Source organism: Podarcis raffonei, chromosome 10 (assembly GCF_027172205.1).
Source record: "Podarcis raffonei isolate rPodRaf1 chromosome 10, rPodRaf1.pri, whole genome shotgun sequence".
In the NCBI taxonomy this organism is placed as follows: Eukaryota; Metazoa; Chordata; class Lepidosauria; order Squamata; family Lacertidae; genus Podarcis; species Podarcis raffonei.
The window spans coordinates 3,575,554-3,829,609 of NC_070611.1; the positions used below are offsets into that span (position 1 = coordinate 3,575,554).

At 42.2% G+C, this 254,056-nt stretch overlaps 7 protein-coding genes, 1 long non-coding RNA gene and 1 pseudogene across 16 annotated transcripts; 5 read left to right on the forward strand and 4 right to left on the reverse strand.

The window, feature by feature from the left end:
• Positions 1-41,813: 41,813 nt before the first annotated feature.
• Positions 41,814-54,951, forward strand: LOC128421590 (dystroglycan 1-like). 2 transcript variants are annotated; one of them, XM_053404522.1, is made up of 5 exons: positions 41,814-42,224; positions 42,387-42,616; positions 43,737-43,972; positions 45,159-47,254; positions 50,629-54,951. In XM_053404522.1, exons 2-5 carry the CDS (start codon positions 42,419-42,421, stop codon positions 51,786-51,788), a joined length of 3,690 nt encoding a protein of 1,229 aa, XP_053260497.1. In that variant the 5' UTR covers positions 41,814-42,224; positions 42,387-42,418; the 3' UTR covers positions 51,789-54,951. The 2 variants fall into 2 exon arrangements, with proteins under 2 accessions (XP_053260497.1, XP_053260496.1); XM_053404521.1 differs by having other exon boundaries at positions 41,814-42,616.
• INTS13 (integrator complex subunit 13) lies at positions 53,715-80,613 on the reverse strand. 4 transcript variants are annotated; one of them, XM_053404523.1, is made up of 18 exons: positions 80,456-80,608; positions 76,076-76,307; positions 73,654-73,728; positions 70,384-70,586; positions 69,600-69,680; positions 68,451-68,541; positions 67,559-67,687; positions 67,395-67,418; positions 65,549-65,633; positions 64,600-64,689; positions 63,885-63,974; positions 61,894-62,072; positions 60,674-60,848; positions 59,739-59,889; positions 59,232-59,462; positions 58,425-58,564; positions 55,855-55,990; positions 53,715-54,890 (listed from the first exon to the last, which is right to left on the reverse strand). In XM_053404523.1, the coding sequence occupies exons 1-18, from the start codon at positions 80,587-80,589 to the stop codon at positions 54,851-54,853; spliced, it is 2,286 nt and encodes a 761-aa protein (XP_053260498.1). In that variant the 5' UTR covers positions 80,590-80,608; the 3' UTR covers positions 53,715-54,850. The 4 variants fall into 4 exon arrangements, with proteins under 4 accessions (XP_053260498.1, XP_053260500.1, XP_053260499.1 ...); XM_053404525.1 differs by lacking the exon at positions 80,456-80,608 and adding an exon at positions 79,473-79,503; XM_053404524.1 differs by lacking the exon at positions 67,395-67,418 and having other exon boundaries at positions 80,456-80,606.
• FGFR1OP2 (FGFR1 oncogene partner 2) lies at positions 80,538-94,739 on the forward strand. 3 transcript variants are annotated; one of them, XM_053404527.1, is made up of 6 exons: positions 80,538-80,640; positions 82,992-83,128; positions 87,826-87,943; positions 89,714-89,856; positions 91,250-91,363; positions 91,922-94,739. In XM_053404527.1, the coding sequence occupies exons 2-6, from the start codon at positions 82,994-82,996 to the stop codon at positions 92,054-92,056; spliced, it is 645 nt and encodes a 214-aa protein (XP_053260502.1). In that variant the 5' UTR covers positions 80,538-80,640; positions 82,992-82,993; the 3' UTR covers positions 92,057-94,739. The 3 variants fall into 3 exon arrangements, with proteins under 3 accessions (XP_053260502.1, XP_053260504.1, XP_053260503.1); XM_053404529.1 differs by having other exon boundaries at positions 91,925-94,739; XM_053404528.1 differs by lacking the exon at positions 80,538-80,640 and adding an exon at positions 81,690-81,712.
• Positions 94,740-98,622: 3,883 nt separating this feature from the next.
• On the reverse strand, positions 98,623-122,796 carry TM7SF3 (transmembrane 7 superfamily member 3). The gene is made up of 12 exons (XM_053405241.1): positions 122,702-122,796; positions 112,292-112,449; positions 110,895-111,045; positions 110,101-110,221; positions 108,806-108,971; positions 108,247-108,424; positions 108,022-108,108; positions 106,872-106,952; positions 103,251-103,403; positions 102,300-102,397; positions 100,801-100,963; positions 98,623-99,467 (listed from the first exon to the last, which is right to left on the reverse strand). The coding sequence occupies exons 1-12, from the start codon at positions 122,772-122,774 to the stop codon at positions 99,205-99,207; spliced, it is 1,692 nt and encodes a 563-aa protein (XP_053261216.1). The 5' UTR covers positions 122,775-122,796; the 3' UTR covers positions 98,623-99,204.
• Positions 122,797-125,509: 2,713 nt separating this feature from the next.
• Positions 125,510-131,204, forward strand: MED21 (mediator complex subunit 21). The gene is made up of 4 exons (XM_053405659.1): positions 125,510-125,635; positions 126,004-126,118; positions 128,365-128,465; positions 129,761-131,204. Exons 1-4 carry the CDS (start codon positions 125,594-125,596, stop codon positions 129,932-129,934), a joined length of 432 nt encoding a protein of 143 aa, XP_053261634.1. The 5' UTR covers positions 125,510-125,593; the 3' UTR covers positions 129,935-131,204.
• A 1,499-nt stretch (positions 131,205-132,703) lies between these two features.
• On the reverse strand, positions 132,704-136,294 carry LOC128422086 (uncharacterized). 2 transcript variants are annotated; one of them, XR_008332424.1, is made up of 3 exons: positions 135,403-136,294; positions 134,306-134,423; positions 132,704-133,161 (listed from the first exon to the last, which is right to left on the reverse strand). It is a non-coding gene; the product is annotated as an uncharacterized LOC128422086 (long non-coding RNA). The 2 variants fall into 2 exon arrangements; XR_008332425.1 differs by lacking the exon at positions 132,704-133,161 and having other exon boundaries at positions 134,337-134,423; positions 135,403-135,479; positions 135,993-136,294.
• A 5,498-nt stretch (positions 136,295-141,792) lies between these two features.
• Positions 141,793-186,245, forward strand: STK38L (serine/threonine kinase 38 like). 2 transcript variants are annotated; one of them, XM_053407063.1, is made up of 14 exons: positions 141,793-141,850; positions 164,122-164,266; positions 165,323-165,374; positions 168,133-168,255; positions 169,113-169,196; positions 172,700-172,823; positions 173,589-173,743; positions 174,574-174,676; positions 176,496-176,557; positions 176,790-176,907; positions 177,107-177,230; positions 183,031-183,126; positions 183,639-183,730; positions 185,848-186,245. In XM_053407063.1, the coding sequence occupies exons 2-14, from the start codon at positions 164,133-164,135 to the stop codon at positions 185,973-185,975; spliced, it is 1,395 nt and encodes a 464-aa protein (XP_053263038.1). In that variant the 5' UTR covers positions 141,793-141,850; positions 164,122-164,132; the 3' UTR covers positions 185,976-186,245. The 2 variants fall into 2 exon arrangements, with proteins under 2 accessions (XP_053263038.1, XP_053263037.1); XM_053407062.1 differs by lacking the exon at positions 141,793-141,850 and adding an exon at positions 161,360-161,452.
• Positions 186,246-198,629: 12,384 nt separating this feature from the next.
• Positions 198,630-231,413, forward strand: BMAL2 (basic helix-loop-helix ARNT like 2). Its single transcript, XM_053407064.1, has 16 exons — positions 198,630-198,735; positions 200,381-200,528; positions 203,289-203,321; positions 204,106-204,263; positions 205,370-205,449; positions 214,111-214,203; positions 215,082-215,199; positions 215,928-216,074; positions 219,031-219,271; positions 219,787-219,893; positions 221,975-222,125; positions 223,119-223,177; positions 225,553-225,661; positions 226,973-227,054; positions 229,839-229,947; positions 230,990-231,413. Exons 2-16 carry the CDS (start codon positions 200,392-200,394, stop codon positions 231,121-231,123), a joined length of 1,758 nt encoding a protein of 585 aa, XP_053263039.1. The 5' UTR covers positions 198,630-198,735; positions 200,381-200,391; the 3' UTR covers positions 231,124-231,413.
• Positions 231,414-250,237: 18,824 nt separating this feature from the next.
• Positions 250,238-250,610, reverse strand: LOC128421885 (translocon-associated protein subunit delta-like; annotated as a pseudogene).
• Positions 250,611-254,056: the final 3,446 nt, after the last annotated feature.

Genomic DNA, 254,056 nt, shown 5'->3' on the forward strand with positions numbered 1-254,056 from the left:
CCTACCCTCCAGGGCAGGAGTTTAATTATATATTGCACTTATTTAATTATTATATTGTTATAACCTGCCCTGGGACCGTTTGGGGATAAGCTATAAGTATAAGTAGTAATAAAAAACAACAGACAAGCTTGGCAAAGTAAGGAAAGAGTAGCTGTGCCTGTACAGTTTACACAGAGGTCTGCACATTTCCATTGGCCTCACTGATTAATTAGGGACCTATTTTAATGTGCAATTACAGCACTAGCTCATTAACTTTCCACTTCAGGTGATTGAAATTGGACTTATATCTGCAGGTGGATGGGGCTATGAAGTACATTGTAATGCCCAATCTTCAGTTAGGGAGTTAACATCTGACACAAATAATAATTTCTGGCGCATGATGTGCATTGGCTGTGAGCAGGCATTATATCTCAGGGGCCCTCTTGGACTTAGCTTTGGCACTCTTCAGAGTGGGACACACACTTTAGATGGCACACACAGAAGGATGAGGGACAGTGCTTTGTGTGCCCTATGTAGCTCCTATATTAGCCCTCTGTCCTTGGGTGAACTACTTTTGTCCTATTGCTGGTGCTCCTGCCAGCCTGCTTGACTTGCCTACATGGAATAGGAGGAGGTGCCATCATCTCCTCTGCCTAAGGTAGCCAAATAATTTCGGCAGGGCTGAATAAAAAAAAAAAAAAAAAGACTTCCGGGTTGGCGCCATCGTCTAATGGCGGATTCCCTCCGAGCTCCGGAGGGAATCTGCTCAACAGGGGTCGGGTTCTGCCGCGGCGGCGACGCGGGGACCCTTAGAAACCACAGGCGCTGAAGCTGGTGGACCTGTGGACCTGGTGACTCGGTGGGCACCATTTGCGCGCCCCCCCGACCCACAAAGAAGCCTTTTTAAAGGCTTCGGAACGGGGGACGGAGGGAGGTGTGGTGCTGAGAGTTCGACTGCTTCCCCTGCTGAGTGAAGCCGTATGCCATGGACGGAGAGCGTTAACTTCTTCTTTTGAACTTTTGGATCAAAAGTAACGACCCGTGAGTAACACGGTAATTGGACTTAAAAGGGAAAATTACTTCTGGGAATTTGGCAAGATCGGGTAAGGTGCTAAAAAGGAAGTCAACCTGCCCGCCTTGTAAACATCGTAAAGCAAGGATTTTATTACTAAGGTTGTGTGAATGTCTTTTTTTTTTTGTGGAAAAGTGCAATTAACTTTATATTGGGCCAATTTAAGTGACTGTGCTGGAGGATAAGAGAACGGAATTCACCCCTCCCCCAAAACCCGGGAGCGATCGGGGAGAGAGCCTGTGGAAGAGGTTTATAGATTTTGACAGCTGTCAAATTAGCTGTCAAAGCTGGGGGGAAAAAAGGAGAACTGTGTCTTTGCTGTCTTTGCTGTCTTTGCTGGTTACATTTGATACAATTTGGTAACAAATTGTTAAAAACAAAGAAGAAAAGGTTAATTTGTCATTAAGTAACTAGAATCCCTCTAGAGGGGGTTCAGGACATTACAAAAATGGCTGTAAGTGGAAAAATACTGGCTGAACTGGAAAAGACCTTCCGTCTTTTGGGAAATCTACAGAAGCAGACAGATGTTTTGACTATGAGTGTAATAACAATGAAGGGAACAGTAAACAAAATTGCTGAACCTGGAAAGGATATGATTCAAGCTCCTGCAGATGAACAGGGAAGTGTTGTTGCTGATACAAAAATCCTTATAGCCAAACAGGAGAAAGAGTCTGAGTCATTTGAGATGCCATTTAAAGAATATGAGAAAGAAGGAGGCGCTGGGATGTTGCAGATGGCTAAAGAGAGCCAGAGGCCTGTTAAGTTGGAAACAATTGAAAATAAGAACATGACAATGAAAGTTTGGCTGGAAGTGAAGAATGGAATCTGGAGAGATCTCCTCTTATGGGGATCTGAAGACATATGGAATATAAATATGGACAGTACAGAGTTTGGAGCCTTTGGGACATTTGAACTTATGAGAAGCAAGAAACAAGATTTTGGCTCCATTGTTAAATATGGAGGTCTGGCTGGAAGAAATATGGATTTTACTGGAACAGAGCCTCTTCGAGATTCGGAATTTAAAATAAAGGACTATCAAGAAAACCGGCAGAGAGAAATTGAGAGAGGGTTAAGTGCCTCGGATGTGAGATCGCCAGGCTGACTTTGGATGGACTGATGGACTTTGGTTGGGGATCGAAACCGGGAAAGGGGGTGGGAGGGCTTCGGAAATTTAAAGGGTGTAAAAATATGATTCTGTTTTAATTAAGTTGGCTTTTGCCACTAACATAAAAATGGGGAATTTGGGGAGAGATTTGGGGCCGCCCTTAGCAAAAGATTATCAAAAATAAATGTTTCGTGTATAAAGATTGGGATTTTTAAGTTTAAATAGGTTAATTAAATTGATGGAGGAATTTAGGGAAAGTATGTTAAGAATAAGTTTTGAAATATAAAGATAGAGGTTTAGAAGTTAATAAGGTAAAGTGGGGGGGATAAAAATTGCTGAGCTAAAAATTGGAATTGGAATACAAGAAGGGCAGGTGTGGGGAAGTCAAGGAAATTGGGTATGGAATGTAATTATGGTAAACTTTTTAAACTGCTGTTTTTCTTTTTCTCTTCTTTTTTCTTTTTTTCTTTTTCTCTTTTCTGTTTTCCTTTGTATTCTTTTTTGAAAATTTTAATAAACATAATTAAAAAAATAATAATAATAATTTGGACTGGACCTGTTCCAGGTTGTAACACATCAGATTGCAAGTGGGGGCTCAGTGGACCAAATACTCCTCCAAATAACAGTAATTCCCTGCACATAGAAAGGCAGGTGCCAGGGAGAAGGCAAGACTAGAACTTATAATTCCTTTTCCCTATAACACTGGATTTTCTTCATGCTTGGATCTCCCTGTCCCTCCCTCCATCATTCAGTTATGTAAATCCTACCTGCATTCTCTGTATTACAAATATGTTTCCGAATGTGACATGAAGGCTGGCAATATTAACCTTGCCATATGGGAATCCCTTGCAGATGATCACAGCACCTAGAGAGAAAGTCAGTTTGTATATCCACAGCAGTGACCAGAGAAGGAATGACCCTTGGGAGGAGCACAGAGAGAAGAAATGCCATGGTGCACCAGTAGCAGCAAAACCAGACGCCTCTATCTGCCCCACCTGCAATAAAACGTGTCTCTCCCCTATCAGTCTCTACAGCCACAACAGGCACTCTAACTCTCCAATGGTGTGACTTTACCCCCGAAACAGACAGATGCCAATACACCTGCAGTCTTCTCTTAATTGAGACAATCAAAATATATGTTTACTACATCTATAAAAACAATACTGTAATTTTCTGAAGCTGTACAAACTATAGCAAATACCACTCCATGTTGTTATAAAGCAAGCACTTATTGCTCTATTGTCCAGGGCTTTATATTGACTTTGCAAGTAGCTAAGCATTCTCTCTCCAACACAAAAGTAAAGATTAGGGATTGAGTTTTTAAAAACACACACACACACACACACACACACACACACTGCAAATGTGGTGTATGAACATGGCATAGATAATTTCATGGGCAACTATATTATAGAGGCAGTAATATATGAGAAAGGGAATCTCTGGATGATTTCCTGTGACAATGGTAGCAGCAGGAGGATTATTACTGATAAGAATAGAAGAGGATTAGATGGAATTCTCCAGTTTACAATAAACATGTTTTTCCACAAAACAAATGGCTGCCTTCAATAATACGTATATAGCCTGGCTTGCCTGAAGTGTTCAGTACAAAATGCTAAGCATCAGTTGAGTTTTTAATAAATACATATAAAAACGCTGAAATTCATGCTTTGCTATTTTGAGACATAAAATTAGATTGGTATTTGCTTGATACCTTGCCAGTAAAATAAGTTTGGAGATGACTGCATTGTAAAAAGAAGAAAAGAGGGGAAACAGTCATTGCATTTCAGCCTTGTTCAACTTAGAAATTTCAATAGTGAAGGACAATGGTGGAGGCAGGAGCTTCACTCCTTAGAGCAGAGTGAGCAGTGAGTGGCCCTCTGGATATTGCTGGACTGCAACTCCCATTATGCCAAGCTGGCAGGGGTGAATGGGAGTTGGAGTACAACAATAGGGGTTCCCCATCCCTGCTGTAAGCCCCACAGAATTCTACAATGGGCATTTTCCCTCATTTCAGCAGCAGGAGTCACCTAGCTTGAAAGGATGGGCAGCATGGCTCTCCAAGGTGAAAGCAAGAAAGCAAGCTACAGAACTGTAATATTGGAGGAATTTTTAAGGGGGTGCACTGTTCTGTATAAGAAGCTAGTGCACAGTCATGACATGAACCCCATAAACCTTAATGGCATTAGACACTCCTCCCACATTTATCATTTTATTAGAAACAGTTAGTCATGAGGATTGTGCTCCAGAAATAGTTAGCAGAACCAGATTTTCTGTCTGGATTTCTGACAGGTTTCCAGGACTGTCTCTGGAATTGGCTTCGACATTTTAAAAGTGGCAGTTTTTAAATTCTAAGATGCACATGTGCAGAAGCTTCCAATGGCTTGTCCAGGGACTTCTAGGGGGGCAACGAACCTCGTCAGCTGCAGTTGTCAAAAGCTCCAACAGATATAATTAAGTGGTAGATTTATGATAGAGATTTTCTATTATTTTTATCTCTGATGACAGAGATAATGCTGAGATGAACTTCTAAAGCTCTAAAAAGGATCATTATCCGCCATGAGATCCAGAAGACTTCAAGGACGAGTGAAACCAGAGTGGAACAAAATACAAGCTTCCCAATCACCACTTACCGTACTTTCTAGGGCAAAAACCAGTAAAAACATCCTTTCTGCAATTAATTTTGAAATCTTTCCAAAGTATTACACAGACGTTATCTAATTGTTGGTTTTAATAATCTTTGATTTAATAATAAATCAAAGAAAGTTACTCGCTGCTGAGAGATCCTTCACTTTGGAGAGGTATTTTTGTTATATTTTATGGCTTTCCTCTCAGTCCAATATGGCGACTGAGGTTAGAGTGGAATGCTGAGAATCCATTTTCTAGCTGTGTAGTAAGAATTGTGAGAGGCAAGGACCGTGAATCTGTAAGATGCAACCCAAAGATGAAGAACTCTAACTGTATTCCATTAACCATTGCTCTGGCACAACAACTCTTTGATGAGAAAAGACAAGCAATTAAAACGGAAATCCATGACAGAAACATCAATCTATCATCAACTGGTTTTGATTTAAACAGTGGTGCCATCTATATTTGCCCAACAGGTAGAAGAACTATCTAGTGAATGATCCTTGTTCAGAGTGACATCCTTGGTTAGTAGTTTTTGGCATCTCTAACATTTGGAGTGTGACGTTCCCAAAGTTGTAGCCTTCTGGCGGTTCTGTCACTGCGAGAAATTACGTTACAGGGAACCAGGCAGAGGGCCTTCTCGGTGGTGGCACCCACCCTGTGGAATGCCCTCCCGTCAGATGTCAAGGAGATGAGTAACTATATAACTCTTAGAAGACATCAGAAGGCAGTCCTGTATGGGGAAGCTTTTTAATGTGTAATGTTTTATTATGTTTTTATATATATTGGAAGCTGCCGAGAGTGGCTGGGGCAACCCAGTCAGATGGGCGGGGTAAAAATAATAAAGTTGTTGTTGTTAAATTCTGCACCAGTTACGAAGAAGAAATGTTGATTTTTGTTTTAAGATTATATATATATTTTAGTACATATTAGGAAAAATCTGCTGCACTGGAGAATAATTATGTTAATTTAATTTAGGCAAAAATTAAGGTAATTGGGAACATCTCCTGTGGCAGGCATTTCTATGACTGCAACGTTCCAGTTTCGCTGAACTTGCTGTGTTTGGTAATTAGGGTGGCTTTCCAAAACATTTGAAATTTTATGCAAATGTAATGGCAGTTGTTTTCTAAAAAGCCAGCTAGGTGTAACTCCATATAATTTATTTTATAGCATGCAATCTTAGAGGACTAAAACAGAGCAGGCGCATTGTGAGTTGTGAAGTGCAAGATTTTACTCAGATATTTCTGTCAAAGAGTTTCTCCGCTTTGGGAAAACACTTCTTGAAACATGAGGACTAATGACTTCCCTTACCCAATTAAGAGTTTGCTGCTTTTTGCATGAACCAATTTCCATAGGTGCTGCTGATTTGCAGCCACAGCAATCCTAGATTTTGTGTTATGTTCTGAGTATATTTATATATGAGGCAAAAATTAGATCTGTGCTTGTGTGTGTGTGTGTGTGTGTGTGTCTTTCCCATATTATGCTCTGAAGTATTCTGGAATTTCTCAGAAAGCCTATCTGTGATTCTTTGAAGAGGAGATTGGTAAAGGTAGACAGGGTACCCTAAAGGCAGCTTACCTGGAACTACTGTTCAACCCCTGCAATATGCAGGTGATGGGAGCGCTCTCATTTCTTTCTTTTTTTAAATATTTTTTATTAAACAGTTTTTATAACCACACAGACATAACATAAATACAACAAATACATAAACAAACAAAAACAAAAACAACACAAAAAACAAGTACCATTTCATATCTTAATTTCTTATACCTTTCTTCCCCGACTTCCTCATGCCTCCCTTTTCTGTATTCCAGATTCTAATCAATTACTCAGCAAATCTTGCCTTATTTTACTTTAAATTTAAGCTAATCTTCCTTATTCTCCTTGTCTTAACCATTGCTGATAGTAACCATTTACTTTCCAGTCCAACATCATTCTAACTTTCATTCATTTTGTAATATTTCTTTAGATAGTCCTTGAACTTTTTCCATTCTTCTTCCGCTGCTTCTCTTCCCTGGTTTCGGATTCTGCTCGTCATTTCTGCCAAGCCCATGTAGTCAATCACCTTCATCTGCCATTCTTCCAGTGTGGGTAGATCTTGTGTCTTCCAGTACTTTGCAATGAGTATTCTAGCTGCTGTTGTAGCATACATAAAGAAAGTTAAATCCGTCTTTAACACCCCTTGGCCGACAATACCCAAGAGAAAGCGCTCTCATTTCAGCCAGGCAACAGTGAAACCCAGCTGTTTGGCCCACTTAAAGTGCACTTCATACAACTATGGTAAGGTTACCAGATGTCCCCGTTTCCCGGGGACAGTTCCCGGATTTACAAATCAGTCCCCATGCAAAATCCTATTGTTCCTATTGAAGTTGAAAAGTGTCCCTGGATTCATTGGAAAAAATCTGGTAACCTTAAACTAGGGTTTCCTTATTACCTGTTTGACTGGGTTTCACGTGGATTCCAGCTATACCACCAGGGTTCATTATCACCATTAGAGGGCCCAGATTCCCAGACCATGTTCAGGTACTATTCTGCTCAGTCATTTTGTGAGCAATGGGCCTGCCACTACCCTTCGGTGCTTTTAGCCAATGAACAAAGTCACAGCTATGATTAACATTTAAGCAGTAGTGGGTGGCGGGGTGGAGGAGCAGCACTCCCGATCTCCCAACAGTTGAGTTACAGTTGCTTACTGGGAAGCAGAAGGGGGAATGGTGGTGGGAAGCAAGGTGCATTGCAGAGGCACAGGAAAAGATGCCAGGTTGGCTCTGCCAACATGTTTACACCATGTCACCCTCTCTGCCAACTCATCCCTCCCTCCCTCTCTCCTTCCTAGTAAGCAGCAGCGACTAGGCTGCCAGGAGGTCAGATGAACACGGCCACCTTGTCCCACCATTCACTGCTGCACTTAGGTGAATAGTGCTAGGCATAGATATTTTTAAATATATATATATAGAAGTGATATATCCATGGCCTGGAGAAGGAACCTCCTGGTTCATCTTGAATCCATTTTGTGCGTATGTCTTCCAGCTGATGAAGTTATTACTGCCCACAGCCCATAGCTGTCAACTTACAGATTTGAAAATAAGGGACCAGCAGCCAAAATAAGGGACCTGCAGCCTCACCTGTTCCAGGCACTCCAGTCTTCCTGTCCTCCTGCAGTCTGGTCAAACTCATGCTGGGTAGCTTCGAGAACACTGTCCAACCAACTTTGTAACCAGAGGTTCAACTGAATAGAATCTGAATCACATGCACTACAAGGCCTATGCAGCCTCAACTTAAGATGGCTCCCCAGCCTGGCTTTGCACTGCAAAGTTTGCAGCAGCACGTGCAACAAAATGGCGTCCAGCATTCAAAAACCCCCTCAGCTTGCATTAACTAGCCACACAAAAGGCATGCAACCTCCACCCCCCAGTCATTCTTAGACTTCTTATTGGGTGAGCAACACAGCCAAGCAACACAGTTGGAGCCTCCCTCCTCCCTGGCCGGCAGGGAGGGAGGGAGAGGAGCTGCTTCCTTTGAAATTTAAGGGACATCATTTAAGGGACATTTAAGGGACATCCATCAATAAGGGACAGCAGCGGGACATGGCGCTGGAATAAGGGACTGTCCCTTCAAATAAGGGACACTTGACAGCTATGCCGCAGCCTGTGGCATGAAATTTAGCCTTCCCCAACCATAGCGCTACAGGTCTGGCTCTTGTAGCTTGTCGCCTGAGGACCAGCTTCAAACTGCTGAGAGGATGGAAGGAGTTCCTCAGCACAACTGCAACAGGCAGCTCCGGAGACAGACCAGGGACTTCCCAACCAGGCAGGACTTCCCAGGGAAGGAAGGAAGCATCAAGCAGCAGCAGCAACCGGGAGCAGTGTGGGTTAGAAGAGAGATGGGGGGGGTGTTTGTGCCTTGGTTGTCCCATATAGGGTGGTGGAGAATGGAATGAAGCAAAGATCAGCCTCTCCCGCCCCCCCCCCTTAGTCCATTTGACCTCTGGAAGACGATAATTACCATAGTCATCCGAACAACATGACCAGTCCAACAAAGATGATGTGGAAGAATTGTTGCTTTGACACTGGTGATCTTTGCTTCTTCCAGTACACTGACATTAGTTCGCCTGTCTTCCCAAGTGATTTGTATATTTTCTCGGAGACACCGTTGATGGAATCTTTCAAAGAGTTGGAGATGGCGTTTATAAGTGGTCCATGTTTCACAAGCATACAGTAAGGTTGGTAGTACAATAGCTTTGTAAAAAAGCATTTGGGTTTCCCTGTGAAAGTCCCGGTCCTCAAACACTCTGCCCTTTAATCAGGAGAAAGCTGTACTCACCGAGCCCAGGCAATGCTGGGTTTTGGTATCAATTCCCTTGTGGAAAGATAACTATCCAGGTAGGAAAAGTGATCAACATTTTCCAACATTACACCATTGAGTTGGATTTGTGGCGCTGCAGAGGGATTGTTTTGTGCTTGTTGGTGCAGCACTTTGGTTTTTGGGATGTTGAGCATAGGCCAAGCTTTCCGTAGGCTTCTGCAAAGATATTTAGGATGGTTTGGAGGTCAACCTCTGAGTGTGCACACACTACGCTGTCATCAGCATATTGAAGTTCTATGATGGAAGTTATGGTAACCTTACTCTTTGCTTTCAGCCTGCTCAAGGTAAAGAGCTTTCCACCTGTTTTATATATGATTTCTACCCCGGTGGATAGTTTCCTTTTGGCAATGTGTAGCTTCATGGCAATAAAAATAATCAATAGAGTTGGGGCGATTACACATCCCTGTTTAACACCTGATCCCACTGTGAACATATATGTAACAAAGAGGGTAAATAACAATTGGGTTTAATTTGGAAATGCAGAAAAACAACATAAAAATAAGGAACTGAAGAAAGAGGGGGAAGGGAGTTGAAATAAGAGAAATGAAAGATTGTTTGTGTTTCAAATTTTTGATTTTGTGTATATTGTAAAAGCTTATAAATAAAATTAGTTTAAAAAATATTATGAGTTATACTGAAGTCATTCTGTTTTAAGGTTTTATGTTGTATGCTGTTTAGTATGTTGTAAACTGGAGACAAAGTGCTAATACAAATCCAGGTCACATCTCTGTTCCCTAATTGTGAAACTCTGTACATATTTACAAGGATAGGAAATTCAGGTGCTGCACAGCATACTCAGTACTGCCAACCAGAAAGCTCTTCCTTGCCTGGGTCTAAAGCTCCTCCTCATTATTTCATATTCCTTAGAGTAAGTAGGCCCAAACCCACTTCCTAATTGTAGGGATTGTACAAATCTGTCAATTTCAGTTTCTCATTTTTCCTATCTTTGAGCTCTGTTTTGCACATTTCTGTATCCATTTGCGAATTTCTCTAATATAAACACAGAGAGAGAGAGAGAAATCTGCATGCCCTTTTGTGTGGATTTCTGCATTGTTGTACACAACTTGGTCTAATAGATACATTTCCACAAGCAACGGTCCCTCATATGCTGTTTTGAACATTATTTTAACTAACATACACATTTTTCAGTGCACACTTTCTGGTTGGCGAACTGCATCACAAAATTCGGAGAAGTGCAAAGGATAGCTGTGTTTTGGTTCACTTCTTAGTTCAGGAAGTGTGAATTAGGTATGCTCACATGAAAATGTGAATTTCTTCCCCATTCCTGCTAAATTGCATATAATAGTAGCTGGGTGGCCAGCTCATTTCATTCCCTAAGAAACTCTTTTCCCAGGTGGGTACAGATCTTCCTCGCTATGACACACTTGGGAAGGTGTGCTTTTCAAGGCTAATCTGACAGATGCTTCTTGGCTACCTTGAAATGCTCCACTGCTCTCTGGAGCACCTGTTTCTGCTGGGAGCGATGTCAGAAATGGTAGGATATGGGTGACAGCTGTTTCTGAGACATGTCATGGCTGTTGTTCCCAACTGCATTGGCAGCATCTGTTTGCCAAACAACAACACAGCTCGGGTCAAAGTGTTTGCCTCTGCTTGACAAATCTGAAAGAGAACAGAATCGTTCTCCTTGATCGCAACAGTTCGTGTTGCTGAACAAGGTGCCTTATCCTTTACTCCATTCTCCATGCCCCCGTAACCCCAAAAAGGAAGTGCAGCTTTTGAAAGATAGCTGTGTTTCAGTCTGCATAGTGGTTTCAGAGGTGCAAATTCAGTAGATTCTCATTAAAATGCAAATGAAATCAAATTCCCTCTACTCCCTGCCCCATAGCTTTTGTTGCCTGAGGCAGGTGCCTGTCCTGAGCACGCCTAGCCTGAGGAAGGCAAACAGCCACTAGTTTAATTCTTTCTTGACAAAGCGCATGCTTAATGGTAGCTCCCAAAGTGCACAGAACACACTTCTGGTGACTGAGCAGCTGGCATCCCCTCCCCCAGCTTGTGCTCTGAGCTGGACTGCTGAAGCAACAGCATGGCCATGCCTCTACCCAAACTTAAGTACCTCATCTGATGGGGTCCAGGCAAGCAACCTGTGACCTCTCCAACATGGAAGTTGTTGCTGTGCCTGGTGTCAGCAGCCAGAGTCAGGGGCAGGTAAGCAATAAAACACAGAGTGTCAGTTAACTAAAACAGTGCAGGCCTAGTGATCACAGCAACTCTTCCCAGTAGGTCTGGCCCCAATGAGGCAGTTGCAAGGACTGAAGGTCCTTCCCAGCTCTCTCTAAGGCTCCTCCCCAGCAGTCCAAGGTTGCTTTGTCATGTCTCTTTGCTCCACCGTCTTCATTTCTCTGCACGTTCTGGGAGACCAGGAGGGAGGGGAGCTGGTCACATCGGGAGGGTTAGATTTTTTGGCTTCTTCAGCAGCCTGCCTCCATTCTGCCTCTTGACCCACTTCTGATTCTGATTCTGGACTGCTCTCTGCCACAGCCTCTTCCTGCTCACAAAGTCCTGTTACTTCTTCAGCTTCTGATGTCTCCTCCCATTCTAGTCCTCTTCTCCCTCTGACCACTCATCACCAATCCCCTGGCTCTGAGCTTTCTTTCCCTGGGGGCTCCCTTGGGGGCTCCCAAGCTGCTACCTCCCACAGCTCCCTTGCATCCTGCCTCACAGGAGCCACTAAACCACAAAAATTGCTACCCCGTCTCCCCTGGATCAACTTCTCTGACACTGCCTCTGTCTGCCTCATGGTAGGGCTGGCCTTTGCTCCTGGTGTTCCTTTTCTTTCTTCTTTAGAGGACTGTGTCCTTCTGGACCTTTCTGAATATCGACAAAGGCATGCTGCACAGCAACGAGAAAGTAATGTGATTGTCCTTTGTGTGGTTTCGACAGGACTAACAGCTAGGACAAAAGTGCAGTAGTGCAAGTTTCAAACGGAAAGGAGATTTCTTCCTTAAATAATTGGCCTGCTTTAAAGAGCACAAGCATCCAAGCACTAATTAATTTTTTCAAACGAAAATGGATATGAGGAGGTAAAGAGGGAAACAAACTGTCAGAGCTGAAGTGGTGGTAGAATGGGCTCCTTCACTGCCCAGGATTCTCTTCAATCCCTAGAAGGGCCTCACTCTTGAATAATCACAAAATCCCACCCCACTCTGGCAATCAGTCTTTAGAAATTGTACAACTGGACTATTGAATGAGCTGCCAGTGGTGACTGAAGCACTACATTGGCAAGGCAGGGTGGAAAAACTGCAACTGCTCTCAAGAGGCATGTTACTGTGACTACATAACTTTATTTTTGGTTGGTGACTGATTTTTCCATGGTAACCTGCACACCACTGATATGATAGAATTCTGTTTCGGGATGAGGGAGAAATCAGATTCAGTTTGCATTTAAAGGCAAACCTACCTACTTTGCAATTTCTGAAAATAACCCAGAACGGAAATGTAGCTAATCCATTTGAATCTTCTCTGAATTTGCACTTCTCTGAATTTTGCAGTGCACTTCTTCAGCTATGTAATGTGTACGTAAATACATATATAGGAGCAAAATGTGCATAAAAAGCCATACATTACAGAATAAAACATAAATAAATTATTATATTAGGAGAAATGTGGAGATGCGAAGATCTGAATTTAAGAATGGAACAATGAGATACTCAAATTGACTGCTTTGCCCATCTCAACTACTGTTCCTACTCAGACCGTCTGAAAAGGCTGACTAAAATCTCAGCTCTAAGAAATTTTCAGCTTCATTTCCCCAAATATACAGAAATGAGTTGAGTAGCGTGATATATACGCTACTTTTTTTAGTAAAAACAAAAGTATGATTGAAAAGTGACACAGTGGAGGGGGGCAGAAAGCAGATCAGGATCTCCTCATAGCACTGTAGCATTAGAAGCGACCATGAGAGTCGTCTCGTTCAACCCTCTGCAATGCACAACGTGGGGCTCAAACCAACAACCCTCGTGCTTTGCCGCAGAGCTCTCCAAACTCTGTGTTGACTGCAGTGTGTAGGTGTGTCATGCAGACACTACCCACGCTCCTCCCAGGGCTGGAAAGGGGTTAGTTTAACTTCCGGTTTGCTAGTAAAACTGAATTACTGTGTTGCAAAATGATGCATGTCTAAAAAGTGTGTCACCAACATGAAAAGTTTGGAAAGCTCTGCTCTAACTGAGCTAACCCAGGTTGCTGGATTATTTGATCAGCAAAATTTCTGACTCCCAATAGCAACCCCTTGCATTAGGCTGGAAGAATGCTTTATCTGTAGTAACTCTAGGGTTGCCATGCATCCGGAATATTCCAGACATTGCCAGGATTCGGCCATTGGAAACTGTGTCTGGGCAAAAATTGCTTTAACACCCAGAAAATCCAGACGTACGGCAACCCATGTCAAAATTTTAACCCATGTTAAAAATAGCCAAAAAATCTCAACAACTTTTGTGTCTAGATTTTCACTTTTTGAACTATAGCAACCCTAGGTAACTCAGATGTACATTTGCATCTGTATATGCAGCTCCTCCCAGAGTATGGCGCTTGGAATGCAGGGTAATTGACCCTCCTCCTGTGCCACTTACTTTACCCTCAAAATCATCATGAAGCCTAAATTCTTCCCATGCCTGTCTTGGGAAAAGATGCCCAAAGAAGACCATTCCAATATTGCCTTGCACAGGATTTCCATGCAAGTTCTGAACTCAGCCATGATATTTTTCAGGTTAAACCTACTCTAATGCAATCCTACGCATGGTTACTCAGAAGTGAGTCCAACTGAACTTAGTGAGCCTTCCTCTTGGATAAGTAGAGTCAGGATGGCAGCTTAAGTGCCTAACCAGTTCAGCAGCAGTAGAACTGGCCTTCCTTTACCTCTGTTTATTCCTCTCCATGTAAGCTATAAAACTGCCGATGTTGCACTGTGTTTCATTCATCTTAGTGCACGGCATCAGGCAGCCCCTGCAAGGGTGACAAACCTGCTTTATGCAGAGTCAGCTGATGAGATAACAAGATCCTTTATGTATTTAAAACTGGGAAAGAAATGGGTCATGTTGCCGACATTAGCATAATTCTCACCAGAGGCTCTGGGAGAAGGTAGGTCACATCACATCGTTTCTACAGAAATGTGCGATGTCAGGAAGGTTAGCAGACAGCAGCCCTTATGGCAGATCTGTTTGCTGGTGTGCACGCTATAGAATCAGTGAATCAGACAGAATGAATCAGCGAGGGCAATAGTGGATCAAGGGTGCAAAGTATTTCCCTCTACAGAGGATCACATCTAGGATCAATGGAGGAAAATCAAAGGAGATATAGCCCAAGGGGAAGCCGGCTTGTCAGTGCACATGACCCTTGATAGATGGGAGCATCTGCATCTCCTGCTCAAAATGTCTTCCTCCTCGGGATTGGGGCCATTGTTCTCCCCTACCCCCACCCCCACCCATGGCACACTGACCAGCCGCCGTTGTTGCAAATGGTTTTTGCCATTTTATTAATGGTGATAGTGCAGGTGCTCCCAGCATCTGTGGATACATTTCACCCCACAATCCTTCACTTTGAATGTTAAAGGGGTTCTTCCTCATTGTGGTCAGGGTGAGCCAAACAGAGCCTGTGCTGTCACTGTTTTACTGTGGTAGGAAATGTTGTTGGTGTTGTTTAAAATAACATGGTGTGCTACCATTATTTTTTAAATACTCTTGTCTACTGCCACAAACAATGCCAAATAGCCATAGAAGACGAGGAATTGTATGCAGGTGAGTGAGTAAATTGGTGTAAGGATGGAGAGCTCTGTCAGCCCTCAGCACCCAGCAGAGAAAGCAAGCAAGGTGTCAGAAGATGGAAGTTCCCTCCTCCACAACCACAACCAGCATTCAAAGATAGTGGGAGAAGCAAAGCCCTTCATTCTTCCCCAGGGGGCTAGTAAGGACTTTTCTTGCTTGCTTGCTTGCTTGCTTGCTTGCTTGCTTGGCATGCTAGTAACTCTTGTGGACTTACTTACAAGGCTGATGTAAGCCATTTTAACATCATTTTAAACAGTTTAAAATCAGTGCCTGGAAAAGCAGGATTCCACAACAAGTTGTGCAAATTTCCCTAGGTTTTATGCATGTGTGCCTGCAAATTACTCTGCATTTTTTCTGGGTTTTGTGTTTTTTTAAAAAAAATAATCCATAACTCATTATGGGTTTGCTAGTCATGGGAAAGGCATTGAAACTCTACCCCAGCTCTGTAGGTTTTGGACTTTCATAGACAGATCTTTTGCAGGGACACGGAGCAATGGATCCAAACTACAAGAAAGAAGATTCCACCTAAACATTAGGAAGAACTTCCTGACAGTAAGAGCTGTTCGACAGTGGAATTTGCTGCCAAGGAGTGTGGTGGAGTCTCCTTCTTTGGAGGTCTTTAAGCAGAGGCTTGACAACCATATGTCAGGAGTGCTCTGATGGTGTTTCCTGCTTGGCAGGGGGTTGGACTCGATGGCCCTTGTGGTCTCTTCCAACTCTATGATTCTATGATTCTATGACTAGAAGCCTGCTTTTTTTGAAAAAGAGCAAAGAAGGATTTCAAGATCCTGAGAAAGTTGGATTCTGAGCTCTGGGCTCCTGTTGAAACACACAGAGCCCTAGCCATGCCAAAAGTAAAGGGAAGCTATGACTAGTGGGACAGAATAGCTAATTTCAGAGTATATTTTTAAAATGTTACACATGCAAGTACACACACCCTCTCTCAGACAACTCAATACTAAGCAGATGTAGTTCAGTGGATATTATTACGTCTTAGTAATAAACAAGTTTAAATATAAAGTTAATCTGCCTTCCTGAAAGCTTAAGGCACTGCAGATGAAGTTGAGGCTGAGAAGGCGGAGAGAAGCCTCATTGAAATACATTGGCATAATTTGTTTTCCTGGCAGCTGGGTAAAAATAGGATAGGATATGCGCCGTTTATATTAGGGAGATATGTTCCTATCTAACCCAGACATATTTCATCAGTTTTCCTTTCTGATAATCGGATTGCCGTTTTTATAGTCCATAAAATCATGGGCCGACGTGATAGGAAATGACTTTCAAATATCTTCTTGCTGCCGCTGCTCTATTTTTCTACATTTGCTTCACGACTGACTGACAGCTCAGTAATCAACTGCAGATCAGATTTAGGGAACCCACAATCTACTCTTGTTAATTAATAAGGGCATGTATTCCCCCTCCCCCGGTGCCAAGAGGCTGTGACAATAGGGCCAACATCCTTTGGCATGGTTCTAAAGAACTTTCAACATATATGTTTCAGTAAAGTTATAATGCACAAAGCAGATTTGTATATTTCAAACCCAGGTGTTTGGATTCCATCACATTCCAATGGACCCAAGGAATGTCAAGACGCAGCAGCAGCAAGTTTTGGAATATGGGGATCAGGGGTTGCTCAGGTGTTTGTGGGTTTCATTGAGCTCATTGGGACTGGTTCATCTATGCCTGTGCTTATCACATGAACAATAGTGTTTGAACAAGCATACTAGGACTCAATTTCTTGACTTTAAGAAAGCCGACTTCATAAAACTTAGGGAAGTGCTGGGTGAGATCCCATGGAGAGTAATACTAAAAGGAAAGGGAGTTCACGATGGCTGGGAGTTTGTTAAGAGGGAGATAGTAAAAGCACAACTTCAGGCAATACCAATGAGACGGAAACATGGAAGGTGCCTAAAGAAGCCAGGGTGGTTATCTAAAGAACTTTTAACTGAGTTAAGATTAAAAAAGGATGTGTACAAAAAATGGAAAAGGGGGGAAACCACCAAAGAGGAATTCAAACAAATAGCCAGCACGTGTAGACACAAAGCCAGAAAAGCTAAAGCACAGAATGAACTCAGGCTTGCTAGAGAGGTTAAAAGCAACAAAAAAGGCTTTTATGGGTATGTTCGTGGCAAAAGGAAGAACAAAGAAACAGTGGGGTCACTCAGAGGAGAAGATGGTGAAATGCAAACAGGGGACACAGAAAGGGCTGAACTCCTCAATGCCTTCTTTGCCTCAGTCTTCTCCGATAAAGAAAACAATGCCCGACCTGAAGAATTTGGAGCAAATGATTCAGCAGAGGAAACACAGCCCAGAATACCTAAGGAGATAGTACAAGAATACTCGGCTAGTTTAGATGTATTCAAGTCTCCAGGGCCAGATGAAATGCATCCAAGAGTATTAAAAGAACTGGCAGATGTGATCTCAGAACCACTGGCAGTCATCTTTGAGAATTCCTGGAGAACAGGAGAAGTCCCGGCAGACTGGAGGAGGGCAAATGTTGTCCCTATTTTCAAAAAGGGGAAAAGAGAGGACCCAAATAATTACCGCCCAGTCAGTCTGACATCAATACCAGGGAAGATTATGGAGCAGATCATTAAGCAAACAGTCTGTGAGCACCTAGAAAGGAATGCTGTGATCACCAATAGTCAGCATGGATTTCTGAAAAATAAGTCATGTCAGACTAACCTGAACTCGTTTTTTGACAGAATTACAAGCCTGGTAGATGAAGGGAATGCAGTGGATGTAGCCTACCTTGATTTCAGCAAGGCATTTGACACGGTGCCCCATGATATTCTTGTAAAGAAGCTGGTAAAATGCGGTCTTGACTGGCTGACTGACCGAACCCAAGGGTGCTCATCAATGGTTCCTCTTCATCCTGGAGAAGAGTGACTAGTGGGGTGCCACAGGGTTCTGTCTTGGGCCCGGTCTTATTCAACATCTTTATCAACGACTTGGATGATGGACTCAAGGGCATCCTGATCAAATTTGCAGATGACACCAGTGGCGTAGCGTGGGGGGTGCCAGGGGTGCCGGCCGCACCGGGCGCAACATCTGGGGGGGCGCGAGTCCAGAGGGCCCAGCCGCGTCGTGCCCTCGGCCCGCCCCTATTGTCAGAGCGGCCGGCCAGCCTCCGCCTGCTCCTACCTTGCCCACCCGAGGACCGCGGCAGCGCCTGCCCCCGTGGCCACCTACCCCGCCCCGCCTCGCCCATTGGCTCGCCTCCCTCGGCCCCGCCTCTCTCCGATGGCCGCGGGGGATGTCCTGCTCAGCGCCGGCACCTTTTTTCAGGAGATAGGGAGGCTGGATGGGGAGGTGGGGTCGGAAGCGGGCAGAGAAGGAGGGGAGCTCGTAGCCAAAAGGGCTGCGCCAGCCGGCAAAGAGCCGGGGAAAGTTTGGAGAGGAGAAACGCACCGTCATGATTTCCCGGTGGAAGCGGCAGGATTAGGGATGGCGAAGCGTAATTACGCACAAATTTCGCTGGGTGAGAGCTTCGGGGATCGATCGGCGGAAATGGGAATCAATTGGAATATGAGAAAGAGAGAGAGAGATGGACCATCATTCATAGGCATAGATTTGTAGGGTTAGGGGGCGCAAATCCACGGGTTAGGGGGCGCAAATTACTTGCCTTGCCCCGGGTGCTGACAACCCACGCTACGCCACTGGATGACACCAAACTGGGAGGGGTGGCTAACACCCCAGAGGACAGGATCACACTTCAAAACGACCTTGACAGATTGGAGAACTGGGCCAAAACAAACAAGATGAATTTTAACAGGGAAAAATGTAAAGTATTGCACTTGGGCAAAAAAAATGAGAGGCACAAATACAAGATGGGTGACACCTGGCTTGAGAGCAGTATATGTGAAAAGGATCTAGGAGTCTTGGTTGACCACAAACTTGACATGAGCCAACAGTGTGACGCGGCAGCTAAAAAAGCCAATGCAATTCTGGGCTGCATCAATAGGAGCATAGCATCTAGATCAAGGGAAGTAATAGTGCCACTGTATTCTGCTCTGGTCAGACCTCACCTGGAGTACTGTGTCCAGTTCTGGGCACCACAGTTCAAGAAGGACACTGACAAACTGGAACGTAGAATCATAGAATCATAGAATCATAGAATCATAGAATCATAGAGTTGGAAGAGACCACAAGGGCCATCGAGTCCAACCCCCTGCCAAGCAGGAAACACCATCAGAGCACTCCTGACATATGGTTGTCAAGCCTCTGCTTAAAGACGTGTCCAGAGGAGGGCAACCAAAATGGTCAAAGGCCTGGAAATGATGCCTTATGAGGAACGGCTAAGGGAGCTGGGCATGTTTAGCCTGGAGAAGAGGAGGTTGAGGGGTGATATGATAGCCATGTTCAAATATATAAAAGGATGTCACATAGAGGAGGGAGAAAGGTTGTTTTCTGCTGCTCCAGAGAAGCGGACACGGAGCAATGGATCCAAACTACAAGAAAGAAGATTCCACCTAAACATTAGGAAGAACTTCCTGACAGTAAGAGCTGTTGGACAGTGGAATTTGCTGCCAAGGAGTGTGGTGGAGTCTCCTTCTTTGGAGGTCTTTAAGCAGAGGCTTGACAACCGTATGTCAGGAGTGCTCTGATGGTGTTTCCTGCTTGGCAGGGGGTTGGACTCGATGGCCCTTATGGTCTCTTCCAACTCTATGATTCTATGATTCTATGATAACTGAATGTGTAAACTGACTGACTCATTTTGTTGTTGTTGTTTTATTACCCACCCTTCGTGCTAATGTCCCAGGGTGGGTTCCACAATCTAAAATGCAATATTAAAAGCAATTTTAAATTGTCAAAGAATACAATCACAATAAATAAGAAGAGTCCTACAAATAAACATCTCAGGTGTCAAAGGCCAGGATGAAGAGAGATGCATTATGTAAGAGGTACTACGAAAGTTCTGTCTCTCATGTTAAATCAATAGCCCATCCATACATGGAAGTTATCCACTGATGTCATCAAGTGATAAGTGCATGAAAAAGTTATCAAGCATTCAAGGGCAAGCACTATTCTTTTAAATGCAGTTGAGAATCCAATTCACCTTTCTCTCTTGCTGCCAACTTGTTAAATGAATATAAATCAGAATGGCTGTATCAGTTATTGGTGATTGCCCTTCTGCAAATTAACACAAATGACGTCTTTGTGCTCCAACCATTATGGGCTATTTGAAAATCCTTACTAATTTTTTACTCCATTGATCTTACATACAACGACGAATTCTGTCTAGGTCTACGTATTGTTTTAGCTAGCAATGACTAAGCTATGAAGATTTGTCAATCTTGTTTAGCCCAATTTCATGGAGGTCCTTCTTCCCTGGAGATCTTGCAATAGAAGTGCTGCACACCGTGATACCTCCATTCTTCCCCCTACAAAAGCATTTACCATAATCCCACAGATGATCCATCTGCATGTCCAGATCCACAGGCTGTTCTGCAGCTAACCTGTGTGGTTATTTCTTTCTCTCAATAACCTGAAGATTTAAAGGAAACATGGGCAATTATGCTTAATCACATAAAATGTCACATGAGGATTAATATGTGGTTTTTATTGTTATTATTAATAATAATTTATTTCATTTATTAATTGCTTCCAATTAGGCATCTCAAAGTGATTTACAATGCAATAAAACCATGTATAAAACACAATTTTAAAATAAAAAGTTAACATTTAACAGTTAAAACAACAACAATTAAATATATAAAATCTTTTCAAATTTAGTACAGATACCGACTGGGTTAACAATCTTCAATTGCAAGTCTCATTGAAAGAAGAAGCTTTTAATTTCACACTAAAAAGACAGTAGAGCTGATGCTTAGAATCACAGAATTGTAGGGTTGCAAGGGACCATAAGGGTCATCTAGTCCAATCATCTGCCATGAAGGAAGCTTTTTGCCCAATGTGGGGCTTGAGCCCATAACTCTGAGATTAAGAGTCTCATGCTCTAGCAACTGAGCTATCAACTGATATTGTCTGATATATGGGAGGCAGGTGCCACCACACAAAAGGCACTATTCTGATTTCTTGTGAATTGCATGGTATCTGCAGAAGGCCTTCTCTTGCAACACAGTGATCAACTGAGTATACAAAGGATAAAATGATCTTTTAGTTATCCAGTTCTCAAGGTTTGCATACCAGTAGTGGCTCCTTGAATTAGGTAGCTAATTGGCAGCCAGTGCACTTTTATTAGCATATTATATGTATGTCAGGGACCTGCTGGACAATGAGGAGCGGTGGGAGGCTGGGGCCAGAGGACCCCTAGGGAAGCCTTAGAGGAGGAAGAATCAAAACCAGGGGAGAGGTGGTGGTACAGGTCAGAGAATTAAGGGGGGTAGAACGGTTGGATGTTGAACAAGCAACAAGCTTGAGTGAGAGAGAGGAGACAGAGGCAGAAAGCACTGCAGATGCAGGACAGGCAGCTGATGAGGAGGAGACAGAGACTGCTGCAACTTCACAGGAGCCTGCTGGCCCTACTGTATTAAGCTCCCTCCCTTGTCTCCAAGGGCATGAAGAACCCTGCATGTAGCAAAACAAAGAACAGAGAGAGCACAGAGGAGCACTCCCCAATGGAGTTTAAGTCTGCTTGGAAAACATCCGGCTTAGGAGAAAGTGGGAGGCACAGGTTGTCATTTCTGGCAGCTGTTTTACTGGAGGCCAATGTTGCCCATAGGTTTCTCTGTATTCTGTTTCCTTGAATAAAGAATAAACTTTACTGCTTGTCTCTGAGTCTCTGTGCTGACCTGCAGCTGAACCAGCCCTGACAATGTATCATCTAAGGCAGGCATCAGCCCTCCAGATGTTTTGGTACTACAACTCCCATCATCCCTAGCTAACAGGACCAGTGGTCAGGGGTGATGGGAGTTGTAGTCCCAAAACACCTGGAGGGCTGAGTTTGGGGATGCCTGATTCAAGGTGTACATACTAGGGATTTGCACCAGTTGCAAAGTTCACATTTTATCTGTATATTTAACATTAGGATCTGTATTTCTAGTTTGACTTGCTATTCAGATCTGTATCAGATACATTAATGCTGAAGCTCTGTTTTCCCCATTACCTGTAATGCTGAACCTAAACACAGTTTATAGCTCTCCCCCTTTTCACAAAAGTGGATGAAATTTGCAGGTGAAGAACTCCTTGCTGAATGGATAATGCATGCCTAATCACAGACTGGACCACTTCCTCCCTTCTGTTCAGATATCAGCTTAAAGCAGGTGTAGGAAACCTGAATGCGGTTCTCTGGGCCTCTCCATCTGGCCCTTGGGGCTTTCCTCAGCTCACAGCCCTCACTTGGCTTGCTTCACACTCTCCTTGAATGCTTTTGCCTAACTTGAAGGCATCCTTGCACTCTAATAATAGCCTGGATGGAAGATAGTGGGTGGTGTGTCAAAGCTAGGCTACTGTGCAATGCTCACATTTATAGTCATGGCTCTGTCCACTTTTTCTTCTGCCTTTGCCCACGCCTGGAAGGTTTCTCAAAAGAGAATGTGGCCCTTAGGCTGAAAACAGTTCCCCACTGCCTTAGAGCTTTCCAGTGCAATTAGATGCACAACTATGGTCATGGTTGCAACTGTGCTTTTAAGAGTGCATAGATTTACAGTTTTCAAATGTTAAATGCATGTCTGGGGGATATTACTTGGCATTCAAGAAGGCTACCTCTGGGTGTTGAAAAAACATCTGCCCTCATTAAAATCATTTAAAGGAAGCATCGTAGCAGCATTCTGGATAGCTTTAATTGAAACTAGTTGAAATGGCATATGTTTTGACTGCAAAAGAAAAGATTGTTTTGATCCCTGCTGTCTGGAAAATGACCACAATTACACTATCTGGTGCCTAATGCACACGTTTCTTTCATCAGATACAAAAAAATAAAAGGTACTGTGGTGCAAAAATAAATTTATTCATTACAGTGCACCAGTGCTTGTTAAAACTGAAATAATAATAAAAATGTATGCTGTTAGGAAACAGGTTTCATAAATATCGTGCATCAGTGATAAGCTGTTATACTGGGACAAGGAGATCTTAAAGACTGAAGTAATCTGCACTAAATATCATATTGGTCGTCTAAATGGGAAAAGCTAGTTAACTCCATTATCTCAAGGAAATGGATCTATCAAAGCTGGCAAAACCCAAAGAACAATCTTTTTCTTCCGTGGCTGTCCCACTCAGGTTTCCTTTTGCTGTGTCCACAAAGATGTATTAAGGAATGCACTTAATGGGTTTATCCTCCATGAGTCAGCAGAGATGACTCATTCCCCACAATGCACCTGCAGACATCTTGTGACTCTCTTGTCTCTATTACTGGGCAGATTTGGCAAGTAATTTGTGTATAGAAGGACTCAGGTTACAGTGTACTGTGTGGGTCATAGCAGGAGAGTTCACAAATTTTTGAAGGCTATCTGTTGGAACTGTGGATTCGAGTGAAGACTTTTTGAAGAGAGAGTCTGAGGAAGAAGCTGGGAAACTGCCAGACTGCAAAAGTCAAAGAACTCTATCAGTTACAGCAGCGGCACAGCATGGAGGGTACCAGAGGCGCCGTTGCCCTGGGTGCACAGTCTGGGGGGTATAAACCACCCCCACCACCCCTGCAGAGATCCTTGTTGTGCGCCCTCCGCGCTCTGCCCAGCGTCCGGTGGCAGTGCAGAGTGGGGAGGGCAGAGGGTGCTCTTCACTCTCCGCACCCTTCCCCTGCCTGACGCACGAGCACCTGACCAGTGACGGGGGCTGGGTGCGTGTGTACTCGCCCCAGGCAGGAACAAACAGCGCAATGCCCCTGGGTTACAGGACTTTGCAAGCAACTGAACTTAGGCTTGGCTGTGGACTTTAACACAGCAAGGACTTTGAAGCAAATAATCCTTTGTGTATATAGTATGTAAATATAGAGCGTGCTTTGAGTGTGCCAAGTAAAATAACATTGCTAAAAACAACTTTTTCAAGCTGGGGAGCTTAACTGCTTGACTGAAGTTTCCATGGTGCATACAAAGAGAAGACCCTAAAAATTTTTGCTTTTGTGTTGTAGTTGGGAAATTTGGGGTTCATCACACTGCCAGTTTCCTCCACTTGGTTGGTACACACTCTAGGGACTGTGCCCCTTCTCACTTCGCTTGCCAGAGGCATACTCCCCTCGGTAAACTTGCATACGCACCTTGCCAAACCTCCCACACACCCTCACCAACTCCGCTCCCATTCACACCCAATAACCCCGTTGCCAAATAGTAAGGTATGGGCTAGCGTGAACCAGACACTAGACACAGGAAGCCAGAATTTGTCCCCCAAAGCACGACCAATGCAAAAAGCCTACCAGAAATAGTGCTGGCTATGCAAACAGGGGTGAAACTAGGCTTTGCTTCACCCAGGTCAAAGACTCAGTTCGGCAAATCCACCCACACCCATGCATGTTAGCATACACATGCGCACGCACGCGCATACATACACCCCTCAACACATTTGTTCTTAAAGGGCATAAAAATAGGCAATGTACTATCTGAATATTTTGAATAAAATATTTTTATGTAATATTTTTATTGACTTCAAACATAATTTTCACAACAAAATATCCACCATAACTTATAACAAGTAAAAAAAAGTATGCATTTTATAGCATTGGGAGATATAATGTATATCAACTTATAGCATCATAATTTTAAAGCTAGTATCACTGGATCAAGTTACTCCATTTTGTTGAATTAATTAAATAGCTTTGATTGGATTTTGAATAAATGTGAAATTAATTGTTACTGTTCTGAATCATGCTTTTATAAGGTATGGGGTACTGGGGATGAGTTTATGGACTCAAGGGACGGTGGCCTGAAAAAAGGGGGTGCAGAGAAGTTTAGCATCTCTTGGCCCTCAAGGGACAAACAGTTGTGGGGGGAGGAAGCTTCAGGGGAGATTGTGCAATGGAGACCATGCAGCTGTTGCGTCTCCAATTTGCAGCTGGATTGCATGGCTTCAGGCCCCTGCCAATGGGTCCCAGGAAAGGAGCTTTTGTGGGGTGGGGTCTCTTTGCCCGTTGTTCTTCTCTCTCCCCTCTCTCATCACCATACTGCATCTTTACCTCATTGTCCTCTCTGGACATCCACCTCCCCTTGCCTGCTATACCAATTTCATTTTCTTCAATATAAAGGGGGGCATTTTCCACTGTCACCCCTCCTCCCCTTTCTAAAACCTCCCATTTCTTGAGATGCTCGTTTAGTCTGCTTGGAAACTTCTGGTCCATAAAGCAGGTTGCAGAGCGACCCCTGCCTTTGTTGGGATGAGAACAGGACGTGTTGGCTCTGCCTTTTACCTCCTGCTCTCTGGGCTCTGCTGGGAAATTGCCCCCTCCCCATTTACTGGGAAAGTTGCTGAAGGAGGATCAGGATTAAAAGTTGGGGGTGAGTGGGGAGACAGTATTCCCCTCCCCACTACCCCATAAAGGCTCCCCCCCTTCACCTGCCATGAAGATTTGCATTGCAGGATCCTGTTGCGAATCAGCTGGGAGTCTCCTTCCCACAGCGGAGAGTCTGAATGGTGGTGGGAGGAGGGGTGGCTTTGAGTGCAAACATAAAGATGGCAAGCTAGGAACCTTAACAGTGCCCTCTGGAGGCTTAACTCACAGCAAAGGTCCTGGGTACCCCCCCCAAAAAAAAGTTTCACCCCTGTGCACACTCTTACATTAGCCCATCTCCACCTGGTCCTGCATCTGGGTATGCAATCCCATGCATGGATTTAGCAGTGTGGCCCCTGCCTTGCTGCTCCCATTATGGGCCTTTTCTTAAGCAAATTTGAGACACGCTCATGCTTTGTGTGTCGAACTTCAGTACACTGAATGAGGTAGAATGATGCGTCAATTACTCAAATATAGGTGGTAATTGTGTTTTGCTGAATTTTAAACATCTCTGAATTTAAGCAGTGGGTTTCTGCAGCTGCACTTATTCCTCACATATTTGGGGAGATTACTGGAGCATGCATAAGGCCAAATGGACCCAGAAAGGCTGTAGGGCCTGACAACTCTGTGCTCATTCTCTTATCTAGATGACATACAGGAATCCTGTGGCTCTCCCGGAGTTGCTGGACTCTGGACTCCCATCAGGCCCAGTCAGCATGGCCAATGGTCAGGGATGGTGGGAGTTGTAGTCCTTCTACATGCTGAGGGACACAGATTAGACACCCTGATCTAGACAATTAATTTGGGTTGCCAAATTATGCAGACTAAATTGGCTCACAGTCTTCCTCAGATGTTCAGTATAAGACCAATGAAATTGGAAACATGTATTTTGAGTACTGAGACCAGTTTTAATGTTTTTTTAAAAGGATAACTCATTCCTAAAATTCACGATTTCCACCAACATCTCCCTCTTTGTTTTTCTTCACCTTTACATAGTAAAATGTTTTTTACTTTTCATTTAAACATTCAGAAGACAGCTGAGGAGGGAAAAACAACTGCCAAATTTTTTGAGGAAGAAATGGAATCCTTTTAAAATATAATTTTATAATGTTATATATTATGTGAACTTTGTAAGGAAATGGGTTTTGTGAAGCACTGTCCAAAATGAAAAGCAGTTGTCTGAAAATGCAGTCATTATATTCAGGATGGATTCTTCTAGCCTCAATTTAGAAAAATGTGACTGGCTTACTGTGTGCATAAATTTGCCTTGATTGAAAAACCACTTTTTTTGTAGAGAGCTACATACTTCAGTCTTTTGAAAGTGCATTTCCTTTACCCAATTCCCTTTTCTATAATAAACCAGGGAAACTATCTTGTTGAACCAAAGGTGAAATGTTCTGGAAGGTCTGCAAATGCCATCTTGGTAGTCAAGATAACCCCAAAACTAATTGGTAGTTGTTGTAAGAATGAGTTCATATATGTTTAAATTCACTTGCTTTGATACATGCTAATTGTCTTGCTTTGATGTTGTGCTTATCTGTGGCCCCTCGAATGCTGGGCTCTTGGGCCAGTTATCTGTAATAATAATAATAATAATTTATTATTTATACCCCGCCCATCTGGTTGGGTTTCCGCAGCTACTCTGGGTGGCTCTCAACAAAATAATAATAAAGCAATGTCTTCTTAAAGTCAGAGAGTTGTTTCTTTCCTTGACATCTGATGGTAGGGCATTCCACAGGGCGGGTGCCACTACCGAGAAGGCCCTCTGCCTGGATCCCTGTAACTTTGCTTCTCAGTGTCCGGGCAGAACAATGGGAGTGGAGCTGCTCCTTCAGGTATACTGGACCAAGGCCATTTAGGGCTTTAAAGGTCAGCACCAGCACTTTGAATTGTGCTCGGAAACGTGCTGGGAGCCAATGTAGGTCTTTCAGGACTGGTGTTATATGGTCTCAGCGGCTACTCCCAGTCACCAGTCTAGCTGCTGCACTCTGGATTAGTTGTAGTTTCCAGGTCACCTTCAAAGGTGGCCCCACGCAGATCGCATTGCAGTAGTCCAAGCGGGAGATAACTAAGGCATGCACCACTCTGGCAAGACAGTCTGCAGGCAGATAGGGTCTCAGCCTGCGTACCAGGTGGAGCTGGTAAACAGCTGCCCTGGGGGGGAAATTGACCTGCTCCTCCATGGACAGCTGTGAGTCCAAAATGACTCCCAGGCTGCGCACCTAGTCCTTCAGGGCACAGTTACCCAATTCAGGACCAAGGAGTCCCCCACACCTGCCTGCCCCCTGTCCCCCCAAAATAGTACTTCTGTCTTGTCAGGATTCACCCTCAAGCTGTTAGCCACCATCCATCCTCCAACCGCCTCCACACACTCACACAGGACATTCACCACCTTCACTGGTTCCAATTTAAAAGAGAGATAGAGCTGGGTCTCATCCGCATACTGATGAACACTCAGCCCAAACCCCCTGATGATCTCTCCCAGCAGCTTCATATAGATGTTAAAAAGCATGGGAGAGAGGATGGAGCCCTGAGGCACCCACAAGTGAGAGCCCAGGAGTCTGAACACTCATCCCCCACCACCACTTTCTGAACACGGCCCAGGAGGAAGTTTCAGGACCAACATATAACAGTGCCCCCAGCTCCCAACTCCTCTAGATGATCCTGAAGGATGTAATGGTCAATGGTATCAAAGGCCTCTGAGAGATCCAGCAGAACTAGGAAACAGCTTTCACCTTTGTCCCTAACCCACTGGAGATCATCGACTAGCACAACCAAGGCAGTTTCAGTCCCATGATGAGGCTTGAATCCCAACTGGAAGGGATCCAAATGGTCCGCATCCCCCAGGTGTGCCTGGAGTTGTTCAGCAACCACACACTCAATCACCTTGCCCAAGAATGGAAGATTTGAGACAGAGTGATAGTTGACCATATTGGCTGGGTCCAAAGATTTTTTTTTTAAGAAGCGGTTTAATAACCGCCTCTTTCAGCGGGTCTGGGAAGGTTCCCTCACAGAGGGAAGCATTCACCACCCTGCAGAGCCCAGCCCTTCCCTGCTTGCTTTTATGAGCCAGGATGGGCAAGGATCAAGGAGACAGGTGGCCTGTCCACATCCTCGGAGGTAACAGATTGGAATTGATCCCTTCCAACTGTAAGCTTTGGATAGTTGCTACGTATGGACTCAATGGTCAGGGGTATTGATGGGGGGGACTGGCATGCTGATTTGTATATAAAGAATGTATAAATGTTTGCTTGGGTGTGGACAAGTCATAATGACCTCCCACTGTGGTGGTGTTTGTGGTGTTTTTGAACATTTTGGAAGTTGAACGGAATTCCGGAACATATTCCATTTGACTTCCAAGGTACGACTGCAAGTCCTTTTTTCTTTAATTCCATCCCACCAATCCTCACAGGTTAAGAACGCCTCTTCTCACCCCAATTCTAAACATAGTAGCTACATAGCTCATTTGGCTTCTTCTCATTCATAGGAATGTATGCATGTAGGAAGCTGAATTTGTGCTGCTCTGCTGTGAGGCTGGATGCAGAGCTGACACCTCTTTTTTCCTATGGATTGTTCAAGGTTGTTGAAACCAAAAGAGATCATAAAGGTAAAGGTAAAGGTACCCCTGCCCGTACGGGCCAGTCGTGTCCGACTCTAGGGTTGTGCGCCCATCTCGCTTAAGAGGCCGGGGGCCAGCGCTGTCCGGAGACACTTCCGGGTCACGTGGCCAGCGTGACGAAGCCGCTCTGGCGAGCCAGCACCAGCGCAGCACACAAAAACGCCATTTACCTTCCTGCTAGAAAGTGGTACCTATTTATCTACTTGCACTTAGGGGTGCTTTCGAACTGCTAGGTGGGCAGGAGCTGGAACCAAACGACGGGAGCTCACCCCGCCGCGGGGATTCGAACCGCCAACCATACGATCGGCAAGTCCTAGGCGCTGAGGTTTTACCTCCCAAAAAGTGCATGAGTGGTAGCATGGCCAATGAGTTTCCTCCCAGGTCAGGAAGTTAAGTTTAATCTGCCCCGTAAAGCTTCCTCATCCACAGTTCCATCCAAACTGAGAACTACCCTTCTCACGGTAATTGGACTCAAACCATTCCATTGCTTGTAGGTTTGTACTCTGAGTAGCTGGAATGGTCAATGCCATCACACCAAGTCAGCCAGTTAAGGAAACTGCAAGCAATGAAACAATCTAACTTAGCATGGTCTATGCCCAGTATGAGGAGATGTTTCTGCAGTGCTCCTATTATTGCAGCTAATTGTTTGTAAATAATTGATTTAGGTTACATTAATTGTTTTGCATCTGTTAGGCTTAGATATAAAAATGCAATCTTAAATGTTTATTAGCTTACCCACTCTCTTTTCAAGTCTCAGCTGAACAAAAAGATAATTAGTCCTAGAAACAATTTCTGAAGGACTCCATTTAAGTAATTATTTTGTTGTGTCCTGGAATACGTTTTGTTTAACAAATGCTGTCCCCTAGAGTTTGCAATTCAATGGTATGCTTTGGGTAGGGAGAGGGGGAACTGTGTCCAAAGAGAGTAGAGGTTTCATTTTTTAAATACGAATTTATTTTCAACAAAATTATTCTTTTGCAGTCTAAAGACTCCCCCCCCCCCTTGTGTTTATATCACTTTAAAAATGTCTTGCCTATAAATAACTATAAAGGAACTGAGCTTCTTGATGGCTATGAGCACTGATCTTTACTTCACGATTCAATAAATGGAATGGATTTTGCTGGGTAAGCTCACTGTTAAATCTCATTTTAGAGTGAACCACCTACACATTTCATGTTGCAAGACCTTGAAACACAAACTCAGGATGATGTCCACATTTTTGAGAGGTGAAACATTAAAGCAGTTTGGAAGTAAGTGTTATAGAAAAACTCCAGTGCTGCGATTCTGCTATTTTGCTTCCTCTCATGTAAAATACATGATAAGTGAACAAATGTTTGTTTGCTGCTTATATTTGCCAGCTGCAAGCCCTTTTTGAGCCCTTTTTGAGATGTGCAAAGACCTCTAGAGGAATTTTTGCTAGTGTTTTTGAAAATCATTTGGTTTTCCTTAGGCTAGGATGTACTTCACATTTTGCCTTGTATAAATTCACATTGTGCAATGTTCCACTGCTTATAATAAAGGTTTCAGGGAAAACACTTGCATCCACAACAAGGATCTTTGTTGAACTGAAACTTAGATAAGTGGCTTGTTGATCAAGTTAATGGTAATTGCTATAGACTTGGTGCCCATATTCATGCCTTCATGAACTTGAAGACTCATGTCTAGCAGGGCCAAGCCACCCATGAGGCAAGGTGAGGTGACAGCCTTGGATGGCAGAATCCACAGGGGCAGCAGATCCAGCATCCAAGGAATGTATCATCTTCTGCTGCAGTGACAGCAATGTGCGCTCCCTGGAGGCAGCTCCCCATTGCAACCTTTACAGCAGCCTTTCTGCAAATAGGTGGTGCTATTGCTCTCTTCCCACTCTTAAGGAGGAAACAGTGGGGTTGCCCTCAGGGTTTTCTGAGCTCTGCACCCACCCAACATGAACCAGAGTGGGCCCCTTTGCTAAGCATAGTGATTTAATTCACTGAAATTGGGAATGCTTAAACGCATTACTGTGTGTTTCATTCTGGAATGTTCCTCAGTACCTCTCATCTGTTTGGTTAACTCTTGTCACATGGGAGGTATCTTAATATATTCTCCATTTTGTTTTGTGTGTGAGTGACTTGACTGTAATGTCTGCATCTCCATGAACACTGAAGAAGAGACCGTGCTAGATAATTCTCTCTCTAAACACAGTAGAGGAGTGCTCATGCTTTTGTGTGAATGTATGTGACAGAAAGAAGTAGAAAAGTGGATGTTTTCGCAAGCAGTAAGGAGAGGTCTGCTGGAAGGAGAACATGGAAACCTCTCTGAAGGAATTGCATGGCTGGGCTGGGTCATGTGCAGAAGGCTGAGTGCAAGTACTGAAAGAGAGAAAGACACAGTTTGTTTGAGTGTTTAAGGAAGAAACTGTAATCTTCAGCTAAGAAAAAATAAGTCCATGCTGGGATAAGCATGTGAATGTAAATACTCTGCATAGATTCTACTTTAGCTATAAGTTCTTCAAGTAAAAGCTTTTTGAATATTTTAACAAGTGTTTGGACATTGTTTTAATTTCAATAAAAGTGCCAGTATTGCACATGATTTGACTTCCTAGCTGCGGTTTAGGTATTCTGCCAAATCCTTTCTGTTAAGTTGTGGGCAAACATAGCAGATGACACAGCGATTCTTCCAAAGCAGCTCTTTATTTGTAAGCTGGAACAGAACTAACTGAGGAGCTCAGTCAGCCTGCTTATATAGAGCTCCAGAACAATGTAACTGTTGCCATTTTCTAAAACTATCCAATCACTGAACGTCACTTTCGAACCTTCATTTGCATACAAACTATCCAATCACTGAACGTCACTTTCAATCCTTCATTTGCATAACTATCTACAGTATCCCCCTGCTGGCCCAGGGTGAGAACTTCAGTACATAACACCCCTCCCCACCGAGATAAGGCGTTAGTTACAATCATAATGGTTTCCTTATATACAGCACTACACGTAATGGTTCTATTAGGCACAAAAGCATATCAGTTACATTTCACATACTTAGACCAACAGTGATACATGTCCAACAACATAGTCCTTTAAATAAGTTGGGCACTTGGAAACTCTGCCAGACCGCCGGGGACTGGTAGCCAAGTCCGGGGGGGCCACACAATTCTTGCTGAGGCTGTGGTGCGACCCTAGGTGGCGTTGAAACCAAGTCCCCTGGATCCGCTGCTGTGGGTGGAGCCTCCGCAAGTGGAGTGGTCTGAGCCTGTGGTAAGTCCGGCAGACCCTCTGAAGTGGCTTGGTTCGGCTCCACGCTGGCAGTTTGCGAGAGAGGTGGAGCCTTACCATCTGTGTCTCTTCTGGAGCCACAAGCGCAGTTGGGGGCACCACAGTAGTGTCCAAGTCCCCAACCCTGTGCCTAAGCTGGTCTATGTGCCGGTGCCACAAGCCTGGGGGTTCAGCCATGGCAAAGTCCGGGTGCAGCCGGTCGAGCGGGGACCTGAGGCGGCGGCCCATAAGCAGTTCAGCAGGACTCCACCCTGTGGCCGCATGAGGGGTGATGTGTTGCACGAACAAGTATTCGGCGACCCGCTCGTGCCAATCTCCCCGGTCCAGGCGTGCCAGTGCCTCTTTTGCCGAGCGCACCATCCTCTCCGCTTGCCCGTTGCTGGATGGATGAAAGGGTGCCGCTAGGGCATGGCGGATGCCCAGTCCCAAAAGATACCGCTCAAAAGTGCCTGACGTGAACTGCGGTCTGTTGTCGGAGACAAGGACATCAGGACACCCATGCGTCGCAAACAGGCCTCGCAGCACCCGGATGACGTCTCAAACACCTCAGGCCCACAGAGGCTGAGGAAGAGGCTTTGCTTCCGTTCCTTTGATACTGCTGTCAGCTCGTTGGCTTGGAGGTAGCAGTCGAACCGAGCGAGGTAGGAGTCCCATGATTCAGAGGCTGGCGCAAACGCGGTAGAGGCACAAGTGAAGCCATGATTCCGATGCCGGCGTGAAGGGCGATGGATGGAACACAGTGCTCTAGCCAGAACAGTCAGCTCTGAATTGGTTCTGTTCAGTGATTTCACTCAGTGATTCAGCTCAGTTCAGAGGATGGCCGTATCTGACTGTGCTCTGATGTCCATCAATCCCACCTTCGTCGCCAGGGTTAAGTTGTGGGCGAATATATCAGACAACACAGCGATTCTTCCAAAGCAGCTCTTTATTTACAAATAAAGGAACAGAACTAACTGAGGAGCTCAGTCAGCCTGCTTATATAGAGCTCCAGAACAATGTAACTGTTGCCATTTTCTAAAACTATCCAATCACTGAACGTCACTTTCGATCCTTCATTTGCATAACTATCTACAGTATCCCCCTGCTGGCCCAGGGTGAGAACTTCAGTACATAACACTTTCTCCCCATGATGGCCCACTTCAACCATCAAGCAAGGTTTTGATTTGATTTTCCCCTTGTTCCCAATATAAATCTTCACTCCCTTCTCCCCTGGTGGGTGGGTTGCCATTTTGTGGGTCTCCTCAGGCGCCAAAATATTTTGGGTTGGCCCTGATGTCTAGACTACTGTTATCTGAACTAAATGGGGAACACCCTAGAAGGTTGCCTGCTGCAGAAAGTGATGGAGGTAGTTTCCTCAATATTCATGCATTCTTGTGAAGATGGTTTGGCTGGAGAACATTTTTGCAAAATTAAGGTTAGTGCAAATTTTGAAGGACAGCTTCATATTATTTCTGAAAGTGCAAATCTCATTGATTCAGTTTTAAATGTGACCTGAATCACATCTCTCCCCTATCCCTAGTCTAGAATTGTTCTATATTGGTATGTATCTAAGGAAAATCTTCTGTAATGGATTATGCAATCGGAAAAGTAGCACTTTTAAAACACAATGCAGCTAGGATAACATAGGATGATAAGAACCCTTCTGGAAGAGGGGCATGAATGTGTTGCGATGAAATGATATCTCAGGGAATTCTTCTGAAATACTTTGCTTGGTTTCTAAGTGGCATCTTTAAAGGTTGCAGGCGGAGCTGGTGCTTGTTTTATAAAACAGAATATTCAGTGACATATAGAAAATCAGGCAATTAAGTGACTGATAAGGCTTGCAGCTTCCTGCCCTCTTTCCCCCTTTTCATTTGCTACACTGAATATGCTTTTCTGTGTTCTGTGAACCATTTATTTCTTCTGCCTAGATAACTGCTGTCTTGTAGATCACAATACATTTCAAACATTTCCCCCCATGTACACTTTGAGGTTTCTGCCAGCGTTTTGCTTTCCAATTGTTTTATTATCATCATCAAAGATTGTTGAAATATTTGCTGTAAAACATTCTTTGGTTTCTTCAGTTTACAAGCAAGTTCAATTGCCTGGCCATTTTATGGATTTATTTATTTATTAGGCAGAAAGGAGTTTGCTTGGCATGAAATGATCTATGCTCAGGTCATTAAGCAGAAGAGAATGCTAAGCAAAGACCATCCAAAATTAGCCATTGGGCAGGTGGCTAACTCAGCTCTGGCTAAGTTGTCACTAATGAAAGTTGCCACTGGTGTCTGTCTCTTTTGTGTGTGTGTGATGAAGCCGCCATTTCCTTCTCCCCACAGTTATCCAGTACAATGTTGCATCTGAAGATTGTAATGGTGGCTGATCTATCAAGTGGGAAGTTCTGCTTGCTGACACCTCACTTGTAGCAGCAGCCACTGCCAGCTAACAAAAATGTTCGGGGAAATTTAATGGAGCTTATTTCCAGGTAAGTGAGTATAGGCCTGCAGCCTGAAAGTCGCTTAAAAACACTAACACCCATAGCCCTGGTCCTTCCAAGGAGTGTGTGGCTCTGTAATGTGGTGATGTGAATTCTCTGGCCTTCCAGAAGCTGCTGGACTTTAAATCATGGGCAGCCAATATGGCAACCTCGGCATTCTTTCTGTATTACATTCATCATCCCCAGCCATTATGGCCAATGTTCAGTGATAATGGGAGTTCAGGAACATCCCTGGCACAACATATTCCAAATTCTCCAAATGAGAAATGCTCGACGAACCAACCTGTGTTATTATCATTTCCATTTCACTTCATATCAAGCAAGCCTTTTCAGCATATATAAGCAACATTTGTGTCCGAGTCATCTCCTGCTGTGGCTTTTGATTAAATAAAATAATGTACATGTACAGATCAATATTGGGGTGTCACTGGAGAAGATATTATCACAGCAGCATTACTACAAACACTGGAAATTTTTTCTGGCTCCTAAAACTCTTGTCCCAGCATTCTGTGTGATGTAGTTCACAAGTGCACACTCACAAAATAATTCACATGTCCTCACTGAGGTGTCTGTGTCAAGGACATAGGTTTGCTTCCATTTATACTATATAGTTTTCCCCTTCTCGGTGAGGATGTAATCAACTCTAGAGAACAGAAAGATGCAGCAGCACCACCTGCTGACAAATGAATACACAGAGCTTGAAGCAGTTTACAATAAAGACAAATCTTTATTATTATTATTATTATTATTATTATTATTATTTGCGATTTATATACTACCCTTTATCAAAAGATCCCAGGGTGGTGTGCAACATTAAAAACACATTATAGAACATCAGTGATAAAAATGATAAACTCAAATGAGTTACTTTAAACCCAAGTACATGATATCTAGGGACGCGGGTGGTGCTGTGGTCTAAACCACTGAGCCTTGGGCTTGCCAATCGGAAGGTTCGTGGTTCGAATCCCCGCAACGGGGTGAGCTCCCATTGCTCGGTCCCTGCTCCTGCCAACCTAGCAGTTCAAAAGCATGTCAAAGTGCATGTAGATAAATAGGTACCGCTCCAGCGGGAAGGTAAACGGCGTTTCCGTGCGCTGCTCTGGTTTGCCAGAAGCGGCTTAGTCCTGCTGGCCACATGACCCGGAAGCTGTACGTCGGCTCCCTCGGCCAATAAAACGAGATGAGCGCCGCAACCCCAGAGTCTGCCATGACTGGACCTAATGGTCAGGGCTCCCTTTACCCTTTACTTTTACATGATATCTATATCTAGACAACTAAGATTTAAGTTGTTTAGATCTTTAACTCCCAACCAATATAAAAAGCATGCTGTTCACACAACCACTGACACAATCTCGCTCTCACACAGCCACTGCAACCAATGGCTTTAAAAGAGAAGTAGCCTTATCCTTCATGAATTTATCAATCAATGGCTACTGGCCACAATGGATATATTTTACCTCCACTGTTGGAGACCTTATGCCTCTGAATACCAGTTGTTGCAGCTGGTGAGAGGGTTGTTGTGCTCAGGTTCTGCCTGTGGCCACTATGAGAACAGGACGCTGGATTAAATGGGAGTCTGGCCTAATCCAGCAGGGTTCATTCCCCACCTCATACAATATCTCCACCAATCAACCACTCGTACCCAAACCACTCACACTCAGCTACACTACGACCTACAAAGACTCACTCTGCACTCATATCCTTCCAAATGCTCTTGTCGGTAGTTGCTGGCTACCCAGTGTGGGTTACAGGGTTGTTTGTTCTCCTGGCTTCCCAAAACTGCGCTGCCACTTACTGAATCAGGAAGGCAGCAGCATGCTCACAGCAACTGCAGTGAACCCCAAAATGGCACCCACTGAGGGAAGAAAGGGTGTGTGAAGAGCTACGTCACAAACAAGGGGGGGGGGAATAAAGATCTACATTGGGAATAAGGGTGGGAGGAGACCAGCAGCAACACCTATTTGCCAGAAGGTCACTGTAGAGGTGGTATTTTAGGGGGGAGGGGGGCCAAGGAGAAGGTACTTCTGGCCTCCAATGAGTTGCTGCCACTGCAGCAGTGGCAGTGGCAATGGCAGTAGCAGGTGATGCATTCCTGCATCAGCTGCCCCTGTGGAATCTGCTGCCTGAGGTGGGTCAACCCTGGCTGCTCAGCATAGTGGTGGCGCAGTGGTGGAGCCAATCCAATGCACTGCGCCAACATAGTGCTGAGCTCCCTGCTGCCTTGCCCCTTCACCTCTTGTGATGCAGCAGTGACGCTGAGAGAGCAACACAGCCTCACAAAGACCGCACTGTCATCGACTACTGGTCCCTGTGATTGAGAGGAGGTTGAAACTATTGGGTATATCTTACTATTTTGTAACCTTTATCAAGATCTCCGGAAAGAGGACATTAATCTCTGGCAACAGTACATTAAGTCTTATAATAAATAAAAACGAGTAGCCTCGATGTGACTTGCATTATTTACGCAGCTTGGTTACTTGGGAGCAGAGGGTAAGATGTCCTGTGTTGAGAGTGTTAAGACTAGGATATGGTGGGCTGAGGTTCAAATCCCCACTACAAAGCTCACTGAATAACCTTGAAAAAGTCACTGTCTCTCAGTCTAACCTACCTCACAGGGTTATGAAACTTGCTTGGTGGTGGAGGAGGAACTATGTATGTTTCCTGAACTCTTTGAAGTCACTGAGGGGAACTGTAAGCAATAGGAATGAGTGGATTTCCCTCATTCTGTGGGTTCATCCAGCTGTTCTGACTTGAAAAGTTTCAAATTTTGGAGCTGGTGTTTGCATAGCTTGCCACAGCTTCCATCTGACTCTTTTCTCAGGCTATTGACATGCGTCAACAGTCCACAACTGAATACAAAATGCAATTACATGATAGATATTTTTGCACTTTGATTTAATCACTGTGAGTGTGAATTGACAATCCAAATTTTCAGGTGGCATGCAGTGACCAGGCAGTAGCCTGAACAAGGAAGGCCTGGGAATAGGACTTAAAAATGGGGAAATGGGGGGGTTATTAATATGCTGATGCTGCTACATAAATAAGAATAAGGGGTAGTTTAGAACTCCAAAGTTTGGGATGCCCACATAAGCCTATAAGCCAGGGAGGTCCAACTTTTCATACCAAGTGGCCCACAAGAGTACAGGCCACACACTGTGTTGTCGCACATGAAGGGAGAGTGAGGCAGGATCCTACAGCGCTCCTTCTCATAGCTGGGGAAGCATGAGCCAGGCTTGGAGGAGGAGGAGGCAGGAGGAGTCATTGTGGCGGCAGCTTCCCCAAGCCAGGCGTCTCACTTACCTGACTTTGGGAAGGCAACGCAAGGGCTTCGGGGGGGGGGGTCAAATTTTGCCCTCGCATGACCCTCCCATGTGACAAGGCAGTACGTGGGCCGTGGGAAGGCAGTGTGAGGGCTGCGCACCAGGGGGGCATCAGATGTTGCCAAGGGCTGCCAAAAAAGGCCTCAAGGGCTTCATGCAACCCTCGGAACATGAGTTGGCTCACCCTCCTATAGGCAGTCCCAAGAGCAACAGCACTCTTCCCTCTTGCAGTTTCCAGCACCTGTGGTTCAGAAACATGCTACTGTGGTTTGCTATTTGCAGAATTCAAAGCTAATTTAATGAGCTCCTTTCATGGGGGGGGGGAGACTCTTGCATTCTGGATATGCTAATAACATACCCTCCAAATGTCCCAATTTTCCAGGGATGGTCCTGGTATTAATAAAATAAAATAAAATAAAAATTAAGAGGTTTTCTCAGGACAGTGGAGGGCATGTGTTGGCGGAACCTGCCCTTCTTCTGATAGGAAATGATGTGAAGGGGGGTAGGGGACAGAAAATGGGGGGTCAAGGAGGGTCAGTTGGGAAGGAATGAGAAATGTCCCTATTTTCTTCTGAGGGATGTTGGAGGGTATGTAATAAGACCTGGCAGAATGCAAACTGTGTGGGTGCTGCCTATTTTAGAATAAAGCTGTGGGGCGGGGAGAAGAGAATGCATCTTGAAGGATGTCAAAAGATAAATTCTTGTCTTTTCTCCGGAAAGTGTTGTGGGGAGAGTTGCAACATTGTTCTCATTATCTCAGAGGAAGAAGGGTAGCATTTGAAAGTCAAATAAATTGTATGGAGACAGATTCATTTAATTTTTTTTAAGGACCCATATTGCAGCTTAAGGCATTGACTCTTCTGTCAAATGCACAATAGCAAGGGATGGGGAAAGTTTAAATTATGAACACTTGATTGAGACTAGATTGTCAGCAACAGAAAGGCTGCAGCCTCGGGGGCTCTTTAATTTTTTTCAGGAGAGAAGAGGAGAGCTGCTGGATGCTCCTGCTTGCCTTTCAGAGTTGTGGGGGCAGGGCCAGGAGGCCAGGGGAGGTGACTGCCTCAGGTGGCAGGGTCCGCAGGGACAGCAAATTCCAGTGCAGACCTTTCTTCCTCCTTGTTCCTGAGGTAGATCTTCCCTCAGCCATTTTTCTTTGTAAGGAGGAGCTCTGCTGGGTGGTTTGCTTCAGGTGCCAAAATGTACTGGGCCAGTCCTGGGCTGTGGGGAGAGAGGGACTGAGTCTGAAATAATGACAATTACAGAATGAATAAAAATATTGAAGCACTGTGTCTCAGGCTGTGTACATACCACACCTTTCATGTGGGTGGAACATGGGTGGCGCTGTGGTCTAGATCAATGAGTCTCTTGATAAATTAGGTACCTTTGCAGCAGGAAGGTAAACAGAGTTCTCATTATCATTTTAAATGCAAATGAGGCATGCTTACTATTAGCTGCCTCTCCTAAGACAATTTGAAGGGGAAGTGGAATGAAAGGAAGAAGGAGTCTTGGTGCAAAAGTCCTTTTTCTGCCCATAGGGGCCAACTTCTGGGGACCAAGGGGTCTCTGCCCCCTAAAATATTTGAGGGGACCGCCCCCAAAAAAGTTAAGCCATTCAAATAGTGTGTGCACACTGGATCATGTGATTGATTATGCGGGGTGGGGCTTGCCTTATAGTATCATTTATGAAGAAGTGCCCTTTCCCACAGCTAGTCAACCATTCTTTTTGACTGCTGGATCATGAGGTGAAGGAGAGGAAATTAGGAGCAGCTTTTGGGAGGGTGGAAAGAAAACCTTTGCTAAGTTTTACAGACATACATCATTTGTAGTTGATATGCTGCATGTACATCTGTTCCTGTCTTGGGTCAGGCTGTGCTGCTTCTCCTGATCTGCCACCTTCTGTGTCCAGTGAGGTCACACAGCCCTGCCACTGCAGAAACATTGGGAGAAAACCTTCCACTAACCATTCTGCATTCATAAAAAGCTCAATTCATCTGTGTCTGGCTGGGGGGATTTTATTACTGGCATTATCATCTACTCTTTGCTCTCAGCTGACGAATGCATGTTGCAATGGTGTGCCCATAAAAATACTCAGGTAGATGGATTCTCCTGCTCCTCTGTAGCCTGCCAAAAGCGTATGACACTTCTCAGGCATCACACCTCCTGTCAGATAATTGCATCTCACTCTGAAGGAAGCCCAATCAAAATCGCCTTAGCCTTAATCGGTTTTATTGATCATTAAACCCCAGAGTCACCAGGTCTGTTGGATTTTAACAAGCGCCTCACAAGAGAGCACTTTCAATCAAAGCTAAATGACGACTTTCGGAAGAGGTTCAAAAGATTCTTGTTTTCTAGCTTTTGCTTCATTAAGCCTGTCAGCCTTCCGTATAGATGAGTTTTGTCAAGATATTAGAGTCCCACAGGGGCTCCAGTACAGCATTTGTCAGGCACTTGGTGCAGATTGTTGTAAAAATGTGGCTTTCTGTGTGGCTTAGGCCTAGAGCTGGACTGGAGTAGATTTTCATGGCACTTTGGCTCCTGCAACAAAATATGTGCTTTCTACAGTATATTTATCAGATCAGTAGGCAACACTAACCCTAACCTAATCCTAACCGTAACCCTTACCCTAACCCTAATTTAACATTAAGCCAGACCTTAACCCTAGACCTAACACTAACTGTAACCCTCACCTGAACCATAACTCTAACGCTAAACCTAACCCTAACTCAAACCCAACCATAATCCTCCTTTTTTTTTTACAACACTTTGCCCCTTTTTGTGGGTTTTTTTTTTGTTATTGCTTCATTTTGTAGGTTTGGATGCTTTCTTTGTTTCTTGCTATTTTGCTTCATTTCACAGGTTTTTAATGGGCTTTTGTCTTTCTTTTGGTGTTGCATCATCTTTATTAGTTTTTTTGCTTTCTAATGAATAGCTTTTTTTGTCAGTTCATTATAATTTGCCTTTCCTTCAGTTTGTATTTGTTTGGTTTCTGGTAGTTCTGCTTCTCTGCGATTCATTTTTGCATTTCTGGTGTTTTGGCTTGGTTTAGGGGGATTATCAAATCTCATAAAATTTAAGAAATACCACGAGAAACACAAAAACCAATAAATATTCCCAAAATGTAGCAGTACCAGAAGAAACATGAAAAACAAGCCAGATCAAGGGAAAAGAAACAATTCACCAAAAACTACAAAACCAATCAAAGTAAAAGAAGCAAAACAACAAAATGCAAGAAACAAGCAAAACCACCCTAAATTAAGCAAATCAGCAGAAACCAAAAGAAGCAGCAAAGCCACAAGAAACTGGAAACAAATATAAAAGACAATCAGAAACCCAACAAGCAGGCAACTTATGGGAGTCCAAAATCACTACAAACCCCGAAATTAACCAACGCTTAGCATATTCGTTTTCACTGGTTCATGGGTTTCTGGTGAATGTGCCTCATTTGGGGTTCGTCTTCTGCTGGTTTCATTTCTTTTCCATTGGTTTGCCTTGTTTTTTGCACCTTTGCTTTATTGCTTCTTTTGAGAAGTTTTATTGTTTCTGCATTCTGGTGGTAATACTCATTAGACATTTATGGTAATTTTGTTTCATTTTGGGTGGTTTCCCTTTTTTCTTGGGATTATCAAATCTCGTAAAAATGAATCATGCTGGTATGCTTTAGAACTGCTAGGCTGGCAGGAGCTGGGACAAAGCAACGGGAGCCCAAGAGGCTTAGTGGTTTAAACCAGAGTGCCACCCACATCCCAAGATAAAGAGGTACTGCGGCGGCGGGAAGGTAAATGGCATTTCCGTTCGCTCTGGCACTCATCACATGTGCCAGAAGTAGTTTACTCATGCTGGTCACATGACCCGGAAAAGCTGTCTGCAGACAAAGACCGGCGCTCTCGGCCTGAAAGTGGAGATGAGTGCCGCACTCCATAGTCAAATTTGACTGGACTTAACCATCCAGGGGTCCTTTACCTTTACTTAACATAAAGGGCTGATTTATTTTACTTGCTCAGGCTGAGTTTATGTCTTTAGTCTGAATCACATACAAAAAATCATTGACAGTGAACAGCTAAACTAAACTGACTTGAGGATTTTTGTTTGTTCGTTTTGTTTTTAAGCTGCTAGTTGAAGACCCCCCTCAGGGAGCCCTAGTATAGCATTTCATCTCCTAGATACCAAACTGGCCTTCTTCGTCATTACGAGAGATGAACTGGGGAAACACCATCATAATCTCTTAAGGATGATTCTCAAGTAAAGAAACCTTATGTAAGTCTTGTATGGGTTTCAAATGTTCCTGCCTTGTTAACTTTAACAATGCTTTGTTCTTCTACAGTTCTGACCTTTGTGGTGAGACAACCACATCCACCTTCCTTGATTATTACACAGCCTATCTAAGAATGGCTGCTTCAGACATTTGTCTTTCCTCAGGTGCCACTTGGCTGCTGCAGAGGCAAATTCCGATGGCTCTCTCCTTGCTCCTCACCCTCGTCTACCTCACCGCCATCAGGCCGGCTGCTGTTGCCAAGGAACTGCTGCACAGGACATGTGGAGAAATACAGGCCTTGCAAGGAGTTCAAGATGCAAGAGCAGTTGCGGGGAGAGTTTTTTCTTATCCCATATCACCATTTGCTTTCCAAGGGAAAATAACTCACTACAAGGTAATGTAGCATTGCTGGCAATAATTCTGTCTGGTACCAGTCACACTATTTAAATGGTTTTGTTCAGTTGTAAAATATGCTGCAGGAAAACAGCAGGGCATGGATGCCCTTTAAAGAGGGAAACGGGGGTTATTTCTCCCTGTATGTGTATACCACAGGAACACCTATATTTTTGGCCAACCTGTTGGTTATGCACAGTGAATTAGTATTGTTCTAATTAATTCAATGGTTGTTTTGTGTCAATAACACCAATGTAGTTTTTATGAGGTATAAATACAAAATTATAACTGCTTCTAAAATATGCAGCTTTTTAGCAATTATCAGCATGATTATTATCTCACGAATGCATACTTGGAAATAAAGCCCACAGTGTTCCCTGAGGCTCGCTTCCTTATAAGTATCTTAATTATATCTAAGAGTGTTCCTTTACATCTTGCTGAGAAACTTCCACTCCCGTGTGTAAAATCTGAAATGGCAGCCCTGCAACACAGGTTGCTTCAGGTGAGTTGTCTAAACAACCACACTTTAAGGTGGAACTAGATGTGGTAACTCTGACTTCTGATGAGGAAGCACCTGACTTCCGCTGGTGCGCTTTTTAAACAAAACTGGTAGAGTTTGAAAGCTGTAAAATGGTGGGGGAAGCATTTGAAATCAACTCATATTCTTCCCTTTATGACTATTTGATGGTCTGCTCACAATACATCTAGTTTGGCCGTGAACAACTCTAGTTCTTCAGAGTATTATGGGGACTGGGCAATCTTCCTTCGTTCTAGAAATTGCTTGTTATTGACCAGAATGACTGGTAGGTGTTTCCTGAATGGGAGCTAATGAGTAGGAAATAGCTGGCTGTGAAAGACCAGTATTAGTTGTTCTGCTGTAGTGTGAAAATCAGGATTCGCCCATCACCATCCACTTGTTCAGACAGTCATCTGCAGGTCCATACACCAGGAAAATTAAGAGAGTACCCAATATATATTTTTTACATCTTACGAATCTGAAACAAACAGCCCTGTTGCATCTAATATGATGATTGTGGAAACAATATATATATATTTTATTCATTATTTTGATTATACTACATTCCATCTCCTGTGCCCACATCTTTTTAATAATTAAACAGGTTACTCTGGCTAGTGGTTCAGCTTTACCAATGTGGTTGGAATATAACCCTAACACAAATACTCTTCAAGGACTGCCAATGGTAGAGGAGAGTGGAGAATACCATCTAACTATAGTTGCATATGGAGAGTCTTGTGGCTGGAAAACACCAACAGCTGGTGCAAACTTTGCAATTCATGTTCACAACGATGCTCTTGTCCGTGAAAAGGAAGTGGTCACAGACCAACAGCATAACAGGTAAGTTGCAGTGATTTCCAAAAAGGAATGTATTTGATTAAATTGATCATTATTTCATTTATTCTGAACTATGTGCAAATATGTGTGTGTGTGTGTGTGTGTGTGTGTGTGTAACATATTCAGAACAAAGTTGGAAAAAGACACAGGTTGGATTCAAGGTTCCATCAGCAAAACAAGGCCCTCTTAGGTCTCAGCTCCTCCTTCTCCCTGCAGCCCCCTATACCTGCCATCTGCTCTGGAGGCTTGGGAGACCCTCTGAAAGAGTGAGAAGCAGCACAGATGACTGCAGAAAACCAGGGGGGAAATAAATCCCCTCCCTTCACTTCTGTTCAGAGAACCTCTGCTAGATCCAAGCCCTTTCCTCAAACAGAAAGACACATTTCATATAGTTATTAAATAATATTAGAGATAAAATAAGTACCCTTGGCATCCCTTAGAATAACTGCCAGGGGGTGAAAAGCACTCTGCCAGCTGACTAGGAGTGCCTTTTCCAGCTTGGGTTGTTTGTGGACCAGGATAACTTGACCACAGTAGTCCAGGCACTGGTAACTTCAAGTTTAAATTACTGAAATGCAGCAATTACTGCAATGGGGCTTCTCTTGCAATTGGTTCAGAAACTGCAGTTAGTGCAGAGTGCTGCTACACGACTGCTGCAGGAATAAGACAAGAGCATATTTACACCTCTGCACAAAGGTCTACACTGGCTGCTGACCTGTTCCCGGCCCAAGTTCAGGGGTTTTCTATTGGTGCCTAAAGCCCTTAACAGCTTGGGGACAGTTTGCTTGAATGATTCTCTTGCCCTTTATGTACCTACTCAACCACTTTGATCTACAGAGCTTGCATTATTACAAGTGCCGTGTAATAATCATTCCACAGTTGTAAGGAGTCAGTTTTTCAGTATGACAGCACCTATGCCTAATAACTCCCTGCCTATTAACATTAGGCAGGGACCCTCACTATATTAATTTAGACACCCACTACAAACTTTATTTCAACAAGCCTATTCAGATAGATAATCTACCATTCGATTTTACATATCGCTGACTTGATCTGCCTATTTTGCTTTACGTATACTGTACTGTTCAGAGATTTATTATTATGCTGTTTATATGTTTTTTTCTAAATAAGTAAGATAACCCTTTTTAATGCCAAATTATTTTAATAGCACATGTTTTGGGGCTTTCAGTATCTGTTCTGCAGCTCTGTGTGAAAGGGGAATGTCGGTCACCTTTGCTGAGATTATAATTCATACAGAAAATTATTTAGAAATTCAAAAGCGACTAGATCTAGTTTGCACCATGGCAGACTATCTCCATTTGCATCCCTCTTCATTGACACTTGCTTCATTTGAAAGCCCATTTAACAAACACTATTGGAATCTAACCATATTAGCTGAAGACATTCAATACCTCAACACTATGAAAAAGCATTGTGTTGGAATCCACTGGCCAGTTGGGTTTGGAGTGTTCACTATGCTTTATGAATTAGTACAAATTCTACAACACAATGTGGTGTCAAACCATCTCTCACAGCTGCTGGGGTATGAAATTGCTGGCTGGAGAATACTTAAAAAAGAAGGCAATGGAAAAAATCATTTAGGAAAGCGGCAGAGGCGGCAATTAATGGCCACCCCTGGACTCGTACTGAGACCAACCAAAATAGAGTCTTTAACAATTTTGTCAACTACTATGGTATACACACAGTCTGCTATAATACCTAGTGAAAGTTCATCACTTTTGTATGAAGCTGTAAAAGAAGTTATCCCCACTTACATGGATGCGTTGGGGTCCATGGACATTCAAATGTTACTGAATGGTCAGAGTAAAACACAAGTATCTGGCTTTTTCCAGTCGCTTTCTTCTGAACTTTCACCTTCTCTGATATCACCATCAACAGAATTTGAGGGTAAAGTGGCTTCCAGAACACCAACAATATTGGAGGAACTACAGTCTCAAGTGCCACAACAAAATGTGTATTCTGTGCCTAAAAAATCCAAGCCAAAGCACAATTCCACACTCCATTTTTTAGATTTTTCTGTGCCAATGAGCAAAACCCAGATCTCAATACCTGCTCACAACATGGAAACTTCAGTTTCACCAGACGTAACTGCTTCTAGAACAGCATCTCTAGCATACTCAGAGGAATTAACAAGAAGTCTCGATTATACAGGCGCATATGCACAGCTAACAGCATCTGGATTACTATCTAAAGACACCATATATGTTGCAAATCTTCCTCTACCATCCATATCAACACTGATGAATTTAAGAGCATCACCTAGAGTCCTATTTTCCAATGTTGTAGTTTCTTTGCTCTCATCAGATGGTAGCTACGAGATTCAAGACCTACTCAGCAACTACAAACATGTCTCAGAGTCATTGATGTCTTTACCACAAACTACAACGCTGATTGATGTGCCCAGCAGGAATGTAGGCTTCAGTTTGATTGGTATTACATCACTAGGCATAAGTGGTGCTTCCGTCCACAAATTTAGACTGCCGGTCAACACAAGTCCGTCTCAGTTCTATTACAGTAACAATGCTTCAGCTTTGGCAATGCATAGCAGTCAGCAATTCAGGATATCCCCATTTGTCCATTCACTAGAATTTGGATTTCTATCAAGAACAAGCAACACTCCAGCGATGGCTCCCTCTTTATCATTATCAACACCAGCAGAATTCCCTGTATCATTTGGACATAGTAATATGATACCAATGGGGGAAAATTTGTCTGAAAGGACACAGGTTAGCCAACAGGTAATTAAAATATACACACTTGCATCAGAGTCTTTTATGACTGTTCCAGAGACAGACAAACTTTTAATTTCAAAAACCAAACTATTAGCTCCTACCACATCCCAGATGGACACTTTCCTGTGGGAAACACAACATTTAATTTATGATGCATCATCCAGTGCTTCCGTTTCAAGCAGCAGATTCCATGAAGGTGACCCATCTTATAAAATGAGCCAATCATCAGAGTGTTATTCTTATGATGCTTTGCCACCTACCTGGTCTACAGAATTTGCTGGCACCCCCAAGTTATCTTTTTCTACAGATGAAATTGACTCTTATGACATCAATGATGTTAGAACTCACAAGCCATGCCTTGATGCTTTACAACTAGACACAAGTGATCTAAGCCTGGATAGCTCATTTGGAACCAAAATTAATTTGCAAATTACCAGGGACTTGACTTTAGAACTGCTGGAAAAGTCAACTATTACTTCCAATAAAGATATGTCCAGACAAACTGGATTCTATGTCACTAGTTTATACCAAGGTAAGCTATTAATATTGGTGCGTCAAATTTTGATCTAATGTGAGTAACTCACACCAGGTTTTATTAGTCTTATTACTACTGCTACAACCTCAATTTATGTATATACCTCCTTTTGATCAAAAGCCCTCCCCCTCCCATGACTAGCATAATAAAAGAACAAAATGTACAGTATAGTTTAATTAGTAAGCAAAAGACAATAAGCAAGCAAAATAATATGACAGCCAAATCACCATATAGAAGGGCGGTAAGAAGGAAGCGTTCCGAAGCTAAAGGGTTAAAAGGTACTTAGCTAAAAGGTACATTCTAGACTTAAAACTCTAGACAATGAGAAATATTCAGAAGTGTGCCCGAGTTCAAAGAATTAAGGGGCACTCACAACAACTCCCATTCTAACTAATTTTCAGGGGTTTGGCCCAAATAACCTTAGTAATTAACAGTTGTCCAATAACATTTTAAACAAACAAAAATAAAATCAGGAATATTAGCAATATTAACAGTTGCCACAAAAAGGAGTAAGAGACCCACACCCTGCCCCATGCTTTTTAGGTGAGAAAAGTCTCCCAAAAGCTTAGGATAAATAGGGTGCAATTCTTGCCTTTGGGCCAAGACAAGGTGAGGCCTCTCTCTCACACAGCGGCTGATTAGTCTCCATATGTGGTACAAATGGGACCATTCCTCCTCAGCTGCTACACCTCAGGCCTTTCAGGGGAAATAGCTGTCAAGATGACACATAACACATAGGTTTACACACAGAGATGCTTGGAGGTTCCATGAGTCACGACTATTTTTGACACTGAAGCTATTTTTTACCAGTTTAATGTGATTTTTAATTATGTTTAAATTGTTTTCATGGTTTTATTAAGTGTGTGCTTAATGCCCTGGCATACAGACAAGATGAGGAGCAGTAAATACACATCCATTCTCACCTCACCTCAGATGTTAACAAGTCACTCCCCATCTGTTCTATACTTTCAAATTATTTTACCCATTTCATGGCTGATTTGAACTTGTGGTAGCATTACTGTAATAAAACCAATTACCTTGAGTAAGCAAAAGCTTTCTTCTCTCAGTTCAAGTGAAATGCTTAGTTATGTTTGTTTCACATTTCTGTCAACTGTCTGTAGTCAGTTTACAATTCAGTCATACGCTGAACAGGGCAATTTTTTCATGTATTCCACATGTATTCCCCCCCAGCCCCCCCTTCTCTATAATTTGAATTTTTTGGTAGGGGCTAGAACGACGATAATTGTACAACAGTGTAAAGGGTGCAATGTGTGTTGAGTAGTGAGAAGTGGTTTGGAAACAAAAGGAAGCATGGAAGATTGTCCCAAAACTCCTATCATTGTTATATGTTTTGTGAGTCTTTGGGCTTTAGTGGCCCTTAAACACCGAACAATCACCCAGCCCCTCCCTCAAGCACAGCACCCAGGTGTCTGTCCCCTGATAGGTGAAGGGATCCTAGTGAGAAGACTTCCTTCAAGAGAGAGTAAGGCTGCATACACACCTATGTTTTAAAACACATGGCTCCCCCAAAGAATCCTGGGAACTGTAGTTTACCCCTCACAGAGCTCAATTCCCAGAATCCTTAAGAAATTAGCTCCCAGGTTTCTTTGAGAGGACATCATATACTTCGAACATCACCTACTTTGCCTTTGTCTTCACTCAAAAGGAAAGCGATGCCCAACCTGGTGATAACAGAATAAATGAGGAGGGAGCTGTGGCCCCTAGCTACTTTAAATGAATTCAGATCTCCAGGGCTGCATCCAAGGGTACTAAAGGAGTTGTGGATGTAACCTCAGTGCCTTTGTCTATGATCTTTGAGAAATCTTGGAGAACAGGTGAGGTCCCTGCAGATTGGAGACAGGCAAATGTTGTCACCATCTTCAAAAATGTAACTACCGACTGGTGAGCTTGACCAGGAAAGGTCCTAGAATAGATCATTCAACAATTGGTCTGTAAGCATTCAGAAAAGGATGCTGTGATTGCTAAGACCCAGCATGGGTTTCTCAAAAATAAGTCATGCCAGACCAATCTGATTTCTTTTTTTGATGGAATTACAAACTTGGTGGATATGGGGGATGCCGTGATTTCAGTAAGGCTTTTGGCAATGTCCCCCACAATATTCTCATGAGGAAGCTGGTAAAATGTGGGTTGAAGTATTAGGTGGATTTGTAGCTGGTTGACCGAACACAAAAAGTATTCATTAATGGTTCCTCGTCATCCTGGGGAAAAGTTACAAGGGGGTGCCACAGGGTTCTGTCCTGGACCCATTGTTCAACATATTTACTTGAAGGAATTGAGGTGATGCTAATCAAACTTGCAGATGACACAAAACTGGGAAGGGTAGCTAATGCTGCAAAAGACAGAATCAAAATTGACCTTAACAGATTGGAGAATTGGGCACAAGCTAACAATAGGGACAAATGTAAGGTTCTGCACTTAGGCAGGAAGAACCAGATGAACAAATATAGGGTGGGGGACACCTGGCTTACTAGCAGTACGTGTAAAAAGGATCTAAGGACCTTGGTGGACCACAAACTTAACATGAGTCAACAGTGTGATGCAGCAAAAAAAGTGAATGCTATTCTAGGCTGCATCAACAAAAGTACGGTGTCCACACCAGGGGAAGTCATAGTACCACTCTATTCTGCCTTGGTCAGACCACACCTGGAATATTGTGTCCAGTTCTGAGTATCTCAGTTTAAGAAGGATGTTGAGAAGCTGGAGCGTGTGCAGATGGGGGCAACTAGTATAATCAAGGGTCCAGAAGCCAAGCATTATGAGCTGAGTATGTTTAGCCTGGAAAAGAGGAGACTGAGGGGAGATAAGATAGCCACCTTCAAATATCTAAAGGACTGTCACATGGAAGAAGCTTGTTTTCTCCTGCTCTGGAGTGTAGGACTTGAACCAATGGCTTCAAGTTACAAGGAGATTCTAACTAAAAATCAGGAAGAACTTCCTGACAATAAGAGCTGTTGAACAGTAGAACGGTCTCCCTCAGGAGGTGGTGGACTCTCCTTCCCTGAAGGTTGTAAAGCAGAGGTTGGGTGGCCATCTGTCATGGATGCTTTAGCTGAGATTCCTGCACTGCAGGGGGTTGGACTAGATGACCCTTGAGTCCCTTCCAACTCTAAGATTCTATAATTCTATGGTGTGTATGCAGCAGAATTGAACTGGCCAGAATTACACCTGGGATGATCTACCTGAAGCAAGAGGCCAGCTTTCTTAGTGCGGGTGAGACACTAGGGCCTATCTCAGAAAAATTCTGAGATAAATTGACATAAACATTTTACAAATTCCTCTTGTCATTTTTTGTCAGACTTCTGAAAACTTGGTTTTTATATTTCCTCTCTGTTACCTTCACTCCTATGTAGGTCCAATAAACACCTCCCCAAGAGTTGTTAATGCCATTAAGTGGATAACAGCAACAATTGGACACAATTTTTTCTTTTCAGTACCTCCGGACACATTTTATGACCAGGAAGATGGCGATACAACCCAGCTGACCCTTGAAATAAACCCAGCCGATGGTTCACCAACAGGTTCGGAAAGCTGGTTGCAGTTTAATTCAGATGATCAAACCATGTATGGTTACCCACTTGATCACGATTTTCAGTATTCACCTCAGGAATTTTTACTCTTTGCCACCGATTCAGGAGGGCTGAGGACATCCGATACCCTCACAATTGTACTACTCAGGCCAACCACTATCCCATGTCATACTTATACCATAAGAACAAAAAATAGTTACCACTCCTTTCTGAGAGACAGGGATAGAGTTAACTTGTTTTTTGAGAAGCTTTCCAAGTATTTGATTGCTGGCTGTCCTGGCAATATGACACTACTTGATCTCAAACCTGGGTCCACTGTGATCACCTGGTACAACAGCTGTTTCTGCACAAGGGCCAGCGGATGTGCAAGGGATGAAATCCAGGGTGTGCTGAGGAAACTAAGAGTACCTGGTGGAAATACAAATCCACATTTTGTTGAGGCAATGTTGCCAGCCTACAAAATTGATCGAATTGAAGAAGTTGCTTTTGGTGGAATCTGCTCACCAATCACAAAACCAGTGAATGAATCCCTGATATCAAACAGCACCTTGGCTACATTTGACAACCATTGCTGGATAAGAAACATTTTTACTTCCTTGTTAATAAGTGTATCCATTACAATTATAGTGATTCTGATGGTTGCCTTCCACTGCTGTAGACATCCCAAGAAAATAACTGGATTACAATCTACAACATTTCATGGAAGACCCTTCTTCAGCTACATTGATTTGGAAATGGATATGCTGAAATCCCGGAAGTCACCAATGCTTGAACAAGAGAGCCCACCATCAGCCCAGTTATGGTTGCCTGTTCCAACACCTTCCCCTCAGCACATCTACAGAACCAAGAGAAATCTTGTTGCCTCAGGTCTACCTCCACCACCAAAATACAGACTCCCACCATTTTATGGAATGCAAGAACCTAGTCAGACTCACCAGGACGCTAGTCCCAGAAGGTATTATCCCAAAGCTAGTCTATACTGAGAATGCTATTCTGGGAGGGGCAGATGTTTTTCATTCTTATATAAAATTATATAGGAATTATTAATGATGATACATTAACAAAGAAGCTAAAGAAATGCCAAGTACAACAGATTTAGATACAAAATCCTACTGCATAAGGCAATGTGTTTATCGTAAACACAAAAATCTGCCATGTACAGAAAGCCTAGAAAAAACACAAGCTGCTTTTTCACAGGAAAGGACACCAATAACAATGAGAAACACCGCCACTTCCACCTGTTTTATCTCTTATATACTCCCTGGGACAATAAAACAGTATTCCCAGTGGTACTGTAGATGTGTTAATGGTTATGTTATTTTCTTAAAATTTCTGTATAGTTATTGGCAGAACACTTAAATGTTATGAATCAAAGCCAGGAAATCCTTTTTTAAAGTGTCAGTTATTTATGGTGGGAATAGTGTGGCAGCTGATGTTCCATGGCTTCATTCATCCCATGTCAATCTAGTAAACTTAAGAATATAAAATTGTCGCAGGGGAAGAACTATGCCAATATTGCCTCCTCTCATCCAACATGAGCGTAATGGACTTTTCCACACAATTGCTTTCTTCTGATGTAATTTTTACATGTGATTGAGGGAACAGGAAGAAAGAAACCATGTCACTTAAGACCCAGTCCTTTAAATAAGCTGTAACATGATGCATGCTGTAGGCATTAACTGTTTTCTCTTGCCCAGATGGTGTCAAAGAAATACTGGGAGACCAGAGTTCAAATCCCCAGTTGGGCATTAAGTTCACTGGGTGGTCTTGGGCGAGTCATAAAACTCTTCGCCTAGCCTACCTCACAGGGTTGTTGCAAGAATAATATTGAGGTGGCGAGAGCCATGCATGCCACCTTGAGCTGAAGGAATACAAATGCAATAAATAAAAAGAAATTAACTACTTACTAGCTTCATGTGCAGGAAATTGCTCTATAGACATTAGCAGACGTTTACTCTCTCAAAGCCATTAAAGATTCAGATTACTGCTGAGATGAAGAACCTGTGGCCCTTCAGCTGTTGTGGAACAACTCACTGTGCTGGCTGGGGGCTGCTGGGATCCATGACTCCAACAACTAGAAGGCCACAACTTCCTCACCAATGCAATACTAATGTCTGCTTTTAGAAGCACAGGAGCAGGCCAGACTTGTGCTTGGGGTGAGCTAGCCATCCTTAGTCTTTTCCTGTGCTATGACTGCCACAGGTTCCCCGAAACCAATGTTATCAGTTTTGAAAGTATTAATTTAAAGGTGTTATAAGTAAGGAACATTGTTTTACTTCCCAAGTTTTTTAAATAATTTCCACAGATTGCTTAAGACTTGAAGGGTAATCTAAGGTAAGAACTGAAAAGGGCAATGCCTTCCATTTAAACATTCTTATACCATCCCAGGAAAGCAGGCATGCCTAAAATGCTAAATGATTGATATAGGATTGCTCAGTCTAATTAGAAATATTTCTGAGTGCCTTCACTGAACTCCATTATGCTATCTTGGAACCAAACATCCCCTTTACTCCCAACACACAGGCAGGTAAAAAGCTGACAAACACCTTAACACCAAATACACCTTAACAATTAAATCAAAGCCACACTCACACAACTTGGGACCAGAAATCATTTCCCATCTAAGACGTTTGTTTTTATATATCTGAACCATGGCCTATTTCTGAATAATAGATTACAATTTAATTTAACATGCTGAAATGGCTGCTAGTCAAAGAATCAAATATGATGCCAAATTCAGAAGGGGGATTAGTGTCTGAGCTCAAAATCCAGGAAGGAGCCAGAGTGTTGATTTTTGGCTCGACCAAGTGCTTTTAACAACCAGCAAAAAGTAGCTGAAACAACAGGGAGCGGTTTTAATTTAGGAATAAACATCACCAACAAAAAATTGGCTTATTAGACATATAACATATTTTTCTGAAAAACCAAGTTTATTCTTAAACAATTGTTCTCATGCTTCCCTCTCCCATCACCCCACAATTCAAAAGCTATGCTGGCCAATACGGAGCAGCAATTAAGAACACTATCTTTGTATACAAAGCACAAAATAATGCTATCTTTATAGCTTTAACAGTGTTGCAGGGCTACTTCCCCTTCTGTAACTGTTTTGATCTCAGGTATTAGCTGTGATAGTTGGCAGGGTGTGTATTCCCCTTTGCAACAGGGTTTTACTTAATGTCAGCCTTCATATCCACTATGCAGTAAGAGAACTAATGGAGAGAGACCAGTGTGGACTGGACTGTACAAACACCCTGTAGCCATGTTGTCAATGAAACCAGCTGCAGCCTGTCTTTCTGTATAGCCCAGTTTAGACTTAGGTTTCTTGTGCCATTCGATACACAAAAGATTATTTGCAGCCCCGTCTATAGCAATACATGTTTAAATTGCACACACTAACCCAAACAACTGATCAAGGACAATCATACTTAAATCTATATTTCTTATTATCTAGGACTGGTATAAGCAGTTCTGCATTTTAGATAGCATTTTATTTATGGAATGTGCTTTATAATCTTCTTAGCCTCAAAACAATTGTGTGTGGCAGGTCTCTGTTACCCTCAACTGCCCCTTCTTTAATGGAATTAAGAGCCCATTGTTGCTCTATAACATACCCAGACAGTTTATCACTGTTCTGTCATTAAAACCAAGACACTGTGTCCAACAACAAATGTCTTTATGCAGCACTCTCCTGAAGTACAATCTCCTAAAAAGTTTTAATGTATCTAAAAGCACACCTGAAAACAAAATCCAGGTAAAAAAAAATACCGTGTTTCTCCAGAGGGAATCAAAAACATTTTAAAATTCATTTTTTTATAAAGACCTTACTATTAGTTGGAAATGAAGTCTTGCTTTATTTGATCCTAGAGTAAAAAGGGATTTGGGACAAATGATTTACACATTTAATATAATATTGAGATTTTCTATTTTTATAGAAAAGTGCTAAAAATAGGGGAAAAACAATCAAAGCAACTGAAGTTTGAATCAATTTGAATCAAGAATAAAATGTTTATGCAACATAACAAAATATAATTCTTAGATTCCATTTTCACTGCCGGCTGGCTTTCCCATTTTCTGTTGTTTCCATTCTGAAATAAAACAAATAAACAAACAAATAAATTTTGCCTTAAGAGTATTCTAGCAATTATTTTTTTAAAAATTGGCATTCCTCCCGCCTCAGATTTTTCTATTTACAATAAAAGTGATTAGTATGTTTCAAAAATATTTATACTTCTTTGTCTCCTAGACTAAACCTGACCCAACTGCATGCATAACTAATTGCCAAAATAACATGTGTGTCTCTTAACCTTTCATCATTATTTTGAGACTGCAGAAGAACAAGATAAACTGAGGAAAACAAGTTTGCTCACTCCAATTTTGTTTTGCTTAGTAAAACCCTATTTCTGATTGTCAGTTTGCATTTCTTGGTGCATAAAGTATTGATGGGTGTGTAGAGATCTTTCCTATTCTAATTAATTCAAGAGGGTTCTATGTGAAAGAAGCAAGCAGAAAGTTCATGATGTTTGGGTTATACCTTCAGAGAAGCTGAGTACAGCTGGTTTAAACTGGTTCTCTTATCTCTTCTGTCAAGGTCATGTTGACTATAAAAATAGGCCAGGAGTCTGGGTTTCACTTTCACTTTCTATCTCTTTTCCTTCTGTGCAATGTTCTGTACATAGTATGTTTAGTGTTAAGGTTTATTATAAGTCTTATTATAAGTTATTGTAAGCTTAAGTGAAGTCTGCTGCAACTAGATTTCTTATGGGCTGTGCCAATCCTGAATGTATTGGATTTGTGACGATTATACTCATTTGCCTTCAGTAGCAGTAAAGCTCTGCTGGATGAAATTAATATTAATTGCCTCTGGTCTATTTTCTGGGAATCCTGCAACGTGTTTAAGTTTTTACTCTGCTAACTATACGCTGGAATCTGCTCTGGATCAATACTGAGTAGAATTCCATGACACTGATATAATTATAAATATGATATTCAGACAGTTTTTGGCTAGTAAAAAAAATCACTTCAAGTAACATGCTATTTAGAAGTACAAACCCATTCTCGTCTTTAAGATGTTGATATAACTCAGCTTTGTTGTTGACAGAGTTCAAGCGACCAGTAAATTCCTGATGTTTCCTAGAATTTGCAGTGTTAATTCTGTTGCTCCATAAAGACAGGAGAGAAACTGGCCCTAGGTTTGGTAAACACAATTTAAGTACGTTCAATAGTTTTCATTCAAAAACTCATACAACAAGCAGCATACATGTTACAGATACATGAACACAGCATCCAGGATAAATAGCACCTTCATTTCTAACAGACCAGGGAATATCTAAAAGCAACCCACATTTTAATTCAGAGACAAAATCCAAAATTAAGCTCTATCAGTACAATTTATCACAGGGACAACAGAGCCTCCAGACTTTCTTCAACCCAACTGGTTTCTCACAACAGTAGTTTCTCAATGAAAGTACAAAAAAATAACTATTTCACTTCATAACTAGGGACAGACATTTTTCACAATTATAGTCAACCCTCGGTCACTGAATGGCTCTGTTTTGGAACGTTTCGGCTCCCAAATGCCGAAAACCCGGAAGTAAATGCTTCTGTTTTCAAACGTTTTTTGGAAGCCGAACATCTGACGTGCAGGAAGCTCTTGCAACCAATCAGATGCCGCACCTCAGTTGTCAAACATTTTGGTAGCTGAATGGGCTTCCAGAACAGATTATGTTTGACTGTAAGTGAAAAAGCTATGCCAGTTGTATTATTTCTGTCACCTCTTAGTCATATTTTGTAGACACAAGGATGTTTATTGCAGTTCTATCAGTGTAACACCCTGATCAGCAACTGATCATAACAATGGGTCACTGAGTTGGGAAGAGGAAATGTGGTCTGGTCCTTCCTTGTACTAGCAAGGCCACCTGTCACTGTTCTAGAGCAACAGTGGGCAGTTTCTTTGGCATCAAGATTGTAGAGTTGGAAGTCGACCAAGTGGGTCACCAAGTCCAACCTGCTGCAATGCAGGAATCTTTTGCCCAAATTTGGGCTTGAACACACAACCCTGAGATTCAGAGTCTCAAGTTCTAATGACTGAGCTATCTAGGGAAGTTCTTTGGCATCAAGATGAGAGGGAAGAATGTGTGGTGAAGAGATTCTTCTGCATAGCCCTTTGGCAATGCTGATTCCTATCTTGCAAAGACAGAAATGGCTCATAAAGCTGAAAGGGAAAGGGGAACAGGAAAGTATGTAAGCAACAGGATCCCTCCTGCTGCCATGCCTTCAAAGGCATGTCGCCCTGGGTGTATTTTTTTGAGGGGGCACAGCAATCTTATCCCTGTTTACCTAGGAGCAAGTCTCACTGAACTCAATAGATAGGATGATGCTGAAAATGAATTGGGTTGGGGGGGATTGAGATTGTGGCTAAACCTGATTTGAAGGATGACTGAAGGCTATTTATTTTTGTGCTGTTTTGTTGTGCAAGTTTTCTCCTGCCTCCTTGCAAAAGATCTTTCATCAGGAGCTGAAAGGTACTACCTCCTGAATGGTAAATTAGGATTCTTACAAGAAATTAAAGGAAACAACACACGCTTTGTAGAGAAAATATAGCATTTCAGAAAGAAACCTTAATCTTCATACAGCATATTCCTGTGTTAATTGGAACTGCATAGTAAATTATTTCTTCTTATCCTTCATTACATTTTTATGCCACATTTTCTCCAAAGGAGCTCAAGATGGTGCACATGGTTCTCCTCCCCATTTTATCCTCACAACTCTGTGAAATGGGAGTGGCCCAAGGTCACCCAGTGAGCTTCATGGCCAAGTGGGGGTCCAATACTCTAACCATTGAGAGCACTGCTTAGCTTTGTCTGGTATGGTTGGTTTCTAACTGGATGGGGGACAGCATGTTGAGAATTCCTGCATTGCAGGTTGGACTAGATAACCCTTCAGGTCACTTCCAACTCCACAATTTGATGATTCTAAGTTTTGTGGGGTCTTCAAAAGACTGGTCATTGCAAAAAGTACATTGGGCTGGTAATGTGAATTAGTGTGTTAAGCTTTTTAATTAACCCCTTTTGAGGTTGCAAATAAATGTTTGTGTTAGGCCATCACCCCGTTCACCCTCTGCCCAGTCCATGGGGGGGGGGAGTGCAGCACTTGTCCCACCCTGTGCTACACCACTTACATGCCTCTCTCCCCACAAGAACACTTGTTACATGGCAGTACTTCTTTGCAGAGACATTTAAGAATATTTGAGTCGCTTCTTCTGAAGGCATCCTGCAAGCATAGTTTGCATTCTGTAGCCCCAGATATACGATTCTTTCATTCACTTTTATTAAAACAACATTGGCAGCATCCAGCAGATATACAGGCCTATGTCTTGTTGAAGTTATTCTTCTTCCACCCAAACAAGCAAGTTTTCTAGTTATTTACAGCACAAAAGTCACTCTAACCTTTACACTTTATAAAGAATTTTTTAAATCTCCAAGGTTACTGGGTGGTATTGTTGTTGTTTTAAAAAGCTTAATGTTAGGTCACACATGATGATGCACCTCAAATCAGTTTTTAACTTTTTTTTCCTTTTTTTTTTTTAAAAAAAACCTATTTGGCCATTATTCAAAATCTACCTTTAGTTTTTTCAATGGTTGGAATTTCATCCACTGCAACAAGGGGCTTTTTATTTGGTGGCTCAGGAGAATCAGGTGAATCTTTTATTACTTCTGCCTCTGCTAGTTCCTCTTTTTCACGCTCTAATAAGCCTTTTAACCTGCGGAAATAAATAAAAAGAATTACCACTGCAATTTCAACGCCAACAGTTCCATTTAGTAAGTTGTGAGATAGTGATATTACCTAGAGAATCAAAGAATGGGCCAAAAATGCTGGAGACTTGCGCTGAAAAGAGCTTGTTATTTAACAAACTATGTTGGGAAGAAATTAGAATTAAATCTATGGACAGCAAATTACTATATTTCTGTTACTTTTGAAGCATGAATAACTACTTAATTTGTAAATTTTTTTTATTAAAGCCAGCTTTTCTTTCTTTTTTAGTTTAACCTTTCAGTTCCCAGTGTGTGTAAACACACAAACATTCATGAGGTAAGCACATTATGCTTGTAGGCAAATTGCAGAATACACATTCCACAAACACTTCTTGATACTTGGAACTAGCATGAACCTCAAGTAAAAGGTAAGGGCAGATGTAGCCTGGGTTCTCCCCTCTGCTGATGGGGGGTTCTTGAACAATTTTTTAAAGATACTAATACTTTCTGGAGAGCTCCCATTCCATGCTTTGGGCTTCATGCCAGAGTCTCCTTGCAAGAGGCCAAAATCAACTCTTTCTAATGGTGCTGAGACAAAGAAAACTCGCCTGTCACTCCTGCCGTTTATATAAATATAAAACCTGAAATAAAATTCTATCGGTACTGATAAAGCACCTTTCCGATTCCTGCCAGGATTTTTCTGGTTCATAGTCTTTTCCTGCTTTCTCTGACTTTTCTTCTTTTTCTTCTCTTTTCCTCCCCCGTTTCTTGCGCTCCTCTTCTTCAGGTGGTTTGCTTCTGCAAGCCAGAAGGCACTCCAAAACTCGTTGATGTTTATCTGAGTTGGCTATGTGTGCTCTAACAAGAGTCTCCAGTTCATTCCACATGATCCTGTACTGTTCATCTCTATTGAAAAAGACAACATGATTTGATTCTTATCTACACAAATTCTCCAATCTCAAGTATCTAATTTATCCTGACTTCTATTTTAAGACTTCTAGATTCATTTCAACAATTTATTCTGGAATGGACAAACTTCTGAGTAAAAAATAATTTTTAATGCAATACCTTTGATGTATGTGGTGCATTGCACAATAAATGAGTAAAAAGGAGAGGGGCAAGCGGGTAACTTCTGCTTTCGAAATATAATTTGAGTTAAATGTACCAAAAAGTCATATTTACCTTTTAGGGCCCTTTCCTCTTGTTCCAACTGTTGATATTGGAAGTGGGTCATTTTTTCTTTCCATGTCTACTAAATTGTAAATTGTTTTCTGACAATTGAGGACATCTTCATCTGTCAATGCTTCCTTCACAATAACACTGGCCAATGGCACTACCTATGAGATAAAAAGAAAACAGATGTTCTCCAGGAACACAAGAAAAACCTGCTGAATCGGGCCCATCTAGTCCAGCATTCTGTTCTCACGGTGAAGAAGCAGGCGCCTGTGGGAAACCCGCAACCAGGACCCAATGGGGTTTCCACCAACTGGTATTCTTAAGCCTCTGACGGTGAAGACAGAGCAACTCCATAAGCGAGAGCCTCATCCTCCATGAACTTGATGGCAGTGAAATCCTTATAGGCTGAAGAGTTAGCAATGCAAGTAACCAGCAGGAAGCCACAAATTGGTTTTATGAAGACACTTACCCAAATTCATTCCGTCTAATAGCTCAGTGCCCTTGTCCTGACAAAAATGGAGCCAAAATGGGTTCAAGGAGGAGTCAGTTTGCTTGGAGGAACCTCAAGTTTTAAAGAAGTATCAATAATAATGATTATAAAATCATTAAGGGGGGCAATCTCTCCCTCAAACAAAACAGCTCAAATAGCACTGAATATGTTCAGTGAACCCTAGAAACCACACAATACCAGAAGGGGGAAATATCCCTGAAAACTTGGGGGGGTGTAGAAAGAACAGTGAACTTGATTGCCTGAACCCAAAAAAAGCTTAAGAGTATTCTTGTTAAGGGCTGAGGGGATATTGTAACATTTTGAAAGTACCACGTGTATAGATTAATATTAAGCAACATTAAATGCATAATGCATTCCCAACCATATTTAATTGCCTATTACCATGTAAAATGTGGCTTAGGCCTGGGATTTAAAAACAATCCATAGTCACCTACTGCTTGCATGTTGAATATAGTAGTCTGTGAGATGATCATGGGCCAGTAGCGAGTATGCTTCTCTAGTTGATCTTTGGCTCGCTCCAAGGGAATCTCAAAACTTTCATCACTCTTGTATCTGGGTTCCAGAAAAGGAGTAAGCCTGTTTTCCCTCATAAATTCACCAAAATCCTAAATAAACAAACAAGATAAAAGGAGAATTTTTCCTAACATTTCATGATTACTGCTCAATTATAATATCCCGTCTGATCATCATATATTACATGCAACTTAGCTTAAATAGGCTTTCTTAGTATTCAGTATCAGTGCCAAATCTTACAGTTGTTACCAACAGGGAAAGTTTAGCTGCACAAAGTTTTGAAAAGTTTTGAAACATTCACACATTAAGCTGCTAAAATATTGACCAGAATTTTTTTAATGAAGCCATTTCAGATCCTGTAAGCGTTGTTCAAGATTCAAGCAACACCTATTTAAAACGGAGATCACATAGCACAAAATGGCACAATGAAGAAGAAAAGTTGTGTTTTGTGAGCTTCAGAGTGGATGTCGTTGACTGGAATTTCTTGAAGTACTGTACAGTGGTACCTTGGTTTATGAACTTAATCCATTCCGGAAGTCCATTCTTAAACCAAAGCATTCTTAAACTAAGGCATGCTTTCCCATAGCAGCGGGGGACTCAATTTACAAATGGAACACACTCAACAGGAAGTGAAACATGTTCTTATTCCAAGGCAAAGTTCACAAACCAAAACACCTACTGTCGGGTTTGCAATGTTCTTAATCCACGTTGTTCATAAACTAAGCTGTTCTTAAACCAAGGTACCACTGTATAGTTAATGCTACCAATGCTACGATAAAGCTGGATTTTGGGCCAAAGACAACTGAGACCTCCGATTATAATAGACCCAAATAAATTTTAAAACCAACCATTTATTCCTTGCCCAGATCCCACAAAAACCTGTTGGTGGCCCCAATTTCAGTCCAGAGGAATGAAAACTAAGGTTGCCTTCAAAGTCCAGGTTATTCTGTCATTCCTCAAAGGAGAAATTAATCAGTTTCACTTTTTCTTGAAATTGCTTGAAAGGTAGGCCCAGCTTCCTTTTTCCCTGTCCCTTGATTATAAGCTCCCCTCTGTGACATTAATACAAGGGTTCTGCCTAGCTTTGTGGCTGTGAGAGGATAATGGCTTAAAGAAAAAATACATAAAGACATTTACTGTAATCCTGTAGTCTGTGACTCTACCGCCACATCCTTCACTAATTGAAGGAGGATCTTCCAAAATGGATCGAGAACTGCTGAGAACATGAAGAAAAATCTCTCCTCCGTGGCTACTAAGCATATGACTAATTACTTTAGAGCCAGACTTCCGAGGTTGTTCCAACAACACAGAACGACCTATTGAAAGAGAAATTGATTCATTAGTTACCTAGCTTAAAAATTCTACAAGATACCTGGTTATCCAGTTGTATTTTTAAAAAGCACATAAAATATTTGTAGGAAAGGACATTTTCGTTTGTTTCCATTATTAAAAGATTTTTTTTGCCTACTTTCTGAAATCGATCCCACCCCCACCCCCCTCTTTCTCCTGCGTCCTGCTCGCCCACCCCACCCCTTAGCAGCCAAGTGAAGTTTTTTGGTACTGGAAGAAGCTGACCAAGAATATCCTTAAACTAGTAGATTATGCAAGCACAAATTACATTTTAAAACAAATATTTATATCAATCACTTGCTGGAAAAGTAAACTTACAAGCTTTGGAAATTGTGTCTTAAGAGTGGCAAACATTGTGTTGAAATTTAAATAGTGGCATCAGTTATGTGGCATACACCATAAGCAGTTTAAATTCCAACCTCTGTCCCTAACAGTTCCTATCTCTGTCCTTGGTATTAAAATCAGGCTTGGGATTAACCCAGGAGCATCATGTTTTATTTGTGACTGTTTGGTACACTAGCAGAAGCCAGTGTTGAAAAGCAGCTTATGGTTTGTCTGGAAGGTGTGGAGAAAAAAACACCTGCTTCAAGAAAAGAGCTGTATTGAACTAAACCCTTGTATGGACAGAACAACTTCTGTGAGTGCAACTTAACTTGCCCTCCCTCTCTTCCCCAATCTCCCCTGGATTCCCCCCAAACTTCAGGAGCAGATTGGGAAGAGGGGTGAAGTTGCATTGTGCTCACAAAATTCCTTCAAGCATGCAGTGATTTAGTTGAATACAATCCTAAGAATCACAAGTGAACAGACTTAATTGTACAGCTCATGGCAACATGGCCAGAGTTCTTAACACAATGAGACATTTTCCACATTCAAATAATCAAGGAAATCCTACCAGAGACAAAAGCAAATCTTTTGTGGGAAGCAGCCCAAATTTTAGGCAAGGCAACATAGATATTGCAAGCAGAAGTTACACTTCCTGAATCTATGCAACTATCAAGAGTATAAGCACTTGTATATTATTATGTTCAGACAATATGACTGAATACAAAGTTTCCATTTTGTAAGGCCCCAGCCAGGATGCTCGGGGGGGGGCACCAAGTATGGGGGGCTCTGGGTGCCTGAGGTCTTGCAAGGCCTTGGCCAGCATCTCCAAGGCCTCAAAGATGCTTTCTGAGGCCTTGCGAAAATCAGACTTCTGGTGGCACCGGAAGTCAGATTCGGACGTCTTGGAAGGCCTCAGACACCATCTCCGAGGCCTCTTGCCTCAGAGGTGCTTTCCGAGCTCTTGTGAGGTCTCAGAACCTGACTTCTGGTACCATCAGGCCAGGGGGCGCGAGTGAAATGACATCACATTACAACATGACATCATCACGTCACACATGCTGGGCACCCATAACCAGGGGCCTAAGTTGGCACCTCTGGTGTGTGTGTGTGCATGCGCACGTGCACACATGTCCACACAACCAAAACTGATATTTGATCAGCTCAGTATCATTAAGGACAGTGGCTTGAAATGGAAGTCAAAGTGTAGCCAACAGAAAGCACTACACAGCTGAGCAGTCAAATGCAAGAGGTCAGGCTCCTATTATTCATACCAGGCCTGGGCAGTCCAGAGACTTCAAACTGCCTACACTTCAAGCAAGTTCCTTGGCCTGAGTGTACAGCACTCCAGAAGACTCACTAGCTTAGATTTCACATTGTATAGCTCTGAGTTCAAACCTGAATCCTGAACAATTAAAATAAATTTGTTCTCATTTTTTAGCCAGAAAGTATTTTACCATTAAGGAGAAAGTTGGTAAGGCAAGAAGAAGGCCGACTATTTACATCTACAGGTGATATTCTGAAAGCTCCAGTACAATAATGAAGTTCTAAAGGGGGGAAAGGCGGAGAGAGGAAGAGAAACTTTAGTTTGATTACAATACAGAAAAAAATACCTAATTCATAAAACAAACAAAAATTAAACACCATAGAATGTAATGAACATTAATCACACTGCAAAACAAGCAAAACCTATATTGGTGGTAATGTAAGTGGTATAGAAGCAAAAGCAAACACTGATCTCCGTGCACACATACATGAAGAATATGTCATTCAGTTGTGCACTAACAGAGGCTTTCATATGCTCCCCAGCACGATAATAGCTTCCAAGTGTATATGGTTCATTTTGCACATTCTTCAACATCGTTTTGAGATGACGCTTTCATGTAAGCTCACATATGCTCCATTCAACACTCATTAACTGCAGTGTTTATCTGATAATTTTAAGTTATTTTGACCCTCTCTTTTTAATTAAAGCTCGCAAAATTATAGGAGTTCAGTCATGAAACAAAGATCAAACTGTCATAGTTGAAACAAATTAATGTGGCACAGGTCTCCTGACTATGTGCAATGCATGATCAATGAAAAACAGCAAGGTGGAGGAAAAGAAGAAACAATATTGTTAGCATTATGCAGTTCATGGACATATCTGAGAGAGAGAAAAGGGGCACCTACCAACACTGTTTGTTCTTGGTGTACACCATTTTAAAGTTACAGTTTCTTTTAATGTACCTTCTTTGCTACTACCACCCATATGATTATCACCTGCAAAACAACATTTGAGATAAATGTAAGTACAGAATTTAATAAAACACAGAAAATAATAGAAGTCAATATACAATAGCAAATGAATGTCACAACCAATTCATTTGCCTGCTGCCTTGCTGGTGATTAACTCTTTCAAATCCATTGAAATCCTACCTTGACATCTTCAAAGCAATACCCTGCCCTATAACTGCTATATCTGTACTAGATCCCTGGTATTATTTTTAGTTCCAAAAATTTTCAGTTTTCCTCAACATTTAAATTGCATCATCTTTCCTATTTTAAAAATTCCTTTTCACACCTTCTATACCTGTAATTATGTACATAACTGAGGCAACTTATGTGCCTTCCATTGTTGGGTATCAACCCTGAATTGATACAGCTGGGACCAGAGAGAGGGTCTTCTCCCCTAACCTTATACTGCATACAGCATTAATGTCTCACATTGAATGTAACAAATTTGTAGAAAAGACTATGACCTGCAAACAGAGACAATGCACATACTTTTGTAACCCAAGAAAATCTTTAATAAAAAATATCCAAATGAACAATGAGTTCTGCTGAGTAAATAGAGCTTTCCCACCTATTCTTCCTACATCAGCCTTTTAGATCCCAGCAAAGAAGCCACACTCAACAGTTGGGAACCCTTGGAACAATATGGGATATGGAGCTGAAGATGGGAAATTGGAGGAGGGTTTTTGCTTGTGCAAGAAGCTCCATAGAAGTTAACCAATAAGCGTTCAAAAAATCATAAATTCTAAAAGCAGTTCCAAAATACAAAACAGCCTTAATATCCACAGTTGTAACTATATCTGAGATTATATTATTATATATTATCTATATTATTTTTTCTACTCACCACTTTTTAAAAAGTCTACGTGTGCTTCCTTGTGATGAAGTAGTTCCACATCATAATTGGCAGATGTATTGGCATGCTGCTCTTCCTTTTAAAGAAACACACACACACACACGTGTGTGTGAAAGAAGATTAGTTTAAAAAAAGAAACAAAAGAATACAAGGATAATTTTATGTTTTGCCTTTCAATATAAGACTGCAAAAGGAAAAAGAACACTTAGACATGAAAGCATTAATGAGTTGGAACTGAGGAAATTTATTGAGTTATTGACTTCTTTAACGATCTAGCAGCTTATAATCATAAACAGAACAATCTTATGCATGTTTTCTCTAAAGTAAATCCCACTGTGTTTAATGAGGCTTACTCCCAGTAAGCACACATGCGTGTATCCTTCAATTACTTTATTTATATTACTTTTTAAAAATAACTACAATGAATGTTCAGAATCCAATGCCAAATTAAGATGTGAGTTCATTCAATAGCCTTGTCCTTGTTGATTTCTACACATAAAATTAAGTAGGAATGCAATATAAAAACCGATCCAACACCCACTTCCATTCAGAGATAGGTTATCCAACAGGGAAGCATTTTCATTTCATAAGCAATGAACAGTAATTATGATTATAACACCACCATCAGCAAGTGTAGCCATTTCTCGTTTTATGGGGATTTCTTTCACTTCAGGTTAAGAAGAGAAACCACACATAGTCTTATCCGGCTTCCACAGCTGGATTAGCAGCTACTATGGTTCAAACTGCATGCATAAGGGTAAAAAGATAAAAGGAAACACCAACTTTTAAATAGTTGAGGCAGATTAGCAAACACCACATATGGCAGATTAGCAAAAGAAATTCACTAGGACTTGTTTTTGAATAAATAATACAAAGGGAACCCAACATATATACTATTACTGGAAACAACGAAAGGCAAGAAGAGAAGGCATAGCAGCAGCAGCACACAGGTCAGTAAGTTGCAAACAAGGTATTTGCAAACATAAAACAGTGTATGCGATGGTTCACTGAAGTTTAATTCAAATGGCCAGGGTGCATCATTCACAAAAAAATGTAACTGCTGCCTTAGGTTACACAATCCAGGCAGTACAATTAATGTTCAGCAAAAACAACAACAACCACACACAAACCCCACTGTTTATTAGTGTTACAATGCTTTTCCTTTTGTGCATTCTTTTAACCAATACAAATACTGGGTATGTTCTTTCCAAATAGTGCTCAAATACAACATATAATTGGAATTTCAGGCTAATAAGGAGGACAGGTTTCTCCAATGGCCACTGCAGGGCCAAGTAAGGCCAATAATAAAAGGAAACCCCCCACTACGGCTGCAATCCTAAACATGCTTACTAGGGAGTAAGCCCCTATGAACACAGTGAGATATACTTCTGAGTAAACATGCATAGGATTACACTAAGTATTAGTAGGGAGAATGTCAAAAGCCAGGTAAAGGGCCACATTTTTTGGAATATCTCATCAAAATTGTTTTCCTGTTTCTACCTTTCTTGCTGATATAGCACTAAATCGCTTGGGATTTATTTATTTTTTAACTCCTGTGTGTTTCTTCTACTTGTTACAAACACCTTTATGTTGGAAGGAATGCATGGAAATGACACAGAGGAAAGAAAGGCTCACTATGCCACTAAAATGCACAAGGGGCAGAAATTTCTAACACATGTATTAAAACAAAAGAATCACAGACAAAGTAATTTGAAGCTAACTAGACTACATTTATGTAAAACAAAGGAAAACAAATACTACTTTCATAATTGAATGAATTGCTGAAAAGTCATTTTGTTCTGTGATCCTTTTTTTCTCCTTCATAAAATTTACTAACCTGGTCACAGACATTGAATGTGGGCTAATAAAAAACAGAAAAAATATGATATGGAGAGAAAAAAACAAATGTAAAAATATCATTAAATAAACATTAAAACCATTAAACAAATTTAAAAGAAACGGTGCAGCTACTTCAGCACAGAGCTGCTGACACAACCTTACCTTCATGGGGATGTTAGTTATAGTGGTTGAAGCCAGATCAAAATGCTGCTGTACTAAAACATTCAGTCTGGTGGCCAGATGCCGTCCAGCCCGAACACTATGTACTTCGCTGGTTAAGACAGGAGAGAGCTTTTTAAAAAAAGACAAATACACACATACACACACAGAATACTCAGTAGCAGCAATTATGGTATGGCAGCATATACTTCAGTAAGAACATCTAGATAAGAACAGGAAATTTTTATCTAGTGAATGGCCAGTCTGTTAAAATGTATAATCTTATATTCACAGATAAATCTCTGAAAATGTGGTCCTAGTCTTTTATATAATATACCCTCTGCAACTATACCCTCTTCCAGGACTCACTCATTCATACAGATCCCATTCACGCAAAGTTCTCATTGTCAGATTGGTGAAGGATAGCCAACTTCTTAGGCCAAGAAGTTTCTGGCAGATAGTATAAAAGCATGGAATTAAATCCTGGATTATGTGAAACCCATCTTTACATATTACAGTAATCTCACAATTTATGCACTTTTAACTTGTGTGCATTCAGTTTATGTGCTTGGCAAATAAAAATGAAAATATTTTTTTAAAGAGGCTGGAAAAGGGAAGGCATCCAGGAAAAAAGACTTGCAATCCCACCCGCCATTTAACCCAATGTGTCTTGACTATATGTGATTTTGGTTTTATCACTCCAGAACGCAATGCCCATGTAAATTGTGGGCTTTCTGTGCTAGAGGTAAGTCATTTCTTTTACTCCACTACAGTACCAACATTTTCCTACTAACAAAAAATATTTAATTTTACATGTATGAAGCATAAACACAGAGATAAAATTCTAAACACACAAAGTGCTATATAAAGTTATGCAGTAATTTTAAAGCCTTACCTCTTTTTTAAGATGATCCGACACAAGACTTTCCTCACCAACAGGGTAAGTGTGAATTAAGACCAGCTCACATCTCTGGATCTGCATAAGACTAAAAAGCACAAAACATTCTGTTACCAAGGCAGTAATGCCACATCAACTGCACAATACCTAGCATTCAGAAACTTTTAACTTATTTCACGAATATGAAGCCAGACAAAAGCACTGATTGTAGTATAGTACAGTTAGCACACACTGCAATTTTCAATTTCTTGATATACTTTCAGGATCACGCTTCCATTTCCTGTAAGTAAAACACACAATTTAAATTTTAAAGATTTGTAACTTGTAATAGAGGGCCATGATGATGCCAGATATATTGTTTGTATTTGCCAATTGTAAGCCAAAAATGTTAACAAAAATGATTATGGCCCATTTTTCTTGTCTGAACCCGTAAGTTGTTCAAATTCTCCCAAATAAGACAGCAACATGATTTCATGCAATATATTCTTGTTGTTTCCATTGAGTCAGGAGTGTGTGGTTTTATGTGCTTAAGGAAGCTTTAGTGCAGTCTTTTAATAGAGAAGAGTCATTCCCAAATATAAGGTATCTTATATTATACTCTCATGAACAAACAAATGGACTACATGTAGTATACCTAAGAATTTCATTCTGCAAGGAATATTCCAGATGCTTTACACACATTCTGCCCCACTTTTTCTCACTAGGGAATACTTGACTACCATATCTCACAATACATGGGGAATAGATTGGGCGTAGAGTAGAAGATGCTTCTCACAATGCTTGTAAAATATGCTAATGAAAGGTGAAAATAAGGTTTTAGTAAAAACAATCTCCATGCAAGACACTCTCATCCTTCTCTCACCTAGGAGCATACGAATGCTGTCTTATAACTTCAGTCCACTGAACCATTTAATTCAGTAATATCCACATTGACTGCCAATGACTCTCTTAGAGTTTCAGACAGAAACCTCTCTTATCCCTTTCTACAGATGCAAGGGATTAAACCAGGAAGCTTTTGCATGAAAAGCATGTGCTTTACACTGAGCAACAGCTCCAAAAGGTCTCACAAATTCCATTTTTAGCACCACAAATACAGAATTCAGTAAAATTATGGGTTCAAATGGAATAACTAGTCTGCATACTTACTGATCTGAATTAGCTGCTAGTTTGTTATGTTCATGTATCGTTTCCTGGACAAACTCCTCAAGCATTCGTACATGGCTGTCACTGGAATGGAGGAACACATTCATCTTAGAAAAAATTATTGAAAATCAACTATCATGAGAAAATATGATAATTCATTTATTATTACAACTGGTATTTACAATGATGATACTGTAGTACTGTTATTCTAACAACTAAAATTATACACTGTGTACCTCTATGTGCTACATTCTATAATTTTGGATAAAAACATTTTTAAGAACTTGAGGGCCATAGTTCATATAGGAATTCATAAAGACCGAATTCCGGTCTTTATGTGCATGCACATGAAAGCTTATATTCATAACAAATAAATAAATAAATAAATTGTCCAGTAGCACCTTAGAGACCAGAACAAACTTAGTTGGTCTCTAAGATGCTACTGGACTATTTATTTATTTATTTATTTATTTATTTATTTCTCTATTCCACAGTTTGCAGAATAGAAGTGCATTTCCCTCCTTATGAGGACAGCTAAGAGAAACAGGCATTGGACAATTTACTCTAATTTTGCAATAGACACATGATGCTCACCATACTTTCTACTTCCCCTCTACTCACCTCTGTAGCAACACAGATCGTCACTGTCAGACTCTGAACATGGGTTAATTTTTCAGCAATGTTCCACCAATATATTAATATACAAGAAGTCTTACAGGTAAAACAGAATCTAAAAAGCTGTGCTAAGTTATAAAATTGTCACATTAATACAGGAGGTGCTACAAACCTCTTTGCGTTAGTAATACAGATTATTCGTCCTCTGTTTCCAACACGGTCAGCATTCTCCATTAATAAGGTTCGGGCCTCATGTTGGTATTCAGTAATTTTGCAGAGTGCCTCTACTGCTGCAACTAAGCCATGAAGTATACTGCAGCATTCAGGGTCTGCACGAGGATTGGGAGGTCCAACAGCTGCTAAAGCGGCCATTAACTGATTAAAAAAAAAAGTTTTGTTGCAATCCTAGTTCTTATTATTGAAGAGATCATGTCACAAAAACAAGTTATTCCATACACAAAAGTACATTGACAAGAAAAGTTCCAGAGGTTTTCCACTATACTATATTGCTATAAAGCGTCTAGGTCTATTATCCTCTTAAAATAATAATGCACATTTTGTCTGCATATGTCTACAAACAGCTAGATCATTAATCTCTAGGGATATAAACTGCTATGACCCCAAACAAATTCTTTTTCCATAAAGTGCCTAACCATGGCTACTCAAAAGTAACTCCTAGTGAATGTTAATGGAGCTTACTCTCGGAGAAGTGGGGTTAAGATTGCAGCCATAGCCAATAACAATGAAAAATTATTAGAACAAACACAATGAAACCCTGACAATCTTTAATACAAAAAACTACTTCCCATTTAAAATTTGTGCTCTATAAATAACATTTTAACCATTAACCCAGATCGTATTTGCTTTCCATCACTTTTATATTTGGAATCTCTCTCTTTACCTGTCATGAAATTAGAAGCAAATTTGATTTTCCCATTAATGATGAATTATTCCTAGACTTTGCTGATGAAACTTTCTTTTGAAGCATAGTATAATAATATGTAGGGATGTGCTAGAGACTATTTCTCAGTCCCATAGATAATATATATGGGCTGGAGCCAAAGATTCTCCTCCTCCATTGGAAAAGGACTCCTTTCATTGGAGGAAGAGAACTTTTTGATTTAAGCCTTTGTTATTTTTAAAAATATTTTAAATATTTCATATACACGACACTGAACAGGGTTGGGATGTTCACTGGTCAAATATGATCAAGTAAGAACTCAATTGGCTGCTTGTTATTACTATTTTCATTTAAAAATACCGTATTTTTCGCTCGATAACACACACCTGACCATAACATGCACATAGTTTTTAGAGGAAAACAAGAAAAAAAAATCTGAATGAAACAGTGGATGTATCATTTTTGTGCTTCATGCTGTGGCCACAGACATGTGATTTGACGGTGAGTTTGGGGTAGCCCAATGCAAAAATCCTGAGAATCCATGTGGATCTGTGCTTTGTAACCGCGTTTTTGCACCATTGCAGCCCCAGGCAACAGTGGGTGCATGATTTTTTTGGTGCAGGCTGTAGCCATGGATATGCTATGTGATCTGATGTTGAATTTGGGGTGACCCTATGCAAAGATCCTGAGGATCCATGTGGATCCATGCTTTGTAACCACGTTTTTGCACCATTGCAGCCCCAGGCAACAGTGGGTGCGTGATTTTTTTGGTGCAGGCTGTAGCCATGGATATGCTATGTGATCTGATGGTGAATTTGGGGTTACCCAATGCAAAGATCCTGAGGATCCATGTGGATCCGTGCTTTGTAATCACGTTTTTGCACCATTGCAGCCCTGTTTTTGCATCAGATCATTGCTATGTGATCTGATGGTGAATTTGGGGTGACCCAATGCAAATATCCTGAGGATCCATGTGGATCCGTGCTTTGTAACCACGTTTTAAGTGGGGAGGGAAGGAAAAACATAGAAGGGACAAGGAGCACGAGAGGGGTGTGCGGAGAAGCAGCTGGCTAAGAATGCAGGAGAGGGGTTTTACCGGAGGGAGGAAAGGAAGGCAAAAGTTCCCACCCACCCACCCACCCACCCAAGCCAGCCAACGCGCTCTCTCTCTCTCTCTCTCCCACCTGCATGTTGCCTGCAAGTCCCTAGGAATTAGAAGGACGGACGCTCTGCTTTCCCCTCTGCTTGCCTGGAGGGGAGGGGTTTTCTCTGCTCTTTGTTCCGTTTGAGCAAACACAGTAAGGAAACAGAAAAGGGTGGGCAGTAAGACCCTGAGGCAGAATGCAGGAAAGCAGCAGCTTCCTCTTTTCAAGGCTTCCCTTCTCCGGACGATTTGATATTTGCCTGATTTTTGCCTTCACTCGCACCAGTCGGCTCCAGGGACCACACATTCGTTCAGTAACACGCACAGACATTTCCCCTTACTTTTTAGGAGAAAAAATCTGCGTGTTATAGAGGGAAAAATACGGTAGTTTATTTGCCACAGTATATATTCCATTCATTCTCATAATCTTAAAAACCATAAAATAACACGCCATGTGTGCCAATCTCATTAAAAAGGAGTACATTATCTGCAACAATTTGAAAGGTTAAAATGTATATTTCAGGTGTTCCAAACTATGTTACTCCTCCAAACACTACTCCTGCATGTTCCTCACTACCTATGCATTCAATAAAATCGTTTTTCTTTTGACCTCTTGCTACCTGCAGTTTCCATGTTAGCTTTTCCAACAAAGCTATCTGCCAGACCACTTCATACCACCTAGTCACAGTTGCAATGTTTTCCATGTTCCGGCTATGGTTGTTCTTGCCATGGTCAATAAACGGGTTATAAGATCTTTATTTCTAATTCTTGGTGAGCCCTGACTATACAAATTAAGCAATGCCAGTCCTGGGGACATAGGAACTGTCTGCCTTGAAATCAAATATATGTCTGCAAAGATATTTCCCCAGAATTTTTCTATTTTTGAACACTCCCACCACATATGTCTGTATGTCCCCCTTTTCACCATGAACCACATAAGCACAAAAAAATGGCTGGCATCTGCACTGGATACCAATTATTATACTGTACTGCAAGCTATCTACAGTTTAATTCAAATTCAACTCCACTATCTGCAGTAGCCTGTCAGACCTTTGAAAAAACTCAAATAGTCCAGGCTGATTCTATTTCAGTATTGGACTAAACAAATCAATTGAAAGAGGAAAGGAATAAGACTTCATGGTGCCTCAATATCCCCAAAAGATGAATACAGGATAGGGTGAAGAAATATCTTGCATCTGTGTAGGCCCTTCCCACATTTTGGCTCTCCAGCAAATAGTTAAGGGTAGCTTTATAAATCATTTTTAGGACCCACCTTATTTTTGTGATTGTAAGTTGTTTTAAACTGTTTATAATATTGTGGTTTAATGTTGTAACCTACCCTGGGATCTTAGTTATTATAATTTATTATCTGCCCTTAACCCTAACAATAATCATACCTCTTGCAAACTTTGATCTTCTTGGTTCCAAGAGTTTAAGACATTTGCTCCAGAGTCACTTACAATGAAGTTCACCTGAAAATTTACAAAACACAGCTTAAGAAAGCATTTTTAAATCTTGATACTGTAACAATTAACACTATCCATAGGGTCAGGGAACACGTGCTGAATCTTCAAGCTCCTCCCAACAAATTACAATGGTATTACAAGAAGATGAGCTGAAGATGCATAGAACATCACATCTAGCTGGTTCACATGACACACTAAGCCAAAGCCTGGCTTAGCATAAATGTGCACAGAGAATCTTGGACCTGCTTTGCTCCTCCCAGGTCCCTTTGCTGCTGCACTGCATCCATGTTTAACTCTTGGTTTAACTCTCATTAATAACAACCTGTAACCACAAAGTCTGACGAGGAGAAAACCTAACCACAAATCCCAGTGTGGGTGGCACACTAAGTCAAGCCCTGGCTAACTTGACCCAACAATCCCCCCCCCGACAAGCAAACAAATCTCACTGCAGCCAACTAAAGACAATCAATCACGCCCTGTTCCCACCCCCACCTCTCTCACTACCAAGAAATAATAAGCGAATGGGGGGGGGGACAAAACCCCCACACATATATTAAGTAAAAGAATATGTTTTGCCATCCCAGTACCCCTCTTTTTTCTTCTCCAACCTTATACTGTATACAATACTAATGTCTCCCAACAAATGTAATTGATCTGTAGAAAACACAACATGAAAAAAGACAACGCACGTACTGTTGTAGACCAAGAAAATAGTTAATAATTTATTTATTTATTTTAAAAAGGACCAGGGAGCAGCAAAGCTTTTGTGAGCTCCTCTCCAGCAGCATATGAGATCTCAATAAGCCAAGGTCTCACTGAGCATGTCATACAAACCAGGCCACTATGTTAAAAGCTAAAAAAGTCATTGTGTCACCTATGTTTCATAAAAAATTGAGTTGAATTTTTTTGAAATAACCTCTGTTATTCCTTCAAGTGATGTGTCAATAATAACTAGTTAAATGACTGTAACTCCTATCAGCAAGAGAAGTTGAAGCTCTGAAAGCGTATACACACTGTAAAATCTAATAGTAAGAAGTCCCATTAATCACAATGGATAATTTGAATTTGCCTCTACCAACAGCTGTATGACTCTAGGTAGTAAAGGCCTAATTATTCTACTTTAGAATATTCAGCTGACAAAGATAAATTACTGCAGAGAATCTAAAATGAGAAAGGTATTGCCACTTTTAATATGCCAAACCCTTCATCTAAACAACTACAGTGAGGGGGGTGGTCTGGAACTTTAGTACAGCAATGCTAATGTTTTCATTCTGAATTCTTTTATTCTTATTCTTATTTCATTTTATTTTTATTTATGTTAGTGTATGAAATTAATTTTAGTAATTTCATCTGTTTTTATTATATTTTATATAATTTTGGTAAATCACCTTACCATATCATTTTATTAAAATCCAAGCACAATATGAACATTAAAAAAAATATGAAAGAGACAAACAGGGGAGGATGCCACACTGAACATAGTGGAATAATTCTGAGTACAGGCATACCTCATTTTATCATGCATTGCTTTATTGTGCTTCACAGATACTGCTCCTCACAAGGATGTGGGTGCAGCCACAGGCACCCTGGCTGCTTCCAGGGGAGGGAAGCCACCCCACTTCTGGCCATGGGAGTGAAAGTGGCTGGTTTTTCCCTGCCCACCCCTGCAGCCAGGGTGGCTGGGCTTAAGAGACTGCAGTATAGTGTAAACATAACTTCAATTGCAATGGGAAACAAATAAAAAATGTATGACACACTTTATTGCAATATTCACTTTATCACAGTGTCTGGAACCAAACCTGCAATATCTCCAAGGTACGCACAGGATGTGCAGTGAATTGCATGTCAATCATTACTGAAAGCTGTAACTAATTGTATTTCTTAAGTGTGAAGAAAAATGTGGTACCAAAATACAGATTTCTATTCAGTGATTTTTAGAAAATAAAATGAAAGCGTTGCTGGTTTCTACTAACACAATGTCCCCATGGCTATGGAATGGGTTGAGCTTACCATGGCCACCAATTCTTTACAAAATATGGTTACTTCCATACCTCTGCAAACTTATTCATCATCTCTTTTGTATCTCTCACTATCTTCAGCAATTTTGTCTTAGGCACCAATGTAAATGCAGGCACAATTGTACTTTACACAATACTAAAATCAAAAGACCAAAAACAAATTGTGCGACTGCATAAGGTGGCCAAAGATCAATATTGCAAATTCCAAGAAGCACTAAACTGCAATCATGACCACTAAAGTACAAATCCTACAGAACTCAAGAGTAAACATAGTTATGATGCACTATTAGTGTAGACTCCCCTAAATACAAAATATAATTTTACCTGTCACTTACTAGTTTTTTAAAGGGGAATATATCAAACATTATTCTACAATATTCCATGGATGATTCCACTGAACAGGTCCATAGCGATCGTGATATAGGTGCAAGAGGTATGATTCCTTGGGTCCGATTCTTCATTAACATATCAAAGTCAACATGTTGTCTGCAAGATTCTGCCATATAAGGGCAGTGATCCACCACAAAAACGGTTTTGTGTGATTCTGAAAAAAGTTTCATTTTCTTCCTACAAGAAATGAATAACAGAATTAGTAAAACACTATGCAAATTTCAGAACAATCATACATATCTATTCAGACATAATTCCTAGAGTTTGGAGCTTACTTCCAGCAAGTGACTAAAGGATTGTAGCCTCATAAGCAAGCCTAAAAGTGAAGATGTGAATAAAAAATACAAAAAGGATTGGAAAATGTTTGTAAGGTATTTTAAAAATCAGTATAAACAGATGAACAGATTAGCAGGACTTGAATAAATTCAGCAGTGTAAGAGAAAGCAGGGGATAAAGTGTAAGAAGAGTAGAATTAGGTAATTTAGAATATGCAGAAGGGGTGGAAAACAAAAGAAACCAGCGAAGGAGAAGAAGGGGAGTCCTTATGAGTTTTGTTCTTTGTTCTTATTTTTGTGGGGTTTTCCCCCCTTTTTCTTTTTTTGTCTTTTCTGAATCGTATGCAAAAAGGCTAATAAAAGTTTTATATATTAAAAATAGTGTAGTTGTGAAAATACAGTGGACGCTCGGATTGCGAACATAATCCTTGGAGGATGCACATCCGCAACCCGCAGCGGCACGTCTACGCACGCGGGGGTTGCGATTCAGCACTTCTGTACCTGTTCCGGTACTTCCGGGTTTCGGCAGTCCGCAACCTGAAGCGTCTGTAACCCGAGGTATGACTGTACTTATTTTGATGCACTTTTGCGGTGTACCTATTGGCAATCCTTTCCTGCTTCCTTTGATGTGTGGTTCAGTAATTACTTTGAAAAAAGCAGATACGTACAGTGGCCCAGTTTGCACAATACAGTAAACAGTAATGATCTGCTGGGATGGGCTGATTTGCTCCTTCCTGCTTGTGCTGGGGAGAAACAAACCACTACCCCTGGGCACAGTTTTACATTGTGATTTGCTTCATTCCAAAAAATCATGATTGGTATGTCAAGAAGGGCATTTCCTTCAAATGGGATCCAATGTAGGTTTCCAAGTCAGTAATGCTTTTAAAGACACAAATACCACTATCCACATTTATTAGGACTAAAAGATATTTATGAAAGTTTCCATCTTACTATGAACCTTCAGATATTATAGATCAGGCATCCCCAAACTTGCCCTCCAGATGTTTTTGGACTACAACTCCCATCATCCCTAGCTAACAGGACCAGTAGTCAGGGATGATGAGAACTGTAGTCCCAAAAGATCTGGAGGGCTGAGTTTGGGGGTGCCTGTTTTAGATTAATCATTTTAGTGTATTAGTTTGCTTCTCAAATAGTTAGCTCATAATATTTAAATTAAGAAACTTTGTTCAGTACTGTTGCACTTTTATTCTTGTCTCAATTAACACTGCATAATATTGCTTTTCGATGTGTCACATCTCTCACAAGATTATGTAAAATGTAAAATGTGACACTTTTACTCAGTGCTAAAGACAACCATCTCATCTTTTCCATCTCATCTTAAACATTTCTTCAATTTATGAGGGGTAAGCAGTACTCAACTAATAGGTAAAGGGTAAAGGGACCCCTGACCATTAGGTCCAGTCATGACCGACTCTGGGGTTGCGGCGCTCATCTCACTTTACTGGCCGAGGGAGCCAGTGTACAGCTTCCGGGTCATGTGGCCGGCATGACTAAGCCGCTTCTGGCAAACCAGAGCAGTGCATGGAAACACCGTTTACCTTCCCATCGGAGCGGTACCTATTTATCTACTTGCACTTTGACGTGCTTTCGAACTGCTAGGTTGGCAGGAGCAGGGACCGAGCAATGGGAGCTCACCCCGTGGCAGGGATTCAAACCGCCGACCTTCTGATCAGCAAGCCCTAGGCTCTGTGGTTTAACCCACAGCGCCACCTGCATCCCTTACTCAACTAATAATAATACATAATTATTCTTCTAAAGAAGATTTCAAACTTACGAAAACAATCTGTGTGAAACCAAGAACCACAATCCCCTTTCAACAGATTTTGAAGATGTCCAAACCCAAGCCATGCTGATAGTGATCTGGTTGAGATTCCTGCATTGCAAGGGATTGGACTAGATGACCCTCAGGATCCCTACCAACTCTACAATTCTATGATTCTAATTGTCATTCTTTCTCAGCCCCCCCAAAAAGACAATAAAAAACTGTTTGTAGATATATGCTTCTGTTTATAGTTCACATGCCCATTCACCTAAAACTCCGAAAAGTCATCAGCTGAAGAGAAAAAAAGTTAAGAATTGGGATTTTAAAAAAATCTTGAACTTCCACACAATTTGCTTCTGCATGAGGATTTCTAGGATAGAAGCCCCTCTCCCTTCAGTGGGAACACTTTATTGAGTTAATTAGCAAGTTGTTGTTGCTGTTTTAAATGTAGGTAGGAAAAGCATGAATGCGTTCTTTTGTGGCTCTTGCAAGCAGTTGTCTCTAGGGCTGGTAGTGATGGTAGAATTCTCCAGCCTGCAGAATTACAAAAGGCTGCTCCATTGAGCTAGGGGGAAAGGAATCACAGTGCGTATTTAATCTTTGGCTCAATCAGGGCCAAGGAGAGTGCCTCAGGCGGCAGGGTCCACGGGGGCAATTGTTGCTTATGCAGATCTTCCCTGACCCCTTCCCTTCCCTCCCCCCCCGGGGGGGCAAGTGCAGCACAAGTTGGGGGTTTGCCTCAGATGCCAAAATGCCCTGAGCTGACCCTGGGCGCCAGGCAACCGAGTAACACCTATCCAGATCCTCCAACCTAACCTAACGCCTCCTCCACGAGAGGTCCAGAGGGCAGCAACACGAAAATCAGCCTTTTTCTGCAGTGGCTCCCCATCTGTGGAATGCTCTTTGCAACGAGGCTCACCTGAGGCCTTCATTAGACACCTTTACCTTTAGGTATCAGGCCTTTTGGCTGACGAATATCCCACAGCCTTTTTAAATGTGCTTTTTTTGGGGGGGGGGGTTGTTTTGTTTTTGTTCTTGCTTTTATTACGTATCTTGTGTTCATATATTGTATTTCTATGCTGTGAAGCGCGCTGAGATCTACTAAAGGGCGATATTAAATAAAAATAAAAGGTGTTTAATTCGCGCGGGTTTTATCGAAAAGCAGCATTCAGAGGGTCGTGCCCGAGTCCCGCGGGGGCTCACGGGGTTTGCGTGCAGCAGCTGAGGAGAGGGCGCGGCGGGGGCTCTGAGGGGGCAGTTTCGGGCCTCAATGGTGTTTCTTACTGTGGCTCCTGACATCGGCCGTCCTCCCGAAGTCTAGGTTACGAAAGCGGACGAGGCTTCGGCCGCCCTGGGACTCGCCTCACGGAAACGGGCCAGCCGGGGCCTTCCCCCTCCTCGAAGCCGGCCCAGCCGCCCTCGCCGTTTCCGCGGCGGCTCCTTTAAAACATCGCGAGAGCCTCCGGTTTCATAGAGGCAAGAAAGGCAAGAGTAGGGCTCCAGCTGCTGCTGGCGAAACGCCAATTCCCTGGTTCCTTTCGATAAACAATGCGGGGAAACGCAAGGAAGGTGAGCGCGGCAGACCCCGCTCGCTGCTTCCTCCCAGCCGGTAGGAAAGCAATCGGAAATGCGGTGCGTATTGCGGTTTAAACTGCGTCCCTAAGGCCGCAATGTCGAAGTCAGCGAGGCCTGGATTCGAAATAGCATGAATTTCGGGGCGACTTTGGGACTCTCGCGCGCGCCACCCTCCGTGATCCCGGGGGAAATGCTAAAGTTCTGGATGCTAACGGACACCTGTGGCCATAGGAGCCACAGGGGCTTTGGTCCCCGCAAAGTGAATGGGAATTGCCGCCATTCAAATAGAGAGCATGCATTGTGTCATGTGATCACTGGGCTCCCACAATATTCCGTTCCAGTTGGCGCCCCTGCCTGTCACTTCTGACAAAAAGTAGTCAACCCAGAAGCGAGCTCCTCAGTACACGTCTACTTGCGCACATCTATGTCTGCCTCTCCCTTGATGGAGATTCTCGCGATATCTCGGCGGAGACTTCTATTGGCTGGAGAAATTGAGAGGCATTTCCTCCTCTCCCCTTCAGGGAAGTCCCGCGATACTGCATTGGCGCCCCGCCCCCGGGAGAGCGGAGGGGATGCTGGGTGAGCTCGCCGCTCTTCTCGCCCAAAGAGCCGCGAAGTCCCGCGAGAGCCGCTTTTGAGTGACACTCGGGTCCATCCTTCCGCCGGCGACGGGCTCGCTCTTCCCCACCTACCTCACGGCCCCCTCATGGGGCCTGTCGGGGGGTCTGCGCCGCCTCCGCGTCCTCCGCTCCCTCCAGCCGTCGCCGTCTGAGGAAGCGCCGCGGCAGACGAGAGGCCAGGGCGGGCTGCGGGGGCCTCGCCACATCCCCCGCCCCAGCTCCGGGCGCCGCCCGCGAGGAATGAGGTGGAACCATCGGTGAGGGGGGTTCCGGGGTGGGGGAGAGGGGAGGCGCGCAGGCGGGCGCGCAGGTTCCGCGCTTCCCTCGCCCCTTTGAGGCCGTCGTGGCGGAGCCTCGAACTTCAACGGCTCTTTTGCGGCGGGCGCGGGGGGGGGAAGGGCAGAAGGCTCTGAGGGGGAGAAGCCGGGACCGCAGAACAGTGCGAAATAGGGCAGCAGGAGGAGCTCCCCTGTGTGGGCCTGACGAGGCAGACAGCTGTCGCCACAGGATAGCATCACAGAGTTGGAAGGGACCCCCGAGGGTCATCTAGTCCAACCCCCAGCCATGCGGGAAACTCGTCTAAAGCAGCCATGACAGGTGGCTCTGCTTAAAAGCCTCCAGGGAAGGAGAGTCCACCCCTCCGCTGGGAGTCCTTTCTGCTGTCATACAGCTCTTCCAAGGAAGGAGATGAACTTTGGGACAGTAACTTGAAGCCATTGGTTCAGGTCCTGGTGGGGCAGGTGCCTGCTTGCATCTGCTCCTGCTGTTGGAGGATGTGGATTATTGGCATGTGTGTTTTTGTTGTTGTTGAGTGTGTGCTTAAATGTAAAAAAAACCACACACACACACAACAAAACATGCATTAAAAGATAAGGAACTTCGGTTTTTTACCCATCACAGTCCTAGCACTGATAGCTGCAGGGCTGACTGTAATGTACTTACTTACTTCACATGATTTATATCCCACAACTTTGACACAGTTTAAGGTTTCCAGGGCACCTAATAAAGTAGAAAGAAACACAAAGTACCATTTAAAATAAATACTATTATAATAACAAAAAGTATAAACTAGCACAGCAAATTAAAAAACAACAAATCAAAACATTTAATAGCCGATTTAAATTGCTTTCCCCATCTCTGCTCTAAGGTTTCACTTGTAAACCACCCCCACCCCCATATCATAAATGCTAACACTGGAAAAACACTTTAGAAATTCACTGACAGTCACAATCCATGCCTGCCTAGGTAGTATTTCAAGCCACCGTAGAAATAAGAAGTCAACATGATTATCCTGTCTTTGATTGTACACTTCCTCTGACACATCTTTTGGTAATGTGATTTACATAACAGGACACTTTACATTGGCAAAGTTCTTAAATTCAAAATGTAACACCTAGTTTTAATCCTGCCCATTCTAATGTGCAAATTCTTTTACACTGTAAAGTTTTTGTTTTTAAGCGTTTATATTAATGCTTTTAGAAATTGGTTGGTATTTGTATCTGTATATTTTATTCATTATACAGCATCATTTTATGATTATATTGTGTGTCATTATGGGTACTGTTAGTAGACGAGCAGGATATAAGTTTTGAGAAATGTGTGAAACAGCACCAGATTTAGGGTGATGTAGGTGGTTTCCCAGCACAAGGCGCCGCCGAGCTGAAGGGGAATTTCCTTCATCATCATTAACATTTTTGACAGATTGTCTTATGCTTTAGGGCATCAGGCAAGCTGACACCCTGGCCAGTCTGCCACTGCACATTCATGTGGTTGATACACCATAGCTACAATGGTAATCTGGGGTGGGGGCAAACCTTCAAAGAAACCAGTGATCTTTAAATGGTGGAGTATCCCCCTACTTTTTAAAAGAATTGCATGAGTGCTACTGTACCATTTACAGGGAAGTGCTTTCCTTTATAGAAATAAAAACATTAGAACATTGAAAATAATCATGTTATGTGGGCATGAATGGACAAAGTCCCTCAGTGGCAGTTCCACCTATCACAGAAGCTGTGACTTTGCAAACTGAAAGAAAAAGGGTTTACTCCTGTGAGAGTCAGTGTAGTGTAGTGGTTAGAGTATTTGTAGGTCTAGGACCTGGGAGACCCAGATTCAAATCCCCACTCAGCCAAGAAGTTCACTGGGTGTTACTATAATAATACTAATAAAAAATTTACTATTTATACGCCGCCCAACTGGCTGGGTTTCCCCAGCCACTCTGTCCTATACGTGCCTAAAGTCCCACTGTGCTGTCTGTATGACCTGTTTGGTATGGCTAGTTACAACTTTCCAAATACCACAAACTGCAAAAAGAACCAACTAAATTATGAAAAAATAAATAGAAAGTGCTGTTGCATTGGAAAAAATATACTAGTCATTCTGTTTTTGCGCCCATAACCCAGGTTCCAGGAGCCATGTGGCGAATAGCTTTTCTATCTCAGTTGCTAACACTAGAGTACATATTAAAATGCTTCCTCTGGCTGGGGAGTAAAATGATAATTATATTTTAATGTTTCAGAATATGGGAACACACATGCCACACATCTTGCAAGTAATGACATTGTGTTTACATTACGCAACAAACACTTTGTCCAATTATTTATTATAGAAATGAGTTGCACAATTGAGAAGGCCCTAGCTGATGCAAAAGCACTAGTGGAGCGACTGAGAGAACATGATAATGCAGCAGAAGCTCTGATTGAACAAACTACGGCACTCAACAAACGAGTGGAAGCAATGAAGCAGGTGTGTGGTCTCTTGTTAATTGTTCCTATTTGGAAATAGACTGTTTAAATGTGACCATTTAAGATTATTTGCAGTGGCCTAGGGAGCAAAAGGAATTACACAGCCAGTTAAATGTTTAATAAGGCGTTTGAATTAGTTGATGTAATCTGTGTGTTGTGTGTGCGAGAGAGAGGGGGGGGGGACCTTCAGCTTTTTGCATATACCGTATTTTTCGCCCTATAGAACACACTTTTTCCCCTCCAAAAATGAAGGGGAAATGTGTGTGCGTCCTATGGGGCGAATTCAGGCTTTCGCTGAAGCCTGGAGAGCGAGGTGGGTCGGTGCGCACCGACCCCTCTCGCTCTCCAGGCTTCAGGAAGCTATCCGCTAGCCGTGGGAGACGCAGCTCTCCCACGGCTAGCGGAGAGCTTGCCTGCACCCAGAAGCTTGGGGCGCACTGAGCTCAGCACGCCCCAAGCTTCGGGCTTCGCGCAGCGCTCCGCTAGCCGTGGGAGAGCCACGCAACTTCGCGCGGTTCTCCCACGGCTTGCGGATAGCAGCCTGTTCTGGGGGCTGGGGTCAGGGGAAGCTCGGGCTTCCCCAGCCCCGCGCCTGGGGGGGAAATATTTTTTTTTCTTTATTTCCCCCCCAAAAAAACCTAGGTGCGTCCTATGGGGCGAAAAATACGGTAAATTTGAGACCAGTTTAAGTAATGTAGTGTTGTATAGTCTTGCAAAGTGTTGTATAGTCTTGCAAAATCTTATGTATCCACACTTGAAGCCTAGAGATTCTTTTGCATTATGTTGTTCAATTTTGATCAGATTTTCCTTGTATCAATCATATGTAAATATATTAAATTTTTGGCAGGCACTCGGACTTTTAAACTCATTTTTCTGCAAAAAAATCTCTCTAACACATATTTTAATAATAATTATAATTATCCAGAGGTACCTCAGGTTACATACGCTTCAGGTTACATACGCTTCAGGTTAAAGACTCCGCTAACCCAGAAATAGTACTTCAGGTTAAGAACTTTGCTTCAGGATGAGAACAGAAATTGTGCTCTGGCGGCACAGCAGCAGCAGGAGGCCCCATTAGCTAAAGTGGTGCTTCAAGTTAAGAACAGTTTCAGGTTAAGCACGGACCTCCGGAAAAATTAAGTACTTAACCCAAGATATCACTGTAATTTATTTATACCCCACCCATCTGGCTGGGTTTCCCTAGCCACTCTTTTTTAAAGCTTCAATAGACTCTTTTACCTGCTGGGACTTGCATCTGAACACTCTACTGTTGTTTTCCATTAGTATTCTTGTCTTTTATTTAATTTTTTAAAATTAAACTATATTTATGCCTTGCCTTTCCATCCATGAAGGCTCATAAATGGCTTAATAGTATTAAACCTAGAATTAAAACAGCAGTATAAAAAGAGAATAACAATCTGCAGCACAACATGGGCATAGAAACAATCAATAAGCTGTTATCTGCAAAGACCTTTCTAACAGTAGCATTGCAACCTGCTACCTAAACCACATTCATGAAAGAACCAAGTGAGCTCTTTGGAAGGTATTTTTGCTGAAAGAAAAATATATACTGTGCTTATTTTGCATATATTTAAGTTATAATCTAATAGTCACAGGCATTTTTGTATGTGTTTCATTTCCATCCATCACCCCTGCCGCACCCATAGGTAAGTATGCCAGCCAGCTGAAAATAACAGTTCATACATGTACTGTAACATAAGGGTGGTGGGCCCATTCTGATGGCCATCCCTCAGAGACTGATGGAACCTGATGCATGTCTGAATGCTCTGGGGGATTTTTCTAGTAGAGAAAGGTGATCTTGTTGAAGCCCTGGTCTTGCTATGGCAGTGTTTCTCAAACTTGAGTCTCCAGCTGTTGTTTTACTACAAATTCCATCATCCCTAGTGTCAGGGAACTGCCATCGGAGAAACAGGAGGTGAAAGGGCTCACAGAGGCTGAGAGAGACTTATCCGCTGAGGAGGGAACCAGCAGGGGGAGGGGAAGAGCTCCAAGGGAAAGTGAGTCGGAGGGAGGGCTCAGAGACACTTCCAGCGAAAATAGCGGGGAGGTTTCAGGACCTCCCATAGGGACACCCACTCCTCGCCGGAAACTGTCACGCCGAGAGTCCAGAAGACGCGTTTCCGTTAAGGAACTTTTATGCTGGAAGAAGTTCCGTAAACGCCCACTGTCCGATTCTACGAGCAACTGATGGAGCCATGCTTAAGGAGCTCCGTCACAGACAGAGGTTTGTGGACTTAGCCAAACTCTGAGGGACTAGGACTTTATGCACAAGCAGCTCATCATCCCATCACACCTAGCTAGCAGGATCAGTGGTCAGGGATGACCCAAGTTTGAGAAACACTGTGCTATGGAATGGCAAGAAGAATGGGTGATTGACACAATCATTCCTGAGTGTCCTCTCCAGTGTTTTGGAGCTCAAGCAGCTCCTTGATACTCTGAGAGGCTCCAGACTATAAAGCAGGCTGGACAAAGACTGGAGAACAAGTGGCGCAAGTTTTGCTGTGAAGCTGACCAAACAGAGTGTAGGCAGCATACAGCTGCAGACACTGATTTAACCACGTTTTGCAGATGAACATTTTAATACTGTGTATGCCAATAAGGTGGTTTTTGAGCCAAAAAGCTACAATGATGTTCAGAATTTACCTAAGCACCAAGCTGGTATAAAGCTATGAACTCCGAGATAGCTTCTTTAAAAGAGCATAACACTTGGTCTCTTGTTCCACAAACCCCAGATATGAGACTTATTGATTCTAAATGGGTTTATAGAGTTAAAGTGAATGACAAAAATGAAGTTGTAAGGTACAAGGCTAGATTAGTTGCTAGGAGTTTTCAACAAATTCCAGGGGAAGATTATGATTTGTGTTATTCACCAAGTGTAAAATAGGAAACAGTTAAGCTTTTGTTAAAAGATGCATCACAATGTGGACATTCTGCTTATCACTTAGATATAAAAACTGCATATTTGTTTGCAGATTTAAAAGAACAAATTTTTATGTGTGTTCCTGAAGGCATAGACGCGCTGAAGGTTTGGTATGCAAATTAAATAAATCCCTTTATGGTCTGCACCAAAGTGGAAGGAATTGGCACCAAACTTTAACAAAAGAATTGCTGGATATTGGTTTTTCACAAGGAAAGGCAGACAATTGTGTGTTCATAAAGGAAAGGGCAAACTCTGTAACAAAAATATGTGTGTATGTAGATGACGTGTTAATTTCTACAAAAACTAAACAGGAATATGAACAGGTAGTATCACAGTTACAGAAGAAATTTGATGTGGTGGAATTAGGCATAGCTAAAAATTACTTATCCATGCAAATTGAGAAAGGCAAAAATGGATCTTTTCTGGTTCATCAAACTGCAAAAATTGATGATCTGGTTGAAATGCTATGTTTAGAAAATGCAAATGGGAAGGAAACGCCTGTGGTGTGTGGTTTCATCTTTACAGGTGAAGATAAGCCATTTCCTAACAAAACTTTGTATCGTTCTGCTATAGGCAAGCTAAATTTCATTCAAAGAATCTCAAGACCAGATATAACTTATGCTTTTCACTTTCTGGCAAAATTTGTGGAAAAGCCCACTACGCAATGTTTCTCTGCTCTTAAGAGAGTGGTAATGTACCTTAAACATACCAAACATTATAGGTTGCAGTTTACAACAAGTATTGACAAAGGTTTTGAAATTTTCTGCGATGCATCTCATGCAGTAGAACAAAATAATTGCAGGGGTGTGCCTGGTATGGTGTTTTGTTATAACAGTTGTCCATTTGAATGGAAGTCCCAGACACAAACCATTATTTGTCTCTCCACAACCGAGAGTGAATTATGTGCATGCATTCAGGCCACTCGTGATGTAGAATGGTATCTGCAAGTATTTGCAGACCTGCAGATGCAAGTAACACTACCAGTAAAAGTTTACCTTGATTCCCAGAGTGGACTCGCTATCCTATGTTCAGAAACCAATACGCAGTGCACTAGAGTCTTAAGATTGCATTTACAGTTTGTAAAGAAACTAATTGCTGATGAAATGATTGTATTTCAATATGTTCCAGGTGATAATCAAATTGCAGACATTTTTACAAAAGCACTTCCAAAGGTTACACATGAAAGACATGTACAAAATATGCTTTATGTTTTTGTTCCACAATGATGAACCGCAAGGGAAATGTTGAATGGTTTCTTTAAATGTAAAGGTTCTTCATTGTTCTACCCAATGTGTATGTCTTTAAGGGGCCAGAGCAAGGGCCAGAGCAAAATAACGAGACCCAGCTTTACAGCTGTGAAACATAGCAGGTGCTGCTGAGTTGTATTGATTAAGCTGTGTCAGCAATTGGGTGTAGTATATATATAAGGAGCAGCACCTAGCTCTCCCATTACCCTGGGGGATGGGTTGGTGGTTGGGTCTGGTTTGGTTGTTAATGTATTTAGTGTAAAAGGAGTTTTTGTTTTTCTTATTAAAACCTTGTTTAAGTTATTTTTGAGTCCTTTCTTTTTAATGCATGGTCTCCCCAGCAAGCTCTCTGCAGTGCTACTATACTGCAAATAGCCAACATTAACAACCCTTTCCCCCATAAGATAAGGGGGAGCGTTTGGTGAAAGGATACTTCAGAGTACAATTATGGAAATACCACAATATTATGCAGTACAGCATGCCAATTATGAAAAATTTGCCTACTTTCAGTACCAAGAAGAAATTCAAGAACTTAATGAAGTAGCAAGACATAGGCCCCGCTCTTCACTGGTGCTGGGAATCCAGCAGGAAAACAGGCAGATCAGGGAACTACAGCAAGAAAATAAAGGTGAGTAAGCATTCACTCTAGAAGGAGATCCTGCACCATTTACATAGTTTATAATGTAAGTTCCAGTAACTGAATCCCAAGGATTGTTCATTAACTTGAAAACATTTCATTGAAACTAATCATTTGTTTACTACCACTGTTACATCTGAGGTGCATATACACTGTTAAGCCATTAAAAGGTCTGAAGCAATAGGTGGATGCTGCTTTGAAGATAGATGGGATGGGAGCCTGATTGGACTGAAAGCTCTAAGGAAATGTGTCAAGATTCTGCAGATGCGTGGATAGCTAGAGACTAGTAGTAAAAATGCTCACTACCCAAGATAAAAGCAGATGATGATGATGATGATGATTTATTTGTAACCCTTCCGTCTGATGGGGTCAGACACAATACAGATTGGATGGGTAAAAAGTTCATGGACATATGCTTATAATGTATTAATGCTAACTAGATATTTGGGTTATGTATGCAAGTGGTGAAGAAAAATACATTCAGTTGAACATTTCAATGGTTAAATACAAGGTTATTTAAAACATTGATAGTCACCTCCCTAGTGCCTTTAAAAAAATATTTCTTTTTTATGTCCCACTGTTACCAGTTGTTGGTGCCCTTAGAGTAGTTTTGTTTCTTGATGATTTTGTGTGTTGTGTTTTTGTGTATTTTTTTCAGGGTGTAGTTTTTTGTCCTGGTGACCTTTTTGTATGTACTGTACAAATTATACAAATAAAATTTGGATTAAAAAAGTAATTAACACTTTGAAAACCTACTTAAAATACTTTATTTTTTTCTGTGTGACAGTTTTGGTGTAACTCTTATCAGATTGAATAGAAACTGCTTCCACATCTGGATTTTAGGAACTAGGGGTAATAGTGATGGAATGATTGAACATGTGGTCTACTGTTGCTAAAGAAATTATCTGAATACAGAAAATTTAAAAGGGGGGTAATTAGCAAATCTTCTAGAGGTAACTTGCAACTTGCATGCATTTAACCTGTGCACATTCAGCTTTACGCGCTTGGGGGATGGAGAAAGGGACAGGAGGCTGACATCTGGGGGAAAATAACCCACCGTTGAACCCAATGTGCTTTCACCAGTGGTGTCCAAACTTTTTTCAAAGAGGGCCAGATTTGATGAAGTGAAGGGTCATGAGGGCCAACCAAAGGAACAACCAAAGTTGTTAACCTTTTTTTTAGGATTGAAATTGAGCCCCAGGAACCCCAGGAAATAAACTGTCACAGGGGCCAGATTAAACCGACCACCGGGCCAGATTAGACCCCCAAAACGGACTTTCGGCATGCCTGGCTTTCACTATATGCAATTTTGACTTTACACTCTAGCCCTGGAACATAACCCCCATGTAAGAGTTGCCTGTAGGTAGTTGTTTGGTTTGATTAAACATGTTGCCACTTATATTAATGGTGTACCAACACACGTTTGCTTATCTGTTTGTTGTAGTCCTAGACACTATCAATTCATAGTATCAGAAATTTGGGTTAGTTTCATATATCCACCCCCCCCAATTAATTAATACTATGGCAACTATAATGAAATGGGTAGTTCTCCAGTAGTGTAACCAGTCTGAGCAATATAGTGGATTGTTTTATACAACATTAGCCTGCTCAGAGCAATGGACATTACTAACATTGGGCAATTCATTTCCATGGGGCTACTCTGAATATAATTCAGTTGGATACAACACAAGCAGAAGCACCTGCTATGTTTAGATAGAGTTTCCTTTGCACAAGTGAAATGTGTTGAACTTATTTCGACAGAATTACGTACTTCTCTTGAAGAACACCAATCTGCCTTGGAGCTAATAATGAGCAAATACAGAGAGCAGATGTTTAGGCTGCTCATGGCCAGTAAAAAGGATGATCCAGGTATAATAATGAAGCTAAAGGAGCAGCACTCTAAGGTAGTATGCCTTTTAAAATTTTCTAAGCCTTTTGCAGTACTAATGTTTTACCTTCTGAGTTATGCACCTTCAGTAGTTTTAACTTCAGACTTTACGTTTTTACTCTAAGACTAGTGCTGCATGGCCAAGACTCATTTCCAGATCTTCACCCTCTTCTACTGCACATTGGCATTGGGTAAAAAAGATTTGCAAAGTAGTAGGTGATAGCAGGAGGAGTCCTTAATTCTTTTCCCATCAACTACTTTTGCTTGTAACTCCTGATTTCAGCTAGCCAGGATTCCAGACCTGTACACATCTAAACAAGTTTAACTGCATACCATGAATAGGTTTGGTGGCATACTGAAGACATATTGAAGACTACTGAATAACCTGAAGTAGTCAATAGAATGCTAACTCTCCAAAGAGCTAAATGGAAACTTTTCAGTTTGTCTAAAGGCCAGTGTATTAGATAGAAAAAGGCTTCTGAAAACAGTTGGCAAACAAATCCAGTAGTCTTTGTTAATATAATAGTAAAACCTAATTCAAAATCCTTTTTTAAAATTAGTACATTTCAGCCTGTAAAACAAAACATAAACAGCAAATATATATTAAGTTTTTGTGTTCTAAATATATAACTTCCTCTCTGCCCAAAGAACTGGGTTGTTTTTCTCAGGGCTGATAGCCCAATAGAGTGCTGTTAGCCTACGCACTTGCTTACTGAAGCTAATTTAACAGATTTGTTTCCTCAGTTTCCAATCACCTTTTGAATGACTTATTTAATGTTCCTCCTGAAATGATGTGCTACATGTTCATTGCAAAGTGAGATGAGGTGCTTTAATTGCTCAAAAAATGGAGTGCAACTCCTGTTTGAACACTATGTCATTGATGCCCCTAAGACCCTTGCACATAAAGTATAGTGTACCATCATGGAGAAGGCAGTTGTTCATAATGTGTGTTCTCCTGAAGGTGGTTCTAAAACTGTGGTTCCCAACGTTGGACACATGCCCCACTGGGGGGGGGGCAATTCGAGAATGAGTTAGACCAAGTTAATGGCCTTTTAGGCTTCCTCCACGATATACAATATCTTTATTGTCATTGTCCCATACAGAACAATGAATAGGAGTTCACTTTTTGAATAATAAGGATTATATGTCATGGGAGCGCATCAGGATTTTAGAGATGCTTAGGTGGGGCATGGCCAAAAAACCGGTTGGGAACCACTGCTCTAAAAAAACACTGCTGGATATGAAGAATGGGAAGACTACCTGTGGTTTATTGTGTTGGAAAGACTTATAAAAAAATATTGAAATAAAAAAATCTTATGCTTTTCATAAACTTTTATTATTTACAACTCAGTTGGCATTTTAAATTTGAAATGTTACTGGTGGTTTTCACTTTTATTCATTTGGTTTAGGAGCTACAAGAACATGTGGACCAAATCACAGAAATGGCAGCAGTCATGCGAAAGGCCATTGAAATTGATGAACAGCAGGGTTGCAAAGAACAGGAACGCATTTTTCAGCTTGAGGTAAATATTCAATTCTATGGAAATTCAAAAAATAAGTGATACTTCTAAACTGATGAATTCAGATCATTAGTAAATGACAGAAGAATTCATTTTTGGAATTATTTTCCATATGAAATTGGTCACACAATTTACCTTAAAATGCATTTTTAATTACATTTGGTAGTCATACCTTATGTGGTAAACAGACCTACTTTATTGTGTAAAAAACACCATTTGGCATCTTGATTCTAGGGGCTGGCTTTCATTGCAGTGGCCCAAGTAATGGCTTCTGCTGCTGCTGCTGCTGCAAGCTTATTTTTAGTCTTATGATTGTTTCCAGTAGCATATTCTGGGAAAGAATTCATTGTGTAACCTCATGGGAAACCTAGTTCCTTAAAGCATGTTCTGGAGTAGAGCTCAAGACAACATAGGACTTGGACTTTATCTGTGTTTTCCAAATTTTTTCCTTTTAAGTGCTTGAAATAATTTAATATATTCCCTCCATAATGTCTTCTCTGTTCAAATACTATTTCATGCTTTACTGTGCTACATTTAAAAGCATTGTGTCCTTGCTTACAGCAGGAAAACAAAGGACTGAGAGAGATCCTGCAAATAACTAGAGAATCATTCCTGAATCTCAAAGATGATGCATCAGAAAGTACATCTCTGTCAGCATTAGTAACGAACAGCGACTTGAGCCTGAGGAAGAGTTGAAGATCCTATGGAAATTTTGTATGGCCAACTGCACATAAGATCATAAAGTATCAGGGTTCACTTGTCAAGCGGCTGTTTCCCAATGCAGCCTTGACAAGATAATGCATTCTAAATTAGATGGCAATTTGATACTTTTTATACCATGTACAGTACATTCAGATTTATTTAAAATTGTCATTACTGCCCAATATTGATTACCGGAAACATAATTTCTGAAGGAAACTAGCTAACATCCGTTAAAGTTTTAAAAACAGCACCACCCGGAACAGCTGCAAAACTACACACATGTATTTAGAAGGTTCAAACTACTACTCCTATAGGGTGCTTAGAAATATACATAAAAACAGAAGTTCCTGCTCTCTTGGGCACATTCACAACATCATCTACCCACATACTTATTCCATTCATGGACTGAACTTGAAGAAAATCAGTTGTTTTGAACAGTACTGATTGTCTTACACCTTTAGTCTCTATCTGCTTCAAGTCATGTGACATTTTACAAATGGGTTGTATTTAAGAAAAATAAAAAACAAGGTACCAAATAAATTAATGCATTGTCTTTTTTTAGGTACAATTCTTTTGTAAAATATTGTAATCTCTCTAGTGAGGAAGGGAGAAAGTTGGGTTTTTCTTGCTTGTAGGAAAGATTGCAACAATTGTTAATACCTGTACTCATTGGTAATCTAAATAGAATGAAGTCTGAGGTCTAAGATCAATCTGTAGCTAATAGTTACAGTATTGTTGCACATCCAGCACACTTCTAACATTAATTGCCTTTCAGATAATTGGTAGTGGCTCCTTATAGTGGAAAGAAATGTCGGGAGTCCAGGGAAATAGTTCTATTTCACTTCACCAAATAATGGGTTTAAAAATACACAGCTTGCTTTTCAGTTGTAAATAAATCAAACCTAGCAAGCCCCACACCTGCTTGTAGACAAGGAAGTAATCTAATGAACTTGAGATTCTAAATCCGCTATCTTGTGGTCGCTACACTATATTCATTTTCCAAAGAAATGTAAAAAGTACATAATTTTTCAGAATATTTTTCTAGATCAATAATAATTTTGCTCAGCTGTTTAGTGTGAAGCACTTCATTTTCTTCCACTATAAATTAAACACAGAGGCTTGGATTCAGTAGCTGTCTATGGTGTTAATGTGTGTGCACTCTAGGTTTCCCACTGCAGCTCCCTATATCCTCTGGGAAGTCACTTCGGAAGAGTTTTCAGAATGGTGTGTGCAGGGCTGCGGCCGAGGGGGGGCAGAGAATGGGTTCCCGTTCCCCTGGGGTTTCCAGTTGTGCGTGACACACTTTGGGATCCAAGCCTAAATATAGAAGCTGCTCATCTACTAAAACAAGTTGAAGTTTCAGTAATATTTTTCTGAAGCACCTGGAACATTATTTCTGTGTGTCAGTCTTCTGACAGATGAGAGATGCCAAAAAATAACATTGTGGAACAATAAGATTAATTTGCTCTGATATACTCAACTTTGACCATTTGTCAACCAGAAACAAATATTAGATATTTGATAAGAAATCCCATTCTTCAAGCAGCATGATGGGCTGCAGTTATTTCTTAAGTACTTTGCAGAACGCTCCTGTGTCTGAGAGGTATGCTATTCTAGTAGTCATGTACCAGACAAAGGAAATTTTAAAATGAACAGTTTACGGAGGCAAAGCTTCAGAAGCAGCATGAGATACATCCTTGAGGAAATCTAGAGCTAAATCTGGACAATTTAGAAACATGTAGAAAAGCGGTACTTAACTTGGCCTCAATTTATAAGCAAAGTAGTAGCTACGCTTTATTCATAATACAATATTTTATTTAGATTGCATTCACAAATGGTACCGTGCACACTCATCTAATAAAACTACATCACCTGCACTATCAGCCCAAATAGTAGCCAGCTGGAATATCTGTTTAATCCTAAACATTTGCAATGACATATCTAGGCATAGGGCTGGATTTTTTTGATGCTAAAAACATAGCTTTTGAAAATACAAGCTGGTCAAAATATGTGACTTCTATTTCAACTTTATTTAAAACATTTTGTCTTCTCTCAATCTGTTTAGTCTGCTCTGGTGTATGCAGTTAATTGTGGTAGGCACTAAAGCAACTTTAAAATAATTGACAAATGAACATAATTTATTATTACCGCAATGGAAAGGAACTGGTTTATAATTTGCGCTTAGAAATTTTATAATCCGACTTTCTCAAACAAATTGTTTGTCAAATAAATTATTAGCCTAAGCACAAACCTTTTGTATACATTTTTTTCTTCCAGGTGGACAAGAGTGAATTTCTAGAAGCTCTACTTAATCCTCTCTGTAAATTATGAAATATTTATGTAAATAGTTTAACAAAAACTTATTTTCATTATATTTGGAGTGTAAAATACTAACTAAAATGCAGTCATCTCCAAGCTTGTGGAATGGATGTAGTAGTAAACTCACCAGTAATTCTGTACGGAAAAAGAGGCTTGACTAATGATTTGTAACTGTAAATTATTGTGATTGTCTAGTTCAGATTTCCGGTTGTCTTGAGTATTATTCTTTTGCATGCCCAAAGCAGCATAACTTTCTCGGAATGTGGCATGAGTTTTCCTTATATCATTATTTTTGTAAGGCAGATGCTTGTAGTGACCTTGAAATGCATCCTGTACAGTAAACTTATTTTTGCCAGTATTTTGGGTCAGGTAGATGTTTCAACCATTCAAGTTTTGTCAAATGCCAAAATGAAGTGTCTGTTCTGGTACAGCTGCCTCAGCTCCTAGCAACCGGCACCCCCTGGCCAGCTCCAGAGGCACCATTCGTCTGCAATTCCAGACCAATTCGTCTGCTGCAACGAACAGCTGTGCAAGCCTTTGGGAGGCAGAGACACGAGGGCATCAGAGGAGGAAAGGGACAGAGGCCAGTGTTGCCATGGCCCTCCTGACCATTGTTAAAGGCACCCCAGGGTGCCACGGCACACTGGTTGGAAACCACTGCTTTAAGAGGCCCATCAGGTTGAGAAGGACATGTTTTTTTCAGTGGTGGCACCAGTATTCCATTGTCAAGAAACCAGCTGGAAAAGGCATGCAGAGACCACAGCCCTGTTTACCATAACACAGGACCCCCCCTCCCCAGATACTCACTAAGCCTGCTGTGGCCTGGAACTGGTTGTATAAAGTGCAGGTGGTCAATTCCATCAGAACTTGGTGGCTGCCCACAAAAGCAAGCCCTGCCACAAGTGTTAGGCCACCACCACTGGCGCTGCCAAATGGACTTAATCCCTTTGGGTTACCCCTCAGAAGAGTCACAGGACAGGAGTGCCACTCATCTTGATTCCCAACCATCATGAAGTTTGCACCAAGGGGGCTGAGGTCACCTGGGTGAGAAGCAGGAGAATGAGAGGGGTTGAGTGGGTAGGTGTGATTGAAGAAAGGGTGTGTGGTACAATCAGTATGCAATTATGGTATTGATATTGTTATATAGCACTTTATGAGATGTTGCTAGCATGTCACTAGCACACACCTTGTAGCATTTATATGAATTCCCAGTTTGCATATTGTAATGGATTGTATGTTTGGGGGGTCATGGGTTGGGTTGTTTTTACCATTTTAATGTTTTTTATATGCTATAACCCCCTTTGGTACTGTCTAGTAAAATGTTAATAAATACAAAATAACTCCACCTTTCTGGTTCCTCCCCCCCAACCCCTTTAGTGGTCCCCTAAAGACTTTTTATTCTGCTAAATGTTTTAATATGCACTTTATCTGATGTTAAAACAACTGAACACCATTTTGTAAACATTTTTATTGCAAAACTGCCTTTGAGAAATTGCCCTAAAATGTTGGGATAGAAATAAAAAAGTACGATCAGTAACCATGAAATGCAATATATGTAGTAGATTTAAGGACAGAGTTTGAGAGGCCATCAACTAATACCCCAATGGCACACTGATGCACATTTGATCCTAATGCGCAGGAAGTTTCTATACAGAAGCCAGTCACTGCTGTAGTAGTTACATATTCACTTACCTTGCAAAGCAGGAATTGTATTTGCCATTCCTTCACTTGGAAAAACACATATAAGCTGCCTTCCCTTCAAGATAAAAAACATGAGACAGAATGAACTCAGACACACAGATGAGTCCCTAAAGGGTAACATACACAGGGAGATCATACAAATAGCACACCTTTCAAGTACACCTTTATTATAAAAAGGAGTAGAAAATGGGTTTGTTTTTTGTTTCTTTGCATTGTAAATAATGGCAGTTATAAAAACCAAAGCAATTGGAACTAGTTGCTTTATAACAAAGTGTGGCCTAAGCAGCCAATATGCAGCAATTAATTCTCAGTACAAAAAGGTCAGAGAGCTTAGTAAAATGAAGCTGCCCTTGACAGAAGGGGACACAGTATATTTCATCTACAGCTTCTACTTTTCAACATTAAAATGAAAGTAATCTCTGTCTAGTTGCCAAGAACTATGGACTTTTCCATCTTCTTTCCACCACCAACTCTGTTGCTTTCAACTGTCAGCCTTCTTGCATCTAAAAATGGTTTAGGTTAAGTATCAAGGTTTGTTTGACACAAGAATACCCTACAGCTCTTTAAAAAGCTAAATAGCTTAAGGTGGAATCCAGCACCCCACAAACTGACTTCACATTCTTCCCCCTCGCTGCAGCCCCACCCCCATGCACACAGCCCAATCCATGCATTCTCAGAACAGATTATGGGGGTACTGCAGTGAGTTTGAGAAGGTGAAGTCCCATAGTGCAAGCAGACGTTCATGGATATAATCCACAGTTTGAACATATGTGGGAGTTGCTGGGACGAAACCTGGAGATCCACACAGTACCTTTAAATTCCTTGATACATACAAGGCGAATGAAGCAGTATCTGCCTTGTATCCCCTTCCTGATGTACAGAGCGCATGAGGCCTTGTTATGTGAGGCAGGGAAGAGGTGAATATCAGAGCCAGGAGAGGAATGGACCAGCTCATCTCCTGCACATGGAGAACTGTAAAAGGTGCAATGCATCTCCGGTTTCTACCTAGCAGCCTTAGGGGCCTGAGATACAAATAAAGCATATTTAAAATTAGGTAAGTTTAGATATGCACCTTCCAAGATATGCTCTTGTTTAGAAGGTGTCCTACCACAGCAGCTTTCCTGGACTAGGAGTGAGTGCAGTCCATGCAGTCTGTGCCAACAAACCTTCTACCCACCCTGCAACACCATTATTGCTAGAATATACAAATGGCACAAGCAGCAAGTTACTCGAGCATCAACATGGAATGAAACAGATCCTCATTATACAGACAAGTTGTGTTTGAACAGAAAGGGGAGATAATAGAAAACAGTCTTCTGTTCTTACACCACCTGTCTGCAAAAGAAAATACAGATTATGCACATAGTGCCAGGTTCTGCAGTGATGGGGCTCCTCCACCTTGGACAGCTGGGTACATCTACAGGCACAGCTTTTAACGCTGCAACAATGAGAGGACAAACACACCTGCTCAAGTTCTCTCTGCTGGCTGCCTTCTGAAGATCAGGAACCCCAATTCAAACACTGGAGGAATCTTAAAACCCTAACCAAGCCAGACACCTCCACCAGTTTCCTCTCCCACGATAAAAAAAGCCCTGAGAATAAGTCTTCTGCCTGGGTGCACATTGACTAATGCAATCACACACTTCAGGTTTAAACTGGATGTTTATCATGCTTCACGGCACTTTTGCTCCCTGCACCCACACAAGTGGTTTGAGCAGTTCATTACAGGAAATGTGTTCGTCAAATAAGGTACTGGTATAATGTTCAACTAACTGCTTTACGTATAACTGCATTACTCCAAGCCAAAGGGTTATTATTGGGGAGGGCCAACTGATAAGCTAAAGAGGCACAGAGGCAGGGGCAACTCTGTGCGCGAGCTGCAAAGCTAGGAGTAAATGGGTATATGGCCAGAAGCAGGCGTTTAAATGGTTCCATTTTCTCCTCTGCCTGCAGAATCCTCTTCTCTGAACTCGGTGTCCCAAATAGAGGCTTGGGGACCACCCCACTCCCACTCCTCTAAGCCTAGAAGTGACATCATGGCTGAGGGTGATCTGGTCTGGACTCCTGGGCAAATTACCCAAGATCTGCCCTTCTTTCCCCACCCTCAAGGCTCTGGAAGCTGGCTGCCCTTGATGTCTGTTACATCTTTCTGAGCAGCAGTGCCCCCAAATGCCTGCAAACTGGGTTTAGGGGTTTCTTTTCTTCTCAAATATTAAAAAAGGAGAGAGAGAAAAAATCCAGTGACAATTAGTGTAGTGGCAAACACTTCAATACGAAAAGGAACTTATGCAACTGAAGTGCTGTAAAGGCTACTCATTGTGTCTTGCACCACAGATCCTAATAAAAACAACCTTCCATTTCAAAGTGCATCAGAGACTATCCTTTTTTCCAGCCTTAGCAGCCGCCACTCACTACAACCAGATTAACAGCCGAGTAGAAAATTGAGCGCTAAACTTTCAGAAAGCTTTTTCTCCTCTTGGGTGTTGGAATCAAAATTACTTGATTTTCTCACACACAGAAAGTGAATGCAAGCTAAACTGTTAAAGGATCAAAAAATATTTTAGTACAGCTTGACATCTTAAAAGGTATTGGCTAGCAGCAACAGTGCAAGTTTAGAATGAATAGTGCCACAGTCAGCAAGAGGCTGTTTTTCCATATGCAGTCAGTCTCCAATTATTCTTCCCCCCCCCCTTCCTGCCATAGTCTGTACAGCAGAAATGATTGTTCACAATGTGGCACTTGTTAAAAGGGTGTACTGTGCTTGAAGAGAACCATGTGTGTGCTTGAAGTGTCCATTTTCCATCTCTCAGGATTTTGAAGTTGCACACCTGTCCATTACATTCTCTCCCCATCTTACCCACCCATCCCCATATTTTCACACATTGCACATACGTATACTCCATCCTTGTGGCGAACTACCACAGATGCAAGTGCCTGTGTGCCACAGCAAACAATCAAGCAGGACTACTATAAGTAAACTAGTGTTGATCTTCTTCCAGTTCATTCTTATTTCTGCTTAGCAAGGCAAGGTGACAGAGGAAGTTCTCAGCACCACTGGGTGTCTGCTGGCTCCAGAAAAATCTCTGCCTGCATTTCCCAAGTCTTCCCAGCTGCATGACAGTTTACAAGAGCAGTGGTGTTCTCTCCCCTGCTGGCTGCTCTTTTTGGAAAAAGTCCTTGATCTGAGATAGCTTGCTATGAATTCTTTCTTTCAAGGGAGGGACGTGGTGACTTGGATCTAGGATGTTAGTTATCCTGCGCTCTCTTTCACGCCTCCATATCAGGTAGGGATGTGGTGGAAAAGGGGCTTCGCGTTTCTCTCTGCGCAGCTGTATCGTTATTCCTCCAATGGCCAGCATTGCCCAGACCGCCAAGAGTATGATGTCTGCAAGATGAAGAAACCAATAGGTAAGTCTCGACTGAAGTGGAATCTCTTCCTTCTCTTTTAGTAAGCCAGACCAAGACCTCATTTACTTATCCAGGCCAGTTTTCCTTTACAGTTTCTAAAACCTACACCTGCTTTTTGAAATCCATCTTCACATCTACTTTCCCCCACAAAGGCCTTGGAACTGCTACTCTGCCCCACAACCTCGAGCGATTTAAGATGTTCCATAAAAGTGTGAAAAGGAAGACCAGTATGCTGCCAAGTCTTGTCTGAAGGGACAAGGTACGCAGTATTCATCTCCAACCAGGACAAAACACATGCCCCTCTCTCCTTCCCCTTCGGCCAAGACCCAGAAGCTTGGGAAAGAGCAGCATAGTCATCCAATGCAGCGCTAAGCTAAGTGTATCTGCAACGGCACTCTTCAGGCACAATTCTTTTCTGTCCTCTACTTTAACATGAGCCTGCAAGCTTTTTGGAAGCATAGAATCATAGAATCATAGAGTTGGAAGAGACCACAAGGGCCATCGAGTCCAACCCCCTGCCAAGCAGGAAACACCATCAGAGCACTCCTGACATATGGTTGTCAAGCCTCTGCTTAAAGACCTCCAAAGAAGGAGACTCCACCACACTCCTTGGCAGCAAATTCCACTGTCAAACAGCTCTTACTGTCAGGAAGTTCTTCCTAATGTTTAGGCGGAATCTTCTTTCTTGTAGTTTGGATCCATTGCTCCGTGTCCGCTTCTCTGGAGCAGCAGAAAACAACCTTTCTCCCTCCTATAGGTGACATTCTTTTATATATTTGAACATGGCTATCATATCACCCCTTAACCTCCTCTTCTCCAGGCTAAACATGCCCAGCTCCCTTAGCCGTTCCTCATAAGGCATCGTTTCCAGGCCTTTGACCATTTTGGTTGCCCTCCTCTGGACACGTTCCAGTTTGTCAGTGTCCTTCTTGAACTGTGGTGCCCAGAACTGGACACAGTACTCCAGGTGAGGTCTGACCAGAGCAGAATACAGTGGCACTATTACTTCCCTTGATCTAGATGCTATACTCCTATTGATGCAGCCCAGAATTGCATTGGCTTTGTTAGCTGCCGCGTCACACTGTTGGCTCATGTCAAGTTTGTGGTCCACCAAGACTCCTAGATCCTTTTCACATGTACTGCTCTCAAGCCAGGTTTCACCCATCTTGTATTTGTGCCTCTCATTTTTTTTGCCCAAGTGCAGTACTTTACATTTCTCCCTGCATTCATGGTTGCTACTAACTTCTCTTCTAAGGTTCTCAGTTGCAAGCCTCCAGTCAAGGAATTCACTCATCTGGAGACACACTTACCGTTACGCTGAAAGGGCACATTGGTGAAAGCTCTTTTGAAGTTTTCATCTAGAATCCTCCGGAGCAGGTCGATGCTAATGTAAGAGAGACTTGTGTACAAGTAACACGCTGTAGCCAAGACTATGGTGTAGGACCCTATAATGCCACATGTCAAGATGTTCAGCTAAAGAGAAAGAATAGATTGTGAATGGCTTTGAAAAGAGGCTGGTCACTATCTATGAAGGTAGAAGATTGCAAAGCACCATCTAAGGTAAAGGTAAAGGTACCCCTGCCCATACGGGCCAGTCTTGACAGACTCTAGGGTTGTGCGCCCATCTCACTCTATAGGCCGGGGGCCAGCGCTGTCTGCAGACACTTCCGGGTCATGTGGCCAGCGTGACAAGCTGCATCTGGCAAGCCAGCGCAGCACACGGAATGCCGTTTACCTTCCCACTAGTAAGCGGTCCCTATTTATCTACTTCCACCCGGGGGTGCTTTTGAACTGCTAGGTTGGCAGGCGCTGGGACCGGGTGACAGGAGCGCACCCCGCCGCGGGGATTCGAACCTCCGACCTTTCGATCGGCAAGTCCTAGGCGCTGAGGCTTTAACCCACAGCGCCACCTGCGTCCCTAAGCACCATCTAGACAGCTACAAATTCCCTATCCCCAAATTAGTGCTTCGTAGGGGTTTTTTTGAGCATGGCTTTCATAAGGGAAAATTGCTTAGAAATGCAGTTAAGCAGAGGCAAAATGTAGCCAGGCTGAGCCAAAGCAATTCACCAAGGATGGGTCATTATTAACAGAAACTGTCCTTCTACTGTAAGGTATACCTGGAGCAGCGAACAATTACAGTAATAAAAAATTAAACATAAAATAAATTGGGGCTGTGGGAATTGTGTGGGTGGGTGGGGGAAAGAAAACATAATAAAACAGGAATTCATATATCAAAAGCTTGCCTCTGGCAGCTTGTCTCCCTGGATATGTAACATATGCATAACAGAATGTAAATGAGAGGGAATAAGCAAGCACTAGGGACACGGGTGGCGCTGTGTGTTAAACCACAAAGCCTAGGACTTGCCAATCAGAAGGTCGGCAGTTTGAATCCCCGCGACGGGGTGAGCTCCCGTTGCCCGGTCCCTGCTCCTTCCAACCTAGCAGTTCGAAAGCACGTCAAAGTGCAAGTAGATAACTAGGTACCGCTCCAGCAGGAAGGTAAACAGCGTTTCCGTGCGCTGCTCTGGTTCGCCAGAAGCGGCTTAGTCCTGCTGGACACATGACCCGGAAGCTGTACGCCGGCTCCCTCGGCCAATAAAGTGAGATGAGCGCCACAACCCCAGAGTTGGTCACAACTGGACCTAATGGTCAGGGGTCCCTTTTTCTTTACAAGCAAGCACTGGTTTTTCACAACTATGTCCAAAAGGGGAAAAGTTTAGTTACAGCATTCTGTCCACCATCACTCCAAAATGTACAAGAAGAGAAGCTGAAACAATTACACTTTAAAAAATCAAATAAGGTACTTACAACTCTGGGGTATCCAACAAAAAGTATTGGGACTATCAAGGCAATGCAAGAGAAGGTCACCCAGAATACTGCATCATCTTGGAAAACTTTATAGTCTCCTGTGAAGGTCAAGTCAAGTCAAATCATTTTATTATAGTCAATGACCAGTATCAAGACAAAAACACCAATTACAAAATTTAAAAGCTCAAAACAAGATAAAATTGCATACACCTTAAAAAAAGCAGATCTGGTGGTCATTTATCTGTCAGAAAGGAAACCCTTCTGACCTAGAAGTGTGTGAAGGCATCAGATTAATGTGAGTTAAATGCAATTCCAGGTGGCATTCAAAGTCATTTATCAATGTTCAAAACCGTGCCCACATAGGGAAGTATCTCGCAATAGGCACCTGGAGGCCAATATCCCCAGTCCATTATTTTGAGAGAAGTAATTGCATTTAAAGGGATGAGTGAGGAGCAAACTCATTGCCAAGTGTTGGCTGCAATACTTTCCTCAAAGTGGATTCTTGTTAAAACATTTGCTGAAGTATATCTGAACTCCTATTAGACAACCAACACAAGATTTGCCACGTTTAGAAAAATAATATATAAAATATAACCATTCTTACACAAGTCTATTGTAAATAATACAGAATACTTTAGAGTGTAGCTTCTTTTTATGTAGCAGTTCTGCCTCTACGACATTAGTATACAGGACAGTTTTGCTGTAAGCCAGCTTGGGAAGGTTTTGCCCTGAAAGGTAGCACATACATTTTTGAAAAGGATAGAAATTAAACTGGCAACACTCTCTGTTTTAATACAACATTTTTGCTCTCAGAAGCGCAACTGGTAGCGCCCTTCTCTTCAGACCTAAATCAGTGGAAAGCAAAAGACAGCAAGAGTAATCGCAACACAAAACTTCATAAAGTAACAAAGAATATACACATTTCATAGGAATCATAACTATGTGACTTACCTATTGGAGTGAAGAAAACTGTAGAGGCGACAAGGAAGCCCAGCACAAGCCCCACAATCAACATGCAGAGGACCACAAAGCCAAATCGCCACCAGTAAGCGACCAAGAGGAGACCTCCAAGAACTCCAGCGACTGCAGTAAGACCAAGGTTGACTGGGATGACCAAGGAAGGAGAAGAAGAAGAGGGGAAAGTGAGGTTTGTTTCTCCAACATCACCCATGCCTGTGCAAATGCACTTTGATTTTTAAAGAATCCATGCCAACACATTCCCAGAAAGGTAGCTATGTCAGTTTGTTGTAACAAACAAGGAGCGTTAGAGAATGGTAGAAAGACTAACACATTCATTATGGGATACATTTTTGTGGACTAGCCTCTGGGGTCCTAAAAGACTTAGTTCTGCCAATCAAGATGACTCCTGCTGCATGTTGGACTCCTCCATACTGGTTTAAAAAGAAAAGGGAAATTAAAGGGTTGCTGATTAACCATGTTGCCCAAGTAACATTTTGAGTAACCACAGCAGTGCAGGATCATTCATGGGAAATCAGCAGCTACACAGAACTAGAAATAAGAATAACAGAAATAGCAGTAGTAATAGTAGTAGTGATGGTGGAGGTGTTTATTTATATCCTGTCTTTCTCCCTGACAGGGACTCAAGGCTGCTTCCAGATAAAATAAGAACAGCTAAACAATTATGAATGTAACATGTAGTTTTAGCTACTTATTCCATGACTACCTGTGGTCCTCTCATTAATCAAGAAATAAAATAAATATATTTTCTTTTTTTTCTTTTTTTTAAGATATTTATTGAAATTTTCCACTTTAATACATTAAAAAAATCAAAACAGAAAAACAAAAAAGTTTAAAAACACATAGAGTTCACAATCCTTACTTTTCTATAACATATTTCCCTGACTTCCCCACACCTCCCCTTCTTATATTCCAATTCAAATTGTTAGTTCAGCAATTTCTTATCCCTAATTTTTTACCTTTTTCTATTTAGTTCATTTTTAAAAAGCCAATTTTACCTTATAAACATCAATATTTATACATCAGTACTCATTCTTAAAACCTTTTTCTAAAGTCGACCCAAATTCCCTTCCACGACTTCCCCAATCTTCATACAAATAACAAAACAGAATAAAAACAAAAACAGATTATAACTATGCACCCTTTGGATTCCCAAACTCCACACCCCCCCCTTCCCGGTTTCAATCCCCAACAAATGTCCATCAGTCTTAATCTACTATCAGCCTGGAGATCTCACGTCCGAGGCTCTTAATTCTCTCTCAGTTCCTCTCTGCCGGTTTTTTTGATGGTCCTTAATATTAAACACCAGATCTCGGAGAAGCTCTAGCCCAATGGGATCCATGTTTCTTCCAGCCAGACCTCCATACTTAAAAGTGGAGCCCGAATCTTGTTTCTTACTCCTTTCAAGTGCAAATGTCCCCAAAGCTCCAACTTCCACCTTAATCAGATTTGTAATCCTTGGATCTTCAGATCTCCACATAAGGAGATCTCTCCATTCTTCAATCTCCAATTCAAACCAGAGTTTCGACATCAAGTTCTCATTTTCCTTTGTAGCCATCATGTCAGGCCTCTGGCTCTCCTTTGTCATCTGCAGCATTACAGCTCCTCCTTCCTTTTCCTCAGGAACAACATATATCTCTTTCTCCACACTCTCAAAGCTCTCAAGTTTCTCTTCTTGTCCAGCTGCATGGACTTCCTGAGTCAAGTCCTTATCAAATTCAATGAGTTTATTTACTGTTAAATCCAGAGTTGCAACATTTGTAGCCAAAACATCAATTTGGCCTTGTATCTTTCCCAAGAGAACAAAAACTCTGTCCAATTTAGCTTGTATTTTCCCTCCTTCAGCCATTCTTGTAATGTCCCAAAACCCCCTCTAGAGGGATTTTGGTTACTTAATATTCCTTCCAGTTCAAATCCAAAAGTCAAGTTAGTTTGTATCAGTTCTTCCTTGTTTTCAACAAATTATAACCAAATTGTAACAAATATAACCAGCAGAGACAACAGAAACAAAGCTCTCTTTTTCAGTCTTGACAGCTAATTTGACAGCTGTCAAACTCTTCAATACCTCTTCAACAGGCTCTCTCGCGGATCACTCCCGGGTCCGGGGGGGTGGCACTTCAGCTCCCAAAATTAGCTCTTATCCTTCAGTAAGATTTCTTATACTGCCAAATCGTGAAATTAATGTCTTTTACCCAATAAAAAAGAAAAGATTCTCTCGACCTTAGTTAGCAGGTCCTTGCTTTAGATTATTTACAAGACGGGGAGACGGACTTCCTGTTTGCGCCTTCCCCGATCGTACCTAATTCAAAAAAAAAATTTCTTTGCAAATCCAATTTCCGTACTACTCACGGGTTGTTGCTTTAAAGTCCAATTACTCACAAGAAGAAGTCAGCGCTCTCCGGCCATGGCAGTGCGGCTTCACTCCGCAGGAGAAGCAGTCGACTCTCAGCACCGCGCCGCTCGCCCCATCCCCCGTTCCGAAGCCTTTAAAAAGGCTCCTTCGCAGGTCGGGGGGCGCAAATGGTGCCCGCCGAGTCACCAGGTTCACAGGCTTCACCGCCTGTGATTTTTAAGGGTCCCCGCGTCACCGCAGCGGGAAGACCCAAATCCTGCGGAGCCGATTCCCTCCGGAGCTCGGAGGGAATCCGCCATTTGCCGATGGCGCTAACCCGGAAGTCCAAATAAATATAAATTTTTCAAGGCAACAATGGGATTTACATTTGCCTGAATTTTTCAACTGGCTATATGAGAATGTCAAATAGGATTCTGAAACTACTAGAATAAAAAATTATCAGCCTCTATAAAGAACTGTGCATCTGTTATGCTAACACAATTCATTTGGTATCAATATGCAGGAATCTGCTACAAAAAACAGAAATAAATCTTGGTTGTATCTTTCTGCATAGTTTATTACACTTTATCTTCTTTCCAGGATTTATTTTTGTTTTGCTCATCATGGCAAAGGGTAAAAAGTTATGCAACATACTGAATCTTTACCAAAACAAAGAAAATAATAACTTAACCATCTATTTGGTTTTGAGCGTCAGCAGCCACCGCCCACATACTTTCACACATATCTTCACAGCAAGAAAGGTGAGAACTTTTGGTTTTTTTTTAAAGTGAGAGTTAAAATATTCAGGAAACTGAGTTCTGAACTTGCACACGCCATGCTGTTTCTAGAGGGCAATGGAACTGAAGCATACACACAGCCATGGCTTATGGACTCAAACTTCTGCAGCTCAAACCTTTAGCTGAAAGAAATGCTGACAGATTTATAGATGTAATGTGGACTTTGCTTTCTCCTAGCACAAATATTAGTACCAGCTTAAGGAAAAAACAAAAGTCATTTCTGTTGATTCTAATGCATCCTTAAATCTTAGCCATGCACTGTACTGCACCTTTCAGTATTACTTGAAAAGTCTTCTTTAGTCACTCCTCAGTAATTCAGGAGTGAGAGGCAACTGCTAATCACACCAGAAAGGTACACAGCATCAAGCTGGCCAGCTGATATTAACAAGAGGACCTATGTTCTAATGCTGGTCTTCAAACAAACATTCCCAAGGTATTAATAAATCCATACTTGTCTCTGCTTACCATCATAACTGAGAGCAGATGTTCTCGAAATGGTTATGAAGAAAAAGAATGCCGTAAAGATGAAGCCCATGAAGAATAAATCTAAGAGGGGAAATTAATATATTTTTTAAAACAGTATTTTCTGGGTTTTGAATGAGAAAGGTCTATTTGGATTTAAAAGAGTTCTACAAGTTCACCACCCCACAACCTGGGCATGTAACCTTTACTGCCATGACACCTATATATGTACAGGGACTCAAAAACTGATAAGGCCCACTGTCATGTCCTTGAATAAGCCAGTGAACACTTTTTGAGACAATGGAACTAGCAAGAGCCATTCTGCAACACCAATGTATTCCTGCAGCTATGTGATTTCACCTTTTTTTTCAAGGCAACAGTCCACACACACACACACACACACACTCTGGGTTGTAACTGACCATTTGCTCATTCCTGATGCAGAGACACTGCAGAATTGCCTACCATAAAAGAGGCTACCTGTACCTTCCAGCTCTGGGATGGCCTTTGACCAAATCACCACAGATTAGTGACGTGGTACTCATACAGTAACACAGGGAGTATATAATTCTCTTTCAGTCTTTCTAAAATGGGTGGGGAGGTCTTCCTTTTCAGGTGCAACTAAAGCCACAATTGCACAGTGGCTTAAATTCAAGCCAGGAATGCAAATTAAGAGTTCTTGCATTCTTCTTACTTTTACCAACAGCTTGAACTTTCCCATGCCCCTCACATACAATACCAGGGCCAGGGAATGTGGTTGGCCCAAAACAGCCTGATGAGCCAAGCTCAGATACCTGGCTATAAGAATTAAGTATGCTTTCTATTATAATTGGGAAAGCGAATAAGCGGTGCCTCTGCAAAAATAAAGACACTGCTCTCTGTTTTTGTAATAATAATGCTGATAATGATATTTTTATTTTATATTATTATTATTATTATTATTATTATTATTATTATTATTATTTACTTGTACCCTGCCCATCTGAATGGGTTGCCCCAGCCACTCAGGACAGCTTCCAACAAAATATAAAAAAACAACACATCGTAATGGAGCTCATCAATTAAACTAACCTGCAGGGATCAGAACTGGCAAAATGCAATTGTGCTGGGAACCAAGACTTTCTAAGACATACACTCTCTCCTTAACCAGTACCTGTTTTCCAGAATCTGTGTCCATGAAAACAGATGAAGAGGCCAAGGACAGCAAGCACAGTGAAAAATATTTTGGTGGAGAGTCTCTCTACAGAAGAAAAGAACATTTCATGATATGCCATTAAGCAGGGGCAACGGTGTGCAACTTTCATCCAGGGAATGACCACCATGTCCCCTTATGGACACTGAGTTGGGAGGACGATATAGATACATTCCAATGACTTACTAAGAGAGGAACAGTTATCCACCGAGCCAGAAAGGCTACACATGTACGTATGAGCAGGCACATAGGCAGCAGAGGTATTCCACAGTGGATCCTTTACTATGACATTATAGATCACTCCTTGTCCAGGAAGCGAGGAGAAGTACAAGTCAGTTTTGTCTTGGTTCACTAAGGTCATCATCTGTGGAGGACAGATAAAGAGTAAGGGAACAAAAGAGATTGGTTATGTACACATGCCTTACTTTTCCCACACCTCAAGTTTTAGAGACAAGTTGTGTGTTGCCTCTTAGCCCTCTGAATTATTGAAATAAGGATAACCCACCTTTTGACTGAAGAGTCTCCTAAGACAGTTGACATACTGGAAGCCATAGAAAAACAACAAAACGCAAAAAGATTCTAACACAATAACTATATGAAATATCATTAAAGCAAGTCACCGCAAACATGGACTACAAAAGGCTTCAATAAATCTTCATTCAAAACGGACTAAAGAAATTAGCACAGTCACACCACGGGATCTGCAGAGCGCCACTCATTCATACACTGAAACTGCACAACTTACTTTAGTGCCATGCCTTCTGATGCTTTGCACTTCAGACATCTTTCTCATGTGGCTCACAAACGATGCTTCAGACAAGTCATTCTCTGGCAAGAAATACTGATAGACTTCATAAGATAGTCGCCACCTAGAGCTACTGCCCAAATCACACAATGGTGGGTTTGTACCTCTGGAAAATTGCAGGGGAGAATATTTATTTGAACTTGTTAGGCTCATTTTCACACTTCGCTTTGAGGCTAGAGTTTGTAGTGCCAATAGCTACTTCCCTCCCCTACATTGCAGAACGGTTTAATATATCTTATTGTGATCCACAGGCAAAAAGCCTAGCTCCCCTTCGGATCTTGAAATATGGGTCCCCCCAACAAAATTCAAAATTTGGCTTTGTAATTCGGAATTTATGTGATGTGATTTAATTTGATGTGATTGGCCAGTTAATAAAAATTATTTTAAAAAAAAAGCCTAGCTCCAAAGTTACAAATCACAGTAAATAACCGGGAAATTCTGTTTCACAAAATGTTGAGCTGGAGCCTCTTCCTTCCCATCTACTGCAGATCCATTATTAAAGAGGCTTGGAGTGGTGATTCATTACCCAATCTCAAGAGGACTGCAAAGTTGCTACTTCTACCATTAAAAAAACCAAAAACCTGACTGCTGATAAAAGATGTATTTTAATTTTGGGGTATTTATGTCAGCTTGTTAATTTAGCAGAATTAATATACCACTTAATCATCTATAACCTCTCAACGGTTTAGTGAGGTTGTAAATTTGTTATTTTAAAATGTTGATAAAATCTAATTATAAAAGCAAGTTAACCTAAAGAATTATCAAAATATAAGTGAAAACAGGTGCTATTAAAAATATATACAATAAAATTACATATCTGGGTAGGCCTGCTTAAACAAACAAAAGCAAGCCTACCCAGAATTGTTATTTTATTATGTATATGACTGAACATATAATTACTTCAATTACCATTTTCTGCCATTGCCTTTACATTTATTTGCAAGTCTAAGGGTTAGAAGCCTACATTCTTCCTTACCCCCACCTCTTCTGACTACAAGAACCGGCCTTGGTTTGCCCCAATATGTCTGAATTAAAAAATCATAGATTGCATACTGCCAGTCCTCTGGACAAAAATGGCTAGTCTAGCTCTGAAAACCACCTTAATTCCTTCCTTTCAGGCTGCAGAAAGCAGGTATGCCTTAAGATTATGATGCAGACTCACCTAAAACAACTTTGTTTGGAAGTCTAGAAACACAATAACCCATATAGTCACCATCTAAGAGGAAGATACATACCTCACATATCCTAGATTTGCTGGGGCAAATTTAATGTGTGTCTCAGCCAAGTTATAATCTAAATAAATATTGGGGTCAATTTCCAAGTTAAATTCCATGTTGCAGCCTCCAGGGATTGGATCTAAACAGAAAGAGTCAAATGACTTCAATAAAAAGGAGTAACACATTTTCAATCAGCTGTTAAAGTAAGATACTGTGTCTTATGTTCACTGCTTTTGTGAATAGGCTCCTGTTGCGTGAAGCGTTGTTACTCAGCCGGTGCAATCATAATGGCAGCAAAAAATGGTTTGCAACTCAAGAACCAGCTTCATGAACATGCGATCTCCCTGCTCCCACCCCAGACCATGGTTCTGCATTACGGATCTGCCAGGCCAAGCCATGCTTCCTTCAAAAGGGAAGGAAAACCATGACTTGAAGTGGGATTGCACTTAAAAACTGGTTCTGAGAGGGAGTCCAAAGTAACAAAAGGTAGAAAGTGTGGCCCTCTCAAAGTCTGGCAGAGGTTCTTGAGAAGCTGAGGGGAGTGAATTAAACAGCTACAGGCCAGGAAAATTAAAAGCTCAGATAAAACTGGATGAAGAAAAACAATGGAGGAGGATTTTTTAACGGGATGAAGAGAGAGCAAGACATGACGTTTTGCATTTCTGCTTGATTTCCCAAACCTTCACTCTCCTCTATGCAGGGAGACTGGAAGGCACAAAATTTGTATTACACACAGGAGCTCAAAGAGGATAGCCTTGGAGAACGCCACACATCATTTTGACCCTGACGGCAGGAAAAATAAGATGGCTTACCTCTTTCAGCATAAGAGAAAGAAACAGCTGTGCTCAACACCTGGTCAGCACCCACAGCTTGCAAGTACCACGTACACACTGTCTGCAGAGGCCGAAGGACAGAAACCAGGCCTTTGTCTGTCCCGGCCCCAGAGTTGTTGCTGGAAGGTTTCTAAGAAGCAAAGAGATTAATGAGTACCTCTAAAAGCTGCGACGTGCTAAGTTTATTTTTGTGCGTGCTCTCATAGGTTGCAGGGTGCTGGAGTAATGTCCAATTGCCCATTTTGAGAGCAATCACTAAATCCAATTGTCAGCTACTGAATCTTTGACAAGAGCCCCTAGGCAAACAGGGATGTTGGGCTTTCTGCAGATGCAGCAACAGGGAATTGAAGGGCATCAGAGTTCATGAGATCCCACTGAACCTACCTATCCACGCTCCGTCCACACAATGTGTCCATTATTCCACTTGATGCTGGGTATTCCAGATGCAAGTGAACCAAGTATTAGATCAGTGACTAGGCCTGGGCGATATATCAATATATCACCCAGGATGGGTATGAGGGGCAGACCGTCATGACAGCTTCACTCTGCAGTATATCGCTGGTGAAACCGCTGCCACTCCTGAGTCCTTCTGCCACCAGCGCCCAGCATGCCAAGGGAAAAACAAGCTCCAGCCAGGCACTGGAGACAGAGGGACTCAGGAGCAGTTTCACCAGCAATTTTCTGCTGAGTGAAGCCCCCCTCATACCACCACAGAGGGAGAAGCAATCTGCATTGCTTTTTCCTCCCTCCGCTTCTTAAAATTGCTTGGCGGGGTGGGGGCTCCGTTAGAGTGCTCCCCCTCCCCAGCAGAGAGAGCCCTAATTGTGTTCCTGCTTGCTTGAGAGCAGGATCAGGATCACGGCTGCTCAGCTGGGGAATGCGAAGCCCAGGAGGCTCCCCAGCTGAGAGATTGCCCCCCTGCCCCTGCTTGTTACACCCCAGGAGTAAAAAAAAGGGACAGCACGCCTGCACAGACGAAGGCAGCCAAATGCACAGAGCCTGGCAAGCTCCATGCTCTTGGGTATTGCTGCCTGGTCTGTCTTCGGGAAGGGGTGGCCTGCTGGCTTGCCCAGCCCCAGCTCAGCTGGAGGCAGGAGCTTTTCCGCCCCCCAGCTGAGCAGCAGGCTGGGGCCAGCTGCATTGGCCCCAGCCCGCGAGGCGCTGAGTCAAAGCACCTCAGCTCCCACAGTGAGAGCTGTGGCAGTTTCACCCTGTGCCTCACTGGCTGGGGCCAATTCAGCTTCTTTCAACATCACGGTTCATCACCAAACCGCGATGCTTGGCCGCTGATACACCGTGATGTTGAAAACCCAACATCGCCCAGTCCTGACAGTGACTGAAACATCACAAGGGCTAATAAGAAGCAATTCAGATACCTTATCAAAGGAAATAGTCACATTCTTGTGGTGGGTGTGGATCTGAAAGATAATGACAGTCACATTGCTGTCAATATTCCTCAACACTGCTTCAGCTGGAATGGTTTCGTTCAGCAACACATTCTTAAATTTCCCCAAAGAGAGCTCCAAGAGAGGGCCTGCATTAAAAGGGGGGAAGCAAGTGATACTCGTTAGTTGACTTGAGTAGATGAAGACACACAGCTAACCAGCAGCCTGCAAGAATGGAGGTGAAGTCGACTGGCCAAATATTGTCATGAGTTGCTTGAACTGTCTTTGTTTAAATGGTTGCCTCCCTTTTCCACTGGGTCACTGGTCATGCTAACTACTTTTTCATCAGCCCTCCAGAAGTCTGGGTCACTAGGTGCCACCTATTCTCTAGAACAGGCACCCCCAAACTTAGCCCTCCAGCTGTTTGGGGACTACAATTCCCATCATCCCCGACCACTGGTAGTTCCAAAACAGTTGTAGTCCCAAAACAGCTGGAGGGTCGAGTTTGGGGGTCCCTGCTCTAGAAACTCTGGTGGGCCAGACTTTGGAGAGGTCAGTGAGCCTTCTAGTTCCAACTTCTTCCTTCTGAAATAAGCCACATGGCCAAGCCTACGCTGGTTATTGTGTTACAACTGCATGCAATTCTAATGTGGCCAGAGTGGAGGAACCATGCTTCATGACAAAATAACACAAGCAACCATTATATTAACACAGGACACAACTGCTGCACCACTGCATTCCCTGAGTCAAGGCATGTTCACTCTGTAAAGTTTTTCGGAAGGCTTGGAGTTTTCTGCAAGGCCATCAATTTGTAAATACAAGAACTTTCTTTGCTACTGTTATTAATCACCGTTAATTGACATTTTTGGCCAAAATTCAACTGACAGTGGAGCATGTTTTTGACCAGTCAAGAGCTAGCCCTATCTTAACCCAGATACGCCAGCAGTCAAGAGCCGTTTTTTGCTAGAGTCAGAGCTATTTAACTGGCCTCAGCCATTTTTCCCTCATAAGAAACAGACCCTACCAAAATGGGATATGGGTGGGAGAATTTTGGTGAAAATTTTAGGGGCTTTCGGGTGATTACCTTAATAATGTTTACAAGGTGGCTGAGAGGTGTGGGTGTTCTCTTAACACTTAAAAAAATACTTGTGTTGCTTTTTCTACAGGGCTCCACAATCTCCCTGGCCAGCACACTTCCTGAAGCACTCATGAGGGAGTCATGAAATGAATGTCCTCAGCTGGGAACACCATTAACTACATCAGTCGGGGAGGCCAACGAAAAAGGAGCGTCTGCACTAAGTAGGATTGGTTGGATGTAGCCTGTTATTATAACCAAAGTATCTTACCCCAAAAGATATGCACAAACCAGTTTATCTGACTGCATTATTCTCATTTATTTCTAATTGCCTAATCATATGGACCTAAATTACATTATGCTGTAAGGACCTTTAATAAAATCTTAGAATTGTAGAGTTGGAAAGAACCCTGAGGGTCATCTAGTCCAACTCCCTGCAATGCAGCATCCATGCCAGATGGCGTCCAACCTCTGCTTATAAGCCCCCAAGGAAGGAGAGTCCACTACCTCCCAAGTGAGACCGTTCCACAATTGAACGGCTATTACTGTCAGAAAGTTTTTTCTGAAGTTTAGTTGGAATCTCCTTTCTTGTAACTTGACACCATTGGTTCATGTCCTACCCTCCAGAGCAGGAGAAAAGGGGCCTGCATAAAAGTGGTCGCTTGTGAGTAGAACACACACGACTTGAGGGATGCCTGCACTCTCAAGGTCCATTAGCAGTTCCTCCATTAGACCAGGGTTAGCCAACATTGTGCACTCCAGATTTTGTTGGACTAACTCCCACCATCCTTCACCACTGGCCATGTTTACAGGGGCTGATAGGAACTGGAGCCCAAGAACATCTGGAGGACACACCATTATCTACCTCTTCATTGGGGCTTTCGTCACTGATGGTCAAATGTCTTTTCTCAACTCCACTCCCATCTCCAATCTTTCAGCCCTTACAACATGCCACAAAACCAAGCAATAATGATTTTTAAAGAAGATGTTGGGATATTACTGTTTGATGTACTAGCATTTTTGTAGTTAAGACTTTAAGAAAAAAAATTTGCATTAATTACATAAAGAATTAACTGAAGGCAGCCCTGTTTAGGGAAGTTTTTCCATGTTTGAAGTTTTATTCTGTGTAGAATATTCCTGCATTATGAATGGTCCATGTCACCTTTAAGAAAAAGAGGTAGGATTAGGCCAGGCATGGCCAAACTTGGTCCTCCAGCTGCTTTGGGACTACAACTCCCATCATCCCTAGCTAACAGTGGTCAGGGATGATTGAAATTGTAGTCCCAAAACAGCTGGAGGGCCAAGTTTGGCTATGCCTGGATTAGGCCAACCTTCCATATTCCTGGATCAAGTGACTTATCTTCCTTAAGTTCTCAAAGTTCTTAACCTAGCTCAAGGTTGTCATCTGAACTAGCCAGATGTTTAACTGATAATCAATCACAGCCAGTCAATCCTTTGAAAAAACAAGACTTGAGAGACGTCTTGTCCAAAAACGGCAACTACTGTATTTTTCGCTCTATAAGACGCACTTTTCCCCCTCCAAAAATTAAGGGGAAATGTGTGTGTGTGTTATGGAGCGAATGCAGGCTCCATGGCTTCAGGGATAGCCATTGAAGCCAGGAGAGCAGGAGGGATCGGTCCGCACCGACACCTCTTGCTCTCCTGGCTTCGCTTTGCTGGAGAGGCGCTGTGCAGCTTTCCCTCTCTGGCCAGTGCCCCTTCAGCCAAGCGGGAGGAGAAATGGAAGGGGCTGTGCAGAGAGGGAGAGATTTTTTTTTCTTGTTCTCCCCCTCTAAAACTTGGTGCATCCTATAGAGCGAAAAATACGGTAGACATTCTGTTTTGGCAACTGTAACCTTGGTTTAAGGAGCGTTTTGGTGCCTAGATTATATAGCTGCGTTTCTAACACTGCCAACCTCAATATAAAAACATGGGATATGCAAACATTGTGGAAAACGCAGAACATCTCCCATTTATGTTACTTTTCCAAGGTTCTTCTTTTCACACTTCCTGCTTTGGTCTGGTTGTGTGCAACAAGTACAGAAAGCTCCGTTGTGGGTTTGTCCTGTGGCTCTTAGGTTGACCTAGACCTGCACAGCCTCCACCCCCTTATCATCAAACAGGCTCCACCCACGGATTGTGGCTTGTGCACCCGCTTCTACCTGGCCATTTCAGGAAGGTGGCAAAAGAGAGAGAACAGGAGGTTCTCCATCCAGTGTATGGCCACATTACAATGGTTGGTCATATTTCTTTAGCTACATACACCTCACAATAGACTCAAGGCAACTTACAAACATAAATTAAAAAAATTATCTAAAATACAGTAAAGACAATTTCATACTCTAAAACCAAGTCAGGTAAAACAGAATTCTGCTCTTTGCAGACTAAAGCAAGTTAATTTCTATTTCAATTTGGAACTGCACAATTTTAAACATACAGACTATGTTAAAGGGATCTTTTCTCTTCCTCCCCACCAGTTTAACCCTGCTCTTCTGAAACCTTTGAGATCTGAGGCATTTATAATTCTTTCTGAGAAGTACAAAGCAGTCCTTAGCTTCAAAGAGTTTATGATGCCTTAAGGTGATGTTATGTAAGCACTAAATACCGCAAGAGCAATCTTCTGCCTATCTCTCTTCAAAGGATAGATGCTGTAGAGAACAAATTAATCATTACTTTCCCAGCACACTCATCACAAGCACATGACAAAGCTTTCAAAATAGGTGTGAAGGAATATTGCAGCACATAAAATGTGAGTGTAGGTCATGAGCTGCATTCATACATTGGTACAACGCTGGTATCTGTCTCCTCCATAATAATTACAATTTTATCCTTCCACACCTCTCTTTTGAGCAATTTAACAGGCTGGTTGAGCGTATTCATTTGCCTATTGTCATAGCTCAGCCAAAAGGGCTGTGCATTTTGCACAAATCAAGAGGCATTTGGATATTAGTCACCTTTCCTCACCCCCTACTTTGATCAACTGCTTTGGCAACAGACCACAATTTCTGTATTCATGAATGTATACCCCCCCTTCCATATTGAAAATAGCTATCTATAATCCTGGTAATGAGCATGTGAGGTTCTGTTGTCGGCATCTGTCTGTCTTGGGAGACAATGGGGGAGTGCGCCTTTCACTGTCTTATGCTAGATGGGGATCTTTGGAAAACGTGTTTTCTTGAAGATCTACTAAACCAAAAGCAGAGCTTTCTTTTCATTTAATGAGACGCTTATTCCAGCCCTTTATCACTTTTTGCTTTGCCTTCACTGTGGTTAAGAGAGGTGGCTGGTGGACTTCAATCACTATTTGATTCCAATAGCAGATTTACATACAGTGGTACCTTGGGTTACAAACTTAATTCGTTCCGGAGGTCCGTTCTTAACCCGAAACCATTCTTAACCTGAGGCGCACTTTCGCTAACGGGGCTTCCCACTGCAGCTGCGCTACCGGCGTGCAATTTCCGTTCTCATCCTGGGGCAAAGTTCTTAACCCGAAGTAACTACTTCCAGGTTAGCGGAGTTTGTAACCCAAAGCATTTGTAACCCAAGGTACCACTGTATTAGAAAGAAGAGTTCAGAAAAGAAGTGAAAGCTGTTAATGGGAAGGATGTCAGTCATAAAGATGAACCTATTACTGAAGATGCTCTTTTAATTTCAAACTGCTCCAGTAACTGGCAAAACAGGATGTTTCAAAGAATGGCAAAAATATATTTCAAGATTTATCTGGCAGGCAAGGAAATGGAGGATAAAACATAAATTTTTGATAAATGCTAAAGGAAGAGGTGGATTTTCCCTGCCAGATTTAAGACTATATTATGAGGCATTCTGTCTTTATTGGTTAAAGGCGTGGTTAACATTAAAAATGTGCAAATTTTGGATTTAGAAGGACATGATAATAGATTTGGCTGGCATGCATATTTGTAGTATGGAAAAACTGAAATACATAAAGGTTTCATGAATTTTGTCGTTAGGAAAAACTTATATAAAGTGTGGGATAAATACAAAAACTTGCTGGAAAGGAAAACACCATTATGGCTGTCACACATAGAAACCATAATGGTGAAAAAAAAGAAATATGAGTGATGAATGGGTAACATATAGAGATTTGCTAACAGAAGAGGAAGGGAAGATCAAATTAAACAGGTTTGAAGAAATAGCAGAAATATTAACGAGTTGGTTACAATATTATCAACTTAAGAAGTTATTTAAGTTGGGCAAATATAGTGGCTTTACAAACCAAACCTCTCAGCTAGAAAAGGACCTGCTAGAGAAGAATCAAAAAGTAATGTCTAAAATGCTATTAGAATGGCAAGCGAAAGACGAACAGGTGAAATCATCAATGATACACTAGGCAATGTATATAGGACTTAATAGTGAAATGGCAGCATGGGAAAGATTGTGGAATGTGGATTTGAAATTTACAGCGTGCTCTGCTATAAAAGAAAATTACACGAAAATGATGTATAGATGGTATCTGACTCCTACTAAATTAGCAAAAATGTATGTCAGAATCAGATACCTGATGGAAATGTAAAGAGGAGGGGTACCTTTTTCCATATGTGGTGGTGAGGCAAGGCAGCAAAAGCTTTCTGGGAAATGATTAATAATGAATTGGGAAAAAATGTTGAAGATAACTTTAGTTTAAAAAACCCAGAAGCTTTTCTTTTAGGTATAATTGGTGGAGAGGTACCCAAAGAACAGAAGAAGAGATTATATATGCTACAGCTGTCTGATTGATTTATGCCAAGAGATGGAAAGAAGAAAGAGTTCCAATGAAGGAAGAACGGCAATTAAAACTGATGGAATATGCAGAAATGGCAAAACTAACCAGAAGAATAAAAAACCAAGAAGAGAGACTTTTAAAAACAGAATAGGGAAAATTTATTGATTATTGGAAGATGTATTGTAAACAACCTAAAACATTAGCAGGATTGACATAAACACCTGCAGTAAGAAATAATTAAAAGGGAATACAAAGGGGAAATTAGTAAAAAGTTTTGAACGGGATATGCAGTAGCAAAAGATATAAAATAGGTAACCACAGAAAGGAGGGGAGGGAAGTTGAGGGAAATGCAGATTGATTATGTAAAGATTTTGCTTTTTTATTAAAATATTTGTAAAATGAGAAATAAAACTAAAAGAAAAAATAAGTGAAAGCTTGCATCATCGCTATGTCTTATTTTATTTTATTTTAGTATTACTTGAACCCTATCCAAGCCATGTGATTCTGAGGGTTGCTGTCTGAGATCAAGGGCAGTTGTAAATTCATTGAATTTATCAGCTCTCCTTAGTGCATAAGGAAATTGCTGGATTGGCAAGCATAGTCTGGAATGAGAGCCACTTCCTTGGTGCCTGCCTTTTCGAAGTCTCTTGTACACAGGAAATGCCCTACTTTGGGCTTGAACTGTGCTGGTTTTTCAGAGAACAGCTACTTTATACAGCAGTTTCACGCTGCTTTAAAAGAGAGAGAGAGATAAATACTTTATCCAGAGTCCCTGTCCTTAAATCATGAGATGTTAAACAAACCAGAGTTTCTTTGCTAAAGTTCTGGGCTACCAACAGTAACAGTTGCTTATAACCTATTTGAGTGTGAAACATTTTTAATTTTGTTAAAGTTGACAACTGAATCTTGCTCATTAAAATGGCATGAATCTTGGCATGACACATATTTGAAAAACAGCACCACAGAACTCTGTGTGTGAGACCTTTAGTGAACCAAATGATGATTTGTAGATCCTCTTCCTGTTTGAAGGCGGATAACAACACATAATACTTGTACATAGCTCTTCATGTGAAAACATGCAGTGAGGAATGTATTTCACAGAAATGTGATAATGAAAACTACAAGGCACTTTGAGGAATAGAGTGCTGGTAAGGGGCAGTGCAGGCAGATTACCACAGCCAAGGAGCCACTTTCACATTCAAGAAGAGTGACCGACAGGATTTCGTACCAAAGAAAGGATTCTTCTTTTCTGTATTGCACCACTGCCCAAAGTCAAAGGACAAACTAGTGCAAACACTTGTGCAAGGCATGACAGAAAAAGTACTTAGTTTACTTCAGGGACTGAAAAGCACGCTGATCTTATACACAAAATATAATCCCAAGGGAAGCTAGACAATGCAAAACCTCATTGCAAATAATGAGATTTATTCAGAGTCACACAAGTACACACTCTTAAGATCCATTCGTTCTAATGAGCCAGATGCATACCTAACTGATTGGGGATGGTGCTCATTATGTTTCAAAAAGACAAGATATTTTCTATAGCTAACATAACAAGAGATACTATTGAATTTGGCCTCAAATGACTTCGTACCAAGTGCACTGTCCAAATAAAGCACTATTCTGTTAGTAAAGACTACTTCGTTCCACATTCTCTGCTTTTCTACTTGACAAGGGTTTTCAAAGATTCACAACACTGAAGGCAAAGAAAACCCTTTACAGTGTGGCTGTCACATTTTTTTCAGTTGCTCCATATGCTTTTGTTGATTAATCTGTGAACAGCCTATATAACCCGTGTGCTCTGAGCAAGGCATAATTCTGATTAGATTGTTTTGGAACGTGAGTACCATTTGTGAAAACTGCTGATCAATACACTGCGTATCATATTTGAGTGACTGCAGGGCAGTTCAAAAGCACGTCAAGTGCAAGTAGATAAATAGGTACCGCTCCGGCAGGAAGGTAAACGGCGTTTCCGTGCGCTGCTCTGGTTCGCCAGAAGTGGCTTAGTCATGCTGGCCACATGACCTGGAAGGGAGGAGGTTGGGGGCAAACTAGAATGAGTTGAGCTCCTATTGCTCTGTCCCAGCTCCTGCCAACCTAGCAGTTCGAAAGCACACTAGCGCAAGTAGATAAATGGGTACCGCTGCGATGGGAAGGTAAATGGCGTTTCTGTGTGCTCTGGCTTCCGTCACGGTGTCCCGTTGTGCCAGAAGCAGTTTGGTCATGCTGCCACATGACCCGGAAAGCTGTCTGCGGACAAACACTGGCTTCTTTGGGCTGAAGCGAGATGATTGCCGCAACCCCAGTTGCCTTTGACTGGACTTAACCGTCCAGGAGTACCTTTACCTTATCAGTTGTATGTGCCTGCCTAAAGTTAAGGTAGTAGCATAAAATGGGCAGCTTTGCTGCTTTTGCCATCTTAGGTCAGGAATGAGATGGCATTACACAAGTCAAAAGAGAGACTTAAACATAAATAAATAATTTGCTTTAAAATACCAATACAGCACATAGTTCAACTGTGGAATTTGCTCTCACCAGAAGTAATGATGGCCACCAAATTGGATGGCTTTAAAGGAGGATTAAAAAACCTCATAGAGGATAAGGCTATAATCTACCTCCACTGTCTGAATACCATTTGCTCAGAATCACAAGTGGGAGAGAGCTGTTGCACTCAGGACGTCTTTTCAAGCATCCCATAAGCATCTGGCTGGATACTGAGAACAAAATGCTGGACTAGATGGGCAACTGGCTTGATCCAGTTTTCTCATGTTCTTATTTTTTAGACTCTGGTTTTGTTTTGGTTTTTTGGAATTGGAAAACAAATGAGTCTCTCCAATGTGCATTCCTTTTATTTGTCATCAAGACAGCTCTGGAGAGGTGTTAAGATAGAAAACCTATCCTTCCTGGTGTAACCAGTGGCTCAGCAATCAGACATGGTTCCAAAATTCTATGAACTGCAACAGAGACTAAGCTGCTTCTGGCGAAACCAGAGCAGCACATGGAAACGCTGTTTACCTTCCCGCCAGAGTGGTACCTATTCATCTACTTGCACTTGACATGTTTTTGAACTGATGTGTACTTGACGTGTTTTTGAACTGCTAGGTGGGCAGGAGCTGGAACCAAACAATGGGGGCTCACCCTGTCATGGAGATTTGAACTGCCGACCTTCCACCTTCTGAAGTCAAAGGAAAAGCAGTTTAGCTTACCAGCTGTGTACAGTATTGCAAAATACCATGGCCCTAGAATAGTCAAGCTGTAAGAATAGTCAAGCTGTAAGAATGCTCCTTGCTTCTAATATTAATTAAGTTGCTCTTCTGTAGACCATTATCAAAGCTCATGCAATATTGCAGCAAGAACTCTGACAAACTAGTGAGAGCTGCAAAACTAGTTTGAGCATTTACATATAATGTAATTGCGTCCAATGACACATTTGCTGCTGTTCCTTCTGCATTATCCACAGCAGAACTTTGTCTCAGCAATAAAAGACATGCTTGTTCATCAGCTCAGGGAACCAAGAACGCTGCACAGATGCCAAGGCACATGACTCAAACTATGAAGACACATGACCAGTTCTTTTAAAGCCTACAATTCCCATGACTGCTTTGCTTCCATTGGAAGACAGCTGACATGGGAAACACAGGCAACTAATGCCTATATTCCCATTGCCAGCCAAAAACAAGGAAGCCCCCTCCCTGGCCCGCCTTTGCCGTTTCCTTGAGTCTTTATGTCTGGCTGGAATGGGTCCTTGGACTCCAATCATTCCTTCCGCTTGCCGGCTAGAGGGAGGTGTATTTGTGAGTGTGGAGAAGCCTGCCTGCTGTACCAAGGTAAAATTTACAGCCATTTATCTGCTCACTTTTGCCTCTGTCGCCTTCCACCAGTGGCATGGGGTTCCTGGAAGGGCATGCAGCCCTGAAGCCAAAAAGGGGTTTTCCACCCTGGCAGTATATGGGTTACAGTTTCTTCATACATAACATTTTAAGGTTTACATCTTAGTGTGTGTGTGTGTGTGTGTGTGTGTGTGTGTGTGTGTGTATACGCTCCCTCCAGAAGTTTAATGTGACAAACACATGAGACAGTGAACCATATGAAGGAGCCAGGTTGAGAGGACAGCTGGTGGCAAACTCAGGTTTGTTGTTGCACAATGTGCAAAACAGAACACAGTACCGATTAGATAAAGCAACTCTCCTTGCACCCATGGGGGGGGCGGGGGAAATTTCCCTTTGCTTTAGCTGAATTAAGTAAACACGATCAACATAGTTTTCATACAGAGCCCCGAAAACCCAATCCATACACAAGAGCATCAGTCCAAGGCGCACACAGCCTGCTTTGCTGACCGACTGTTGAGAAACAAGACAGCCCTTCCTGGCTTCCACACTAAGATCCCCTTGGAAGGAAAGCAGCTTTAAGCCACGGCCACTCCAGCCAAGATCCAGCCGGCCCCAAACGACGTTCACTTCGGGCATGCAACAGGCATGGGGAATGGAGGACCCTTTCCCAGAAACGAAAGCAGATGTGCACCATCTTTAACTTGTCTGGTCAGTGAGCAAATCCAGATAAAGTGGGTGCAGGATTATTATATTAGTATCAGCCTTTGTGGCCTTACCTGCCGCGGCGTCCTCTGCACCTTCGTACCTGTAAAAGCACCCGAGCACCAGAAACAGCGCGAGGAGCCCCATGGTGTCTGCCGCCTCTCCGCGCGCGAGACAGGGGGTCGCAGGCACACGAACCAAGACACAGCACAGGCGGGGGGGGGACGGGGGCGGCGGCGCAGGCGGGCTCTAGCCCGGGCAGCAAGCGCGGAGTCGCATCCCGCCTCCCAGGCGCGCCTCCCTCGCCCTGCAAGGCGCCTCGATGCCGAAACCCTCCGGCTGCGCAAGAGGCCAGCGGGAGCTCACTTCCGGGGAGGGAGCCCTTCTTCGCGCTCCGCCTCCCTTTTCCGCGGGGCGCCTCTTGGCGCAGAGACAACGGCAACCCCGTCCCGTCCCGTCCCGCGGAGTTTGCTTGGCCAAGGGGCCCGGGCAGCCGTGCAGGTTGCAGCAACCCTCCTTCCAAAAAGGGCAGCCCGCTTGCTTGGTTTGCCTGGGAATGCCGCCGCCTCACCCAAAATGTCAAATGCTTGAAAAAAATAAAAAGGCTTGCCTGCTTCAAGAGTGTGGAGGGGAATAGCTAACCCGGGAGCAACTGGGGTGGGAAGGGGAAATGCAGCCTTGCATTATGGAAAGAAAATCTCTTGGCGTTTCAGATGAATGGGCAGGGGACGAAGGAGCAGGCGAGACTAGAGAAAACCGGGGGGGGGGCAGAAGGAGCTGGTGCCTAGGAGCCTTGGGGGGCGTGGGCGTAGCCATGGAGGGGGGCAGCCAAAGTGGTGGAGGTTTTTTCAGGCGATCTGCCCCCTCTTGGCTACGCCCATGTTGGAGGGGGCCACCCTCCCTCAAAGTGCCATTCAAATCGTGTATGTGCGCCAAGTCTTGTGATGGATTGTGCTGGGTGGGGCTTACCCCCTGAGCTGATGTGCAGGTTTAGGGGCCCTGAAAGAGGCTGGTGGTTACTCATTAAAGTTGCCATCTTTTTCAGCACAAACACACATTTTAAGTGTGTTTTAAGTGCATTATACAAATGGGACACGAGATGGTGTGAGTGAGCTAATGAAAAATTCCATATATATTTTTAAATATTTTTTAATAAAAGCATTTTCACAGCGTTTTATATATGTGTGTAGATGCAGCCCTGTTTGCTCAATTATTTCTGAGTCAAATGAGGTTTTCTCCATAGTAATATCCCTGTCAGATACATGTTTCTCAGAAGTAAATCTTGCAGAGATCAGTGATTCTTCCTAGCAAGTAAGTGCAGAAAGAACTAGTCTTGTGTGTTTTTTCTTGAAAGACATTTTTTGTGTGTTAACAGTTGTGTGATTTGCAAACATTCAACAGGTGCAGAATCTCATGCTCTACCGAAAGAGCTATACAGAGGTTGACAGCATCCTTTTCACAGCCTTTCATAATACATCACCACTGATTTCAACAGAACTTCCTGAGAAATTGGAAATGCCAGAAACTGCCTTACGCTAAGTCAGACCATTGGTCCAGCTGGCTCAATGTTGCCAACACTGACTCTGCAAGTTTCAGGCAGAGTCCAGGGATTAGAGCTGGGACCTTTTGCATGTAAACCATGTTCTCTACCACCAAGTTATGGTGCTGTGTGCAGCCCTGTCCTGCACACATTTACTCCAAGTGAGTGTACAAAGGCTGAAAGCTCTTGCAGCGCCATCTGTTTCTCTACTGCCAATCAGAGGGGAAGCTGGGTTAGTTTGTTGCAGCAAAGACCACAAAAGAATATTGTAGAATCTTAAAATACTAACAAATGTATTATTGCATAAGTTTTTGTGGATTGGAGATGGTTATGCACAAACAAGGGAAGACTCCAATGTGCAGCCACATAATTTATCAAGACCAAAGACTCTTGTGGCACCTTAAAGAGTAGCACATTTATTTAGAGGTCTAATTCTATTAACAAATGATTTGAATAGGAATAGTGACATTTTAATCACACTAGCTTACAAATGCCAGGATATATCTGCAGGATTGCCTTACCCCATGTTCACCCACTCACTTGCTTAAACCTGCGGAACTGGTACCATTATTGGTGTGGTGCCTCAAAATGCTTATTCTTAGCATTTATTTAATTTGTATACCACTTTTCACCTGACGATCCCAGGGAGATTCACAGCAGACAAATACAAAACGAGAACATCATTTTCCACAGTTGTAACAAAATCTCTTAATGTGGTGACACCTAAACTTTGGAACTTCCTGCCTATTGATTTCTGTACGCCTTTCAGTGTCTGCTTGAAAACATTTTTGTTTCGGAAAGCCTATCATGTGTGATGGCTGATGTGCCTTGATAGTTTTCACTGTTGGTTTTAATGACCTTTAACTGTTTTTATTGATGATTTTAATATTTCTCGTAAACAGCTTAGTGGTTTTACTGCAATCAAGCAGTATATAAATTTCATTAAATCAATAAAATAAACATGTATGCCATCGCCAACACTGCTTTGCCCATGGCCACTGCCTCAACTTAGTGTATTTCACTGCTAATAACATATTACTTTCATTTTCCTCTGACCTCACCGTTTACTATTCTGCTGCCATGTGTACCATACGCAGCCAAAACTCTCAAGCTACAATTTGCTAGTCTCTTAGGCGCCACAAGACTTTCCCCCTTCCAAATGAGAGCGGCAGCGCCTCCTCCTCTCCGACAGAGGGCGGACCACGAAACGGTTCTCGCTGCCGCAGAGACGAGACTCTCGCCTGGGTTTGGTTGCGGTTTTTCCGCTATGGCACTGGCAGCGAGTCGGACCAAAAAGGGAACGCTTCCGAGGCGTCGCCCTGGCAACCTCAAAGCCCGCCTCCCCGCTCCTGCTCCGTCCATTGTCTGCGCCCAATGAGGAGCGGGGGAAGAGGGCGCCGCCTCTGGATGCCGGGACTGGCGCGCAATGGCCGACCGTCTCACGCAGCTGCAGGATGCGGTGAACTCGGTGAGGGAGGCCGCGTTCCGCCCGGGACGGGCCTGGGCCTTGAGCGGAACATCCCCGGCCCCTTGAAGGGGGGGGTGGGAGGAGCGGGAAGGAGGGAGCCCGCGGCTGCGCGTATTGTGATGCTGCAAGTTCCTCAGCTGATCGTGTTATTATTATTATTATGTAAAAGCCTTTCTGAAGAGCCTGTTAGTTAAAACCCCTCAGCGGTGTGCAAAAACGCAGGGGCGAAGCAGTAGAAAGAGGGTCATAAAAACATTAGTGAGGTCCAAGCTTGTGAGTCAGGGAAAGAGCCTGGGCACAAAAAGGGGCTTCCTGAGATGCCTGACCAGTGGCGGCTGATGCTTCGTGTATTTTGTATTTGTCAATAGCTTGCAGATCAATTTTGTAATGCGATTGGAGTATTGCAGCAGTGTGCCCCACCCGCTTCCTTCACCAATATTCAAACCGCAATAAACAAGGATCAGCCTACTAATCCTACAGAAGGCAAGTAAACTTCCCTGTAATACTCTTCGGGGAGAGAAAAGTAAAATAATGCACTGTAATGTAAAATGGGAATCTCTTTTTAATTCTGAGCTGTTCTTTACTTTTTAAAAATGTCTTACTGGTTTTATAAAATAAACAGATGCAACAAGAACAATGGAAACCAGTATTTGTCCTTTACTTTTTAATAAAGTAAATGTATGTGAGTTTCTTCCTTAACAGCTTTTTAATCAATAATGAATTGGCAGGGATTCTTTGTAGGATGTACAAGTGTGTGAAGCAGGTGTGGGAACCTCTTCCCCCTCCAGAGGTGGCTGAACTCCAACTCCAACATGGCCAGTGGCCAGGGATGATGGGAGTTGATAGTTTACCAAAATCTAGAGGGCTCAAGGTTCTCTGCAACTGATGTAAGAGAGGCCGCTAACATTTGCCTCAGTTTAATTGTCCATGAGTAATTCCTCCAAGTAAACATTGAATGAACCTATAAGACATATTCATACCACCATAAGTTTTTGTTTGCCTTCTATAAGGAGGGATTCTTGTGGCTATAAGTTGGACAGCCTGGGGACTATGGACTGCAGGAATATACCACTTTTCTGACTTATAGTGAGGCTTCCCTGCCTCCAATTGTTCAGATGTGAAGCATCTTATAACAAACTAAATCTGTGAAACTCTGGTATTTGTGTATTGTTGCTTGCATAGTAAGGTCATTTAACCTGTTCTATGCTTGTTTTAACCTATTCTATGAGATTCCTACATTGCAGGAGATTGGACTAGAGGACTCTTTGGGGTCCCTTCCAATTCTGTGATTCTTACAAGTCTCACCATGTTGAGTGGACCTTACTACCTAGTAAGCGTGTTTAGGATTGCAGCCTGGAGATGCTGCAAGGAAGCTACACTGAACATTGTAGAACTTATTTTTAAGTAAATATGCGAAGGGATTGTGCTGTGAAGCTTATATGGTCACTTCAATGCTCACATCTCATAATATTGTTTCCTGTTCGTTAATGGACTACTCATATAATAGAACCTATCCTGTGGAGGCTTTGCCATAGTAGCAGGGACATACCTAGGGATTGGCCAGGTTATCCCATGGCACAGGCCCAAGTGGGTGCAAAAAAAAATGTACTTCTTCACTCTGGCTCGGAGTGGCTATGAGCTTCCCCTGCCGTCCACTGGTAAAACACTTAAGACAACAAAAGCAAACTTCTTGAGTTTCTGGTTGGAGATGCTGATACAGCTTTTTGCCAAGGGTGCATGAGAGCCTAAGTACACCTCCGCATAGAGAAGACACTTCCACTCATGCAGGTTGGAGCACTTATTACTGATCCCATCCACACCCCCACCCCTTAAGTCTCCAGTCTCCCACAGCAAAGCTCCCAAGTGTTAGGGGACCCTCTGTAATGGATAATAATAATTATAGTAGTAATAATTAATAATTTTATTTATACCCTGTTCATCTGGCTGGGTTTCCCCAGTCACTGGGTAGCTTACAGCATAGTAAAACATCAAACATTAAAAACTTCCCAATACCTTCAGATGTCTTCTAAATGTTATGTAGTTCTTTATCTCCTTAACATCTGAAGAGAGGGCGTTCTATAGGGTGGGTGCCACTACCAAGAAGGCTCTCCACCACTACCAAGAAGGCTCTCCTCTTGGTTCCCTCTAACTTCGCTTCTCGCAGTGAGGGAACCACCAGAAGACCCTCAGAGGAGGAGGACAGTGTCTGGGCTGAACAATGGGGGTGGAGCCACTCCTTCAGGTATACTGGGCCAAGGTCACTTAGGGCTTTAAACGTCAGTACCAACACTTTGAATTGTGTTCGAAAATGTACTGGGAGCCAGTGAAGATCCTTTTGGACCAGTGTTATATGATCCCGGCAGCCACTCCCAGTCACCAGTCTTGCTGCCGCGTTCCAATACAGGCAGTGGGATTGTTGAAAATCAGGTGCCCTGCCTTGCATGAACAAAGTGCTTTCTGCTTAGGCAAAACCAACACTAGATCCAACTTATTTGCACTCTGTAGGGAAATGTGTTGTTTTAGACTTTCTGTACTCCATTCCCATGTGCTGTACAGTAAATCTTTGCAGTAGTTATTGTAAAAATTTGAAGAAAACAAGTAAAATAATAAAAATATCTGTCATTATACAGTAAATATTATTGTGCATCTTGAAATTTTAAACTATGACTTGAACAACTTGATCTTCTGCAATAATTATAAAGATGGTGTCCATGTTGTTGCTTCTACAGAATATGCCCAGCTGTTTGCTGCATTGATTGCAAGAACTGCCAAGGATATTGATGTATTAATAGATTCCTTGCCCAGTGAAGAATCAACAGCCACATTACAAGTAAAAATGAAATTTAAATGGCTCATGCTTTGTGTAATACTGCTTTTGATTACTATTGGATGCTAAGAATATGAAACAACCATGACTGGCACAGAGAAGTCCATAATAACTGCTAATGCTGTACACTCTAAGTAAGGGGCGGAGAACCTGTGGCCCTCCAGATGCTGTAGGACTCAAACTCCCATCATTCCTGACTATTGGCAATGCTGGCTGGGGCTGATGGGAGCGGAAGTCCAGCATCTGGAGAAGTATGTTTTATCACCTCTTATGTAAATGTCAGACAGCATTTTCTTTGGTGGGGGTGGTGATCTCTGTAGGGAACCATTGACCGAAACGTGTCTTCCAGAACACCCTTCTGGAACTGCACTTCCCAGAATGATTTGTGGTGCCAAAGCCCCATTTCAGCCTGTTAGTCCAGAAGTGTACCCAATTTTATGATATCAAACCTCTGCAGATCCAGCAGAAACACCAACTCCTGATTGATGTAGACAATGCACTTAGAGCAATCAAGGTTGTTTTTGTTCTATAACTTGGGCTATAACTATATGAAAATGGACCAAACCTGGAGTTGAGAGGCCGCTATGTTCTGGTAGCTTGCCCAAGAACTGAAGACTGGCTTAGTTCCTGCTGTGACCATTAAAAAGCTTAATCAATCTATCTTAAATACAGTTCTTTATAACTTAGAAATTATTAGCTGTGGGGGTATATACCTGTTTTTTAAAAACAACATTTTATATCTATTTTTAAACATTAAAAATGTATTTAATTCTATTTTTAATTCTATTCTGCTACATGGTTGTTTGATGCCCTGGACTCTTTGGATAGGGAAGATAAAAATGTAAAAGAAGTCCACTTTTGAGTGCTTGAGGGGGTGTCAGAATAAAGGAAGCTGTTGCGTACCAAGTCAGACCATTGGTCCATCTAGTTTAGTATTGTCAACACAGACTGGCAGTAACTCTGCAGGGTTTCAGGTGTGTTTTCACAGCCCTGGAGGGACTTCTGGATGCAAAGCATGTGCTCTACCCACTTCTGCGAAGTCATTCAGAGTTGTCTTCAGTAAATGAAACTGTTCAGTATTAGACTTTTCAGGTTCTGTGTTACTGAAATGTGTAATAACATGCAGTATTACAAAGTGTTATAAGACACCAGCTGTTCACAGGCTAAAAATAAGAGGGTCCCAGAAATGACTCTTACCTCCTCCTCCTCCCCCCCTCCCCCGCAAGAGTCAATCCTCTTCAATTTTAAAGTACTAAACAGATGTGCTCTCAGCGTTTCTGTTTTTCCCAAATGTATAGGCTGCCAGTTTGCATCGCTTGGAGGAAGAGAATCACGAGGCAGCTGCACGTCTTGAAGAGGTGGTTTATCGTGGGGATATGCTTTTGGAGAAGATACAGAATGCTTTAGCTGACATTGCTCAATCACAGCTGAAGACAAGAAGTGGCAGTCATAGTCAACCTGCTCCAGATTAACCACCAGAGGTGTTGGGACTTGACCACAAAATTTGATCTTCTTGAGAAGGTGGGGAGGGAAGGACTTTTTTTAAAAAAAGTTGTACGTTACTGTTGAGCCTTAATCCTGTGGAAGGATGTCTGGTGTTGTGCTTCTGGGAAAACATCTCCCTGTTGACAAGATATTCAGTCTTTTGTAAGGCATTGCACTAGCAGGAAGTAATCACAAATTGAGAGTTGCCAAACTTTTAATTTTTAATATGTTCCTTATGCCCAAAGCCCTGTGCTTTGTTTGTTAATGTTTGTTAGATCAGAATTTCTGATTTCATTTGGTCAGCAACCTTGTGAAGTTATAATGAATTAAATGCCCCGGCACACATGTGTAATAAGGCATGCATACTGGCACACGGTGTTTTATTGCATGGAATTGTCCTTTCAACTTCCAAAGCATTCAACTTCCAAATCGCGGCTTCTGATTGGCTGCAGGAAGCTCCTACAGCCATTTGGAAGCTGCAGAAGCCCCGTTGGACGTTTGGCTTCCAAAAGAATGTTCAACAGTCGGAACAGTCACTTCCGGGTTTCGATCGTTCGGGAGCCAAAATGTCCGAGTTCTAGGGCGTTTGACAACTAAGGTACGACTGTACATGTAAAGTGTCACTAAGCCATGGTCTTTAACTTGCTCCTAACGTTTATTATTATTTTTCTATTGACTAGCGGACTAAAGAAAATCCTCTAGTTTTTCCAGTACAGATTTGCAATGGATAGCAAGAGCTTGGTTTTTATTTCTTGTTGGAGATCTGGGTACTGTCCAGCTGTTGAACAGCTTATAGACATCCGCATGTAGGTATGGATGATCACTGTACACTGGGGTGGGAAACCTCTGGCCCTCCAGACATTGTTGGACTACAACTCCCATTAGCTGCAGCCAACATGGGCAGTGGATTATTGGAGTTGTAGTCCAGCAGCATCTGCAGGGCAATAGGTTCCACATCCCTGCTGTATACACTGTTACGGATATAATTGGATGGTCTGCTTTGGTGGGGAAGGGGAAGGAGAGAAGGTATGGAAGAATTAGAGGTTTGCATACCTGTTCTACATGGGACACAGCTTGGGCTAAATAAATTGATTCAAACAAAGGTGAGCCGTCATTTTTTATTGGAAGCTCAGTCTTGATGGTATCCAAAGTTAGAACTTAGACAGTTTGCATAAATGAAGCATAGCTGAATATGACAGGTCAACACTTTAATGTCAAACATCTGCAGACAAATAAAAACAAATTTTTGTCTTAAAATAGTTTGTTTATATCTATATTGTCTCTCTCACACACAATTTTACCCTACTGCTTTTCTTTGTGTTGTAATATTAGAAACTAGCTAAATTGCCCTCATATCATCCTGATATTTGATTAGAAATCAAACCTACTTTTAAATTTATTTTTATTCTACCGTCAATTATATAAATGTAAAAATTAAAAAACAAACTGAAGTGCTTTTTACAATATTTTGTACACCAACTAATTTTTTCATGTCCACTTAATAAGAAAACTCATAAACAGTACAAAATCAGAATTACAAATATACTAAAAGCAGATTAAAACAATAAAACTCAGACCCTAAAAAGGACTAGGAAACACACACACGTACGTGTCAAAAGATAGAAAAGTAGTTTCCAGATGGGTCTGTGGGAAGGAAATTACATAAATGAGGTGTTGCCCTCTGATTGCCAGCCGTTTCATCTTGGGCACTATGAAGATCCTTTTCGCTGACAATAAAAGACAGCATTGCCTGGGCTTTATATGCATGTTATACAGATTTTGTTGCACTATCAGACCATAATCTTTGTGTCAGATTTAATATTACTGATAGTCAGGGAATAAATGGTGAGGATTCCTGAATATTTAAAACAGTTGCTTGAAGAAATGTGGATCTTCCTTCTCAGCTACTCTAGTACTGGACCGTCCCATTCACTTTGGTATTAGAAAATGAAGAATGAAATCAAGGTTCAGCGTTTGTGCTAGAAAATACTACACATGGTTGACAGCATCCATTGTTCAAAACAATGCAAATATAGGCACTAGCACTGATTTATATTGCCTGGGCTTTCTTGGGTGCTAATTAGTGTAAGCCCTTGTCTATGTCCCTTTCCTGGAAACAATTCCTAGGGGTCCCTGTTCATTCATCATCAGAATAGTTCTCTCAAGTCTAGTAGATACAAAAGTTTTGCTATCTTCTCACTATGTTAACCATTTTTTCCTCTTTCATAATTGAATACAGAATGGAATACTGGGTATAGCAGAGGATGTATACCGTTTATTTATGTATTTTTATTTTTATAGATTTTAGATTTCCCTGAAGTATGACCAGTTAGGATCTGAAACATGTTGGATCTATAAGCAGAACCAGGCAGACTACTAAGGAGGGCTTGGGAGAACCTGAAACTTGAATGTAAAGAACAACATGCAGCTCTTAATTCAGTTCAATGACCATCAACTCTTTTATGGTGAGGGCCTTTCTGGTGTAGATCAGCGGTGCTATTTTGCAGTCTTTAATTAAAAGGGACACAAAATACTTGCAATTCTTGTGTGTCATAGCTTATCAGTGGTGTTTATCAATGGTACTTTAAAAATCAAAGTATTGTTGCATTTATCAAAATTATTTTTATTACTTTATTTTCAATAAAGGAAATATGAAAAGGAATAGTACAATCCTGTGAACCATAAAGAGAAATGCAATTATGCAGAGGGTGGTATAGGTCCATTAAAGCTGTATTTCACTGTCCAATGTATGACAGGGTCATCTAGTCCAACCCCCTGCAATGCTAAAGCATCCATGCTGGATGGCCACCCAACCTCTCCTTAAAAACCTCCAAGGAAGGAGAGTCCACAACCTTTCAAGGGAGATTGTTCCACTGTTGAACTGTTCTTACTGTCAGAAAATCCTTCTTGATGTTTCATCAGAATCTCCTTTCTTGTAGCTTGAAGCCATTGGTTTGAGCCCTGCTCTCCAGAGCAAGAGAAAACCAGCTTGTTCTCTTTTCCATGTGCCAGCCCTTGAGACATTTGAAGATGGCTATTCTATCTCCTCTCAGTCTCCTCTTTTTCAGTCCAAAAAACCCAGCTCCTTCAGAGCTTCCATTCATTTCAAGGCAGATGAATGAAACTATAAGACTTTTTTTCCACCAGTATTTGTGACCTTCTTGTCTAGTCCCCTCCACTTTAGCCATTTTGAGACCACTATGATATATTTCCCCTTAAATAGATTTATGCAGTTTTAAAAAGTCTTCTGTCATTGGAAATTTTTCTGCATCTCTTTGGGATATATAATATACTATATGGTGGAAACTATTCTCTATATTCCATCCATAATTTGATGGAGCAAGATGTGCCTCTATATGTATCCATAGAGATATTTTAGATAAGTGGCATTCAGTTGAGTTTCCTGCACTGCAGGGGGTTGGACTTGGGGTCCCTTCCAATGCTGCAATTCTATGATTATTTGATTGAAGGGCTGTTTGAAAAGGTTATTTTCTGCACATCATACTTCTTCACCCAAACTTTCCCCTCTGTTTTTGAAGTCAATTCTGAAATGCTGTTTCAAACCAGCTAAGCCCTCAGCTCATTGATTCTTGAAGATGGCGGCATCTCATACTATTAATGGAAGCTTTATGTGATCACTAAATATAATCAAATTATTTCTAATTGTAGGGCATCTCCTACAGGCTTTTCCACTTTGTTCTATTTATTCCACTGCAAACTAAATTTTCCCAATGTTGCTTACACAGCATGAAACACTTACATTGGTCTGGGAAATCCATTAAGGTGAGATCTGCCACCACAAAGCCCCATCTGGCATTTATTTGTTCAATACTTATTAAGGTAGTGTAATAGCTTTAGGGGTTGCTTGTGCGTAAATAGCCGCCGCTCTGGGCTAGGTTGGCTGGTTAAACCATTTCTCGCTGGACAGCCATCCACTCCGTGGCTGTTCAGTCGCTGGCAGAATCCGTCAGTGGGCGTTTCTTAAACCTTTTCCAACATAAAAGTTGTTTGACGCCCAGTCTCCTCCTACTCTCCCTGCCCGGAAGTCTTCTGCGCAGGGAGGGCGTGGGTAGCGGAGGACCTGTGCTCTCCCCGCTGGTGTCCAGTGAAGAGTCCCGGAGCCTGCTCTCTGCTTTCCCCATTGGCCCCCCTCTATCCCTGGTGTTGAGCTGATTTTCTTCCCCAACAGGAGACCTGCCTATCTCCCTGCTTGGCCCCTCTCCAGCATCGTTGTGGAGCCTCGCCTCCTCCTCTAGTTCCGATGGCAGTTCCCTGACAGGTAGCTAGTGACGTGCTTCCTTGGGCTTGCCGACTCTTTCAGCCACAGATGTCAGCTGTCTAGCAGTGTCTGAAATTACCTATATTTGTCTTACTCTCAGGCTGTTGTGTCTGCAGCTGGTGTGTGTTTGCATTTCTCACAGTCTTTATCCTCCATTAAAGTCACCCCATGTAATATAGCAATACAGCCTCTTCTTCCTAGGCAAAACAAGCATTTATTTAACTAACGACATTTATTGACTGACTTTACAGTAACATAGTCCTTTGACCTTTTGCTGTGAACTCTGTTTATTTACAGTATAGACAAAGGCACGCTAATTAGCCTGGGAACAGGACATTTGTTATTAATTATTAGGAAAATAGCTCACTTTCTAAGCACTCACAAATCTGAACAGATGAACTTTCAATATTTAAAAAAAGCTTTCAGCTTTCCATCCTGGTGTTATACAGTTGATTTGACATCTTAATGGACTTTATAACTGCAAGTATTTCACAGCCACGGAGTTGTCATTGTTGCAAAATATTACAAATCCACATACAAAATGTGTAGAGATTCTATACAAATATGCAAAATGGAACTACAATACAGCTGAAGTTTTAATAATGTAAATACTTTTATTTGACTAGCAAAGTATATACCACCAATTCAGTACAATTTAACATGGCAGTTTACAGCAGTATACATAATAAAATATAAAATCAGCAAAAAAGGACTAAAGTGACTGGTTGATAAAAATTGTAAACAGTTGCATAGATCTGTTTACATTAAAAGGTCTTCAAGAGATGCCCTTTTAATGCTGAACAAAAGTCCAGAAATAGCATTGTTTGACAAGGTTAAATGTACCCAAACTATGAAGGACTTAACTTACAAACTTGCTGGCAGTGGCAAGGGTTGTTATAGCTAAGAAATGGAAAAAGCAAGATGGATATCAAATAGAAGAATGGTATAAAGAAGTATAGGATATAGCAATTAACATGTGCTATCAAAGAAGGGGAAAATGGAAGATATTTGTGGAATTTGTATTGTTAAAATAGAAAGGGTTAAACCATTTCAAGAAGTGTTACATTTTGGAAAGTTTGATAATTATGATAAATAATGGTCTCAGGGGCAGAGTACACATTTTTATTTGTATTATTCTTATTTGTTAAAAGAAAGAAAGAAAGAAGATGTTCTTACCTCTTGTACTGGTAAGAGATGTGGATCCCACCCTCCACGCACTTATAAAGCCAAATCATCTGCCCTCCAAGGTTTCTCTGAGGAAAATAGAGACAACCTACTCAGCATCAGGAAGCTTCTCTCGCATTGGATCTCTCAGCACACGTATACCTCATATTTGTCATACATTGATATTGATCACCTTGAGCCAATGGCAACCTCTGCACCTCACCTATCTCACAGGATTGCTGTAAAGAAAACATGTGCAAGGGAAGGGATCCACAGATAAATGGAACAAAATAACATTTTAGTGTAAGCTGCCTTGAGTCCCTGTCAGGAAAAAAGGAGGAGGAGGAGAAGAAGAAGAATGGAAAGAGAGAATGACCAGGAACATGCCAGAGAGCCTACCCCACCCCCCTTCTTGTGTTTGTTTGTTTGTAAGATTCTCTGGAAGCTGCATTCTGCACCCACTACCATATTTGGGGGGGGGGGTCTGGAACATAAGAAATTGCTTTCTACCACGTCAGACCATTGATCCATCTACTACCGATGCCGTGTTGCAGATATTAAATATTGCACAGTTTGAAGTGACTGGAAGCATAAAAACTGACTCCTTTAGAAGTGAAACATTGTCCAGACCCATAGAAATATTCAAACTTTAGCTGGCAGAACTTTCTTCAAAACAGAATAAAAACATCTAAAATATCCATGCAATATCTTGTGCTATCCAACACAGTCTCAGCATCTTACAAAATACAAAATAATCCAATCAGATCTATAAGCAAAAGTCTCTCTCTCCAGTCTGCTTTCCAGCCTCCAGGCTGTTTGCGCTCCCGTCAGGAGAGCCATTTACTTGTGTTGCTCTTTGTGTACCATTCAGAGAGAAAACTCCATTTGCATCTTCACTCCCATTAAGTTTCAAGAGGCGAAGACTCAAAAGACTTTCAAAATGGAAATTGCGACCCCCATACCTTCTCACATGATCCTAGGTTATGTGAGAACCTGGGCCCTCATTCTGCACTGGTGTGGAACCAGCCAGGAGGGAGCCTTTTGTGTGAAGGCCTTTTGACATAAGAACAGTACAAATAGAGACACATTTGTGTGAAGGCCTTTTGACATAAGAACAGTACAAATAGAGACACATTTGAACATTACAGAATCGGGGGTATTCTTGATGCTACCCAGCAGACATCTTAGGAATGTCTGTTACAGCAATAAGTAATAGGGGAAGCAGTCATCAGAGAATGAAGTCATTGGGCCTATTGTGTTGCCAGTCAGCTCGGATCTAAAAGGACCACATGGTGGAAATGACTGTACTTCATCACTATATAGTGCTACTCTTGAATCTATTGATCAACTAGCAACAGGGAAATAGTTTTGGAGGACAAAAATATTTTACAGTTCCTGATTTCAGATTCCCTCCATCTTGTTTCTGAGCCTAACAAATCCCAAGAACATCTTGAAGCAGAAGGATTTAAATTGGTTGCCATAGAAAACAAGAACGGGGGAAGAATTCTGCATTTTAGGAGAAGGGCTCTGTCTATGACAGTCCGACAAAGGCAGGGAGAAGCAAAGGAAGGTCACTAAGGGGTAAAGTTTTGTTTGCACTTTTCTGGTAATCCAATATTTATTAAAAGCAAGTGAAGCATGGCTTTTTCAGCATCAAGCAAGCAGCTGGGAATTTCAGCTAAATCATTTTTCTTCCACCAGAACTCAGCAGGTCAGATGTGGCTTAGTCTTGCAAAATACCCTGTGGCCAATATACCACAAAGCTTTAACGTAAGGCTTGTCTCCTAGTAAATAAATGCAAATGTTTCAATAATTCATTTTGTATGGTTCTTCGAAACTAGTGTACATTCTCAATGAGTTTTATGCCCATTTGGAGACAGCTTTCAGCATCTAGCCCTGAAGTGTTCATTCTATCCATTTAGAGGGGCCTGGCCACCTTTCAGATTACATACACTTATCCTACAGCAGTCAATCCTACTGTCAATCTTGCTATGTTATAACTTCCCAACCACAACATGTTCTTAAGATATATACTGTTGCTTTTGTAATTTAATCTAAAATATATCCAAGAATGGGAACAAGAAGTTTTCTGTGAATTCTTGCAACCTCAAAATCATTACGATCCCCCCACTGAAATGACAGCCCATCTACCTTTTTTAATAATTGCATATTATTAAATATGCACAGAATCCTCCACTGGCACCAATGGCTGCATATTAGCAGAATACTCATCTGCAGAAAATAAGGAAGAGGGTATTAACAAACACACTGTAGGACAAATTTGCCCCAGGGATCTTCCCCAGAGGGAGTCAATTGCTCTGTGAGAAGAAGGAGTCAGACACCAAGACCAGGCAAATCCAAAGGTTGTTTATTCTCGAGACAGCGCTGCACGGGCAACTAACTCCCCGACTCGTGCTGCAAATAGGGAGAGCCCCGTCCTGTTCACATCAAAGGTACTTTATACCACACATGCTTCCAAACTTTAAGCAGCACTGTTAAACTTGCTTAGCTTAGTAATGAGACAGAGCCGAGAGGGAAACAGTGCTGCTCCAGTTCACCAGATGAAAATTATCACATTAATTAACCGCAGTGCTTGAGAAATGAAGCAGAAGGGACAAAAAGGCAAAGCTGAAGAATACAAGCAATATGTAAAATGTTAGTGGCAGCATGCACCAGGAATAGCTCTATAAAGGGCTTCATAGTTTTCCAGCTACTGCAGTAATTATTTGTGCAAGTATTATTTATTTAGCCAGCCAGTCAAAGCCGTTTCCCGGGTGTGGCTGCTGTCACATGCTGACAGCTTCTAGGAGCCACAGGTGAGAGCTTAGGGCAGGGCGGGGACCAAAGTTGGACAAACTACCCCAGTAGAAGCACAACACGTCCCCCACCAGACCTGTCCCACACTACCCCTCCGCTAACACCCCAGACCCTAGTTTGCATTCTGTTTTTAATAGTGGCCTGCAAGATGCAGGGTCCTTTCCATTTAAAGAATAGGAACAAGAAAGTCTGTATTTCACCAGGTAAGGTTCATAGGTTGTAAATCATAGTTGCTTTTGCTTAGAAACCCCCCGTTGAAATCCTGAAACCCCGTTGAAATCAGTGGGCTTCACCTATTTGAATAGATGCAGAAAAAATAATTGCCCTCTGCAAGTTTGCCAAAGTCCAAGTACCACCAAAGGCCTTTTTATCCTCCTTGTGGCAAGGCAGTTATGACCACATAACACACATCCAATGGTCCACTGGAATTCAAGTAGTGGAAAGGAGGCTGTCTTTCAGAGAAGGGTGTCCACCATTACTGAGGTTTTCTTTGCAGAGCCCTTGGTTGTTCCAAGAAGCCTCGGCATTGGGGATGGGGATGAACGCAGGAAAACAATAGAATAAAAACATTTAATAGCATTGAGAACATCTAAAAACTTTCAACAGCAGTCACCCATCCCCAAATCTAATACAGGTAACTCTCAACTTACACACATTTTACTTGTTTATATTCAGCTTAATGTGCTTGGCAAAAAAAAAATTTAAGGGAGCGGGTACCCAGAAAAAAAGACTTTGGCAGGCACCATTGAACCCAATGTGTTTTGACTACAGGTAATTTTGGCTTTACACGCTATCTCCAGAATGTGACCCCGCATAAGCTGAGAGGTGCATGTAATCTGAAGGTTGCTGGAAGTGTATCTTGCAGCTTGGGTGAACATGAATGTTTTTAAATCCCTTCTTAGTGTTATTCATAAAGCAGACGGATGCACCTCACCAGATGTCAGGGATCGGTTGGACACTAATGATTGGAGACTGGGAGAAGTGGGGTTGAAAAAAGGAATCAGTGATCTGGGGGAATCTGTAACCTCCAGGAGACAAGTGTCAGGCAGAAGAATTGGAAAGTCAAGAACAGGTGCAGGAGGGAGATATAGGTTGGCATAGAGCAGGGGTCGGCAAGGTTTACCTCGCCTGGGCCGGTTCACTCCAGCGGAGATCCCTCTGTGGGCCAGATTGCGCGCGTGCCTGTGATTTCCGGCTTCTACATCAGTGCAGACGCGATATTCGGCGTCTACGTCTGCGCAGACATAATTTTCGGTGCCACAGAAGTGAGTCCCCACACTGCGCCGGTTTAGTGCAGCATGCAGGGACTCGCAGAGCGGGCGGCTCAGTTTGGAGGTGGCTCATGGGCCAGTTAAATGACCCCTGTGGGCCGCTTGTGCTGAGGTTGCTGACCCCAGGCATAGAGTCAAGGGCTTCCCCACCTCCTTCTCCTGCCCCCTCCTCTCCTGCTCCACAGTCTCCCAGGACCAGAGGAGGATTGAAGAGGGTGGAGCAGAAGCAAGTTGCACACAGGTGGAGTCTTTGCCTGCTTGCGCACAACTCAGGGGGAAAAGATACATAACCCGAGGTCAGGATGGGGCCTCTCTCTTGTGGCAACTGCTTCATTGGGTGCACACCTAGGAGTAGCTGAGAGACACAAGACAGATGAACATGCCTTTCCCTAACTTGTAAGTGTACTTTCGACAATAAAGAGTTAATTCCTCACACTGGACATTCCTTGCCTGACAGTGCCGTGACACCAGGGAGGGCAATCTAAAACAGGGTAACTGCCACTGAGAATGCCCTATCATGGATCAGCGCCAACCGGGCCTCCCTTGCCAGTTGTGGGGCCCAAGATGGTTGATAGTGAGAGAAGTGCTCCTTTGGATCACAAGCCAATATGATGGGCTGATTCTGTGCCTGGGTTCTGGGAATGAAGGAGCCACAGAGGTCTGTGTAAAGGAAATATACAACGGCTGTTGCAGACTCTCCACACCAGGAACAGCCAACATGGTGCCTCCAGCCTGATGGGGGGTTGTAGCCCAAGACGTCTGGAAGGCACTGGGTTAGACAAGGAAAATGTTTGCACATAAACCCAAACATTACGAAGGTGTCAGAAATAGTACTTTGGGGACTGACCCTAACTCCTGCACAGGTAAAGCACGTAAAGGAAGATGACAACAGTTTTACTCCAACATCTCTGGCAACCAGTCTGGCAAGAGGCCAATGGGTCAAAAAACCAGTCAATCAATTTGTGTTTACAGTACCAAATAATGCATCAATTGCTGACTTCTTTTTATACAGGAAAGAGTAACTCAGGTCCATGCAGAATTTTCAGTATATTGTTACAAGCCAATTTCTGCCAAACGGTAGCCAGACGCTCATCCAGGGTTGTGTTTCCATTGGGAAATCAAGGCATAGTGCAGTCTGCAGCGTCTTAGAAATATAGTTTATTCACACACATTTACACCTGGAGCCTTAAACCCCAAGGGTATCTTTCGCTGCTCCTTTCACTGCTTCAGCAAGCTAAGGTCCAAAGTAGAAGCCAGTCATGGCCCTTGGTCTCTCAGTGCATCCTCCTCCAACAGTTTCCTCCTCCTGGGCAACCCCCCCTCCATTACCAGCATGGGCATAGCCAGGATTTTTGGTAGGCGGAACAGGAGTGATGTGATTGGTCAGTTAGTTAAGTATTCCTATTGCTTTTCTTGATGGGGGGCAGTTGCCCCCCCCCCCGCTACGCCCATGATGACCGGTAGGGTCGTTTGTTTTGTAGATGGCTTTTGCGATGGTTTAATGGCAGGGCCATCATCTCCCTCCGCCCCTCTGGCAAAACAACGAGCTCAGCCCGTCACTCACCTTAATTCTCAAAGCTCCGATTAAGACCCCAGCAGCCAAGAATCTAGAGGAGGAAATCTGGCCCCCCCCCACTAACCCATAACAAGGGAAGCTGATGCCCTTTTTAAATAAGGAGCGCCAAAAAGCGGCGGGGTCAACAAACTGCACCGAATTTCCCCCTGGACTCAAATGACGCCTCCCCGCCCCTCCCCGCCCGCCATCTGCTGCGCCGGCCGAGTTCACAGAGCAGCATCCAGCCGAGCTCGGCCGCGTCACGCGGGGAATATTTGTTCTCTTTCCGCTTCCAGCTGGTCTTGGCTGCCCCGCTGGCATTTCCACAGCTGTGAAATAGAAGGTACTCTCTGCACAGCAACCGGCTTCCGCGGAAAACAGAGAAGGCAGTTCTCCCTTAGCCGCTTGGAGGTGCGTGTCCGCGCGCGCGCACTTAGCCCGGCCTGGGGCGCAAGAGAGGCTTGCGCGGGCGCCGCACCGCGACCCTCAGCCGGGGCCGGCGGCCCAAGGGGCGCCCCGCGCAGGGCCCCGATCCCGCTCCTTCCCGACTCCGCAGCGCCGCTCTCCGGGTCACCCACAAGCAAGTCCCGCGCCCTTCAGCGGCGCCTGCTGCGCGCCGGGATCCCCAGCTGCACGTGCGCTCGCCGCGGCCGCGCCGAGAAGCCAATCCCCATCCCTCGCTCGGGCAAGGGGATCCACCCTCTCGCGAGAACTGGCTAGTAAACAGATAGATCCCTCCTGCTCGCTCGGCTGTCCCTCCCTCCATTCGAGGCACCGGGCGCCGGGGCTGCGGCGGAGAGAGCGAAGGCTTGGCGCGGTGAGTGCGGAGGGGGAAGGAGGGCTGCGCCGGGGAAGGGGCGAGGGGGAGGGCGGGCGGGAGACTTGGTTCACTTTGGTGCACTGTCACACCTACAAGGAGGTCATGTGGGGAGCCCCCCCCCTCTCTCTTTCTTTCTTTCTTTCTCATGAACCTTCGGCAGAGGCCAGAGCCAGCACCTTGGGGGGAAATGCCAGATGCTTCTGCCGAGAGAAGAGCAGAGATTAGTCCAGGAAGAGGGGAGAGTGTATGCATGTAATATAAACGCTGCCACTTTATATTTTTCTGTCTCCTGCTGCCCCCTCCCCAAGTGTAGGGTGTATTGGGCACAGTGGAAAAATGAGGTGCCTTGTTACCTGCAGCCTGTGACAGGGTTGAGAAGTGCCCCTTTTCACCCGAGAAGTGGGGGCAGCTAAAGGACGAGCTGTGACTCAGTTGCAAGCCTCAGATCTGCTTCCCAGTATGAGAGAAATGATTTCCACTTGCTCATTTGGTTGGCTGTTTCAAAGCCTTGCTAATGTGGCAAAGGGGTTGTCACTGAATTCATAGCAAATATTCCACACAGAAACTCCTCTGTTCCAAACGTAGATTGGCACGTGTGCCAAGTCACCTTCAGTTTCACCCTTGTGGATGTGCGCCATCAGTTGGTTTGGATTTCAGGTGTGCGTATGCATTCAGATCAAGTTGTGTTCTCAAAATGCTCTGGGTTCCCAATTTTGCCAGTGACTTTAGCAGGTTTACATTCTTTCTGAAAAGTTGGCATGTTTTAGACTGCTGCTGTATGCATGCTTACTTGGGACTGAGCCCCATGCAACTTATTCCCAAGGAAGCATGCATAGGAGTTCTCTGAATACTTTTTTGGGTTGTGATTCCCAAATATTTTACCAAGAGAGCTCAACAGTAAAACTGTTCTTGTCTTTTCCCCATCCTCTTGCTAAATAACCCACTGTTGGCACCTTTGTGACCTGCGTATTCTGTCAGATACATTCCATAATGTGGCATCTTTGTACAAGGATTTACAAGCATGATAGAGCATGCTTGTAAGTACAAGCATAATATTTAGTTCAGATATGTTCAGTTTTATTTATTTTTTTCCAAATTTGAAATGCTATTGTTAGCCAAACTTGAAGTGATGGGAAATGTGATTTAAAACAAATAGACTGTTCTATAAAGCAATGTCCAAAGGGCATAACGCAAAGGTTAACTTGACTTCCTGATCAAACTTGTAGTTTTGTTAGTCGAGGGTCTGCTTGGTCTGTATCATTTTAAAATGGGTTTGGAAAAAGAGCTAAAGGTATGCACACAAAGTAGGATAATGTTTAGGTTGTAGGCCTGATGCTTTAAAGAAGTATTGTAAAGTCAAGTTTGTTAAAACAAACCTTTCAAGTGCATACATGAGACAAAATGGTACATGAGAACAAAGAAGTTGGTGAACAAGATTAAAATCTGTATTTTTGATTAGCAGGTTTGTTTTATTAGGAGTTAATTTTTTTAATGCTCTTAGCAGAGAACTATTTCATTGTCATTAAGTATGTGCTGAGCTCATGTTTCCTTTTGTGCTTGTTCCATATAGAGGTGTAGGTCATCATGTCTGAAGTCTATTTTTGTGTTTTACTTTATCTCAATTCCCAAATATCCTGCTGTGTTGCAGACAGTTCTGCAAAGTCACTTTCTGTAAATGGATCTCAGTGGAGAGGGATGTATGCACTGCTACATGTATACAGTATAGGGTTCTGTGGAATATATTGTGAAATAGATTTGCTTCTCTTCAGACAGCAAGAAAGAGCAGGAAATAAAAATACAGTGGTACCTGGGGTTAAGAATTTAATTCGTTCTGGAGGTCCGTTCTTAACCTGAAACTGATCTTAACCTGAGTTACCACTTTAGCTAATGGGGCCTCTGGCCGCCACGCGATTTCTGTTCTCATCCTGAAGCAAAGTTCTTAACCTGAGGTACTATTTCTGGGTTAGCGGAGTCTGTAACCTGAAGCATCTGTAACCTGAAGCATCTGTAACCCGAGGTACCACTGTAAATCTCATTAACAGCTTTTCCTGGTTATTTTGCATTCACTGCCATTTTCATTAATTTCTTGATTAACTGCAACTGGACTACTTAGTAGCTGAAAAGTCAGTGAAGTTTTATTGACTTTCATGAGTTTTGTCAAGCCAAGGAACTTCCGGATAATGCAGTAAGCGGCCCTCAACAGAGTATGCATCCTAGTAATATGTAAAAGTTTACATCAGGCATGGGCAAACTTGGCCCTCCAGATGTTTTGGGACTACAACTCCCATCATCCTTGACCACTGGTCCTGTTAGCTAGGGATGATGGAAATTGTAGTCCCAAAACATCTGGAGAGCCAAGTTTGCCTATGCCTGGTTTACATGATATATGTAATAATATATAAGCCTTTCCGGATCTAGTCTAGCACCCATTCTCAAACAATGGCAAGACAGATTCTTTAGGAAGCCCTTTGGTAGGGATTTAGAGAACAGTCTTCTCCTTTTTGCCCTCCAGCAGCTAGTATTCATAGTATCTCTTACACAGGGGTTGTATTTAGATGGCATGGCCAATAGCCATTTATGGAACTATCCTTCATAAAAATTCCCCTTTAAAGTAATATAAGCCACCTTATCTTTAGGCAGAAAGACCAGTCTTTTCATAGGCTGTTTGTGGAAATCTTGCACTGGCTTAGTTCTCATTGAGAGATGTGAATCTCGGAGGCAGTGTTAGAAACTCAGATATAAAAGCTAGACACCAAGTGGCTCCTTAAACCAAGATTATAGTTGCCAGGCTGCACAGAAGAAGCATTTTGGTTCCCTAAATTCATTCTGATTGTGTAGATAAAATATAACTGATAGAATTCTACAGGCTATGGTATTAGTGTGTGAAAACAGTCAAGATCTAATGATTCCCAGGCATGCAGCTCCAGATGGTTGAGATGCCAGGTGCCATTCTGGCACCCAGACATCTTCACTCATTTGCAAGTGGTCGAGAGCCAGGTGCAGAATGCGCCTGGGCTAATTTCGAACATTGCTTGGAGGCAACAGTTCAGGCACCTACAAGCAGAAATAAACACTCAATGTGAGCCTGTGTTCAGAGTAAGAGTTGGGACGATCCTGATGTCACTTGCTTAATCCATTCCTTCTGTCCAGCTTTTTTTTTGCAACTTACCAAAGAAGAAGCTCCCCCCCCCCATTTCCATAGGCCTTTGGTTCCAGTGATAGACCGCACTTGCTGTTTGTAACATTTAGCATAAATCTTTGTTCTTTATGACTACTACTACTTGTCCTATCCTTGGTAGAGAGAATGAAAATGTGATGCTGTTCTTTCCAGGGAGGGGGCGAATCATTATTCTGCTCCTGCAAACTTATATCCCTTTTTCTTCTAGCTTAGAGATTGTCAGCTTCTGTATTTTCAGTGGTCACTCTTGTAGATAGCTGTGTACAAGACAGTAGCGTGAGGACACTCCACAAAAGTCAGCACTAGTATCAGTAAGAGTTTAAGTTATGTGGGGCCCAGGTGCTGCATAAAATACCTGAGGAGAGAACAAGTTTCTTTTCTTTACAAGTTAAATGGTAGACTTTAAATAAAGCAAAAACCACACACCTTGATTAGATTTTGGATCCAGATACAATTTATTCATGGTCCTATCAAGTACAGTTTGTTCATCCTTGCTGTAGTTTAAATAGTCGAGACTGTTTTTATAGGCTTGGCTTTATCTTTGTAGCAAGTTGCAAAAAATTATCAGAAATATGAATATGAATGTGAATAAATCTCTCTTTACCCAACCTGTGAAAATGATATTATTGTTTACATGTGAAATATTTTTGAATTTATTCCTCTTTTAGGCTTTTTAATGGTCATATCTTTATATTCTCTCAAATGCAGATAGATGAATAAAAAACGTGAAACAGCTTAATCTCTGAAATTATATCACGAAAGATCTGTAGCAAGCTCATCTGTTAGGATAATAAAAGGAATTACTTTAAATGCAGTATTCATCACTCAGATGTAAAGAGTAGACTGGTATTATGCAGCAAATTGTTTGGTTTTGTTGATCTAGTGGAGGCTTTGCATATCTTTTGGTAATGATGGCTGGCATAAATCAAACATCCTATTGAAAATAAAATCACATAATCTTATCTCACTCTCTGTTCATTTTGGTGTATAGCTACATTTATAAGAGACCTACTATTGACAGTAATTGCATTATAACATTCTTCAGAGAACGAGCTCTGTAAACAAGCAACAAAACTAAAGTTTTAATTGTCTGTCAAACATTTGTTACAAATATTTTTAAAAGAATGTTGAATGCATCTTGATCAAGGAACCATGATGAAAATAAGAACAGAGACAATAACTATTGCCTCAAAACTATGCTAACAGCTGAGTTATGATGGGTTGCCAGTGCAGTCCAACGCTGTACGTTCTGGCCTGGTGCTTGAAATGCCAGAGAGAGTCTTATCCGGCTGAGAAGATCTGTGTATCCATGGCATCTGAATGTCTTTTGGCAATTGCTCTCTCCCTCCATCTGCAGAAGTGAGTGAACAAAAGGACATGTTTCTCTAAGAATAACTGAAAACAAAAGCTTAGACGGACCAGTGAAATGCCTCAGACATTTGTTCCTTGCAACTGAAGTGTAGTTATTTGTTGTTTTATACCATGTTTCTGCAAAGGATGTTGAGGCCATTCTTGTAAACCCTAAAGAAATGCCTACATTTGCTACAGTCTGTTGTGCTGGACTCATTGGACTCAGGTTCTCAAAGGTTCCTGTTATGGGATGCTTTATAACCGTGGTTCCCAAACTCTTCCCCTCATGCTGATGATCTTTGTGGACCACTTAAATGATTTTTCTGCCTGTTGAAGCAATTGTAACGTGCTGTGCTAGATGCTGTATGATTTTTACTTGTATTTTTATTGCTTCTCTTATTTCTTACATTTCATTTTATCATATTACAGTTTGCATTCAGTATAATTCAAATAGTAATACAATAAAAGAAAATGTAAGAAACAATAAAATGCAAGTAAAAATCAATATTTAATATGGACATGTCGAGTAAAACTCTTGAGTGAATCTCATGGACCACAGTTTGGGAATCCCTGCTTTATAAGTTGGGAAGAAAAATCTCTTGTCACATTGTTTTCAATTGTACTCAGAAGGGTATATGGTGGTCTTGTTCGCGTATCATGATAAACCACAGTTAAACCATGGTTAAATCAGCTTCCCCCCTCATGTGGGCCTCTACACAGTTCCTACTCTCCCCCCCCCCAACCAAAGCACCCACATGGCTCAAATAAATCGTGGTATGGCTTCTTATGTTGTATGAACTTGACCTATGGATTGTTCGACACCAAGAACAAAGCTTGCTTATTTCTTGCTTACTTTTTGTGACCAGCCACACTCATTTGAGGTGTGTGAGGCACTGTGTTTCACCCCACATACAAACCCCTGCAGCAGGAGGGAGCCATGTTCACAAATAAACCATAGTTTTAGTCAAACCATGGCTCGCTATGACTTGCAATTGATGCTAATCTTATAGAAATAATAACATACAACTCCAAAGACAGCCTTAGAAGATGTAGTAGATGCATCATTGTGCTGAGACCTTAGTTTGAGTAAAATGGAAATAAAATAGACTGTGAAAGTCTTAATCTCAGGGTTATGGGTTCTAGCCCCACCTTGGGCAAAGGATTCCTGTATTGCAGGGGTTGGACTAGATGATCCTCTTGGTCCCTTCTAGTTCTGTGAGTCTGACAGAGCTGTCAGTACCAAAAACAAATATATTGTATAATGCACTTTATATGTTAAAAATGCTGTATGGGTAAGTAGCCATCTCGGCCTTTGTGGGTGGGCCCTAGAACTGAGGTGATTCTATGTGTCTGTTTGAACTTATTTTTATTTGATTGTTCCTCAGTAAACTTTATGCATAAATGATTGGAACCTAAAGACCCCTCCCACAGCGTATGTGGAAGTTGTGTGGAGATGTGGCTCTTTGGAGCTGAACCACTGTATGTATTAAACAGTGTGGAGGGCTTACAGAGGAAAGTAGTAGACTTCTTTCCTCTGTACAGTGGTACCTCAGGTTACATACGCTTCAGGTTACAGACTCCGCTAAGCCAGAAATAGTGCTTCAGGTTAAGAACTTTGCTTCAGGATGAGAACAGAAATCATGCATCGGCGGTGCCGCGGCAGCGGGAGGCCCCATTAGCTAAAGTGGTACCTCAGGTTAAGAACAGTTTCAGGTTAAGAACGGACCTCCGGAACGAATTAAGTACTTAACCCGAGGTACCACTGTACAAAACTTTTAGAAGACATCTGAAGGCAGCTTTGTATCGGGAAGTTTTTTACGTTTGACATTTTATTATGTTTTTGCGTAATGGAAGCTGCCCAGAGTGGCTGGGGCAACCCAATCAGATAGGCGGGTTACAAATATTATATTGTATTGTATTGTATTGTATTGTATTATATTATATTATATTATATTTATTTTACCATTTTGGTACTGTTTAAACCAATCTCCCTTCCTGTACCCAGACAGAATCTTCTTGCCTCAAAACAGGAACAGCTGCTTGCTTTGTATTGTACTGCTTGAAACATATATTCCTGTGTTTGAAGCACTATATCCCTGTGTTTGGAACTACTGTTGCAGCATAAATACTCTAAATTGCAGGCTTTCTATTAGAAGATGCATTATATACATGCTCTACCTGTGTTACAAACTCTCATTCTCATCTCAACCTTTCATTAGTGTCCCATCGACCAATTGCAGGTGGCCTTTTTAAAAGAAAATATTTATACTTACCCAAAGATCTACAATAGTTCATACCCAATACAAAGTATCTTTTTGTAATACATCAGAATAAAACAAATACTTTAAAATTATAATCTGAAAAGGAACAAGAGAAAAAAGAAGAAGAAACGGGGGGAAGAAAAGGGAAAGAGAGAAAAATGAAAAAAGATAAAGACTTCAATTCCCTTTTTCCACTAAATATAGCATTCACTCATTTCCAAACCAACTATTCTGTTTTCTGTAAGCCAATGTTTTTTTCAATCTTTAGATTCAGATATTAGTCCATTTTCTCTTTCATGCAAAAAGTCCATAAGAAGTTTCCAACCCTTAATAAATGTCAATAATGATTTTTCTGTGATTAAATACATTAACTTTGTCATCTCGGCTAAATCCAATCATTTTATCAACATTCCTCCTAGCAGGTGGCCTTTTAAAACCTTTTGCTACTAGTAATGTGCCAATCTCCCTGCCTCCATCCTTGACCTGGAATTCAATGAATACTAAATCCAAATGGTGGTGAACTGATAGAAAGTTCAACGGCCCAACTGAAATAAGGAAGCGCTGTTATCACTACACCACAGAAATACTGTAAGGCTAAAAATAGCAAACATTGTAACAAATGCTTACCAGGTGCAAGGTTACAGTCCTAAACGTCAGGCAGTTTATTTTGCTGAGATTAGTAGAAGTAATTAACAGAGACGCTCTTTCATCTCAAAAGGACATACGGTTTTATAAATGTCCACAAAGAAATAGCTGGACCCTAACGGCTAATAAATGAGTACATTTACTTTAAGGCATTCAAGAATCAGGCTGAACTTGCACTTTATTTGTTATAGTCACTAGTAGAGATGATACGGCATCTAGATTGACTAAATGCAGTGATGCAGCTAAAATCTAGGGCGCTGCAACCCAGCTCCCACCCAAATGGCCACCCAGAGTGTGGCAGCGAAGAAGCCCAGACCAATTCTTATGCTGGCACCGGTATGACCCACCGGGACTGATTTTGGTCATCACAGCATACTTTCTTCCTTATTTTGAAAAGCGTGTTATAATGGTTTCTCTATTATTGTTTACTTTAATATATTACCCTTTTCTTACAACAAACTGAAGCATAATCCTAAGTACCGGTAAATGTATTTTGCAAAGGCAAACTTGGAGTCATCATGCTGACATGATTTTAAGCAACCTTAAAATAAAATGCATCACATGCTCAGAGTATTTTTTTTTTTATAATTGGGGTTGGCAAACTGTCCCCCCATCCTTGCTCTAACAGCACAAAGATTAAAGCAATTCCCATCTAAAGGGGCTGCTCTATAAGGCCATTAAGTCCAAGTGTGAAATTAGCAAGCTGCACCAAAGGACACAGCTTGTGTTGGGTTCAGTGGCATAGTTTACCCTTCTGCCACCTGGCGTGGATGGGCACACGGAGCAGCCCAGCTGGAGAGAGGGACAGCGGGAAAGGGATGCTGCCACTGCCTCTCCCCTCCTTGCTGGCACTTCCGCCCCCAGGTCCACCCCCTTACTCGGCCTGGGTGCTGGGCCATCATGTCTAGTACAACAGAGCCTGGGGTGGGTGGAGATTCTGCCTCTCCCATCCCCTCCACTGCTTCTACAAGATTCCCAAGTCCTGTGACACCCTCTTTCCTCACCGCCACCTGGCCTTGCAAACTCTTCTTTTTTTCATGCACACTGCAATCCTGTCCTCTTCAAACTAGCAGACTGCAGTTGTGCATTAAAGGCTGCAAATCCGGCGTTTTTACTTGGGAGTAAAAGCCCACTGTGCTCGCTTCACAGCAAACATGCAAAGGAGGTTTGGGATACCGTTGCATCCAGATCTCTCCAGGGAATCCAACTGACTTAAGTGTAAAGCGGCTTACAGGAACGCACTCTTCCAAGAAAGGATTTGAATGTCACAATGTACTGCCAGATCACGGTGTTTGCCTGGCAATACATGTTGATGTTGAAAAGCTGACATCTCCAAGCCCTATTGCATTGTCATAAGGTTATAAATTCAATAAATGAAATGAAAATGATTGAAGTTGGCAGCCTGGTTGGCACTGCTATAAAAGAAGCTAGTGACTTTATTATCGTGAATGTAAGCAAAACTTTTATTTCAGGACATAAAGCTTCAGATCACTTAAAAACCATTGGGAATATGTATCTGGAATTGTGTTTAAAGAGCCAGTTGACAATAACAATAGCTGGGTTATTTATTATTCTTCAATTATTATCCTACCTTATATAACCCCAGCAGGACCCCACCCCTGGCAGCTTACGAAATAAAACTCCCCCATGCCATGACCCAGGGTAAGTGGGCGAAGAAGCAGGCCTTCTTTTACAATAATAATGTTACAGGCACAGCATTCCAGTGTAAAAAGTAGTCGAGTTCTCCATGCACTGCGCCACATTTTAAAAATGCAGATGTACATTCGGCAACCATGGAAGATTAGAGCTTTTCAGCCATATGTGTGTGTTCCAGTATGGCAATGGATGTTTGAGTAGGAAGTTATCATGTGTGAAGTGTCTTGAATTTATTGGTGGAAATTAGGTGTGTTCATCCCTGCATGTTATCCGCTGGTTACCAAATACCAACCAGCCTCTCTATCAGGTGTCTGCAACCAAAGGCCCTTCTTCCTTTTTGTATTGGTGGGTTGGGGCAGAGAGCAGGTCTAGCATAGATTTCCTGTGAAAACAGATAAAGCTCTTTCTTTGAATATGTACTCAAAGCAGAAAATGATTTTCTGAATTAGAGTTTCTTTATTTTGCTTCAGTTGCATATCCTCAGCACCTGCCTCCAGATGTGTTCAACTGAAGATTTGTGCTGAAGTGAGAGTTTCAGTGTGGTTCATTGATGGTTTCACCAGCTCATCACTTCCTAGGCAAGGGCCTTCTGCCATTTTGCTCTTGTACTTTGATAGGGTAGTTTGTCATTACACCTGGCCAAAGACTGAGATCTGTCAGCATCAATTGCAGAACAAGGTACTAGGAGTATACAACATTGTCAGCAACCTTTGCTTTACAGTAGAAGCAATCAGTAGCTAAGGATGGGAGAAGGGACGATGGAGTCTTGAGTTACAAGCACCTCATCACCACCAGAATGTCCAGAACTAGATTTTTCTGGAAGCCATGCTTGAAACTGCTTAGGACCCAAAGAACTACCTGATGAAACCATGGAATGTGGAGAGGCTGGCTTGTCGCCCCCGCCCCATTCAATAAGAAACATCATTATCATTATCATCATAATCAACATCATCATTTTTCATACAGAATGGTTATTGACATAAGCACATGGAAATGCAGTAAGAATAATGAATGTAAAAATACAAATAGAAAAATGAGAATATGGAGGGGAGGGAAAAACTGGAAGACACCTGAGAATGCAATGCTGCATATATTTATCACATATAAGAAGAAAGGGTGAGTCAAATTAGTTCTTGATAAGGCCTTTCCACATATTTCTGTGTGGAGCAGGGGGTTTAGTGGGCTGTGTGGGTGAGTTAACATAGGAGAAAAACGTATACCAAGTTTAATAAAAGTGGTTATTTTTGATGAACCATTAAAGACTCTTTGTTTATGTGTCAGGTGTTCTGACAGTGCTGTGTCCCATAGTTTTGCTAGCCCCTCCTCTCTGTAAGGAGATGAGTTGGATTTCCAGTGGGAAGCCACTGACATTCTGGGTGCAGCAGGTAGCATAAACATGTGCATGATGGGTGAGTTGGTACCAGGCTCCAAGGATAGGAGCACCAGGGCTGGGGACAGTATCCAAGGGGTGATGGTGGAGATAGTTTCAAACATTTGGGTCCAGAATCTCTGAACTATGCAGCAATCCCAATGTTCCAATGTGACCACAACCCCAATAGCATAAATTAGAGTACCGCTTGCCAATTCTGGATAGGCGGAGTGGAGTCCAATGTCATCTTAATACTGTTCAGTCTGGCTTCCTGTATTCTTACAGAAATTGTTTTAAGTGGGGGTTTAGACCACATTGCTTCCCATACTTGTTCCTCTATCCAGAGATCCAGATCACTCTCCCATACTAATCGTAGCCCCTGAGAAGAGGCTGATTCTATGCTAAGTAAATTTCTGTATATATTGGAAGCCATGGCCTTGTGAGTTGAGGTTGTGTTAAGGCAAAGAGAGAGTCATAGAGAGTCAGGGAGTGATGCAAAGGCAAAAGAATGGACCTGAGTTACTTGGAGCCAGTTGTGTGGGGTATATTTTAGTTTTTCCTTTAAATAAGTTATTGAGATAGGACGGCCATTAGGCAGAATATCTTGGATCCTATATGTTCTATTTTGTTCCCAACATCGATACTGGAGGTATTTGTCATTAAAACAGAATGGTATATGTTCCAGACTGGGCATTAAGGATGACGACAGAGGGGCCAAGTGAATTTGCCACCTGCACCACACTTTAAATGCTAATTGTAAAAATGGATTTTCTGTTTTTGCCGTGCATGCCTGGGGGGGGGTTAAGACAGGCCAAGGCTTGAAGGGTACCAGTTCATTTCTAACACAGGGAACTGAGACTGAGCCATTGATAATGCGCACCATTTGCTTTAAGTATAGCCTAAGACACGGGACCTTGAGACCTCCATTGGTCCTGGGACAATATAAAGTCACCCTGCTTCTCCTTCTCCAGTAATAAAATTATTGTGTAGATGTTGCTAGTGAGCCAAATGGGAAGGGGGGATAAGTACAGGTAAAGTCTGAAACAAGAACAGGACTTTGGGGGGTATGGACATCTTTATGGCTGCTATACGATCTAGCCAGCTTAAGTTTAGGTGCTTCCAGGACCGCTTTGATTTTCCTACAGAGATGTCCAATGTTCATATGATGGAGCTGATTTGGCTCCATAGTTGTGACCACCCGTAAATTTCTAAATCCTCCATGCACGACTTTAAAACCAGAATGAGAGCGCAACCATTAATGCTGAGATATTGATGAAATGATTTGCTGTAGTTAATTTTCAATCCTGCTGCCTCTGAAAACCTGTTAAGGGCTTCTTACAGATTTGGGAGGGCTTTTTTAAGGATTTTGTAGCATAAGCAGTAAGTCATCAATGAAAAAATTTAGCTTATATTCTGCCCCTTGAATTTGGATTCCTTCAATCTCAGGGTGGGATCTGAGATTGGAGGCTAGGGCCTCGATCGCCACAGAGGGCATCCTTGTTTGATTCCCCGATTAATCTTAAAGTGGACGGAGTCACAACCATTGATAGTGATACAAGCAGCAGATTCAGAGTAGATTTGTTCAGTCAAGTGCAAAAATCTATTTCCAAACCCCATGCTTAATAAAAGCTTTTAAAGATAATTCCATTCAATGCAATCAAATGCCTTGAAGGCGTCTAAAGAAATTAAAGTGGTAGGGGAGTTAGAGATACAGGCCTTATGAATTATATTGATAACTCTCCTTATGGCATTTTTTTGCAATCAATATGGTCACACCCCTTACTGAGGAAGATCCTGGGACATAGGTTTGGTCACCTAACCACTTGTCCTTTAAAAGCAGTGTAGAAGTTTTGCTGTTTTTCTTTTGGTGCGTCTCTTGTATCAAAATTGCCTAAATCTTTAGCGTTTAATGAAATTCTTTTACAATGGGTGGCACTATAACCATAGTTGAGAACAAATGGTGCTTATACAAGATGTTGAATGAGGAAGTAAGAACATAGTAGTGTGCTTGAGGGTTGATTGCACTGCGCAAAAAACTCTCAATGGGAGAGAAGAACAAGAACAGAGAAATTCAACTTTTAACATAGCAAACTGTTCAAGGTGCATCCAGCTATCTGCGGCTGGGATAGGGGAAGCTGTAGAGAGCATTACCTTAGCACACCAAGGAACAGAAGGGAGGCTGAGGCGGGGGAAGATCTTTCTGCCCCATAACCTCTCCCTCATGAGTTAGTCATAATAAGCCTGATGGCTAACTGTTTGGTTTAAATTGAACAACTACTAGCCAAGAGTTTATGCTGTATGAAGGCCTAAGACCCATGGTGCGAATGAAGAGACTCTGCTGCAGAGCTTTTCTTTTTCTCTTTCTGTGTGAACCATGAGGAAGAGGAGGGGGGTTAGTTCCACCCCTTTCGGCCACTTTGGGGATTGCAATTTTAAGTTCATGGAGAATATTTTCCACCTGCTGTTCATCGGAGGCAGCAATGTATTTGCCATGACTTGCACCAACAACTTAAATGGGAACTCCTATCGGTAGGAAATCCCTGCAGTGCAGCAGTATAACACTTGCAAGCCCTGCAGCATTACCTTTCAGGAGGTGTGTTGAGAAAGGTGAAGAACGTTTTTGCAGTCGTTCAAGGCAATTTTATTCCTGAGGGTGCTGGAGACTTGAAATCAAGCCTCCATTTGGCTCTGCACCAAGCTGCTCAGCGCGCCCCAGGCTTTGGGCTGCAGGCTGCTGTCCACAAGCCTTGGGAGCCCGGTGGGAACTCCCGCGGGCTCCCAAGGCTTGCGGATAGCTTCCTGAAGCCTGGAGAGTGAGAGGGGTTGGTGCACACTGACCCCCCTCGCTCTCCAGGCTTCAGTGAAGCCCCATAGGCTTCGCCCCATAGGACTCACACACATTTCCCCTTCATTTTTGGAGGGGGAAAAGTGTGTCCTATAGGGTGAAAAATACAGTCCAGGTTATTAACACACACAGTCTTTTCTTTTCCTCCCCAGACACAATGATGATGGTATGGTTGTTGATTATGTAATAGCTGATAGCAAGCTGATCCAACATATGGAGTGGCTTCTTGGTTCAGCAGTTTAGAATATAAGAAACTGGCTTATACTCAGGCTATTGGTCTCTCTAGCTCAATATTGTCTCTGTACTGACTGACAATGGTACTGCAGAATACAGCAGGGTTTGAACTTGGGATCTTTTTCATACAAAGTTTGTGTTCTGTCACTGAGCTTTGGTCTTTCACTCTTAAGAAGTGTTTTCTGGTATTTAATTCAGAGTCTATACCCACAAGTCATTTGCAGGAAGTCTAGCAATTTAGGACTTTAATGACCAAGTTCTGTGGTTGTTTTTTTCTTCCATGGCCCTTCCTAACTTTAGTCTGTTCCCTCTCACTCAGACTATGCAAACTTCTCTTGGTTATTATTATTCCCATGGGCTTTCAGTTTCTTTTGGCAGCAAAAGCAGGACTGGCTATTTACTGGAGAGGTTATTTTAAGGGACGTTTTTCCTGCCCTTTAGTCATAAAACATAAAACAGCCAAGATATTGCACACTAGTAGGCTGTTCCGAAAAAATTCCATATTTGTCTTGGATAGATGACAAAGCTTCTGTCTGGAACAACTGAACTTGTTGCTTGGGTGCAGTTTCCTTGTATTCAAGGGTATTGATAATGTTGTCAGCAAAGCACCTCACTTATGAGATGAAGTCAGACGTAGAATCATAGCACTCTTGTTATGGCTCACTGCTCATGTACAGTTGCTATACCTGCACACATTTGGTTTTCATCTGCCATTCTCTTCTGCCCATGATAGTGCCCTGAGTATGTAATGTTTACTTTGTCAAAGAAGAAGAATAAGGGGACCTCTGCATTTCTCTTTTGCAAGTTTCTTTTTGATTTACACAAAGACTGACTGGCTGTTGGCTTTTAAAAGGAAAATAGTACCTTCTGATTTTTTATTTTAAATATTTTTATCTTGTCCTTTTCATTTAAAGTACAGTGGAACCTTTGTTTAAGAGCAGCTTAGTTTATGAACAACTTGAATTAAGAACGCTGCAAACCCAGAAGTAGGTGTTTTGGTTTATGAACTTTGCCTTGGAATAAGAACATGTTTCTCTTCCTGTTGAGTGTGTTCCATTTGTAAATTGAGTTCCCACTACTCTAGGAAAGCACGCCTTGGTTTAAGAACGCTTTGGTTTAAGAACAGACTTCTGGAACGGATTAAGTTCGTAATCCAAGGTACCAGGGTAGGATAGAAGGTACAGAGATAGAAGGGTCAGTTCTACAAGAGTAGATCTGCTTAAAAGAAAACTGGATTACAATCACTTAACACACCCCATCCATTGGCATTTCACACAACAATGGTGTGAGGCTAAACTGAAGCAAAAGATTCTATGATTCTATGATAAAGAGTGGATGAATCGGCAACACTTTTTTTAATGCTGACAAACTGACTGTATAAACATTAGTTAGGTAGTGTTTACCATTCATAACCACGACACAGTAATCTGAAATGATGGGCAGAGGATGTGACTGGAAAAAATGCTAGAGTCTCTGCCCACAAACAAAGCCAAGCTTTGTTTATTATTTTTGGATAATAATCCTCAGTTAAAATTTTGTAACATGATGGTGTAAACAGGTCCAGATGCCAAGTTGTTCATTGAAAATCTGGTGCTCAAGAGCCCATGTAACACTTGTTCATGCTACCACAGAAGTCTAAAATAAAACTGTATCCGAAGCACCTGCAAACTAGTGTTCGCTGGACTATAACATTGATTCTATATTGTGAGAGACTCGCTAATATGTTAGTGGAGTGCTGGTAGATTATTGTGACTGAGTTAACATTTATTGTCATATATCATACTCCTGCCAAATATATAACAAAGCTAGCTTGTTTTAGTCTTCAAATAATTATTTTTATTACATAATAAGAGCTCTGGCCTTAGGTTGGTTAGGTAAGGGGCTATACTCTGAGAGACTGTGACTTGTCTGGAACATAATAAAGATTGATGATGATTGGGGAACATTTTATTTTGGAGTGCTCTGCAATATGAAAAACTCCCTGCAAATAAAAAAATAGTATTCAGGGAGAAGAGGATTCTAACCAGCTCTCCCCCTGCTGCATTAGTTTCCCTACTTAGGGGAGTATTTGATTTAAAAAGTGTTTTTTCTCTCCCCCCCCCCCATCCCACCGCTACTACAACAGTCTGAAGTGATACGGCTGTGGCTGATGGAAGTTATAGACAAGAACATATTGAAGACACCAGATTGGGGAAGGCCATGATGCAGTTCAGTTTATGGCCATGAAGTTTATATCATTTTACCTTTGCATTTTAAAAAATTTAAATCTTTGCTCTCACACTGGTTTGTTTGTTTTTTTATTTTAAAAAAGCATTGTCTAAAGTATTATTTCTCCCCAAGTTCTCTTTTAGCCCTTTTAGTGATTAAGCAGCCTGGAAGACTAAAGATTAAGCTGTGATTGTTCAGATATATCCTGCTTTTCACTTTGGAGGAAACTCATGTCTTGTTAGTCAAACCTCTTTTCCATTCTCCCAGCTGTCCAGACATTGGCCTTATCTCACTCATTAGACGCTGCCTCCACATTTCACTCTCCAAATGAGAACTCTGACTGTATAATTTCAAGGCTCCCTTGCTAACAGGCAGAGGAAACTAGAAGCAAAGGGAATCATACATGTTGAAGGCGGAGCTGCTGACTGCCTTTCTCTGCTCATCATTTTTCCATGCACTTCCCTTAAAAAGCAACATATTGGGGAGAGTGGCAACTTCTCCAGCTTCCTTTGCATATTGTGAGGAGAGCTATTTGGGATTCTGAACAAGCAGAGCTATTGCCTAGTCAGTGTAACGTGCAGCCATGCTGTTACTTCTGGAAGGAGGATGCTATCCTGAAATGCTTGAGTCTCTTGAAGCAATCTCTTTCTCCCTACTGCCAATGTGTTAAGAATTTGTTAAGAATGGTATCCAGACATTGCTCCTAAATATAGCAAGCTGGTATTGACCCCAGAGCACGGTACTGCCTGAGTGGATTTACATTACAGGTTTCAACAGGTTGAATAGTTGTTGTTCTCCCCTGAAATCTCAGGAAAGTGCTGGAAATTGTCTGGTCCCTGACTACAGCGGTACCTATTTATCTACTTGCACGGGTGTGCTTTTGAACTACTAGGTTGGCAGGAGCTGGGACAGAGCATCCTCCCCGTGGGGATTCGAACTGCCTACCTTCTGATCTGCAAGTCCAAGAGGCTCAGTGGTTTAGACCACAGCGCCACCCGCGTCCCACAGGGGCCTGAGACTTGTATGTCCATTCCCAACAGCAAAGGCTGGCACACTAGCTGGCTGGGCTCCCTTGCCCACTTGCTTGCTTACTCTGAGGCCACCTCAGCTCCTGGCAACCAGCACCCCCTGGCCAGCCCCAGAGACACAATTCGCCTGGGTAGCTTGTAGTCAGGGCTGCATAAGCCTGTGGGAGGCAGAGACGCAAGAGGGCATCAGAGGAGGGGGGGAGGAAAGAGGGACAGAGGCCAGTGTTTCCCACAGCACCCCGGCCATCATTCAAGGCACCTCGCAGTGCCATGGCACCCTGGTTTAAAACCACTGAATCAGCTGACAAGACAATCTACTAGTTCATTCTTGTACTGTGAATAGTGGTGGCATATTTTCTTACATTTCCAGAGACTGTTCTTGACTTCTGTTATTTGGGCCCAGTTGAGTTAGGTGACTGTGTCTGCTTTTAGTTTTAGAGCCATCATTCTGGCCAGTCCTCAGAGCAAAGCAGAATTACTTTAAATTTCCAAAACATTTGCGTGCCATTCTTTTTTAAAAATAGGAATGATTGTGATCAGGAGAGTTATCCTTATTTTGGTGCATTTCTGGTTCTAATTTTAGGATTTTATCCAATTATACTGGTGACTGCAGGTTTTTCAAACTGAAAATTGTAAAAACACATTTTAGATTCTCACAATTTGCTGTAGAATCTTATATATGCCTGCTCTGAAGTAAATCCCATGAGATTCTCTCCAGCGTTAAAACATTAACTACTCTGAGATGGTTTCTCCCTTCTAAATTCTTTTAACTGGACTTTGAACGCTTTTGTCTTACTGATTTACAATAGAAAACTTTTAAGATTAGGGATTGAGATTTCTGTTAAAATGAAAGGGACATAAAGCTGTAATCTTGTTCTGAGTAAATCTCTCCACCTTTTATAGCAGAATATAATACCGAATTGAACATAATTATCCGTAGTATACTTTGCAATGCTGGCCTCTCCTTAGAAAGCACAGAATTTGCTCCTCTTCGGGTCTCTGTTCTTCACATCAAGCTTTGGGTACTTACAGCCTGCCTTGAGCTCCTACCATTACCTTTCTTTTTCGAAATCCAACCCTGCTCCTCCCTACCCACGCATTATAGGTTTAGCTGTTTGATAATGGGCTGTTCAGAGTACATAAATACTGCTGTTACATTATGCTTTGTGGCTATTTCCACATCATTCTTTATACTTTCCCAGCTTCAGTATTAATCTCCATGATGGAAGGGCTTCTGTTGGAATTCAGGGCTGAACGAAAAACTTTGGCAAAAGAGGCTATAGTTTCCAGAACAGAAATTATTTTTTGTTATTAGTGTGCAGTGTTTAAAATTAGCTGGGTGTCAGTCACACTTTGCGACTGGCCTTTTGCAAGTGGATGAAGATGTGCAGGCTCCCCCCTAGGGGCCTTGCATCTCCAGCTGCCTGGCTGCAGTCACCTGGTGTGCCAGGCACAGGGGCAGCAAAAGACCTGTCTCTTTTGCTGCTGTGCTACCCTCCAGACCCCCAATTCACCCAGCAGGAATTTGGTGTTCTGGGTTTTTTTTGATGTTGGGTGAATCAGATGTTTGGCAGGGTAGAGCGGTAGCAAAAGACATGTCTTTGGTGTCATGCTACCCTGTAGACCCCCTGATTCATCCGCAGCATTTTATTATTTATTTTATTTTATTTTTTGCTGCGGGGCTGCCCCCCCCAAAAGGGTGGCATCTACCACTTCCTAAATGTGAAGTTCAATCTCCCAAAAAACTCTGTTCTGTTTTGAGAAGGCAAGCTTCTGCCTTTAGGGTTGCAAAGTTAACTGTGTTTGAAAATGAATAGAAGAATTCTTCCATAGGTTGCTTTGGTGCCCTCCACCACCAGCAAAACCAGAATTAATAGTATGTTTGCAACATAAATTAAGTAAAAGAAAGGAAACAATTTGCTTAATTTATACAAGTTGCAGAATCCAACATTTTGGTGCAGATTTTGTGTTACCTGGGTGCAGAATTTCAGGGTTTTTTAGGGAAACGGGGAGTGCAATAACCTCACTTATATAGGATCAGATCAGTGAACTGTTGACACTTTCAAGTATCTCAACATTTGGCCTTTACTAGAGCTGCCCATAGAGATGCCAGGAAGAGAACCTAAGTCTCTATCTTATGCCTATAGTCTATGTGCTCTCTGCATGTGCTGTAGCAGGGCTTGGGCTGGTCTCCTGGAATGTAAGGGCAGCATCATAGCCGTTGTTCTCTTCGTTCCAGCCACAGATGTTAGCTACTGGGCAAAGACATGGGGCAGGTGATTTATTCATTACATTTGGCATCACTTTAGTGAGCAGTTCCTGTGTCTATGGAATGGTATGTTCTAGATGAAGTTGCATATCCCTTGAAAGAGCAGTTGCATAGCTTGGAGGTTCTCCATGATCCAACACTGATACAGTGGTACCTCGGGATGCGAACGGGATCCGTTCCGGAGCCCTGTTCGCATCCTGAAACGAACGCAACCCGCATGCGTGGGTCGTGTTTTGCCGCTTCTGCGCATGATGTCATTTTGACCGTCTGCGCATGTGCGCGCAGCAAAACCCGGAAGTAACACGCTCCGTTACTTCCAGGTTGCCACAGAGCGCAACCCGAAAATACTTAACTTGAAGCACATTTATCCCGAGGTATGACTGTAATGGAGACACATTTCCCTCTCCTAGACTGGGACAGCTTGCCAGTTGTGATCCATGCTCTTGTAACCTCAAGGTTGGACTACCGTAATGTGCTCTTCACGAGGCTACCCTTGATAGTGGTTCGGAAGATGTCGCTGGTGCAAAATACTGCAGAGAGAATTCCAGATGCCACAGTGAAGCCACATCACACCAATTCTCTGTGATCTGTACTGGGTGCCAAAATGCTTTTGGGCTCATTGTAACTTTTTAGCACCCCTCATTTTTGGAATTTGACAGTTGAAAAATGCAACACACCTTATTGCTATATGTATCTGTAATTTTATTTGTTTTATTGTTTTAGTATTGTAAACAGCTCCGTGGTTTTCATATGAAGGGTGGTATACAAATGAACTGAATAATATTATTTCATCCTTCTTCCAAAGTCTGAGATGTCATACATGGATTTCCTCCCCTTGACCTGGATTTTACACTTACAAACAACAATGTTAAGTTATTTTGACATAATGGCTTGCCTAAGAACACTCAGTGAGCTTACCAGATAATTGAATCTGGATCTTGGATCAGCGTCCCAGCAGGCTATCCATTACATTACCCAGCCATTGTGGCGCCTGCCAGTCCGAGAACATCACCAGGGGGACAGGAGAGGAAAGGTGGCAGTGCTTTGTGTCTGGCAGGGTGGAGAAGGGGAGCAGCGCAACATGGTGAGCTGGTGGTGGGTGACATCATTATACCCTTCGTATAATATAAGGCACTAGTGTACACTTTCTTCTGTAATTTTCTTTCTTTAGAGATAGAATCGCCCACCCTATTTATAGCTTGGCTGTTTAGTACCAGAAATGTTATCTGCTCTTTCCAGGCTTAATAAAACCCAACATATTGGGTGTACTCTGTCTGGTGGTGTCTGTACAGTGGTACCTTGGGTTAAGAACTTAATTTGTTCCGGAGGTCCATTCTTAACCTGAAACTCTTCTTAACCTGAGGTACCACTTTAGCTAATGGGGCTGCCGTGCCGCCACTGTGCAATTTCTGTTCTCATCCTGAAGCAAAGTTCTTAACCCCAGGTACTATTTCTGGGTTAGTGGAGTCTGTAACCTGAAGTGTCTGTAACCCAAGGTACCACTGTATTAGTAAGTACAGGAATCACAGGGAAACAGACTGTGCAGAGTATTTTTATTTTTTTTACTCCACCTCCAATTCGATCACTTTATGCTACAGAAAAATTACTCCAGTGTTTCTCAAACTTGGGTCTCAAGCTGTTTTTGGACTACAATTTCCATCAGCCTTGACCACTGGCCCTGCTAGCTAGGGATGATGGGAGTTGTAGTCCAACAACAGCTGGTGACCCAAGTTTGAGAAACACTACTCTAGATGTTAAGGGATGCGGGTGGCACCGTGGGTTAAACCACAGAGCCTAGGACTTGCCGATCAGAAGGTCGGAGGTTCGAATTCCCGTGACGGGGTGAGCTCCCATTGCTCGGTCCCAGCTCCTGCCAACCTAGCAGTTCGAAAGCACGTCAAAGTGCAAGTAGATAACTAGGTACCACTCCAGCGGGAGGGTAAACGGCGTTTCCGTGCGCTGCTCTGGTTCACCAGAAGCGGCTTAGTCCTGCTGGCCACATGACCCGGAAGCTGTACGCCGGCTCCCTCGGCCAATAAAGCGAGATGAGCGCCGCAACCCCAGAGTCGGCCACGACTGGACCTAATGGTCAGGGGTCCCTTTACCTTTACCTTACTCTAGATGTTTAGGCAGCAGACAGAAAGCGTGAACTATAATTTTGACTAGAAATAATTATCACATCGCTTTTGAAAGGGATTGTGATTTCCAAACATATGCGATGGTAATGACTGTGTGAGAGGGTAACATTCTGGAACTAAGTGAACACTGGCAGCATGTTTCTGATGGTAGCAAAACTAAGAGGATTGAACTACTGAAACTCTTGTTGTCTTGTGTACATATGTCATAATTCTCACAACTGCCAAACTCATGGGTGACTTAAATTGGATTGGATGCACCATGGTTGTTTTCAGAGAGCTGGACATATAAATGTGTGTGTGTGTGTGTGTGTGTGTGTATGCTGGTGTAAATTTTTTAATGATGTTTAATTGTTCTCTTCTTGACAATAAACCTGAAAAACCACTAGTTTAAAAAATATAAGCCTTTACAGTACAGTGGTACCTCGGGTTAAGTACTTAATTCGTTCCGGAGGTCCTTTCTTAACCTGAAACTGTTCTTAACCTGAAGCACCACTTTAGCTAATGGGACCTCCCACTGCCGCCGTGCCGCCGGAGCACCATTTCTGTTCTCATCCTGAAGCAAAGTTCTTAACCCGAGGTACCATTTCTGGGTTAGCAGAGTCTGTAACCTGAAGCGTATGTAACCCGAGGTACCACTGTACTAGCTTTGTGGGGGCCAGCAGCAAAGGTGTGGAGAGCTCAGACAGGTCCCTTTCTAGCCCATTTCACTGAAGCGTGTGACTTCTTCATTTTCTTTGACATCTTCAGTGGTGGTTGGCCTGGCAGTGATTTCAATGTAACTTCATTATATACATTCAGATCTGCTTTCCTCTTCCTGTTTCATTGGGTTCCGGGTCTTTGGTTTGGGGGGCGGGTGTTTACAGGTTCATACTGTGTGGGGCACAGGCTGGAAATCGCAGTATCAATCTGCTGTACCAAAAGGAGATTCCTGAGTGACTTAGTGGAACATCCCACAGTACTAAAGCAGCCCATGCAGAGTTAATGCTGTAAGGGACTCTGTGTTCCTCATCATGAGTTTCTATTTTTTGGTGAGGGGAAATGAATTTTCTTCTGCGGAGTAATTATTATTTTATGCACTCTGTTTCAGTACATGTTACTATGGCAATGACTGCAGGGACTCCAACTTCCTTTCCCATGAGCAACCACACCCGGGAGAGAGTGACAGTGGCCAAGCTCACACTGGAGAACTTTTATAGCAACCTAATTTTACAGCATGAAGAAAGAGAAACCAGGTACTGGGTGCTAGATTTTTTCTACACTTTTCTAGTTTTCTTTGTGTAGTAGATGTTTGGGGAGGTGTCTGTTATTCCCCCTCAAAACATGTACAGAAATCTGGCTAACAAATAACTTTTAACTGACCACCTGTTTTCTTGGTGTGAATAGCTAAAAAGGTTTCGGCAGCTTTCCCTTGTGCCATTTCAGCTGCTGTTCTGCAAAAAAGCCTCTGTTTACGTTACAGGCTTCCTCAACGTCGGCCCTCCAGATGTTTTTGGCCTACAACTCCCATCATCCCTAGCTAGGTCAGGGATGATGGGAATTGTAGTCTCAAAGCACCTGGAGGTTCAGGAAGCCTGGTTTACAATGTTGATATTTGTGTATCAATGTCCTTGTTAATTAACCCCTTGGAAAAGCTGAGGTCTCAAAAGAAGCTCTGCTTTTTATCTAGTTGTTCAGCAAAATGTACCTTTTTATTTTTAGTTGGATATTGTTTTCTTACACCAAGTCAGTGAATAAACATGTTATGCAATACTTTGCAAGATATGTTGAAGAGAGGAGAAGGTGGAGACATGTAAGATGAGAGAAGATGGTTCTTATGTGATCTTGTGTCCTTCTATTCTCTTGTGTCGGGATTAGCAACCAGGAGGCTGGACAGTTCACTTCAGGGATTTTGCTCCTCTCCTCACCTGCCAGGGAAAAGGGACCCAAGCAGGCAAATGAGTGTGTGAGTGGTCCTCTGGAACTATGTATGTCACCCAGACTTCCCCAACCTGTTGTCCTCCAGTTGATGTTGGACCCAAGCTCCCATCAGTTGCAGCCAGCTTGGTGAATGGTCAGAGAGGGTGGTAGTTGTAGTCCAACATCTGCTGGGTGCCAAGTTGGGGAAAGATGAGGAAGGGCATTGGGTGAACAGTGGCAGCTTAAAATAAACTTGTATTCTGTACTCGACATTTCTGTGTTCCACTTCTTCCTACTGATATGATTTGAGGAGTGAAGTCACTCTAGTAGAGTAAAATACAGGCTTTTCATTTTATAATATATACACACACCCTTTTTTTCTACCAACCTAGGCAGAAGAAACTAGAAGTGGCCATGGAGGAGGAAGGTTTAGCAGATGAAGAGGTAATGTGAATGTAATTTAAGCTGGAAACTTTTACAGTTTACTGTTCAGAATTGGTGCTAATGATGCACTTGAGCTGTCCGTCTTGGACTCGCGTTGCCTAGAAAGCAAGAGTAAGCTGAAGAGAACACAGGTAGGAGGGAATAACTGCACCTTCTTTGTCACTGTGGGAAAGTAGGATTGCTAGATTTGGAACAGGATAGAGTTATTCTGTAGAAGGAGCTGCCTTTTCCATAAGGAGGAAGATAATCCCATATAATTGAACCAGTATTGATATTTTAATGGTTTCAAACACTTGTGGTCTCTTTTAGCATGGCAGATTCAGCAAGACTGCCTTTTATTGGCAAAGATTTTCAAACAGTTTTTATTGGTTTGTTTGTTGTAATTGATTTTAGTGTTTATACTGTGCTGCAAGTCACTGTGGTTCACTTTTATATGTAGAACTACTAATGAATCACCATGCTCTAGTAATCCATGCCATCCCCCACGAGAGTGGGGATGATTCTGCAATAGTTTTTGCCATTATATTGACCTTGCAATTTTTTCATAACATAACACACATTGGCGCAGGCTTGCGCCGGCGATTGAGAGGGCCAATATCACACAATGATGTGACACCCCGCATGCGATGTTGTGTGACGATGTGACGTCAACACTGGATATTGAGGGGGCTTAGCACCCTCCTTTAAAACTTTTGGGGGGGGCAGGAGCCAGTGCCCCTGATGCTACAAGAGATGACTGGGAAAGTTGGGAAATCTCACGTTGACAGAAATGGGTATACAGTGCCATCTTGTGGCTGTAAGTGATACAAGATAAAAAACATTGAGTTTTTTAGAGGCACCCTATCCTAGTAGCATTGTAAGGGACCACAAGGGTCATCTAGTCCAACCCTCTGCAATGAAGGAATCTTTTGCCCAATGTGGGGCTTGAATTCATGGCCCTGAGATTAAGAGTCCCATTCTCTACCAACTGATGTTTGTCTATTTTGCTCATGAAAACTATTATTTGGCACCTTTTCTAATATTAGGCAGCATGCTGAATTTTGCATATCAGTTATTAACCATTTTTCTGTTGAAGATGGGCTCAAAGTAATGGCCGTGCGTGGGCCTATAAAGTTGTGTTACACAAAAGCAGACCATTGGTCTATCTACCTCAATACTTTCAGTAGCAGCAGCTCTCCAAGGTCTAAGTCCTAGCTAAGATACCACTGCCTATTTAACTATTTTGACCAGGAGTGACATGTCTTTTTGGAGTAGGTCATTGGAGGAAAACAAGCCATAAGCCTGGGTTTGCACAACAAGCCATTGTGACCGAAACAGCACAGAGGTGGTGTGAGATTATGCACTAGCCTGCTGCATAATCACATTAAATCATAGTTTGTTTTAAAATATTAAATTTTCTTTATGCTTAAATATTACATTTTGTTTATGTTTGAATATTAAATGTGCAAAAAAATATTAATTTCACATATATGCCCATGGCAGTGACTGATGAAGAACAAGACCATGGGCTTGTAGAGGGTGCTCTATGAAGATGCTGGCCAGCGTGCAGCAGCTGTTGAAAAGGCAAATGCTAGGAGTCCTAAGGAAAGGAATCAGAAACAAAACTGCCAATACCAGAATGGCATCATACAAATTGATCATGTGATCACACCTGGAATATTGTGTATAGTTCTGGTCACTTCGCCCCACAAAGGGTATTGTAGAGTTTGAAAAAGGTTCAGGAAAGGGCATCCAAAATTATCAGGGAGATGGAGGAACTCCCCTGCGAGGAAAGGGGACAGCATGCACCCTCGCCGGGGGGGGGGGAGTGCAGAGGGCGAACGGAGCCCACTGCGCCAGGCCAGCCCTTGCCGCCGAAGCACCACCAGTGCAGGGCTGGCTCAGGGGTGGCAGTGTGAGGAGCTTCCTCCCCCCCACACACACACGCTACGTCCCTGCAGCACACCCGGGATGTTGTTTTCTGTTTAGTGAAGAGGTGAGTTAAAAGTGCATAAAACTATGCATAACATGGAGAAAGTGGATAGAGAAAAGTTTTTCTCCCTTTCTTACACTGTACAGTAGAACCTCTACTTAGCACCGCCTCTACTTGGGCCTGATCCAGGTTGCGACTGCGGCAAGCCCGGAAGTAAATACCGGGTTTGCCGTGGTTCGCGCATGCGCAGAAGTGGCTTCTGCTGTTTGTGCCGCTGAATGTGCCTGCGCACAATGGTGCTTCTACCAGCGACCCGGGTTGACTTACAGACGGACCTCCAGAACTGATTAGAGGCTCCACTGTATTGCTAGAACTCATGAGCATCCAGTGGAACAAAATGTTGTAAGATTCAGGACAGACCAAAAAAACCACATGGTTAAAACTATGGAATTTGTGATGGCCACCAACCTGGATGGCTATAAAAGAGGACTGGGCAAATTCATGGAGGAAAAGGCTATGAGTGGCTGCTAGCCATGATGACTGTAGTCTGCTTCCAAGGTTAGAGGCAGGAAGAATGCTGTTGCTTGCATGGCCTCTTTGCAGGCTTCCCATGGGCGCCTGGTTGGCCACTGTGGAAACAGGACAATGACCCAGCAGGGCTATTATTGTGTTCTTATTTTATGACACATTAACCACACCAATGGGACTCACTGAGTCCTCCCTCCCTATGGGAGGCTAGAGGGAATTATATCCCATACTTGGTGATAGTAGCATTATAAACTGATTACCTGTTTATACCATTTTTGTATGAGTTGTGGATTTTCTCATGCTTAATATATATTTCAGAAAAAGCTACGAAGGTCTCAGCATGCCCGCAAAGAAACCGAATTTCTGCGGCTGAAGAGAACAAGGCTAGGCCTCGATGACTTTGAATCTTTGAAAGTTATTGGAAGAGGTGCTTTTGGAGAGGTTCGTAATTTGTGTATTTTCTTAAAGGTAAAGGTATCCCTGCCCGTACGGGCCAGTCGTGACCGACTCTAGGGTTGCACGCTCATCTCACTCAAGAGGCCGGGAGCTGGCGCCGTCCGAGGACACTTCCGGGTCACGGGGCCAGCGTGACGAAGCTGCACTGGTGAGCCAGCACCCGTGCCGCACACGGAAACGCCGTTTACCTTCCCGCTATAAAGCGGTACCTATTTATCTACTTGCACTTAGGGGTGCTTTCGAACTGCTAGGTGGGCAGGAGCTGGGACCAAACGATGGGAGCTCACCCCGCCGCGGGGATTCGAACCACCGACCTTACGATCATCATGTCCTAGGCACTGAGGTTTTACCCGCAGTGCCACCCACATCCCGTGTATTTTCTTAGGAACTCTTTATTTCAGGATACCTTCCTGTCAGGATAACTTACTGAACAATAATCCTGTTTATGGTATGCAGGGGGGGGGGGGGACGGACCTTATAATGAGCTCAGAATTCTTCATTTTTTGTACTGCTCTCCCTTCCCTGGCCGGCTCTTTGAGACTTTTTTTTTTAAATAACTCTGATAAACATTCAATAAACAATCAGTAAACTTAGGTTTCTCTCCCCTCACTCCCAATTTTCTCAGTTCTCCTTAGAGACCTTCCTTCTAATCTTCATGGATTTTAGTAGCATTTGTTGCTCTTTGTAGCAGAGATCAGGTGTTCATATAGATTGCCTGTTACACTCACCCTTCTTCCAGTTTTGGAACTGCTATTCAACCAGTTTGCTGCATTTACCCCAGTATTGCAACTTTGTTAGCTTAACAGTATGCTTTAATAATGGCTTAAAAAATTAATCCACAGGTCCGCCTCGTTCAAAAGAAAGATACGGGTCATATTTATGCAATGAAGATACTAAGAAAAGCTGACATGCTAGAGAAAGAGCAGGTATGTCTTTTTAGTATATTGCAAGCACTTCAAAACCAATAGTCATGATATGCAGTGTTGTGTGCAATATATATTTGTAGTATTGCTGAAAAAGGCCAGCTGAAAAAGGACCATACCTATTCCTGCAGCACATTTGTTGCAGGTAGGATGCATTGCTTGTCACTATTAGTGGAACTGATAAGTTACTGAAAGATTAGTTTACCTGTTTATAGAGAAGTTGGGCAAGATAGAAGGATGAGTTGGCTGAGACTGAGATTTTTGAGATCTTCTTTGCGGTGTGGGAAGGTGGAAGACAGATAAGGCTGTCTTTAAAACAAAACCCTGGGAATTGTGGCTATATATCCATGCCGTACTACTCTCTTTGGAGTCTTTGGAAAAGTGTGTGCTGCAAATCTAAAACAAATCTATATTTATAAACTTCTTGGGAATAGTGTGATGTGATTCCTTAGTCAGTTTGTGTGCAAATATTACATGTATTTGCACTAAATCCTGGACTGGAAGGAATTGTGGCACTATGCAACAGCTGTGTGAAGCTGTCTTGTCACAGATTCAGCATTGCGGATCCATACTTGTACAACTTATCTCTCAAAAAATCTGAAAAGTGTAGCTTGTTACCCAGGTGTGTTGGTGCATCTTGGCTGGCACCCCTGGAAGTAAAGGCTGGCATTGGCCATTTAGGTTGGGTAAAGGACCCCTGGACAGTTAAGTCCAGTCAAAGGCGACTATGGGGAGCAGTGCTCAACTCGCTTTCAGGCCGAGGGATCCGGTATTTGACTATAGACAGCTTTCTGGGTCACGTGACCAGCATGACTAAACCGCTTCTGGCCATATAACAAAACACAAAAGAAGCCAGTCACTTGAAACACTTGATTGGGTGTTGCATTTTAAGATAGAATTAAATACAGTGGTACCTGGGTTTACAACCATAATCCGTTCCAGAAGTCCGTTTGTAAACCCAAACAGGTTGTAACCCAAGGGGCCTCCCAAAAAAATGTGTTCGTAATCCAAACAAAATGGGTTGTAATCCAAAAAAAGGTTGAAAACCGGGACACGCGCTTCCAGGTTTGACATGTTTGTAATCCAAAACGTATGCAAACTAAGGTACCACTGTACCTTGGGACCATCGGCTGTGGTGAGGACTGCAGGGCCTGCTCCCTTCCAGGGCCTTTTCCAACTGGCCCAGGGGGCGTGGCCCAGGCCCTTACTTGGAACAAACTTTTGGGGAAGTGTGGGAAGTTGTTCTGCCATTGCTTCCCGGTTCCAAGTGGTTAATGTGTTTAAAATGTCCTCAAGCAGTCAGTGGCATTTTAAATTTTTATTTCTCTTTTTCCTTTTTTTGCTTTGTTGGGGGTGGGTGGGTGGGATGGATATTTAGTTGGGGATTAATTTTAGTATAATTGTTCTGTTTTTGTTTTTATTGTTTTATTGATTCTGTATAGATTGTGTTTTGTTTTTAAGGGGCGGGATCAGGGCTGCCTGGGAGTGGGGCCCCAGCCAACACGATGGCTGGGACAAGTTCCACAAGGGGGGAGGCACTGGGACATCCGATCTCGGTGATCATGGGCAGGAGGAGGAGTTACGCTAAGACCAGACCATGTCATTACCGAGGAGGCAGGTTTAGTCGTTGTTTGAAGACTATCCCTGCCTCCGGGTCTGGCCTTGACCGGATGGATACTGGAATCAACAGGGGAAACCGACATGACCTGAAGGTGTTGCTGTGTAATGCCAGGTCAATTATGAATAAAACCACTGCCATCCACGACCTGATTGTGTGACAGAGACCTGGTTGGAGGAAGCAGATGGGCCTGTCCTTGCCGCTGCTTGTCCACCAGGTTTCTCTTACGCACAGCAACCCAGGTCATGTGGGCGGGGAGGGGGGGTTGCAGTGATTTTTAGGAAGTCATTAGTTTGCACCAGGCGTCCTATTGGGGAGACCCAGTTTTCCGAGTGCATGTTCTGGAAGTTGGGCAATAGGGGCAGTACAGGATTCCTTTTGGTGTACCGACCTCCCCGCTGTACCAAGGATTCCCTGTCCAAGCTGCTTCAGGTCGTGGCGGATGTTCTCCTGCAGACACCTAGTTTGGTTTTCCTAGGGGATTTTAACATCCATGCTGACACAGCCTTACAAGGGGCCGCTCGGGACTTCGTGGAAAGCATGGCCTCCATGGGGCTGTCCCTGAATAAGTTTGGCCCAACTCATAGTCATGGACATGCCTTAGACCTGGTGTTCACCTCTAGTGATGTGGGTGATCTGACACTAAGTAAAAGTGAAACAAAAGAAGTGCCATGGTCAGATCACTTCCTGGTGCAACTGGACTTCTCTGCGACCCTTCCCCTCTGCAGGGAGGTGGGACCAATTTGGATGGTCCGCCCCCGCCACTTAATGGATCCAAATGGTTTCCAGAGAGTGGTAGGGGATGCTTTATCCCATGTTGATGGCCTTTCAGCTGATTCCCTGGTGGCCCGCTGGAATGCGGAGTTAACCAGGGCTATCGACTGTCTGGCTCCGAAGCGCCCTCTCTGATTGCATGGAGCCCGGACAGCCCCGTGGTTTTCTTCGGAGCTGAGGGCGATGAAACAATCGCTGAGACGGCTAGAGCGTCGGTGGCAGAAAACTCACTCCGAGTCTGACCAGACACAGGTTAGAGCTCAACATCGAGTCTACCAAGTGGCGATAGCGACGGCAAAGAAGACTTTCTTCACCGCCTCTATTGCATCTGCAGAAAATAGTAGCAGGAGACTCTTTCAGGTGGTCCGCAATTTAACGGAACCACCTTTACCACCGGCGCCTTGTAAAGGCCCCAAGATCTCCTGCAACGATTTTGCAAAGTTTTTTGCAGATAAAATCACTCATATTCGGAAGGAGCTAGACACCACTGTGGGAGCAGGGCTGGGACGAGAGAGTGCTAGAGCCCTGTCTGGTCAAGTTGCATGGAATCAATTTCAATCCGTTACCCCCGAGGATGTGGACAGGCTGCTTGGACGCGTGAAACCAACCACCTGTCTCCTTGATCCTTGCCCATCCTGGCTAATAAAAGCAAGCCGGGAAGGGCTGGGCGATGGGCTCTGCGGGGTGGTGAATGCTTCCCTCAGATGGGCGGGGTACAAATAATAAATTATTATTATTATTATTATTATTATTATTTATTATATTTAATTGTTTGCTGTAAACTATTGTTTATCGTATTGTTTACATTGTTTACTGTGAGACAGAGCGAATTCACATGAGCATGTATGAGACATGATCACTACGCCTTAACACATAAAGCTTGGTTCTGCGAAATGGACCTCAAGCTTACAAATTGATTGAGCTTGTCTGACAGCTGTTACCTCTGTTGTGTGTGCGCACACCCATGTACTTACACTTTTATATTATCTAGCAGTAATGCATTTCTGCATTGCATATGAAAATCGGTCAACTGGTGGTTTATGTAGGAGAATAATTCTTTATGTATTGGCTATTGTGAACATTCTGTTTCGTTGTGCAATATTCACAACTATAGGTGGCTCATATACGGGCAGAAAGAGATATACTGGTTGAAGCAGATGGTGCCTGGGTGGTGAAGATGTTTTATAGTTTTCAAGACAAACGGAATCTCTACCTGATCATGGAGTTTCTACCTGGAGGTAAATAAATGGTCCATGCTTCATACCTGAAACCAGTGTCACTTGCTGGATTGAGAGCTGGGTGGAATCTAGACACACATAAAAACCGCTCTGAAATTTTTAAATTTTTTTTAACAGCACTTTTTAAAATACAGTGGACTTTTGGGTTACGTTACCTTCAGGTAACGTAACTTTTGGGTTGCAAATGCAGCAAACCTGGAAGTGTATTCTTCCGGGTTTTGCCGCATGCACAGAAGTGGCGCCTCTACTTGCGGATTTTTCGGGGTATGTACGGACCCCTGGAATGAATTACATTCATATCCAGAGGGTCTACTAGATTGAATTTTCCATAAGACTCACCATCGCCATCTAGTGTCACATTGTATATTGCACTTAAAACTCACTTAAAACGTTTTATTTGCAGCTATATAGCTGAGTCCCTGGAATGAGGAAAGTGTATAGCTATTCCCAATCATTTAAGCACATTTAAAGGATGAGAAATGTTTTGTTCACACTGGCTTTTATTCTGTGACATAATGGAACAATACAAACACAGTTATTAATTGTTTTAAAAAATCAAGAGAAGGCTTAAGTGTATATGCAAGTGACTACATAAAATGTTTGGAGTCCCCCCAATATTTCATGAAAGAGCCTTCATCACTCGGCTCTGAACTGCTGAGTTTCGAAAATACTTATTGGAACTGACTGAGCTTGTGCCTTTGTAAATATTTGGACTACCAAAGCCTATTTGTAAAATCCTATAATATATATTTCTCCTTGATTCAGGAGATATGATGACATTGTTAATGAAGAAGGATACTTTATCGGAGGAAGAAACACAGTTTTACATATCTGAAACTGTGCTGGCCATTGATGCAATTCACCAGCTGGGTTTTATTCACAGAGATATTAAGCCAGATAATCTTCTCCTGGATGCAAAGGTATAAGATGATTTTACATCTCCTGTACTTTTCTGTCTTCGTTCTGACATTGGGTATTTGCAGTATGCAAAGGCTGAAGGGAATGGTAGAAAGCCATTCTTCTTGTCCTTCACGATACGTTTATGCCATTGATGGGGAATACTTTTCAGCTCAATGGATGTGTCCCTTCTAAGCAACCTCAAAAGGGAAGGGGAGTTATTGTTTTACTTATTTACTTGTGTTTTTATCTTGTATTTTATTCTGTAAACCTCCCTGAGATCCTATTATGAAAGGCGGTATATAAATTTAATAAACAACAACTTTCCAAGGCCCAAATGCCAGGGATGGGTGAGGCCAGAGGCAGAAGCAGGCAGAGCAGCAAATGTAAATTTTACCTTTGTACAATAAGCTAGTTTCTGCACACACTAGCGTACCCTCTCTATCCTCCATCCAGACATGCAAGAGACACCAGAGTTCAAGGACACACTCCTGCCTGGCAAAAACACACTCTTATGCGAAGCAGGACCAGTAGCTGGTCAGCTGGGGAGAGTTCAGTTGGCCAGATAGAGGCCTGAAGGTCTACATTCAGACTCCAGTTTGCAGGATACCTGCTCCTGGTACATGCAAAGGTGTCAGAGGAAAGGAGTTGGAAAACAGGCTCCTCTCAACCGGAACAATGCAATGCTGTTGACTGAAAGTCATTTTTTCTTTTCAAAATATGTGCCTTTTCCTTTGTTGAAATTCACTTCTAGTTTTGGGCATTTTAAGTATGGACTTGCAAGGACTTGCAAGCTTTCAAAGGATTTTCGGTAGTTCAGCACCTAAACTCATGTAATGTTTTCTTTCCATAGGGGCATGTAAAACTCTCTGATTTTGGACTCTGCACAGGTTTAAAGAAAGCTCACAGAACCGAATTCTACAGAAATCTTACACACAATCCACCAAGTGACTTCTGTAAGTACAGCCTGTTGTATCTTACAAGTATTAAACTACTCTGCACTCCCTCAGAGGCACTGATAGGTACACCCTACAGGTTAGGCATTATATAAGTGCATTTCTTTTGCCAGAACTCCTTTTTGAATGAGAACAGTGCCAAGTTCTACTTCTTTGCTGTGGTTGGGGTTCTAAAGAAACCTTTGGTCACTTGCTCCAGCAGCTGCCATTTTTGCCTGCTCAGGTGATATTAGCTGCTGCTGGAGAAAATGAACAATGGTGGTTTGGGAAAATAGAGCTGCAGAGAGTAAGTGGTGTGAGTCGGCAGTAGCATTTTTTAGTAGTCGTCCTCCTTTCCAAGACTGGGGGGACAGTAAACCAGGTGTTGCCGAAAGGTTCTCTTGTTGCCCTGATAACTATTCAAAACTTTGGTAGATAATGTCAGCATCCTTCGGGGTCGAGATGCCTGCTGGCTAGCCCCCAGCTGGATCATGCCCTTCCAGCTGTGACGATCCCCCGATCTCTGGTGCGACGTAAATCAGCTACTCAGACTTCAAAAGCCTGAGCATGCTATATTAGCAGAGCATACAGTGGTGCCTCGGCTTACATATGCTTCAGGTTACAGACTCTGCTAACCCAGAAATAGTACCTCGGGTTACGAACTTTGCTTCAGGATGAGAACAGAAATTGTGCTCCAGTGGCACGGCGGCAGCAGGAGGCCCCATTAGCTAAAGTGGTGCTTCAGGTTAAGAACAGTTTCAGGTTAAGAACGGACCTCTGGAATGAATTAAGTTCTTAACCCGAGGTACCACTGTACTGCGCAAACAGAACAGGCATGAGGCTTGTGGAAACATACTAACAGCTAAAGATTTATTAAGCATAAATCAGGACAAAGAAAACATGTTGTCTCCCTTTCTTCTCCTCAGAGAGAGAGAAAAGCAAAAGCTATACACAAATGGAAGTTCCCAGCAGACTGTGCTGGATGTAAACAGACACGTGACACGCAACAATCCCATGTCTGCTCTTTAAGGTGGAATGGAATTTTCCAACAGATAAGATCCTCTTCCCCTCTCCAAATTAGATATATATATTTGAAACAAGGCCATGTAAATTCAGCCTGGTCTACACATGGCAGCAAAATGTGATAGAATAGACTACCATTTTTCAAAGTTCCTTTTTTTAGTTCTGTAAGTTAAAACACACACAGATAAACTAGCATATGTTCATACTCAACCTTCTCCTAACTCTCACTACTATGTGCCTACTTTTTGTTTGCAGGTATTGTTATTGTTTAAAAAAACACATACACATTGGCAAGCATTAAAAAATGGCACCCCCACCTGCAGTTTGAAGTGGTATGGCCTATTCAGGTGCCTAATTTTGCTCCATGTGTGGACGAGACCAAAGATCATGGCACAAAAACAAAACCTGGGTACCCGTTTTTCAGTTATAAACAAAGTCCATCTTCCTGTGTCTTCTGTGCTGAAGTCCTGTACAAAAATTTAGCACAAACAGTTTCCAGTCTTGCATTCACTTTCCATCACTTGCATCTATAAAACTTGATTTCACACATTTCACACATTTACGAAAGTTTGGAGAGGGGAGGGGGTAATGATGGCATTGGCTTTCATACCCTCATCCAGGAGCTGACCACTAGTAACTACATAATTCCTTCTTCCCTAAACATGGTTTTTGTTTGCACATTTACCAGTGCAGTTTCAGTATTAAACTATGCTAACGTAGCTCCCGTTGTACAGAGGTAACATTGGGATTGTGCCCTATCTGAATTTTTCTTGTGCTGGTAAAATTGAATGCAATAATTTATATTTTTGCAAATTAGCATTTCAGAACATGAACTCTAAGAGAAAAGCAGAAACATGGAAAAAGAATAGGCGACAGCTGGTAAGTACAGTTTTTGGTGAGCTTTGAGTGCTTTCTGCAAAGTTTTTCAGCATGATGGCCTTCTGCTGAAAAATTCATGCTTCAGCAACCTCTCCTTGTCACCCAATCTCCTCAAGCAACTAAAAGGCTGTTATTAGATGACAGGTGAATGCTTATACATTATTATAACTCAAGTTAATAAGACTGCCAGAGTATTGACTAAAACTTTTTCTTAAAATCATCTTGCTTTTAGGCATACTCTACTGTTGGGACCCCAGATTATATTGCTCCAGAAGTTTTCATGCAAACGGGTTACAACAAATTATGTGACTGGTGGTCTTTGGGAGTGATTATGTATGAAATGCTAATAGGTAAGAATTATTGACCCCGTTCATCTTTTTGTCCCTTTTCCAATGAGAATAACACTTTCTCTGAGCGTTTTGTTGAGAGAGCCAAGGATTGACTTGCAGGTTTATATTCAGTCCTGCGTCTTCTTTCCTGTAATTTAGTCTAAATCTGACATTCAAATCAGTACATTTTTAATGATTTCCCCTCCCCCCATTTCTTCAGGTTATCCCCCTTTCTGCTCTGAAACACCTCAAGAAACATATAGGAAAGTTATGAATTGGAAAGAGACTCTAGTATTTCCACCTGAGGTGCCCATTTCAGAAAAAGCCAAGGACTTAATTCTAAAGTGAGTTGACGCTTCTGTTTTCTTCCACTACCCTTTTCCTGCTTGTGGAACAAACACAATGATGCACAGCTTTGTTAGCACTGAGCATGCAATGTAGAGCCCTTTGGTCATTGCCTTACCACTGTGGGAGCCTCTGCCATGTACATAGGTGCTCTCCAGAACAGTATTGCTCTTCTCACAAACGTGGATGATAGAGTGGGAGGTAAGTGAATTGGAAGCCTTCTCCCCTGAATTCAGGCTTCCAGTGTTAAGTCAGTGGCACATGAAGCTCCCACAACACTGGCATTATGTCAGAAAATACCCCTAATAAAGCCCAATAAAATCTGCTTTGTTAATCCATGTTTTGAAGTAAGTGAAGTCCAAAAAATTGTAAGCTGTTGAAGTTATTGTGGAAAATCGCTCCTGAAATTAGGAGCAGAAGCAAGATTCTGCAGGAAAGATCCTTACAATAAGTTAAGGCAAAACCTTTAATTGGCGGTGTCCAGTTGCGTAATGTGGGCAAGATAGTAGGACTAGCTGATCCAGTTTAGCAATGTAGATGTCAGTGTTTTAAGCATTTTTACCCTGCTCTTCAGCCAATAAAGGCTCAGCTTGCATAAGATTAAGAATGAACGAGAAGCAAGACAGTCCCTGCCTGCAGGCTTGCAATCTAAAAGTCATGACTCAAAAGGAAAAAGGATTGGAAAAGGAAGAGGAAAACAAGTGAACTCAGACACGACTTCTTAGAGTTTTTTTCAGTGGCCTGCTTGAGTGGAACCAGTTCAGAGAGCGGAGGATGCAAACGAAGCAGATCTCAGCAGAGCCGCCTTGTTCCATTTCTCCCTCTGCTGCAGCCAGATATAGCCTAAATAGTTTGAGCCAGCATGCTGCTGAGTAACTTCTTGGTTCTGTTTATTAAAAAATGGTCATCCTTGTTCTTCTTTAGCAAAAACAGCTCTTAAGTTCTTGCACATTAATAGAATTGAAGATACAGGAGGGGTTTAAAGGTGATTTCAGTGCAGGAAGGAATGCAAAACTTAATACTCCAAACTTAATACTTCATGGACCTTTTTTATGCTTGTATTTTTACATTTGACATATAGTTGTGTCATATCCACATATCTTACCTCACTATTGTGTTTCAGCTGAGGAGGTAATGCACTTTCCCTGCATTCAACTTGCAATATTTTTACCCAGGGACAGTGTTATTCTTCCCCCACACCACATACACTGCCTCTCTGAGAGTGCATTGACTTCTCTTAGGATTGGAGGCTGTGTACTCCAGCTTTATGGAGCACCACTGCAAGCTTGAAACTCACTTAGCACGAAGGCAAAATCTGGAGTTGTGTTGGGGCTAAGTAGTAGGTAGTTGGGTGGGATTTAGCTGTAGTATTAGTAGTAGCAGTGCTCTACTGCCCTGCTGCTGCCGTTGCCCACCATCTTTTTTGTTTTTGGGGTGCTAGTTTAATACTATTTTCAGCCCTGAGTAGACTGTCACTCCCTGGGATTTATTGTATGTATGAATGCATGACTGATTTACAGTGGATCTTCCTGGCTGTAACTGTGTAGTACAGTTGGTTGCTTATTCCTATATGCAACTGTATGGCTGATTTTAGTTGGAATGGCTTTCACCAGGCTTACAGCAAAATGTGGTGTTGTAGTGAAGCTGGTCCAGCCTGCCTCTCATTTTTCCCAGCAAAAGGAGTTGTAAGGGAGAGGCAGTGGGGCTATTTGTGTTCTAGAGCACACTTGGTCTAGCACACACTCAGTTTGGGGGGGTGGACAGCACTTCTGTCAGGGTCTAGCACAATCTGATGAAAAACGTCTTCCCGCTCATGACTGTGCTTGGTATGTAATGCTGCTCTTCACTGTTTCACTGTCCTGGAGTTGTCTTCACAGCCCATTTCTCTTGGCTCCTAGGAATTGTATTTGGCACTTTTCTTTGTCAGTCCAAGGGGGTCCCTCTAGCCCCGGGTGGGGGGCAAAATATTGGATCTCCACTCTTTGGAGCTGGCCATTTTTAGAATTGTTTTCTCCCCACTTTTAATTAGAAGAGGATTGTTTTTAGTCCATTGTTGTATTGAATAGTCAATAATAATGGGACTGACTTGCCAGACTGTTTGTTTGTTTGTTTGCTTGCTTACCTATCTGAACTTGCTGCATGCTGGTATGTAAGGTAGTTTGCTTCAGTGCTAGAAATTTACAAGGTATTTTTGTTGCTTAGTCATCTTAGTTGTGTTCAACTCTCCATGACCCCATGAACCAGAGTATGCCTTGGAAACTCTCACTTTCTTCTCAAAGCTTCTCATTTTTTTATGTCTGGAGTTTTCTTGGCAAAATACTGGAGTAGTTTGCCAGTTCCTTCTCCAGGTGAATCACATTTCGTCTAAACTCTCCACTATGACCTGTCCATCTTGGGTGGCCCTGCACGGCATGGCTCATAGCTTCTCTGAGTTATTCAAGCCCCTTCGCCACGGCAAGGCAGTGATCCATGAAGGAGAGTCCGTATTTTAAGATTATGCAAATGGGCTTCTGCATCAAGCTGTGACTGTGGGGAGCCACTTGTCTGAGATCGGAGAAGACTCAAATGGGGAATGACAAAGACACACACCCCTACCCCCCCCCCTGTGGTATGAGAGGAGAAAATTAGCTACAGAGATCATTTTTGCCCCTTTCCTGGTTCAGAAGGACTCCTTTCAGGCAGGTTAAGGGGCGAGGCACAGGCGACATTGTTGCAGACTCCGTTGGCGGCAACACAGAAGCGGCTTACTTTCTGTCAAAATGGACTAATTGGAAATGAAATAAAAGGTGCCCTGCCAGAAATGGTGAGTTGGTAGATGCAGGGGGAAGTCTGTTCGTCTAACTATTGGAAGGAAGAGAGAATGAAATTGCTGCTGTGAGAGAGAAGGGGAGGAGTGGACTGTGCATCAAAGTTATAAAGTCATTGAGAAATTGCTACCTTCCCTGTTGTCAGCTGAATAAAGAGCAACAAAATTAAAACCAAAGAAGAACGTCTGAATATAATGTGACTTTATACTGTAAAATTGGAAGTACTTTGCTAGTAACAGTACAATGGGAGAGTTCCAGTGGAAGAGGAATGTGAACATAAACCTGTTGTGTCCGGTTGAATGAGAACTGCAAAATGGAATCTGACCTGGAAGGACTGATGGGTTTGAACTACCAAAACTAAGAACCTCCAGAACCAAGCAGTTTTATAGAGAAGAATGTTGGTGATGATCAGAATGTAAGAACCACTGGGAGCAGTGATGCTAACTTAGAAAGTAACTAACAAAGAAGATTCCCAACACGCTAACAGCAGCTGAGACAAAGGTTCCAAAGAGGATGAAATAACTGCACCCAGGTGCTTATAGGTGCAGCAGTGGAACGAAGGGTGGGGAGAGAATGTGAATTAAAGATGGATTTTAAATGTAAAAGAATAGGAGGACAGCAACGTAAGAGATGAAGACAAGCAATTTTTGTAAGAGTTCAGTTCTTTTTTGGACTATCTGGAGAAGCATTATAGATAAGTGAAACCGTGAGCAGGATTTGAGGTTTAAGCAACGGAAGAAAGATAATAATTTTATCAAAGTTTTGTAATACATTATTTGTATAATGCAGCAATAAAGGGAAGGCAGTTAAAACACCATGGAGGTGGGTAGTCAATCTCTAAGGATATATTAAATTGGAAATTAATTTGTAATTTTTATAGTTAATATGAGTTTGTTTTACTTTGTTAATCTGTTGATTTTTATTTTGAAAATTTAGTAAAAATTAGAGATTATGAAAATGGAGTGTCTGATTAGCAGCTTACTAAAAGCAGGCATACCTCCTAAGGTGCACAGGAATCTCCAGGAACAGATAGAAACCAGCCTCCTGCAAGGCTGCCTTAGGCACAGTCTGCACATTGTCCTCCTATTTCAGCACAGTCTGCTTTTGAGATCCTTTAAATAATCTTTATGTATGGAAGTGAGAACTGGACCATAAAGAAGGCTGATCGCCGAAGAATTAATGCTTTTGAATTATGGTGCTGGAGGAGACTCTTGAGAGATCAAACCTCTCCATTCTGAAGGAAATCAGCCCTGAATGCTCACTGGAAGGACAGATCCTGAAGCTGAGGCTCCAATACTTTGGCCACCTCATGAGAAGAGAAGACTCCCTGGAAAAGACCCTGATGTTGGGAAAGATGGAGGGCACAAGGAGAAGGGGATGACGGAGGATGAGATGGTTGGATGGTGTTCTTGAAGCTACCAGCATGAGTTTGACCAAACCGCGGGAGGCAGTAGAAGACAGGAGTGCCTGGCGTGCTCTGGTCCAGGGGGTCACAAAGAGTCGGACACGACTAAACAACAACAACAAATAATCTCATTCAGGGACTGAAATGGGGATCTCAAGATGTACAAAGCCTGTGATCTACCATTTGGCTATAGTCAGTGATCGTGCAGCTCCTTCATAATTATCCCCATAGCCTGTTCAAATTGCACCTCAGAACTTCCTAACTCTGCCACTCCGGCAATGTAGCTGATCACCACAAGGATTTTTTCCAGCCCTTACTTTCCCCACGCCCTTGTATTAAAAAAAACAAAAAGTCACTATGAATTCTCATAATCCTGAATCAGCCCTGGGTGTGTTACAAGGTAAAGGCACAATTATCTAGTTGGTTTAAGGAATTTGGTGTATGTCAGTATCTAAAGAAATTTAAGCTTTAAGACTTTTTAAAATTTGCCGTGCAATTAAATTGAAATAAGAGGAACAGAACGATTGAGTATTGGGATGAAATGCTCCAAAATGCTTGTATGTTTTTATTTTACTTATATAAATTATTTATCTTTTAAATATTTATTAGCAGTTCTTCAGTCATTGCTTTTGGAGCAGCTTACAGAATAAAGCTAAAATGGCAATGAAATCCTACAGAGGCAAAAAGTGGGAAGGCAGTTAAAAGAATCTAGTGTAAAATAATCACAAAACTAGTTGTAATAGCTTGAGCTATGATCTTGGAAATTCTTAGTTCAATGACATTTCTGCAACCCATAATGTAACCTTAGGAAAACCAGTTACTTGTTTGCATAGCATTTTTCCTGTACCCCTTCAGTTTTATATGTTAATAAAATGTTAACTGTTAAATGTTATATGTTAAAATAGAATGGTAGCAGTGATAAAATCTACATCCTTATTTGTTAAAAGCACAGGTAAATAAGATTTTAAACTTGGTATATTATCTCTCTGCCTTAGTTCTGTGCTGGGAATATAGAGATAATACTGACTTAACTTACAGAGTTGCTATATGGGTCAATAGCTTGTGTGTTTTGAAAAAAATGGAAATGTACACTACAATCCTAAATGTTGGCATTAGGTTCTGATTCTTACTAGCCCATTATCAGATTTATTTGTTTTCAAAAATTGGATTTTAGCCACTAGAAAGTTGTCTATGTTCTGTTTCGGTTACTCTTTTTTCCATAGAGATAGCAAGAGGGGCGTTGTGCCCATCTCTTGTTGTTTGTCTATGCAGCCCAAAGTCCTCTGGTAAATGAAGCCATGGGCAAGAAGTGGTTCTTGTCTCATCTGCACATTTTTGTATGAAGAAAAAAAGGAACTATGGGAATGTCTTGCAAGCAGCAGAAGTTTCATCAGTTTTCTTAGAATTAGTAAGGGAACCTAAAACTCCCTTACAAATTCATGAGTGGAAGGAGCAGTCTCCTGGTGTCAGTAGTAATTTCCATTGGTGACTGTGGATTCAGACTGCAATTTTGCGAATTTTGAAACGTTCATCTTTCATTGTAGACCACCTTGGTTGCAACATTTTGTCATGTTTTCCTTCTCTCAGATTTTGCACTGATGCAGAAAACAGAATCGGTAGCAGTGGAGTAGAAGAACTTAAGAGTCACCCATTTTTTGAAGGTGTTGATTGGGGACATATCAGGTACAGTTGCTGAAAGATTAAAGTAGGAATGGGAAACTTTTTTCAGGCCAAGGACTGCAGTCCCTTGTGGTCAGTCTTCTGACACCCAGAGGCAAAAAGTAGAAGGAGCCAACAGAGGCTACATTCCAGCAGAAGTCAGAGGTTCCTACACAAACACCTGCACTCAAACATTATTCTCTATCCAGGGAAGCTGGAGTGATAATCAAAGGCACCTTCCAGCCAGGCAAAAGCACTTGCTAAGGATGTGAAGCAGGGCTTGTGAGGGTTGTGGCATGGGGATAGTCCCAATGGCTATAGAGAGAGATCAAGTGGGCTGCATTCAGCACTTAATCCTCGGGTCCTCAGTGAAATAATAGCAATAGAATGGAGCAAATATACTGCATCTCTAACATCTACGTGCTCTAGTGAAGCTTCCTAGAAAGTTGTGATGTTAGGATTTTTTTAATGCACTGTGAAATTATTATAAAGTTGCTTGTGCTGTTCACTACTCTGGTATTTTTGTTTTGCTGTAGAGAGAGACCAGCTGCAATCACTATAGAAATCAAAAGTATTGATGACACTTCCAATTTTGATGACTTCCCAGAATCTGATATTTTACAGCCAGGTGAGAGTGCACATTAATGCTGCCATATGGATTAAATGAACCACATAATTTTGGGAATAAGGCCTCATTTCAGAGTTCTTGTTTTTGTTCTCTGGGGGCCACCTCATCGCTTACAGTTTAGCAGGCCTCTTACATCTCCCTGTCACATGGGAGAAATGCTGTGCGTCTTTTCTATCACCTTTGTGTTCCTTAACTTTTCATTATAAACTGAGACGTTAAAAGCAAATTTATGTAAACTTGATCAGCATATTTTTGGTTTGCTGCGGTTGGCTTTTTAACGTTTTTTACTGCTTGCTTTTAAACCTGTTTGTGTCTTATGCATCTATCATTTTAATCGGGTTTTGATATAAATTATGTATGTCTTCTTTTGTTAAGCTACTTTGACTACTTCTGAAAAAAAAGCAAGATGAAAATGAGAAACTAAAATGAAACTGAAGTGTTCTTCGCTTCTAACTGATCAGAACAATATATACTGTAATGCACTAATGGGTTTATTTTGTCAGTGATTGGCTGAGCTGCCCTAATTTCACTGAGGGGCAGCGCGTACAGACGAGCTATTAGCTGAGCACATTGTACAGAGGGGAAGAGACTGCAGATGGGCTTTGGGGAAGTGTTTATAAATGTTTAAAACAATTAATAAAAAATAATGTAAGCACGACCAGGGATCTAGAATATAATGAGGGAAAGGACTGAAGTGGCAGAACAAGGGAAATAGAAGTGCTAAGGAAAAAGAGTTGGAAAGTGGGGTATTCCAAAGATAAGGGAAGAGTCTGAGAGATAGAAAACTACCTGAAGTCCACACACTTTATTTTGCTCTAGGCTTATAATAGCCAAAATTAGACTTATCCAGCACTGTGCTTGATGCTATACCAGTTTCAGCCCTGTAGTAGACAAAATAATGGAGTACAGGTGGCAACCATTTTGTGGGGGAGTTCTGCCCCACCTCCGTTCTGCCTTCTTCCGGGTCCAAAAAGACCTGTAGGCCAACAATCACGCGTCAACTGGACGCTCCTAAAATGGTTGCCACCTGTAGTAGTCGGACAGGGATGCAAACAAAAAAACAAAATTAGAGTCAGGAACAGGATGAGAGGGAGATTAAAAACAAATTATGACGGTTAGAACAAGATAGAAGGAAAAAAGATAAAATTGATATAAACTGAACAATGGAGAGACTAACATCTGGTCAAAACATGTTTCCTTGTAAGGTAAGTTTAAGAAAAAAGTATGAGGTAGATGGACCAGTGGCGTAGCATGGGTTGTCAGCACCCGGGGCAAGGCAAGTAATTTGCGTCCCCTAACCCGTGGATTTTAGCACTCGAGTCTCTTCCGCGCGCCCCCCCAGATGTTGCGCCCGGTGCGGCCGGCCCCCCCTGCACCCCCCACTCTACGCCACTGAGATGGACCATTCACCCATAATTGCTTACTGATCTCCTTACTACTAAGTTATGTTTCTTTCTTCTAGGTTTCTCCCTGTAGTTATAAAAATTATTTAATCTGAAGGGAGCTGGTTGCCTTTAGGGTGGGCTTCCAACTAGTGTTTCTTACTGCATAGGGCTGCTATATGTCTGGAATTTCCATATCCGGGATTTGGCCATCGGAAATGGTGTCTAGACGGAATTTCCAAAAATCTGGGAAAATGTCTGGGAAAACCAGGGCATAAGGCAACACGTATTGGAAGTGTTGGTTTTTTGGTGAATTTCGGGGGGGAAAGCTTAAAAACTTTATGGTTTTTTGAGAGATTTTTGCCAAAAAAAAGGTCAATAACTTTTGTGTCCGGATTTTCACTTTCTGAAATATGGCAACCCTATTACTGCAAGAAGTTTAGGGGATAATGCAAATGTAAAATAGAAAAATCATGCATATAAATAAGAGCAATACAGATGAATCCCCAAGCATTCTGAAGGCGTCCAAGTTTAATGTGTGCAGTTATCCTCTTGTTCACTCTCGGATCCTAAGTAAACTCTGTAAAATGCATCACCATTTTATTTGTGTAATTTAAAAGTCATACAGTGTGAATGATTAACTTCCGTCTTCAGTATTAATTTAGCTTAGCATTGCTTGAAGCTTGACTCTGTGCATATGCATGCGTATTTATAATCTTTATTTTTGCATTCTAGTGCCAAACACCACAGAACCTGATTACAAGTCCAAGGACTGGGTTTTTCTTAATTATACTTACAAAAGGTTTGAAGGGCTCACTCAGCGTGGCTCCATCCCTTCGTACATGAATGCTGGAAAGTTGTGAAACACAGCAGAAATAAAACAAAGAACTCAGGTAGCTGCTGCATCACTAAGACCCGCTTGGCATAATCCCAATACACTGAAATGGTCACGACGATGGACTGAAAATAGGAAATTCTACCGGATTAGGATTTCTAAGACTACTACAAGAATTAGTTGGCAGTGCCAGCTGGCTTCTCTCTCTCTCACTCTTTTTTTTAATAGTGAATATTTTTGTTAACTTTATTATAACAAAGGTACTGGAATAAAAAAGGAATGGACATCTTTGTGTGTGTGTGTGTGTGTGTGTGTGTGTGTGTGTGTGTGTGTGTAAAAAGATCAATTATGCCTCTGTTTGTATTGTGGCTCTGTACTGTAATGTGTCTAATTTGCCCAGGGGTTCAACCCGTATCACATTTGTACGAAGCGACATTGCTTCTCAGTAATGTTGCCTGTTGTGTGTTTAACCTGGGCAGGGTTTTAGATATGCAGTATGAAAACCAGAAGCCACTTTTTTGTAACTATTTAATAGGTTTCCTACAGATGGCATGTGAGGACATGATATTGTCATGGAGCTGCTTGAAACAAATGCGTATACTGGTTGAAACAAGCTCTTTTGAAGGTTATTCTCTGTACTTAATGGCTTATGCTCTAGCTCAGGGCTCCTAAAGAGAAGCTGCACTTCAGATTGGAACTGGTATAGAAATGGGACCCGGAACCCAGTATATTTAGCATAATAAACCGCTGCGGAGAGAGCTGCAATTCTTTTATTTTCAGGGGAGAAATGGTACTGTGAAATCAATTAAACTACAGCTTCATAGTGGAAAACTTGTAGAGAGGAGAAAAATCTGGGACGACAGGCTAAACAGCAGCTGAATATGCTTTCGAGAATCAGTGTACAACCTACCTTTTGCTTCTTTCATTTTCTTCCTCCTGCGTTAACTTCCCCTTGATGGTTTATTGTGCCATTTTATTCTTCTTAGAGTACCAAAGATCCTGAAATGGCTTGATTGCAAATTTATAAAGTTCTGTTTACCTGAAGTATATATGGTTCACTTCTTGTCAACATGTGGTGTTTAAGAAGGATGAAATTACTCACATGGTTTTAACTTTGGGAGGTCAGGGTTGGGTTGACTAATATTGATGGCTGTGGGGTAAGTTGTTGTTTTAATACAATGAATTGGAGATGAACTTACAAACTTGCAAATATCACATAGCACAGCCCTCTTTGTAAGTCGACCACTTCAGAACTAGAGTGGTGGACAAGTTGCATCTTCCAAGTTAAAGAAAAAATTGAAGAGAGTTCCTGCATTTAAGCAACTAGCTGCATGTTGGGAAGAATTCTAAAATTCTTCTCCCTGCCATGCTAACTTTCTACAGGGAAGAGAGGTTTCATGAGAAGTAGCTCACAAATATGCAAGCTTCCATGTTCAATCCCCCATCTGCCTGTTGGAATGGGACGATCCCAGGAGAGCTGTGCAATGAACAAATGGACAGAGTTTTGTATGGGGAAATGATCCAGAATCAACCAATGTTGCCAGTGTTTGAAATCTAATATAGCTAGAGCAATTGCACTTTTTGTTTTGTTTTGCTAGAAGTTTTATTTTTTTAAACGTTGGTTATACAAAGCCACAGTCACCGGATGCAGTGAGAGAGAACCTGGTATTAACCTGAATTACCCTTGTTAACTGATCACAGAAGACTTCATAGGCTGCTTGGATCCATGATTAAAGTCATAGTTTTATTTTGATTTCCTATGGTATCTAGAACACGCTCCATAATCCAAAGTGCTGAAGCACATCAGAAGGCGGAAAAATGTCCCGCTACTCCTGCTCTTCAAGAGGAGCTGCTTGTAAGCCCATATAGCTACTCCCTCCATGCCAGCCTTCTTGTTTGCTTGCTGGCAGTGGGTAGAAATTGTTGGGACTCCAGCTCCCATCAGCCCCAGTCAGTATGGCTAATGATTAGGCAAGATGGGAGCTGTAGTCCAACATCTGAAGAGCCACAGATTCTGTATCTCTGGGCAAAATAGTAGTACTCTGGGAACTCGTTCTAGTTTTTACCACAACAGCCCATGAAAATATGCAGAAAACCCTTTGAATGAGTTTCTGCTTTTTCTCTTTGATTTATTTCTTTTGCACATTTGTGCAAAGCTCTTCCCCAGTAAATAATCAGTGCTTGAAAAGTACCTTGACCTTGTTTAATGACTAAAATTTCAAAAAAAAAAAATCACTTGAGAATTGAATGGCAATTACAATCTATATTTTCTCTCTTTTTTTAAATATACAAATTCATTAGTTGTGGTTTGGGAAAAGTTACACTAGAAAGCATTATAAAGATTTATATAAGGCTTTTTACAGCATATTAAATAAACATGGCATTCTTTTCTACAAGTTGTAGTTTGTTTACATTTACTGTTGCCTTACACCCGTGTGATCTTAGAGGCTCCACTAAGCCTCTTCAAAACACTTTGCAGCCTCGCCCCACCCCACAATCCTGCCTTTTCAATTATTATTATTATTGTTGTCGTAATAGCACTGCAGTGCTAAGCGGCTCTAAAATGAAAAGTATTTTCATTAGATTTTAAAATGGGCCCACCTCATGATAGCTTATTGTGTACAATAGAATCCTGATGGAATTGCACTTCCAAAAGCTGAGTGAATAGAAGAAATCACAGCATGTAACAAATGTTTTTCTGGACAATTGGTCCAATGTGGATGAAATTGCCAAGGTATTTTGCCTGTGGCTGCAAGAGCAGCACTGGTTTCTTTAAAAAGGAAATATTCAGACTGCAGTGGTGCAAACTTCACAGCTGTTCAGAAATCTATGGTACAGCCCTGCAGAATGTGTGCTGGAATGCAGGTGGAAGAGTCTACATCAGCATTTACCAACCTAGTGCCCTCCAGATGTTGGACTACAACAAATTCCATTGGTCCCAGCTGTCACATACTAGTTTTAACATGCACCATGTTTTACATGGGAAAGTATATGAAAGTACAAGCTTTCATTGTTTCTAAAAGAGCATTTTTATGGAACTGCAGGTAGATAGGAGGAATTCTCCACCTGGGTCATTGTCACAGCTGCCAGTCCTCTTGTCTGGATGTTGTTCAAACACAGCACATGAAGTACTTCATCATGTCACCTTGATTAAAAAAATGGAATAGAATCATAGAACCGTAGAGTTGGAAGGGGTCCCAAGGGTCATCTAGTCCAACCTCCTACAATACAAGAATCTCAGCTAAAGCATCCACGAGAGATGGCCATCCAACCTCTGCTTAAAAAGCTCCAAGGAAAGAGAGTCCACAACCATCCAAGGGAGTTCATTCCACCGTTGAACAGCTTATTGTCAGAAAGTTATTTCTGACGTTTCGTCAGGATCTGTTCTGCAATATTAAGCATTTTCTGCTTTTTTCTTTTCTTTTTACATATGCCTTGGATCAACTTTGTTTGATTTTCATGCTGTCCTGTTCTCCATTTATGCTTTTGAGCACTTCTGCATGAGAGCATTTTTAAGTACTCTCAACAGCTTGCTTCTTAATTTTATCAATTTTTTTGTTTCAAAAATGTATGCCCTACCTAATTTTTGAGGAACTAATGAGGTACAATATCAAAACAGGTTTTTTTTAAAAAAAAATCCCCAAGCCAAATGAAGCATTAAAAACTACAAAACAAACCAACAAACCCAAACACAGTAATAACTCCAAAGTGGCAAGGCACCAGACGCCCCTCCCCCAATCATCTAGAGGTCTTTTTGAAAAATGACATGCCTGAAATACCTAGAGTGGGTGTTCACCACAGGTTGAGGGAGCTGGAATAAAGCTTCAGATGATGCCTAGTTAATGACTGGATCTAGCCCCATCAAAGAAGCGATTCAGTTAAATGCATTCTAAACTTCATACAGAGAAATCCCGTTGGCTAAAGACGGGTCACCACAGCGTCATCTGGTGTCAGTGTTATAATGCACATAAAGCACTTTACCAATATAGCTGAGTGTGAGAAATGTATAAAAGAAGGCGGTCCCAAGTGGTTGGTTTATTTAGCTAAGTTATACACCACTCAGTCAAAAGAAAATGTCAGCAATAACAAAAAAGTTAAGTGTAAAATATGAAATTCAAAACATTAAATATTGTTCAATCAGACAATTAACCAATAATTCAAAATTAGTCACAGTTCAGGGAAAGCTGGATTAAACAGAAACACCAGCACCTTGAATAGAGCTTGGAAGCAAACAAACAGTGCAGGTTGTACAAAATTGGAGTGATGGAAACAAAATGCCTGGCATCTGTCAACAAGTGTGTATGATTGGAAATGGCCCAAGACTTCTTTTAGGGTTCAAACTCCTCAGTTCCATATTTATAAGCATTGATCTCGGGCTTGTACAGTTGATAACGCCTTGCATAAAAATAAAGCTTTGCACTGGACATGGTGCTAGCGCATCAGAGAAGGCAATGGTGGGGAACCTGTTGCCCTCTTAATGCTGCTGGACTGTCAGCCAGTTTAGTGTGGTTAGTGCTGGACTAAGACTCGGGAAACCAGGGTTTAAAATCTCCATTCAGCCATGAAGTTCACCTAGGGCCAATCACAGCCTCTTAGTCTAACCCACCTAAGAGGGTTGTGAGGATAAAATGTGGAGAACTATGTACAGCACCTTGACCTTGGAGGAATTGTGGGCTATAAATGTGTTTTGTAAAAAAACCCCACGATTGCTGGTCATGCTGGCTGCAGTTGCGAATCCAGCAACACCTGAGGACCACAGGCTCCCCATCCTTTCCCTAGGGAACATTTTATTAGCAGCTGTGCTTTCTGATTTGGGAATGCTCAAAGCTTATTTTGGGAAGAAGGCCTCCAAACATCTGTTCTTGTAGAGGCACTTGGAGGTAGGAGCCAACTTCAGCCTTGCAGCCTGGCCTGAGCTTTCTGAATACTGTAGTTGACAACAGAATTATATACATGTTTACTCAGGTAAGTTGGCACATACTTTCACAAAATGTGCATCCTGCAAGAGGACTGCAACCTCAAGCTCGATCTTGGGCCACCTGCGCCCTGTTGCGATGGAGCAGGTTTTGTTACAGGTGCGGGTTCCGAGGAATCCCTCTCGCCCCCGGGTTGCAACATCTTTCCGCCTCACGCGCTTTTCCAACCTGCGCGTTCAGGTGCAGAAGGCACTTTTTGCGAGTTATCTTCTGAATCGCGTAGGATTAGAGAAACCAAGAATCTGGGCGGGGGGCACCACCATGGCGGGGGAGGAGAGCTGCGTGGCGGGGGCTGGAAGGGGGTCAGCGCTTCCTCGGCGTATCCGGGTCTGCGGCGACGATGGCGGAGCTCGGCTTGCCCGTGGGTTGGGCCGCGGGTTCAAGCGGCGCCCCCGACCCCGAGCTGGCCAAGGCGAGCCGGTGGAGCCCGAGGGCGAAGCTGAGCGGAAGGGGCGCCCTCGGCCGCAGGCGCCCTTGTGCAAGGGGAAAGGGAGCCCAGCAGGCCCGACCCGAGGCGTGGTGAGGCCTTAGGCGCTGTCTGCGCGCCGCTCCTTCCCCTCCGCGGGCGGCGTCCAGGCTCCTCGCCTCTCCTCACTCGACGCGCGCCCTGAGCCGAGGCCTGGCTGCGTCTCCTCGGAGCTCCGGCGGCCAGGCCGCGCTCTCGCGAGAAGAGGCGGCGCTGCGGCTGGGGGAACCCGCGCCCAGGTGCGGCGGCGTCTCCGCCCTGGGCCGCCTCCTGCTGCTTCCTGGGCTGGAGGCGAAGGGGCGCCTCGCCTCATGCCTGCGGGGCGGGGGGCCGCGCCTGCCTCCGTCGCCCCGGACTAGCCGGCGGCGCTGGCCATGGCCGAGGAGACCGGCAGCGGCAGCCAGGGGCTGAGGGCGGCGGTGGCCGGCGCAGGTGAGAGAAGGGCGGCGGGAGCGAGCGAGCGAGCGAGCCAGTCCTTCCTTCCTCAGAAGGAGCGGCGGGTTTCGCGTCTTCCGCCCGCCTTGTGACGGGTAGGACTAGATGACCCCTGGGGGTCCTTCCGCGAGGCCAGGCGGGAGGCGCGGTTTCCTCTCTTCCCCAGGCATTTAATTGATCGGGTGGTTGCTTTAAAATATCCAGCCAGGGCAGCCCCCGCGGCGCAAAGGGGGTTTGCGGGGAAAGAAAGCAAGAGCCGGACTCGGAGCAACTTGGCCGAATCTTCCTCTCCCCCCTTCAGCCCCCAAACAAGACGCGCCCGAGGGATGGAAGAAGTGGGGCTGATGGGCGGGTGAGCGGGATGCGAACCTTCCTCCTCCTCCTCCTCCTCCTCCTCCTCTGGCTTCGCTGCCGCGACCTTTCTTTCGCCTGCCCTACTTTTGCACCAGGTGCCTGATCTGGCTGTCGGACACGTACATTTTAAATCTGTCCGGCTGGTCTTCGTCGCGCAGAGAACAAAGTTGTTGCCAGCCTCCCTTTCTACTTCAATTTTCTCCACATGACTTTTTTTCCTCTCGGAAAAAGCGGGGGAATAGGAAGAGGAACCTGCCGCGATGCTTTAGGAATCCCCTCTGGAGCGTTTAAAATGTGTCCTGGTGGAACTCCAGTTTTCTGAAATAAGTATCTAGCCGTGACATCAGTTGGATACATAAACTAATACTTGTTGTGCATTTTATGTTTGACAGAGGAGGTTAAAATCAGTCCCAATTTGGGTGTGATTTCTACATTGTTTAACTGAAATATTGGGGTGCATTAAATGCTGCTAAATGCAGTCCAAATGCACTTTTCTGTGAATAGTCTATAGAATTATAGATATATGCAGATGGATAAATAGTTTTATCATTTGGGTGGAGCTGTTCTGTAATCGGAGTCGCATATCCTTGGAGGTCCTGATTCCGGGTGTACAATATGCTGCATTTTTATCTACAGTTAATTTTAAAATATGTTTTTACTCCTTAGCTTTTTAATAATTTTGTATGTGTCAAGATAATTTTTTGCCATGCTGTGGTACTTTAGGTTATGGATTATTTTTGTGTATATTAATATCCCTTGTTCTTTAAATCTGAGGGTCAAGTGATATATAGAACAATGTTAAAGTGTATAGCTTCCTTCTTAACACTTCAAAGTTGTCTGTTACCAAAATTTAAATCTAGAAAGGTATATGCTAATTGTGTTCCAATTTGAGACGGTTTTCTGTTGTTGTCATTTCTGTTTTACTTCATACTAGAGAAGTAGCATATATACCATAAGTTCTGTCTTCAAAAAGTAGGTCAAGTCCTATCTTGTTTCAAGGCTGGTATTTTCCTTGCAAAGTTTATGACTGGATTGTTTAATTTTCCAGTTTTCACCTATTAAGAAATAGTTATAAAAAACCCCCCACCTATAGGCCATGTTACTGATCTCCAGGAAAAAATCCAGCTCCTAAAACGTACTGGATCTTTCTAACCCTCCTTTTCTGATGCTGAACTAAACAAGGTGGATCAGCTAGAGCAAGGATGGGGAATTATTTTGGGCTCTATGGCTGTGGGACGCGGGTGGTGCTGTGGTCTAAACCACTGAGTCTTGGGCTTGCCAATCAGAAGGTCAGTTTGAATCCCCATGACGGGGTGAGCTCCTGTTGCTCTGTCCCTGCTCCTGCCAACCTAGCAGTTCGAAAGCACCTCAAAGTGCAAGTAGATAAATAGGTACCGCTGAGGCGGGAAGATAAATGGCATTTTCCGTGCGCTGCTCTGGTGTCGGTGTTCCATTGCGCCAGAAGTGGCTTAGTTATGCTGGCCACATGACCTGGAAGCTGCGGACAAACGTCGGCTCCTTGGCCTATAGAGTGAGATAAGTTCCGCAACCTAACGGCCAGGGGTACCTTTACCTTTACATTTTAAAGATCGTCTTCCATGAACATGTTTTGGTTTTTTTGCTTTTTTAAAATTTATTTATTCAAAACATATATATAACAAAACATATTTTCCAAAAACATATCCTTATTCCTCCCCCCCCCGTTTTTCCTCCCTCCCCCCACAAAACCCATCTTCCCACCCCAACCCCAGACTTCCCTCAGTTCCAGTCTTTGGTTTCTCCAATAACGCTATTTTCTGCATGTTACAGAATTGTGTAGATCTTCAAACTGTTTAGCTAATTATTATCAATTTAAAAAATTTGTGAATGTTTATTCAAAACCTGCCAAGGAGTCCAGTTTGCTTTGTTGCGTCTTCAAATACTTTGTAAAGGGTTCCCATTCATCCTTAAATTCACAGTTATCCTTGTCCCGTAACCTATATGTCAATTTTGCCAGTTCTGCATAGTCCATCAATTTTTCTTGCCATGATTCTTTAATTGGGGTTTCTTCAGTCTTCCATCCTTGTGCTATCAGAACTCTCGCGGCTGTTGTCGCGTACATGAAGATGTTTTTCAACTTTTTTGGCAGGTCTTTCCCTACAATCCCAAACAAAAAAGCTTCAGGTTTTTTAACAAATGTTAAATGGAACATTTTCTTCAATTCATTGTATATCATTTCCCAAAATTTTTTAATTACTTTACAATCCCACCACATATGATAAAATGTCCCCTCCTTTTTCTTGCACTTCCAACATATATTTGAACTAGTTTTGTACATTTTCCCTAACTGCACTGGTGTTGTGTACCATCATCTTCATGTAATTCTCCTTCAGTAGGGAGCAATCTGTAAATTTTAAGTCAGTTTTCCATAATTTAACCCAATCTTCCATCATAATGTTGTGACCTACATCTTGTGCCCATTTAATCATAACTGATTTTACCTCTTCGTCTTTCATCTCCCATTCTAATAATATGCTATATGTGGCCTTCAGTAATTTCACTTTCCCTTCAATCACTTCCGTTTGAAACCTAGATCTAGTATAACTAAATTCTTTCTTACTGTCTTCTTTATATGTTTCATGTTGTTGTCGATAATGCAACCAACTCTGAAAGTGGTCTTTGATCTCATCATAATCTCTTAATTTCCATTTTCCCTCATGTTCCTTTAATAAATCAACATATGTGAGCCATTTTCCTTTCTTTCCAAGTGGTTTGATCTTCCATGAACATGTTTTAACAACAAGTCCATAAGTGACTGTGGAGGCCAATTCTGGTTCCACACGTTCTTCCACAGTGGGGACATAGGTTTCTAGACGGGAGCTGATCATGGTGAGGGTTTGCCAAACGTGCCTTCCTCTCAGCATGTTTCTCCCTTTCGTCCTTTGTTCTAGTGTCTTCAAAGTCCATGACACCTTTGGGTAAAGGCTGTTCTCCAATTGGAACGCTCGCAGGCCAATGTTTCCCAGTTGTTGATGTTTATACTACCTTTTTTGGATTTGCCTTGACAGTCTTTAAACCTCTTTTGTTGGCCACCAGCATTTCGCTTTCCATTTTTAACTTCAGAATAGAGTAGTTGCTTTGGAAGACGATAATTAGGCATGACCAGTCCAACAAAGTTGATGTTGAAGAATCATTTCAACGGAGCGCTGCCACCCCGCTATTCCCCGACCTGATCTGGAGGCTGGTGGGGGGGGGGAGAAGCAAGCTTGCTTCTCCCCATCGCCAGCCCCACAAGCTCAGGGGACAGCAGGGCAAGCCACTGCCCCACGGAGGCTAGAGAGGCTGTCCCTGAAGGCAGAAGAGGGAGACGGAGTGCTCCGTCTCCCTCTTCTAGCTTGGGGATGGCTGCGCAAACCTGGGGGGGAAATAAATTTTTCCCCCTTGATTTCCCCCCAAAAAAACTAGGTGCATCCTATAGGGCAAAAAACACGGTAAATATTGTGAAATGTCTCTTATTAGTACTTTCTAAAACTCCATTATTGCCCTTTCACAATCTCTACTCCCCCCCCCCGCTCTCCTGCCATATTAAATGCCAAATAGCAGTGCCCTTGTATATGAATGTTTTTATACAAATAGGTAAATGTTCTTCTGAATTTTAATTTAGGTGAAATACTATATAATGGCTTCTAGGTGGAATATTTGAACAATAAAGAACTATTTGTTTACAACTCATCACTAAAACCTTATGCACATAATCATTAGTAATGTATTTCAGATGGGAGTTTTACAGCAGATCTGTTCAGATGCTCATGCTTGGAAAAATTCAAGTTATAAATAGTTAAAAAGCAAGCAGTGTATTCAACTGAGATGGTTACTTATTAAAACCACATAATAATTACAGGATTTTTTTTATTTTTCATTTTTTAGAAAAAAGAATTTGAAACTCCCACTCAGCCATGAAGCTCGCTTTGCGCCCTTGAAACAGTCACTTATCTTAACCTGCCTCACAGAGTTGTTGTGAGGATAAAAAGGGAATAAAAACCATAAAAAGCTCCTTGATCTTTTTCAACAGCAATCCATTTAAGCATTTAATACCAGCAGCACCAACCTTACCCCCATATTCCCCCAACTACAGTAATCACTTCTCCCTGCATATTGCTTCCACAACAAACATAATGCTCCCCACCTCTCTGTCCCACTGCGGCATTTCCTGGGGGGGGGGGACATACCCAGAAATTGGAGAACAACACTCCACTTGTGAAGCACACAGTGAATATTTCTCTCCACCATTCCCCTGTGAAATGTTACAAAAACAGCCACAAAACATTTGGGCAACTTGATATATTTTAAAAATTTACACCAGTAATTGCATAATTTGTAATGCTTCATTTACACAGGCAAAAAAGAAGTGATGAAACACTGGAAATAAAAACACACAAAGCCAGGAATTCAGGTGCACACACAAACACTGTTCTTTGATTGCTGTGAAAATTCAGGAGTGAAATGTAGCAAACCGAAACAAGCTTCACACACAGACATGCATTTGTGTGTGTGCACATGCTGTTCAGCTTGTCATTGTTTTTGCTCACTGCCTGTAGGGGCAGACTTTGGTAATATGGTACCCTGAGTGAGGACATAATTTGCCCCCACCCCGCCATCCAAACATTCTTATTTTCAGAATAATTCCTAATGGTACAGTTAGTTTTGTATGGATCTTCTCTGTAGGTTCCCATATAAATAGTTGATGTTGTTGTTGTTGTTACTACTATTTTGTGTCCCCTTGGTTCAGCACCATGTGTGGGGGAACTACCTGCATTGCCCTAAATCTGGTGCAGCTGCCTGCCTTGGGCCAGTTACTATCTATCAGCTGAACCTATCTCTTAAGGCTGTTGTGAAGATATAGAAGGTGGCTGCAAAAGGGGACTTCTTCCTTGCATTATAGACATCAGTTTTTGCTTCCTTTAGTCAAACTGATTGTACTCTAAAGGGGCATTTTTCCCCTGTCCCCAGATTAGTACACCTCCAAGGCTTCAACCAGTCTTAATCTGGCCTATTTTTTGTGTGCTTAAGATGCAAAAACCCAATTGTATGCAAACGAGTTCACTCCCAGGTTGGTATAGCATGCCCAAGGGTAAAGCATCACCATAAACCCTTATCTGGCCCCTCCTCACAAGAAAACCTAGGCTGCAATCTTCTACCCACTTACCTGGGAGTAAGACTCATTAAACACATATACTTTTTCTGAATAGACATGTACTCTTGTACTGAGAGTTAACAATACAGATTTTTTTTTTAATTGCCTGGAGTTTAGAAGACATGCCTTATCCCCTTTGCAGAGTTTTCAGTTTGCATGTGCTTTTTCTGTTTCTTTGCAAGGGTGGAAGATTCTTTAGCACTCACCCACATTTACTCTGTAGTAGAGTCAGCAGGTAATAATTTAAAGGGAGTACCTGATCTCAAATGGAGATTACAAGATTGGCTAAAAACACTGGAAGCAGCCAGTCTGGTTTATCTCACAATAATCATTTAGAAGGTTAAGACTTGTCTACATAGCAGTTAACGCCAAAGTTTACAGACATTGCCATTCAAATAGTGTGTGTACGCCACATCATGTGATTGATTATGAGGGATGGGGCTTACCTGCCCCCCCTATTTTATTCAAGTTTTATTCAATACATGTGTATTCTTTGTACCTCCTTCTTGGCACCCCTGCCTGTTGGCAGATTAATATTCTGCAAGGTGTGGATAAGAATGTATGGGTAAAAAAAAAAATTCCCATTAACAATTCTGCAGAATGTTGTGATCTGTTGTAGGTACAGGGTGTAAAAAAAATTGGGTCATTCAGGGATGCCTGGATTTGAGTCACAGTAATCTGTTTACTTTTCCTAAAACGGAAGCACAATTGGCCATTATATTTACTGCAATATTCCAAGATTAAACACCTACAGCAGTGGGTGGTGAACCTTTTTGTTGCTTACCAGCTATCACAAGGGTGCTAGAAGTTATGTTAATAAGGCAAATGCTGTAATGGTCAAGTACTTTCTTATGTGTTCATTATATTGAAGTGCTGAGAGTAAGAGCTTCATTCACGCAAGCAAGGCATGCTCAGTCCATTTTTGCCTTATCATTTTCCACATCATTCAAGTTGCTGCATATTTCTAATGAATTATAATTCTCAATCTTCTCTTTATATGCAGATATAGTTGCTTGTACTGTGAGAGAACAGGTGCAAATTAAGAAGTATCCGATTATTTAGTCAAGTTTCTTTCCCTCATGTTTATTTGACTCCATCCTCTGATTAACTACTTGATCATGCAAATGAAATAGGTAAATGTTGAAGCAAGATAAGGAAGGGGCAGTTAATCTGGGAAACTGTGTGTAAGCAGGTCTATCATTAGCATTGATATGTGTAATGAAAAATAAATGTTAGTTTTTAAGTTTGCCCAAGACTCTTCATTGCTGTTTTTTGCAGCAAAATCACTGCTTCCCCTGGATGTGTTCTGCTGTTGTAATAAAGTCGTTGTGAACATGAAGAAAGCATAAAGACTCTTATGTGGCCTTATATGCAGAGAGTTTAGGTATTCATTCTGGGTTGGAAAACCTTTTATCTGTAGTTGCAGTGTATTTTGTTAATTATTTTTAAATGTTTTTGAGTACTTGTTTCAATATTTCCTGTAAAGTGCTTAGAGATTTTATTACAATCAAACAGTATGTACATTTTGTTAATTAGGTAAGTAAACTTAGGCATTCAGTGAGGGGTTGCATGACAGACAGACAGACAGACATTTTAATTCTTATTGAGTTGTGGTATGCACAGCATAGTGTGGAGAAGAAAAGGCCAGGTGTTTAAAATGATGTGAATGCTTCAGGCAGTCACTTTTCTGTAGCCATTGTAGGTTGGGTTTGCAGCAGCAGTAGTTATATGGAAAGTCATACTAAAAGCTAATCCTCTTTCAGATGGTTTTCAACCAGTTCTGGAAGGGATTGTACTTTATCTAACGGCCTAGGAGTGATATTAGGTTTGTCATTCTCTTAAGGGTCAAGTAATTTTGGTGGCACAAAGAAACTTCTGTCATTTGACAGGCTCATATGCAAACGGCAACCTCTCCTAGACTGAGCTAGCCTAGCCACAGTTATATTTACCTTGGTAACTGATATGAGGCTGCTTTTGAAGACAGTTCAGAAACTGTAGATAGCCCAGAACACTGTTCCTAGGCTGATAATGGGAATTAGGTGTAGAGAAAATAATTTGTGTTTATTGCAACAACTCTACCGGCTTCCAGGGACTTTCTGAGCTCAGGTTCAAAGTGCTAGTCATAACCTTTAAACAGGTTATGACTAGATTATCCACAGCTCTGGATCCAAATATTTGTTGGACTTCCTTTTTCTGCATCAGTCTACCGATTCCTTAAGATCATTATTTAAGGCCTTTCTCCTTGTGCCTCTGCAGCCTGATGTGTGGCAGAGAGCAAGCCTTATTTTGGTGGCACCACACCTTTAAAATACTCTCCTAAAGGAGGTCCACCTAGAGACTGCATTACTATCATTAAGGGCTTGTCCACACTTTCACTTGTCCAGTGCCTAGAAAGAATGGGTCCAAATGACTTTCTGTGTTTTCTAGGCACAGGTCCAAGCAGTTTTGCCTTTACCTCGCCACTTCCCCCCTCGGAAAACTGCTCTTCAGCGCTAAATTGGAGCAAATGTCAATCCTGAGAAAACCCAATTGACGTTTATTCATCAGCGGTTTTCCCCAGGGAAAGCAGAAGTGTGTGGATGAATCCTTAGTCACCAGGCAATCTGTTTTCCTAGGTTTAAAGGACTGTAAACATTCTTTAACTTAGTGAAGATTCGTTTTACCCATATAATGTTGTTAAATTGGCTGGCAATGTTTTAGTTTCTTTTTAATTTCCCGTATTAGTTTGTATTTATTATTGTTGTTATTGTTGTTATTATTTTAAGTTTTACCTCTTGCTTCTTACACTATGGTTAGCAGCTACCCTAAGAGCATAAATCTTTGTTGACGGTGTGGGACATAAATTATGTAAATGGACAGATTGATTGACACAGAATAAAGAAGCATGTTTGTGATGGTGGAGCTCTTTTGTATCAAGGTTATTCACGGATTTAGGTCAGCAATTTTTTTCATTTCTGTCTAGATTGGTCGGAATACAGTACATAGAAAATCACTCTGTCTCAACTTTGGCACTATTTTACTATTTGCAGATAATTTTCAGATGGAAGGAAACCAGTGTGTTGCCTCTGCGTTCTCAAGCCTTATGACTCCTATAGCCCAGCCTGTCACTGCCAACTCAAGTAATACATTTGGGGTGGACTTTCCAAGAAAACGCAAAGGAAGTGATTCTGATAACCAGTAAGTTTTTTTGGGGGGGGGTATTTCTGCCTCACTGTAGTATAATAATATTGGATTTGTGTTAGATCTATAGTTGCTAGTGTGTGTGTACATGTTATGCATCTAACACATCTATTTTGGGAGATATTTTTGTGTATATTCAGGAGCTACATATTAAACACATGACAGAACAGTGATAATGCATTTTCAGCTTCTTGTGGTTCCAGTTCCTATTCACACCTTTATTAATCTACCATGACATATTCTGTGCCTGGAAAAGTCTATTCTTTTCTGTGCTTCATGCCATTTCCAACTAGCTGCTCCTTGTAAACTTCTTCAAATCCCACAGTTCTCAATAATTTTCCTAAACCAACATACATTTCCATATTATACTCACACTGTCTGTTCTCATTCCTTTTTAACGTTTTTACCTCTTATCTGTTCTTTCCAAGAATATAATATGATATTTCCCTGATATTTTGTAATAATGAAACAGCAGGCTGGAAATCAACAACTGAAAACTTTATAGGATTTAATTGGAGGGGATTACATATTTTAAAACAACAACAACAAATATTTAACCTAAAAACCATTAGATTTGGTACCAAGATTATCCTACGGAATGAAGCCTATCCGAAGGAGGGTATCGGAAAGCTCAGCTGTTTCAGGTGGCCTCCATGATGTAATGAAATTTATTCCTACTTTCCATTTGCCTAGTGTAGATTCTTCTTGCCACAGATGGTCTCAGTGAGTTAACACTATGAAAGTTTTTATGTACATCTTTATCTTTTCCAACAATGGCATCTTACCTCATCAGATACATCATGCTGCTTCTATTTAGATTTTCCATAGAGTTGTTGAAAATCTGTTTCTGAACGACTAACTGAGTTCTCCAAAGTGCTTTTCATAATATCTCTTCATAATATGAAAAATTGCCATAATACCAAAAGTTTTTAAGCAGAGGTTGGATGGCCATCTGTAATGCATGCTTTATCTGAGATTCCTGCACTGCATGGGGTTGGACTAGATGACCCTTGAGTCCCTTCCAACTCTTAAGATTCTATGACAGTACCCACTTTCTGAATGTGAGCATCTTTCAAATACTTTCTTGTTTAAGTTGGTTATGGCATCAGGGATATTTACCTGAATCTTTAGTGTACTATATTATAAGAATTGCTGGGAAGTTGCACATCATTTTAAATTGCCAGATGATTAAAAGTAATTAACAAAAAGTTATGTCATGACAGATGTGATAAGGGAAAAGGTCTATTAATTGTTAGGGTATTCTGCTATAGTTATAGTAAGGCCCAAATTGATTGTACTGGATGGGGAACCAGTGGCCTGGGCATGGGTGTAGCCCAGGGGGGCAGCTCCCTCCCCTAGATCAAATAAAACAATGGTCAGTTAGTTAAGTATTTCAAATCATGTTGGTTCTGCCCCCCCCCAACAAAAATTGTGGCTACATCCGTGGGTATGTGGGCTGCATCTGGTCAACACAGCCTTTCTGTTCAGCCTACTCACTTTCCAAGGCTCCCCCCCCTCATTGTCTCATGCTTCTGATGCCTGCTGCAGTCAGTTCACCAGCTGTCAGCATGTTCCCTTATTCAGGGAAGTAGCCATATCTGGGCATTCTTTTCTGTGCTAGGAAGCACTCCTACATGTCCAGATGCCCTGGGGAGTATTCAGCATCATGCAGCCTTTTCCAAAAGTGCTCAAGTATTTCACGAACCAGTCAGCTCCTCTCGCTTCTCCCAAAGTGATAATCCCCTCTTTGGAGGCATGTTCAACAAAAAATAGGGGGGACTCTAGTTACAGGGTGGGATTCTTGCAGGAAAAGTCAGGCCAAAGAGTAATTGCAGGAAAGGAGATGCTCCATAATTCCAGTGCGGGAGGAGAGGAGAAGGAGAGAGAGAGAGAGAGAGAGAGAGAGAGAGAGAGAAGGCATAAAGTTGGGAGGAAAAACAGAGATTGAGATGCAGGAAGTGAAAGGAGAAGCAAGATGTCTCTTCTGTTGAGCTGTGGATTTGGGATGTTTGGAGAGTTGGAGCTGGGTGGAAGGAAGCTGAATTTTACGCAGAAGTAAGTGGTGTGTGTATGTGCCTGAAAATGTACAGTATTTCTGTAACTGGATTTGTTTTGCACTGTATACTTTTTTGGGTTTCGTCCTGCATATGTCCCCCCACCCAAGTTTACACATGTGGGGAACACAGCCCTTAGACTGAAATGGGTTCCCTACTCCTGCAGTACGTGAAAAAACTTTGACTACAGTTGCCCTAGGCTTTTTCAGGCTGCAGCACGATCTTTAGTACCTCTTCACCCCATAGCCACAAAAACCAAGGAAAACTCTTGGAATCACATTACAGTGGTACTTCAGGTTAAGAACTTAATTCGTTCTGGAGGTCCGTTCTTAACCTGAAACTGTTCTTAACCTGAAGCACCACATTAGTTAATGGGGCCTCCTGCTGCCGCCGTGCCGCTGGAGCACGAATTCTGTTCTCATCCTGAAACAAAGTTCTTAACCTGAGGTACTATTTCTGGGTTAGCGGAGTCTGTAACCTGAAGCATCTGTAACCCAAGGTACCACTGTACTGGAATGCAATCTTTATGACTGGTGTTCAGGGGTAAAGAAGAAAGGCATTTTTCTTTTCTTTTTTGGCGTTCATATGTGTCCCAGGTCTTCTGTAAGAAGAGTAAGGAAAACTCTGCATGATTTTCTATTGTAATTGTTTTTCATTCTTGATTTTGATGTCTTCTAAATAGTTTAAATTTTCTTTTCTCTAGGTATGCATGTGATGTTGATGATCTCCAGAGCAGGTATAATGCCTTAACGAACTAACAAGCAAATAGATAAATACAGTACTGTATTTTTGAATACCATGCTCAGAAGAGTTAAAGTGGTGGTTAAATGTATATTTGTGTTTCTACAAATTCAAAATGCTCATCAAGATCACTTAAAGACTAAATGTAAAGAACTTTCCAGAAATATAGTGTAGTTAAGTGAAACAGTGTTTCTGCTTCAGGTAAAATGGCTAGTATTCCTTGTTTGGCTAGTAGAGTTAACGCTGAATTTGAGAACTGAGTAGACTGCTGAACTCCACTATTTACAGGGTATAAAGTAATACAAGAAGATCCACCTGAGTCAGTGGAAAATCCCACAGAGACTGGCATATCCCTAGTTCTCATGCATGTGTACTGGTTAGTGCAGGTTTTAATTTGTTTGCTTGAGGGGTCACGGTAGTTTTAAGAAGATAAAGGCTTAACTTTCATTTGTTAGTGTTAAGTTTAGATTTAATCCTAGATCATGTTCAGGTGTGTGTATACATACATATATACATCTGTAATTTAAACTTGAAAAAATGTCAAAAACTATAAATAAGAGGTTTTGACAGTCATTTATCTATCCCCCATGAATACTCGGCCCCTACTTATATTTGTATATCAATATTTTCTCCCATCTCTAGTTATTAATTGCAGAAATCAGTATGGTTCTTTCTGCATTCTCTTGCTGTTCATATAATAACTTTGCAACTTTTATATGGAGTTCAGCTTGTTTTTATTAAGTACCCTGCACAAGATATGTCTTCTGCATTCTTTTTAGGGAGGCTCATAGCCAAACGGAGAAACGAAGAAGAGACAAAATGAATAACCTCATAGAAGAACTCTCTGCTATGATACCTCAGTGCAATCCAGTGGCCCGTAAAGTGGATAAACTCACAGTATTAAGAATGGCTGTGCAGCACTTAAAGTCATTGAAAAGTGAGTTAAGAATGGTATAAAATATCCTGTTTTGAGTGTAAAAAAGGTGTACACCAGGGCAGAGTTACTTCCACAAATAGAAATACTACAGTGTCCTATATAGGACAGATTGAGTGCCCAGCTAATGCTTTCTTTGATTGCAGTATCTTTTGAGCAAGCTGCCTCTCTGTAAGGCATGAAAAGTGTCCTGGCAAGTTATACTGTTGCACTGACACAGCAATCCTGGCTTTTATTGCTGTTGAAACAGACCATTGGATTTGATGTTAAATTTAGAACAGTTTTCCACTGCTTTAAGTATTTATGAAAACGGAACCTGAAAGATGTTAATACTGTAATTATTATTATTATTATTATTATTTTATTATTTATACCCGACCCATCTGACTGGGTTTCCCTAGCCACTCTGGGCGGCTCACAGCATATATTGAAACATACAAAAACATCAAACATTAAAAACTTTCCTAAACAGGGCTGCCTTCAGGTGTCTTCTGAAAGTCAGATAATTGTTTAATTCCTTGACATCTAAAGGGAGGGTGTTCCACAGGGAGGGTGCTACTACTGTGAAGGCATTCTACCATTTTCTTCTCTATGTTTATATCTGTTTAAGACTTAAAATTTGCTGTCTGTGGGTCATGGGTAGGTAAACTAAGGCCCGGGGGCCGGATCCAGCCCAATCGCCTTCCATATCAGGCCCGCGGATGGTCCGGGAATCAGTGTGTTTTTACATGAGTAGAATGTGTGCTTTTATTTAAAATGCATCTCTGCGTTACTTGTGGGACATAGGAATTCGTTCTTTTTTTCCTTTCATAATATAGTCCAGCCCCCCACAAGGTCTGAGGGACAGTGGACTGACCCCCTACTGAAAAAGTTTGCTGATCCCTGCTGTGGAAGAGTATGGAAAAAAGAGTTTTCCATACTCTTTTGTCTCAGCTTTCACTTGCAAACCTTTATAACCAGTTTGCATTTTTAAAAGTGAAAATGCCAAGCAAGTCTTGTCGTGTGAGCATATTTGTGGGGCGTTTTCCTGCTAGTAAATCAATGACTTGGTGTGAAATCTCTTTATCTGCCTTTGGTCTCCTTTTAGAAATTAATTTATCATTTTGCAGGTTCTTCTAATTCTTACTCAGAAGTCCGCTACAAGCCTTTTTTTTTACAAGATGATGAACTTCAACAATTAATTCTTAAGGTAAGTAAAGAAAGGTCAGGAACTGAGTGTTATTTCAACAGTAATTGCTTCATACTGCATTATTAACTTTCTTTGCCTTTCTCCAAGACAACCTCAAGATGACTGATACTGATATATTAATCAAATATAATAATACATTAAGAACTATTAAAAGCTACTTCGAGGTGGTTCAAGCTGCTTCCCCTCTCCTCATTCCACATGTAAACTGAAGAGGGCATGACAAGTTTTCTATCATTTCTGCTGTCTCACAAACAAATCATCCTCTAAGATTGACTTCTTCAAATTGGATCTTTGTGGTGACAATATGAATTTTAATGTTTTTAATCATCTGGAAGGGAGGGACATAAACACACCTGAACCAGACCAGAAATGGAACATCCTCTCTATTATAGAGACACAACACGAGTTCCGGGTTAGCGCCAGCGGTAATGGTGGAATCCCTCTGACTCGGAGGGACCCACTCAGTGGAAATCGGGTCGGAACCGCCACAGAGAAGGCGGAGACCCTTTAAGAATCACAGGCGGATGAAGCCTGTGAGCGTGGGACTCGGCGGGCACCTCTTGCGCCCCCCCCAATTCGTGGGGAGACCCAACTACGGGCTCCGGAGCGAAACGGGGCAAGTGGCGCGGTGCTGTGAGTCAACTGCTACTTCCACGGAGCAAAGCCACACAGCTGTTACCGGAGAGCGCTGAGTTTTTCTTGGGACAATTCGACTTTAAAAGCAACTACCTGTGAGTAGGACAATTGGAAAAAGGCAAGAAAAAAGGATTCAATTTGGCACCGAAGCGGGGAGGCATAAACAGGAAGTCCGCCTTCCGCTTTTGTAAATAGACTAAAGCAAAGAGGCTGTGAGCTAAAGCCTTGGAAAACTGATTGAAAAAGGCTAAAATCCTAACATCCAAAATAAGTGAAACCCCCCTTGGTTGCAGGAGAAGAGGGGGGAGAGGTTTGGACTATAGGTACCTGCAAGACAGAGGGAAGGAATCTAAAATCTACCATTCAAAACCTGGGAACGGGCTGCCAATGAACAATAAGATTGCCGTACTGTGAAATGTGCACTGCTTGTGAATAGAGCACTTTTTGACAGCAAGCTCTGCAAGAGAGATACATTGTTTTCGGCTGATCTCTACTGATCTTAGAAAGAAGGGAAAGTGACTGAAAAGTAACTGAAAATTGAAACTGACTTTCTTCTTTTTTTTCTGCTTGAGTTGGGGGCTTAAAAGGTGTTATTTTGTAATACAATAAGTACAGACTGCAATTGTGTCCCCCTAGAGGAAATTTCTGAAATTGTTACAACAATTGGGCCAGGGAAATTTTCCACTTCAAAACAAACTGTGTGGCTGTGGGATTGACCTTGGACTCTCTGTTGAAGTGTTATGGCAGATGGGAAAGAAAAAGTAGAGCTCCAAGACAAAACAACGAGGTCTGGGAAATCTTGGCAGCGAAGAGCATCAGCATCTGGCCCTCCTGCCTCATCTGCGGCTATACCCACACAATCCAAGTCAATAGGCATGTCATCAGAAGAAGCTTTAGCACTTGCATTAGGTAAGATAAATGAATAATTGGAAAAGCTAAGTAAAAAAAGTGGATGCTGCTTCAACTAAAATTGACCAAAATATAATAAGCATTAATAATTTGGGACAAAAGGTGAATACTAATACAGAAACTATTGAGAAATTACTACAGGAATCTACTTTGATTTGACAGACCGCAGAGGAAGCTAAGGAAAAAGCTGCTGCCGTGGAGAAGATAACAAAATTGGAAACAAAGAGAGTTCCAGACCTACAGAAGCAACTTGAGGACCACAGATCAACGCTTTCTATGATTGAACTTAAGGAGAAACAAACAAACTTGAGGATCAGAGCCATGCCTGAACTAGAGAAGGACAGCCTGATAGACTTTCTCACGCAGGAATTTGCAGATTTCTGGGATTTGGACTTGGAGCAAAAAGAATTTAAGATTGTGAGTGCTTTTAGACTTGGAAGAGGGGGGAAGAAGAACAGGGTGAGAGACTGTTTGATTACCCTCCGAACCAAAGAGGAGAGAGATAAAATTTTGGGTTTGCACTTTCAGAAGACCCTGGAAATACATCAGTCAAGAGTGGAAATATTCAAAGATACTCCGAAACATCTTTTGGACCTTAGATCCAACTATGGAGATTTGGTTGCCCTGCTGAGAAGGAACAGAATCATCTTTAGGTGGGAATTTCCCCAAGGCCTATCCTTTAGTTTTAAAGGAAGAAAGATAAAAATAAGATCAGTAGAGGATAAAGAAAAATTTCTGAAAGACTACGGAGAAGACCTGCAGAAAGGACTGGGAGAAGAGCCAGGAGCATCGGACAGGAAATCATCAGACAGAGGATTAGAACAAAAAGCACAAGACAGAGGATCACCAAAAAGAGGAATACTAGACATAGCAAGATTACCCTTTGGATTGGACTGTCCAGAGAAAGTAACATTAATACCACCGACAGAACAAGAGCAAGCACTTGGCACGGTTGGAGGAAAATTAGAGTAATTACATCATGGCACTGCAACTACTAAGCTGGAATGTTAATGGACTCAACTCCCCTCAAAAAAGAAGAGTCTTTCATTTATTAAAAAAGGAACAACTGGACTTGATTTGCAGGAAACACATGTGATAAGGCTCCATAGGAAAGTATTGAGCAATAAAAGATTGGGTCAAGAATTTATTTCATCAAAGTTAAAAAAAGAGGAGTGGTAATTTATGCAAAGGAGAGCCTATCACCGAAATTTATATTTAAAGATGACCAAGGAAGATTTGTGGCAATTGAAATTCAAATACAAGGAGAGAAATTTTTGATAGTAGCCGTCTATGCACCAAATGAGGGAAAATCAGAATTTCTTAAGAAGCTGCATGAGACTCTGATGGACTATATGGATTACAATATGATTTTGATGGGAGATATGAATGGAGTGGTGTCTACAAATATGGACAAGGCACAGAGACAGGTAGTCACCAAGGATGGCAGACTACCAAAAACCTTTTTTGACATGACTGACAATATGGACTCAGTTGACATTTGGAGAGTAAAGAGCCCCTTGGGTAGAGAGGGAACTTTCTTCTCTGAAGCCAAAATGACATGGACAAGAATTGACCAAATCTGGGTAACTAGAGGACTGGCTCCGAAGACAAGAAAAGTGGAAATCTGTCCTAAAACTTGCTCCGACCATAATGCTGTTAAGATGGAGATGAAACTAACACCAATTGGTTCCTTTAGATGGAGGATGAATGACACCTTGTTTAGGAACGAAGAAGTGATCAAGAAGGCTCAAAAAACCTTGAGAGATTATTTTGAGATAAACATGAATACTACTGTTGAAAAAAGAGTAATCTGGGACACAAGCAAAGCAGTTATGAGAGGGTTTTTGATACAACAGAATGCAATAAAGAAGAGAGCTCAAAATGAGAAAAAAGACAAATTTTGGAGAAAATAAAGGAAGGTGAGAAGAAATTGAGAGCAAAACCAAAGTCGCAGGAGATCTTGAGAGAAATAAAGCTATATCAAGTACAGTATATGAAAATGATGAACCAGGAAATAGAATGGAAAATTAAACAGATGAGACAAAAAACATTTGAATCGGCAAACAAATGTGGAAAATTGCTGGCTTGGCAAATGAAAAAAAGACATAAACTCAATACTATTACAAATTTGGAAGTGGAAGGAAAGAACATACAGAATCCAGTGGAGATTAGAAAGTGCTTCCAGAGGTACTTTAAACAACTATATACACAAGGAACACAGAAAGAAATTGACATTGATCGATTTTTGAAAATAAATGGACTACAAAAAATCTCTCAAGAAAAAAAGCTAATGCTGAATAATAAAATAACGGAGCAGGAGGTAGAAGGTGCCATTCAGAATATGCAATTGGGCAAATCTCCAGGGCCGGATGGTTTAACTTCAAGATATTATAGATCCTTGAAAGAATGGATAATACAACCATTAAAGGAAGTTTGTAATGAAATTTTGGAAGGGGAAAAAGCACCAGAGTCGTGGAAGGAAGCTTATATTACACTTATACCGAAAACAGAGTCTGAGAAGACACAGCTTAAGAATTACCGCCCCATATCTCTGCTCAATGTGGATTACAAAATTTTTGCAGATATTTTAGCTAAAAGATTAAAAAAAGTACTAGCAGAAGAGATACATAAAGATCAAGCAGGCTTTCTCCCGGGCAGACACTTGTCTGATAATACTAGAAATATAATTAATATTTTAGAAAAACTACAAGTGAATATTAATACTAAAGAAGTTCTGATTTTTGTGGACGCGGAGAAAGCTTTTGACAACATTTCCTGGAGTTTTATGAAGAAGAACCTACAGGGGATGGGGGTTGGTCAAGGTTTTGGAAATGGTATAGGTGCAATATATTAGAACAAAAGACTAAATTAATTGTCAATAATGTAGTGACGGAGGAATTTAAGATAGAGAAAGGAACACGACAAGGTTGCCCAATTTCCCCATTGCTTTATATATCGGTCCTGGTGGTTCTTTTAAATATGATTAGAAGGGACCAGTTGGTTAAAGGAATACAAGTTGGAGCTAAACAGTACAAATTGAAAGCAGACATTTTGGATTTAGAAGGTTTCAACAATGTATTTGGGTGGCATGCATATCTGTGGTATGATAAGGTCAAAGCACATAAAGCATTTAAAAACCATATTGTCAGGAAAGCATTGTTTAACGTCTGGACAAGATATAAAGACCTACTTGAAAATAAAACCCCAAGGTGGTTGTCACCGATGGAGGCGAAGGCTCAGAAAAAGCTCAATATGGAGGCCAAATGGCCGAAATACTGGGAAATTTTGGAACAAGAGGGAGACAAATTGAAATTGCAGAGCTTTGAAAAACTAAAAGACAAAGTGCAAGATTGGCTTCATTATTACCAAATAATTGAGGCTTACAATTTGGACAAGAAAATTGGCTTCCAGGTGGAAAAATCAAAATTGGAAACAGAACTGTTAGATCCCAAAACTAAGATTTTATCAAGAATGTATAACTTGCTGTTGAAATGGAACACTCAGGATGAAACGGTGAAATCTGCTATGATTAAATGGGCACAAGATATTGGACATAACATTATGTTGGCTGACTGGGAACAGTTATGGACCACAGGTATGAAATTTACGGCATGTAATGCCTTAAGAGAGAATATTATGAAAATGATATACAGGTGGTACATGACACCAGTCAAACTTGCAAAAATATATCATTTGCCTGATAATAAATGTTGGAAATATAAAGAGATTGATGGTACATTCTTTCACCTTTGGTGGACGTGCTCAAGGATTAAGGCTTTCTGGGAGATGATCTATAATGAAATGAAGAAGGTATTTAAATATACCTTTTTGAAGAAACCAGAGGCCTTTCTCCTGGGCATGGTCGGCCAATTGGTGTTAAAGAAGGACAGAACTTTCTTTATGTACGCTACAGCAGCAGCAAGAATACTCATCGCAAAGTATTGGAAGACACAAGATTTACCCACCAAGGAAGAATGGCAGATGAAGGTGATGGATTACATGGAATTGGCGGAAATGACTGGCAGAATCCGAGACCAGGGAGAAGAATCGGTAGAAGAAGGCTGGAAGAAGTTTAAAGATTATCTACAGAAACATTGCAAAATTAAGGAATGTTAGAAGGATGCTGGATTGAAGTTATGTGGTTTTAGCAGTAATGTTATAAAGGAGTATGTAAAAATGGGTTGCCAACAGGTGAGAATGTAAAGTCACAACATATTAAGATTAATGATTAAGATAAAAACAAAGATGGAAAGGATTTGCTGAATTAACTAATTGAACTAGAATACAAAAAAGGGAGGTGTGAGGAAGTCAAGGAAACAAGTAAATGAAAGATAAGCTATGGAAAAATTGATTTGTTTTTAATTTTTTATTTTCCAGTTTTTTGTAATTTTTTTGTTTTATTATTTTTCTTTTCTTATGTTTGTAATTCTTGAAATGTTAATAAATATTATTATAAAAAAAAGAGACAACACCATGCTCACCATTGCCTGCACTAAGGGTTTCTTCAGGCTTTCTGGGCCTTGGAGAGCCTGCTCACTCACCTCTCTGTTTCTTAGGGCCTGAAGTATTCTAGCGGGCTGCCATACAGGGCACTCTGCTCTGCTCAGGATTCTGAAGGTCTAGCCATAACAGATGTGTTAACCGTAGACCTGCTGGCTACCTACAGATTAACTGAGCACTGCAGCATGAAGGACGTACTCTGCACAGCAATGGTGTCTCCTCCAGTTTTAGTCCTCACATAAGTGCATTGTAAACCCTTAGCTTTGTCACCTCCCCCTCCTCCCCATTTATTTGAATCACTTGGTTTAATTCCAATCTGTGCTTTTCTTGCCCTCTAAAATTGTTTCCTGTGTTCCTGGTCCAGTTTTGGGTTCACACAATAATCCCTATTTCATATTCCTACTTTATTTTACATTCATATATATGTTCATATTGTACCAGATCCAGGAGCTCTTCGGTGAAACTGATTTTCTAGATCCATTTGAATCAGGGTTAAGGCCTGGCTTTGGTACAGAAACTGCTCTGGTTGCCCTTTATTATTACCTCTGTTGGAAGAGAGACAGGGGAAATGTGTTCCTGTTAATTCTCCTTAACTTCTCGGCGGCTTTTGATACCATCGAACATGGTATCCTTCTGGAGCGGATGCCTGAGTTAGGGATGTGTGGCATCACTTTGCGGTGGTTCTAGTCCTACTTAAATGGTCATTCCCAGAGGGTGTTGCTTGGGGAGTGCTTTTCAGCCCTCCGGAGCCTTCAATGTGGGGTTCCTCAGGGCTCCATCCTATTCCCTATGCTGTTCAACGTGAAACTGCTGGGTGGGGTTATCCAGAGGTTTGGAGTACATTGTCAGCTGATGGCACTCAGTTCTGTTTCTCCTTTACATCTGCAGGTGAGGCAGTGGAAGTGCTGGACAGGTGTCTTGCCTTGATAATGGACTGGATGAGAGCCACCAAACTGAAACTCAGTCCAGATAAGGCTGGGGCACTGTTAGTGGGCGGTTCCCTGGAGCAGATGGCTGGGAGGATGCCTGCTCTTGACAGGGTTATACTTCCTCTGAAGGAGAAGGTTTATAGCTTGGGCGTACTCCTGGGACCTTTGCTATCACTTGAGGCTCAGGTGGCCTCAGTGGTGAGGAGTGCCTTCCATCAGCTTTGGCTGGTGGCCCAGCTACACCCAGCCTAAATACTGTTGCCTATGCTCTGGTAACCTTAAGGTTAGATTACTGCAAAGCATTCTATGTAGGGCTGCCTCTGAAGGCAGTTCATAAACTTCAGCTAGTGCAGAATTCAGCGGCCAGGTTGCTCACTGGGGCAAGACAGTTTAAGCAGATTACACTGATCCTGGTCCAACTGCTCTGGCTACCCGTTAGTTTCTGGACCCAATGAAAAGTGCTGGTTTTAACCTATAAAGCCCCAAACGGCTCAGGACCACAATACCTCAAGAACCGCCTCTCTCCATATGCACCTACCCGGACCCTGAGATCATCTTCTGAGGCCCTTTTTCATGTGCCGCCTCCAAAAGAGGTCTGCAGGGTGGCAACACAAGAACAGGCCTTCTCTGCAGTGGTTCCCCGTTTATGGAATGCTCTCCCCAAGGAGGTTTGCCTGGGGCCTTCATTATACACCTTTAGGTGCCAGGCAAAAATGTTCCTCTTTAACCAGGCCTTTAGTTGACTGACATTCAATGTCCTTTTAAAATGTGTTGGGGTGGGAGAATTGCTGAGTTGTTCTTTTTTATTTATTTGTCTTTTGTGGTTTTATATTGTGCTTTTATCCTGTGAAACACCCTGAGACTTGCAATTATAGGGCAGTATCCAAATTCAATCAATCAATCCATACTTTGATAAGACACCAGATATGTCATCTGACTCCCGTATGGTATTCTTGTGCCACATCACATGTATTATAGTCATCCCTTCAATGCCATCAGTTGTATGTTGACCAAACCTCTCTGGCAGAGGGAATGGAGACTTCCAATTCTGTCCCTGCCTAATGCTTCCCAGGTCCAGTCTTTGGAGAGAACAGAATGTAGAATCCTGTATACCACAAAATATATAAATCCTCCCAGATACTGGTTTTAATGTATGTGCTCATTCTGATCCTGGTGGATTCAGTGGGTTTACCATATCAGTTGATTCATTGGTTGAATGCTTATTTTGAACCAGTGACACTTTCTTTTAACAGTGCTTTTTCAGTTAAGGTTCAGTAGAGACTTTAAGATAATGCTTCAGGTTCTATTCAGGGGTTTGGTGCAGGTTCAAGTTCAGTTTGACTCCCTGCTTTAGACAATCCTGAGTTGGATCCAAGGTTCTCTTCCTCAGATAGAAATAACCTCCCTCTGACATTAAGATAGAAAGAATGTCCCTCTGACATTGGGAGAGAAACTCTGGATCCAAGCTGTAAGGATTTTAAAGATTAAAAGCCAGAATTTTGAATTGTGCTTAGAAACACACAAGGATCCAGGAAACATGTTTTTAACTAACATAATATGTTCAAATCAATGCTGCAATCTTAAATTATTAAAACTACTGTTGACATAATTTATTTTTCTCTCTCCTGAGATCTTGTTTTTTCTGCCTATAAACATGTGTGTGTTTTCTCTCTCTCTTAATTTACAGGCTGCTGATGGGTTCCTCTTTGTGGTTGGATGTGACAGAGGGAAAATCCTGTTTGTTTCAGAATCTGTTTTCAAGATCCTTAACTATGACCCAGTAGGTGACTTTGTGTACTAAATACTGAATGTAGACAGTATTTCACAGCAAAATATTTAGTATAACAGTTTCTTTATGTATTACTAATTGCCCTGACAAGTGCCAACCCTACACCCTTCACCAACACACATGCATTACCATTTTTTACTTTCAGAGGTTTTTGTAAGCTGTCCTGGAGACATGGAGGACAAAGCTATTAACAGCTGCTAGCCACTGTGGCTTTGTTCTACCTCCACTGTCAGATGCTGTATGCCTCAATACCAGTTTCTGGGAACTGCAGGTGGGCAAAGTACTATTGTTCTTCTGCCCTGCTTGCTGGCTTCCCTGAGGCATCTGATTGCTAACTGAGAACATGGTGCAGGAGTAGATAAGCCATCGACCTGATCCAGTAGGTTCTTGTTGCATTTGAAGGACAGGGGATATATTCACAAAACAAATAAACACACCTTTCCCATTAATGACTGTTGCAGGAGTTCTTCAATCACATGTGGCTCTTCCCCATTAGTAGCTGACAGTGGACAAGCTTCATCTGCATGTTATTATAGTCATCGTTGGCACCACCACATAGTTGTTTCCTTACCTCTGAATTTCAGAATTGCATGATGTTACTTAAATAGTTTGCCAGCCAGTGCTCTCTGCTATAATGTGAAAATATCTGATATTGTTTAAATGCAGTTTTCTTTGAAAACAAACACAAATGTGTGATTCAACAATCCATTATAGTGACTGTGAATGTGTGACAACACACACACACACCTTAGTCCTTACAGTGGAGTACTTTTAAGTACTCAGTGTTCTTCAGTATACTTGTGTCTTTTTGTTTGTGAACGAGATTTGTAATGCACAGCTTATGAGGTAACAATGTTGTGTTCCGTTAGACGAGTTTGATTGGGCAAAGTCTTTTTGACTATCTTCATCCAAAGGATGTTGCCAAAGTGAAGGAGCAACTTTCATCTTCAGATGCTTCTCCCAGAGAAAAGCTAATAGACACCAAAAGTAAGTCTTCACCTAAAATTGCTTAGATGTCATGATTTAGCTGTATGTACATATAGCCATGTTTCTGCAGTTCTTATTTATATGAGCTAAATCATGAGTGCTTGGTTGTAATTAATGTGGAAGACTTTAAGACAACTGAAAGTGCCCCAAGAAGCATGTTTTTTGATAATGTCAAGAAATAATTTTAGATATGTAGCAAAATCAGTCATGTCATTTTTACCAGGCATGCTGGTTTATTGTGTGTGTTTAGTCAGTAGAAAAACCTGGTGTAGTCTAGCATAGGATAAAATGCTTCACTACCAAGAATCACTGTATTTAAAAATGTTACATGCCATTCCTAATGTAATCAGATACTGTTTCTATCATATACATTATGTAACTTGTAACTGGTTTTTGTATGAGCATCCTCAGAAACCTTTTTTTTTTAATGTTCCTACCAAATTAGTGGTTAAAGCTATATGGAGTTCAAATTCAAACTTCAGTCATACTGTATCATCATGCATAACATTGGTTGGGTTGTAAAATAGATTGCTGCTTTCCTCTCTTGAGTTACTTTAACCATATTTCTTCATTTTCATATTTTAATTCATCAAAGGTTTCTAAGCTATATATGCTGAAATTTCAGAAGCAATATGAAAGTATCTTGGAAGCATGTGAAAGCTGAATAGTGTTTTTATTTCACATGCCAAGTATTTTTGTGTGTTTTGTTCCTTTTTAAACTTTAAAAGCCGGTTTGCAAGTTCACACAGATTTTCAAGCTGGGTCATCATGTCGTCTGTATTCTGGTGCTCGCCGTTCATTTTTTTGTCGAATAAAGTGTATAAAAACCACAGTGAAAGAAGAAAATGAGTCCTTGCCAAACTCAAAGACAAAAGGTATTTCTAAATAAGTGAATAATATTTTATTTCAAGTGCTGTATGTGTTAAATCATACTGTGCTTGAATTATTATTGTATGATTTGAGGCTGCTTTTCTGTACACATTTAAATAGAAGTTACTCCATTAAGTTTAATGGACTGACTTACAAGTACACATATGTTGGTTTGCACTTTAAGTGATGTAAAATTGTAGAATCCATGAGAATAATATGCTTCTGGAAACATGAAATGGTTTCCTGAAAGGCACTGAATAGGATTTAAGTTACCAGTACTACAGCAAATATAAAGGTTTCTCAAAAGCTGTTAAGAAATTGGGCGAGCTCTGCAATTGCACAGTGTGTGCCTGAATCATTCTTTTTTTAAACGTCTGTAGAAACTTGCATACATAGGACAATGACAATATTTTTAGTAGAATATTGTACAGCTGGTTTCCTTAAATTTAACAATTTTTATTGGTTTAATTGTGAGACCACATACCTCATTTTAAAAAATGCAACTTCAACCTCAGCTTTTCCCCATTCTTACTTACCGTATTTTTTGCCCTATAGGACGTACTTTTTGCCCTCCAAAAATGAAGGGGAAATGTGTGTGCGTCCTATGGGGCGAATGCAGGCTTTCGCTGAAGCCATCCGCTTCAGGAAGGCTTCAGGAAGCGATCCACAAGCCGTGGGAGAGCTGCGCTACTTCGTGCAGCTTTCCCACGGATAGCGGAGAGCTTGCCTGCACCCAGAAGCTTGGGGCGCACTGAGCTCAGCACGCCCCAGGCTTCGCGCTTCGCGCAGCTCTCCGCTAGCCGTGGGAGAGTTGCACGAAGTCGCGCAGCTCTCCCACGGCTTGCGGACAGCAGCCTGTTCTGGGGGCTGGGGTCGGGGGAAGCTCAGGCTCCCCCCGCCCAAGCCCCGCACCTGGGGGGGAAATAATTTTTTTTTCTTTATTTCCCCCCCAAAAAACTAAGTGCGTCCTATGGGGTGAAAAATACAGTACTTGTGTGAGTGTATTTCAAAATATGATCTTCTTAAAATGTTACAGCTGTGTTATTTATTTCACATGATTTGTATACCACCTGATTCTAATAAAACCTCAAAGCTATAAGAAGTGGACTTCAGCATTCAAAATACCTAAAACAATAGTTGGAAATAAATTAACTTCAATCTAAATTTATTACCCTCCTTACTTACTTAAACTTCATGTGTGTGGGATGAGTATTTCTGTGCTACATCTGTTGACTTTATTAAAGAAGAAATGGCTGTCACTAGAATCAGTATTGTATTCGGTGGTCCTGTGCAAGTTCAGTAGGGGACTGACATCCTGGCCTGCATTAATCCAGGCATAGCATTTGGGTTGTAACAAAGTTCCACTGCTGTAATCTGGATGCTTGTACAGAGTAACAGTGTTCATTTTATATGAATGAGGTAGTTTTTTGGTTGCATCTTGAGGAGAGTGTTTAATCCGAACACCAAATAAATTCATTTTATCACAATTGTAACATGGACAGTTTAGTAATAACTTCAGTAGTATTTTACCAACAGTTAGGATTGAATAGATAGTTTCTGCAAGATAGGCAATTCCACACATGCATATCCTAATGGGATTAAATAATAATAATAATCCTGCCTCTGTTATATCAGGGGTGGGAAAACTTTTTCAGCCGGAGGGACGTATTTCTTCTGGGCCACATGCCAGTGAGTACAAAAGGCAGAGCAATCAATGAAAATTTCACCTTTGTACACTGGACTAGTTTCTGCAAGCCTTCCTGCAACTCTCTCAATCCTCCATCCTGCACATTGCAGCCAGGCAAAAGCCCTTGGGAGTGTGAAGCAGAAGCAGTGAGGGATGTGGCCTGGGGAGAGGCCTTAGGGCCAGATGGAGAGGACTGCAGCGCTGCATTTGGCCTCCAGGCCTGAAGTTCCTCACCCCTGTATTATATTAATACAGCAAGTACCATTTTGGGAATTTTACTAGTTTACCTATTGTTACAATCCAGAGTTTTCAGCACACTTTTCAAATGTAGACAACCACTGGTATCAGTATTTTGCAAGTCTTCTTTTGTGGTGTAGTGTTGCTGAATGTACTGAGGACCCAGTGCTCTTATTTTAGAATAAATGCAGTGTGTCTACTTTATGTAGGCAGTAAGAGCTGAACAATACCCCACTGAAGCCTACTGAAGTTTACCTTTTATCTCTACCTTATCTCTCACTTCAAGTGAAATAGTGCAAGCATATTGCTATAACAGCATACTAAGCAAGTCAGTTCCACAGAGCAGTGCATAAGATTGTGATGTTTTACCTGATATAATGCTCATTGTTTCTCACAAATAATTTGTACATGTGCCTTGCACTAAATATGGCCAAGGCTTTAGAACCAAACTATGATATATGATGTGCGTGTTTCTGGACTGTAGCATTTGAAACTGTAGATGTGGGGTTCATGTTTCAATGTTCCCCATTTTGGGGAGATGAGAAACCTTTGCAATTATGCCTTTATGTATCCTAATGAAAGATAAATAGAATTTCCTCTTCGTTCTCTTTCCTGGTTTCCCCATATTTTTGTATCGGAGAGGGACATTAAGTTTTTAATAGGCTCAAGCTCAAAGTCCCTTCTGCAGTTTATCTGGCTCAATGTAAATCATAACACTTTTGAAATCAAACAGTATTGTACTGGAAAGCAGTCTCTATTACTAAACTATTAAATTTTCTTCTTATATGTAAGAACACGTTTTAATTGCCAGCACCTATGACTTACCTTCTCAAATCATTTGTAAGATTAGAAGTACGCTTCCACAGGTAAGCCAAACCTAAACAGTGTTTTTTTAAAAAAAATTATAACAAATTAACACTACAGTCTTGAGTTTAATAATTGTATAGCTCATGCCTTTAGGTTAGTGCAAAATGTAGTAGCTTCTGATGATTTTAGAAAAGAAATTGAAAAACTGTTTTGTGTTTGTACTAAATTAGATCTTAAAAAGTACTGTACTGTTCATTGCACTGGGTACCTGAAGAGCTGGCCTCCTGATGAAGTGGGAGCTGAAGAGGAGGGTGAGGCTGAAAAAGACAGCAGTAACTTTAACTGCCTTGTTGCAATTGGGCGATTGCACCCTTATGCTGTTCCACAAAAAAGTGGTGAGATAAAAGTCAAGCCAACAGAATTTGTAGCACGTTTTGCCATGGATGGAAAATTTGTTTTTGTAGACCAGCGGTAAGCATTTTTGTCTTTTTAATTTTAAGACAATAGCTCTTAAATTGTGTAAGGTTTCAGTATTTAGATAATTGCAGACTTCCTGTTAAGTTGCTGTTGCTCTATAAACTACTTCAGAGTCCTCTAGTTAAGTAAGACTTATTTAAAGTACTAGTTTCTAACAAAGGTGTTGTTTTTTATTTGATTTGATTTGATATGAACATTTACAAATAATCTCTGACTTCAAACTGATAGAAGTTTAAATAAAAAATCAGATGAGGTTACAAAGTTGAATTCAATTTTAGAATTGTGGTGATGTTTCCTTTTATTAGATCTAATAATACAAAAGAATTACAATGTAGCATTTGTTCGTCCTTCTGTTTTGGCTACATACGTTAACTTTACATTTTAGTTTTGTTTTTTTCAGAAACGAGCACCTGTTGCTTTACGTATGCATGAGGGACCAGAGTAAAGTCTTTAAAAAGCCCCTTTCAGATGTTTTCAGAATCTGTAGTGTGTTCATGTTTTTTTTATAGTGCAACAGTTATTTTAGGATACTTACCACAAGAGCTTCTAGGAACCTCATGTTATGAGTACTTCCACCAAGATGATTACAGTCATCTAACAGAGAAACACAAAGCAGGTAAAGTATGGTAGTATTTTACTTCCTGCTACTGTTAACATTTTAAATTTGGAAGAAAAAAAAAGCTATCTTGAGTAGTGGCTCTGTAGTGATGGTCATGCTTTGCTTGCAGAGCATTCCAGTTTTGCATTTCTGGTACAGCTGAGGAAGAACTCTTGTCTGAAACTCTGGAAAGCCACTGCCAATCAATTGGGGGTCCAGGGGCCCCTGGAGGTCCACGAAACACACCCGGGAGTCCACGGCCCCATCCCTTGCTTTCCCCCAACTATTTTTTTGGTCATTTTTGCATGGTCTGTTTTAGCACTCTGTGATTTTCAATATATTAGCCAAAATCGGTTTTGAATCATACTGTGATAATGATTTTGACTCAGCAATGTATCACTCCTTGTGCGAGGGAGAGCAGGGCAGCCAATTTCAAGGCACCACTGATATTGCACGATGATCTCAGCCGATAATGCTGCTGATCTGAGCTCCCTTCCCTCACGCTGAGGAAGACCGTGGCAGCCGATAACATTGCAGCCTTTCCTCACGCTGAGGGAAAACAGGGCAGCTGATCGCCCTCACTTCAAGGCACCGTGGCATTACCTTTCCCTGGTGCTGAGGCTGAGCAGATTTTCTCAGTCCGCAGGAAAGCAGCAGCAGCAGCCACAGTGGACCTGCATCATCACCGGCTGCCACCAGTGAGGGCGACTTGGTGCACCCCCATCCCCTCCCACTCAAACCATGCGGTGGAGGTGGTTTCCTCTTCCTCTCCTCCCCCCCACCCACCTGATCTCCATGGCTGTCCTTTCTCTCATCCCCATGCCTGATCTGCACACACTTCACCCGCCGGATCTCTGTGACTTCTCCTTCCCTCATCTCTACACCTGATCTTCATGCATCCCACCTACCCACTCTGTGATTACTGCTTCCCTCATCCCTACACCTGATTTCCAGTTTCAGTGATACATCGGAATATCATGATGTTTAGCTGCTTATACATCACAATGTTGAAAACCAGGTATTGCTCAGCCCTAGTCTGGTTTTTTTGGTATACCTAAAATCCTTTGCTTATTATGGGCTACCCCACATTTTGTTCAAAAAATTGCTTTGCAGAGGTAGCTGCCATAGAGTTATCAAAATTGTCAAAACTAGGGTGTCCTTGCAGTGGCTTTTGAAAAATAGGGGATCCTCAGTAATTAGCTAATTGGGAACCACTGGTGTAGACCAAAGGTGGGGAATATTTTTCAGCCTGGGGGTCACATTCCCTTCTGCTGGTGGCAGGATAAGAGACAAAAATGAGTGGAACAATACATGTGAATTTAACCTTTGTAGTGCTGTATAGGCTAGTTTCTTCATATTCACACATCCCTCTCCACCCAGACAAGCAAGAAGCGTTATCAGAGTTCACAGCCCTATTCCTCCCAGGCAAAGATACTTGGGGGAGGGTGAAGGTTTGGTGAAGGGTGTGGCTCAGGTTGGTGTGTTGCCTTGGGGAAGCCCCGAGAACCAGGCAGAGAGGCCTGGAGCATCTGAGGCTCCCCTTCCCTGGGATAGAATAGTAAGCTGTATGGAATAGAGGTATAAGGCAGTTTCCTGTGCTGCTTCCTACTGGAAGCATAAATAAATAGTGTCTGGGAAAGCCCGACTTCCCTCAAGTTCACTTTCCTGCCTTCAGCACAAGGTGGTGATGCATCCCAGTTTGATGAGCTACTACCAGCAGCAAGAACTACCCCTCAGGTAGGAACCAATGTTTCTTTTTCCAGCCAAAGTGTTCTTTTTTCTCTTGCTTCTGGCAAGATGGGAGAATGACCAAGGATCCAGAACCATGGTTTGCTGTAGTTGCTATATGTGGCCACTTTTTCTTTCATCAGAAATTGATTCATCACCTCTTACATTTTAGCACATTCCCTTTTTCTTCCTCTGTTTCTCATTCATTAAATGAATGATCATGAGAATCATCTCATCAGCACCATAGGGATGACAGCTTTTGAATGGTCTTTATGCAGCCTAATGTTTTACAGTTGCTGTATGAACACAGGTTTAGTTGAAACACATTTAAACACTGGTTTTGTTCATAACTTGTTTTATATTTCCCCCAGTGCTTCAGAGCAAAGAAAAGATATTCACAAACTTCTACAAATTCAGAGCAAAAGATGGCTCTTTTGTCACATTAAAAAGTCAGTGGTTTAGTTTCATAAATCCATGGACCAAAGAACTAGAGTACATTGTGTCAATCAACACAGTTGTTTCGTAAGTTACAGTCTTATTCATATAAGCTCTGAATAAACTATTTTAAATATTTACCATAGCTTAGATATTATTAAAAGACAAAGTTAATTAAAAGAATGCATGTGCATTCACTGCCTATGAGCTTGAATGTAAAAAAATAAGTTTCCTTTTGTATTTAATTATGCAATATTAATGCAGGTGGTCTATTTTGGTTCTGTCCTGCTGACCTTCATACTGATATAATGTCACCTTGTATGCTAGTTGTAAATAGAATAAATATTAATGTATTAATTTTTAAGCCAATTGCTGGCTCTACTGCTGCATAGCAAGTGCTAGGTAAAGCTAAAGGGACCCCTGACCATTAGGTCCAGTCGTGGCCGACTCTGGGGTTGCGGCGCTCATCTCACTTTACTGGCCGAGGGAGCTGGCGTACAGCTTCCGGGTCATGTGGCCAGCAGGACTAAGCAGCTTCTGGCGAAGCAGAGCAGCGCACGGAAACGCCGTTTACCTTCCCGCTGGAGCGGTTCCTATTTATCTACTTGCACTTTGATGTGCTTTCGAACTGCTAGGTTGGCAGGAATAGCAAGTGCTAACTTTTATTAAAATATATTCACTTATCCATTGCACCAGCCCATGTCAGGCTTGTTGTGTTGGATAAATAGATTAGATCTTTCTAATTAGGATGGCAGTCCTTACTTGGCAAATGTTAGGTTATCCCATCCTGGTGTCCTCCAGATGTTTTGAACTACAATCTCATCAGCCTCTGCCTCCATGGTTATCATCCAAGGGATGGCGGGATTTGGCTGGGGGAAGCTGGGAAAGGCTGCTTTAGGGAATGGGGATGGGGATGGTTCTTTATTGAAAACTCAAAAGTACAAAATTACAAGTGCACAGAGTAAGATAAGACACAAAAAAGAAGAAGAAACAAGAAATAGTACTCATGTAGAAAACATGTATATTATTTACATCTGGGAATGCTCCTTTATGTAACTTTTCTGCTCTGGTGCATTTTAGAGATCATAATGAATCAGATGAGGAGGCACTGTTACCCTGCAGTTCCCTGTCTTCAGAAGGCAAGTACACATGCTTACAGTGATACACACAATATTACATAAATCAAATGGGAGCTTCACACTGGGCACATTACTAAAAAAATAAAAATCCTGATAGAAGCTGCAGACTTGTCTGTGAAATTAATAAAGTGACCAGCATATGAAGAGGCATGCAAATACCTCTATGAACTACAAGGTATTAAGAGCCCTCCCCCAAATATCAGTTCCCACCTCCCCACTTTGCATTGCAAATAGTTTGTGAAATTGTGTATGTCCCATACCTTTAAAGCACATCCATCCTGCCCCAAGAATCCTGGGAACTGAAATTTACAGGCTACAGTTCCTAGCATTCTTTGGTGGGTGTCTTAAATATGCTTCAAAGCCTTGGTGTGTATGCAACCTGAATAAAATTTCAAAAAACAGTATGTTTTTGTGGCACAGGAAATTTGCAGTCCTTTTAACCCTTTGTTTTTAGTTCCACAGTGAGACAATGTTGTTAGATCAGGGACCATATTAACTATCACTTATCAGTAGTAGAATATCATTTCTATTATTTAGAATATTTCTTTCTTGCCTCTTGATCAAATAATTCTCACATAATAGTAACACCTACTGTTAATAACGTTAAAGCATTAAAAGAGATTAAAAGATCTCGCCTTATTGGTTGCAGCCTTTTTGCTACAATATTTTGACACTTGTTTCTTTATATGGTGATGTATATACACACCACTTATAATTTAGACGATAGCAGCGCCACTTGTTTCTCCAGCATGTTGTGGCTAAACTGTAACACCACTTTGGAGAGCTTTAAGCCAGTGTGGCGTAATGGTTAGAGTGCTGGACTGGGACCTGGGAGAGCAGGGTTCAAATCCCCACTCAGCCATAAAGCTCACTGGGTGACTTTGGAGTCAGTCAGCATCTCCCAGCCTATTCTGCTTCACAGAGGTGTTGTGAGAATGAAATGGGGAGAAACAAAGCCATATACACCACCTTGAGATCTATGGAAGATAACGGTGGCATATAAACATAACAAACAAAGCATCCTTCACATGGGTGAATGTGCAAACCTTTTATGAAGAGCAATATAAGTGCATTCACTCACCTTCAGTTTGATATGAAAATACAATATTAATCAAAGGCCAACTTTGTTCCCTCCATGTGGCGTTGGACTGCGTCAGCTTCAGTCTTATGGGCAGTGACTAGGAACGATGAGAGCTGAAGTCCAGAACCATCTGGAGGGGACCATGTTGACAACTGCTGTTCAAAGGGACCCCTTAACATTTACATACCCCATATAGAAGCTGTCTGGATGTACACACCTTCCCTTTCTTTTAAATCTGTGTTCTGCAGACAAATAACTCATAGATTTTTATTGCGTGCGTCTTACTCTTGTAGGGTAAAAGCTGATGGTGCAAGAAAAAAGTGAGTTACAATTAATAATAATAATAATAATAATAATAATAATAATAATAATTTATTTATATCCCGCCCTCCCCAGCCAAAGCCAGGCTCAGAGCGGCTAACAACAGTAAAATAATACAACATTCTAAAATCATTTCATTATAAAATTAATTCAAATCAAATTAATGGCAACCATTGGACTAGAGTTCTGTGAGGATTGCCAAAAGAGGGAGTCAGGCTGTGCCCTGGCCAAAGGCCTGGTGGAACAGCTCTGTCTTGCAGGCCCTGCAGAAAGATGTCAAGTCCCGCAGGGCCCTAATCTCTTGTGACAGAGTGTTCCAAAAAAGCCCTGGCTCTGGTTGAGGCCAGCCTAACCTCTTAAAATTTTCATCGTATTACTTCTGTGAAAAGATTGAAGTTTCTATCCTTGTTTATTATTTTGGAGCAAGGAGTTGGAATCCTATATTAACTGTAAAAAAAATACTGAAATTGAAGGTTAGTTTACATGAAAGGGAAAGCATTCCATATATGTCATCAAAATTGAAACAAATGGTTGTGAATAGGATGTATTTATAACACAGTTAAATTACTTTTAAGCGTTAAAACAGATAATCTGCCTCCCAAGCTTCTCTCAGTGCCAATGTAAACCAACAAATGAAAAGAAAGAGAACCTGCCCAAGTGACGCTGCCACAAAAACCACACACAGATACCAATTTTGAAAAAAGAAAAGAAAAATAATATGTAAATTTACCACCCACCATCTCCCTACCGCCTCTCTTCCCCTTCAACCCTACACTAGATACATTTTCCTACATGGAACATAACTAAGAGACTATATGATAAAAAGAGAGAGAAAGACGTTGCATGTTCTTTTGTAATTCAATAAAATCTTTAATAAAAATTATTTCAATAAAATAGAATAGATAGTCTGTTACAGTGGGAAACAGTGTAAAACTAAATAAAACCATCTTGATTCCCTGTCTCTTAAACATAGATACAGCAAAGCCACCATTTCTTGGTGTACCAGGGATGTCTACAGGAACTGTACTTGGGGCTGGAAGCATAGGAACCGAAATTGCAAATGAAGTCTTAGATTTACAAAGGTAATAACTTTTTTTGCAGCAATCACTAACCATTTTTTTATTCTAAAAGGTGAACTAACCATGGCCAAAACTGAAATAAAAGCTTTAGAGGACCAGATTCTAGACCACTCTGAGGGATCCATTTCAAGACCTAGGTCACCCTCTCATGTTAGTTGAAGGGTTTTCAAAGGGAGAAAATTGTAAGTATAAAAGCAAAGTATAAGGTGTTGAAACAAGTTCCTTCTGAGAACCCTTGGACACTGGAAATTCAAATCTCTAAAGATCCCCTACCACCAGCCTGTAATCCCGCATATTTAATAAAATGGGAGGTCTGTTTAGTGGAGTGGATTGCCAACCCTTAATACTTGCACTTGAAATTAAAATAGGGAGCACTTGGAAAAAGAACATGAGCCTGGACCATTTTAACAGTGGCTGCCCAGAATCACGAGGTTCATATTCCTCCAAGTTCTGAGGTCTTGCTTAATCTGTTTAGGCACCAGTCAAAAATTAAATTTAAACAAATAATCGAAATTTGGGGAGGGGGGGTTGGTAGTCCTAAATAATGCATTGATCTGGCTTTAATTTTGATCCCTGAAGTCATGCCGACTGCCAGCCGAGTGCGAGGGCCAAAGTTCCTGAAAAGTTTCCAACTAACTGTAATTAATGCATGGCCCTGACACACTTGATTGTGCACATGACCCTCACAGTAATAGCTAAAGTATGGAATTTGTTCTCACAAAATGTGATGTCCACCATCTCATTTAAAGAGGCTTTAAAAGAGGATTAGGCATATTCATTGAGGAACCATAGTAGTTAATGTATGTTCTAACTTCATAGGCCCCTGAATACCAGTTGCTGGAAATGACAAGCGGACAAAGTGCTCTTGTTCTAAGTTCCATCTTGTGGGTTTTCCATAGGCATCAGGTTGCCCACTGTAAACAGGATACTGGATTAAATGGGCCTTTGGCCTGATCCATCAAGGCTGTTAGTACATCCTTTTGGTTCACTGGCATCCCATTCTACTAAAACTTTGCAGAACTAAAGAATCACTTAATCAGCTTAGCCCATAGTTTTAAACAACACAGCCACTTGATCATTTAGTCTGAATTTTAGGACTCTTTTATAGGACTGAATATGATCAAGTTCCTCCAGAGATGGAGGTCTAAGACCTTGGAGGGAAGGGGTGGAGATCTTAAAGGGCAAATGTTGCTAATGTTTCTGATACAGCAGCACTAGTTAATAAATAATATCAAGTGTTTTAGAGGCCAGATTGGTTGTGTTTGCCAAATACTCTGTGAGGAGGATTAAATGTCATCTTTTGTTTTTATCTAGGTTACATACATCTCCACCTCCTGGTGAGTTAAGTCCGTCAGATCTGATGAGGAAGTCTTCTTCCCCAGTAGACGGTAGTGATGTGAGTATCCATAAGCCACTGGCCTCTAAGAAAGGCTATCTAATATCCCAGTAACTTGATTTGATCTTTCTTACTAGCCCTCTAAACATGTTACACACATGAAGAGAATCTGTGTATAGAGCAAGGAGGAGTGCCAAGCCTCTCACCCCCAACATCATGTCTGAAGATCTCCTATGTGTAAGGCAGCTGCTAATGTGTAAAGGTTCTACATGAGAGGCCCACCTGTGCAGTTGAGGCCCTGACCACGTGAGGCCCCATATGTGTGGGCAAATTGCTCCTGATGGAGGCTCTTCTGATGTCCATCCTCAACACACATTTTGGGCAGGGTTAGTAGCATAGTCCTCATCTTTGGCTCCACACATGACCTCATGTAGCATGTGAAGGAGGCCACTGTTATTTCATATTATAGCAAAATTTCTGTAACCAACTATGCTGCTTCCAAACGGCAACAACTCTTTCCTTTTGGGAGCCTGAAAGCTTCCGACTGTGGGATAGCTGAGTCAGTATTTGATTTCAGCAAGGCATTTGACAAGGTGCCCCATGATATTCTTGTAAAGAAGCTGGTAAAATGCGGTCTTGACTATGCTACCACTCAGTGGATTTGTAACTGGCTGACTGACCGGACCCAAAGGGTGCTCATCAATGGTTCCTCTTCATCCTGGAGAAGAGTGACTAGTGGGGTGCCACAGGGTTCTGTCTTGGGCCCGGTCTTATTCAACATCTTTATCAACAACTTGGATGATGGACTCAAGGGCATCCTGATCAAATTTGCAGATGACACCAAACTGGGAGGGGTGGCTAACACTCCAGAGGACAGGATCACACTTCAAAACGACCTTGACAGATTAGAGAACTGGGCCAAAACAAACAAGATGAATTTTAACAGGGAGAAATGTAAAGTATTGCACTTGGGCAAAAAAAATGAGAGGCACAAATACAAGATGGGGGACATCTGGCTTGAGAGCACTACATGTGAAAAGGATCTAGGAGTCTTGGTGGACCACAAACTTGACATGAGCCAACAGTGTGACGCGGCAGCTAAAAAAGCCAATGCAATTCTGGGCTGCATCAATAGGAGTATAGCATCTAGATCAAGGGAAGTAATAGTGCCACTGTATTCTGCTCTGGTCAGACCTCACCTGGAGTACTGTGTCCAGTTCTGGGCACCACAGTTCAAGAAGGACATTGACAAACTGGAACGTGTCCAGAGGAGGGCAACCAAAATGGTCAAAGGCCTGGAAACGATGCCTTATGAGGAACGGCTAAGGGAGCTGGGCATGTTTAGCCTGGAGAAGAGGAGGTTAAGGGGTGATATGATAGCCATGTTCAAATATATAAAAGGATGTCACATAGAGGAGGGAGAAAGGTTGTTTTCTGCTGCTCCAGAGAAGCAGACATGGAGCAATGGATCCAAACTACAAGAAAGAAGATTCCACCTAAACATTAGGAAGAACTTCCTGACAGTAAGAGCTGTTCGACAGTGGAATTTGCTGCCAAGGAGTGTGGTGGAGTCTCCTTCTTTGGAGGTCTTTAAGCAGAGGCTTGACAACCATATGTCAGGAGTGCTCTGATGGTGTTTCCTGCTTGGCAGGGGGTTGGACTCGATGGCCCTTGATTCTATGATTCTAGTAGTGCTTGAGACCGTTAATCTCAGGGTTGTGGATTCAAGCCCCTTGTTGGGCAAAAGAGTCACATTGCAGGGGGTTGGACTAGATGACCCTAGGGATTCCCTCCAACTTCTATGACTATAAACTACCTGGATAGGAGCAACTATTACTTCTTGGTAAGTATCCTCTGAAGCCGTTCAGTTAGGGGCCTGTTGTCATGCTTTGTCAAGCTGTATTTTCAGCACAAAATTCTTTCTTTCTTTCTTTCTTTCTTTCTTTCTTTCTTTCTTTCTTTCTTTCTTTCTTTCTGGTGGTTTTATTGTACTAAAGGCCAAAATCTATTTTAGAGGGCATTGCAAATAGAGAATTGTTGCAGCTGTTATTCATTACATCAAGGAAGGGAAATCTTTTTCCCCTAGAGGGCTGCATTCCCTCATAGCCAACCGTTCAGGAGCCACATGTAGGCAGGGCCAAAGTGGGTGTAGCTGAAGGGGACAAGTCCAGTCCACACTCATGCATATGCACCAGCATGCACACATATAACACACTCTTCAACATTGTCACATGTAAGCAGACACATAGCACACGTTCCTCCTTTACAGATCTCACAGATTTCCTGCTGGTTTTTTAATTTTCCTTTGAGTTGTCTGTAAAGGCAGAGCTGGACAAAACATCACTTCCGATTGTTCTCACGTGCCTGCCATAATGGGCCAGATCTAATATGAAAAGAATTGGATTTTTAACAGGTAAATTAATGTTATAATATATTAAGATTAAAGATCAGGATAACATAAGGAGGGAAAGGAATTGCTGAACTAATAAATTGAACTGGAATACAAAAAGGGGAGGTATGAGGAGGTCCGGGAAACAAGTAAATGAAAGATAAGTGATGAAAAGATTGAATTGTTTTTAACTATTTTTATTTTGTATTTTTTCTTTTCTTTTTTTCATTTTGTAATATTGTAAAAACCTTAATAAATATTTATTAAAAAAATATATTCATAATGGGCCAGATCTGGACTGTGGGCTGCCAGTTTCCTGCTCCTGCATCAATTGTAAACAAAGCCATCTAATTTCGACAGTGTATCCCTAAGAATCAGCATTGAAAAGTATTTGATTTCTGTAATATCATTTTTGTTGATTTCTGGCTATTGTCACCATTTTCGTGTGTGCTCAGGTGCCAAAGAGAGACATTCTTCAGCTGTGTCCTTCAGGAATATTAGATGTGGAAACCTCAGGGCAAGACCAGGGCACTATTCCACTCCCCAGCAATGAACCTCTTCTCAGTAAGCTTCCCTTCTGTTTATTTCCTCTTAATGAAGTATTTGTAAGTCTCTGCAGAAGTAGATTGTGTAACTGAGGGTGTTTAGTTCCTACCAGTTTGAGATTACCAGCGCTCCTGTTCATGGAATCCTTAGGTTAAAAGAAATAGATGTCACCTGTGGATGCAGGTGATCCATACCAAAAAAAAGAGGAAGGAAACTGAAATTTTTCATTGAGCAAGCCCAGTCAGCTTAGAAATGCAGCTCACAAATATTGGTTCACCACTGCCACCAAGGGCAATATGATACTCATACCTGATACTTTGCATTCTGTCCATAGTGCTTTTATTTCTGTAAATTGACTCCTCTCAAACTTCATTCTGTTTTGAAACAATGTTTCAGTAAAGAATGAAGGTAAATCAGGAATGCCTGCTCCCAATAAACGTCTTAAGCTGTTTAAGCATAAAATATAAATCCTCAGGATGTTTTTAAAATAAAAGTTGTTATTTTAACAGAACAGACTAAAGCCTACATTTAATATGTACATTTTTAATGTGTGTTAAGATACCTCTTTTTCAATGCAAAAGTGATAGGGCTTTTAAAGAAAACACTCATTAGAAATCTGTTAATATTTTAAGGTTTCCTTTTTCTGGTAACATAAATTCAAGCAAGTCAGAATCATTCTCAGCAGGGTATTTTGAACCACCCACTTAAGGAACATTAAGCAGCAATTTACCTTGTGCTAGAGTTAAGTTCTCTATTCAAAGGCAAAGAGCTGCAGTTTAGAAGTGGAGGGGTCTGCTTTGGCTGCAGAAGACCTCTGGTTAAGCCAGGTAGGGTTGGGAACCCCCTGTCTGAACTCCTGGAGAGCAGCTGCCAGTCAGTACAAATTGTGTTTTCATTCTTTGTATCCCAGTCTTGGCTATCTTGCAGCATGTGCAAGGAAATACAAGATGTGATGTGTAAAGTTATTTGTGCCAAAAGGATGTTGCTTGTTTCAGAGTAAACAATGAATTACAGAGGCTGGTTTTTGCATAAAGTGGTGACATTTTTTGTTTTTTCTTAGGTGATGCTTCTCAACTGGATTTTGATGCAGTTTGTGAAAATGACACTGCAATGGCTGCTCTTATGAATTACTTGGAAGCCGAAGGAGGTCTGGGCAATCCAGCAGAGCTCAGTGACATGCAATGGACTCTTTAGTATTACACAGCTAAGAAGGAATTTAAGCTACTTTGATGCACAAAAATAATGATCTGTTCTCTAGTACTGTACTAGTACCTTATAAGACTTTAATTCAAATTTACAATATCTATATTTTAAAATGACTTTGGCCTTATTCTCAGTCATTTTGGCTGCATATGTTGAAAACATGTAATTTTTTAAAAATGACACAGGACCTCAATTTTGTTACTGATACACTTGTTGACTGGAATCTTAAAACAGTTATATTTTTACAAAAAAATTTAAAAGAGAATCGACTGTAAAATGGGCATAGAGATTTTGTTCTGAAATATTCCTGTCTATTTATATGTGTTTTCCTTGTTCCTAATTTATTACTGCTACTTGAGTAGCAGTACTGTACTTGAGTACTGTACTAGAACTAGACTTTTTATGTCCATTCCTGGAGGAGCTCAAGTTCTTAAGATATTTTATTTTGCTGTTGGATTGTTTGAACCCAGGGATCAAGAAACAAGGAAGGGAAGTTTCTTACAAAGTGAGCAGTCATTCATATTGATCATGAAATTGTGCATTGTTCCAGTGTAAAACTGCTACAGGAAAGACTTAAAACAACAAAATTTGGTATATTATTTTCTAGTGTTTGCAGTAGTGATAGAAAACATCACACTCTCTCTCTCTCTCTCTCTCTCACACACACACACACACAAATTTTGAGCAGGGAAGCCAGTGATCTTTCAGTAATATACTAAAATGCACTTGTCACCTTTGGAGTAGCTCTTGAGCACCCATGTATCTTTAATGCATAATATGGGAATCATATCTGACAATACCCAAGGTACCCAAGCCTTGAAGAAAATATAGATATACTAGAATTGTTTGTTTGTTTTTTCAGGGGACTGAGCTTTGTAGTTTTACAGTTGCAACCCTTTGCATGTCTACTCAGAAATAACCCCACTGAGTTCAGTGGGACTTACTTACAGGTAACTGTACAAGATTGTAGCATTGGCCATTAGTATTCCTGTTCTAGGCTCTGTATTATACAATACAATGTATTATACAATAGAGGCTGTCCATTTTGAATACATGCAAATGCTATGATTATGTTATGTGTGGATGTTCTAGCACACTGTGCCGCTGAAGTGCATTTTTTCACATAGTGAGAATCCTTCTGAAAATGTGGAGTACTGGTCCCCTGCCATAAAGTAATTTAAACTTGAACATGCAGATAAACACCTACAAATTTGAACTTTAGAAGAACAATTACAGCCTATACTAAATAGCAATTTATTTTAAAATTCTAAAGTCTTTACTTTAAATATGATTGCTCCACTGAGAATAGTGAGTAAGATTAGAATTTTTTCGTATGTAATGTACTGTATAAGTCTGTATGTGAAGACACCTTCACACATTCATGAAATAGATACATGCATCAGTAATGTAATAGCAGTTGGTGAGGCCATGTGTAATCAGTGTTTTGGGGGTCATTTATAATATGTTATATGCAGTACCTGTATAATATTTGCCTTTTCCACATTATGGATTATGCTGCAAGTATACTGCATAGAGTGACAGAACTGTTAAATTTGTAACTTGTGAAACATACCAGGGAAATAATTCTAGGGAGAGAAATTGTGAGTAGTTATGCCCAATAGCCACTAGAGGTCTTACTTGTAGTGTATTGTAACAGCATTAATGTATGAGTTGCACTGATCACCCATATAATGTTGCAGGACATATATGAAAGGGTAGAGACAATCCTTTTAGGGTTATTTAATCTCTAGAAAATGACAGGACATTCGCCATTGGATGTAACTTTTTCCAGCCTCACTATTTTTATTAGAATCATAGAGTTGGACAGTCTTTAAACCTCTTTTGTTGACCACCAGCATTACGAGTGACCACCAAAGAAAGAAGAAGAGTTGGAAGGAACCCCAAGGATCATCTTGCCCAGCATCCTGCAGTGCAGGGACCTCAGTAAAGCATGCATGACAGGTGGCTGTCCAACCTCTCCAAGGAAGGAGAGTCCACCAAACTCCCCAGGAAGTCTGTTCCACTGTTGAACAGCTCTTACTGTCAGAAACCTCTTCCTGATGTTTAGTCGGAGTCTCCTTTCTTGCAGCTTGAATCCACTGGTTTGGGTCCTCCCCTCTGGAGCAGGAGAAAACAAGCTTGCTCCATCTCCCATGTGACAGCCCTTTAGATATTTAAATATGGTAATCAGATCTCCTCTCAGTCTCCTCTTTTCCAGGCTAAACATACCTAACTCCCTCAACCATTCTTCATAAGGCTTGGTTTCAAGACCCTTGGTCGCCTTCCTTTGCACATGTTCCCGCTTGCCAATATTCTCCTTAAATTGTGCCCCAAACTGGACACAGTACTCCTGGTGTGGTCTGACCAAGGCAGAATAGAGTGGGAGTGTTACATCCCTTGATGGTGACACTGGACTTTTGTTGATGCAATCTAGAAGATCATTAGCTTTTTTTTGCTGCTGTTGACTCATGATACACCTGCGGTCAATTAAGATCCCTAGATCCTTTTCACATGTATTACTAGCAATCCAGGTGTCCTCCATCTTATATTTGTGCAGCTGGTTCTTCCTGCCCAGGTGTAAAACCATACATTTGTCCCTATTGAAATTCATTTTGTTAGTCTTGGCCCAGTTTTACAATCTCTTATATTGAATCCAGATCTTGTCACCTGCAGCATTAACTACCCCTCCCAAGTTTGGTGTCATCTGCAGATTTGATGGGTATCCCCTCAATTCCTTCATCCAAGTTGTTAATAAAGACATTGAACAACAAGGGACCCAGGACAGACCCTGCGTCACCCCACCTGTCACTATTTCCCAGGATGACAAGGAACCATTAGTGAGCACTCTTAGGGTTTGGTCAGTCAACCAGCTGCAAATCCACCTAACAGTTCCCTCATCCAGTCCACATTTTACCAGTGTCTCCACAAGAATATAATGGGGGACTTTGTCAGAAGCCTTACTGAATTAAATACAACACTGCTGTCTAGTGGCAACAGAAGTTAGGGCCAGCAAGGAGGCCGGGACACTTCCCATGCCAGGGGAGCACCAAGATGTAGTGCCCAGTGCCTGCGCACTTCCTTGCCTATCCAGAAAGAGAAGCGAAACTGACAGTGTTGTTGTTGTTCCCCCTCTCCTTTTTAAGGAAAATACTAAAATCATGTACGTAGCTGTATATGGAGCATGTGTAAAAGGTTGCTGACAAAGCTAAACATGGCTCAAAATGTAGAGTAAGAATAAACGTCTCTAAGCAACCGCCAGCCCCTTGAATATATTATTTGCCCCCCCCCTTGATAAGCAATAATTTTTTTAAAGGGTGTGAATGGATGACCTGAAGCAATAAGATTTGGCAGCAGAGCTTTTAAAGAGAACTATTGACCTCTTGGCTTCCCCATAACCCAGTACATTCTCATAGTGTCCATCTTGCAAAGTGAGTTGCTTTCCAGAGGTACAGGGTATTGAAAGAACCTTGTTTAATCCTGTGGAAACACCCACAAGCCTCCTGAATTTGACTTCTGTGTAAACAGCCTTGGAACAAGCAAAGGTGGTGGTGGTAATAATAATAATAATAATAATAATAATAATAATAATAATTAATAATGGTGGTGGTTCTGTTGGGACCCCTTAATGTTTAGGTAGACAGCAAAATGAAACAAGATAACTAATATTGTAATATTAAGAAAAGGATAGTATGAAAAAACTGATTCTCTTTTGTCCCACCTAATTGTGAACTTGTTGGATGAGTGAACAAAAATTTGTAAGGGTTCAAACGGACACCCTAATGCACATTTGGCACTGTGAACTCTTCAGGTAATGACTATTGGGATCTTTGATGATGGTTCATGTATCATTTTCTTTGTTGGGGCAAATCATCTCTGGAACTAGCTTTATTCAGTTTAATAGGACAGTGTTTTTCCTTAGTGAGAGATGCAGTATCTGTTCATTTGCTTTGTTATTAAATTCTTGTTTTTCCACTTACAGAGCTTGCTCTTCAACCTTTCCTCTTTACCAGTTTCTACTTTTTGTAAATAGTTACGCTAACTAATGTGTAGGAAGAATAAATATATATTTTATACAAAAAGGTGGTGTGTGTATATGCATTTTTCAAAGTACCATATTCAATTTATTTTTAATCACTTGGTTTGGACCTTGTGGGTTCCTATTCTTTTAGCTCAAGGAGGACCTCATTCCCTCAGGAGTCAGGTAGTGCCTACTAGTGGTGCGCAGGATCAAGCCATGCCCTAGTGTCTCTGCTACCCTGCTGCCCATTTTTAGCTCCTTGCCACCCACATGGCATTGAGGACTGAGCTTGCCCGCCTGGGATACACTCTAGCTCTACCCACCCGCCCCAACCCCCCTGGGCAGTTTTCCACATTGATGTGTTTTGATTGCTATGGCTCAAAAATGCCCATCATGACATTGTTCCTTGAGCAAGATAAACTTCGGCCTTAGCATACCACCATAAAGATTATGTAATCGTTTTGTAGAATTGTGTGATACACAATTTCATTGTGCTGTTCCCAGGCTTACTTATTCATTGTGGTCACTGTAAGTTCCTTGCTTTTGTCAGCATGCAAAAATATACGCGTCATGCAGTTTGGACATGGCCAGTAGGATTTCATCATTCGCTTGCCCCTGTAATGATGGCCAAGTGTGTGTTACAATATAGGCTTCCCATGATTTTTCCTCCCCTGCCATGTGCTGTGGAAAATTAGTAAACCCTGAGATAATTGTTTGTCAGAATGCTATTAAAAATTGAAATTTTACAATATGGAAGATTGCAAAGACATCTAGATGAAAACTTCTGCATGAAGCTGCCTTTGTTTATTAAAACGACCTTCCTTGATGTCAAAATAAATAAAATAATGTTTATTTTATTTATATTATAATACATAATGTTTATTATTTTATTAATTTCAAAATTTCATTTAAAATTTTTAAAATATTTATAGACTGGTTTTCCTGGTACAGCCCATGCAGAGAAACTTAAAATAATTAAAAATGTACAGTTATATTAAGTATAATTCTATTAAGTGTACATGTAGGCAGATGGTATGGGTGCAAGAGGTCCATCAAACAGATCAGCTCAAACCATTTAAGGCTAGCATGTTAAATTTGGTCCAGAAAGGAACTGGAAAACACTGCAGAACATTGGGCTACCAATTTATTTTATGAATTATTACAAGTTGTTGTTACACCATTTTGTTAAAAGCAATTTCCCCTTGATATCCAGAGGGAGATTAAAATCTGTAGCTCATGTACTGCTCGACTGTACTCTTTATAAAAAGATTTGAGGAGTGAGGTTATTGCCCCTCTACTACAATCCATACCAGGTTGTTCAAACATTGCTACTGTGTCTTTTCTTCTGGCAGATCAAGGTAACCAGGTGACAGCAAAAAGTGCAAAAAAAATAGCTGGGCAATTAGAATATGATCTATTACTTGATCATTGATGTAAACCTCTGTAATGTATTTTGTATAGTTAAGCCTTTACCTCTTCAGTACATTGTATTTTATTTTATTGCTATGGCTAGTGGCTGATGCAAATAAAACTTCTTCTGATCTGCTTCTTACATCTCCTCCTGCACAGTTGACACACATGGAGTGAAACAATCTATCAGCAGCACCTATTTGCCTCCAGCTTGTAGTTTGCTTTTTCCCAAGGTGCTTTCCCCCTCCAACACTTGGCGCATGATTCACCTCCAGCGTTCCATTCTCTTCCCCACTGGTAGGCTTCTGGACAGTCGCAGCCTCCTCTTCACCTACCAGCTGCATCCCTTTGCAGCCCAAGTGTCATGGACTGCTTGGACACACAGAAATGGTTGGAGGCACTAGCTGGGGAACCCCCAAGGGAAGACAATGAGGGAGAAGAGGGAGCAGCTTGGGAGGCAGAGATGTCGGAAGCTGAAGAGGTAACAGTTTTTAGTGAGCAGGGAGAGTCTGTGGCAGAAGCTGGAGAGGAGGGGGGCCGAGAGGCAGAGATGAGTCAGGCTGGTGAAGAAGCCAGGGTGTCTCCCTGTGCTGCTGCAAGCTGCCATCTCCCCCTGGTCTCTCAGATCCTGGAGAGGCATGAAGCAGGAGGAGCAAAGGCAGGCACGCGGGCACAGTCTCAGATTGCATGGGGGAAATCCTGGAGAGGAGGAGACTTGGGAAGGTGGGGGACCTTAAGTCTCTGCAACTGCCTGTCAGACTCAAGGGATTCTCCCCTCCCCCGGCAGCTTCAAGGATCAAAGAACAAGCAAGAAAGTTCATATGTTGTGGTTTTTATTCAGCAAATGCGGAGCCCGGCAAACAACTCTGCATCTAAAGGCCATTGTGACCATGCTCACTGAACCCCTCTCCTTCCTTCCCCAGCAACAGCCCACAGGAGTCCATTGTCGTTGGGCTTTTTTCTCTTGAATTCTGTGTGAGTGTTGTATGCTCTCCCCAAAGATCTTAAAACTTGGCAGCTCAGCTTTACACATACTGTATGTACAACCTGAGTCTAAAGTGGAGAGGGCCACAGAATCTTGCTTCTTCCTTCATCACTGTTGCAGATTCCAGCACAAGTCAAACATGGGCCTATGCCCAGGACAGTGTTTTTTAGGCAGGTATATTCTGCAGCATGTCATTGACGCAATAATAGCGTTGCAGCAACATTAAGGTGCTAGTGTGTATTTTTTACATCCTTAAAGAATTTCTGCTTCATTTTGGGAATCCTCAAGGAATTTGACTTCCCTGGAAACACAGCTCTAGAATGGAATTCCCCTGGCTACCTCCACCAAGCACCAAAATCCAACCCAACAACAGGTCATCCTTTTGCTTCTGTGGGAAGAGGAGGAAGAGAAGCAGCGGGGGGGGGGGCTCAGCCAAGAAGCTAATTTATATGCATGATATTTCTTAGCAAATAAGCCCTTTTTAGTTCAGTAATGTCCCATTCATGCACCTAAAAGCCCTTTCTGCCTACACAGATAACACAAGCAATGGTGACACACGCTGCTTTGTAACTCCACCAGTCTAGTGGGGGGCTACAGGGCAAAAGCACTCAGCTCTCCCAAGAGTTATTGACATCTTATTAATCAAGTAAAAATTGTTTGGGGTCGAGTGACAATTACTTCTGTGGCTGATTTTCAGCTGTGTCCGACCTGTTCGGTGATAAGATGTAAGTGTGGACAAGCTCTTCTCACTTATCAAATGAATATAGTAAGGAAAATAAGTAGAAACCATTTTTCACATTTAGGTATTCATTACTTTTAGGTGTGAATAGTACGGACAGCAGAGCCAGACCAGTCAGGTGATGCAGTCCCCTGAAACTCCACCAGAGGGCTGGAGCCTCTCTCTGATTGGCTACAGAGTCTGTTAGACACAGAGGTGGGAGGAGCAGCACATTGGGAGAGAGTATAATAATAGCCGTTTCTGAGGGAGAGAGTTGGATAGGGTTTGGTTTTGAGATGGGGCTAAGGGTCAGGGCTTGGCTTGTACTGTAAGTCCAGATGCCTCAATTACCTGGAAAGCTGCTTTACAGACCTGGGCTATACCTGATTATTGTCTTCCCAAGCAACTTTAAAATGTAATGCTGGTGGTCAACGAAATAGGTTTAAAGACTCTCTCAAGGCAAATCTAAAAGAAATGTAGTATAAACAATTGGGAAAGGCTGGCCTGCGAGCACTCCAGTTGGAGAACAGCCTTTACCAAAGGTGTCATGGACTCTGAAGATGCTTGAAATCAGGAAGAAGAGAGAAACGAGCAAAGAGGAAGGCACGTTCGGCAAACCCTGACCCTGATTGACTCCTGCCAGGAAACCTATGTCCCCACTGTGGAAGGATGTGTGGACCCAGAATTGGCTTCCACAGTCCATTAAGACTGTGTTTGTGGAAGACAATCTTACTCGGCTACATGTGATCGCCAAAGAAGAAGATGATAGAAATTGAGACTTAATGGAAAATCCTCAAGGGAAGATGCCTTGCATGTCCATGCTCCCCCAATGTCCGGTTGGTCCAACACTTCCACTCTCATGCTCCCTGAAAGGCGGCAGCCATCCGGCAGGTGGAGGCACACCTTGGGAAGGGGGAAAGTGTCATGGAGCAGGAATCAGCGTCACCTGCTGAACAGCAGCCTGGAGGGGGGAAGGGGGGGTGACTTCACCTGCAGCTTCAAAGTGTCCAAGGAGAAAGTGCTAATGAGAACCAGCTGGCTTCGGCCTGTTTAAGCAGAGCTCCCGGCAGCAGGCAGAGAAGGAAAGAAAACTGTTACCTTTTCTTTTTAACAATCTGTATCATTATATATTATTTAACACACACACCCCCAGCCCCAGGGACCACACATTCGCTCCATAAGACGCACAGACATAGTATTGCCTGCAGTGAAGGGCTGGATCCCGCCAGGAATTCAGGCAGGGCTGTCTCCCAGCCCCATGGGGACATGCCAGGGACTGAATATGTGGTATGCAAACCACATGCTTTACCTCTCAGCTACAGTTCTTCCCCCAGAGTTCATTCTGGAAATATTGCACTCAAGTTCCACATTTTGTCCAGGTTGTACCTAAGTGATCAGAAGCTGAGTCACAGGCCTAGATTTCTAGATAACTTATGAATGGTGACAGGATTGGCCCTGACATACAGACAATACAGGACTCTGTTCTGAAGTTCCCATTCAGGCAGGAAAATGCCCTAGGCCTTGGGAAAAAAAGATATTTTATTTTAAAAGATTGTGAAGAAGCTTTTATTTCTGAAGCCACTGTGCTGTTTAGAAGGCCTTATATTAAGTGCTGAAGAAGGCCTTTAGGAACAGCAGAAGATATCAACACCAGGCAACCTGCTGTTTCCAAAACACAAGCAAAACTAGGCCATGAAAAACAAAGATGAATTGGTGGAGAGGAAATGAGTGCTGAGGAGGAATGAAAATATTGCCGCCTTCTGTTTTTATCTTCAGGCTGGAATGAGATGAATTTCTGCAAACTTGTTTTGATACATTTGGTGGCATTTGGGGGCTTGTCTCGTTCTCATAATGTTCCTTTGAAGTCTGGTCTCTTGATTAATGCGGAAGTGATTGGTTGCATAATATTGTGTTAAAAGTGGAGTACATCTTGCAGTAATTTTCCACTATATGTAAAATAAGGCATGTTTAATTTAAAAGTAGTAGAGCACATAAATAACGCAAGCACCGTCCCCTCAGCCCATGGGGACATTTGGAGGCTGAGAGAGGGCTCTCCTTTTAAGATCTATCTTTAATTTGATGAGATGATGAAACCTGCTCCAGTTTGCTTTGAGTTACTGAACTGCCTTTTATTAAAGTGCTGTAGGTTTGCCTTCCCTTCAGAAGGATTTCTTTACACTGCAATCACTTGTGTGATGACAATTTTGTCCAAATTGCGTATTACCAGGTTAACAGGTTTCCTGTTTTGAATGGAGAAGGAATGAAGATCTCAAGGTTCAAAGGCTGCTGTCAGTATTGCAAATGAGGTTATTAATTTATTGACCATAATTTGTTTTTGCATTTTTATTTATTTTGACACTAATTCATAGATCCATTGTGCTAAGTAGGTGGAGCAACCTTTGCTTTATGTGTAGGTGTCATGGTGTCACCGCACCCTGACTAAAACACCTCCATATGGAGAGTGCCTTTACTTTGGTTCATACTAGGTGCAGAGGTGCATTCCTAGCTAGGGGCTGCAATTCCTCAGAAGGCCAGACAGGCCAGGTCTCAGCAGAAAGGGTAGTCCCTAGGGTGCAATCCCAGGCTGGAGACAGTCAGTTGACCCCTCAGCTGGAATACTTTCAGCTGATTCTCCAAATCTCTTAGCACACAGCAGGCCCTGGAAACAGGACAACTTACTAGTCTTGTCAAATCATCCTTGTGAACAGTTACAGCAGATTCATTAGGCCCAGCATTCGAAACTCCCATTGTTCTAGGCGCATTTTGCGACAGGGAATTTCATTAATGCGAGCAGTTTCTGAGCTCTGGGAGCAGTACTGCCATTGCTGGAATGAAAGGTGGACCTTTTTCTCCCTCCCCACTTTCAGCCACTCTCTGAGGACTGGAGGAGGGACCCTCATCATAATATTGGAGTGGGCAGGGGAAATATGGCTTTGTTTTTTGCAGTCTTCAGATGAGGACTAGACCATGTGAAAGATGAATATAAGATTTTAGCTGCAGTTCATTCATTTTCAGCTTTGTATTCTTGTTATGAAAAAGCACACCTAGACATTCTCTTGTGCCATTCATAACCTCATAACCGGTTTAAGGTGTCATTTAACTCCTAGCTTTCATATCTCAGTTTCGAACACTGATTGGGCCCCACCTGATGTAGTATCTCTGGCCCTTCTGATCTTCATTTGGCTACACTTGAACAGGAGCCCTTTTTACAGCCTGCCTTGTAGTTAGACTAAAGCAAGACAGTAACTTTGCAGAACTTGTTTGGATATGAGAAAATGTCAAGAACTGATAATCTGCTGATATAGTGAGTGGAAAGTTGCATCCTATGGACTTGTGGAGGGAACTTGCTGTGTTAGAAAACCTTTCAACAGGTCTGCTCTAATAACAGGAAGCATTAGGAGCCAATAATATTTCAGCAGTAATTTTTAATTTGTGAACAACAGATTAACAACCCAGCATAGTAGCAAGGAGTTAAGGTTGTCACTCATTCCCACTTAAGTAATGAGGGAATCACAATTGGAGAGGGGAGGGGAGCTTTAATTACAAACCAGGCATGTGTAACACAGGTTACACACACAACACAGAACGGATATTCCCAGTGTTAGCTCTGTCAAATAAGCAGATTTGGTGGCCACCATGAGCAACAAACAATGAGAGGTGTCAAACATGGTGGAAGTACTTTGCTAATCTGGTTTCTTCTACAGTTTCTGAGATGTAATGCTTTGCTGCATAGAATCATAGAGTTGGAAGAGACCCCAAGGGTCATCTAGTCCAACCCCCTCTGATGCAGGAATATCAGCTGAAGTATGCATGACAGGTGGCCATTCAACCTCTGCTTAAAAACCTCCAAGGAAAGAGTCCACAAGAGGGTTCCACTGTTCCACTTGCATCTGGAATCCTCTGCAACATTACAGACTGTTTGCAGGACCTACAACACCAAGGTTAGGGAAACAAATGCCCTTTGTATCTTGGCCAATTTAAGATGAGAGGAGTTACAGGGCAGAGGAAATATTTTATCCTCTGTGTGCTTTGTTAACAGCAAGCTTCAGGAAACGGCAAGGTGTGTGTCCATATATATATAATCCAATATTGGGGTGTGTGGGTGTATTCATATGTATATCACACCTTTTCATGCTATTAACATTCTCATCGGCTCACAAGGTATATAAAAACTAAATTAAAACAGTAACAACAGCATTGAACTTAAAAATTGGAAGCTGGTTATTAGAAATCACAGAATGAGAGAAAATCTACACCAAACTAACAGTGCAACAGAGCAAAAAATGTTTTGGCTGAGTACCAGATAAAGAGGGAGCCAACTGCCCTCCGAAGGTGGAGATCCACAAGCTGAGCACTGTGAATGAAAAGAGGCTGCCCTGTGTCCTGGCCACCCAGCCCTCTGATGGCAATGGGACAGGAAGCAGGGCCTTCGACGGCCATTGCACCACTTGGAGAGCCTATGCAGTATAATCACATCTTACATGCATTTAACTTGCGCAAATTCAACCATGCAGTGAAATTGTGCAAGTTAAATCCAAGCAAGGTGGATAGCTTGGGTCATAAAGTGCAAGCTCGCTTGGGAAGTATGGCCTGTTTAGTGCCCTGGTCCTGGGATGCTCTTGTGAGATCTCATAGGGCCACCTGAGTTCTCGTGAGAGCATCCCAGAGCCAGCATGCTAAGCAAGCTGTGTCTCCTTGCCTCCTGGGCAAGGCCCACTTGGCATGTGGGCTCCAGGAATATGGAGCTTCTCTCTCCCCCCCACACTAGCCATGGGGCAGCTCCTAGGCTTGGGGTATGCACAATTTTCATTTATGCATGGAAACCTTGCAGCCGAACCCCCACATAAGATGTGATTGCACTTTATATAGTTAAACAACTTAGAATGAATGAAAGGCTTTAGGTTTTCTGCTTATCACAATATGCTCCGGGGCTATGTGAAAAAGTGGGGTAACAGGAGTGGGGAAGTAACTTGAATCTAAATCTAAATTCTTCTGAAACTGATCTTGGAATCTTCTGAGTGAAGCCAATCTTTCTCATTCTGCCTTTACGGTCACTGAGCCTTCAGACACTGTGGCCAAAAGGGTGGGAAGGGTCTGGAGGCTAGAGGCAAAATATGAAATCTTCAGCAATGAAGGCTACTGCTATGCATTGCTGATCTTGCTGTTTTACTAAATTCTTAATTTGCGTTCTTTGCTGGAGTGTTGCAGGTTTTTTCATTCCTTCTTCTCTTTCCCATCTCCACCTCCCTTAGAAGATACGTCATTATAAAGAGATGTTACTGCCAGTGCAGTTTACCTTCAACAAACATTATTTCAGCCTTTGAGTTTGTTTTTCTTCTCTCTGCTCTCTGAACAAAGGTACTATTACTTCTGTGTTTCAGGTCCTTTTAGGCTAAAAATAAAAGTGTGGTTTATGAAGTAACTGATTATCACAAGGGTGCTTGTTTAAACTCCCTGTGCAGGCAGTCAAAATGGAGTTTCATCAAATGAAGTGCAGTTTTGCAAAGGGATGTTTGATATTTTATGAGCAAACTGAAATAAATATTCATTTGTTGTTGGGGTGGATGTTTATTTTAGATCTTCTTATGATTTATGTGGAAATTGTTCAATTTGGTTCTGTGCTTTTTGATGTTTTGCTTTTTGTTTTTGACTAGTTATGTGGTTAATTATGTAATTTTTATCACGTTGTAAGCCGCCTTGAGCATGGAAAGGCAAGATACAAATTAAATGATGCACGTATGTATGTAAAGGCCAGGTTGCAAGCATGTCCTGCCTCAGGGTTGGGCCAGTGATGTGGTGAGTAAGTGTCATGCTTGTCACAGCTGCTGCAAAGTCCCCAGCCAAGGCAGCCTTGGCATTGATCCTGCAGTTGCTTTGGCATATACTTTTCAAGATAATGCATGGAATAAACTGTAGAACCAGATCAGAGGGAAGCAGAGGCAAGATATACGGTAGTTCAGTTTCTGGTCAAAATATACATTATACCAAACATGTAGCTGGTGCTATGTATTTAGCTCCTCCTTTACCCAATAACATTCCATAGAATAATGTACCCTTCTCCAGATAGTAGTCTGTGACATCCTTGTGGGGAAGAGGAACACAATGTTCCACGTGTCTCTTCCACACCCTCCCACCCCAGCAGTAGCAGCCAATTATGTGGAGTGGGAGGAGGAGATGTAGCTTTGCGGGAAAATAAAACCCCTGCGTCCAGTCACGCTTCCCTTGCGTCGCTCTGCTCGGGAGCTGACCTGGCAGGAGAGCAGAGTAGCAGCGGTCCTGTGTCCGTGTGAGATGAGGGATAAATCAGGTCCAGAGACAGTTCGGTTCTTATCTCTAGAAGCGTTTATTTACAAGCCATAAAACAGTCACACTCCATCGGAACTTGGTGGCATTCTCAGCCGTGCTCCAAAAGCACACACGCAGCCTCTGAGCTGAGCTGCTTCTCAGTCAGAATCGAAAGCAAGTCTGAAAGCAGACACACGCTGTGACTCACTTCTCTGCGACAAGCTCCTCCTCCTCCCAGATACAGGACACCACGGAGTTTTGACCCTGTCAGTTCCAAACTCCACACCCCCTCTTGTCGTGCATCTGGGGACAGTAGCCATCATTGCTTTCCCCATACACAGACCCTCACAGAACTCCTCGTGCTTCTGGAAGGTTAATGGTTTTGTGAAACCATCAGCGAGGTTCTTGGTTGAGGGACAGTACTTCAGAGCAACTAGCCCCTCATGAACGCTCTGACATACATTCCGGAACCGTATGTCCAAATGTTTGGTCCTCGCCTTGAATTGCCCTGACTCAGCTAATTTGAGGCATGGTTGATTGTCTTCACGCACCACAACGGGCAGACAATTCTCTCCACAGATTTCCTCGACCAAACACACATAGAACTCCAGTTCTCTGCAAACCTCTGATAGCGCACTGAACTCAGCTTCAGTAGATGAAAGCGCTATGAGACTTTGCTTCCGGGACCTCCACCCAATCACTGAGTCCCCAAACTTCACCACTAGGCCTGACACTGATTTGCGGTCCTCAAGGTTAGCCCAATCCGAATCCACCCAGGCGGTCAGCTTGACATCGCCCTCAGCTGACATCTTGAGGCAAAAGTCTTTGGTATCTTGCAGGTAACGTAGCACCCGCTTAACACCATTCCAGGCCTGCACACTAGGACTTGAAGCCTCTCTACTGAGCAGATTGACAGCAAACGCTATGTCTGGTCTGCTCCACTGTGACAGGTACAACAGACTACCCAGAGCTGACTGAAAGAGCTCAGTATTTTCGAACACCACGCGTTCTACTTGCTGACACTCCTTCACGTATCCAGCCTCCATGGGTGATCTGGCACCTGCACATTCAGACATCCTGAACTTCTCGAGCAACTGCTCAATCTTACCTTTCTGGCGAAGCAAAAAGCTTCCATCACTTGCTCTTGTGATCTCTACGCCTAGATAGGACTTGACATCTCCAAGTTGCTTCAGCTTGAACCGCTTTCCAAGCTCCTTAGCAAACTTCTCCACCTGTTCACCTGTCCGTGCCATGAGCAAGATATCATCAACAAACACCTGAGCCACTTGCTGTTGCAAGCCTGAATCTCTAATGTAAAGACAACTGTCTGCAAGAGATCTCTTAAAACCTAGCTCTTCTAAGGCTTCATGTAGGCACATATTCCAATTCCTGGCAGATTGGCGTAATCCATAGATGGATTTGTGCAACCGCCACACGACGCCTGGCTCACTGACTTCAAACCCTGGAGGAGGAAGCATGTACAACTCCTCCTGGAGATCTGAGTTCAGGTAGGCGACATCTACATCAAAATGGTTCACCTTCCAACCTCTCTGTGCTGCTATCGCCAAAAGCGTTCTCAAAGTCTCCGCCCTTGAGGTCGGCGAATATACCTCTGTGAAGTGGACACCCCTTCTCTGTGTGAATCCACGGGCCACTAACCTCGCTTTGTACTGTGGTTCTCCTGCTTCTGTGGGTTTAAGTCGGTAAACCCATCTGCAGCCTACAGCTTGCTGGTTAGCCGGCAGCTGTGTGAGTGAGAACACTCCAAGAGACTCCATTGAGTTCATCTCCTTCTGCATCGCCTCATGCCATTTGCTGGCTTCTTCCCGAGGCAACTTCTGAACATCCTCAAAGGATTCAGGTTCACATCTAGCCACACCAACCCAGACACTCGTGGCTTCATACCTTTCAGGTGGCTTCCCTTTGGTTGATCTTGCTGACCTCCTCAGCGTGAATTCTGGAACTGCGCCTGATTCACCTGGATCAACCCTACTACCCTCTGTGTCAGAAACATCCCCCTCTGACCTGCTGCGCCGTTTAGGGCGAACAGCTGGTTCTGCTGGCGAGGATGGTTCACTCCTTAGCTCAGACTTGACAGAGACCTGTGGAGGGGTCCTGGGACTCCCTTTTGGAGAGATACGGAGCCTCTCCCTTGGAGATCCCGGCTCTGGACTCTGTGGCTGTGGACTGTGCACCTCAGCAACAGGTTCAGCCTCGTCCTCCTCCTCTTCCTCATCTGAGTCTAACAGAACATCCGGGTTCCCGTGAAGACGCTTCCACCCACTCTGCTCACAAAACTCAGCACTGCCGCTAATAAGCAGCTTGGACTGGTTGCCAGTAGGGTATGCGAAACGCCACGCCTTTGAACCCGGCTCATAGCCTACAAAGATCATCTTCCTAGACCTTGGCTCACCTTTTCTGCGCATGGCCTTTGGAATGAGAACCCAAGCCGTAGACCCAAAAGTGCGCAGAAAACCCACTTTAGGCTGCTTCCGGTGAAGCAGAAAGTACGGTGTGTCTCCTACACTGGAATTGAACACCCTGTTCTGCAGGAAACATGCTGTCCTATAACTCTCAGCCCAAAAGCGCTGTGGCAAACCCGAGTCTGCCAACATAGCATTCGCTGATTCCTGTAGCGTGCGAAATTTTCTCTCTGCAACCCCATTCTGTTGCGGAGAGTGGGGGGCCGTCAGTCGATGACTGATACCCTTCTGCCTGAAAAACGATTGCAGCGCAGAACCTGTGAACTCCCCCCCCCCGATCAGATTGAAAGGAAATCACCTTGGTAGAGAACCGTAGCTCTACCGCTGTGATCCAATCCCTGATCAGTGCAGCTGCCTCTGACTTCTGTTGCAGCGCAAAAACCCAAGAATGTCTAGAAAAATCGTCAACCAGAAGCAAAACCCATTTAGATCCAGCTAAAGAAGGTGTCGGCATGGGGCCCGACAAATCTGCATGGACAAGTTCAAAGGGTTTACTGGTTCTCCTCTCTGACCTGGGGTATGTGCATGTTGTGACCTTTGATTGCTTACAGGCTTGACAATCTAGGTATTTGTCACATGCTTTGAACCTACACCCAATGGTGTTGCCTGTGGCCTTCCTCACGTATGACCACCCTACGTGCCCAAATCTCCTGTGCCATAAGTGTATACAATCATGGTGTGGTGGGACATTAGCACACTGCCCTTGGGCGTCTTCAATGGACTCTCCACTAGCCCCATTTTCCACCAGCCCCATTTTCCCACCAGCCCCATTTTCAATGGGCATCTCCACCAGAAAGAGCGTGTCTTTTCTCTGGACACTGTAGATCTTCTTCCCATCCCTGTAGAAGGAACACAAATTGTTAGAGAACAGAACATCGAACCCAGCAGCCATAAGAGCTGGCACACTTAAAAGAGAATGGGCAAGCTCTGGAACCACATAAGCTTGCACCCAATGATCTATAAAAGAACAGTAAAGAAACCCAGATTCAGTCAGTGGTCTTTGAGACCCATCTGCTAAAGTGACATAACGTCCAGTTTTAACTGTCTTGCAGTTCCTCAGGAGCCCTCTAGAGGTCACTAGGCAATGTGAAGCTCCCGAATCGACAACGAGAGATAAAGTGTGTCTCTGGCTGTTTTCCAAAGATGCCGTGGCGTTGCTCGCACTCCCATCGGTTGCCATGGCCACAGCCTCCCCCCGACTGAGGCTTTTGCCTTTTCTCAGAGACACCATCGCAGCTGTGAGGTGATAAGACGCCTTGTCTTTGTTTTTCTCCTGGCCTGCTGCTTTCCCACGTCTTTGCTGGGAACTGGCCTTGGGAACCTGCTTTGTTGACATTCCACGCCGGCCGGTGTCCTTGGCAGCCTGGGCTTCTAGCGGATGCTTCCCAGCGCTGTTGGACGTCGTCTCAAAGCACAAACAACTTTCAGAGCCTTTGGCTTTCTCAGAGCTCTTGGAACGGCCTGCCTGGCCTGCCCCCCCACTCCTTCTTGGGGTGCAGCCTGTGCCCTCTTTCACAGCTCTCAGCCTCTCTCCAGCACACAGTCCATCACACAGACGTGTCGAAGCAGAGAAACAGCTTCCCGGAACAGCCCCCTCTGGTCTGGCTCTCACTTCGGCCTGAGGCTTGCTCCCTTGGCCCTCGGCTTCCTCCCGGCCCTTGGCTCCTGCTGAGCTTTCGCACAGACTCCTCAGCACCTGCCAGGCGGCCTGAGCCGATTTAACGCCCTCCAGGTGGGGCAACAGCAAAGCGTCCACACTTGCTTTCAACAGGCAGAGCTCTCTCTGCTCTCTCTCCCTCAGCAGAGCAGTAGCTTGCATGGGTGGGGCCGGCTCCTTCTGGACTGGACTCCAGAGCCCTGTGGCCACAAACCACCCCCTTGCTCTTCTTGACCAGGCCTCCCAGTTGGCCCCATTCAGTCTCTCACCGGGGTAGCTTTCTTGGCTCTGCTGTGCCTGTGCAGCAGCCATTCTTCCTCCCCCCCGGGGCTTCAGCGTACTCACAGTGCCAGCAAGCCGGACTCTCGAAGCAGCCGTCCCTCTTGGCTCTTGGCTCCGCTCTCCAGCATCTCCCCTTCCTGGCAGGAGATCACAGCAACTCACCGCTGGCAGCCTTCTCCCTTCTCACACTTGTCAGGAAACACGTACCGCCATAACCTTTGCGGGAAAATAAAACCCCTGCGTCCAGTCACGCTTCCCTTGCGTCGCTCTGCTCGGGAGCTGACCTGGCAGGAGAGCAGAGTAGCAGCGGTCCTGTGTCCGTGTGAGATGAGGGATAAATCAGGTCCAGAGACAGTTCGGTTCTTATCTCTAGAAGCGTTTATTTACAAGCCATAAAACAGTCACACTCCATCGGAACTTGGTGGCATTCTCAGCCGTGCTCCAAAAGCACACACGCAGCCTCTGAGCTGAGCTGCTTCTCAGTCAGAATCGAAAGCAAGTCTGAAAGCAGACACACGCTGTGACTCACTTCTCTGCGACAAGCTCCTCCTCCTCCCAGATACAGGACACCACGGAGTTTTGACCCTGTCAGTTCCAAACTCCACAGTAGCATGTTGTAATATTGAATGTAAATAAGTTCTGCTTAGGGATCAGGGAGAAATTCAATTCAGTTTATATTTAGAGGCCAACTTTCCAAAACAATATGCAGACCAAAATGCAGGTCTCCATACAAATATGCATACAAAATGCATTGTATCACGCAAAATTGAATGCAAAATGTTTACATTAGATCATTTGACTAAGATGCCGATGAATTTATTGAGGGTTTTTTTTTTTTTTAATGATGAACTGATGTGAAAATGTGGAGAATTGGAGACAGAAAAAATGAGAAATGAGAGAAACCAAAATTGACAGATTCACCCTCCCCTTCTGCTACCTGTTGCTGTGGGATAGCGGGGAGTTAGGTGCACATGTGCCCTTGGCTTTGCATTTAGTGTAGTTTCTGCTTCAGCTTTCTGAGTCCAGTAATTTATAAATGACAGCCTTCTGAGAAAGTGAGCATTAATACAGCAATGCTGCATTAGGAGCAAAAGTGGAATAATTTCTAGATTAGAGGAGGCAGGTGTGGGAATACCATATGAATTCATAATCTTCACCAAAAAATTCAACAACTGGGTTCCTTTCAGAAATTGCTGCCAAACAGGGTTTTCCAGGACACATTGCTAACATTTATTTATGTATTTTTAATAATGCCCACCCCACCCGCTTTTTTTTGCATGAAAGGTTTATTGAAGCAGATTATGCTTGGATGTTGCTTTTGGCACTGAAGGCCATGTAATACACAAGGAGACCAATGAATGCTGCCAGCACCTCAGTGGAGACCCACAGTTCGCTCCAGGCACCTCGATGATCCACACTGACCAAAGAGATGGTTTGACCTCAGAGGCATCTTTGTTGTTCTGCTGAGCCTTGCACAAGATGCTATAGGATTCCTCATCGAAGAACTTCACCTCGTGGGTGCCAGAGCAACTCAGTTTATGCTCCATGCTCCAAGAGACCTGATAGCGGCCAACACCCTGACCCCAAGTAACAGGAAACTGCTTGCCATTGAGATCTGCATAGAGAGCAACAGGTTTCATCTCGCGCCCCACGCAGCGCCAGCAGCGCCGAAGCCAGCCAAAGCAGCGGCAGCCTGGCACCTCCATCGCCAGCCAGCGAGAGGTGATGAGGAAAGGCAACGCCCAGCCTTCTCTAACATTCAGTGCGGCTTATGCAGCATTCATGCACACAGCAATGAACCACACAAAACACTCAAGTTTTATGGGCACAGACCAAATCAAGCATTTTAAATGAGGCAGTCCTTTGCATGTTAACTCTGGAAGTCAGTGTCACTGCATAGAATTGTAGCATAAGTGCTAATGCTGTGCAGTAAATACTTTGAGAGTCTGCCCTAATGAATTCAGTAATACCTGCCGCCTATACATGCTTTATATCCCATTAATCTGTGAAGTGGTTAAATCTCTGCCATTGATATCAGTGGGTGAATCATGGTCTATTTTAATGTCATCTCTAGGTATGTAAACACAATCCCCTGCTAGAGCTAAAAGCAATGATTCAGTATGAGACTTTAGAACGCTGATATTAGGTCAGTATCACCACACAGAGTGAGAAACATGGGCCTAAGCCCACCCCAGTTTGGGCCTCTTCATACTCTACAACTGTGTCACAGGAAGAATAAGCCAAGAACTCTGAAAGGTCAAGGTATGAAATGCAGACCCAGTGAATGTAATCCTAAAACACCCGCTTGGAAATGGGAAGCCAAGACAGTTCCTGTTCAACTATGAAGATGCTGTCATCTCCCCCGGGAACGCTTTGGGGGTTAAAGTGCTAACAAGTGGATATTACAAGGCATGTGTGTTGTTTTCCTCTTCGTTAGGAAGGCAGGAAGGATAGTCTTGTGGAGAGCCGAGGGAATCAAAACAGCAGACCATTCCTGACTCATTGAGTGGCTTTAACTGTGGATAAATCATTTAAATATGCTGGCAGAATTTGCTCCTCTCTACAGAATGTTGATAAATTATATTGTTGCCTTAAGGACATAGGAGTCGACTCCATGGGCCTTGGGGGCTTTGGCCCCCACAATAAAGTATTTGAGGGGGCCGGGCAAAGTTGATGGGCACTCCCATTCAAATGGTATGTGTGCACTGCATCATGTGATCGATTATGCAGGGTGGGGCTTTTCTGGGCCCCCACAATATTTTATTCAAATTGGCAGCCCTGTCTAAGGAAGTTTTTAGCCTTGGCAAAGCAATCTAGGAGGGCAGGCATGTAAAGTACTCTCCCTCTGCCATGCATTTTGTGAGGCAGTTTGCTCCTCTCTGCTGAACTCCGTCCTAGCGCACCTCGCTCCCTGTCTGCATTCCTCACCCACCAGCCTGGCCAAATGTGGAGAGAGGTGGCAGGTAGCAGAAACAGGATTATTGCTGGCCGGGAGGTGAATACCATAACCTCCAAAATTCCTCAGATGAAAATAGGGCCATTTCTCACTCCCCACAACTGACCCTCCTCAACCCCCCATCCCTCCCCCTTCCTATCAGAAGGAGGGTGAGGGCACCACTACCGCACTAGCCGGATGCAGCACACAGGCCTCCACCGTCCTGAGGCAACACCTCCATTCCAGTCTAGATGTATTCTTTGGTAGATTTACAAAAAGAAAAGCACACACCAAGAAATAAGTTTTAGAAAGGGGCAGGTGTACAAAGTTTTATTATTATTTTTTAAAGAACTCAAAACTCCTTGCACTTGCTCTGCTTCCCCTTTCCTCCCCCCCCCCCCCGGGGCTCTCCTGCCCTCTGCCTGCCCCTCAGAGCCGCCGGGGCATCATGCAGAGCTCGGCCTCAGGGGCAAGAGCCCCTGAAAGTCAACGGGATGCTCCCTCGCAGCCGCAGCAGCTGTTGTAGTCGCTCGGATAAGTGCCGGCTCATTCTCCTCTCTGAGCTCAGTAGCGATGGCAGCCCTGGTGGGGGAAGTAGGGACATTCTGGGATCAAATCAGAAGCCGGGATGGCTTTCATAATTCTGGGTTTGTCCCTGGAAAATCAGGACACCAACTTTAGCCCCTCCAGACCTTTTTTTCTGCACCTACAGAACTGCTGCCAGTTGAGGAACCAGAATGTTAGGCCAGCTAGTCCTGCCCTGGAGTACAGCTGTTTGTGTGTAATGTGTGATTGATTCATGGTGTGCATAATTTGTTTCTATTTTATCTTTTTGGTTTTTTTTATACTGTATACTTAATCCATTCACTGCTTTTCGTAGGAGGAGGTTATGGGTTCATTTTGTTTCTGTTCTTGTTTTTAATTATGCATCTTGTGTTTGTGTTTTGTATTTTTATGCTGCGAGCTGCCTTGAGAAGGGCAGTGTACTAAAAGAAAGATTTGGAGGCCTGGGCCAAAAGCCAGTATAGAAATAAACATGATGTTGATGATGATAAAAATGAGTACACAGAGGAAGGGGTTATGAGAGCATACAAACAGCTCACAAATCAGGGGTTGTGTCCAGGTATCTTTCTTTTAAAAGAATTATACACTACCCTTCGTCCGAGGATCACAGGGCGGATCACATTTATTTATAATTGCTTAATCATATGGGACTAAACTGCATTATGTTGTAAGGACCTTTTACTCTTAGAATTGTAAAGTTGGAAGGGACCCAAGGGTCATCTAGTCCAACCCCCTGCAATGCCTAGAACCTGGCGTTGGGCTGCAAGAGTGTACTGTAACTATCACATTTTCAAAAAGTCTGATAGCCAAGTTCCACTACTTTTCACAGGCTGGGAATAGTGGCTCCCTCAGATTGTACCCATTGTGGAATTAGACTTGAAAAGAAAGTTTGTGTTATGGATATGCTCCTTCCATAGTTTACTTGACATGGTTCAGGCTGACCAATGCATTGTTTTCAGTGACAGTCTGTAGCAGCTGAAGTTGTGAAATGTGCTAGGGGCAAGCATTTTTTTTGTTGTGAATTCTATTGCTGTTAACAACATTATCTGACCAATAGTACGCAAAAATCTCTTAACTGGTATTTGAAGCATACAGTATGTGTTAATGAGATGAAAGCAAACTAACCGTGGCTCCAATTGAGAAAATGTTTGATATACGTTACTTTTAGTGACTTTTTTGTGGGTTGATTCATTTTCCACATTGAACGAAAGGTCAACAACTCTGGGGAAACTTTCCTTAAAAAGGTCAATAATTTAGGGGTTCCACCCCTTAAAAAAGGTTGACAACTCGACAACTCTGGGAAACGGGGGGAGGGGCGTCGGAGGGATCTTTGCACCACGGTGTCAGATATGCTTAAGACGGCCCTGAAAATACATAACACAATAACAAAGAAAAACTATTTAAAAAGCCACAGATTGTTTAATTAGTCAAAGGCCTGGGAGAAGAGAAACGCTTTTGCCAGGCGCCTACAGATATGTAACAAGGGTGCCAGGCAAGCCTTCCGGGGAGAGCATTCCACAAGTGGGAAGCCAGCACAGAAACTGCCTGTTCTGGTTTTGCCACCCTCTGGACCTCTCTTGGAGGGGG

Excerpts from the sequence above, each read along its gene's own strand:
- INTS13 (XM_053404523.1), bottom strand. The coding sequence starts at position 80,589 with ATGTGGCGAGGCCCCCGCAGCCCGCCCTGGCCTCTCGTCTGCCGCGGC. Across the intron at positions 70,587-73,653 it reads AAGATCAAAGTTTGCAAGAG|TTAATGGCCGCTTTAGCAGC; the intron begins GTATGATTATTG and ends TTTTTTAATCAG. Across the intron at positions 65,634-67,394 it reads CATTCAATGTCTGTGACCAG|GAAGAGCAGCATGCCAATAC; the intron begins GTTAGTAAATTT and ends TTTCTTTAAAAG.
- LOC128421590 (XM_053404521.1), top strand. The coding sequence starts at position 42,236 with ATGGGTTTCAAATGTTCCTGCCTTGTTAACTTTAACAATGCTTTGTTC. Across the intron at positions 42,617-43,736 it reads GGAAAATAACTCACTACAAG|GTTACTCTGGCTAGTGGTTC; the intron begins GTAATGTAGCAT and ends ATAATTAAACAG. Across the intron at positions 43,973-45,158 it reads ACAGACCAACAGCATAACAG|TATCTGTTCTGCAGCTCTGT; the intron begins GTAAGTTGCAGT and ends TGGGGCTTTCAG.
- MED21 (XM_053405659.1), top strand. The coding sequence starts at position 125,594 with ATGGCCGACCGTCTCACGCAGCTGCAGGATGCGGTGAACTCG. Across the intron at positions 126,119-128,364 it reads GCCTACTAATCCTACAGAAG|AATATGCCCAGCTGTTTGCT; the intron begins GCAAGTAAACTT and ends TTGCTTCTACAG. Across the intron at positions 128,466-129,760 it reads AATCAACAGCCACATTACAA|GCTGCCAGTTTGCATCGCTT; the intron begins GTAAAAATGAAA and ends CCAAATGTATAG.
- STK38L (XM_053407063.1), top strand. The coding sequence starts at position 164,133 with ATGGCAATGACTGCAGGGACTCCAACTTCCTTTCCCATGAGCAACCAC. Across the intron at positions 172,824-173,588 it reads CATGGAGTTTCTACCTGGAG|GAGATATGATGACATTGTTA; the intron begins GTAAATAAATGG and ends TCCTTGATTCAG. Across the intron at positions 183,731-185,847 it reads ATCTGATATTTTACAGCCAG|TGCCAAACACCACAGAACCT; the intron begins GTGAGAGTGCAC and ends TTTGCATTCTAG.
- BMAL2 (XM_053407064.1), top strand. The coding sequence starts at position 200,392 with ATGGAAGGAAACCAGTGTGTTGCCTCTGCGTTCTCAAGCCTTATGACT. Across the intron at positions 219,894-221,974 it reads AACAGAGAAACACAAAGCAG|TGCTTCAGAGCAAAGAAAAG; the intron begins GTAAAGTATGGT and ends TATTTCCCCCAG. Across the intron at positions 223,178-225,552 it reads CAGTTCCCTGTCTTCAGAAG|ATACAGCAAAGCCACCATTT; the intron begins GCAAGTACACAT and ends TCTTAAACATAG.
- FGFR1OP2 (XM_053404527.1), top strand. The coding sequence starts at position 82,994 with ATGAGTTGCACAATTGAGAAGGCCCTAGCTGATGCAAAAGCACTAGTG. Across the intron at positions 83,129-87,825 it reads GAGTGGAAGCAATGAAGCAG|TACCAAGAAGAAATTCAAGA; the intron begins GTGTGTGGTCTC and ends GCCTACTTTCAG. Across the intron at positions 89,857-91,249 it reads TAAAGGAGCAGCACTCTAAG|GAGCTACAAGAACATGTGGA; the intron begins GTAGTATGCCTT and ends CATTTGGTTTAG.
- TM7SF3 (XM_053405241.1), bottom strand. The coding sequence starts at position 122,774 with ATGGGGCTCCTCGCGCTGTTTCTGGTGCTCGGGTGCTTTTACAGGTAC. Across the intron at positions 112,450-122,701 it reads TGCAGAGGACGCCGCGGCAG|GCCCTCTCTTGGAGCTCTCT; the intron begins GTAAGGCCACAA and ends CTTTTAATGCAG. Across the intron at positions 103,404-106,871 it reads ATCTGCTCTCAGTTATGATG|TCAACCTTGGTCTTACTGCA; the intron begins GTAAGCAGAGAC and ends TGGTCATCCCAG.